Source organism: Leucopleurus acutus (assembly GCF_964270905.1).
Source record: "Leucopleurus acutus genome assembly, chromosome: 6".
NCBI classification, from domain to species: domain Eukaryota; kingdom Metazoa; phylum Chordata; class Mammalia; order Artiodactyla; family Delphinidae; genus Leucopleurus; species Leucopleurus acutus.
Genome location: NC_139149.1, coordinates 85650065 through 85880322, shown reverse-complemented (window position 1 = coordinate 85880322; position 230258 = coordinate 85650065). Strand labels below are relative to the sequence as shown.

At 37.8% G+C, this 230258-nt stretch overlaps 1 protein-coding gene across 1 annotated transcript; it reads right to left on the bottom strand.

Moving 5' to 3' along the window:
- Nucleotides 1-19798: 19798 nt before the first annotated feature.
- On the bottom strand, nucleotides 19799-220514 carry BMPR2 (bone morphogenetic protein receptor type 2). Its single transcript, XM_082840798.1, has 13 exons — nucleotides 219714-220514; nucleotides 122648-122818; nucleotides 121433-121603; nucleotides 64873-64983; nucleotides 64016-64107; nucleotides 61283-61513; nucleotides 60378-60492; nucleotides 55161-55321; nucleotides 54009-54156; nucleotides 49507-49643; nucleotides 33311-33483; nucleotides 28586-29865; nucleotides 19799-27284 (listed from the first exon to the last, which is right to left on the bottom strand). The coding sequence occupies exons 1-13, from the start codon at nucleotides 219787-219789 to the stop codon at nucleotides 27034-27036; spliced, it is 3117 nt and encodes a 1038-aa protein (XP_082696924.1). The 5' UTR covers nucleotides 219790-220514; the 3' UTR covers nucleotides 19799-27033.
- Between the last annotated feature and the right edge of the window lie 9744 nt (nucleotides 220515-230258).

The following is a 230258-nucleotide window of genomic DNA, read 5'->3' as shown; positions in this document are numbered from 1 at the left end:
TTTTCCATTAGGAATACATATTGCTTTTGTAATAATAAAATACATTTGTTTTGAAAAAGAGAAAAGAGAGCCTTACACAGTATAAAAGATTTCAACATTTGACTGAATTAAAATAAAACTTACAATGAAAATGTGGTTTGAACAGACAAAACTGAAAGCTAGCCAAGATAATGAGAAGATAAACCACAGACTGGGAAGAAATATTTGCAAAACACATATCAGATAACCATTATCAAAAATATACAAAGAGGGACTTCCATGGCGGCGCAGCAGTTAAGAATCTGCCTGCCAATGCAGGGGACACGGGTTCGACCCCTGGTCCCTGGAAAGATCCCACATGCCGCAGAGCAACTAAGCCCATGCACCACAACTACTGAAGCCCATGCACCTAGAGCCTGTGCTCCGCAACAAGAGAAGCCACCGCAATGAGAAGCCCACGAACCGCAACGAAGAGTAGCCCCCACTCACTCCAACTAGAGAAAGCCCACGTGCAGCAACTAAGACCCAACGCAGCCAAAAATAAATAAATAAATTGATTTAAAAAACATATACAAAGAACTCATAAAACTCAACAATAGAAAATGAACAACCTGATTAAAAAATGAGCAAAAGACCTGAACAGACACATCACTAGAGAAGATATACAGATGATAAATAAGCATATGAATGATACTCAACATCATATGTCATTAGGGAATTGCAAATTAAAACGGCAATGACATACCACATGACACCTATTAGAATGGTGAAAATCCAAAACACTGACAACACCAAATGCTGACAAGGATGGGAATGCAAAATGGTGTGGCCATTTTGGAAGACAATTTGTCAGTTCTTACAAAACTAAACATACTCTTAGAATACGACCCAGAGATTGTGCTCCTTTGTATTTACCCAAAGGAATTGGAAACTTACGTCTACCTAAAAACCAGCATTTGGATGTTTATAGCAGCTTTGTTCATAATTGACAAGGCTTGGAAGCAACCAAGAAGTCAACTGAGGATAAATAAACTGTGATACATTCATACAATGGAATATTATTCAGTGTTAAAAAGAAATGAGCTTTAAAGTCATGAAAAGACATAGAGGAAGCTTAAATGCATATTACTAAGTAAATGAAGCCAATCTGAAAAGGCTATATACTATATAGTTCTATCTATAAGACATTCTAGAAAAAGCAAAACCATGGGAGAGAGTAAAAAAAAAAAAAAAAAAAAGATGATTACCAAGGAGAAGGAAAAGGGAGAGATGACTAAGCAGAGCCCAGAGGATTTTTAGGGCAGTGAAACTCTTCTGTTTAATACTCTAATGCTGGATACATGTCACTATATATTAGTCAAAACCCAAGGAACGGGGACTTCCCTGGTGGTACAGTGGTAAAGAATCCACCTTCCAATGCAAGGGACGCGGGTTCCATCCCTGGTCGGGGAACTAAGGTCCCACATGCCAGGGGGCAAATAAGCCTGCTGGCCAAAACTACTGAGCTCGCACGCCTCAACGAGAGAGCTGGCATGCTGCAAACTACAGAGCCTGTGGGCTCTGGAGCCCACATGCCACAGCTACAGAGAGAAAACCCACATGGCACAACAAGAGAGAAGCCCGTGCACGGCAATGAAATATCCTGCGTGCTGCAACTAAGACCCAATGCAGCCAAAAAAATAAAGAAAATTTTTTAAAAATTAAAAAAAACCCACAAAAAACAAGGGATGTACAAGAAGAGTGAACCTTATGTTGGTGGGAATGTAAACTGATGCAGCCACTATGGAGAACAGTATGGAGGTTCCTTAGAAAACTAAAAATAGAGTCACCATATGATCCAGCAATCCCACTACTGGGCATATACCCAGAAAAGATGAAAACTCTAATTCAAAAAGATACACGAAAAAAAAAAAAAAAGATACATGAACCCCAATAGCCAAGACATGGAAGCAACATAAGTGTCCATCAACAGATGAATGGATAAAGAAGATATGTAGTATATATGTACAATGGAATATTACTCAGCCATAAAAAGAATAAATATTGCCATTTGCAGCAACATGGATGGACCTAGAGATTATCATACTAAGTAAAGTATGCCAGACAAAGACAAATATCATATGATATCACTTATATGTGGAATCTGAAAAAATGATACAAATGAACTTATTTACAAAACAGAAACAGACTCACAGACATAGAAAACAAACTTATGGTTACCAAAGAGGAGAGGTAGGGGAGGGATAAATTAGGAGTTTGGGATTAACAGATATACACTAATATATATATATAAAACAGAAAACCAAAAAGGACCTAGCACAGGTCCCTGTATATAGCACATGGAACTATATTCAATATGTTGTAATAAACTATAATGGAAAAGAATCTGAAAAAGAATATGTATATGTATTACTGAATTGCTTTGCTGATTCACCTGAAACTAACACAACATTGTAAATTATCTATACTTCAATTTAAAAAAAAGAGTGAACCCTAATGTAAACTATGGATTTGAGATGATCATGTGTGAATGTACATTCATTGATTTTAACAAATGTACCACTCTGGTGCAGGATGTTGATAGTGGGAGAGGCTGTGTGTGGCAGCAAGGAGAATTCTCTGTATTTTCCACTCAATTTTGCTGAGAACCTAAAACTGTTATAAAAAATAAAGTCTATTAAAAAAACAAATAACTAAAAGCTCATTGAGAGATGCATGCTGTGTTACGCCATTATTAGGAAACCTGTTCGCCACCAAACTTCCCATTTAAGTAAAAGTCACCACCGTTCTCCTAGTTACACAAACCAGAAACCTGGGCGTCATTCTTGACGGCTTCCCTTGTCTCACTCTCCACTTTCATTCCCTCCTGCTGAAAACATACCTTAATATTCTTCCCAACACTGTTGCCACCTTTCCAGGCCAAGCCACCATTATCTTTTTCCAGACTAGAGATACTTTAACTGTTCCTCTAGCTTCTATACTGCAGCCAGAGTAATCATTTGGAAAAATAAACTTATGTCATTTCACTGTTTAATGTTTGAATGGATTTCTTTTCTGCACTCTGAATAAAAGCCATGCTCTTCAAAGCTGGTCAGGTGTCTGCTTATCTTCCAACCTCAAGTCACCTCCCTCCTGCTCTTGATCATCAAGCACCAAGAACATAAGACTTCTTTTACCATGTTACCTAACAGACTTCTTGTTACTCTCTGTCTCTGGATATGGTTTATTTCCTTCACAGCTCTAGGAATTCTGTAAATTCTTGCTTATTTACTTATTCTCTCTTGACCTCCCTCACTAACCTGGAAGTTCCATGAGAACCAGAGTTCATTGGTTCTGCCTAATGTGGCATGCCTGACACCATGCCTTAAGCCTAGTAGGCAGCTGTGTACCAGGGATGGGTAGGGGGAATAGTACCCCCCTGGTTCAAACAATATGGGGATGAGTTTAAAAACAATAACAGAAACCAACTAGGACTTGCTTTGCTTTTTATTATCAATATGAGTCTTTAATTCTAAACGTCTTTAATTCTAAACAATGTCAGTGATAGACTACTCCCCCACTCAAATTCATTTTTTAATTAATTTTTATTGGTGTAGAGTTGATTTACACCCCCCAAATTCTTCTGTTGATATAAATTCTGTAACAATTGTTGCTGTTGTTGAGTTTCACTAATGAAAGCTTCAAATTAGCATATTTGTATCACTTATGCTTCAATAAACATTTTATTTTACATAAAAGTTAATTTGGGCACTAAAGGAACTGCATTTTCAGAGAGACACATCAAGAGAGTTTGAAAATGGGCACTCCAAGGGAATTCATGACAGTACACATGTGGGAATCCACCAAATATTTGCTCAAAAAAAGATGCTTTTGAGAGGTGATTGGTTCAAGATGGTGGAGCAGAAGGACATACTCTCACTGTCTCTTGCGAGAACACCAGAATCACAACTAACTGCTGAACAATCATCGACAGGAAGACACTGGAACTCACAAAAAAGATACCCCACATCCAAAGACAAAGGAGAAGCCACAGTGAGATGGTAGGAGGGGTGCAATCACAATAAAATCAAATCCCATAACTGCTGGGTGGATGACTCACAAACTGGAGAACACTTATACCACAGAAGTCCACCCACTGGACTGAAGGTTCTGAGCCCCACGTCAGGCTTCCCAATCTGGGGGTCCAGCAACAGGAGGAGGAATTCCTAGAGAATCAGACTTTGAAGGTTAACAGGATTTGATGGCAGGACTTTGACAAGACTGGGGGAAACAGAGACTCCACTTCTGGAGGGCACACACAAACTGGTGTGCACATCAGGACCCAGGGGAAGCAACAGTGACCACATAGGAGACTGAACCAGACCTACCTGCTAGTTTGGGAGGGTCTCCTGCAGAGGCAGGGTGTGGCTGTGTCTCACCCTGAGGACAAGGACACTGGCAGCAGAAGTTCTGGGAAGTACTCCTTGGCATGAGCCCTCCCAGAGTCTGCCATTAGCCCCACCAAGGAGCCCGGGTAGGCTCCAGTGTTGGGTTGCCTCAGGCCAAACAACCAACAGGGAAGGAACCCAGCCCCACCCATCAGCAGACAAGCAGATTAAAGTTATACTGAGCTCTGCCCACCAAAGAAACAGCCAGCTCTACCCACCACCAGTCCCTCCCATCATGAAACTTGCACAAGCCTCTTAGATAGCCTCATCCACCAGAGAGGAGACAGCAGAAGCAAGAAGAACTACAATCCTGCAGCCTGTGGAACAAAAACCACATTCACAGAAAGATGAAAACGCAGAGGGCTATGTACCAGATGAAGGAGCAAGATAAAACCTCAGAAAAACAACAAATTGAAGTAGAGATAGGCAATCTTCCAGAAAAAGAATTCAGAATAATGATAGTGAAGATGATCCAGGACCTTGGAAAAAGAATGGAGGCAAAGATCAAGAAGATGCAAGAAATGTTTAACAAAGATCTAGCAGAATTAAAGAACAAACAAACACAGATGAACAATATAATAACTGAAATAAAAAATACAGTAGAAGGCTGCCCTGGTGGCACAGTGGTTGGGAGTCTGCCTGCCGATGCAGGGGACACGGGTTCATGTCCCGGTCCAGGAAGATCCCACATGCCGTGGAGCGGCTGGGCCCGTGAGCCATGGCCGCTGAGCCTGTGCGTCCAGAGCCTGTGCTCCACAGTGGGAGAGGCCACAACAGTGAGATGACCACATACCGCAAAAAAAAAAAAAAAAAAAAAAAAATACAGTAGAAGGAATCAAGAGAAGAATAACTGAGGCAGAAGAATGGATAAGTGACCTGAAAGACAGAGTGGTGGAATAAACTGCTGAGGAACAGAATAAAGAAAAAGAATGAAAAGAAATGAAGACAACCTAAGAGACCTCTGGGACAACATTAAACACGAAAACAGTCGCATTACAGGGGTCCCAGAAGGAGAAGAGAGAGAGAAATCACCCAAGAAAGTATCTGAAGAGATTATAGTCAAAAACTTCCCTAACATGGGAAAGGAAATAGTCACCCAAGTCCAGGAAGTGCAGAGAGTTCCATACAGGATAAACCCAAGGAGAAACATGCTGAGGCACATAGTAATCAAATTGGCAAAAATTAAAGACAAAGAAAAATTATTGAAAGCAGCAATGGAAAAATGACAAATAATATACAAGGGAGCTCCCATAAGGTTAACAGCTGATTTCTCAGCAGAAACTCTACAAGCCAGAAGGAAGTGGCATGATATACTTAAAGTGATGAAAGGGAAGACCCTACAACCAAGATTACTCTACCCGCAAGGATCTCACTCAGATTCTATGTAGAAATCAAAAGCTTTACGGACAAGCAAAAGCTAAGAGAATTCAGCACCACCACACCAGCTCTACGACAAGTGCTAAAGGAACTTCTCTAAGTGGGGAACACAAGAGAAGAAAAGGACCTACAAAAACAAACCCAAAACAATTAAGAAAGTGGTCACAGGAACAAATATATTGATAATTACCTTAAACGTGAATGGATTAAATGTTCCAACCAAAAGACACAGGCTTGCTGAATGGATACAAAAACAAGACCCATATATATGCTGTCTACAAGAGACCCACTTCAGACCTAGGGACACATACAGACTGAAAGCAAGGGGATGGAAAAAGATATTCCATTCAAATGGAAATCAAAAGAAAGCTGGAGTAGCAATTCTCACATCAGCTAAAGTAGACTGTAAAAGAAAGAATGTAACAAGAAACAAGGAAGGACACTACATAATGATCAAGGGATTAATCCAAGAAAAAGATATAACAAATATAAATATATATGCACCCAACATAGGAGCACCTCAATACATAAGGCAACTGCTACCAGTTATAAAAGAGGAAATTGACAGTAACACAATAATAGTGGGGGACTTTAACACCTCACTTAAACCAATGGACAGATCATCCAGACAGAAAATTAATGAGGAAACACAAGATTTAAATGACACAATAGGCCAGATAGATTTAATTGATATTTATAGGACATTCCATCCCAAAACAGCAGATTACACTTTCTTCTCAAGTGCGCACAGAATATTCTCCAGGATAGACCACATCATGGGTCACAAATCAAGCCTCAGTAAACTTAATAAAATTGAAATCATATCGAGCATTTTTTCTGACCACAATGCTATGAGATTAGAAATGAATTACAGGGGAAAAAACGTAAAAACCACAAACACATGGAGGCTAAACAATACGTTACTAAATAACCAAGAGATCACTGAAGAAATCAAAGGAGAAATAAAAAAATACCTAGAGACAAATGACAATGAAGACACGATCATCCAAAACCTATGGGATGCAGCAAAAATAGTTCAAAGAGGGAAGTTTATAGCTATACAAGCCTACCTCAAGAAACAAGAAAAATCACAAATAAACAATCTAACATTACAGGTAAAGGAACTAGAGGAAGAAGAACAAACAAAACCCAAAATTAACAGAAGGAAAGAAATCGTAAAGATCAGAGCAGAAATAAATGATATAGAAACAAAGAAAACGATAGCAAAGATCAATAAATCTAAAAGCTAGTTCTTTGAGAAGGTAAACAAAATTGATGTATCATTAGCCTCATCAAGAAAAAGAGGGAGAGGACTCAAATCAATAAAATTAGAAATGAAAAAGAAGTTACAACAGACACCACAGAAATACAAAGCATCCTAAGAGACTACTACAAGCAACTCTATGCCAATAAAATGGACAACCTGGAAGAATTGGACAAATTCTTAGAAAGGTATAACCTTCCAAGACTGAACCAGGAAGAAATAGAAAATATGAACAGATGAATCACAAGTAATGAAATTGAAACTGTCATTAAAAATCTTCCAACAGACAAAAGTCCAGGACCAGATGGCTTCACAGGTGAATTCTATCAAACATTTAGAGAAGAGCTAACACCCATCCTTCTCAAACTCTTCCAAAAAATTGCAGAGGAAGGAACACACCCAAACTCATTCTATGAGGCCACTATCACCCTGATACCAAAACCAGACAAAGATACTACAAGAAAAAAGAAAATTACAGACCAATATCACGGATGAACATAGATGCAGAAATCCTCAACAAAATACTAGCAAACAGAAACCAACAATGCATTAAAAGGATCATACAACATGATCAAGTGGGATTTATCCCAGGGATGCAAGGATTCTTCAATATACGCAAATCAATCAATGTGATACACCATATTAACAAATTGAAGAGTAAAAACCATATGATCATCTCAACAGATGCAGAAAAAGCTTCTGACAACATACAACACCCGTTTATGAAAAAAACTCTCTAGAAAGTAGGCATAGAGGGAACCTACCTCAACATAATAAAGGCCATCTACGACAAATCCACAGCAAACATCATTCTCAATGGTGAAAAACTGAAAACATTTCCTCTAAGATCAGGAACAAAACAAGGATGTCCACTCTCACCACTGTTATTCAGCATACTTTTGGAAGTCCTAGCCATGGCAATTAGAGAAGAAAAAGAAATAAAAGGAATACAAACTGGAAAAGAAGAAATAAAACTGTCACTGTTTGTAGATGACATACTATACATAGAGAATCCTAAGATGCCACTAGAAAACTACTAGAGCTAATCAATGAATTTGGTAAAGTTGCAGAATACAAAATTAATGCACAGAAGTCTCTTGCATTCCTATACACTAATGATGAAAAATCTGAAAGAGAAATTAAGGAAACACTCCCATTTACCATTGCAACAAAAAGAATAAAATACCTAGGAATAAAACTACCTAGGGAAACAAGAGACCTGTATGCAGAAAACTGTAAGACCCTGTTGAAAGAAACTAAAGATGATACCAACAGACGGAGAGATATACCATGTTCTTGGATTGGAAGAATCAATATTGTGCAAATGACTCTACTACACAAAGCAATCTACAGATTCAATGCAATCCCTATCAAATTACCAATGGCATTTTTTACGGAACTAGAAAAAAAATCTTAAAATTTGTATGGAGACGCAAAAGACTGCGAATACCCAAAGCAGTCTTGAGGGAAAAAAACGGAGCTGGAGGAATCAGACTCCCTAACTTCAGACTACACTACGAAGCTACAATAATCAAGACAATATGGTACTGGCACAAAAACAGAAATATAGATCAATGAAACAGGATAGAAAGCCCAGAGATAAACCCATGCACCTATGGTCAACTAATGTATGACAAAGGAGGCCAGGATACACAAAGGAGAAAAGAAAGTCTCTTCAATAAGTGGTGCTGGGAAAACTGGACAGCTACATATAAAGGAATGAAATTAGAACACTCCCTGACACCATACACAAAAATAAACTCAAAATGGATTAGAGACCTAAATTAAGACTGGAAACTATGAAACTCTTAGAGGAAAACATAGGAAGAACACTCTTTGACATAAACCACAGTAAGATCTTTTTTGATCCACCTCTTAGAGTAATGGAAATAGAAACAAAAATAAACAAATGGGACCTAATGAAACTTAAAAGCTTTTGAGGGGCTTCCCTGGTGGCGCAATGGTTGCGAATCCGCCTGCCAATGCAGGGGACACAGGTTCGTGCCCTGGTCCAGGAGGATCCCGCATGCCGTGGAGTGGCTTGGCCTGTGAGCCATGGCTGCTGGGCTTGCGCGTCTGGAGCCTGTGCCCCGCAATGGGAGAGGCCGCAACAGTGAGAGGCCCACGTACCACAAAAAAAAAAAATGAAAAATAAAAAATAAATAAATAAATAAAAAAGCTTTTGAAAGCAAAGGAAACTACAAACAAGACAAAAAGACAACCCTCAGAATGGGAGAAAATATTTGCAAACGAATCAGCAGAGAAAGGATTAATCTCCCAAATATATAAACAGCTCATGCAGCTCAATATTAAAACAACAAACAACCCAATCAAAAAATAAGCAGAAGACCTAAGTAGACATTTCTCCAAAGAGGACATACAGATGGCCAAAAAGCACATGAAAAGCTACTCAACATCACTAATTATTAGAGAAATGCAAATCAAAACTACGAGGTATCACCTCACACTGGTTAGAATGGGCATCATCAGGAAATCTACAAACAACAAATGCTGGAGAGGTCGTGGTGAAAAGGGAACCCTCTTGCACTGTTGGTGGGAAAGTAAATTGATATAGTCAGTATGGAGAACAGTATGGAGGTTCCTTAAAAAACTAAAGATAGAACTACCATACGACCCAGCAATCCCACTCCTGGGCATATACCCAGAGAAAACCATAATTCAAAAAGACACATGTACCCCAATGTTCATTGCAGCGCTATTTACAATAGTCAGGACATGGAACAACCTAAATGCCCATCGACAGACGAATGAATAAAGAAGATGTGGTACATATATACAATGGAATATTACTCAGCCATAAAAAGGAACAAAAGTGTGTCATTTGTAGAGATGTGGATGGATCTAGAGACTGTCATACAGAGTGAAGTAAGTCAGAAAAACAAATATCATATATTAATGCATATATGTGGAACCTAGAAAAATGGTACAGATGAACCGGTTTGCAGGGTAGAAATTGAGACACAGATGTAGAGAACAAACGTATGGACCCCAAGCGGGGAAAGCAGTGGCGGGTGGGGGTGGTGGTAGGATGTATTGGGAGATTGGGATTGACATATATACACTGATGTGTATAAAACTGATGACTAATAAGAACCTGCTGCATAAGAAAATAAATAAAATTAAATTTAAAAAAAGTTAATTTGAAGAAATCCCAGTTAGACATGCTGACTCAGCTACACACAGGAATTTCAAGAGTAAGTTTACAATGGTTTAGAATTATTCTACTCATTTTGGGAGCAGTTCATATCTCAGACCCCTGTAGTACTACATATTCTTGAATTTAAACAGTAGATTCAAAATAAATGATAGCACGTGATTGTAGAGGTTAAGATACAGAATGATTTCTATTCTCTCACTCTATGTGATCATTTAAAGTTTTGTTTCTGTTTATAATTTAAAATGGTGAAACAGAGTGCACACTGCGAGATGTTAACACTTTTATCTGGTTACTGCATAGTTTAGTTCATACATGAAATAACCTACTGAATTTGAATAATACCTTTGAAATTGAAATTCTTTAAAATTGTTATTTTTGTTATTTAATAAGCTAAAATATCATGATTCATCAATCGACTAATATATAGGCATAAGCTTTTTTCAACTTTTCAACAAACACATTAATGTAAATAAAAAGTATCAATTACTTCTTTCCTTTTTTGTACTGTATTTCATCACTTATTTATTCCTGTCATGAGTGTATAGATAGATAGATAGGTAGATAGAAAGTTCAATGAAACAAAATTTTTGCCCTCAGATTTCTTTTCTGGCCACTGTTGTTGTTCATTTCATTTCATGATTCTTATTTAAAATAAATTAGTTGTATAGAGGAGGGGAGCTAAAAAATGATCTGCTCCACATTTCAAATATATTGGATATGATGATGGTAGGTATCAAAAAATATTTGTAGAATGTGTGAATTAGTCAATTTGAAAAGTCACTAATATGTAAAAAGATTTAATCTCTTTCCAAAATAACCAGCCTAACTTTACTAAAGACACTGACAATTTTATTTCCACCTGGTAAAAACTATTTACTTACAGAAGATACAAGATCAGACAAGTCAAAACATACCTACCCAGATATGACAATGAAGTCGAGGTTTGACCTAGACCATAGTCACAAAGCAACAATTTTTAAATGACCCATAAATTCTGTGAAGTAAGACACCCATTTTGGAAATGCAGACTCCTGAGTTCACCTGACAAAGGTGTATAATTGGTGAGTATAGAGAGGAGCACTGAATCTCCTGCAGTTAAGTTCCCTGGGAAAAGGTGGGAAGAGGGTCCCCTCCACTTCCCCCAGGAGAAAAGAGTTGGCAGCCTACTCAAACCACCACTTCCTTTACCTTTTGTACCCTGCTGTGTTTCTAGGACAGTAAGTTCCCTATGTTTTGCCACTTCTAACTTCTGGGTAACAACGTAAGGGAAATGGATTTTCAATTGCTCTAGGGATCAAAGGGGTTCTGGGCTTTGAGCTTCATGAATTCCAGTCACTGATCCTGTTTTCTCAGTTTTAATTTGTCTGTCTCTCTGTGTCTCTGAAACACACACAGACACACACACACACAGACACACACGCGTGTGCGTTATTAGGAAATAACGTTCTCTAATCCCAGCTACAAAGGAGCTTTGGGTGTTGGCTCTCACCTTTGAGATGTCAGTGCTGCCAAGGGTAGAGCTTATCTGAAAACTTCAAGGAACTGTTTGAATTAAAGGGAAGTTCTTGCTTTGTTTTAGTTAAAATATAATCTTAAAAAAATAAAGAGTAAGAGTTGAAACTAATTTAATTATTTTGAAACTTATAAAGGTAGAGAGATTAAAAAGTATATTTACTTCTTCCATTTTTTAATTGAGGAATTAATTTCCTTTCTATTTGCCCACTATTTGGGGAGGAGCTTATTTACTTAGGCTAGAGGATAGCAGAAATGAAGCCCTTTAAATTTCGCTTTTGGGGGACTTTCCTGATGGTCCAGTGGGTAAGACTCCGTGCTCCCAATGCAGGAGGCCCGGATTTGATCGCTGATTGGGGAACTAGATCATGCATTCTGCAACTAAGAGTCCGCGTGTGACAACCAAGATCCCACGTGCTGCAACTAAGACCCAGCACAGCCTAAATAAATATTAAAAAAAAAAAAGTTTTGCTTTGGGTAGAGACTTATTAAGAAAGATGTAGGAAAGAGCAGCATAGAATAACATGACACAAAGACATACTGTTACTTTCTATAAAATTAACAGCTCTTATATTGCTTCAGTTTGCAGATAGTTTTCTTCTCACCCTCTCAAATTATACAAGTGCATGTTAATTCACACGATAAATGTGTTACTGAAAAGACTATTTGTACCAGAGGAGAGCCTATTAAAAAAAAATGTATTGGTGAATCCTTGAATCTTTTTAATTGAAGAATCACTTTCTATTCTACAAAGGCAGGTTTTCAGGTAGCAGATTTGCTTTTTAAAGAGAGGCACACCTGTATGCTGTATAATAAAACATACTCCTTTTGAATTCTAGCCTAAACTTCACTCAACTTTTGGTCTAGAAAAGCCAGTTCAGCAGGATTAGTAGCATCAATAACCTTCCCCAAGATGAAATTTTAAGTTATCCATTGAATGTTAAAGTTGAAGGTACTAAAGGTCTGATTTGGGCCACACAATTTAGGTGAAAACAAATCAGAGAAAGGTTATCAATAAATGAGGAGAGCCCTTCAAAATAAGACACATGAGAGAGAGACTTACAGGAAAGTGGAAGGGGATTTTAGAAGAAAAAACTATGGGGGAGATTTTATGTTAACTTTGAAATCTGTTTAAAAGCACATCACCAATTGTTTTCTTTGACATGAGCAACTGAAAGAATAAATATCCCAGAGTTAAAACCAGAAGAACTTTAGGTGAGAATCAGTACCAATAGGTCTTGACTTATGAAGGTGAAGGATACGGAGGCAAGTTTCTGAGGTCAGTAACACCACTCTGTACTTCTCTGGTTCAGTTTGCCGTGCAGCAGGGGATGACTTGGAGAAAATGATTTCTAAACACCTCTTCCCTCTGGTCCTCTCATTCTAAAAGGATGAAATGAAACTTGTCTTACCTTTTCTTTCTCAAGAGTGGCATTTCTTGTCTACTTTTCCTGACCATCTCTCCTACCAAGTCAAAAAAATAAAGAAAAGCATTAAGAAAGAGAAGCCATTATAAAAACAACCAAGCAGGGTTCAAGTGATTTCTGATTATCCCATTTTGCTCAGAGATGAATGTTTGTTTTGGATTTAAAGGAAAATAATTTGGGTTAGGATAACACAGCTTTAAAAAATTTTTTTTTAAAAGTAGTCCTCTATGCCATGAGTGAGGATTGGACACTTGTTCAGGTTTCAATGGGAGATGAAGGAAGAATGGAGAAATAAGATTAACAGTGGACCTCCTATGGAAGAAGAGTGCTCACCAGTGGAGACAGCACACAAGCTGCCTTGCTTCACAGTTTTAGCTGGGGCTGCCTCTCCTCTCAAGTTTATCCCAGTATGCCAAGCATTTCCTCTAGGTCCTTATTTCCATGTTATGCCTGGGATGGAAATTCCTGGAACAGGGAGCAGGAATCAAGGTTACAAAGATTAGGAAGGGGACATAAATGGGTAATATTAGGTAGAAGACAATTAGGAATTACTGGTTTGGGGAAGAGTCCAGGTCCCACCTAAAAGGCATTTAAATGAAAACACGTTTTGAATATTATGCAGGCCAAAGAAACAGAGCTGGCTGGCTGGCTGAGTTCAGCTCTTCACTCATCCTGCTTTTACTCCTTTCTTAGAGAATAAGGGTTAAGGTAATTTCCTCTTGTATGTCAGATATGGAAATGATACAGAAAATCAAAACTAATTAAGAGGAAGGTCTAGATAGAGTGTAATTTATTGAACTTCTGCATACCCTAGGAGAGGTTATTTCTAGAATTTTAGTCACACTGAATTTAAAGCAATCCTAGTTCTGGTTTCTTACTTTAATTCTTCAAATCAGCTTTGGGCTGGGCAATATAAAATATTTTTGTGCAAATCTCTTTGTGTCACAACAGAAACAGCCCTCAAATCTCTTTGAAAGGATGGAACTTCCCCTCCTCTACCCAAATTGCTCAAAAGTCAATTACTGCCCTTTTTGGTTCTTGCCTACACAGTCTACGTGAGGATATCATTCTTTTACTTTTTAAAATTTATTTATTTATTATTATTTTTTTGCGGTACGCGGGCCTCTCACTGTTGTGGCCTCTCCCGTTGTGGAGCACAGGCTCCGGACGCGCAGGCTCAGCGGCCATGGCTCATGGGCCCAGCTGCTCCGCAGCATGTGGGATCCTCCTGGACTGGGGCACGAACCTGTGTCCCCTGCATCGGCAGGTGGACTCTCAACCACTGCGCCACCAGGGAAGCCCTTAAATTTATTTTTTAATTGAAGTATAGTTGATTTACAATGTTGTTAGTTTCTGGTGTATAGCAAAGTGATTCAGTTATACATATGTATACATCCTATTTTATATTCTTGTCCATTATGGTTTATTGCAGGATATGGAACATAGTTCCCTGTGCTATACAGTTGGACCTTGTTGTTTATCCATTCTATATACAGTAGTTTGCATCTGCTAACCCCAAACTCCCAATCTATCCCTACGCAACCCCTTCTCTCCTTTGGTAACCACAAGTCTGTTCTCTATGTTTGTGAGTCTCTGTTTTGTAGATAGGTTCATTTGTATCAAATTTAGAATCCACCTATAAGTGATATCATATGGTATTTGTCTTTCTATTTCTGACTTACTTCACTTAGTATGATAATCTCTAAGTCCATCCATGTTGCTGCAAATGGCATTATTTCATTCTTTTTTTACTGCTGCGTAGTACTGCATTGTATATATATACCAAATCTTCTTTGTCTATTCATTTGTCAATGGACATTTAGGTTGTTTCCATGTCTTGGCTATTGTGAATAGTGCTGCTAGGAACATAGGGTTGCATGTATCTTTTTGAATTATAGTCTCATCCAGATATATGCTCAGGATTGGCATTGCTATTTTTAGTTTTCTGAGGAACCTCTATACTGTTTTCCATAGTGGCTGCACCAACTTACATTGTGAGTCTATCAGTCTTGATGTTGCTAAAAATGTTCGTGTTGAAAGATGTCTTGTTTGAAAACACATGAAGTATTGAAATGTGTCACAACAGAAACAGCCCTCAAATCCAAAAAGATTTGGAAGACTGGGAAAATAATTTCTCTTTTGAGAACATGAGAACATAGTAGCTCAGATTTAGATAAAAGACAAAATAATATTAAAATTTATCCAACATTTCTGAAATAGGTAACCTGAACTCACATTTGAGTCAGGTATGATCTATTCTAGCTCAACACCCCCTGATCATTTGGGGTATTTCCATTTATCAGGATAGAGGTAGTAATGTCTCATTCTTCCCTATTTCATTTTCACATTTAGTAAAGGAGATACCAGTAGCTTCATTTACCACCTAAAATTTCAAAATAAGTTAGTTTTAAAAAAATTTGTTTATTTTATTTATATTTATTTTTGGCTGCATTGGGTCTTCGTTGCTGCACGCGGGCTTTCTCTAGTTGCGGCGAGTGGGGGCTACTCTTCGTTGCGGCAGACAGGCTTCTCATTGCAGTGGCTTCTCTTGGTGCAGAGCACGGGTTCTAGGTGCATGGGCTTCAGTAGTTGTGGTTCGTGGGCTCTAGAGCGCAAGCTCAGTAGTTGTGGTGCATGGGCTTTGTTGCTCCACAGCATGTGGGATCTTCCCAGACCAGGGCTCAAACCCGCGTCCCCTGCATGGGCAGGTGGATTCTTAACCACTGCACCACCAGGGAAGCCCCCAAATAAGTTCTTATAATTGGGGAACTTCCTGTCAGTTTACACATCTGAAGGCATCTTAAGTAAAAAAAAAAAAACTGGACCTGTTTTCCCTTCTTATGATACCATACAGAGTAATACCGAAGGCTGCTCAACAATTCTGAATATTGATATGACTGAAATTTTAAGGTAGATAATAATCAGAGAAGAGAAAATATAAGGAGGAAAAATAATCAGAAATTGTGTCCTTGAAAAAAATATCAAGAAAGCCAAAGTAAAAATGGTTTTAAAAAAACTAAAACCTAACTTTGCTTATAAAATGCCTTTATAGAACTCTGCTAAACTTTGATCGAATTCTGGCAAATGCCATTGCTCCATGAAAACGTTCGAACAACTAAGGATTAGTCACCTCTTCCAATGTTTCAGGAACTGTACACTATGTTTCACTGCAGGACTACAGTGAAGTCATAAGAAGGTCATGTTTGTCAAGTCCTGGCTCTGGTATTTGTTTCTTCTGGAGAGAAGGGAACCTGTAGACTTTCTGCCTAATAGCCCAAACATTCTTAGTCAACGAAATGCACTGGACTCTTCTAATGTAAATAGTGTTCACAGAGCCTGTCCTGCTTATTATTCATAATCAATAAGAAAACATTATGAACCAAATTTGAGACATCTAGTCTTTGAAAAGAATGGAGAGGCCTCCAGTTCTTAGAACATGAAATAAGAGAGCCTCCTGGTGGTCAAAGTGGTGCACAGACTTGCTGCTGGGTACCTGAGGAACAGTGATTTTACTGTTTTTTTTAACATGACCAAAAAAGTAGAGAAAAAGACACTATAGTAAAAAACAAAAAAGATAAAAGCATTTAACTGAAGGACCTATTTCCCAAACCCACTTACTCTAGCTCACTTTTTCTAAAACCATGCCTCCTGAATGTAGTTTATAGGTAATAATGGTATTCATTTATTTAAAGCTCTCTGCATTTATATATATAAAGCACACCCACACATTCCTTCAGTGCTTATCATTTTGGTCAATTTTAACCCTAAAGATGTGCCACGAATATCACAAAATAACTTACTGAATGACCTTAAGATAAATTACTTTCAAGCACCCAGAGAACTCAGATGGACTAAGAAGCCTGATTAAGAGAAGTCAGGTGAGAATCTAAAATATTTTAAAAACTATTTTGGTATCAGCATATCAATCAAGTTTGGTATTTCAGAGACAGAAAACACTGATAAGACTCCCTCCCTGAAGCAAAAAGCTGACAATCCAGTAAGGAGATAAACAGCAAGTAGCTGTAAACTAGAGTCGAGTGGCAGAAGGTAATGCTAGAAAGGAAGTGGCTGATGCACAGTAGACAACTTAGAATTTCAGGTCGAGGAGCATGAACCATTGGCAACTTGATAAGGGTATTGACAAGATGATTGGCAGCAGAGTATAAAATTGCCTGGAGTAGGGAGAAAACAACAAAAAAAGGAAGACTAAAAGCCTATCGAAACAGTTATCTAATTTGAACCTTCCCTGCTTGAATTCTTCCAGTGGCTTCCAGACAGGTCCAAACTCCTAGTATAGTATGCTAGCCCTTCTGTGTTACAGTCTTGTCTGTGTCATCTGGGTTCCTCTGGATCATCTCTCTCCAAACCATCACTTAGAACCCCAAACTCTACTCCCATCTAACATCCTCCCACCCCCCAGTAAAAGCTCCACCCTCTCCGGCCTCTAGGGCTTTGTGGGTGCTGCAGCTTCTGCTTAGAGGGCCATTGCTCATTTCTAAACTAATTCCTACTTATATTTTAAGACAGTCAGGAAAGTTATCTCAAAAGGAGAAATTGCCTCTGACTCAGTAAGACTGGATTAGGTATCCTTGCCATGTACATCCATAATACCCCTAGTTTTCACTCGATCACAATACTTAATAATCTGTACTGTAATTTTCTCCAATTAAAATTTTCTCCAAATCTACTGTGAGCACCTTGAGGGTGGGCTGTGTCTTTTATCTCCCACTACAGTGCTTGCTACACAATAGGTGTTCAAAAAAGTTTTTTGATGCTCCTTCAAAAAAGGAACTTACTGGTCACAACTGAAATTGCATTTTGTTTGCAGTTCCTCTCCTGCCCCCAGTAGAGTCACTTTCCTTTTTAATCTATCCTGCCCATCTGTCAGTCCAAACTTCTTCAAATTACTTCTATCAAGGTCTTTCCTTCCTAAGAAACTTTGGCCTCCCTATTGTCTATGACAGCAAGTCCAAAACCTGGTTTTCAAAAGTCTTAATGTCTGTTTGGTTCTACATGTTCTGCTTTATTTCCAGTCTCTATTCTCCTTTATTTCTGGTCACTTCAGATATTCTGCCTTCACTTTTCCTACTGAAATCCCAGCTGTCCTTTCAAGACCCAGCTCAATAATCATTTCCTCATTGAAGTCTTCCCTGGCTCTTCAAACACATATTGAACATATAGTTTACCACTTATTTGGGCACTTACACGTCATCTTGATTGGATGTAACCTCTTCCTGGGTGGGCCTTCTCTCCTCCACAAGATGGCTTAAAAGTTCCTGGGGGGCAGGAATCGTATCATAATCAGTACAGCAGTAATGATTCAATTTCAAGAAAGTGAATAATAACACATTATACCAACAAAATGAAAGCTGCCCAAATATGGAATTTGGACTTTAATTTGAAAAACACCAAGAATAAAGAGGTAGATTAGTTACTATCTAAGTTTGTCCTTTGCTGAGAGGTATATAAACTGGGAAGACGGATCACATAGGTGTAGGTGTAAATGAGAATTTTACTTGTGGTAAGTCATTATTAAAAGGTTCAGCAGGTCATTACTATACATTTCCTCCAGGTCATCATATTTTCTCTAAGGACATTTAGTTATCATCTTGAACATTACACAGTGGGTTCTGTAGAGGACTGCAATGTTACTCTGTAACATCATACATATAGTAAGGTTGGGAATGTGAGTCAAAAGGAAAAAGGTAATCCAAACCTATTATCCCTACAATATTATGTAAGGTGACAACAGAGCCTATGGGAGTAGACCATGCTTTTCCTCAAGCAAAAGTTCCCTTGGCATACATGGTTGTCCTGTGGATCCTGCTCCAGGGCACTTAATACACTGAATTAATCTAGAGTCAAAAACAATATGTTGCCTTCACAAGCTTATATTTCATTTTAACAAGGCCTTCTAAAAATACAAAAGTCTTGATGAATTGGGCAATTGGGATTGACATGTATACATTGATGTGTACAAAACTGATGACTAATAAGAACCTGCTGTATAAAAAAATAAAATAAAATTCAAAAATTTTAAAAAAATACAAAGGTCTAACTGAAAAGATTATTTGATGATGTGAAGCACAAATGCAGTGTCAGGCCAACAGAGATAGTTGTTTTGGTACCTGGTAACTTTTCAGTAATCTCAAATTGTTTCATGTATGTTCCTGGCTACTCTATTTAGCCACTGGGTCATTTCCATTTTTATTTTTGAGTTTCTCTTCCTACAATTAGGAACTGAAAATTGTAGTTCAAAGCAAAATGGAAAACACATTAGAATCTCATCTTTACCAGTTCTGTGGTTTTGGGCAAGGTGTCTGACTTCTCTGAGCCCAGTTTTTTAATTTATAAAATGGGAATAACAATATGCATTTTGTAGAACTGCTGTCAGAATTATCAACATATGTAAAATAACTAACACCATACCTGGCATATAGTGAGTGTTCAACTATTATTCTAATGTTAGTTGATTTTTTTTTTTGATGTATCATACTGAGTAATGAAAGTCATATTAGACGGAACATTTACTATTCTGGTGCAAAATACCTAAAATAACACACTAAAAATCAATTTCTGATGACCTCATAAAATCAAAAGATACAATCACTGTTGTCATTAATATGATCTTTAATAAATGGAATAATGCACCATTTTACAGCAAGCCATTTTTAAACCTAAAGAACTTTCTTAAAATCTTCTTCTCCAATGTCTCTGTATCAATACAATCTTTTTATTTAGGTTTATATATATCAAAGCATTTACTTACAGTTATTCATAGAAAACTCTTTAGTGGCTTAATGTCAGCTTTCATAGTGGCATCAATAGATAATACAAAAGAAAAGTGATTTGCTTTATTTCATACTCACACCGATCCATCAAACACAACTTATACAGCATAGCAAGGTCTCAGACGGCTTGTACAAAAGCAAAATAACTGAAAGCAATTATTCATAAAATTCATATGATATTCTATTGGTAATGTAAGAGCAAAACACACCAACAAAAGATACCCGTTAACAAGAAAGAGGGTTCTGAGGAATTGCCAATATTTTTCAGCCTTTCTTATACCAGAAAAGCATCCTCAGAAATGAATACTCTGTAGCTTATGTTTCTCCTGTCCATTCAGAAAAAGCATGGCAGCTACACATTTCCATATTTCAGCTACTACAACACCCTAAGAGTTAGTGTATTTTACAATTATCCACTTATCTTCATTTGAAAAATTATCAACAGAAAATTAAGGATGATTCCAGCTTATACAAACACTTATACAATATAATCTCCATGGAAACATGACAAGGCATACAAAAACTGTTTAAATAAATAAATGTGACCAGAAAAAGAAAAGCCACAGAAGCCAAGCAATTCAATATTAAACCAGGACCTATCTTTGAAGCTCATCTTTTATTAATTCAGTGTTCTTACTGTTAAGCTTCTTTAAAAATATGTTTTCCCTATCACATTTAAGAGGATTGGTAATAAGGTGGAGAGCCTGAGACAAGAGACCGGTTACAAATAACTTCACTGCAAGAATTTTAAGTATACATATACAGCTTACCAATTTGGAGCTTAAACTTGTCTGAAAGAAACATTCTATTTGGATCTGACAATGTGATAAATAGGTTACCATAGCTTACCTTCTCGAAACCATCCAAGCTACTACGAAAGCTATAAACTCACTAGTTCACTTTTAGAAGACAGTTTAATAATGTTAAATTACCTCTGAAAAATTTTATCTCAGAGGAACTTTATCAAGTTCTCCAATTAAAAACACAAAAACAAAATGAAACAGTTTGTCCCATCATGTATAACCATTTAACCAAAGAACAGAAATCGTTTGAAGACTGTGCTTCAACTCTAAGGCCTAAATATGCTGCAACATCTAGCCAGTTAGTTGAGTCATTTCCCTCTATCCAGTAATTATAAAACTGGGCAAGTTTTTATGATTAATGAAAGCTGATATTATATTTATGTAAATGAAGTCAAATCATAAGATGAAACATTAAATGAACTGTGTGTGCAACAAATTCAACTGTATCTAACTGCTTGTTCGCTATCAATTGAAGTTTTTCAGTGTGCAAAGGGATGAAAAGGGCCCTGAGTTTTTAAGTAATATTATGTCTACAGAGCGAGTCTAAAACAGGAAGATGGTTCTGAAATCTAAAGGTACAAATAAAATGTAAAAAACCCACATGTTGTCTTTTAAAACATTAAAAACAAAAACAAGTTGCAGTTTAAAATACAGTAATTTGCTTAAAAATTCAATCATAAACTGGACGCCCTAATGATGTGATAAGATTCCTTGTCTCTTACCCAGATTTTAAAATCTGGGTCTCAAATCAAGTTTAAAAAATGAATGTTACAACATTTAATAGTAACACTATGAATATCACAGTAATAAAGGAATTAGAATTTTCAAGATATAATATTTATTTTAGGCATGATTTTAGTAAACAGCATAAATTCTTCTGAAGTATTTACTTTTCAAATGTTATCAGCCATGAGATAAAATCCTAAATTTTTCCTTATATGCACAAATACTCAATTTTAACCAGCCACTTAAAAGTTAAATGAAAGTTGTTAGAGTCCAGTCTATGTTGCAAAACTATGATGAGTATTTCAAAAGTGGTCTGCAAAAATGTTCGTAGATAATACCTGATTATTGTAGGGTTTGCTTTTGAAAGTTAATATTGTATTTTGTGTTTAATATTTGATACAAAGAAATATGTAAAATGTTGTGGCTCAATCATAATGAATGCTAAGCGTGCTGCAATAAAGGTTAAAAAAGAATAGCAAAATGATATACAATTTTGTATGCACGGCTTTTTACTTATAAACTAATGAGAGTATAAAATCATAAAACTCCACAATAGAAAATGTTAGATAATATAAACTTAAGTGCTGATTTGCTGACAATCTGATGGTTGGATCCACTGTCAAATGGTAACATCTTAATTCTCAATTCTATCCTATTTAACTATTACTTAACTGGAGTAATGAATTTGAATATAACAAAATATAATTTTAGGTGTTCTTAAATATAAGTAGGTATTAAAATAAAACTGAGGAGAAAATACTAAAGGAACCAAAGCAATTCTGTCTGAAGAACTGAGACTTAGGTGTTGAGAAGCCTGAAGTACACTGAAGAGTAACGGATATAAAATGAATCAGGAGGGAAGCAGAATAGATATGAAGAAAACTTTCCTGACACAGAAGATTGCAAGTCAGATAACCAAGGGACAGAGTAAGTGAAGACAGAAACTAAGAGGTGAATGAAGGAAAGTAACAGGGAGGTGCATCAGAGTGCCCTGGGATTTTTTCTTTTCTTGTATGTTAGTTTAATCTGGGAACCTGTAGAAAATCCTTCTTTTGATAATATTTGTGTAAACTAGTTTAAACAGTGATTTGCCAGATTTACTTAATCAAGGATTATATTTAGGAATGGATCACTCAAGGTAGTTTTGGCTAAAGTTTACATAGTTCAGAATCTAAAAGTTAAAATGCACTCTTATTTGCTGAAGAGCAAACTGACAGTAAAAGGTATGAATATTTAGAAACTTCCTAGTCTGAAAAAGACTCCTGGGGTGTCTGTGGAACTGTTATACAATTTCTAGGATAACTGGTCTAGATAATCAACTAACATGTGTGTCCAGATTTTAAGTTTAAGAAGTTAGCTTGGAAGATAGAGTAATATATAAAGCAATCTGTGAATAGTTATGTAATAACCTGCATATAACTGGTAGTAAGTTTAACATAAATATATAAAATGTTGTATAGAAATAGAATGTAATCTCACATTCTAGGAACTAATTACCTCCAATGAAATATTCATTTTTATAAGTAAGAAAAAAAAAACCAAAAAGTTTGTTGAAAGTTTTTTCCATTTTAAATGACTTTGAAGAGAGAGGTTTATAGAATGAAAAATTCAGTAAATAGCTGCAGCCTATCAGGTGTTTTATTTGGCTTTAGAAGCAAAATTAGAAAATATTTTAAATAAAAATACTTGCCGAATTTTACGATAACTCCCACTGAAACACATACTTACTTGAGTGTTCCTACCTTTCTTTAATTATTTTCACATTCAGAACCAACACACATTTTCCGGAACAAGTGGATACCTGAAAGGAAGCTATACAAGTTGCTATATAAAAAGGACATTATCCTTCTATCCTTCCTACATCCTCTTCAATTAGTTCTCTGGATTAGTAAAATTTTCTAAAGTCACTTTTAAAAGCAGAAATTTTCAAAATGAAGTGAAAGGATTGATGAGACAAAGTGAACATTAAATTAATTCCGTGAAATCAAATATGCAATCAATTTAGGAAAAGGTCTTTGTTCCCATAAGCCTTCGCTTTTCCCTTAAAATTTACTTTACCTTTAGTTCTGCAATATAAGAATGTCAGGAGTGAAGAGAAATGAAATGATTTTAAGATTCATGATAGCAGATGTGGGATTGAATTTTGTCTTGAATTAGTAATTTTTTCTCAAGCAACAATCACTACAGACACGTCTGTACATCTCCTTTTGTTTGCCTAATTTCTAAAGTCATTAAGGTATCTGGTTTGGTTTATATACAAGCCACAATTGTGTTGGGGTATAATGACTAAATTTCTTACAAAATGTCAGTCCATTATGCATACTGTCATACAGTGTATAGGCAGTGTGGTGTCAATGAAAGAGATATGAAGAGAGCAAGCCTAGGTTAAAAATCACAGATTTGTCAAATACTGGATGTGGACCTCGGGCAAATTACTTAGCTTCTCTTAGCTTCAGTTTCCCCATCTGTAAAATGGGAATATTAACTATAATCCTCATACGGTTGCTATGAGGAGTAAAAGAGATTATGTGTGTGTGTATATATATATATATATATATATCCCAGCATTCAGCATATAATAAATGGCCAATTAGTATTAGTATCTACTCCTTTGCCTTCCAATAACTTTTTACACCAATATTTTTTTCCAATTATGCATTTAAAAAGAGGGAACGGAAAAAAAAAAAAAGAGGGAACGTTTTAGGAATTATAATTAAATCATTTTGTCTAAACTGAATTCAAATCAAGTTCTTTCAATGACTTAGTTCTGGTATACAATTAGGATAGTTAAGGGAATTAATATTAGACTTTGATTACCTATTATGATGCTTTTAGGGTTATAATACTTTTAAGGTTGAATTTTAGTATTTTTTCATTAAATGAATAGCCTTTAATTCAAAGGGACCCAAATGCTTTTCTACATGCAAAATTCTGTGATGGAAGTTAAATATTAGATTTAATATACATTATTATTACATGAATAAAGGTTGCAAATGAGTATTTTAAATAATCTTGCTTGCTTGTAACAGCAAACAGATTCTAAAAAAAAATGAGTCTGATGTACAATTTAATTTAAAATTTATTAAAATGATCTACACTATTTCTCCTACTTTTCCAAGAGCCTACTAATAAAAACATGGGGAAAGGAAATTATTTGTTTTAAACATGTTTGCATAAAAATGGGAAACTATAAGGAGTTCTTTAATTTGGTATACCAATTTTTGAAAGCATTTTACTATTAAACATCAAAAAATGCTGAAAACCTTACAATTAACTGGCCAAAACACAGTGTAGTAGAATGTAAGACAACTCTTCTGTCAGGAAAAATCAGTTAGACCTCAAATGGTCATTTACCTTCGATGCTTCCAATTGGAGAAGGAATATAATTTATTTGGACTCAGAGATGTTCTAGAAATACTTAAAAGTAATATCCTGGAATGCAGTTGAAAGCCGTTGAAAATCAAGAGAACCAAGTGAAAATTCATTGGAAAAAATATAAATAATTCATTACATAGATAAAAAAATAAGAAAATGAAAAATTTTTATGCTAGATGACTGAAAAATATGTTAAGGATCTGAATCAAGAGAAAGGCCAATAAAATACAAAGGGTGGAAATCCTGGGTACTAGCAAAATAATGTTAATTCTAAATTCAAAACCACATTCAGCAATCTAGCTAAACATCTCACTTCATAAGATCACAGTAGATGGCAAACAAAAGAAGGCTTATATGCACAAGTCATAAATATTCTGGATAGCAAATTGGGAAATTTAGGCTGTCTTTAGCTAAATGATGTGGATAGAGGAATATGAGTGAGAAAATTTTGTTCAAGAGATAAAAACCTCAATCAGGAATTTGGGATTTGTGTTTTCCTCTCAGCTTTTTTATCTCCCAGAGAAATCTTAGAACTTAATTAATGTCTATTAAGTACTTGAGAATCTGGAAAAAAAAAAAGTGAGATCTTCACTGTTTGCAAATTGATAGAAAACGATTTGTGCTCATAAAAAAAGTCCCTTATTTGACATAAAGTGCTTTATTTAAAAAAACATGCAGAGATTGTTTTAGAGATGATTATCAGTAATGAAAGAAGCAAAGGAAGCTTTAAAAAAACAACATGATTTGAATATACATAATGTTATCACTAAAAGGTACATTCTAATATAATGTAAATAATAAATGCTCACATATCAAAGATGATATGAAAAACTGGCAAATGGAAAAATTATGAAAATAGGATTAGTGAAGAAACAGTTTTGAAAAGAGAGAGGTTAAGTCTCAGGCTGCTCAAAAATGATAGGTTTGGCAGCAATCCTTCCTTCCACAGGGATTTGGCATGCCAGTTGAATGATTTTTCCACACAGTGTTTTAGGTCATGGGAAGAGGAATCATTTTCAGATAAAGTTACCAGGCTTTGCTTGGGAAAAGAAAAAAAAAAGATACTACAGGTTCAAAACTATGAATTACTTTTGAAGTTATTTTAAACAGGATGTAATTTTATTTGAGTCAAACATGGCCTATTCAGAGAATGAAGGCTATAATACTATATTGTGTTAACCATCTATCTACTTAAAAATTCCATATAGGTATAGCTCTATAAGTTTTCTGATAAAAATGTGCTACTTAAATGAATATGGAACATGAACATACATATAAAAAATAAAATAAAATGGAAAACAGCTAATATTTGACTTGCTCATTGTTCTACGCTCTTACGAACTTCCAAAACCAGAACCAAATATGCTTATTAAAATGCCTGGAAGGAAATGTTTAGGATTTGGAAGGATAAAAGAAATGGCATTTCAAATTAGGTTTTGGTAGTTCCTTCTTTAGAGCCCTTTGAGACAATGTTTTTGCATTCTCCATAAGGAGAGAGAAAGCAAGAAATCAGGTAGCTGCTTTCTCTTGTGCAAAAATTCACTGTCAAAGAACTGACCTGCTGAAAGTATGGAGGATGGGGGAGGAAAATGTTCATATCTTGGAAGAATGCGTATTCTGTTAGGAAGAGAACTTATGAGAAAGCTACTTGTGGCCTATAGACTATTGCACATTCAAACAAAACACAAGAGAAAAGAAAGTCCAACAGATAATGTGTTCAGGAACATATCAACATATAAACTAGCTTGTGCCCAGAAATAAAACATGGATACTAGACACCACTGCAGTCAAACCTGTATTAATTTGTTTCTGATTTAATGACCTTTAGAAACTGGTCCAAACTGATTATCAGCAATACATTGTTTTTGCTTTTTTTTCTTAAAAAAATATTTTGAGACCACTTTTGATACACACACATATAATTCTGTGGTCATAACAGACAAATATAACTTTAGCGAGACTAAACAAAAGTGCAAAACTTAAAAAAAACAAAATTAAAAAATATGGAAGCATAAGCTAAATTTTTCTGCATAGCTGAAATCTATTTAAAGCAAGTCCTTGTTGCAGGGGTGGGAGGGGGTACTGACAGGAGAATAAAGCAGTTTTTTTTTAAATGTCTTCTGCATGTTTAAATGATGCAAAAAATAATTTCACTCCATAGGCTTGGAAACATTTCACAGACAGTTCATTCCTATATCTTTTGACACCATGGTTGTGGCAGTGCCTCCTTCTGCAAGGTAAACAGCGGTGCTGGATTTGGAATGAACTGCCCTGTCTTTGCCATTGTTGTTGACCTCACAGTCCAGTGGTTCAGTGGAGATGACCCAGGTGGATGGGCGCCACCGTTTAAGAGAATAGGGAGTTTTCACACGTTTCTTGATTTTTTCACCAGATCCTGATTTGCCATCTTGTGTTGACTCACCTACTGAAAATAAAAGTGCAGAAAAATGAACTATATATAAAGAAACTATTAAAAAGTAATAAGTTAGGGTTGTAACTGGGAAAGAGATCAAACTAATGTCTACAGGAGGAGCTAATGGACATTTCTTGAAATTTATGATGCTAAACAATATTTTTCTAGGCAAACCTTAACCAACTTATTTTTGATACTCTGTAAGCCCAACGTTTTTATAACTGGTTGAATTATTCCACAGGGCAAGGAAGAAAATATAGAAAAACCACAAAAAGCAAAAACAGGAGAAAATTCCAAGTTCTCAATTGTATTCTCAAATCCTTTGGTTATTGGTAGCAAGCCTAACTTGGCAAAATGCATTTAATCATTCTACTTCATGATCAAAGTAGGCACCTGGAATATAATACTTTTCAGAAGAGTGACATAAACACTACAGTACAAATTTTCTAGTAATTTCCCATCTCAAACCTGACAAGACATTTTACTGATATGGAACCTTGCCATAAGGTATGTCAACTTTTCTATAATACAAGCCACTCAAGCAAGGGGCTAGATTCTACTGATTTTGGACAGCTGAATCCCTTTAGCCCATTTCTTAGTCCTTGACAACAACCATAAAACATGACTTAGTTGTTTTTTTTTTATAAGTGCTATCGGTCTAAAAGAGAAATCATTTTGTACAATGATGACTGTTAAAGATTTTGGTGAGCTCTCCTGTCTTGTGTTACAGTCCCTCTAGGACCATAAACCAAGTATCAAGTTATTTGTTTAAGTTGCTAGAGGTCCCATAGTACAATGCTACAGGCATGTGGGAGACTCAACACACAATTCCTGAAAAAACTGACATTAAAAACCAATAACAATTTTATAGTTTCTTTATAGTGACTTTTCTGAATTTTCTCTGGACTTTTAAGATTTATTAAGATTAGTCAGATAAAATCTAAATGTGTATATAATAGGTATAATATGCTCAACAAACTGTTTCAAAAGTTATACTGGTATCATTTTACTTGGATCTTTTAAACTGGTGAATACTTTATCTCAACTATTCACAGAAAGTATGTGAGTTGCATTATAAACCAGCAGCTACATAAGGCACATACTAAATTGGTAATTATTCTGATTATTGTGACACTGACTTTTTAATTATCAACAAAAAATTACTTTTTTCTTTACAATAGTCTAATTACTTTTGAAGTCCAATCAAATGCAGAAAAGTAAATACTGCTGTTGAAACACAATCTGTTTCTATCTAAGTAGTTACTTAAATGGTCCCAAAAGACAAGGAGAGATTATACAATCCCTCCACTTACACTGCAAACTGCTGTCATCAAGGACATTTGTGGCTGAAAGATCCAGAGAATTAGGCCTCTGTGCTCTTCTAGGCTTTGATGGTCCAGGGTCTGCTATTGTGCTTGGAACACCCTGTGTAAGAACATCTTGCTCTGAACATGGATTGCTGTTGTTGTTATTGGAATTAGTTCGGCCGCCTTCCAGTGGCCGTTCCCTCCTGTCCACAAGACGATCCAGAACACCTTCATCGTGGCCAGCCTGTTGCTCTCGTCTCAGTAAAGGTTCATGCTCATCAGGACTGGAATTAATATTCAGCCGGGTGTCCTCACCAATGAACTGATTCTGCAGCATTTCTTGGGCTCTATGTGCCACTGTGTTGGCTGTCTGGCCAGATGGTACTACCCCATTGGCATACTGGGTAGTGGCAGCATGGGAGTTAACGTTGTGGTTTCTACCTGCCACACCATTCATGGTGACTGTCACCACATGAGGTTCTGCAGCATTGATTGTATTCATCTTGGCAACTCCAGTTTCTACTTGTTTCAAGTTTGATTTGTGCTTGCTGCCAAATTTCAGCCGGGGCTCCTTTGTTGAATTTTTGGTGTTTAAAGGCAAACTAGTAGGTCTCTTAGGAAGGTTCTGTTGCTTGGGGAGAGGATAGATCTGAGCAGGTGGGACATCAGGAATTAAACATGCTTGGCCATTTGCAGCCTGTGTGAAGTCCTGCTGCCCAGTCACTTCCACCGCAAGCTTTATGAGGGGGTAAAGCAAGCTAGAACTGGTACTGCTCAGGGGGTCTGGCGCACTGAACTGTTTAAGAGAATGCTCCATGAGATTCTCATCAGAACTTTCCTTGAGGTTTTTATCAACTTCTTTTGGGTCCAGCTTGTTGGTCTCCAAGTCTTCTTCTGTCAGTTGTAAGCAGACAGGGGTTGGCCCGATTGTCTGTGAAACATTTGTAGCATGCAGATTTGTTTCATCTGGGTATGGCATCTCAGATATAGTGGTCATGCCGGTGCTTGGAGTGAGGCCAGTGGTGTTTGTGGTTGTAGTGTTGGTAGACAGGCTGGTGACGCTTGTTTCAGGGCTGGGGATTCGAGCTTGTGCTTGCTGCCGTTCATAGTTAATCGAGTTTCGGTTCTTTTCCCCTATAGTCAAAGGAGTGCTGGACATCGAATGCTCAGAGGAAATATTCTTCACAATGCTGTCAGTGTGATGGATAGAGTCTTCAATGTATGAGGAAGAAGAATAATCTGGATAAGGGCCAATCTTTGGCACACGCCTATTGTGTGACAGGTTGCTTAAAGAAAGAAAAAAAGTGCCATGTTGAGAATACATTTATGACAAACTGACTCTCCAAGTTTAACACCTCTGATTTTAAAGTATGAACTGCTTTTTATTTTATTTCTAACCCACAGTATTCTAGAGATTATTTAAGAAAAAAAATTATAATCAAATATTAATCAAGTATCAACTAATAACTTGCTAAAGGCTAGTTTTATACTACTTAACCCTACCAAAAAACCTATGTCAATCTAGATATGATTTTTATAGATGTTCATTATTTTGGTTTATAAGAGTTATTATTTTTAAAGATCTCCCCTATAGTTTTGTAATATTAGCAAATATATCTTTATAAATTGTATATTTGCACGAGACATGAAGTTCTGTGAGAGGAGGAACCAAGGCATGTGTCTTTTGCGTTTCTACCATTCTAGATACACAGTGGCTACTCAACAAATATATTACCAAATAAGTTCCAAATAGTAAAAAGAACACAAGCTTTTAGGTTATTCCAAAGTGTTCCATTAAATGGCATAGTCTAGCAAAGAAACATATCTTCCTAGGTAGACTGAGCCATATCAATGAAGGTCTTAGATATGGGTCTTAGAGCCTAGAGTACAAGACAGAATGTGACACTCATATTAAAAAAAAAAAAAAAAATCAAAGATTCAGGACTTCCCTGGTGGCGCAGTGGTTAAGAATCTGCCTGCCAATGCAGGGGACACGGGTTTGAGCCCTGGTCCAGGAAGATCCCACATGCCGTGGAGCAACTAAGCCCGCGCGTCGCAACTACTGAGCCTGCGCTCTAGAGCCCACGAGCCACAACTGAGCCCGTATGCCACAACGACTGAAGCCTGCGCACCTAGAGCCCATGCTCCGCAACAAGAGAAGCCACTGCAATGAGAAGCCCACGTACCACAAAGAGTAGCCCCTGCTGGCCGCAACTAGAGAAAGCCAGCACACAGCAATGAAGACCCAAATATAAATAAATAAATAAATAAATAATCAAAGATTCAGAACTGCTCTCCAGTTACCAAGGGTTTTTCACTGTCACTATCACACCTTGGGAGTGATGGTTCTTGAGCATCACACTATAATATATTTATGTTTTAAAAATAAAAGCCAGGCCAAGATATGGAAGCAACCCAAGTGCCTATTGATAGGTGAACGGATATACTATATGATTTCACTTTTACACTGAATCTAAAAAACAAAACAAATGAACAAACAAAACTAAACAGAAACAGAGGTACCAATACAGAGAAGAAACAGGTAGTTGCCAGAGAAGAGGGGGTTGGAGGGAGGAAAGAAATAGGTGAGGGAGATGAAGAGGTATAAAATTCTAGTTGCATTATAAATGAGTCATGGGTATGAAATGCACACTGTGGGGGAATATAGTAAATAACTATGTAATAACTTTGTATGGTGATATACTGTAACTGGACGTATCTTGGTGATCATTTTGAAATATACAGAAATACCAAATCACTATGTTGTGTAACAGGAACTAACATAGTGTTGTAGGCTGATTATATTTCAAAAACAAACTCATAGAAAAAGAGATCAGACTTGTGGCTACTAGAGGCAAAGGGTGGGGGTAGGCGGAACTGGATGAAGGCAGTCAAAAGGTCCAAACTTCCAGTTATAAGATAAATAAGTACTAGGGATGTAATGTACATGATAAATATAATTAGCACTGCTGTATGTTATGTATGAAAGTTGTTAAGAGAGTAAATCCGAAGAGATCTCATTACAAAGGGAAAAAATTGTTTTTTTCCCTATTTCCTTAATTTTGTATTTATATGAGATGATGAATATTCACTAAATTTATTGTGATAATCATTTAATGATGTATGTGAGTCAAATCATTATGCTATTTATGTTAAACTTATATGGTGCTATATATCAATTATACCTCAATAAAACTGGAAGGAAAAATGAAATGAAACGAAATGAAATGAAATAAAATAAAATAAAAGTGAGGGAGAGTTTTAACTAAAACAATCAAGTATAAACATTGGGAACATTAATAGATACAAGTGTTATAGCAGAAAAGCAGCAACTAAAGGAGAAGTGCTATGAAGAAAGACTGATGAAGTTATTATGAGGGGAATGACAGGAAGGGGAGGAAGAAAAAAGCTTTTGTACTGCACAAGACAAGGAAGTTACGGAGGGATGTAGGGTAAGATTCAATACAATGAAACCTAGAGTGGAATGAGTGTGGGATGAACCATGATTTGGAGGAAGCTATTTAGAAGACATGAAAAGAAGCATGTAAAGGGTAGAGCTGAATAACATAGGAGGCAAAAATGGCCAAAGAAAGGAGGAGCATCAAAGTTTCTTCTTACCAGTCAAGAAAAGTTAAAAAACACTTAAAGTAATACTAGCTGACTCTTAAGAGAGATGCAAATAGCATACTAAAGCACGTAGAAAATACAGAGATAAAGGGAGATGGAAGAGTAAGACTATCTTCAGGTGTGTGTAAAATGAGGAAATTTATATTTAGAATTGCTAGTCTCTACCTTCCTTGACTTCCTGATATAATGGGAATAAAGGTTTATATGCTGAAGGTAATTCAGTCTAAATGTAAGTAGTGTAAACCCAATTTTGGGCCTATAGTTCATAACACAAACCATTCTCAGAAATTAGAACAACAGAAAATAGCAAAGAAAATGATTCAAGAATTGAGTTGTTTTTATCTCAATTTTCTCTGGTTACTCTTTCCTGGATGCCCTTCTGAAAACTTTTAACATAACATTTTAGATAAAATGACAAATTTTGGGGAAGACTTTATCCCCTAAACATGGAACAAAGAAACACAGATTACACAGTCTGAAAGTTCCAAGTTTTAGGAATTTTTTTAAGCCCTTTTATTTAGAACCAAAAATCATAGTTCTAATAGTTCTAAGAAATATCTCATGAAATAATGCTCATAATGGGATGAAAAGACCTTACAAATTGCTTTCTTGTAAATGTAGTAGCATTCTATAAAGAAAGAACATTGGATAGGAAGGCTGGAAACTTTAGTTTCCAGTGAAGCAGTGGTTAGATACATAGGCAAATTCATAGAGGTAAACAAACAAACAAACAAAATGCAGGGGAAAGAGAAATAATACCAACAAAGTATAATCAAGACAATATAGTATGTAGAAGTGCTTATAAACTTTTGGAACTATGAAAATGTTTTTCCTTCATTACTGTAGGGAACTTGCAGCATTAACAGAGAAAGACTGATCTTTTACTATATCGTCAGATATACAAAAACACAGATTTCACCTTGAACTTATACCAAACAAAAACTTCAGTAAAAGAACAGGAATACTGAAAGAAAAATTATGACATTAGATTGTACAAGTTAATCACTGCACTTTTAGTCTGGTTTAATAGTATTTATTTCCTGTTCTCTGTTTGGTATCAGTTTTAAATACTGACAGAGGGATTCCAAACCTTCAGGGTCTTACCGCTCATTCTGCATAGCAGTAGACATTGGATTGACTGTTGGGCTCACAGATTTGTTTCTTTCCCATATCATCATAAGTTCAGCCATCCTCTCCTCAGCACACTGTGCGGTAAGCCGAGCCTCTGCATCCTGGTCCCAACAGTCTTCGATTGTCTCCTTGAGTGACCTCACTGCCTGTAATAAAGTACGTGGTCAAACAGTGTACCTTATCAAAAAATACTGAGTTTTTTTAGTGACATGAAGTGAAAGAAAAATCAGTTTTATTTAACCAATATTTTATATAACTATAATAAAATATCTTAGACTTCAGAGATTTGTAAAGGGGCATATTTCTCAAAAGGTGAGGAGCAAGTATGTAAGCAAACTTTAACTGGACTCACTGAAGAATTATCCACAATAGTAAGCAGTTGTAGTAAGTTACATGTTTCTTCAAGGCCACACATTTATGTCATTGTTGATCCACAGCACTGTTATTTCAATCGATAGCCACTAATTCCACTTCAAAAATGAGTTCTGAGTTTTATGAAATTTTGGCACTAGTCTGTCTTCAATCTCTAGGTGAACTTTTTCTCCTTTTCTCCTAGTAAGAGTGCTTCATTCAAACCGTAAATATTAAAGGCCTGGCATTTTCTTTGTATTTAAAAACTAGTTTCATTAGTAGTATCAAAAGCAGTCCCATTCTGTAGCATTCATATATATAAGCAATGAACAATAGTGTCCCATTTGGGGAAAGTTGGTATAAACTCCCTTTTAAAAAACAGATTTTAGGGACTTCCCTGGTGCTCCAGTGGTAAAGAATCCACCTTCCAATGCAGGGCACTCGGGTTCGATCCCTGGTCAGGGAACTAAGATCCCATATGGCGCGGGGCAACTAAGCCCACCTGCCACAGCTACTGAGCTCGCACCCCTCAATGAGAAAGCCCAAGTGCCACAAACTACAGAACCCACGTGGCGTGGAGCCTGTGTGGCACAACTAAAGAGAAAAAACCCACACGCCACAACTAGAGAGAAGCCTGCACACCACAACTAAGACCCCGTATACTGCAACTAAGACCCGATGCAGCCAAAAAAACCAGATTTTATGTACTTAAAGATACCTTTTAAAATATATATTATCACTTTATTAACATCGCACTCATGGTCAACAGCACTATACCTCATGCCCTAATGAAGCTCATCTACCACATGTTTTTCCTTCTTCATAAGGAATATCACAGCCTTCTTGTGCATAGGAACACTAGACAGTAGTTCAGCATTACACTTAAGGGCCATTTTAAACTGTGAAATCACCAACAAAATGCACAAAAATGTGAAAAATAAGGCACTAAATACATAGCAAAAAGGACACATGTTTACAGTACAAGAGATGAAGCAAGAAGGCCTTGTTAGACCTTCAGCTGGGAACATTACATCTGAACTCAAGTTTTTCACTGCTCTACACATATCTACAAATGACTGGGACAGTGTTCTGAGTGTTGATGTCAGGACTACAAATACACTTTAGCAAGTAGTTGAATTCCAAATATGAAATTCATGAATAATGAGGAAAGACTGTATATAATGGATTTAAAATGGACTTGGATTTGAAGATAATAAAAGAAACTCAAGAATCAATTATAACTAACTTTTTGTGACAAATATACCTCTAAAAACTAGTTATACATTTACCTTAGTGGATTTTAATATTGGTTTGAAAAAACGAACTGGTCCCAAGTTATGAAAAGAGGAATTTTTCTTTTTATTTTGAAATAATTTCAAACTTACTTTTCTTGTCCTTCATGATCTTGGCATTTTTGAAGATTATAGGCCAGTTACTTTTTAAAATGTTCCTCAACTTATCTGATGTTTCCTCATGATCAAAGTTTGCATCTTTGGCAGAAAATCACAGAAGAGATGCTGTGTTCTTCTCATTGAATCCTATCACGTGGTACATATTTTTGATTTGTCCCATTACTAGAGAAGTTAAGCTTGATCACATGACTGAGTTGGTGTCTGCCAGGTTTCTTCACTGTAAAGTTCCATTTTCCCTTTAATAATCAATCACCGTTTGGGGGGGAAGTACTCAAAGCCCTGTAAATATCCTGCCCTGCATTAAACTTTTCACCCACTAGTTTTATCATCTTTTGATGTTTCCTGGCTGAATCAATTATTTCTATGATGCTTGCCAGTAAGAAGACACTTAAAAAAATGATAGTAAATCCATAATAGGAATACAGACAAAGTGCACATAAACAAGAAGTGCAAATACCTTAAAAATATGCTAGGGCTTCCCTGGTGGTGCAGTGGTTGGGAGTCCACCTGCCAATGCAGGGGACGCAGGTTCGAGCCCTGGTCCGAGAGGATCCTGCGTGCCGCGGAGCAGCTGGGCCCGTGCGCCGCAGCTACTGGGCCTGCACTCTGGAGCCCGGGAGCCACAACTCCTGAAGCCCTCGTACCTGGAGCCCGTGCTCTACGACGGGAGAGGCCGCCGCAGTGGGGGGCCCGCACATCGCAACGAAGAGTGGCCCCCGCTCGCCGCAACTAAAGGGGGCCCGCGTGCAGCAGCGAAGACCCAACATGGCCAAAAATAAAATTAATTAATTAATTTTAAAAATATATATGCTAGGGCTTCCCTGGTGGTGCAGTGGTTGAGAGTCTGCCTGCCGATGCAGGGGACACGGGTTCGCGCCCCGGTCCGGGAAGATCCCACAGGTCGCGGAGCGGCTGGGCCCGTGAGCCATGGCCGCTGAGCCTGCGCGTCCGGAGCCTGTGCTCCGCAACGGGAGAGGCCACAACAGTGAGAGGCCCACGTACCTCAAAAAAAAAAAAAAAAAAAATATATATATATATACTAAAATGCTCAACATGCTCAATTATTCACCACGTTGAGGTAGTACATACAATGTAGTGGTTAAGAATATTAGTTCCAGCTTTGTAGTATCAGTACCAGCTCAATTAAGATGCTGGCTTCAAATTGTGGCTCTACTATTTACTAGTTACAAATCAAAACAAGATCCATTTTTACCTACCACATTAACAACGATAAATAAAATTTTGTAACACAAAGTGTTAGTGATGGGAAAACAGGCTCCCAATATATATTATTATTGGGAGTGCCATCAGTTTGGAGGGTAATCTGGCAATAACAAACTTCAAATGTATTTATCCTTTGATCCAGCAATACTACTTCCAGGAATTTATTCCTCAACTACACTTTTACATTTGCAGAAAAATCCATGTATAAGATGTTCACTGCAGTTGTCATTTATAACTGCAAAAGCTGGAAACTACCTACATGTCCTCTAACAGCAATCTGCTAAAAATTTATGGTATAATGGATACTATGCAGCATTAAAAGAATTAGGAAGATGTATATGTTCCCAATTGCTAAGGAAAATAGGTTAAGTGGGTATAGTAATTCCCATTAGTATGTTAGAAAAGGATATAAAAACATATAGTCTTGTAATAAACAGACATTTCTGGAAGTCTACAGAAGGAATTTAACAGTGGTTGCTTCTCCAGAGGGGTTTTTGGATATCTGAGGTGAGTGTAAGAGTTTTCACTGCATATTTTTTGTATTGTTAAAAATAACTTTTTAAAAAATATATATTTATTTATTTGACCGTGGCTGGTCTTAGTTGCAGCACACGGGATGGCATCTTTGTTGCCTCGTTCGGGATCTTCGTTGTGGCATGCGGGATCTTTAGTTGCAGCATGTGGGATCTTTTTCAGTTGTGGCATGAGGCATCTTTAGTTCTGGCATGTGGGCTCTTAGTTGCAGCATGTGGGATCTAGTTTCCTGACCAGGGATTGAACCTGGGCCCCCTGCACTGGGAGCGTGGAGTCTTAACTGCTGGGCCACAAGGGAAGTCCCTACGTGGGCCTCTCACTGTTGTGGCCTCTCCTGTTGCGGAGCACAGGCTCCGGATGTGCAGGCCCAGTGGTCATGGCTCACGGGCCTAGCCGCTCCGCGGCATGTGGGATCTTCCCAGGCCGGGGCACGAACCCGTGTCCCCTGCATCGGAAGGCAGACTCTCAACCACTGCGCCACCAGGGAAGCCCCTAAATGACTTTTTTTAAATGGGTAATGTATGTATTGATAATACGTCACTAAATTCAAAAGGTCAAAAAGGGAATACAATCTCCCTCCCATCCCTATCCACAAACCACACATTTTCCCTCTCTACAGGCAACAAATATCACCCATTTCTTGAGTATTCTTCCAGAGAAACTCTTGTTTTTTTTCAAGCACATATACACCACATACCCCCACATACAAATTTATAGCTTCATCCATGTTCTTAATTACTAAACATAAAGTGCAACACTGAAGCATACACAATGAAATCTTTCTAAAGCAAAGATCTGGACACCTTTACACACAAAACTAAAAGTGACCCTTTCCTTTTCAAAAATAAAGCACTATCTATTTCACAGAGCCCCATTCACCAACTGCTTGCTGGCCCAGAAAAGCTCAGAAACACCGATATCCAAGTAGTTAGAAATTATACACTGAGTTTTCTATACCTTGAGGAAACAGAGACATTGAAGATGGATAAAATTTGTTATTTTTCATTATACAGTTGGGAAATAATTTGATAAAATTCTTTTTAAAAAAATGAGACCAAAAAAGGACAGTCATCAAGGCATTGTGTTGGATGATGAATAAGATCAGGTAAACAGAAGCACTGCTCCCTACCTCTAAGAAGTTTCCTTTTTTTTTTTTTTTTTTTTTTTTTTTGCGGTACGCGGGCCTCTCACTGTTGTGGCCTCTCCCGTTGCGGAGCACAGGCTCCGGACGCACAGGCTCAGTGGCCATGGCTCACGGGCCCAGCCGCTCCGCGGCATGTGGGATCCTCCCAGACCGGGGCACGAACCCGTGTCCCCTGCATCAGCAGGTGGACTCTCAACCACTGCGCCACCAGGAAGCCCAGAAGTTTCCATTTTTAACACAGAGTCATTGTTGATAAATAATAGTAGTAAATAATTGATGAGTTCTAACTTTGTACTAGATTGTTTTAACTCATATAATTTTTATATGAAGTAAATACTATTATCACCTCCATTTTTCAGGTGCAAGAAAAGAGGCCCAGAGGAGAAATTAGGACACATGGCAAAGTTAAGATCAAAGGCCAGGCAGCATAGCTCCACAATTTATACATTATCCTATGCTGACTGACTCTAACCTATGCTGGTACAGGAAAGTTCCCAGTGGATAAATGGGTTCGGCTACAAAATTTGCAAGTTGATTTTTTTGAAGAAAATCTATTACAAGTTCCAAACAACGTTAAAATCATAGTTGGTAAGTCATTAACACAAGTAAAGACTTAGAAGTTACTAATAAGAAATTGGGAAAAGGAAAAATTATAAAAATAACTGAGAATTCAAAGAGGGTGACTATAAGGAGGACTTTGAGGGTCTAAAAAACAATAATTTGGTTGGATAAAACTTCCAGAAATAGAGTAAAGCAATATTGAATATGCCAGAATAAGGGGAAAAGTCATTGAGAGAAGACTAATGAAATAAACAGTATTAAGTCACCAATGGGAAGTTAGGTCTTCAAACAAATACTGAGAACAGACTTGACAATTTAGATGAAATTTAGATGAAACAGAGAAATTCCTTCCAAGACACAAACTGCCATCAACTATACTCCAATAAAAAATTAAAAGAAGAAAAAATAAGACTGCCAAAGCTCACTCAAGAAGGGACAGATTACCTGAATATTTCCTGTATCTATTAAGGAAGGTAAATTTGTATTTTAAAACTTTCCCACCAAGAAACACCAGGCCTGGATGGCTTTCTGAATGAATTCTACTAAACATGTAAGAAAAAATTAATGCCAAGTCTACACAAGTCTTCCAGAAAATCAAATAGGGGAGGATATTACCTAGTTCATTCTATGAGGACCTCAGTCAAAATGGCAGACGAAGGAACTTTGGGGGGCTTTCCTCCCAAGAAGCACCAATAACTTGGCAAATATTATCAGACTCAACTTTACTGAAACTCTGGAAGTTAGTCAAATATTACAGCAACCAACTAAAAATATAACTGGAAAAAGAAAGGCCACTGAAACGGTAGGAGAACTCTGTGGTGAGGAGAACTCTCCCCTGCCCTGGAGTGCTGGCAGATATGAACACGGCTGTGCATGTTCCCAAGGTGGGTACCTGGTCCCAGAGGGAGAAGAGTGATCTTGTTTCAAAGGAATTATTTTGACATGTCTATGAGTTCCCTGAAGGACTGATTCAAGAGGTCTATCTTTGTTCTGCCTAACTCAGAATTCTCTCAGGACAGGGAAGTAGCTATGACTAAGTGGAGAACATTCCCTGAAAACACTGAAAGCCAAATGAACAAGTACTATAGCCTGGGGCAAAATATAATAGTTGAGGCACACAACAAAAATGCTGAAAGTCAGGGAGTAAAAGCTGGGTGGAGAAACTTTGGGGAATAAGGGCATTGAAAAGCTTCCAAATATACTGGGGAATCTAGAAAACCACACACAGGTCCAGGGCAGGATGCATGCTCAGAGAAGACTATAAGGTTTCATAACTGGCTGGCTCAGCCAGTAGGAAGTATTTAGGCTCAGCACTAGCAGGAAGTGAAGGCTAAGGCAGAATTGTAAAAGGCCTGGATAAGTGTTAACAGAGGGCCCTAACACAGAGCTAATCTCCAAAGACTTGGAGAATATTTTTCTTTTGTTTCCTTTTTGACCATAATGATATCCAAAACATACAATTTTAAACAAAAAATTACAAAGCATGGGAAGAAACAAGAAAGTATGCCCCATTCACAGGACAGAAGAAATGAACAGAAACTGTCCTCAGGAAATACAGACATTGGAGTTACTAGCAAAGACTTTAAATATGCTCAAAGAACTAAGGAAACCGTGGACAAAGAATTATAGGAAACCAGGAAAACAATGTCTCAACAAATGGAGAAGAGCAATAAAGAGATAGAAATTATAAAAAGGAATTAAAAAGACACTTGTGAGCTCAAAAGTACAAAAACGGAAATGAAAAATTCACCAGAGTGGTTTACAGCAGATCTGAGCAGAGAGAAAAAAGAATTACTAAACTTCAAGATAGGATACAAAAATTATGCAATCTGAGAAGCAGAAACAGAAAAAGAATGAAGAAAATGAACACAGCCTATAAAACTTGTGAGGCACCGTTAATCGCACCAAAATACACATTATGAGAGCCCCAGAAGAAGAGAAATTGGAGAAAGAATATTTGAAGAAATAATCGTCAATAACTTCCCAAATTTAATAAAAGAAATGAGTCTACACATCCAAGAAACTCAAGGAACTCAAAGCGGAGTTCCATACTGAGACACATTATAATCAAATTATAAAAAGCCAAAGATAAAGACAGACTCATGAAGCAGCAAGAGAAGCAACTTGAAATGTATAAGGGATCCTCAAAAAAGGTAACAGTTAATCTCTCGTTAGAAACCATGGAAGTCAGAAGGCAATGGTATGACATTGTTTAAAGTGCTGAAAGAAAACAAGTGTTTTCTGTAGAATTCCCAAGAATTCTATATCAGGGAAAACTATCCTTCAATAGTGAAAGAGAAATTAGAATCCGCCTGCCAATGCAGGGGACAAGGGTTTGAGCCCTGGTCTGGGAAGATCCCACATGCCATGTAGCAACTAAGCCTGAGTGCCACAACTACTGAGCCTGCATGCTACAACTACTGAAGCCAACTCACCTACAGCCTGTGCTCCGCAACAAGAGAAGCCACTGTGATGAGAAGCCTGTGCAAGGAAGAGTAGCCCCTGCTCGCTGAAACTAGAGAAAGCCTGCACACAGCAATGAACACACAATGCAGCCAAAAATAAATAAATTTTTAAAAAAAGAAAGAAAGAAATGCTAAAGGGAGTCATTCAGGCTCAAGTGAAAGGACACTAGACAATAACTTGAAGCCATATAAAGAACTAAAGAACACTGGTAAAGTAACTATATAGGGGACTTCCCTGGTGGCGCAGTGGTTAAGAATCCACCTGCCAATGGAGGGGACACGGGCTCAATCCCTGGTCAGGGAAGATCCCACATGCCATGGAGCAATGAAGTCCAGGCACCACAACTACTGAGCCTGTGCTCTAGAGCCCATGAGCCAAAACTACTTAAGCCCACGTGCCAGAACTACTGAAGCCCACGCATCTAGAGCCCACACTCAACAACAAGAGAAGTCACCACAATGAGAAGCACGAGCACCACAATGAAGAGTAGCCCCTGCTCGCCGCAACTAGAGAAAAGCCCATGCACAGCAATGAAGACGCAGCGCAGCCAAAATAAATAAATAAATAAAACAAATCAATTAATAAAAAAAAATTTTTTTTAAGTAACTACAGGGCTTCCCTGGTGGCGCAGTGGTTGAGAGTCTGCCTGCTGATGCAGGGGACACAGGTTTGTGCCCCAGCCTGTGAAGATCCCACATACCGCACAGTGGCTAGGCCCGTGAGCCAAGGCCGCTGAGCCTGCACGACTGGAGCCTGTGCTCCGCAACGGGAGAGGCCAAAACAGTGAGAGGCCCGTGTACTGCAAAAAAAAAAAAAAAAAGGGGGGGGGTATATTTCTCATTTTATAAAACTATGTATTTGCTATCTAACTCTAGTACTGGATTCTCATTGCATAGAAGCAACAGTTCTACTGACCGTAGCACATTAGATTTTAAATGGATTAATTGGAAGTGAACCAAATACTACTTATTTCTTACTCAGCAACCTCATCTAAATTGAAACTAAAAAGTTTTCAGAAAAATATGCATATCCCGCAACGGTAGGATTGCTAAGAGATACTTCAGAAAAAGGAGTCCAATTTCACTGATGAAATAAAACAATTTAAGGCAGATGAAGTTGTATTTTACTAGATAAAATTTCACAATGAGACTTTTCTTTGAAGTGTACTGTACTATGAGGCTGGCACATCTAATGAATCCTGATAAAGGATTCAGCCTCTCACCTAACGTCAGGGACCTCTTAAAAATCTGTCCCAGTTCCCACAGCAGGGACTACAGATTGGTGGCAATCTTGAGCATATGAGCTTGGGAATAGGTCTTCAACTGTCTCATACCTGAAGATTTCAATCTCATTTGAAGCAGAAGCCTACCTTGTAGGTAATCTACTAACAAAGATGACCAATGGAAAAAATACTCAATCTAAATCTACCTGGAAACATATAAAATCTCTCTAGCTTTTGTCCAACATGCCACGACCCCTGGATCCAGAATGAAAATATACTAATCCTATCAAGACAACCTACAATTAAAATGTGAAAATATGTAGTAAAATGATGTATATTGCTTAATGAAAACTTTCTCATTTTTGTTCTTTAACTATAATCAAGAAATTACTTGTAGAGATTGGAATCAAGATGGTGGAGTAGAAGGACGTGCTCTCACTCCCTCTTGCGAGAACACCAGAATCACAACTAGCTGCTGGACAATCATTGACAGGAAGACACTGGAACTCACCACAAAAGATACCCCACAGCCAAAGACAAAGGAGAAGCCACAATGAGACAGCATGAGGGGTGCAATCACAGTAAAATCAAATCCCATAGCTGATGGGTGGCTGACTCACAGACGGGAGAACACTTATACCACAGAAGTCCACCCACTGGAGTGAAAGTCCTGAGCCCCCTGTCAGGCTTTCCAACCTGGGGTTCCGGCAACAGAAGGAGGAATTCCTAGAGAATCAGACTTTGAAGGCTACAGGGATTTGATTGCAGGACTTCGACAGAACTACGGGAAACAGAGACTCCACTCTTGGAGGGCACACACAAAGTAGTGTGTGCATCGGGACTCAGGGGCAGGAGCAGTGACCCCAGGGGAGACTGAACCACACCTACCTGCTAGTGTTGGAGGGTCTCCTGCAGAGGTGGGGGGTGGCTGTGGTTCACTGTGCAGACAAGGAAACTGGCAGCAGAAGTTGTGTGAAGTACTGCTTGGTGTAAGCCCTCCCAGAGTCCGCCATTAGCCCCACCAAAGAGCCCGGGTAGGCTCCAGTGTTGTGTTGCCTCAGGCCAAACAACCAACAGAGAGGGAACCCAGCCCCACCCATCAGCAGTCAAGCAGATTAAAGTTATACTGAGCTCTGCCCACCAGAGCAACAGCCATCTCTACCCACCACCAGTCCCTCCCATCAGGAAACTTGCATAAGCCTCTTAAGTAGCCTCATCCACCAGAGGGCAGACAGCACAAGCCAGAAGAACTACAATCCTGCAGCCTGTGGAACAAAAACCACATTCACAGAAAGACAGACAAGATGAAAAGGCAGAGGGCTATGTACCAGATGAAGGAACAACATAAAACCCCAGAAAAAAACCTAAATGAAGTGCAGATAGGCAACGTTCCAGAAAAAGAATTCAGAATAATGATAGTAAAGTTGATCCAGGACCTCGGAAAAACAATGGAGGCAAAAACAGAGAAGATGCAAGAAAGGTTTAATAAAGCCACAGAAAAATTAAAGAACGAACAAACAGAGATGAACAATACAATAACTAAAATGAAAAATACACTAGAAGGAATCAAGAGCAGAATAACTGAGGCAGAAGAACGGATAAGTGACCTGAAAGATAGAATGGTGGAATAAACTGCTGCGGAACAGAATAAAGAAAAAGAATGAAAAGAAATGAAGACAGCCTAAGAGACCTCTGGGACAACATTAAATGCACCAACATTCGCATTATATGGGTCCCAGAAGGAGAAGAGAGAGAGAAAGCACCCGAGAGAGTATCTGAAGAGATTAGAGTTGAAAACTTCCCCAAATGGGAAAGGAAATAGCCACCCAAGTCCAGGAGAGTCCCATACAGGATAAACCCAAGGAAAAACATGCTGAGACACATAGTAATAAAATTGGCAAAAATTAAATACAAAGAAAAATTATTGAAAGCAGCAAGGGAAAAATGACAAATAATATACAAGGGAGCTCCCATAAGGTTAACAGCTAATTTCTCAGCAGAAACTCTACAAGCCAGAAGGGAGTGGCATGATATACTTAAAGTGATGAAAGGGAAGACCCTACAACCAAGATTACTCTACCCGGCAAGGATCTCATTCAGATACGATGGAGAAATCAAAAGCTTTACACACAAGCAAAAGCTAAGAGAAAGCAGCACCACCAAACCGGCTCCAGAACAAATGCTAAAAGACCTTCTCTAAGTGGGACGCACAAGAGAAGAAAAGGACCTCCAAAAACAAACCCAAAACAATTAAGAAAATGGTAATAGGAACATACATATCGATAATTACCTTAAACGTGAATGGATTAAATGCTCCAACCAAAAGACACAGGCTTGCTGAATGGATACAAAAACAAGACCCATATATATGCTGTCTACAAGAGACCCACTTCACACTTAGGGACACATTCAGACTGAAAGTGAGGGGATCAAAAAAGATAATCCATGCAAATGGAAATTAAAAGAAAGCTGGAGTAGCAATACTAATATCAGATAAAATAGACTTTAGAATAAAGAATGTTACAAGAGACAAGGAAAGACACTACATAATGATCAAGGGATCAATCCAGGAAGAAGATATAACAAATATAAATATATATGCACCCAACATATGAGCACCTTAACACATAAGGCAAATGTCAACAGCTATAAAAGAGGAAATCGACGGTAACACAATAATAGTGGGGGACTTTAATACCTCACTTATACCAATGGACAGATCATCCAAAACGAAAATAAATAAGGGAACAGAAGCTTTAAATGACACAATAGACCAGGTCGATTTAATTGATAATTATAGGACATTCCATCCAAAAACAGCAGATTACACTCTCTTCTCAAGTGCGCATGGAACATTCTCCAGGATAGATCACATCTTGGGTCACAAATCAAGCCTCAGTAAGTTTAAGAAAATTGAAATCATATCAAGCATCTTTTCTGACCACAATGCTATGAGATTAGAAATGAATTCAACAGAAAAAAAACGTAAAAACACAAACACATGGAGGCTAAACAATATGATACTAAATAACCACAAGATCACTGAAGAAATCAAAGAGGAATTAAAAAATACCTGGAGACAAATGACAATGAAAACATGATGATCCAAAACCTATGGGATGCAGCGAAAGCAGTTCTAAGAGGGAAGTTTATAGCTATACAAGCCTACCTCAAGAAACAAGAAAAATCTCAAATAAACAATCTAACCTTACATCTAAAGGAACTAGAGAAAGAACAAACAAAACCCAAAGTTAGCAGAAGGAAAGAAATCATAACGATCTGAGCAGAAATAAATGAAATAGAAACAAAGAAAACAATAGCAAAGATCAATAAAACTAAAGGCTAGTTCTTTGAGAAGATAAACAAAATTGATAAACCATTAGCCAGACTCATCAAGAAAAAGAGGGAGAGGACTTAAAACTAGAAATGAAAAAGGAGAAGTTACAACAGACCGCAGAAATACAAAGCATCCGAGGAGACTACTATAAGCAACTCTATGCCAATAAAATGGACAACCTGGAAGAAATGGACAAATCCTTAGAAAGGTATAACCTTCCAACACTGAATGAGGAAGAAATAGAAAATATAAACAGACCAATCACAAGTAATGAAATTGAAACTGTGATTTAAAATCTTCCAACAAACAAAAGCCCAGGACAAGATGGCTTCACAGGTGAATTCTATCAAACATTTAGAGAAGAGCTAACACCCATCCTTCATAAACTCTTCCAAAAAACTGCACAGGAAGGAACACTCCCAAACTCAATCTATGAGGCCACCATCACCCTGATACCAAAACCAGACAAAAATACTACAAAAAAGAAAATTATAGAGCAATATCACTGATGAATATAAATGCAAAAATCCTCAACAAAATACTAGCAAACAGAATCCAACACCACATTAAAAGGATCATACACCATGATCAAGTGGGATTTATCCCAGGGATGCGAGGATTGTTCAATATATGCAAATCAGTCAATGTGATACATTGTGATACACCATATTAACAAATTGATACATCAGTCAATGTGATACACCATATTAACAAATTGAAGAATAAAAACCGTATAATCATCTCAATAGATGCAGAAAAATCTTTTGACAAAATTCAACATCATTTATGATAAAAACTCTCCAGAAAGTGGGCATAGAGGGAACCTACCTCAACATAATAAAAGCCATATATGACAAACCCACAGCAAACATCATTCTCAATGGTGAAAAACTGAAAGTATTTCCTCTAACATCAGGAAGAAGACAAGGATGTCCCCTCTCACCACTATTATTCAACATAGTTATGGAAGTCCTAGCCACGGGAATCAGAGAAGAAAAAGAAATGAAAGGAAAACAAATTGGAAAAGAAGTAAAACTGTCACTGTTTGCAGATGACATGATACTGTACATAGAGAATCCTAAAGATGCCACCAGAAAACTACTAGAGCTAATCAATGAATTTGGTAAAGTTGTAGGATACAAAATTAATGAACAGAAATCTCTTGCATTCTTATACACTAATGATGAAAAATGTGAAAGAGAAATTAAGGAAACACTCCCATTTACCACTGCAACAAAAAGAATAAAATACCTAGGAATAAACCTACCCAGGGAGACAAAAGACCTGTATGCAGAAAACTATAACACATTGTTGAGGGCTTCCCTGGTGGCGCAGTGGTTGAGAGTCTGCCTGCCGATGCAGGGGACACGGGTTCGTGCCCTGGTCTGGGATGATCCCACATGCCGCGGAGCGGCTGGGCCCGTGAGCCATGGCCGCTGAGGCGGCGAGTCCGGAGCCTGTGCTCCACAACAGGAGAGGCCACAACAGTGAGAGGCCCACGTACAGCAAAAAAAAAAAAAAAAAAAAAAAAAGACACTGTTGAAAGAAATTAAAGATGATACCAACAAATGGCGAGATATACCATCCTCTTGGATTGGAAGAATCTCTATTGTGAAAATGACTATACTACCCAAAGCAATCTACAGATTCAATGAAATAGCCATCAAATTACCAATGGCATTTTTAACAGAACTAGAACAAAAAATCTTAAAATTTGTATGGAGACACAAAAGACCCCAAATAGCCAAAACAGTCTTGAGGAGAAAAAAATGGAGCTGGAGGAATTAGACTCCCTAACTTCAGAATATACTACAAAGCTACAGTAATCAAGACAATATGGTACTGGCAGAAAAACAGAAATATAGAGCAATGAAACAGGATAGAAAGCCCAGAGATAAACCCACACACCTATGGTCAATTAATCTATGACAAAGGAGGCAAGGATATACAATGGAGAAAGGACAGTCTCTTCATTAAGTGGTGCTGGAAAAACTGGACAGCCACATGTAAAAGAATGAAATTAGAACACTCCCTAACACCATACACAAAAAAACCCTCAAAATGGATTAGAGACCTAAAAGTAAGACTGGACACTATAAAACTCTTAGAGGAAAACATAGGAAGAACACTCTTTGACATAAATCACAGGAAGATCTTTTTTGATCCACCTCCTAGAATAATGGAAATAAAAACAAAACTAAACAAATGGGACCTGATGAAACTTAAAAGCTTTTGCACAGCAAGGGAAACCATAAACAAGACGAAAAGGCAACCCTTAGAATGGGAGAAAATATTTGCAAACGAATCAACAGACAAAGGATTAATCTCCCAAATATATAAACAGCTCATGCAGCTCAATATTAAAACAACAAACAACCCAATCCAAAAATGGGCAGAAGACCTATATAGACATTTCTCCAAAGAAGATATACAGATGGCCAAGAAGCACATGAAAAGCTGCTAAACATCACTAATTATTAGAGAAGTGCAAATCAAAACTACAGTGATGTATCACCTCATACCAGTTAGAATGGGCATCATCAGAAAATCTACAAACAAATGTTGGAGAGGGTGTGGAGAAAAGGGAACCCTCTTGCACTGTTGGTGGGAATGTAAATTGATAACAGCCAATATGGAGAACAGTATGGAGGTTCCTTAAAAAACTAAAAATAGAATTACCATATGACCCAGCAATCCCACTACTGGGCATATACCTAGAGAAAACCATAACTAAAAAAGACGCATGCACCCCAATGTTTATTGCTGCACTATTTACAATAGCCAGGTCGTGTAAGCAACCTAAATGCCCATTGACAGACGAATGGATAAAGAAGATGTGGTATATATATACAATGAAATATTACTTAGCCATAAATAGGAACGCAACTGGGTCATTTGTAGAGACATGGATAGATCTAGACACTGTCATACAGAGTGAAGTAAGTCAGAAAGAGAAAAACAAATATCATATATTAACGCATGTATATGGAAACTAGAAAAATGGTACGGATGAACCGGTTTGCACGGCAGAAATTGAGTGACGGATGTAGAGAACAAACGTATGGACATCAAGGGGGGAAAGTGGTGGTGGTGGTGGTAGTGGGGTGGTGTGATGAATTGGGAGATTGGGATTGACATGTATACACTAATATGTATAAAATGGATGACTAATAAGAACCTGTTGTATACAAAAATAAATAAAATTAAATTTAAAAAATAGTTGTTTAAAATAAGAAATACAGGGTACTGTCATTAATAAGAGGGCAATTCAATAATTATGACATATAATGGAATGCTGATCAAATGGACAGAAAGCGATACATCTATATATGTACTGGCATGAAAAACTAAGTGAAAAAATAAGCTTCAGAAATGACAGTGGATGATCCTACTCATGTTAAAAAAAATGAGAAAGTGTGAGAGTGTGTGGATGTATGTCTTGTATGCAAATGTCTGTAAGATGTTTTTAGTGTTGTAGCAACAATTTACTGAAATGGCAGGAGCCTCTGAAAATATTTCAGCGTTGTGAACTGCATTTTTAATAAGCAGAATTTATATGTGGTACCTTGCTTTCTTTTTGGTGCAGTTTAAATTTCTATTAGTCCTTGAATATGTAAGTCTGCACTAATTAACATTTTTGGTACCACTCTCAAGAGGATAAATGGAATGGAATTTCAATAATATTTAAAATATTATCATGTTAATTATTCTAGCTGTTACCCAATGTAGCAAACTTCAGACACAACAGTTAGTGCCTCTTTGAAAATATATAATAGCATACAAATCAAGTAAGTTGTATTTCTGGCAGTAGACAACTCTAAAAACCATTACCATTATTAGCAATCTATTTTTTCTTCAAGCAACATTTGAACATCTTCATCATAAGTCCTCTTTTTCAATAATTTAGTTTTTCCTTACCAGGCTATTTTCTTTCCAAGCTTCTGGGAACTTGGGTCTCTGTTTTTCCCTAGACACCAGAACCTGCATATCTTCAAAAGTGGGATGGTTTCCAACCTCTGTCTGAAAAGCCATCTGGTATTCTGGTACAGATTCACCTGTGTATTTTTTTTTAAAAAAAGATAAGAGTAAAATTTATAATTATAAAGAGACCCTGTTGTGGGTTTTATGCACTATTAGTAAAAGCTCTATTTAGAATAGTCTTTGTTTGATAAATTAAATGTTTGTTATAAATTAGATGGTAGTTACAATAATGGGCAGCTATTTTTAAATGGTTTCTAGTATTAGTGAATTTGGGGGTGGGGGTAGACATTATTATATACATGAGGTTTAACACTTAAAACTGAATTCTTATCCCATACTGGGATTGAGGGTGGTGAATATGAGGAGAAAGTCCAAGATCTAGTACAACAAACATGTCTGCAGAACTAAATATAAATGAGTGGGTGGTACAGTCATGTCTCATTACATCATTGACTCTATTATAGTCTAGCCAGATTTTTCATATGTCAAAAAAATTTTTATGATAATGACCATTTGACAAAAAGTCAATAAACTGATTTTTCCCCTTAATAAGTAGTACCTAGATCAAGGATTTTAAAATATCATTAACTATTCTACCACTGTTTAATAACCCTATTCATCACCAATATGCACAATCAGCAGCTTGTGATAAAAGACATGATTTTTACAAAATGTTGTCAAATTAAACTTAATTAACATATTGAGCCACAAAGAAGACCTCTGGGACCAACATTTAGAAAACCAATCGTTTAGTCAAAATCTTGGCAAAGAACACAAGAGAAATAGACTCTTCCTGTCTCCTTGTCCCTCCCCCAATACCATTAAAATGACAAGATAAATTAGAAGAAAGAATACCAGGAAGGAGGTAAGGCATTTAGGTTCTAATCTTGGCTTCATCTCTACCTAGGAAAAGCCGTTTATCTATTCTGTGTTTCAGTTTTCCTGTCAGCAAAATGGAAATGTCTGCCTTCCTTATCTCACTCACGTGAAGACAATACAAAATTTGTAACGACCCAGATAGAAAGTACATTACAAAGCATGTAATTGAAGTTTTATGCTTCAATTTGAATATTTTAAAAAAAATCTATACACTTGCCCTCCACCAATATTAAAAAAGATTTACAAAGAGTAATTCTATAATTTATGTAGCATAGCCCAAAGTTTTTGGAATATTGAACTATCTATAAATACAAATGGTATTTTCACATATTCTACAAAGATTTAAGCAGATACTTATTTCTGATCAATAACTATCAACACTGAACTTGAAAGACAAAACTAAAGTATTTCATCCTGCCAGTTAGTGTATCACTTTCTTTCATGAAATCTCATATGATAAACCCTCAACCCATACCATCTGTGAACTGTAAGATACTTACTAATATATCTCTTTTGTCTTTCTGAGACATATACACAACACACATACACACCTTCCAAGTGTTATTTTTTCCTCAAATGCTCTTCAATAGAATAAATAAATATTTAATACAATTTTACTTATCTGTTTTAATCGGGTGTAAATTATAATTAGAAAACTTGCTAAATAAAACTGATGCACAATCTTGTTTTGGAAATGGAATGACATTAAGAATTATAAATTTCTACTAAATCTTCACGGTTCTCATCTGTTTCTTGTTAATTATGTCTCTAAGCAGTTAGGAACATTTTAATCCCCTTCTTAAATTATGCTTGTTCTCTTCCTCCTTTTTCTTTCTCTTGCCTTCTGTTTTTCTTCCTTCTTTCCTGCTCTTCCTTTGTAATATAGATCCTAATTCATTTATATTGTTAATATTTTGCAGAGAGAGGCAGCCTTTATAACAAACTGCTTCCATTCAATAAAATGTAATAATAATAAAAGCATGTCTTGTATTTGGAGTTCTATCATAGAAGTTTAAAAAATATTTTATAAGAATTTTTCCACTAATATATGCTATTCTTTAGGCTTATTCTTATGTTTGTGGAAAACTTTTTTTCAACTTACACCCCATTTCACTGTTAAAAATTTTAGAAGTACCCTGTATCCTCTGCCTGTGCTTTTTTAGCACTCTTTTCCTCCTACACCCTGTAATATTTCTGTCTTCCCTATTCCACAGAAACTCCTCTAAGAATACCAATGACCTCCTCCTATTCAAATTCCAAGATCATTCCTCAGTTCCACTTCCTTTTGACCTTTCAATTCCATGTTTCTACTAATATTGGTTCTTAATACTTTCTAACACTGACTCCCAAGATAGTAAGATTTCTCAGTTTCCTCACTATTTTTCTGTCCATTTGTCTTCTATGTCCATTTGTTTTCCTATGATGGGAGAGGGGGAGGTCACCTAATATTCAGTATTTACTCACCAATGTTTCTCTCTCTTCATTTATTCTTTTAGGGGACTGCATCCACTTATAAATTCTCAATTACCATCTCTATGTAGCTAATTCCCAAATATCATTTTAATCTTAAATTCTTCATTCTTTTAAGCTCTTCAATTAAATTTTTTTTAGTTGTCTATCAATACCCCAACCCAAAGTCCCCACAATTAACTCATCTTTCCAATGTAAACCAGTACTCTTTCCTAAGCTCCTGGCTGCCACCCTATTTCTCAGACCTCTCAGTATTTCTCAACTCCCTAGACTGTCTTCCAATGGCTAACCAGAACCACAGCTTCCTTTTCTACATTTTCTCTCACATATGCCTCTTCCTCCCCATTTCCATACCGAAGATTACAGGGTATCTTATTGCAACTCTCTTCTTTTTCCTTTATTTTTATTTTAAATTTTGGTTAAATGTACATAACATAAAATTTACCATTTTAACCATTTCTGAGTGTACAGTTCTGTGGCACTAGGTGCATTCACAATGTTGTGCATCCATCTCCAGAACTTTTTCCATCTTCCTAAACTGAAATTCTGTATACATTTAAAAGTAACCCCCAATTTCTTTTTCCTTTTTAAATTCTTTCTAGTACTATTTCAATTCATCCTATATTTCTATTATAATAATATTCTTCAAACAAGATTTAATTGTCTTATTTTTCAAACATCTGATATTGCATTTTATTATTTATCAGTCCAAAAGCAACAGATATTCTTTGAATCAGTAACTGTTCAAAAAATGTTGCTGATAGCAACGTACTAACTAAAGCTGATACAAAAATCATTTTAGTCAGACATGCTTCGAAAACCCAGAAATTCTGGATTAGGATTTTTTAAAAATGTGGCCGAAGTTCCAATAATAGAAATTAAAAGTTCCATGGTTCCAATAATATGTGATACTACTGCAATCACTGCTATTTCCAGAAAAACACTTTGAGTACTCCGTACTTCCAATTAACTGGAAAATATACTTCTAAGTAATAACTAATTGATGTGTAGGTAATCTAAATAATTATTAATATATTTCATTATATTTTAAAATTAAACTATTTTTAAATGCTTACTGTTTTTAAAGCAAAAAAATTCAACCCCACTACTAATCTGTTTTTATTAAATAGTTCCATTTCATAAATTTGTCCAATGCTGGTTTAACTGACTTTATATCCTTTTCTTATGCTTTTAATGTGGTTATTCCTATAAGATAAAGACCATTTATGTCAAATCATTTTGCAGTGCCCATATTGGTAATTACTTTAAATTTTTATATCACAATGACAGTGATGTAATCTTAACAAAAGGAGAAAAAATATACAATTATTTGGCTATTTCAAGTAAGCCTCAAATAAGCATTCACATTAAATGAGTGTTCTTTCGTGAAAGGAAGGAAGGTAGGCAGGAAGGCATGATGACAAGGGAGAAGTTTTTTAAAAAGGAAGAAAAGGAGGGGCTTCCCTGGTGGCGCAGTGGTTGAGAGTCCGCCTGCGGATGCAGGGGACAGGGGTTTGTACCCCTGTCTGGGAAGATCCCACGTGCCACGGAGCGGCTGGGCCTGTGAGCCATGGCCGCTGAGCCTGCGCTCCACAACGGGAGAGGCCACAACAGTGAGAGGCCCATGTACTGCAAAAAAAAAAAAAAAAAAAGAAAAAAAAACGAAAAGAAAGAAAAGGAGAATGAAAAAAAGACAGGAAGAAAAAAGTGTTCCAATGGATAATTCATTACTTCTAATTCCTTACTGGGTCAATTCAGGAAACATTGTTAAGTGCAGATTCTCAAATGCTCAGAGGTTGTGTAAGGAAAACAATGACTGCTAAAGTAATGAGAAACCAACCTGAACACAGATAAGCTATTATGAGCAATTAATTAAATTATACTCAGATGCAAACCTGGAGTCCTTTCTAAAAAGTTTTCCCTGATTCACATCCTTCTGCTAGTAATGTTTCTGAACACTAGATGGCAATGAGATAAAGGTTTAAATGAAAGTACAAACACATCAAAGTTGACTTATTTAATATAGGTAGAAAAAAATATAACTGCTTCACTTCAAAACATACACCAATTTTTGACAGCATTTCTCTTACCTGGGAAGAGGTCTGTACATCTCATAAATATCTCCCAATAAATTAGTCCAAGTGCATACATATCTACTTGTTTCAAAGCTGATTCACAGTCCCTCAGGTTCACGGCTCCTTCTAGAACTTCTGGTGCCATATATCTGATTGTGCCAACCTGATAAATTAGAGTGATGTATTTCAGAAAAAGAATGTAGCATATTCTGAAGGGCATACATTAGACCAGAAGTAATACATAAATTTCAGGTCAATAATATGTCAATGTTATTTGAACCTAAGCATGTCACTGAGCCTTTCTATACCAAATTTTTAATAAATAAAATACCCATTTTAGGACATCTTGGTTGCTCTCAGTTTTTGGCTATTATGGATAAAGCTGCTAAAACGTTTACGTACAGGTTTCTGTGTGACTATAAGTTGTCAGCTCAATTGGGTAAATTGCTGGAAGACTATGTCTTCCAAAGTGGCTATACCCTTTTGCATTCCCACCATGAATGAGTTGCTGTTGCTCCACATCTTCACCAGCATTTGATATTATTGTTTTGTTTTTTTTTAACCATTTGAATGTAATGGAATCTTGTGTGGATTTGCAGTTCTCTAATGAGGAATGATGTTGAGTAACTTTTATATGCTTATTTGCCATCTGTATATCTTCTCCAGTAAGGTGTCTGTTCAGATCTTCTATTTTTTAATTGGCTTGTTTGTCTTCTTTACTGTTGAGTTTTAAGAGATCTTTCATATTCTGGATACAAGTCCTTTGTCAGATATGTGTTTTTCAAATATTTTCTCCCAGTCTATGGCTTGTTTTTTTCATTCTCTTAACACTGTCTTTCGCAGAGCAGAAGTTTTTAATTTTAATAAAATTCAACTTAGCAATTTTTTCTTTCAAAAAAAAATAACCTTTTTAAATAATTAAACTGTGATATATTCATCCTATTCAATAGCATTCCTACTAATATTGACAAAAATGAGTTGGAATGGCAGTGATTTCCACAATGAATTGATGAACTTCATGCAATGTCTTCTGTATATCTTAATTTTGTAATTCCTAATATGCTACACTTGGATAAGGATAACTGTCCTGAGTAGTTAGTGGATTTTTAAATGCAATTTATTATGTTTTGAAAATATGTCAGTGTGATACCTTTTGTATACACTCACCTCACTTATGGCTGCATTATCTTCCTCCCCTGGGCGCACCAGTCTATTTCCAGTCAGCTTCATGGACAACCCAAAGTCACTAATAACACAGGTTCCATCATTTTTCACCAGAACATTTCTGCTATTTAAATCTCGATGGGAAATTGCAGGTTTATAGTGATCTGTTTGAATAATTTTCAAACATTTATTAATGCTTAAATAGCACTACTGGACATGAAATGAGCATGAAGGTAATAGGGGCTATATAAATATAGAAGATAGTGTTATTTTTCTGCCCATTAATTTTCCAATAGCAAAAAAGGACATAAGAAATCAAAATTTCAACTCACAATCCCCACCATTTTCGATATATTTCACAAGATAACTCCTGTTGGAACTATGAGTAATTAAGCTCTAAACATTCAGCTGCATAAAAATTCAGCTGCAATTAATAGCCAAGAGGCTGTTGCTTCTAATTTTAACATGTACCTTTTTCTTTCCTTTTCATTTCTAGAGTAGCAAAAGGAGGCAAAAGAGAAAGGAATATCTTGCATAAAAAACGATAAAAAGTCAACTGATCTAAAACAATTATCACTGAAAAACTGACATGGCTCCAAAATTGGTATGTGTATTTTATAGTATTATCTTACAGATTAACAAATCAAACCTATGACAGAAAATTCCAGTTTTGTCCTGAGGCTTAGCCATGTATCTAAGCCCACCACAGTTCTTCAAATTAAACTAGAAACAGTTTTGCAATGGACTGGTAGCTGTTTTCTGATTTTACAAAGAAACAAAACACTATTACTCATTCTATTACTTGTTAATCAGAAGACTATATATTCCATGTAGGCAGAGAGAGAACATGTTTTGCCTGAATTCAAAAGGCATGGCACATAGTAAATGCTTGCTGAGTGAAAGAATATATCCAACCTAAGCCCCTAAGTAAAATCATAATTCTTTTCCTCTTTATAAGAAAACCTTGGGGGAAGGGGGGGAGGGGGAGGAACGGATTGAGAGTTTGGGATTAGCAGATGTAAACTATTATATATAGGATGGAAAAACAACACAGTCCTGCTGTACAGCACAAGGATCTATATTCAATATCTGTGATAAACCATAATGGAAAAGAATATGAAAAAGAATATATATATGTATAGCTGAGTCACTTTGTTGTACAGGAAAAGTTAACACAACATTGTAAATCAACTATACTCCAATAAAATTTTTAAAAAAGAAAACCTTATATAAATCTTATATTGAAATAAAACCGTAGCTCTTGAAAAGAAAAAAATTCTAAAGTACCATTCCCAAAATTTAAAATAACTCCTCAGGTATAGAAAGAAATACAGCAATCAGAACAAAGTCAACCAGTGTTATATTTAGGCACAAAAAGACTCAGTATTTACATTTATTACTCTCATTAACATGTATTAGACTTCAATTTCACCAAAAATGAAACTAAAGACAGAAGATAATGATTCCTTTGATATTGGGGGAAGGGGGTGGGGGGAGGCAATAGCACAACTAGAAGAAAAATAGCAGTTACCAGGTTTCTTATTCTAAAAATTGACTTCTTTCTCATTTGCTCCTCTTCCCAGTCCAGCCTTCCAAAGTATGTACTAACATGGCTCATTCAACCCCTAACAGAGCTACATTTCTTACTCTGGATAAAACCACAACATAAGTATATGTGGTATAATCTTGAGCTGATATTTATATAATAAAATTTATAGAGACACTGGAAAATGTTTGTACACTAACACCAAAGCAATACTTAAACTAAAATATCTCACACATAAGGGAAACCAGGTTAATAATGTGAATGTGCAATGAGTCAGTCAGTCAGCCAGCCAGAGGGGAAAACAAGGTAATACTTTCTGCTACTATTAAAAAAGGAAACAAAAGAAATGAAAAGAAAAGAGGAGAGGGAGGAAGCAAAGGAGGAAGGAAGTGAGGGAGGAAATAAGGAAAAAGAAAAAAAGAAAAAGGAAGAAACAAGAGAGGATTCATGACCAATGCTGAGGGTGGAACTATAGACCACCTTTTTGAGACTTCTTTTCCCCTTAAAGTTCCCCTCAATATTCATTTTAACCTTTTTTTATTGGGGAAGGGGCTGTGGTTTGTAGAAAGGGGGAGCCGAGCATGTAATGGTTTTGCCCTGGGCAGTAGCACACTTGGCAAATTTCTTAAAGCAAAGTGGGACACAATATTATTTTAATTATGTTAAAAAATAAAACCTGAACACAAAATAGTCTCTCTGTGGATATTTACATAAACATAAACACACACACACAGAGCAAAGGATCTGGAAAGATGTACATAAACTAGTTAATAGTAATTTTCTGGTTATAGATTTAAGTGATCTATATATGTTCCTTCTTTGCTAGACTTTTTTCCATGATAATGTTACACTGACATTACCATTAGGAAAAAAATTCATAGGGAGAACCAATTACAAATAAACAGGTTCAACTACTACTTCTCCTGAAGCAAAAAATAGCTGAATAAATAATAATAGTATTATTCCTTACTACAAAATTGTATGCCAAATAGCAAAGTTATATCTGAAGATACCGGGAAGAATAAAGTTCTCTGAAAAAAACTGAAATGTCACTTTAAATGTTTTGAAATAGTACAGTATAGTTGGAATATTTATTTATTATTGAAATATAGTCATTTACAATGTCATGTTAGTTTCACGTGTACAGCAGTGATTTAGTTATACATATACATGCATACACATACACATACACACACACACACACACATATTCTTTTTCAGATAATTTTCCCTTATAGGTTATTATGAAATATTGAGTATAGCTCCCTGTGCTATACAGTACGTCCTTGTTGGTTATCTATTTTACATATAGTAGTGTGTATATGTTAATTGCATCCTCCAGATTTATCCCTCTCCCCCTTCCCCTTTGGTAACTATATGTTTGTTTTCTATGTCTGTGGGTCTATTTCTGTTTTGTAAATAAGTTCATTTGTATCTTTTTTTTTTTTTTGCAAATTCTATATATAAGTGATATATGATATTTGTCTTTCTCTGGCTTACTTCACTTAGTATGATAATCTCTAACTCCATCCATGTTGCTGTAAATGGCATTATATTATGGTTGAGTAATATTCCCTTTATATATATATACCACATCTTTATCCATTGATCTGTCAATGGACATATGTTGCTTGGCTATTGTAAATAGTGCTGCAATGAACATTGGGGTGCATGTATCTTTTCAAATTATATTTTCTCCGGGTATGTGCCCAGGAGTGAGATTGCTGGATCATATGGTACCTCTATTTTTAGTCTTTTAAGGAACCTACATACTGTTCTCCATACTGGCTATACCAATTTATATTCCTACCAGCAGTGTAGGAGGGTTCCTTTTTCTTCACACCCTCTCCAGCATTTATTACTTGCAGACTTTTTGATGAGGGCCATTCTGACTGCTGTGAGGTATGGAATATTTTTTAAATAATTAGGTAAAACCAAGAATTCAAATAGCTATTATACTTATGTTTTTTCACAAACAGATACACATTTTTTAAAATGGTAACTATTTAGTGATAATATTAGGTAATGTTTTAGAATAAAATCTGTGTTTAAATAAAACTCATATTTGATGGCAATCACTCTTTTCAGCCAATGTTTGACTAGAAACCTTATTGAATCATGCAAGCCTTGAAAATGGGGATTAGGATGGTATTTTAAGTTCTGTGCTAAGTCAGCTCTTTAAAGGAGTTATGATATTTAAGAATAAGGAAACACAGTACAAATGGTTAATGAGCTAAAGCACTAAAGTAAGTGCATCAAGTTGCTGACACAGGCAATAACATTGGTCAATTCTGTATTCAGGAAAAGCAAGATGTCAAGATAAATGAACTGATAAATTATTCAGGAGAAATTATTTATATATGAAGCAGCAGATAGAAAAGATGATCCATGCTATCATACAATGGAACAAAGATCTAAGAAATTGTTACATTAAATATTCTCTTCATTATAGCAGTCAGAGAAACTGAAAAAACAATGCATGACAAGAAAATTGCTGTAAAGAATGAAAATGCAAAGACGGATTTTCACAGCAAAGCTAATTTAGAGGTGCCTGTGATGTGAGATGTATATTGAAACAAAGTGAAGAAGCAAATATATTAAAAAGATGCTTTGAAAAACTAGCAAAAATGTACATAAAGGCTGAATATAAACTGTAGTTATGGCAAGGAACATAACCACACGGTACTGACACACTGGTGAAGCCTTACTCCTCACCATGAGTTCTCCTCTTCCTATTTAGGAACAGAACCGAGTGTTATTTGAGGCAGCAATGCACCCAGCTAAACAAAAACAAAAACAAGCTATATTCAAAAGCATCCCTTGCAGCTAAGTGTGGTAGGAAAGCATGGACTAAGTTCTGGGAAACAAAACATAAGCACAAGAGTGGGACTTCTCGAGGCAAAAGGAGGCAATTCCTTCTACTTTCCTTTTCTCTGCTGATTAGCATATAGCATGATGGACAATGAGGTGACCTTGAAAACAAGCCACATATAAAGACTAATGGAGAAGAAATAGAGGAGCCTGAGGCCCTGATAATATTACGGTGCTGCCAAAAAACTTTAGACTGTCTCTCTTCAGATTCTTACATGAGAAAGAAAAAAAAATGTCATCTTCATTGAAACCTGTTACTTTTTTCTCCCTGATAAATGTGAACAAGCCTAATTCTAGCTAAGAGAAGCACTGATTTATCAAAAGATACATTTGGGTTTTACACTAAAGACCAACCAACCTATGGAATTCATGTGTAAAGAAGTGATAACGCATTTGTAGTTCATTTAAATAAGCAAAATAAATACAAGGAAAATACAACACCGTCTAGCTAAGAGGTTCTTAACCTAGGTCCATAGATGAACTTCAAAGGATCTGAGAACCCCTACAATCAAAACAGTACTTTTTAAAGTATGCCTATACGTCTATCCTTACAGGGGGAGTGTTCAGAGCTTTAATCAAAATCGCAATGGAATCCATGACCCCTCTAGAGAATTGAAATTCTTTTTCTTATTCTTCTTGTTAAATTTCAAATATATTTCCTCACGTTAGATCTTGTAAACAGCTGGCTCATAATACATCTGCTATAATATAAAATATACTTTTACTTTAAAGATATGAATAAAATTTCCCTTTGTGAATTCTGGCCCCACATGGTTGTGATGCATCTTCTATTCATTGTCTTACCTCCTCGTGGTAATTCTGTATGAAGATAAGCCAGTCCTCTAGTCACAGAATGAGCCAGACGGCAAGAGCTTACCCAGTCACTTGTATGGAGACTTAAATACTTGCATAGAGATCCCTGTATGGAGGGAAAAAGTAAAAAGGGGAAAAAAGTAGAATTACTTTACTTGAACATGAGGAGGTTAAGTTAGCAGCTGTAAAAAGGATTTGCATGTTAGGATTCAAAGGAGATCTAATGAATTATAACACTTCAGAATCTCGAAGTAAGAAAAGACATTTCTATAGGTAGAGAGAGGAGGAGAGGATGGAAAAGAGAATTTAGACATTATCAATTTTTATTTCTCAAATATTAAACATTATGAATGGTTATTTCATTTTAAATGCTTTTTTTTGTGTGTGTGTGGTACGTGGGCCTCTCACTGTTGTGGCCTCTCCCGTTGCAGAGCACAGGCTCCGGACGCACAGGCTCAGCGGCCATGGCTTATGGGCCCAGCTGCCATGGCTTATGGGCCCAGCTGCTCCGCGGCATGTGGGATCTTCCCGGACCGGGGCACGAACCCATGTCCCCTGCATCAGCAGGCGGACTCTCAACCACTGCGCCATCAGGGAAGCCCCAAATGCATCTTTTATTTATCAACTTAAGGCAGAAAAAAAAGTATTTTCAACTCTTTCACTGCTTCCTTCATCAAGAAAGTCTTGCTGAGAGAGAGAGAGACAGACAGAGACAGAGACAGTGTGATGTAAGTGCGTAGGGACTAAACAGTTTCATTCACATTCTGGAGTAAAATTATTATGTCATTGTAGACCATTAATAACCAGTTTGCAAACCAGCAACACTCTACATAACAGGGGTCCTCCTACAAATCTGACTGACATAAATGTCAGTATATTTTTTATGAAGAACTTACATTGGGATAATACTCCATCACAAGCAAATACTCCATGCGTCCATCTGCAGTGACTCTCTCATCTCCAACTATAAAGCGAGCAATGTTGTCATGTTCCATCAAAGGCACTCTGTAAATGTTCTTCTCATTGATAAAATTCTGACGGTTTGCAAAGGAAAACACTTTTACAGCAACTGGACGTTCATCTAAGGAACCTTTATATACGGCTCCATATCGACCCCGGCCAATCAGCTGTAAATTTGTTTTGAAGAAAGCAAGATATTATTTCATCACAACTTAACAATCAAATTTACTAAATAATAAAGTATAAATCCATATGTATGCAACCAGATCTCTATTGCTTAGTTTGAGTAACTCCATTGTCAAGAAAATAATAAATTTGGCATCTTATATGGCTCAGAAACTCCTACCAGACCCAGCCCTCCCTCAAATGACAACTATAAACTCTGAACAATATTTTTTTTTTTTTTTTTCTTTGCGGTACGCGGGCCTCTCACTGCTGTGGCCCCTCCCGTTGCGGAGCACAGGCTCCGGACGCGCAGGCTCAGCGGCCATGGCTCACGGGCCCAGCCGCTCCATGGGATGTGGGATATTCCCAGACCCGGGCACGATCCCGTGTCCCCTGCATCGGCAGGCGGACTCTCAACCACTGCGCCACCAGGGAAGCCCCTGAACAATATTTTTAAAAAGAAATCTAAAAATGCTGGAGAATGAACAAAAGTAGATAGGTTCTGAGGGGAGTCAACACTTGGAAGAAAGGAATGGCATAGGGTGAGCTACTTATTTTTATAGCTTTAAGCCTGTGAGCAGGCTGAAATCTGCACTGCATAGTGGAGCAGAAACTGTGATAGAAAATCTTTCTGGCCTCAGGAAGCAGGGGACAGAATTTGGGGCAACCACAGCATGGAAAATTAAGGGAGAATCCCAAAAAGGAGAGTCAGAGAGTTGGAAACCCAATTAATGCATGGGACAGACTCCAGCTAAAGATAAAAAGTAACTAAACTTCAGCTCAGGAGATGAGTTTGCAATATGTCCAACCAAGTTAATCACCTACTAAAATAAACAACGAAATGAACACACTTTAGAAGAACCTAACAGAATACAGAGTCTCCACAATATGACATTCACAATATCTAGTACAATACAGTACAATAAAAAATAACTCAAAAACCCCCCAGCAAGATGCAACTGTTCTCTTCATTTTTGGCTTCTGGGATTTCTCTGACTTTTTACTGAAAAAAAGGTTAGGGATTTACCATTTAAGGATATTTGTTATATTTCATTCACTATTTCTAATTTAAATTTTAACAAACAGACTGCCCTTTAGAAAGGCTGTATCAATATAAAGTTAAATCAGCAATGTTTGGGAGTGTTTCTTTTACTCAGTCCAGGATAAAATCCTAATGGTTTTAATTAGTATTTTTTCCAGTTTAGTAAATTGGACATCTTATTATACATTTACTAGGCATACTTACTTCTCCTGTGAATTGATAATTCATCTCTTTTGTCTATTTTTGATGGACTGTTTATTTAATGTTGATTTCTACCATCTCTTTATCAATTTTTTATGTGTTGAAATACCTTTTTCAAATTTAGCTTTTAACTTTTATTATATTTTTCTCCCAAATGGAAGGTTCTTAAAATGTTTTATATAACCAAATCTATCAGATCTATTATTTAGCAGTCTCTGGTTTAGTTAATTTATCCTAATAAAGATCATAAAAACATTCATCATGGTAAGACTTTTAACACAGGTTCTGAGATATTACCAAATGAAAATTTAATTCTATACAAAACATAATATTCATATATACCTATACAATATACAATATATACACAGACAAGGAATATTTATTCATCATCTACTGTGAATTGCTTGTCTAGCACATTTTTCTCAGAATCTGATGTCGTTATTCCCATACTCTTGTTCAAGTCTGTATTCAATGATCATCTCCTTTCTAAATATATTTTCTTTAATAACTCCTTTTCCATAACTTTCTTATCTCATTTGCTTTTTTTTTCTCCATAGCACTTACTACTACTTGAAATATACAGTTGACCTCTGAACAATGTGAGGGTTAGGGACACCAACCCCTCCACATAGTCCAAAATCCACATATAGCTTATAGTTGACCCTTCATATATACATGGTTCCTCTGTGTCCATGGTTCTACATCCATAGATTCAACCAACTGTGGATGGTGTAGTACTATAGTATCTACTATTGAAAAAAATCTGTGTATGAGTGGACCCATTCGGTTCAAAACCATGTTGTTCAAGGGTCAACTGTACTTTCATTTATTTAACCTCTTGTAGCCTCTCTCTCACTAGAATATAAGCCTCATGTATCTGTATTGTTCACCAACATTCTCAGTGCCTAGAATAGGCCTTGGCACAAAATTGATAATGCTTGTTGAATAAATGAATGAGTTAATGAAATCACTGTCTCAGATATACTATTATTTTTTATTTTTTATTTTTTTTGCAGTATGCGGGCCTCTCACTGTTGTGGCCTCTCCCGTTGTGGAGCACAGGCTCTGGATGCGCAGGCTCAGCGGCATGGCTCACGGGCCCAGCCGCTCCGCGGCATGTGGGATCTTCCCGGACCGGGGCACGAGCCCGTGTCCCCTGCAACAGCAGGCGGACTCTCAACCACTGCGCCACCAGGGAAGCCCCGTCTCAGATATACTATGAGAGCAGAAAAAACAGTTCGTAATCTGAAAGCAATCTTACCTCCAACAGTTTCAGATTATCTAGGTCAAGAGAGGGCTCTGATGCTGCTGCCTCCATCATGTTCATACTGTGAAGACCTTGTTTACGGTCTCCTAGAGGAATAGGAAAAAGAACCTGCTAATGTGTGGTTCTCTTAAAAAGAAAATCTTTATTACACTTTTTAATATATGACAGTTAAAAAAAGACCTACAGAAGGACAGACAGCAAGACTTATGCCTAACGTCAATGGGAATAAAACTATTTACTAAACTAGGAATCATCCATAAATGAAGATGAAAAATGAATAACACAAAAGCTGAATTCTGGGAGATTGTTCTAGTAACACACCCAGTATAAAACCCTAAGAAATATGCAGAAACATTAAAGAAGGTTTTATTAAAGTTATTTAAATGAATGAATGGGTGCTGATTTCCTAAAAAGCTTGTCAAATCTAAAGTTTATGAGAACCAACTAGACAGTTGATGATATTTAGGAATTACTGTTATTTTTAGATATAAAAATGGTATTGTGGTTATATATATTTTAAGTCTTTATATTTCAGAGATAATACTAAAATATTTACAGATAAGTTATACCTTCAATTTATTTCAAAATAATCCAGTGGAATGGAAGCATGTGGTGAGTGGGGCTATAGATGATATACAGATGTGATACTCATTGAAGCTGGGTAATAGGTATTTTGTATATGTTTGAAACTTTTCATAAAAACTAGGACAAAAAGTTTAAGAGAGAAGGATGACTCTGGGGTTACCACAGCACAGAGATGTTTTTTACCATGATGAATTTTTATAAAATAAAATCAATTCTGATTAAATGACATGTTTAATAAATAACAAAACAAAAAATTATATTTTTACCTGTTAGCATCCTGTATCCAAAGCATAAGGCAACTATCAAAACAGCTAATACAGAGACTGATGCCAAAGCAATGATTATTGTCTCATCTCGGTTAAATGAGTGAGGTGGACCTAAAAGAAAACAAAGTTTTAAATATAGTCACCCTTTCTTTTTGGTATTTTGCTAAATACTGACAGAAAGGCTATATCAATATATAGTCAAATCAGCAGTGTTTTTGCATCAAATGAAATGAAAGAAAAATTAATAAATTTGTAATAACTGTAAATTGTATATTTTTAATCATATGTATTATTTTATATAGACCTAGAACACTGAAACACCTGGTAGTTGTGCTCTTAATTACTGAAATATCAACTATATCATGGAACAGCATAGACAGAACAGTATAATATTTAAAAGAACAATCTTTGGAATCACATTTGGTTTTCAATCTTGACTACACTAGTCTCTCAGTGGCCTTTAGAAAATTATTAGAATTTTCTGATCTTCAATTCTCTCATTTGTAAAAATAGTAATCTCTATCTCACAAGTCTTCTGTGAGGCTTAAGTGGGAGTCTAAGTACTTAGTACAGTGTTGAGTATATTCTACCTGTGCAATAAATGTTATTATGTTTATCAATATTGGTATTATGATTATTAAGGAAAAGAGTATAGCTTTGCAGACAGTTAAACCTGAACTGGACTTCTTCCACATATTCTATGACCTTGGGAATATATCTTTACCTGTCTGCGCCTAAGCTTATTCACTTGCAGAAAGGGAACACACATATCTAAATCACAGGCCTATCATGAGCATGCAAACCATCTTATGTGTTAGTTCCATTCTTTGGATCAGATAATATCTAGAGAAATACCCTTTAGAATGGATGACTACAAACTAGAGCACATCCAGAAGAGAGCAAGTAGAACAGTGAAGGTATAAGAACTCTGAAATGTGATGGGTAGAAAGAATTAGAAGTGTCAGATATAGAAAAGGAGAAAACTTGAGGGGATATGGTAGCTGTCTTCATGTGAAAAAATGGACCTGTAGCTAGAGAGAATAACAAGATCCAATTAGTATCTGTTCAAGGACAGCAGTTATTAACCTAGCATACAGAAGAACTTAAGTTTATAAACAGAGCTGTCTGAAATGGAATGAATGGGACTTCCCTGGTGGCGCAGTGGTTAAGAATCCATCTGCCAATGCAGGGGACACAGGTTCGAACCCTGGTCCAGGAAGATCCCACATGCCACGGAGCAACTAAGCCCGTGCGCCACAACTACTGAGCCTGCGCTATACAGCCCGCAAGCCACAACTACTGAGCCCGCGTACCACAACTACTGAAGCTGGCACGCCTACAGCCCGTGCTCCACAACAAACATAAACCACTGTCACGAGAAGCCCGCGGACCAAAACAAAGAGTAGCCCCCATATCCGCAACCAAAGAAAGCCTGCGCAGCAACGAAGACCCAACGCAGCCAAAAATAAAATTAAAAAAGAAAAAGAAAGGAATGAATTATCTTATGAGATAGCTGTTCATATTCATTTAACTGGAGGTATTCACGCAGTATTTGATAATAATGACCAGATACTTGGCTTAACGACTGCTAATATCTTTATTTAATCATTCTTTGCACTCTGTCAAAATCAAGCATATTGTGTTTTAAATCTTTTTCACTTTGGACATTATGTATTCTATCAAACTAGAAGGCTCTATGGCAAACTCAAAAGCCAGCATGGCAAAGAGTTCCTCTGATGGGCATTCCTGTTCTAAATGAATGTATCTGTCTCAAATTAAGCACAATTAAATATTAAAATGTCAAAACAATATTTCTATAGAAGGATCTGTTGAAGCACTATAGTACTCTCTTAATCTGCAGGACATTTATTGTATTTTAATAGACTAACATATTAATAATTGCACATAAATTTAACATATAGAGTAAGTTATAGGAGGAAACCTCATTTTACCGTGAGACATCACTTCATACATACACTAGGATGGCTATAATTTAAAAAAAGACAAAAGTGTTGGCAAGAATGGGGAGAGAAATTAGAACTCTTGTACATTATTGTTGGAATGTAAATGGTGCAGCTACAGTAGAAAATATTTTGGAAGTCCCTCAAAAAGTTAAACCTAGCATTACCATAAAATCCAGCAATCCGACTCCTAGTCATATACCAAAAAGAATTAAAATTAACTGTTCAGGGCTTCCCTGGTGGCGCAGTGGTTGAGAGTCTGCCTGCCGATTCAGGGGACACGGGTTCGTGCCCCGGTCCGGGGGGATCCCACGTGCCGCGGAGCGGCTGGGTCCGTGAGCCGTGGCCGCTCGGCCTGCGCGTCCGGAGCCTGTGCTCCGCAGCGGGAAAGGCCACAACAGTGAGAGGCCCGCGTACCGCAAAAAAAAAAAAAAAAAATTAACTGTTCAAAAACTTCTACAGAAATGTTCATGACATCACTAATCACAATAGCCAAAAGTAGAAACAACACAAATGTTCATAAACTAATGATTGAATAAACAAAATGTGGTCTATCCATATAATGGATACATACAAAAGGTCACATATTCTATGATTCCATTTATTTATTATTTATTTATTTTGCGGTACACGGGCCTCTCACTGTTGTGGCCTCTCCCGTTGCGGAGCACAGGCTCCGGACGCGCAGGCTCAGCGGCCATGGCTCACGGGTCCAGCTGCTCCGCGGTATGTGGGATCTTCCCGGACCGGGGCACGAACCTGTATCCCCTGCATCGTCAGGCGGACTCTCAACCACTGCGCCACCAGGGAAGCCCTAAGATTCCATTTAAATGAAATACCCAGAATAGACAAATCCACAGAAACAGAAAGCAGATTAGTAGTTTCCAGTGACTCAGGTGAGGGGGAAATCTGCAGTGACTCATCAGGTACAGAATTCCGTTTTGGATTGATGAAAATGTTTTGGAACTAGATAAGAGGTTGCACAACACTGTAAATACACTAAATGGCACACTTTAACATGGTTATTTCTACGTTATATGAATTTTACCTTTAAAAAAAACCTGACTTTAGAATATGCCCAACCCAAAAGAAATACTATTTTCAACACACAAAAAACAGATACAGGCACACACAAACTAAATAATAATCTATAGATTTTTTACAATAAGATATACACAAATTATTTTATGTGCTTATTGATCTTCCCTTTATTGACTGTCAGATCATTACTGACTTTCAGATACTTTGTATTTTTTTAAGGTAACTGAAGCTTTAAACTATAGTATAAGACAATCAGATTACAGATTCATTATTATGGAAGCTCACATTTTATTTTTATGGTCCACTGAAGTCAAAGAGAGAGAAAAGGTAGGAGGTGAAAAGTGGAGGACCAAACAAGAAACAAGGATATGGTGGAAAATAGTGACATTTAAAGTAAGGTAGAGAGTTTCAAGGAAGGCAGAAAAAGGAAAAGAAAGACCAAAAGGTGGAACATGGTGAATGCTGACTTGACATGGCTTGTTCTTGTCATATTTAGCATTCTATTGGGCAGTGAATATCAAAGGAAATGTCATCTATTTTTAAATCTCTCTGAAATTGAAATTCATAATCTTTAGCCTTGTTATTATTTTTAATAGACTTTATTATTTAGAGATGTTTAGGTTTACAGAAAAACTATGCAGAAAGTTCTGACACTTCTCATATACCACCCCCCAACACAGGATTTCTCTTATTAATAGCTTCCATTAGTGTATGCTATGCACTGAACTGTGTTCCCTTAAAAGTCATATGATGAAGCATTAACTACCAATGTGATGACTTTCGGACATGGGTTCTTTTGAAGACAGGTTTAGATGAGGCCATGAGAATGGGCTCACAGTGGGTGGGATTAGTGTGCTTATAAGAAGAAACAAGAGAGTGTTTGCTTTCTCTTTCTCTGCCCTGTGAAGAACCAGTGAGGAGGCCATCTGCAATCCCAGAAGAGTCCTCAGTAGAACCCAATCACGCTGGAACCCTAACCTCCAACTTCTAGCCTTCAGGACGGTAAGAAAATAAATTTGTGTTGTTCAAGCCACTTGTTATGTTATTTTATTATGGCTGGGAAGGGGAACAGAATATGGCACCCCAAAATATGCCCCTTTGGCATAAGGATTTTCTTGAGCTGGTTATTTTTAAGAAACAGCAGACACTGGAGAAGCTCTGAAAACCTAATAGAAGTTATCCTTTTATAAGGGATATTTACATTTCTAAGGGAAAGATCCATTTGTAAAGGTATCTCTCTCTCTCTGTACCAGGAAGAGGAAGAATAAAACTTACTATAGAAAGCTTATACTTAAATCTGCATAACAACTATACCCTTGTTTATTTTGCTTTGCCTCGTAAATTCCCATAAGTGGTCTCCATCTCACCTCTACCCCAATCTTCTTTGCTCTTTAGCTGGGGATGGCATATAAAAGATGATAGCTTGGGCAATTTTGGAGAGTCACTCATTTTTCTCCTGGGTATCTCCCATGTATGTAGGAGGTATATACATGTTTGTTTTTCTCCTGTCATTCTGTCTTGGTCTCAGCCAAGAACCTAGAAGGGTGGAGGGAAAATGATTTTTTCTCCCCTACAGCTGCTGGAGCAGACGAAGACAGTATGGAAACATTTATTACAAATTATGAACCAATATTGATACATTATTATTAAAGGCCATAGTTTCATTAAGTTTCAAGATTTGTGTTGTATAGTTCTACAGGTTTTAACAGATACATAATGTCATGTATCCATCATGACAGTATCATACAGAATAGCTTTGCTATCCTAAAAGTCCCCTGTGCTCCACCTACTCATATTTCACTCCAACTCCCACTCTGGCACTCATTGATTTTTACCTTTTCCATAATGTCATATAGTTGGAATACAGTATGTAGCCTTTTCAGACTGGCTTCTTTCACTTAGCAATATGCATACAAGATTCCTCCATGTCTTTTTGTGGCTACACAGTTTATTTTTAACAGTGAATAATATTCCATGGTACCCCAGTTTATCCATTCACCTATTGAAAGACATCTTGGATCCTTCTGGTTTTTGACAGCTTTGAATAAAGTTGCTATAAACATTTATGTACAGGTTTCTGTGTGGACAGAAGCTTTCAGCTCACCTGGATATTGAGTAGCATGACTGTTACATGGTATGGTAAGCCTTTGTTTAGCTTTGTAAAAAAACTGTCAAACTCTCTTCAAAGTGGCTGTCCTCTTTTGCATTCCTACCAGCAATGAATAGTTCCTGTTGTTCTACATCCTTGTCAGCATTAGGTGTAGTCAGTGTTTTGGATTTTAGCCATTCTAATAGATTTTTTCAAACTGGTATCTCATTGTTGTCTTGACTTGCAATTCCCTCATGACATAGGATGTTGAGCATATGCTTATTTGCCATCTGTCTATCTTCTATGGTGAGCTGTCCATTTAGATCTTCTCTCTACTTTTTAATTGGGCTGTTTGTTTTCTTACTGTTAGGTTTTAACAGTTCTTTGCATATTTCAGATACAAATCCTCTATCAGATATGTGTTTTGCAAATATTTTATCTTAGTGTGGATTGTCTTTTCACTGTCAAGGTATCACGGTAATGCTGGCCTCACAGAATGAAATAGGAAGTGTTCTCTAAGCTCCTATTTTCTGGAAGAAATTATAGAGAACTGGTATCCTTTCTTCTTTAAATGTTCTCTAGAATTCAACAATAAAACCATCTCAGCTTGATGCTTTTGGTATTAGAAAGTATTAATTATTGATTCAATTTCTTTAATAGATAAACACCTGTTCAGATTATATATTTCTCCCTGTGTGAGTTTTGGTAGATTGTGTCTTTCAAGGAATTGGTCCAATACATCTAAGTTATCAAATCTGTTAACATAGAGTTGTTCATAATATTCCTTTACTATCCATGGGATCTGTAGTCATGACATTTCTTTCATTTATGATTATTAGAAATTTATTTCTTTTTTCATTTTGTTCTTGGAAGCCTGGCTAGAGGTGTATCAATTTTATTGATCTTTTTAAAGAACCAGCTTTTGGTTTTGTTGCCTTTTCTCTATTAATTTCCTGTTTTCAATTCAACTGATCTCTGATCTAACTTTTACTCCTTCTTTCTTTCTGCTTATTTTGGATTTAATTTGCTCCTCTTTTTCTAGTTTCCTAAGGTAAAAACTTAGGAAATCACTAGAATTTATTATTGAAGGAAAAAAAAAGGGCATACAAAATTAAATCCAATTCATCTAGTTAACATTAAAATAAAATATCTGCCCCAATTTTAGCACCCATGTGAAACCAACCAGGCCCTGTGGGACTCCTGGGCACAAAACCCTTTCTGTGTCCCTCGTTTCTTGTTTGTAGGAAATAAGCTTCATTCAGCCTCCATGACCTTCCCTGAGTTCCAAAGGGCAGGTTCAAACAGTTCCTAATCGAGGAAGGGAGGGGATGCAGAGACAGGGAGGAGTAGTACAAAAACAACAGTGCAGCTTTGGAGCAGGGTACTGGTTCCTCCTCAAGGGATATACATATCAGTATTTTTGAGCTCCTCTGAAGTACGAAAACCCCCACCAAATGGAAGATGTTAACTGCTTGATGAAGCATTCTTCATTCCAGAGAGGTCACAGTTCGATAACCTCGAGAACCACAGAATCCTATCATGAGACCACCTGACACCAGATGATCTCTAGACTGAAGGAATGCAGGTCCTGCAGGCACCCAGATCCTTATAAGCAACCCCTCCCCTTGAGTATAAGACTCCTCACAAAACGCCCCCCCCACACTGAGACACAGTTTTTGTTTTTTTTTTAATAGTTTACTGTATGTTTGTATGTCTGTCTGTCTGTATGTATGTATGTATGTATGTATGTATTTATGGGTGCTTTGGGTCTTCGTTGCTGTGTGCGGGCTTTTCTCTAGTTGCGGCGAGCAGGGGCTACTCTTCGTTGTGGTGTGCAGGCTTCTTGCCGTGGTGGCTTCTCTTGTTGCAGAGCACAGGATCCAGGCACCCGGGCTTCAGTAGCTGCAGCACGCAGGCTCAGTTGTTGTGGCTTGTGGGCTCTAGAGCGCAGGCTCAGTAGTTGTGGCGCACGGGCTTAGTTGCTCCATGGCATGTGGGATCTTACCGGACCAGGGTTTGAACCCTTGTCCCCCGCACTGACAGGCAGATTCTTAACCACTGCGCCACTAGGGAAGTCCCTGGGACACAGTTTTGAGGGCATTAGCCTGCTCTGGCCCCCTTTGCCTGGCAAAGCAATAAAGCTATTCTTTTCTACTTCATCCAAACTCTTTCTCTGAAATTCAAACTGGGGCTGGTGTACAGAGGATGATTTTCAGTATCAAATGTGACAGACAAAATTTATTTTTCATAGAATGAAGTTGTTCTTTAACTGCATTAATACAAATTCACAAATCTAGTGTGAAACAAAGGTTTGCTATTTCCAAATTAGAAAGGCTAATTATTTAAATGGATATTTATTTCCTTATGTAATTCAAACACATATGAATTAATAAAGTAATGTCTTGAAAACATTACAAATGCCAACTATATGGTACTTACATTTTTTTTTATTTCAGAGGAAAAAATGAGATAAAAATTACACTGCTTAAAGCATAACTCAAGCTATGACTTGTCACCTAGATTTTTATTTTTTGAATTGGACATCTATGTTCTGTTTTTTCATACATCTCTTTTTAAAAAAATCTAGATATAACTGATGTACAACAATATTATTTTCAGGTGTAAAACATAATGATTCAACATACATTTCTCTCCTATGTGCCATTAAATCATCACTGAGAAAGTAACATAGCATTTCTTAAAAGAGTGCTATTCACTATCATCTTGAAAAGGGAACCCTCATACACTGTTGGTAGGAAAGTAAACTGGTACAGCCATTATGAAAACAGTACAGAGATTCCTTAAAAACTTCAAAATACAGTTACCATATGATCCAGCAATTCCATTCCAGGCCATATATACGGAAAAAACAAAAACTCTAATTTAAAAAGATACATGCTCCCCTATATTCATAGCAGCACTATGTTAAAACAACAAGACATGGAAGAAACCTAAATGCCCAGTGACAGATGAATGGATAAGGCAGATGTGGTATACAGATATAGATATATAGATAAAATATGATATTACTCAGCCATAAAAAAAAAAGAATGAAATAATGTCATTTGAAGAAACATGGATGGACCTAGAGATTATCATACTAAATAAAGTAAGTCAGACAGACAAAGACAAATATATCACTTATATGTGGAATCTAAAGAAAAAATTGGTACAAATGAACTTATTTACCGAAGAGAAACTGACTCACAAACATAGAAAACAAACTTACGGTTACCAAAGAGGAAAGGAGGAGCAGGAGAAATAAATTAGGAATTTGGGATTAACAGGTACAAACTACCATAAAAAAATAAACAACAAGGACCTACTGTATAGCACAGGACACTGTAACTATATTCCATATCTTGTAATGACCTATAATGAAAAAGAATCTGAAAAACAATATACACACACACACACACACACACACACACACACACACACACACACACATATATATTTTGCTATACACCTAAAACACTGTAAATCAACTATACTTCAATTTAAACAAAAAACAAAAAAGCAACTTTCTCACCCCGAAGATAAACTCTGTAACCATTAACCATTAACTCCTTATTCTCCCCTTCTCCAACAATCTGGTAAACTCCAGTCTACTTTCTTTCTCTATGAATATGCCTACGATTGATATTTCATGTAAATGGAATCATACAATATTTGCTCTTTTCTGTCTGGCTTATTTCACTTAGCATAATGTTTTCAAGGTTCCTCCATGTTGCAGTAGATAGGTTATCTTTTCCCCTTCTTAATATGTCCACTGAAGTACAAAAATTTTAAATTTTGATGAAGTCTAATTTATCTACTTTTTCCTTTGTTGCCTATGGTTTGGTGTCATATGTAAGAATTCACTGCTAAAGCCTAGGTCATGAAGATGTACTCCTATATTTTCCTCTAAAAGTTCTATGGTTTTAGCTTTTATATTGAGGTTGTTGAACCATTTTGAGTTAATTTTTGTATATGGTGTGAAGTAGGGGGTCAACTTCATTCTTTTGCATATGGATGCTAGAGTGTTTTTAACTCAATCCAAACAATCTTTGTCTCTTAACTGGAATATTTAATCTATTTACATTTAAGATACTTAGTGACACATTTGTGTTTATATCTACTATTTTATTTTAGACTATTGGACCATGCCAACTAGTTTTCCAGGCAGTAGAAAGACCTTAGAATATGGTAACAGTTATTACACTCTCCATGATTAATTATTGATGTCATATTTTCGTCCCTTTTTTAAAACTCCATGAACAATTATTATGAGCAAAAGTGCTACAATGAGAACTTTCATATGCTTCTTGCTTGTAGTGCAAATAGGTACAGCTTTTTTAATTTTTGAATTTTATTTATTTTTTATACAGCAGGTTCTTATTAGTCATCAATTTTATACACATCAGTGTATACATGTCAATCCCATTCACCCAATTCAGCACACGACCATCCCCACCCCACCACGGTTTTCCCCCCTTGGTGTCCATACTTTTGTTCTCTACATCTGTGTCTCAGTTTCTGCCCTGCAAACCAGTTCATCTGTACCATTTTTCTAGGTTCCACTTACATGTGTTAATATACGATATTTGTTTTTCTCTTTCCGACTTCCTTAACTCTGTATGACAGTCTCTAGATCCAGCCACGTCTCAACAAATGACTCAATTTAGTTCATTTTTATGGCTGAGTAATATTCCATTATATATATGTACCACATCTTCTTTACCCATTCACCTGTCGATGGGCATTTAGGTTGCTTCCATGACCTGGCTATTGTAAATAGTGCTGCAATGAACATTGGGGTGCATGTGTCTTTTTGAATTATGGTTTTCTGTGGGTATATACCCAGTAGTGGGATTGCTGGATCATATGGTAATTCTATTTTTAATTTTTAAAGGAACCTCCATACTGTTCTCCATAGTGGCTATATCAGTTTACAATCCCACCAACAGTGCAAGAGGGTTCCCTTTTCTCCACACCCTCTCCGATATTTGTTGTTTGTAGATTTTCTCATGATGCCCATTCTAACCGGTGTGAGGTGATACCTCGTAGTTTCCATTTGCATTTCTCTAATAATTAGCGATGTTGACCAGCTTTTCATGTGCTTCTTGGCCATCTGTATGTATTCTTTGGAGATATGTCTATTTAGGTCTTTTGCCCATTTTTGGATTTGGTTGTTGGTTTTTTGAATATTGAGATGCATGAGCTATTTATATATTTTGGAGATTAATCCTTTGTCCGCTGATTTGTTTGCAAATATTTTCTCCCCTTCTGAGGGTTGCCTTTTGGTTTTGGTTATGGTTTCCTTTGCTGTGAAAAAGCTTTTAAGTTTCATTAGGTCCCATTTGTTTATTTTTGTTTTTATTTCCATTACTCTAGGAGGTGGATCAAAAAAGATCTTGCTGTGATTTATGTCAAAGAGTGTTCTTCCTATGTTTTCCTCTAAGAGTTTTATAGTGTCCAGTCTTACATTTAGATCTTGAATCCGTTTTGAGTTTATTTTTGTGTATGGTGTTAGGGAGTGTTCTAATTTCATTCTTTTTACAAGTAGCTGTCCAGTTTACCCACCACCACTTATTGAAGAGACTGTCTTTTCTCCATTGTATATCCTTACCTCCTTTGTCATAGATTAGTTGACCATAGGTGCATGGGTTTTTCTCTGGGCTTTCTATCTTGTTCCATGGTCTATGTTTCTGTTTTTGTGCCAGTACCATATTGTCTTGATTACTGTAGCTTTCTACTATAGTCTGAAGTCAGGGAGCCTGATTCCTCCAGCTCTGTTTTTTTCCCTCAAGACTCCTTTGGCTATTCGGGGTCTTTTGTGTATCCATACAAATTTTAAGATTTTTTTGTTCTAGTTCCGTAAAAAATGCCATTGGTAATTTGATAGGGAGTACATTGCATCTGTACATTGCTTTAGGTAGTATAGTCATTTGCATAATATTGATTCTTCCAGTCCAAGAACATGGTATATCTCTCCATCTATTGGTATCATCTTTAATTTCTTTCATCAGTGTCTTGTATTTTTCTGCATACAGGTCTTTTGTCTCTCTAGGTAAGTTTAGTCCTAGGTATTTTATTCTTTTTGTTAAAATTGAAATGGGAGTATTTCCTTAATTTCTCTTTCAGATTTTTCATCATTAGTGGATAGGAATGCAAGAGATTTCTGTGCATTAATTTTGTATCCTGGAACGTTACCAAATTCATTGATTAGCTCTAGTAGTTCTCTGGTGGCATTCTTAGGATTCTCTATGTATAGTATCATGTCATCTGCAAACAGTGACAGTTTTACTTCTTCTTTTCCAATTTGGATTCTTTTTATTTCTTTTTCTTCTCTGATTGCCATGGCTAGGACTTCCAAAACTGTGTTGAATAACAGTGGTGAGAGCGCACATCCTTGTCTTCTTCCTGATCTTAGAGGAAATGCTTTCAGTTTTTCACCATTGAGAATGATGTTTGCTGTGGGTTTGTCGAAGATGGCCTTTATTATGTTGAGGTAGGTTCCCTCTATGCCCACTTTCTGGAGAGTTTTTATCATAAATGGATGTTGAATTTTGTCAAAAGCTTTTTCTGCATCTATTGAGATGATCATATGCTTTTTATTCTTCAATTTGTTAATATGGTGTATCACATTGACTGACTTGCATATATTGAAGAATCCTTGTATCCCTTGGATAAATCCCACTTGATCATGGTGTATGATCCTTTTAATGTACTGTTGGATTCTGTTTGCTAGTATTTTGTTGAGGATTTCTGCATTTATATTAATCAATGATACTGGTGTGTAATTTTCTTTTTCTGTAGTATCTTTGTCTGGTTTTGGTATCGGGGTGATGGTGGCCTCATAGAATGAGATGGGAGTGTTCCTTCCTTGTAATTTTTTGAAAGAGTTTGAGAAGGATGGGTGTTAGTTCTTCTCTAAATGTTTGATAGAATTCACCTGTGAAGCCATCTGGTCCTGGACTTTTGTTTTTGGAAGATTTTTAATGACAGTTTCAATTTCAGTGCTTGTGATTGGTCTGTTCATATTTTCTATTTCTTCCAGGTTCAGTCTTGGAAGGTTATACCTTTCTAAGAATTTGTCCAATTCTTCCAGGTTGTCCATTTTATTGGCATAGAGTTGCTTGTAGTAGTCTCTTGGGATGCTTTGTATTTCTGCGGTATCTGTTGTAACATCTCTGTTTTCATTTCTAATTTTATTGATTTGAGTCCTCTCCCTCTTTTTCTTGAGGAGTCTGGCTAATGACTTATCAATTTTGTTTATCTTATCAAAGAACCAGCTTTTAGTTTTATTGATCTTTCCTGTTGTTTTCTTTATTTCTATTTCATTTATTTCTGCTCTGATTTTTATGATTTCGTTCCTTCTGCTAACTTTGAGTTTTGTTTGTTCTTCTTTCTCTAGTTCCTTTAGGTGTAAGGTTACATTGTTTATTTGAGATTTTTCTTATTTCTTGAGGTAGGCTTGTATAGCTATAAACTTCCCTCTTAGAAGTGCTTTTGCTGCATCCCATAGGTTTTGGATCGTCATGTTTTCATTGTCATTTCTCTCCAGGTATTGTTGGATTTCCTCTTTGATTTCTTCAGTGATCTCATGGTTATTTAGTAATGTATTGTTTAGCCTCCGTGTGTTAGTGCTTTTTATGTTTTTTCCCCTGTAATTCATTTCTAACCTCATAGCGTTATGGTCAGAAGATGCTTGATATGATTTCAATTTTCTTAAATTTACTGAGGCTTGATTTGTGACCCAAGATGTGATCTATCCAGGAGAATGTTCCAAGCGCACTTGAGAAGAAAGTGTAATCTGCTGTTTTTGGATGGATGTCCTATAAACATCAATAAATCTATCTGGTATATTGTGTCATTTAAAGCTTCTGTTCCCTTACTTATTTTCATTTTGGATGATCTGTCCATTGGTGTAAGTGAGGTGTTCAAGTCCTCCACTATTATGGTGTTACTGTCGTTTTCCTCTTTTATAGCTGTTAGCAGTTCCCTTATGTATTGAGGTGCTCTATGTTGGGTGCATATATATTTATAATTTTTATATCTTCTTCTTGGATTGATCCCGTGATCATTATATAGTGTCCTTCCTTGTCTCTTGTAACGTTCTTTAACGTCTATTTTATCTGATATGAGTATTGCTACTCCAGCTTTCTTTTGATTTCCATTTGCATGGAATATCTTTTTTGATCCCCTCACTTTCAGTCTGAATGCGTCCCTAGGTCTGAAGTTGGTCTTCTGGAGACAGCATATATAGATGGGTCTTGTTTTTGTATCCATTCAGCAAGGCTGTGTCTTTTGGATGGAGCATTTAATGCATTCACGTTTAAGGTAATTATTGATATGTATGTTCCTATGACCATTTTCTTGATTGTTTTGGGTTTGTTTTAGTAGGTCCTTTTCTTCTCTTGTGTTTCCAACTTAGAGAAATTCCTTTAGCATTTGTTGTAGAGCTGGTTTGGTGGTGCTGAATTCTCTTAGCTTCTGCTTGTCTGTAATGCTTTTGATTTCTCCATCGAATCTGAATGAGATCCTTGCCGCGTAGAGTAATCTTGGTTGTAGGGTCTTCCCTTTCATCACTTTAAGCATATCATGCCACTCCCTTCTGGCTTGTAGAGTTTCTGCTGAGAAATCAGCTGTTAACCTTATGGGAGTTCCCCTGTATGTTATTTGTCCTTTTTCCCTTTCTGCTTTCAGTGATTTTTCTTTGTCTTTAATTTTTGCCAATTTGATTACTATGTTTCTTGGTGTGTTTCTCCTTGGGTTTATCCTGTATGGGACTCTGTGCACTTCCTGGACTTGGGTGGTTATTTCCTTTCCCATGTTAGGGAAGTTTTTGACTATAATCTCTTCAGATATTTTCTCTGGTCCTTTCTCTCTCTTTTCTCCTTCTGGCACCCCTATAATGCAAATGTTCGTGTGTTTAATGTTGTCCCAGAGGTTTCTTAGGCTGTCTTCATTTCTTTTCATTGTTTTTTCTTCATTCTGTTCCACAGCAGTGAATTCCACCATTCTGTCTTCCAGGTCCCTTATCCGTTCTTCTGCCTCAGTTTTTCTGCTGTTGATTCCTTCTAGTGTAGTTTTCATTTCAGTTATTGTATTGTTCATCTCTGTTTGTTTGTTCTTTAATTCGTCTAGGTGTTTTTTATACATTTCTTGCATCTTTTCGTTCTTTGCCTCCATTCTTTTTCCGAGGTCCTGGATCATCTTCACTGTCATTATTCTGAATTCTTTTTCTGGAAGGTTGCCTATCTCCACTTCATTTAGTTGTTTTTCTGGGGTTTTATCTTGTTCCTTCATCTGGCACATAGCCCTCTGCCTTTTCATCTTGTCTATCTTTCTGTGAATTTTTTTTTTCCCCCACAGGGTGCAGGATTGTAGTTCTTCTTGCTTTTGCTGTCTGCCCTCTGGTACAACTTCTTTGGCAACAGTTTAGATCTATCTCCTATGATTAAGCAATTCTACTCTTAGGTATAGACTTTGGAGAAACACATGCACATGTGTACCGGGACATACATTCATGAATGTTCACAGTTGAATTATTCTCAATATACAAAAATTAGAAACAACCCAAATGTCTATCATCAAGAGAATGGACAAGTAATTGTTGTATATCTATACAATGGAATACTATGCAGCAGTGTGGAAATGACTTGCATTCATTATATTAAAAACAAACAAACAAATATGCCAGAAGAATTACAGCTTTGTCAGTAACACAAACAAATCTGAAAACATCTTGTTGGGTGAAGGAAGCAAGACACAAAAGAAAAGGCTCTGAGTTAATTAATATAAAGTTTAAAAACTGGAAAAATTTAACTATATTAAACTCTTGGGCATATATCAAAAGATAGACAAACTAAAGAAAGATTACAGAAAAAATTATGGAAATCAAGGAGATGATTATCATAAGAGTCATAATAACAGCTATCCTGAAAAGGGGGAAAAATGAGTTGTGATTAGGAAGAGACAAAACACAGGGGTCATCTGGGATGTTTTTCTGGATTTGGGTTTGATGATGCTTTATGTTGAATTGTATATATTTTATATCATATGTTCTACTATAAAATACTTAAGCCCAGAAAAAAAGACTAGAAGGAAATGCACTGAAATGTTAGCAAAGATTTTGAGCAATTTTTATATATGTATTTTCTAAATATTCTACAATAAATATGGATTATTTTCTATTTTAAGCAGCAGAAAACCCAACAACCATCATTTTAAAAGAACTCACTGCTTGTTCTCTAGGAGTTCACAATGTAGTACCAGTTTTCATGTATGAGCTTCCTTCTTTATTGGCTGTGTACAAAATGTTCCTGCTTTACTATCATAAGGAATTATCCTCTAACATCTGACTTTTGGTATCCCAGTTTCTCTGAATGTCTGAGTTTAGAAATGCTAGTATCTGATACTTAAGATTTACTGCACAAACAAAAATTCTCCTTAACCCCTACTATTAACCACCATTATTAACTGCCACGATTGTATAGTGCCAAACTATATAATAAAATGATAGTTTTCAACTTATTTTCCTTTGTCTACAAAATATAAACATACCACAGGCATCTTACCAATTTCACACTGTCACCGTTAAATCCTACTTTATATGAAATGGCCAGTAGGTTTACAAAAAAAAAAACCAAAAACAGCTATTATCCTCTGCTCTCCTTATTCCCAAATATTAAAAGATAAGATTAATAAAACAGGCACATAATAAATCAAATACACGGGGCTATCTACATCTTAGAAGAATCATCAACATAGGATAGTCAAATGATGTCTTTACAATGAACTATAGAATAAAGGGAGGGGAACAAAACCATTTAAAAGATGTTCTTAAGTACAGTTAAACTGTTCTGCGTAACTGTGAGCTGTTGAAGAATCATTGAGGCAGACAGATCAGCCTGATATGAAACCAAAAGTTCTGGGATGATGTTCACGAGGAGAAGCTTGGCATTCATTATGAAGCCAAGAATACTGCAAAAAACAGATTCGATAAGGAATAAATGCAGTTGTAAATCAAAGAATGTTCCTCACAACTGTATGTCTGTTCAAACAGCACCCTGTGCAGCATTATCTATAAGTAAATGACATTTCCAGATTACAAAGCAATAGCTAGTATCAAAAACATACAATCAGGTAGGTTTTCTTCTGCAAAAGATCCACATTTTATTTAGCAAAATTAATAAACATGGCAGTATCTTTATAATAAATAATGGAATCAAATGCTTTATGGATGGCACTGATAAAAACAGAGGAACCAACAAGCTAAATAAAAAGCCGTCTTATTCTGCAGTGGAATTAAACAGATTTTGTAGTCATTATATGTTCTTTTACTACCAAAAGAAAACCTGAAATAGCTGAGAAGATGAGAAGAGCTTTACCCAGTCTTAAAAATGGTAGTTGATGGGCTTCCTGGCAGCGCACTAGTTAAGTATCTGCCTGCCATGCAGGGGACACAAGTTCGAGCCCTGGACTGGGAGGATCCCACATGCCGTGGAGCAACTAAGCCCGTGTGCCACACTACTGAGCCTACGCTCTACAGCCCATAGGCCAAAACTACTGAGCCTACATGCCGCAACTGCTGAAGCCCGCGCACCTAGAGACTGTGCTCTGCAACAAGAGAAGCCACTGCAATGAGAAGCCCACGTACCGCAATGAAGAGTAGTCCCTGCTCCCCGCAACTAGAGAAAGCCTGCAGGCAGCAATGAAGACCCAACACAACCAAAAATAAATTAAAAAAAAAAAAAAAAAAAAAAAGGTAGTTGAGCCATTGACAGAAGTTGTAGGGGGTGTAATTTAAACATGCTTCAAAAGAACATAAGTGCTGGTTTTACCTGTAATAAAGGGCAACTGATATCTTCTGTGCATGCCAGATATAGAAATACCATGAGAAAAACTACAAGGATAGTAATATGAGGTACTACATTTCATATTTGGCCTAAATGAAGACATTCTTAAATAGGAAACTCGTGCCAGGCAGGGTCAAATTTGGATTCTCTAAACGTATGTTGAGGAGCTAGAACTTACAAGCTTTGAATAATCTTTAAGATGTAACATAAGGAAAGAGGTCTCTGCCCTTGACCTGTCGCAACTATTTAGCTGTGTAGGAATAATCATGTGTATGTGCCAGGAAAATCTCCTTGATTAGGAAATACAGCAGCTGGTTTCTGGAATATGTGGAATAACTGCATCAATCAACTAATGTGGGGGGGGCCTTCAAGATGGCAGAGGAGTAAGACGTGGAGATCACCTTCCTCCCAACAAATACATCAAAACTATATCTACATGTGGAACAACAACTACAGAACACCTACTAAATGCTGGCAGAAGATCTCAGACTTCCTGAGAGGCAAGAAACTCCCCACGTACCTGGGTAGGGCAAAAGAAAAAACGAAAAACAGACACAAAAGAGTAGGGAGAGGACCTCCACCTCGGGAGGGAGGTGTGAAGGAAGAAAGGTTTCCACACACTAGGAAGCTCCTTCACTGGTTGAGCCAGGGGCTGTGTGGGGGTTGGTGGTGGGAAGCTTCAGGACCACAGAGGAGCGCCCCACGACAGGGGTGCAGAGGGCAAAGCGGGGAGATTTCCGCACAGAGAATCGCTGCCAATCACCTGCTGGGGCGGATGTGAGCTGGGAGCTGAGGCTTGGGCTTCGGAGGTCGGATCCCAGGGAGAGGACTGGGGTTGGCCGCGTGAACACTGCTTGAAGGGGGCTAGTGCGGCACAGCTAGCCGGGAGGGAGTCCGGGAAAAACTCTGGAACTGCCTAACAGGCAAGAGACCATTGTTTCTGGGTGCGCGAGGAGAGGGGATTCAGAGCACTGCCTAAACGAACTCCAGAGATGGGCATGAGGCACGGCTATCAGCACGGACCCCAGAGACGGGCATGAAACGCTAAGGCTGCTACTGCAGCCACCAAGAAGCTTGTATGCAAGCACAGGTCACCATCCATACCTCCCCTCCCGGGAGTCTGTGCAGCCAACCACTGCCAGAGTGCCGTGATCCAGGGACAACTCCCCTGGGAGAACACATGGCGCGCCTCAGGCTGTTGCAATGTCATGTTGGTCTCTGCCGCCGCAGGCTCGCCCCACATTCCGTACCCCTCCCTCCCTCCCCACCCCGGACCTGAGTGAGCCAGAGCCCCCTAATCAGCTGCTACTTTAAGCCTGTCTTGTCTGAGTGAAGAAGAGATGCCCACAGGCAACCTACATGCAGAGGCAAGGCCAAACCCAAAGCTGAAACCCAGGAGCTGTGTGAACAAGGAAAATCTCTCCCAGAGCCTCAGGAGCAGTGGATTAAATCTCAACAATCAACTTGATGTAGAATGCATCTTCGGAATACCTGAATAGACAATGAATCATCCCAAAATTGAGGGGGTGGACTTTGGGAGCAACTGTAGACTTGGGGTTTGCTTTCTGCATCTAATTTGTTTCTGGTTTTATGTTTAACTTAGTTTAGTGTTCAGAGATTATTATCATTGGTAGATTTGTTTATTGATTTGGTTTCTCTCTTCCTTTTGTTTTAAATTATAGTTGTATATATTATTTTCCTTTTTCTCATTTTGTGAGTGTGTAAGTGTATGCTGCTTTGTGTGATTTTACCTGTATAGCTTTGCTTTTGCCATTTCTCCTAGGGTTCTGACTGTCCTTTTTTTTTTTAGTATAGTTTTTAGCACTTGTTATCATTGGTGGATTTAGTTTTTGGTTTGGTTGCTCCCTTCTTTCTTTCTCATTTTTTTTTATTACTTTTTTTTTTTTCTTTTCAGTACACGGGCCTCTCACTGTTGTGGTCCCTCCCGTTGCAGAGTAGAGGGTCCGGACGTGCTGGCTCAGCGGCCATGGCTCACAGGCCCAGCCTCTCTGTGGCACGTGGGATCTTCCCAGACAGGGGTACGAACCCGTGTCCCCTGCATCGGCAGGTGGAACCCTCAACCACTGTGCGAACAGGGAAGCCCTTAATACTTTTTAAGTTTTTCATTCTTTTTTTTTTTTTTTTTTTTTTTTTGCGGTACACGGGCCTCTCACTGTTGTGGCCTCTCCCGTTGCAAAGCACAGGCTCCGGAAGCACAGGCTCAGCGGCCATGGCTCACGGGCCCAGCAGCCGCTCTGTGGCATGTGGGCTCTTCCCAGACCGGGGCACGAACCCGTGTCCCCTGCATTGGCAGGCAGACTCTCAACCACTGCGCCACCAGGGAAGCCCACATTTTTTTATTCTTAACAATTGTTTTCTATTTCAACAACTTTATTTTATTTATTTATTTTTCTTTCTTTCCTTCCTCCTTTTTCTGCCTTTTCTTCTGAGCTGTGTGGCTGACAGGGTCTTGGTGCTCTATCCGGGTGTCAGGCCTGAGCCTCTGAGGTGGGTGAGCCAAGTTCAGGACATTGGTCCACCAGAGACCTCCCGGGCCCACATTATATCAAATGGCAAAACCTCTTCCAGAGATCTCCATCTCAACACTAAAACCCAGCTCCACTCAACGACCAGCAAGCTACAGTGCTGGACACCCTATGCCAAACAACTAACAAGACAGGAACAGAAACCCCACCATTAGCAGAGAGGCTGCCTAAAATCATAATAAGTCCACAGACACCCCAAAACACACCAACGGACGAGGTCCTGCCCACAAGAAAGACAAGATCCAGCCTGATCCACCAAAACACAGGCACCAGTCCTCTCCACCAGGAAGCATACACAACCCACTGAAACAACCTTACCCACTGGAAGCAGACACCAAAAGCAACAGGAACTACGAACGTGCAGCCTGTGAAATGGAGACCTGAAACACAGTAACTTAAGCAAAATGAGAAAACAGAGAAATACACAGCAGATGAAGGAGGAAGGTAAAAATCCACCAGACCAAACAAATGAAGAGGAAATAGGCAGTCTACCTGAAAGAGAATTCAGAGTAATGATAGTACAGATGATCCAAAATCTTGGAACTAAAATGGACAAAATACAAGAAATGTTTAACAAGGACACAGAAGACTAAAGAGCAAACAAACAATGATGAACAACACAATAAATGAAATTAAAAATTCTCTAGAAGGAATCAATAGCAGAATAACTGAGGCAGAAGAACGGATAAGTGACCTGGAAGATAGAATAGTGGAAATAACTACCGCAGAGCAGAATAAAGAAAAAAGAATGAAAAGAATTGAGTACAATCTCAGAGACTTCTGGGACAACGTTAAACACACCAACATTCAAATTATAGGGGTCCCAGAAGAAGAAGAGGAAAAGAAACGGAGAGAGAAAATATTTGACGAGATTACAGTTGAAAACTTCCCTAATATGTATAAAGAAATAGTCAATCAAGTCCAGGAAGCACAAAGTCCCAGGTAGGATAAACCTAAGGAGAAACAAGCCAAGACACATATTAATCAAACTGTCAAAAATTAAATACAAGGAAAAAATATCAAAAGCAGCAAGGGAAAAATAACAAACAACATAGAAGGGAATCCCCATAAGGTTAACAGCTGATGTTTCAGCAGACTCTGCAAGCCAAAAGGGAGTGGCAGGACATATTTAAAGTGATGAAAGGGAAAAACATAAAACCAAGATTACTACACCAGGAAGGATCTCATTCCAATTTGACAGAGAAATTAAAACCTTTACAGACAAGCAAAACCTAACAGAATTCAGCACCACCAATCCAGCTCTACAACAAATGCTAAAGGAACTTTTCTAGGCAGAAAACACAGGAGAAGGAAAAGACCTACAGTAACAAACCCAAAACAAGTTAAGAAAATGGTAACAGGAACATACATATCGATAACTGTCTTAAATGTAAATGGATTAAATGTTCCAAACAAAAGACACAGACTGGCTGAATGGATACAAGAACAAGACCCATATATATGCTGTCTACAAGAGACCAACTTCAGACCTACAGACACACACAGACTGAAAGTGAGGGGATGGAAAAAGTTATTCCATGCAAATGGAAATCAAAATAAAGCTGGAGTAGCAATTCTCATATCAAACAAACAGACGTTAAATAAAGACTACTGCAAGAGACAAAGAAGGACACTACATAATGATCAAGGGATCAATCCAGGAAGAAGATATAACAATTGAAAATATTTATGCACCCAACACAGGAGCAGCTCAATACATAACGTGAATGCTAACAGCTATAAAAAGAGAAATTGACAATCATAGTAGGGGACTTTAACACCTCAGTTTTACCAATGGACAGATCATCCAAAAGGAAAATAAATAAGGAAACAGAAGCTGTAAATGATGCATTAAACAACATGGACTTAATTGATTTTTATAGGACATTCCATACGAGAACAGCAGATTACACTTTCTTCTGAAGTGCTCATGAAACATTCTCCAGGATCGATCATATCTTGGGTCACAAATTAAGCCTTGGTAAATTTAAGAAAATTGAGATCGTATCAAGTATCTTTTCCGACCACAACGCTATTACTAGATATCAATTACGGGAAAATATCTATAAAAACTACAACACATGGAGGCTAAACAATACACTACTCAATAACCAAGAGATCACTGAAGAAATCAAAGAGGAAATCAAAAAATATCTAGAAACAAATGACAATGAAACACGATGACCCAAAACCTATGGGATGCAGCAAAAGCAGTTCTAAGAGGGAAGTTTATAGTAATACAACACTACCTCAAAAAACAAGAAATATCTCAAATAAAGAACCTAACATCACACCTACAGCAATTAGAGAAAGAAGAACAAAAAATCTCCCAAAGGAAGCAGAAGGAAAGAAATCATAAAGACCAGATCAGAAATAAATGAAAAATAAATGAAGGAAATGACAGCAAAAATCAATAAAACTAAAAGCTGGATCTTTGAGAAGATAAACAAAACTGATAAACCATTAGCCAGACTCATCAAGAAAAAAAAGAAAAGACTCAAATCAATAGAATTAGAAATGAAAAAGGAGAAGTAACAACTGACACTGCAGAAATACAAAGGATCATGAGAGATTACTACAAACAACTATATGCCAATAAAATGGACAACCTGGAAGAAATGGACAAACTCTTAGAAAAGCACAACCTTCTGAGAGTGAACCAGGAAGAAATAGAAAATATAAGCAGACCAAGCACAAGCACTGAAATTGAGACTGTGATTAAAAATCTTACAACAAACAAAAGCCCAGGACCAGATAGCTTCATAGGCGAATTCTATCAAACATTTAGAGAAGAGCTAACACCTATCCTTCTCAAACTCTTCCAAAATATAGCAGAGGGAGGAATACTCCCCAACTCATTCTATGAGTACACCATCATGCTGACATCAAAACCAGACAAAAATGTCACAAAAAAAGAAAACTACAGGCCAATATCACTGATGAACATAGATGCAAAAATCCTCAACAAAATACTAGCAAGTAGAATCCAAAAGCACACTAAAAGGATCATACCGCATGATAAAGTTGGGTTTATCCAAGTAATGCAAGGATTCTTCAAGACACACAAATCAATCAATGTGATAAACCATATTAACAAATTGAAGGAGAAAAAACATATGATCATTTCAATAGATGCAGAAAAAGCTTTCAACAAAATTCAACACCCATTTTTGATAAAAACCCTCCAGAAAGTAGGCATAGGGGGAACTTACCTCAACATAATAAAGGGCATATATGACAAACCCACAGCCAATATCGCTCTCAATGGCGAAAAACTGAGACCATTTTCTCTAAGATCAGGAACAAGAAAGGTTGTCCACTCTCACTACTATTATTCAACAAAGTTTTGGAAGTTTCAGCCACAGCAATCAGAGAGGAAAAAGAAATAAAAGGAATCCAAAACAGAGAAGAAAAAGTAAAACTGTCACTGTTTGCAGATGACATGATACTATACATAGAGAATCCTAAAGATGCTACCAGAAAACTACTAGAGCTAATCACTGAATTTGATAGAGTAGCAGGATACAAAATTAATGCAAAGAAATCTCTTGCATTCCTATACACTAATGCTGAAAAATCTGAAAGACAAATTAAGGAAACACTCCCATATACCGCTGCAATAACAACAAAAAAACACCTAGGAATAAACCAACCTAAGGGGACAAAAGACCTGTATGCAGACAACTATAAGACACTGAGGAGAGAAATTTAAAGATGATACAAACAGATGGAGAGATATACCATGTTCTTGGATTGGAAGAATCAACATTGTGAAAATGACTATACTATCCAAAGCAATCTACAAATTCAGTGCAATCCCTATCAAACTACCACTGGCATTTTTCACAGAACTAGAACAAAAAATTTCACAATTTGTATGGAAGCACAAAAGACCGTGAACAGCCAAAGCAACCTTGAGAAAGAAAAATGGAGCTGAAGGAATCAGGCTTCCTGACTTCAGACTATATTACAAAGCTACAGTAATCAAGACAGCATGGTACTGGCACAAAAACAGAAATATAGATCAATGGAACAGGACAGAAAGCTCAGAGATAAACCCATGCACATATGGTCACCTTATGTTTGATAAGCAGGCAAGAATACACAATGGAGAAAAGACAGCCTCTTCAATAAGTGGTGCTGGGAAAACTGGACAGCTACATGTATAAGAATGAAATTAGAACAATCCCTAACACCATACACAAAAATAAACTCAAAATGGATTAAGGACCTAAATGTAAGGGGAGATACTATAAAACTCTTAGAGGAAAACATAGGCAGAACACTCCATGACATAAATCACAGCAAGATCCTTTTTGACCCACCTCCTAGAGAAATAGAAATAAAAACAAAAATAAACAAATGGGACCTAATGAAACTTAAAAGCTTTTGCACAGCAAAGGGAAACATAAAACCAAGACGAAAAGATAACCCTCAGGGGCTTTCCTGATGGCGCAGTGGTTGAGAGTCCACCTGCCGATGCAGGGGACATGGGTTCGTGCCCCGGTCCGGGAAGATCCCACATGCCGCAGAGTGGCTGGGCCCGTGAGCCATGGCCACTGAGCCTGTGCGTCTGGAGCCTGTGCTCCATAACGGGAGAGGCCACAACAGTGAGAGGCCCGTATACCGCAAAAAAAAAAAAAAAAAAAAAGACAACCCTCAGAAGGGGAGAAAATATTTGCAAATGGAGCAACTAACAAAGGATTAATCTGCAAAATATACAAGCAGCTCATGCAGCTCAATATCAGAAAAACAAGCAACCCAATCCAAAAATGGGCAGAAGACCTAAACAGACATTTCTCCAAAGAAGACATACAGACTGCCAAGAAACACATGAAAGGATGCTCAACATCAGTAATCATTAGAGAAATGCAAATCAAAACTACAACAAGGTAGCATCTCACACTGGTCATAATGGCCAACATCAAAAAATCTACAAACAATAACTGTTGGAGAGGGTGTGAAGAAAAGGGAACCCTCTTGCACTGTTGGTGAGAACAATATGGAGGTTCCTCAAGAAACTAAAAATATGACTATCATACGACCCAGCAATTCCACTACTGGGCATATACTCTGAGAAAACCAGAATTCAAAAAGAGTCATGTACCAATATGTTCACTGCAGCTCTATTTACAATAGCCAGGACATGGAGGCAACCTAAGTGTCCATCGACAGATGAATGGATAAAGAAATGTGGCACATATATACAATGGAATATTACTCAGCCATAAAAAGAAACGAAATTCAGTTATTTGTAGTGAGGTGGATGGACCTAGAGTCTGTCATACCGAGTGAAGTAAGTCAGAAAGAGAAAAACCAATACCGTATGCTAACACACATATATGGAATGTGAAAAAGAAAAAAAAAAGGTTCTGAAGAACCTAGGGGCAGGACAGGAATAAAGACGTAGACATAGAGAATGGACTTGAGGACACGGGGAGGGGGAAGGGTAAGCTGGGACAAAGTGAGAGAATGGCATGGACATATACACACTACCAAATGTAAAATAGATAGCTAGTGGGAAGCAGCTGCATAGCACAGGGAGATCAGCTTGGTGCTTTGTGTCCACCTAGAGGGGTGGGATAGGGAGGGTGGGAGGGAGACACAAGAGGGAGGAGATATGGGGATGTATGTATATGTATAGCTGATTCACTTTGTTATACAGCAGAAACTAACACACCATTGTAAAGCAATTATAGTCCAACAAAGGTATTTAAAATAAATATCATTGCAAAAACATTTATGTACCTATAGTTTCTTAAATATACTTTATATTCCTAATTGAATATTTTAGAGATATCTAAACAACATATTCAAAACTAAGCTCCTTATTACCACCTATTGCAAAAAAGGGGCTATTTCCCTTGCCTATTAGTGCAACTGAGAAATGATAGTAAAGAAGAGCAAAAGATGCTGGATAAAAGCTAATGAGTATCACAATTAAATACTTTTTTAACTTAAAGCATTTTATATAAAATGCTGTTTAAAGTACAATGTGTATTTTTTCTGCCTTCTTAACCTAAATATACTGGAGCAAATATCTACATGATTGGGGTCATAATTTTGGATATCAATTAGCCTATGGTGATATTCTCCGGGGCTATTAAGGTTTCTCAGACCATTGAGTTTTTCTACATTATTGCAACTGATTTCCAATCTTTCCATCTCATCCTTTGCAATCTCTTCTTTATGTTTTCAATGTGCTTGCCTTAACGTTTTTATAATCTAGTTTGGGTTTTAAAAACAGACAGCCTAACTTGTTATAAATCAATGTAAATTTTAAGAAAACAAACTTTTAAAAGAAGACTAAGGGACTTCTATAAAAATAGAAAAATTTTAATAGGAAAATTTTGTAGCATCTATCTCAGCTGCTTATAGTGAAGACACTTCATCATTACAGACCTGGTACTGCAGCAGTCCATAAAATTAGACGTTATTACGAGTTGACTAAAATTCTAATTCCCAAACTTCCCTGTCAGTATTTGGTGTGAGAAATTGCTCAGGAAGTCAAAACAAATCTGCACTTCCATAGTGCAGGAGGGGAATGAATCCTGTCTGGCTGGCCTTTTTCTTTTGATTTTAATTTTTTGTTTATTTATTTTTGGCTGAGTTCCGTCCTCGTTTCTGCACACGGGCTTTCTCTAGTTGCGGCGAGCGGGGGCTTCTCTTCATTGTGGTGCACAGGCTTCTCATTGCAGTGGCTTCTCTTGTTGCAGACCACGGACTCTAGGCACACGGGCTTCAGTGGTTGTGGCTCGTGGGCTCTAGAGCGCAGGCTCAGTAGTTGTGGCACACGGGCTTAGCTGCTCCACGGCATATGGGTTCTTCCCAGACGCGGGATCAAACCCGCGTCCCCTGTAATGACTGGTGGGTTATTAACCACTGTGCCACCAGGGGAGTCCTGGTTGGCCTTTATTGAAGACAGCAACCTGTGTGCTATCCATGCCAAATGTGTAACTGTTATGCCAAGAGACAGTCAACTAGCATGCTACATGTGTGGAGAATGTACTTAAGAATCCAGTATGACAGGAAACATTTCATTCTCAAAAAATATTTTTTTTCTTTCCTTCCTGTTAATAGTTCTGAATGTTAGACCTCCTCCCCCCAACCCACCACGGGGTCAAAAGGTATGATTTGGAGTGGAAAAATAGGGGACAGAAATTAGGTATTGGCAATTTTTCTATTTTCATTTGTATGTCAATTTTTAATATAAACAAGGACACAGAAAGTATAAATGCAAGTCTAAGTGTTTCAGTGAACAAGTTTCAGCAGTTCAACTTCATAACAACTATAAATAAACCTGTTAAATGTTTCTGAACAATGCCAGCATTTGGACTTTTTCAAAAACAAGTAAATTTCTTACTGACAGCAACTAAATGGTGTTTGTAACATTTTTATTATACAGTAGATTCCACCCATTCACTATACTTTTCCGAGTTGTCACACATACAGTAACATGTTTTTAATGTTGTCTGTCTGCTGTGCTGTTCCTATATGTTTGCTATTAAAATTAAACTATTAGAAAAAAAGTGGTTATACTAGGTAACTTCTAAAGTCCTTCTAATTCCAAAATTCTATTGAACTCTTCTAGTGTTTCCTGAAGGCTCAGCATTCTCTTTGCTTTTATTCTCAAATTCACAAAAGAAAATTCAACATAAAGTTTACATAAAAGTATACATTAACCCAAAATCTGAAATAGAAATTATTAATTCATATAATAGGGAAGAAAAAAAGTGTTAAAATATTTTTAATCATTAAAAATCATGCTAATGGTTAAATATTTTAAGTGAAAAAGTTTTCAGTATATGTCACATGGTCTAAAAATATGAAATCTCTGAAAAACTGCCAAGAAAAATATTTCAGTATGTATATTCACATATGTGTGCAATAAAAGAGGCCTTTAACCAAAAAACTCCAAACTTTTGTTTTTTGTATCTTTTTTTAAAAAACATATATGCTATATATAGGCTATCCCTGAAATTGTTGTATTCTGCTAGTTCTAATAAACCCTCCTCTTCCTCCCTATCAGCTTTCTCAGTTAAATACTCAGCCAAATGTAAACACCACTATGTATGCCTGTGTGCAATGTCTGGGCTTGTACAAGCAAGCACTTCCTGAATGCAGAACTGACAGGGAAGCGCTGTCTGCCTCATTGGAGCCTGGGATGTTTCTGTTTACAAATCCTGGAGCCAGGCAGGGGCCACTACTGGAGGCGAGCTGTCTGCTTCCTTGCTACACTCGGCCTTTGTCTGGGTCTGTGTCAGAGAAAGAACAACATTGTTGCATGTGCTGCAAACAACAAAGGAAATCTTAAACATAACACACACTGGTTATATTGGCTCCTTAATCTTTTAAAACTGTGTGAAAAGGCAAATTAGGGATTAAGTTAAAAAAAATTTTTTTAAGAGTTTGCTTTTCATAAAAGCAGAGAATAACACTTAAATCAAACAATTAATGTAGTCGGAGTTAAATGAATTCCATAGCAAAATAATTCAGATTGTTAAATACGATTTCAGTAATGATGATATATTATGCAGCATAGTGTTTTGAAAAAATATTTTTACAAAGAGTAAACAATGTTGACTTATTTTAATTATTATGTTTGGAATGGTAACTATACAGTAATCATAATCAGATTAATGTTTATGTTTAATGTCCCAAAAACAAATTGAGAGGAGGTAGTAGGAGGCAGTTTGTTTTTTTTCCTCCAAGATGGTATTTAATACTGAACATTTAAGACTATTTTAAATTTAACTTTCCTTGTTAATCACTGTAAACAGACCTAGCCTGTAAGAAACAAACACAACAAATAACAACAATAAACAAAAATATTTCATATTCTGCTGAGTCCAGCCCTTTTATGACTGAATTATAAAAGGAATAGCAGAAAACTAAAGGGAAAGAAAGAGAGAAAGAGAAACAAACTGCGTTAAACCCCCTTCCCCAAAATAAGTTTGAGAAGAAAACACAGGAAAGATACTCAGTGCCTATCAATCTTAACTTCTATGTATTTAAAATTTTAATGTCTTTAAAACAGCTGCTTTGTGATTAAGAAGACTGAAGTTCAGCATTTTGTTTCTCTTATCAAAGAATGAATTAAAAATAGTTATATTTCACTGGAATAAAGTCATTAAATAAGAAGCTTAAAAATAGAATGTAAGTAAATAGGTTAAGAATTTTTAGTAAATAGAAGAAAATACAAGATAAAGATTAATCTGCAGACTATGCTACCTTTAAAAAATAACATAAAAGTATAAAGAAAACATCATTAGATATGTTCTCAAAATATTTTTGGTATAATTCTACCAGGCCTTAATTGTCGCTATTTTGCTGAGATTTTATTTTTTACCTTTATATATAGATATGATAAAACAAAAGTGTTGTTACTGCATGCAACAGCTTTTGAAAATAATTATTTCATACTCCTTACAAATCAACAATAACCTAACTAAGAAAAGTCAATTTGAGCCTATGTTAACATTAGGAAAACAGAAATCTAATCACTGCAATATTCATTACGTAAAACAAAACAAATTAAAACTCTCACAATACAGAATCATACAAAAGAGTCAGATTGACTAAAATATACTTAGTCAATTCTTCTAACTGGTATATAAATGATACTTCTAAATCCAGAATTCATACTAAAGACCCCTCAGAAAATGACCGTGAAATAATTTAACTATAAAAGTGGAAGTTACATCTTCCAGTCTTTGCCGACTAGACAGCAAAATATAAATTGCATTGTACGGATAAATCCCGCCCCCTCTGATGTTCTCTTCATTATGATAGTAACTTGTGCCCACTTGAATAAGGAAAGCAAGATAAACAGGTAGAGAAAAATTATCTTTTTTCTATTAAATTTGTTTGCCTGTTTTCTAGTTTTTCCCATAATTGTCTTATTTTAAACCACTTTTTATTACAAAACATAACCCAATACACAAAAGTGTTTATAATACAAATGCAGTGTTCCGTAAATTATTATGAAGTAAACACTCATGTAGCTACCACCTAGGCCAAGAAACAGAACATCTAGGTTCCCCAAACCCCTACCTGCTCCTTCTGGGTAATAACCGCCTTTCTTTTCATCAAAAAAAGACAGTATCCTAACTTTTGTGGTAATCATTTCCTTGTTTTTCTTAATAGTATTACATTCTCTACCTGATTGGTTTTGCCCATTTCTGAATTTTATATAAATAGAATTTTTGTGCCTTGGATCTGTTATTCAATAATGTTTTCAAGATTTAACCGAGCCATTATGAGCAGATAAAATTCATTCAGGGCTGCTGTTCTATATAACAAGTTATTTTTCTTTGTAATGAGTGTGGAACTTATTATAATAATAATTAAAAGACCACTGTAGGTAATCCCTATTAAGCATCATAGAAACATTACACATCCTGGGACTTCCCTGGTGGTCCAGCGGTTAAGAATCTGCCTCCCAATGCAGGGTGGCTGGGTTCGACCCCTTGTTGGGGAACTAAGATCTCACATGCTGAGGGAAAACTAAGGCTGCGTGCCACAACTACTGAGCACACACACTCTCTGGAGCCCGCATGCCACAACTACAGAGCCCATGCACCGCAATGAAGATCCGATGCAGCCAAAAAAACAAAGAAGAAAAACAAAGAAAAGAAACATTTCACATCTATATACATTTAGTCTTCCAGTTTTATTTAGTACTTTTTTTTTAAAGAGCTGGGCTGTTTTTTGGAATTTCATTTATTTATTTATTTCATTTACTTATTTTTGGCTGCGTTGGGTCTTCGTTGCTGCGCGCAGGCTTTCTCTAGTTGCAACGAGCAGGGGCTACTCTTTGTTGAGGTGTGCAGGCTTCTCATTGTGGTGGCTTCTCTTGTTGCAGAGCACAGGCTCTAGGCACGTGGGCTTCAGTAGTTGTGGCACGTGGGTTCAGTAGTTGTGGCTCGCGGGCTCTAGAGCGCAGGCTCAGTAGTTGTGGTGCATGGGCTTAGTTGCTCCGCAGCATGTGGGATCCTCCTGGGCCAGGGCTCGAACCCATGTCCCCTGCATTGGCAGGTGGACTCAACCACTGCGCCACCAGGGAAGCCCTAGTACTTTTAAAGTATCCAATTTTGTTGGCAAGAGAAAAATATTAAACAAAGCAGACAAATGAAAGGGCTGCATATTCTCTCACCGTTTCTAATGTTTTGGCAGCAGAGGCAGCAGTAGCAACCACAAAGGCCAGAATTAATAAAAGATACACTAGGGAAGAACAGAGCAGAAAAAAAAGCTTGGAGATTAAGAGATAGGATAGAGGAAAACATGTCTTACTGGACAGGGCTTTATATAATTAGCACCATTCAGAAAACCATCCTTAATAAACCACTGAAATCCTTAACTTACCTATTCCATAGTTCTCAGACTATTTCCTCATCCCCTACCCTCAAAGCACCTACCTTATCGTACTTGACAATTCTTTTTTTTTTTTTTTTGGTAGGTGTTAGGGACTTCAGTAAGCTACCCCTGCCTCTGAAAATGATCATCTGACCTACCTGCCCCCAGCTCTCAACAATACCCGGAAGTTGGCTAGCCTCACTGGTGTGGAGGGCGGCCACTCACTGGAGAGTAGCCTCTCCATCTTGCATACCTTCTATGCGCTGGGTGTGCGCTACGTGACACTCACCCACACCTGCAACACGCCCTGGTTAGCACAGTGCAGATGGTAAGGACCCAGTGAGGCAGGGATCTGCCCAAGATCACGCTGGGGCCCAAAGCAAGTTTACCCCTGTGATCCGACCCTGAACCTGGGGTGGGGAGGGGAATGGAGGTTTGCAGAACGAGACTGAATCCCCAGAAGGGCCCTTCTACTGCCAGGCACAGCCCAGTTTGGGTCCTCCTCTTGCACCGGGGAGTTGCAGGTGTAGACGGTTCGACAGAACCTCTTTCTAGGCTCTTGTAGCCAAGCCATGGCCACCAGTCAGACTGCCTCCTGGCCATCCTGCAGGGCACAGAGCTCAGCAAAGGGTATCCACCCATTCTACAGCAATGTCAGTCGGCTGACGGGCTTTGGCGAGGTAAGCACCCAGGTTCCATACCCTGCCCCACATAAATGTACAGCCCCGCCTGTTCCCTACAGATAAATGCACACAAGATAAATGCAGCCCTGATGCCCTCTCCCCATCCTGTCCCTGCAGAAGGTGGTGGCAGAAATGAACTGCCTGGGCATGATGGTGGACTTGTCCCATGTCTCGGATGCTGTGGCACGGCGAGCCCTAGAAGTGTCACAGGCACCTGTCATCTTCTCCCACTCAGCTGCCCGGGGGGTGTGCAAGAACACTCAAAATGTTCCTGATGATATCCTGCAGCTTCTGGTGAGAGACTGCCCTGGCCCTCATACCTAAAGCAAAAGGTTAAAACCAGGAACCCTTGAACCTGAGCCTCTTCTTCCTCAATTTCCTCAAACCCCAGGTTAAATATCTTCTGCCTCCAAAACCCACAGTCCACAGCCCCTGAACTCTTGAGCCCTAGGTGGGGGTCTAGGTGGTAAGATACTCCTCCAAACCTGGAAACCCAGGGCCAAGACACCACCCAGATCAGGGCTGCGGCTCCTCCGTTCACACAAACCCAGAGAGGAGACGACTCTGACCTCAAAGCCAGGGCTGAACCCCTTCCTCACAGGGGCCAAGAGAGTGAACAGGCAGGTGGCTGTCCTGGGGGCCAAGCTGACTGTCCACCGGTCCATCCCTCTGGCCAAGGGAATGGACAGCTCCTTAGGTCTCTGGGGTCTTCATCAGTTGTACTCTTGTTCCTCTCTCATCCTCCACACCCGGGGAAAGGAGCCCCCACAGGTTCTCAAGGAGACTGGGAGGCAGGGTGAATCTTGGGTGGGAAATGACCCAAACGGGGTGCTCTGGGGTCCACTCCAAATCTGAAGTCCAGTCTAGAGCCAGCTGGGATCACTTCAGATCAACCTCAGGGCTCTCTAGTTGGTACTCTCGGTGCCAGGCCATGAAGGAACTGGCCTGTTTGGCCTACAGGTTGCAAAAAGGGGAATCAACAGAGGCCAGTCATCACCCCCACCCCTACCCTGGAAGCCCCACACTGCTGACTTTCCATCCTTCAGATCACTTCGACCACATCAGGGCAGTCATTGGATGCAAATTCATCGGGATTGGCAGAGATTATGACGGGGCTGGCCCGTGGGTGCTTCCCCGTGGCTTGTCTCGGGCTGGCTGGGCAGCAGTGGGGCTTTCAGAGCCACCGTGCCCACCACACTGTGGTCCTCATGGCCTTGACCATAGCCTCAGGTGTGCTGGCCCAAATGGTATCTCCCCTCTCCCAGGGTCTGCTTCCTGGGGTCTCCTGTCTGTTTGGCCCTACTCTAGGTCATCATATTTGTCTAAAACACCACACAGAGCTCATCTGCCCAGCATCTGCGCCCATCCAGCGCCAGCAGACCCAGGGCCTCTGAGCAGACTCTTAGCAAGGTCTGCGCTGGGCTGACCATCTTCTCTGCCTGCAGTTGGGTCTGTGCATGCAGGGGGGTCAACCCAGTTCTTAAAACGCTTTTCTTCTCTTTATAAATGCAGGCAAAAATTGCATTCAGTGAAAGGCATAGATCTTAACAATAGAATTCAATGACTTTTGATGAATAGTCGGGGCACTTTTGGGGACTTCCTCTGAAGGATGAAGAGCAGGAGTGAATCATTCACTCTCTCCAAATCTCCATTTTCCATATCTGACCAGGGCTGCGGTTCAGTGGACGCTGGATACATAGGGCTTTGGTTCTGACTCAGGACCAGGGAACAGGTCTGAGGCCCAATAGCTGGCTGGCTGGTGGCCACACAGGTTCCTACAGGGGCTGGAGGACGTGTCCATACACCTGGTACTGACAGAGGAGTTGCTGGGGCGTGGCTGGAGTGAGGAAGAGCTCTGGGGTGTGCTTTGAGGAAACGTGCGCGGGTCTTCAGACAGGTGGAACAGGTATGCTGGGCTGGGCAGAAAAGTAGCTCTGAGCAGGTGGTCTGAGCAGGTGTACGCAGGGGTGCTGTGAGAGGTGCTGCCCGCTGACTGCCGCCTCCAGGTACGGGAGGAGAACGAGGGACAAAGTCCCTTGGAGGATGAGTTCCCAGATGAGCAGCTGGGCAGCTCTTGCCGCTCCGTCCTCCCACGTCTGCATCAGAGAGAGGATCTGGCTCCAGACCAGAAACTAACCAGAGCTGCGGTTCATGGGAATCCCATTTTGTCACCTAAGTGCTCATTCTCAAAATCTTGCCCCCACATGGGCCCAGGCCTCACAGTTATTGCTGCCTTCCCAGTCCTCATTGTTGGGTCTGGTGATCCAGTTAATCCTGCCAGATGTCACTTTGGCAGCCACAGATACCCCACAAAGTTTCCTTGCACACGAGCACAAACATTTCCTATGTATTATTCTTTTCTGATCATTCTTTCAGTGTATGCCTTCTGGCTTTGTGCAAAGCGGTTCTTTGTTTTGTACACACAGTTTGCCAATTGCCTTGACAATTCTTTAAAACAGACCTTCAAACATGGACATCTGGTCTTCCATGAAAAGATCATCAGATCATCCATCATTGATTATTCTCACTCAAAACTGTTCATAAATATTTCCTCAGTTCCTACAAATCCCACTCCTCAGACAGTGAGAGAACAGTGGTAAAGTGACACAATATCTAGGGCACTGATGAAGCCAAGGGGAGTTTAGAATAACTGTTGCTGCTACTGAATCATTCTCCAACACAGACACTTCTCTTTCTCACCTCCTCACCTCTTCTTTTTTCCAATTCTTCTTTTTACCTTTCCTTCTCTTTTATGTTCCTTTCTTTCTCCTTGTACATTTTTTTTTTTTTTTTTTTTTTTTGCGGTACGCGGGCCTCTCACTGTTGTGGCCTCTCCCGTTGCAGAGCACAGGCTCCGGACGCGCAGGCTCAGTGGCCATGGCTCACGGGCCCAGCCGCTCCACGGCATGTGGGATCTTCCTGGACTGGGGCACGAACCCACGTCCCCTGCATCGGCAGGCGGACTCTCAACCACTGCGGCACCAGGGAAGCCCCTCCTTGTACATATTTTTGTCTACAAATTTGTCTTAGAGGCACCTACATGTACTGCTTAGAAGCACTAATGAAATGCTAGGCAGTGTAAGAAGTTACAGTTTTAGTACAACTCCATCTTGTTTTTCAAACAAAAACAAACAAACAAACAAATAGTTATCATATGATCTATGAGATAAAAGCAATTTATGTTTTTAAAAAATAGCATAGTATTACATCAAATTGCAAAACAAAACACATTAATCTTTTTAAATGAGTGATTGTTCAGTAGCTCCAATGATTTGATAGATCCAACACTTCAAAAATCATCAACTAAAAATACCAACTGGACTTCCCTGGTGGCACAGTCATTAAGAATCTGCCTGCCAATGCAAGGGACACAGGTTCAAGCTCTGGTCTGGAAAGATCCCACATGCCGCAGAGCAACTAAGCCCATGTACCACAACTACTGAACCTGCACTCTAGAGCCCACGAGCCACAACAACTGAGCCTGTGTGCCACAACTACTGAAGCCCGCACGTCTAGAGCCTGTGTTCTGCAACGAGAAGCCACTGCAATGAGAAGCCCATGCACCATAACGAAGAGTGGCCCCCACTTGCCGCAACTAGAGAAAGCCCATGCGCAGCAATGAAGACCCAACGCAGCCAAAAATAAATAAGTAAATTTATTTTAAAAATTAAAAATTAAGGGCTTCCCTGGTGGCGCAGTGGCTGAGAGTCCGCCTGCCGATGCAGGGGACACGGGTTCGTACCCCGGTCCGGGAGGATCCCACATGCCGCGGAGGGGCTGGGCCCGTGACCCATGGTCGCTGAGCCTGCACATCCGGAGCCTGTGCTCTGCAACGGGGGAGGCCGCGGCAGTGAGAGACCCACATACCACAAAAATAAATAAATAAATAAATAAAATAAAAATAAAAAATAAGACATCAATGTTTAAAGTGATTATTGATATAGCTGGATTAATATCTACCATATAAAAAAATACCAACCTAATAAAAAAGAAAAAGTATTGATCTTTACAGTAACTGACAGGCTATTTAAAAGAACGGAGAAAATTACCTAACTAAAACATCTGTATTAAAAGCTAGCAGAGTAAAAATAATTTTGATTTATACCATTTGTGTGTACATTTTAGATGTCCAATCTTATATACAACAAATTTTATTTTACAAGGAGTGAGGAATTTATAACATACAGAAAAGAGTTGGTACTAAATATATAGGTGCTAAAAGAAATCTGCCTTTTAAGTTTAGAAATCAATTCTGTTTACTTCCTAAAATTCTCACTTTTCTGTAACAGAAATAGATCCACATTCTTGCTATGGCCTCCTATGGAGGTAGATGGACTGTAGCTCCCCACCCCTTGCCAATAAATTTAGCCATGTGACTTACTCAGCCAACAGGAAGTTGGCAAATATAAAACTAACAGAGATCTAAAATATGCTTGGGTGGTTTTGTTCGAACTCTCTGTGATCAACTAATCCACTATGAGAAGAACTATTCTGAGTAGAATGCTGCCCCTTTATCCTGAGCCCCAGAGAAGACCTGAAATGACCCTGCAGCCTGGAGCTCAGTCCAGCCTGTATCAGGAAAACTCCAGCAGATCTGCAAGACCACTGATTATGAGAATAAATGGTTGTTGTTAAAGCCACTGAACTTAGAGGTGGCTTACTGATGAGTATTATTGGCAATAGCTAACAAATAAATGAGTATACCTCCTACTGCTCACGTAACATCTTACAGAGATGTGTGCAAATATATACAACTTTCAAGTTATCTAAAAATCAGACATTTAGGAATAGTTTAGAATAAAAATTTTTTCTAGTTTTACCCATGTTTTTCTCACAATTATAGACATATTAACGTCCAAACAAAAAAGTCTATATAAGAAATGCCTATAACCCCGCTACTAACTACAGAATGAACTTTTAACATTGGAAAAATAAATGATATTTGTTTATTTAAAACAAAGCGCTTTGGTTGTATTGTGGGGTAAGAAATGTAATACTCCCCAAAGATGAACATTGTATTTAACTTTTGTGAGCTTCAGATTTGCAAGATGAGACTGGAGACTAGAGACTGGTTGCATAACAATGTGAATGTACTTAACACTACTGAACTGTACACTTAAAAATGGTTAAGATGGTAAATTTTATGTTATGCGTATTTTACCACAATTAAAAAAACTCTAAGAATGATTCTCACCTTTTTCAAAGAGAACTTTTTATTTTTAAGATATCAAGGATATATACATGCACATAAAGACCAGAACTCAGTAACAATTTCCAGTATTTATAAAATGATTTACAGATACTATTAGCACTTATTTCAGTGTATTTTTAGTCTTTGATAAAGGAAATAACCTTTTCCTTCACTTCAAAACACCGACCTCTGGTCAGCAGCTTTGGCAACTAGAAATACCATGTTGACTTGCTAGGTGGCTTGGCACTGAGATGTGTCTGACTGAATTTTTTAAAGGGAAAAGAAGTGATCTTTTACTAAATAAAATAGTAGACAAAATCATCCCCAAAATGGCACGGAGAGACTCAGGACAGGTAGAAAAAAAGCAGTCTCTGTAGTGAAATAATTGTAAACTGTTTTAAATATAAGCATAAATTTCTATTGGGAAAAGAATTCTGTAAAAACCTCTTTTAAAATCGCATATAAGGGACTTCCCTGGTGGCACAGTAGTTAAGAATCTGCCTGCCAATGCAGGGGACATGGGTTCGAGCCCTGGTCTGGGAAGATCCCACAGGCCATGGAGCAAATAAGCCCGTGCGCCACAACTACTGAGCCTGTGCTCTAGAGCCTGCGAGTCACAACTACTGAGCTCGCGGGCCACAACTACGGAAGCCCATGCAACTAGAGCCCGTGCTCCGCAACAAGAGAAGCCGCTGCAATGAGAAGCCCGTGTATCGCAACAAAGAGTAGCCCCCACTTGCCGCCACTAGAGAAAGCCCATGCGCAGCAATGAAGACCCAACGCAGCCAAAAGTAAAATAAAAAAATTTATAAAATATAAAAATAAAATCGCATATAAAAATGAGTAGGGAAAATTCTATTTCATGGCAACAACAACAAAAACCCAAAAAACAATAACAAAAAAACAAAGGCAGAAAAACATACTCCATAAATTCTAAAATAGAAAGCCTGAATTAAACATGAGGCTTTTAATCTCTGTGCCAATATTAATAGAAACTGAAATTAAAGAATGCTATTTCTAAAAAAAAAAAAAAAAGAATGCCATTTGCAGCAACATGGAAGGAGCTAGAGATGATCATACTAAGTGAACTAAGTCACAAAGACAAATATTATATCACTTATATGTGGAATCTAAAAAATAATACAAATGAACTTATTTACAAAACAGAAACAGACTCAGACGTAGAAAACAAATTTATGGTTACCAAAGGGAAAGGGGGGTAATAAATTAGGAGTATGTGATTAACAGATACACACTGCTATATATAAAACAGATAAACAACAAGGATTTACTGTACGGCACAGGGAACTATATTCAATATCTTGTAATAACCTATAATGGAAAAGAATCTGATAGAGTATATAAATATGACCGAATATAAATATATAATTGAATAACTTTGCTATACACCTGAAACTAACACAGAATTGTAAATCAACTCTAGTTCAATTAAAAGAAAAAAAAGAATGCCATTTCTTTTTTTCATTTTAAAACACTTCAGAATTGAAGTCAATAGGAGTTTCTCTTCTTAATACATAACCCTTCAAACATTGCTTTCTCATAACATTAAACCAATAGATCTTGTTGGGTAAGCCATTTTCACGAAGCTATGTCAGTCATTCTATCAATTAATCTTTAATTAATTTAACAAATTACTGAACATCTTGGAAATGCAGAGGAAATGAGTAGAAAATATAGGGATATGTAATGGAATAGGCTGAGGTCTTGTGGATGTATCCTAGGATTGAAAGGTAATCAAAGTAACTGGCAAGACTATTAAAAAAAATTTTTAGTTTTAAAAAAGTAGTTAAGACATTATATTACTTGGTAAATGATTGCGGAAATAAAGGGAAAGTGAAATCGACAGCCAAAAAATGGTCCAATGACAGACATACTAGGGTGGCTACATCTCCCTGCTACTTTAATAAATGCCATAGTAGACTTGAGGATAGGGAAATGAATTGGGAGTAGAACTGTAAAGCTAACAAGAATATCTGGAAAATGTTCTCTCCTCCCCCTTTTGCCCCCACTTCCTACATTCATCTATTAACACCAAAGCCTCCGATTTTCTCCTTCCACCAACATTTAACATTACTGAACTGTACACTTATAAACAGTTAAGATGGCAAATTCTGTTATATGTATTTTACCAAAACTAAATTTTTAAAAATGTATTTCTTATAAATGGTGTATACTCAATGTGTAGCTATCTTGGTTAAAGACAATAAGCTACAGTAAAGACAAAAATAATTAGGAACAAATTTAGCAAAAGGAAGTATTAAGACTTGTACACTAAAACTACAAAACATCGTTGAAAGAAATTAAAGAATTCCTAAATGGGAGGAGTTCCCTTGTGGTCTAGTGGTTAGGATTCAGTGCTTTCACTGCCATGGCCTGGGTTCAATCCCTGGTCGGGGAACTGAGATCCTGCAAGCCACGTGGTGTGGCCAAAACAAAAAAGTCCTACATGAACGGAAAGACATCTCATGCTTATGGGTTAAAGAACTTAATATTATTAAGATGGTAATATTCCTCAAATTTACCTACAGATTCAATACAGTACCTATCAAAATCCCTGTTGCCTTTTTCTGTAGACATGGACAACATTGTTGTTGGTGATGTAAAATGGTTCATCCACTTTGGAGAACAGTTTGGCAGTTCATCAAAAGTTAAGTGTATAGATTTACCAATAAAACCCAATAATTCCACTCTTAGGTATACACAGAACTGAAAACATACGTCCACAAAAAAAATTGTACATTAATGTTCATAGCAGTATTACTGATAGCCAACACTGGAAACAACCCAACTGTCCATCAACTGATGAATGAATAAACAAAATGCGATATATTCATACAGTGGAATATAGTCGTCCCTCGGTATCTGAGGGGAATCGGTTCCAGGAACCCCATGGATAACCAAGTCCACAGATGCTTAAGACAATTATAAAAATGGCAGAGTACAGTTGGCCCTCCATATCCATGGAATGGGGGACCAACTATGTTATTTATTGCTAAAAAGGAATGAATTACTGATACATGCTACAACATGGATGAACCTTGAAAATATTATCCTAAGTGAAAAAAGTCAGACACAAAAGACCACATATTCTATGATTCCATTTATATGAAATGTCCAAAATAGGCAAATCTACTGAGACAGTAAGTAGATTAGAGTTGCCAGGACCTGGAGGGAGAGGGGTAATGGAGAGTGACTGCTAATGGGTTTAGGGTTTCTATGTTGAGGTAATGAAAATGATCTGCAATTAGTGGTGATGGTTGTACAGTACTGTGAATATACTAAAAAACACCAACTTCTACACATTAAATATATACATTAAAAGGATGAATTTGGGGCTTCCCTGGCAGCAGTGGTTGAGAGTCCGCCTGCCGATGCAGGGGACACAGGTTCGTGCTCTGGTCCGGGAAGATCCCACATGCCGCAGAGCGGCTCGGCCCGAGAGCCATGGCCGCTGAGCCTGCGCGTCCAGAGCCTGTGCTCCACAACGGGAGAAGCCACAACAGTGAGAGGCCCGCGTACCGCCAAAAAAAAAAAAAAAAAGGGGGTGAATATTATGATGTTAACTGTATCTCAATAAAGGTGTTACTTTTTTAAAAAGGACAGAGAACCAGCTTAAAAGCACTCTTCTAGCCAAATTCATGGTTATTTTAGCATTAAAAAAAAAACCCACAAGTTCATAGTAATACTCAAAAACAAAAACGAACTTTTTGTTCATTTCTTTTTTTTTTCTTTTTTTAACACAAGAATGCCAGCTATTATTAATAGAATAAATAATATAATAAGAAAATCACCATTTTATAACCCTAAAATAATAACAAGTTTGGGAAAGGATTACCAATGCATGAAGTGAAAAGGTTGTTGAATAACAAAATTGTTTGCACGGTGCCACAGTAACTACCCGCAGATTACTTACTAACTGCAAAGGAAAAAATGTACGTTTCTAATGGAGAGTCATCATTTTAAATGATACTGTGCTTGATATGATACAATAAGAAGTATACAATATCACCCATGAAGTATTCTTGCCAAAATGTTTAACTCCAATGAAATCAACCTTCTAGACTTAACTTCCAATTTAGAAATTTCAAGGGATTAAAAATACAATAACAATTTAACAAACCCAGAATGTAGGGACAACTAGCCTAAACTCTCTAGAAGTCTATTTCATGTATAGTAAAACTATAGGGGTAGGGGAAGACTGTGTTAGATTAACAGAAACTAAAGAGACAAAACAATCAAATGCAATGTATCATCAACCTTAACTGGATTCTGTTTTGAGAAAAAGTTATAAAAGTCATTATGGGGAAGTCTGTGGTTGGACTAAGATACTGCATGATATTATGGAATTTATTGTTAATTTTCTTGGATTTGAGAATGATGTCTTGTATTTCTAAGAGATGTATGTGATATTTGTAGCTTACTTTCAAATAGTTCAACAACAGCAACAGTAAGAAAACAGGTATCTATCTGTCCATCCATCTATAAAGAAAGGAGGTGGGCAAGAAAGCAAATTTTGAATATGTTAATAATTACTGAATCTACACAGAAATATAGGATATTAATTGTAATACTCAAACTTTTTCCTCTATATAGAGCAATCTTCATATGAAAAAGGAATAAAAAAGAAGGACTCGTGGTCACTATTATCAAAAAATTAGAACTGAAAATAATAATTGAACATTGGGTAGAAAGAATAAAAGCCACCGAAAGTCAAAACACAGCACAGCTTTTTATTGCCTGCTCCATCTCAACTATTGTGTTTAGAGGTCTTAATATGTAACTATATGGATTTAACTATACACACATTGATTACTTATTGTTGCATAACAAATTACCCTAAAATTTAATGACTTAAAACAATACACCTTTATTTTTTCATTTTCTGTTTGTCAGAATCCAGGTACTGCTTAACTGAGTGCTCTGCTTCAGGACCTTTCACAAGGCTGCAATTAAGGTTTAGGGCACTGCCATAGTTATCTCAAGGTTTAAGTGGTGAAGTAACTGCTTCCGAACTTACTAAGTGGTTGTTGGTAGGATTCAGTTCCTTATGGGCTGTTGGCAGTTCCTTGCTGGCTGTTGGCAGGAGGCTAACCTCAGTTCTTTGCCAGGCAGCCCTCTTCATCAGAACTGGCACAGAAGAAGAGCCAGAGAGAGTATACCAGCAAGACAGAAGTCACAGTCTTTGTAAAACCTAACTACAAAAGTCATATCCTATCACTTTTGCCATATTCTATTTGTTAGAATCAAGTCACCAGGTCCCACCCACATTCAGAGAGCCAGGATTACCCAGAGGTGAGAATACCAGGAGACAGGGATCACTGAGAGCCATGTCAGAGGTTGCCTACCACAGTATATATACAGATGGCCCCTGCTTTATGATGATTTGATTTAGGATTTTTAAAATTTATGATAGTATGAAAATGATATGTGTTCTGTAGAAACCGTATTTCAAATTTTGAGTTTTGAGCTTTTCCTGGGCTAGCCATGTGAGGTACCATACTCTCTTGTGATGCTGGGCAGCAGCAGTGAGCTCCAGCTCCCAGTAAGCCACAAGAAAACGAGAGTAAACAACCAATACACTTATAACCATTCTGTACCCACACCAGTTGTGTTTAACTTTCAGTATTAGACAGATTATCTGAGCTAGTCAGCATTTTATTATAAAGTAGGCTTTGTGTTAGATGATTCTGCCCAACTATAGGCTAAGTGTTTTGAGAATGTGTAAGTAGATTAGGCTAAGTTATGATGTTTGTTAGATTGGGAGTATTAAATGAATTTTCTGCTTACAATATTTTCAACCTACGATGGATTTATCAGGCTGTAACCCCATCGTAAGTTGAGGAGCATCTGTACATTTGATTCTCGTTAACTGTGGTAGTCATGTTCTATAAAATTATTGCAAACACTTTATTAGCAAATACTGAATCATTGCTCCTATGGGAAATACAGGGTCAGGTGAGCCTCTAGTCAAAATATTTTTGTCAATCCACCAATATATAACCTTCTTTTGTATGTGTTTCTGTTCAAAGTCATTTACTGTATAGCACAGGGAACTCTACTCAATGCTCTGTGGTGACCTAAATAAATGGGAAGGAAATACAAAAAAGAGGGGATATATGTATATGCATAGCTGATTCGCTTTGCTGTACAGCAGAAACTTTAATGCAACACTGTAAAATATACTCAAATAAAAATTAATTTTAAAAAAGAAAAAAGTCATTTAATATACTGTACATTATTGTGTCATTAGAATTGAACTCATGACCAACAGAACTATAACATGCCTGAAAGAAGTTTACCTAACACATGTATTTTCTCTGTAAGGCACATCAAGACTTCTTGCACTTAGGAACACTAAACAGCACTTCAGCACTACAACTGAGGGTCATTTTAAACCAAAAAAATCACACACAAAAATGCAAAACGCATGGCACAAAATAGACTACGAAGAGGACACCTGTTTACAGTATGAGAGCTCAAGGAAGAAGGCAGCGCACTGCCTTGATTGACCTTAGCTGCTAACACGCACATTAGACGACTCAAATTTTTTATTATTCTGCTCATGTCTGTAAATGACTGAGAAAGCACTGTGAGTATTGATTCTGGGGTTAAAAATACATTTTAGCAAGTAAGGAGTCACAAATATGGAATCCTGAAGATCAACTGTGTTTTATTCATTTTTCAAAACCTTGAGAAGTTTACATTTGGGAAAAATTAAGCAGAATATCCATTTTTTCAAAAATAATTTTTTAAATTTTATTGAAGTCAGTTGATTTACAATGTTGTGTTAATGTCTTCTGTACAGTAAAGTGACTCAGTTATATATATATATTCTTTTTCATATTCTTTTCCATTATGATTTGTCACAGAATACTGAATATAGTTCCCTATGCTATATAGTAGGACCCTGTTGTTTATCCATCCTGTATATGACAGTTTGCCTCTGCTAATCCCAAACTCGCACAGGAATAACTTCTTATAGTTTTTGTTGTGGGGGGATGAAAGATGCAGGAAATACTATCTTCTATTTCTCACCTAGAAGGACATAGGAACCTGAATACATTTAATGAGAAACCCAGTAACAATCTTTCCTGCAAATAAAAAAAGATCACAGAAAACCAACTATACACCAATAAAAATTAATTTTAAAAGAGATCACAGAATATAGGCCTCATATAATAAAGGAAAACTAGCAGAAAAGTATCCTTCATAGTAAAAAAAAAAAAAAAAGAATAAAATAAGGGAGGATGTTTGTAATAGGTGGCTTAGACAGTTCCCTCCTAATCATAGCCATTATTTATTGAATGCTTACTACATGCTAGGCACTTTACATGCATTATCTTGTTTAATCTATACAACAACCATATAAATTAGATACTATTATTTTGCATATGAGGTAACTGATACATAGAGAAGCTAAGTAACCTGCTCAAGGTTAGGTTTAGCAAGTAAAACAGCAAGGTTTAACCCAGGCACTGAGATTGAGAGCCAATGCTCTTCATCATTATGCTATACAACCACCCAAAGAATCAAGTGATTATTTTGGAAATCTAGTATTTTCCTTCCCTCAGATGATCCTTTTTATTTTTTTAGCAGATGATTAGGCTAACTTCATATTTGGCTAGAATAAAATGTACTTTTTTAAACAGACACTTTGAGAAGTACTTAAAACAGTGTTTTGAAGCCATCAGTGCATTCCCAGCCAACGATGTGTCTGCTCACCTACTATTAAACATTATTTATCAAAAAGACAAGAAATAACAAGTGCTGGTGAAGTGTGGAGAAAAGAAACCCCTTGCGCACTGTTTGTGGGAATGAAAATTGGTGCAGCCACTGTGGAAAACAGTATGGAGTTTCCTCAAAAAATTAAAATAGAACTAACATATGATACAACAATTCCACTTCTGGGTACTTATCTGAAGAAAATGAAAACACCAACTCAAAAAGATATATTCACTCCGTGTTAACTGCAGCATTATTTATAATAGCCATGATATGGAAACAACCTAAGTGTCTATTGATAAATGAATGGATAAAGAAAATATGGTATATGTATATAAGTACATATATATACATATACACATGCATTCACACAATGGAATATCATTCAGCCATAAAAGGAAGGAAATCTTTCTATTTGCAACAACATGGATGAACCCTGAAGGAACTGTGCTAAGTAAAATAAATCAGACAGAGAAAGACAAATACCATATGTGGAATATTTATACAAATACTTTCATGTGGAATATTAAAAAAAAAACTTAGGTTATAGATACAGAGTATGAGGAGATTATTATACAGATTATGTTGAACATCTGAAACTAAATATATTCATATGTCAATTACACCTCAATTTAAAAAACCAACATATTATTTTAAAGACAGCTGCTATTCAAACCACAGCTAGTTTTGAGACAGGCTAGAACCTGGGACCTGGGACCTTTTACTGCAATGCTTGCACCTGGACCAGTGTCTCCTGGAGCAACAAAATACAAAGAAATGATAAGGGACTAAAAATAACTGCGTGCATTCACAGTTGGGGCAAATTATGAACAAGACACAAAAAGACAAAAAACCCAACTGCCACTTCTCGAGGAGTCAGGAGGGAAAGCAGGGTACTACACATGCCCCCTGCACATAGCTCCACCAAGGGGGTGGGCAAACCACCCAAGTCACCCCTCTGGCTCAAAGCCAGGACCGGCCCCTACCCTACCCCATATAAGGGACCAGCTCTCACCCCCGCCAACCCCAGGGAGCAGGCAAGGGAATCTGTTACTTGTTTTCACTCCCTTCTGCTGCAGCAGGAGTCCCAACAAAGCCTTGCCTGAATTTCTTGCCTGGTCTCTTATCAATTTCTATTGATTAAGGAGTCCAAGAACCCTGGTTAGTAACAGTTTCATCTTGGTTTTGAATGTATTTGAAGTGTTTTCATGTATCTATGACTTTACTTCTTATGATATGTTGGCATCTGAAACCACTAAATATTTATGGATTTAAGAATAACCAGTTTTTCCATATGAAAAGATGCAGAAAATTCTCAGTAATCAGAGAGATACTACATGGAAATGAAGCACAGTTAAGGCAGGCAGACAGACAGAGAGGAACACAAATGGAACCGGAAATCATAAAAGACAAGAAAAATTATATATACTGAAATAAAGACATGGAAATTATTTCTTGATCAATATACACATTTGTATCTCAGGAGACATTTATTTTTAAATGCCAGTCAATTCTACCATATACACTTGGGACTTGGATTTTACAGACCCAAAACTTCCACTGAGTTTATCAGTAAAGCCAGATTAGCCAACAGGTTTTGCTTTGTTCTTCAAGACAATCAAGTAATATAAAGTTTAAAAACACCAAAAGGAAGAGTGATTTTTTTTTGAGAGAATAGGAGCAAAGTAGGTAGGTATCGAATGGGATAGACTTTCAATAGGACAGAGCTAACAAAACTTCAGAATGAAAACTGTCTGACCAACAACACATAACATGTGTAAATAGAATCTTATTACTACCACATTAAAGAATTAATATTTTCTAAAGGATACACTCCTCTATTTCTCTTGTGCCACTCTTTCTCCACTAATATTTTTAATAAGTATAAAAAGGAATGACATATTTTGTTTTGCTTCTTGCTAAAATGCTTCATGAAGTATTAAGCAAAGACTTTTAAAACATTCTTATTTCCCATTTTCTGTCTACTCAATCACTTTAATGCTGCCACAGAAGCAGTAAAAACTGAAAAAAATTAGTATAAATTCACAATAGCTAAAAACCTACCTGTGGCCCTATGCCAATGTCAGCTTCTCTGAATGTAGGCTTTCTTTTCTAGCTTAGTGTGAGATAAAGACATTTGCTGCCAGACTCTGAAATTAGAATTTCTAATCTTAACAGCACAGCATAAATTAGAATTTCTTATACCTAGCTTTAGATGCAGTTTGATCTTTATTTCTCATCAACTCGATCCAACCATCAACTTAATGAATAATGTACATAAAAGAAAAGAAAAGGATTCTACATTTTTATACTGACTTTCATCTAAGAACTTCCCACTAAATGAGTTAGGTTTATTTAATTTTTTTTAAATGACAAATTTTTGCTGGCTTTTCTACCAACTTGATTATCTTGTTTATAGTTAGGGAGGTTAATTATACCAATTCCAGAAGTCTTATCAAGAAAATTTTCTAAAATAACTGTGAACCTTGCAATAATTATATACCTCTTTCAAACTCTTGGAATTTACAAGCACATTAAGGATGAATTAAGGGTATAAGAAAGTAAAAGAATATACTGTAGGTATAAATTCACTTATTTAAAGAATGGCTTTCTTTTATTTTTTTAATTTAATTTTTTTATTATTTGGCTGCGTTGAGTCTTAGTTGTGGCATGTGGGATCTTCATTGAGGCATGTGGGATCTTTCCTTGCAGTGCACGGGCTGTTCGTTGCGGTGCGCGGGCTTCTCTAATTGCGGTGTGCGGGCTTCTCTCTAGTTGTGGTGCACAGGCTCCAGAGAGCGAAGGCTTAGTTGCCCTGCAGCACATGGGATCTTAGTTCCCTGACCAGGGATCAAACCCGCATGCCCTGCATTGGAAGGTGGATTCTTAACCACTGGACCCCCAGGGAAGTCCCAAGAATGGCTTTCTTTTTAAACAGATTAAGTGCCACAAAGTCTCTCGTGGTTGGAAGAGACTCAGAATAATACAGTTCACTTTCCTAAAGTGTCAGACTTCTGGTTTTAGGAGTACATTGACATGTTATTACTGAAAGTTAGTTTTCTTTCTTTTGTCTAATTACTAAAGAAGAAAATCTCAACTTGGTGACAATGTAATTCTATTTCCTAACAAACATTTGCTAATCTCCTCTTTTAACACAGAGAAAGCAAGCTTCAAGTTTCAGACAATTTGATAAGCAACAATATCTAGCTAATTAATAATATGATTTTACTTTCACCTTATTTACAATTAAATAAATAATTTTTAAAGTTACCTTCTACTTACAATACTGGCTTTCCATTTATAATAGTGATGGGAAATTTCCCTTTAAAATACATATAAGTTGTGTTTTTTTAAAATGAGGTTATATGAAGAAAAATAGAAGTGGTCCTTGAATTTTAGGAAATGTGATAAACATTTTCAAAAAAATCTTTTCAATCTCTCTCCCAAATGAATGAACAAACAAATATTAACAGGTCCCCTGTTTGAGTGTAGAGTAATGGTTAATGACAATTGAATATATAGAGTAACGGTTAAAACTAATAGAAAGTAATGTTTGGTAACACATACTCTGGAGCCAAAACACCTAGGTTTGAATTTTGGCTCTACCATTCATTGGTTGTGTGACCTGGTACACTGCATATCTGTGTCTCAGTGTTCTCCATGGAAAATAAGAATATAACAGTAACCATTTCATATGTTTCTGTAAGGGTTAAATGTAAAGGTTTAGTGCGTATAGAGGCCTTAGTGAGTACTCAAAAATGTTATTTAGCTAGTTTCAATTTCTCTATATACTAAATGCCTGAATGCCCTTTATATATTTACTGAAAAGAGACTGCTCTAACAACTCTATAATCCTGATAAAGTGAATTGAAATTTCTCTACAAGATTTATCCCATCTGGAAAAACATTCTCTAAGAATCTTAAGTTTACTGCCAAGTATTTTAAGAAGCAACACTCATTAAATAAATATCTAACACTAATGTCTTAAGGCCAGAGGAAAACAAGATTAAGAACAGCATATGCTGAAGGGGGATGGAAGGAAAGTGCCTAAAAATGTTAACATATCATACTGAGCACAACAGAGGGAGGGTTTCCTAACAGAAAGGAAAGGGCCTCAGAAAATAAGATCTCAAGGGAAGAAAAGTATCTAATCTTCCTTAATTCCATAACTGTGTCTAGAGCCAGGTCTACGTATAATTAAGTACTAAACAGGTACAGAACTACTGGCTAGTATTTATTAAGGTTCTCATATTTTCTCATTTTTAAAGTTCAAACAGTCAAATATGGTACCTATCCCCTTAAAAAGAGATAAAGAACTGAAACAGACTCACTAGTAGAACAGAAAACTCTTTGAAAAAGTAATGATTGTAGTACAAAGACCTAGAATATGAGTTATTAATCCATAAATCTCCTCACCACTAGCCAGTTTTGTTTTGGAGAATTATCTCATAATGTGTTTCTGTTTGAACACATGCTATAAGCCTCTGTTGCCAACAACCTCCGATCAGGGATTACAGCAAAATAATTGACACACATTTCTAAATATCAGAACCTCTTTTTCCTTTCTTTTTCTTTCTTTTTTAATGGTAATAATTCTTCTTAATGGAGAAACACAACATGTAAACTATACTTCAGATGCTATGACTGGAGGAAAAAGGTTTTGAGAACAGAGAGTTAGTGTCCTAACTAGCCAGAAATCATTGGTGATCTACAGTCCAAATAGAACCTAATTTTTATGGCACATAACAATGTTCACATAACTTTTTCCAACATTAATAATTAACTGCTGGTGTTTAATTATTTTAAAGCAGACATTTCACTTATGTCTCAATAAAAGCATCAGTGGACTTCCCATTCTGCTACAATTTTCAGGAACCAGTCACACTTGAATTATAGCTTATCTTCCTTTAACTTTTTGCCTATAATTATACTGGTAGACAATAAATGCCTTATGTTAATATTTTGGGCCCCCAACAAAAAATTTTTTAACTTTTAAATTTGAGATTATTTCAAACTTATAAAAACTCCCATATGTATGTTACCCAGATTCACCTGAGTGAACAGGTTGCAGAGGTTTCATTTATTTGTGCCCTATCTTGTTGCCTCTAAAAAACTATGTAGGGCAGTTTTATAAGACTACACAAAATCTGTAATTAAAACAAATTTAAGAACTACAGGTAAGCAGAGTACCTTCCTCCAATCCTATAACTATCAAAGTAATCCTTGAATTATTATAATGTGACACTCTGTGGCTCGGCAGAATTACAGATAGTTGCTTATGGTCCTGTGGTTAGTCCATCACCTTTTCCCCTAACAACTCCCCACACATTATTCTTAAAGATCCACTACTATCATATGCTTTAGCTTCTATCACTCAGTACCTCATTGTCTTGAGCTTCAACGAAGATTGGGGAAAAAAACCAAGCTTCTTTTGAAAGAGAGCTACACCTTGTTATTCTCAATCATCCATACATTCCTTTACTGCTGCTGGATCTAACCCTACTCAATGTACAAGGGATAGCAAGTAAGAAGGCAAGTAAATGTGGTTGTGGATGTTGTACAGAAGCATACTTGATGAGAAAGATATAATTACAGTAACAGCAACGAATGGTTTGATGTCAAGAAGCAAACTGTTCAGTTGAAAACAATCTAGAAAGAAATGAGTAGGATTCAGAGAACATTAAGTACCCTCTGTTGTTCCCTGGAGCTTAACCTCACCATGTGGTCTTTTAAACAGCCATAATCTATTGATACTTGTGCATTGTTTTCTTTCCCAGTATTAAAATACACTACAATTGTACTTTGAGAGTAATCTCTGAAAATGAGATCGTATAACAGAATCTTAGGAAAAGTTTTTTATATTCTTCTATTACCTTAAAAATTAAAGGCTGATGTTTCATTTTTTGGAAAGGGAAAGGAGAGGGGAATGATCGTAGCTTTTTTGTACTTATACCATGGTGAATCTCAAACAGGAGAGTTAATTTGTTTTGTCTGCGTTTGCTATCCCACTTAACTATTTCACTACATTTGTCCTTTTAACTGAAAGTAGCAACCAGCTTTCAATAAACACCAGTCCAGGGACTTCCCTGGTGGCGCAGTGGTTAAGAATCTGCCTGCCAATGCAGGGGACATGGGTTCGAGTCCTGGTCCGGAAAGATCCCACATGCCACAGACCAACTAAGCCCATGTGCCACAACTACTAAGCCTGCGCTCTAGAGCCTGCGAGCCACAACAACTGAGCCCACATGCCATAATGACTGAAGCCCGCATGCACCTAGAGCCCATGCTCCGGCAACAAGAGAAGCCACTGCAATGAGAAGGCCACTCACTGTAACGAAGAGTAGCCCCTGCTCACTGCAGCTAGAGAAAGAAGGCCCGCGCGCAGCAACAAAGACCTAATGCAGCCATAAATAAATACATTTAAAAATAAATTTTAAAAATAAACACCTGTCCATTAGTTAGTGAATCCATTAAATTCATTTTTTTGCCAGATTAAAAAAAGGCAAATCCTATTCCTTCCAAGGATTTAACAATATTTCAAAATTTACACATTAGCACATATTTGTTTATTAAATTATTCATTCAACAAACATTTACTGTACTCCCACTATGTACCTGATACTGCACCAGTCACTGTGGAGACAAAGGGGCATTAAAACAAAGTCCCTATCACCAAAGACTTTAGAATCTAGAAGAGACAGAGCGACAACTGCAAAATACATAAAAATTTAGGTATGATGCCTGCAACTTATTTGCAAAAGGTTAAAAACAATAGTGATCTACATATATAGAGAGAGGGAGAATGATAAGGCAAATACAGCAAAATGTTGACAATTAGTGAATCTGAGTAAGGGTACATGGCAGTTTTTATAAGTTTGAAATAATTTCAAAAGTTGAAAAGAATTTTTTTGGTTGGGGGCCCAAAATATTAACACTTGACTTTTATTGTGTACCAATACAATAGACAAAAAGTTAAAGGAAGATAAGCTATAAGTCAAATCTGCTAGAGAAAGACTACCACTTCAATCCACTCCTCCTGAGTAGCATGGTTACTCATTAAAATACAGGGTTTATTTTTGACTGAACTACCTACACATTAAGGAGACATCTTTAAGGAGTTTATAGATGTGAGAGCACTTCGAAAGTATAAAATACTATGCAAATAGAAGGCTTTAATGCCATCACGAAAACATCATGTGAGGGATGGAGATACTGTTCCTGTGAACACTGTTCTCAGAAGAATGAGTAATAAGCATTTTAATACCTTTATTAAGGTATAATTTACACACTATAAAATGAGCACTGAACTTTTATTGAAAGATATTAAGGGTATTTCCTTAGGAAGAGCCAAGGTTCAAAGATTTTTAAAAATCATTTTTCTCAAAACTAGTCAGCTTCATTATTGAGAAATAATATTAAAAATGGACAATGAATATAAAAATATTCAAAAAACAAGTGAACCTCCTTAGTAAAAACAATGTAAATCCATTTTCAAAATGACCTCAGCAAAGTTTTATTTTAATACTAGTGCTCATTAACATATGATGAGATATGCACTTTAGTATATCACTGATGGGAATGTGAACTGTTTCAACCATTGGAAAAGCAATTTGACAATGTATGAGGAACTTTAATACTGTTACCAGTGGATACAGGAATTACAATTCTGGGAATTATAATTTAATATAATGCTATATATACAAACATGTGCATTGTAGCAAAAAACTAGAAACAGCCTAAATGTCCAAAACCAGAGGAATGGATAAGAAAAATATCTAGTTGGTAAAATATTATACAACCATTAAAACTGATGATTATGAAACATGTAATACCTGGAAAATATTATATTATGTTTAAAAAGCAGGATCTAAAATTTATATCACTAATACAACTATACAAAAATTAAAGAGAAAAGACTAGAAAGAAATATTCAAAATATTAACAATGGTTGTATATGGGTGTAGGGATTTTTAAAGATTATTATTCTCCTCTCCATTTATCTCATTTTTCTATTTTTCTGAATAAATAGGCATGTATTCCTTTAATACTTCCTTAAATAAGTAATATATTCTTATGTTAAAGATTCAAACAATACAAAAGTGTAATAATAATAGGCAACCTCCCATAAAGAGCCACCCTGAACTATCCCTCCTTCTCTACCTTTGATGAGTTTGCACCATATTTCTAGTAATTTTTAAATACATGTCTTTATTTGGCCAATATCTATGTTAAATAGTCAATAAATGGCATTTTTATAATGAAAAATTACAGAAAAAAAATCACTACCACCAAACTTTCTACTGATTCAATATACGTCAAGGAACAAAAAGTTCTGCTTCTTAATTTTATATTTTAATTAATTCCTTTAAACTTCAACACTTAAAACTATTTTTATTTTGGTCAAGCACCTAAGCATTTACAGACTAAATGTCTGACATTCTATATAGTAGTGGTTATTTTTCTTTTTTTTTTTTTTTTTTTTTTTTTGGTACGCGGGCCTCTCACTGCTGTGGCCTCTCCCGTTGTGGAGCACAGGCTCCGGACACGCAGGCTCAGCGGCCGTGGCTCACAGGCCCAGCCGCTCCGCGGCATGTGGGATCTTCCCGGACCGGGGCACGAACCCATGTCCCCTGCATCGGCAGTAGGACTCTCTACCACTGCGCCACCAGGCAAGCACTAGTTTTCTTGAAATTAATATAAAAGTAAATATTCATTTTGTTTAACAATGAATTTACTTGATTGTTTTGTTTGAAGAACAAAATACATTAATTGGGTTAACACTCTCAAATTAGAACACTTAAAACACTTTCCCTTTTTATCAGGATAACATTACTGATTTATAGTGGCAATCATTCCCTGCTTTTGATTCAAGAGATTACAGTAGACCAAGATCTAGGTAACAATCTGAAATGTAGTTGTAAAGATCTTTGAGGTGAATTTATGGACAAATTCACTTCTCTTTCATCTAGCTAGATGTGAAAATTAGAGACCTTGCTTTGTTTGTTTTTTTGTGGAAAATAAATATAGCCAATTCAGTATAATTTCACAATAAAAGCTAATTGCCTTGAGTAGATAGAAACTACATGAAAAAACTCCTTATTGCTTTCAGTTTAGTGTTTCATCAATAAATCAAAGGAAATAGGGACCTCCCTGGTGGTCCAGTGGTTAAGAATCCACCTTCCAATGCAGGGGACGTGGGTTCCATCTCTGGTTGGGGAACTATGATCCCACATGCCGCAGGACAACTAAGCCCGCACACCCCAACTACTGCGCCCGCATACTCTGGAGCCTATGCGCCACAACTAGAGAGAAGCCCACATGCTGCAACTAGAGAAGCCTGCACGCCACAGCGAAAGATCCCACATGCTGCAACAAAGATTCCGTGGGCCACAACTAAGACCTGATACAGGCAAATAAATTAATTAAAATAAAATAAAATAATAAATTTTAAAAACACTTTAAAAAATAAAATAAATAAATAAATAGTCAAAGGAAATAATCCAAAACTGAAGATCTTAGAGTATGGGCTGATAAAATTTCTTGACAGAGAAAAGAATTCTTGAAAAGTGCTACATTTCAATTTTTAAAAATTATTTTAAAAAATTAAAACTTTTTATTTGGAAATAATTATAACAGTTGCAAGAATAACAATAGTACAAAGAATACCCATATGCCTTTATCCAAATTCACTTTTCTTACCATTGTACCCCATTTGCTTCATCATTCAAGGAAGGTTAGATACACACATCATGGCCCTTTACTTCTAAACACTTCTCAGTATTTCCTAAGAATATGGATATTCTCTTATATAACCACACTATTCTTATCAGCTTCAGTAAATTTAACATTGAAAAAAATCTTTAATTATCTATTTTGTCAATTGGATTAACAACATCCTTTATCACATTTTGCACATCCAGTATAGGAGAGTTAGGTATCGCTTAGTTGTCAACTTCCTTAGCCTCCTTTAATATAGAATCTTTCTCACAGTCTCTTTTTCTTATATGATATTGACATTTTTGAGGAAAACAAACTCCCTTTTGTAACAGAACATTCTTAATTTATGATTTGCCTGATGTTCCTTTGTGATTAGATTCATTCTTGATTGAAATACAGTACTAAATTAGTTACACTGTGTCCTCAGAGTATCACGGACGTCCATCTGCCCTTCATTAATGATATTACCTGGTTAAGCTATTGTCTGATTTCCTCACTTTATAATTACTAATTTTTCCCTCTCAATATGTTGGACAAACTCTAAAAGAATGCAAATATCCTCAGTCCTTATTGAACCTGCCCCCTAGATTTAGGATCTTAGGATGATTCTTGCCTGATCCAATCCTTGCCATGATGGCTGCATAATGATAATTTTCCAACACCTACAGTTACAACTTGGCACTTGGCATTCTACTATACACAAGTGCCCTCTCTTCTCCCTTCTCTGCTATCAGCATAGACTCAATTCATTTTCCCTCCAATGATTTATAACTTATTACTAAATGATCTTAAGATCACTAAAATGATCTTAAATGTAGCTCGTGGGAGGTTCCTTCAAACTGGCTACTGTGACAAGTCTCCATCCTTTTGGGGGGTACTTCTTTCCTTATCTTCTAGTGTTATACGATGTTGCAGGTTTATCTTGCACCTATCCTGCTCCAGTTCTAGAATAAGTCATTTTTCCAAGGACCCCAAGTTCCACTGACTGTGGAGTCGTAGTAGAAACTAAACCTGGGCATTATGTACACTCATAGCTACAGGGGTGCTTTTGCTTCTTATTTTTTTCAACAGAGGTAAGAAATATATGTAGGCATGTATGTATACACACACACATATAAATACATACTCATACAAATACATATATACATGGCTGCATATACATGCATGTAACACATACATATGGATATTTTTTAAGTCATAAGTCCATAATAATACCTTGAACTACAATCTATTCACATAGGATTCTCTTTTCTTCCCCCATCTATAACTGTTTCCCTATTCCTTCAGTGAGAACACTGGTTCCCAAGAATATCAACACTAATATTCATTTTCTTAATCCTATAATACAAATATATCTACAATTGTTTCAGAATTGCTTTGTACACACTACTAAAAATCAAACCTTCTAAAAAGAGTTCAGTTATTTGTTTGCAGTTCTCCCCCCATCTCTTATATATTGCCTAAAAGAGTATATACAGTCAAATACTGTTTTTGTAAAATGCTTAGATTAGTTCTTTTTCCCTTAAGTGTGATTATGATGTTTATGTAAAATACAACTAGGCTCATTTGCTTTCAGTTTGGGATTTTGCCCCCTTCCCATCCTTAATGATTTAATTATACTTTTTGCACACACAGATTAGTAACATAATTCCAAAAGTCAAAACTACATGCATAAAGCTATATTCAGAGGACTTTTCCTCCTTCTTGTATCCTTTCTGTTCCATTCCCTCCAACCCTTGTAAGTAACCAACTTCATTATTTTCTGGTTTATCCTTTCTTTGCTTCTTTTTGTAAAGATAAGCTTTCTATTTTACACAAAAGACAGCATACTATATAAGCTTTTTATTCACCTAACGTTACCTCTAGAAATCACTCCATATCAGTTCACAGAGATCTTACCCATTTTTTTCTTATAGCTGTATATTTGGTACTCCATTACACATGTATGTACCATAGTGGATTTGAATCAATCTCCTATTCTTAGGCATTTAGGTAGTTTCCACTACTATACAGTTACAGACAATACTACAATAGGTAACTTTATGCATATGTATTTTCATACTGTTGGAGGTATGTCTTCAAAGATAAACTCCTACAAATGGGAGTGCTGGGTGAAAGAGTAAGGACATATGTTGTGTTCTTAATATTACCAAACTCCTCTTCATGTGAGTTGGAAAGTACTATATTTTGATTCAAACTTATTTGATAATATACCAATACCTTGGAAATCCTGGTGTATCTCTTCTCGATTTTAGGTGTTAGCTAGATGTAGTCTCATGATGCTCCCTCTCACTCTGGCCCAACCTGAATATTTTCATATATTTTTAAATTCTGAAAATCTTTGGAGAAAGGAATTACAAGGAAACGTACGTTACTTTAACTACTTACTGAGTGGTGTTGTGTCTGGAAGTGGAAAATTCTCAGTAAAGTTGACATTACACAAGTCTGTGCTACAACAGCAGAAACGGTATGTTCCATTCTGAATTGAGGGTGGAGTGGTAGTTACTACACATTCTTCGTAGTGACACTCCTGGGGATCTCCAATGTGAGACCAACATCCTACAAATTGATGTTAATATAAACAAGTTAGGTTTATATATGTCATAATGTAAATAAGTTATAACTCTTGCAAACCAATAGGAAACCACATTTTTTTAATAACAGATAATGGCAAAGTATAAACAAGCATTTCATAGAAGGAAAAAGCCACTAATTAAATGTTTCACTTCACAGTTAATCTAAGAATTATTATTAAAACATCAATAAGATTACATTTTTGTCTATATCTATTGAATTCTTCTGGGTTTTAAAATAATTATATATAACAATAATAAGGATTCAGTAACACACAGTGCTGGAGGGAATGTAAATGTATATAACATTTCTAGAAAGTCACATGGCAATTTTTATGAAGAGCCTTTTCATGTTTTATAATCTAAAAATTTTACTTCCAGAAGTCTATTCCAGGAAAATTATGAGATACAATCAAAGAATTATGTTCAAAGATGTTCACTGAAGCATTAGGTATTACAATGAAAACCAGAAAACAATATAATGTCCAACAGCAGAGTAATGTGTAAGTAAACTGAGATACATGTATACAATGAAAAATTGTATAGATTTTGAAAGTGTTTTCAAAGTATATTTAAAGACATAGGAAAATATCCATGATATAATTTAAATGGGAAAAACTGTATATGAAATTATTTATATAGTATTACCATAATTTTGAAAAAAAATAGTACACACACATATAAACATAGAAGTACAAAGAAAACACACCTGAAGGGAATAAACCAATATAGTTTTTAAAAAAAACTTTTTAAAGTATGGAATTGTAGACATTTGTTTCTCTTATAGTTTTATTTTCTAAACTTCATTAAATGGCATTATATTATTAAAATTGTAATAAGATATTATTAAAATAAGCTAAAAACAATTACCCTTTGCAAATGTGGAGCTTGTGTGTGAATACAGACATGAATACACACTTTTAAACTTACTGTTCTCCTGCAGAGGGTTTTACAATCTACTTCCATGCCCCTCTTAGATAAACTTCAATTGTATGAAACAGTTATTTCAGGTAAAAAAAGTATTACTTGCCTTGTTTTACCAGATTTATGTCCCCTTTTGATTTCTCCCAAAGGCCGTAGCAGGTGCTACCTTTTGAGCATAATATTGTTCCGTTTTCATGAGAGATTCGACTCTCACCTATCCCAAGGTCTTGTTGATATGGATCTTTAAATGCACAAAGACGTTCTTGATTCTGAGAAGCTAAAATAAAGGAAAAAAAGACAAATTCACTTTATGATAATCTTTGCAAAACATTATTATATAAAATCTTAGAGCCTTTTTGAAAGGCACTGTAAATTTCCCTACTAAATCCCTAACAAGGCTTGAATAAATGTGCAATTTTGTATTTATTCAATAACTTCTTTATTTTCATTAATTAATTTGTAACTTCCAAACAAGAAGCAAACTTAAAAACTCATTTCCCAAAAGGAATACCCTCTTACATAAATTATTCTCACCACTCTTTCTCCTATTAAATAATATTGGTGTCTGAATAAAGAAATATCATCACAAAAATGTCCATGCTCTAAGTTATTAAAAATTCAAAACAAATTAACAAACCTAGAGGGCTGAATAATTTTTGGAAATTCTACAGTACTCACTTCTACCATATTTTATACTCAGTTGTAAAATGTTAAACATAACATTAGGCATGTTAAACTAAGGATGAGGAGAGACTACAAGTGGATAGTACATGGTTTCTATCTGGGGAGACAGAAATGTTCCAAAATTAGATTGTGGCAATGTTTGCACAGCTTTGTAAATGTACAAAAAAATAACTGTTCACTAAAAACGCGTGAATTTCATGCTATGTAAATTATACCTTAATAAACCTGTTTTTAAAAATTAAGGCTATTAGTGCTAAAAAAGAAAATGATTTTCCATCATTAAAAATATCAATATAATAGAAGAAATGCTCAACAATCCCTCATACCGAAGGTCAACCCAATGTATTTTCAATGCCAGTCAGTCTTTCTCCATATACATAATCTGATTTAACTAATCTCAGTAGAACATTTGCCACATAATTTATCAGCTAACAAACATTTACCAACACTGCTGAGAATACCAAAGAAGTAAATGGTTATCAAAAGCAACAGCTGATCTTTGGTTTCTTAAAGCAGACTTTCCTACTGTGTTTGACTTGCCAGAATAACAATCTAATACACTTTGCCACTATATTCCTCATGGGCTTCTGATTTATTTCTTGATTTTGCTGTGTATCTTATTTAGTATGGCTTAATTCATTAGCACCTTAGCACTGGAAATGATTTATTAAAATAATGTTTCTGAAACTACAAAACTAAGGACAAAACCCTGGAGAAGAAATGAAAGCACCAACAACTGCGTGCCCAAGTCTATTTAGAAACACAGACCTGCCATATTTATTACAACAGAAAGCACCTTCAAAGTATTGAGCTAAATAAATAGGGGATTCACAAACAGATAATATAGAGTTCTACCCGTCAAGCATCTTATAGTCTGCTTGGAGAGAGACAGTAATTACTCAAAAAAATAAACGTGACTTCCACATTTCCACAATTTAGAACTTCAGGCAGTCTTCTAGAAGGTATTTACTAATATCATATAAATGGCCAGAAAATGTAGTATAGCCTTTTTTAAAAAAACATTTTTTATTTACTTATTTATTTTGGCTGCGTTAGGTCTTAGTTGTGGCACGCAGGATCTTTCATTGCGGTGTGCAGGCTTCTCTCTAGTTGCAGTGCACGGGATCCAGAGCACACAGGCTCCGTAGTTGCAGCCCGCAGGCTTAGTTGCCCCCCAGCATGTGGGATCTTAGTTCCCTGACCAGGGATCAAACCCAAGTCCTCTGCATTGAAAGGCAGATTCTTAACCACTGGACCACCAGGGAAGTCCCTAGCTTTTTATAAAAACTACTTCCAGGGCATTAGCCAGATTATAAGTATATCACATTTTTACCACATGTAGCCACATATTCAAAATCCTTTAATGACAAATATTTATATTATCTTGCACATTTAACAGTATTTCCTTAGATATACCCTAATTTGCAAACTTTACAAAATTATTATAAAGATTAAAATCAAATATATCTCTACATATAAAGTACACACAGCACAAAGATTGATACTTAAAAGACTCAAACTAAAAACAAAACTCTGTAATGTAGATCTAAAAAAGCATGCCTATTTATGAGACATAATTCCTTATCCCCATTTCTTGACTCAGGTTAAGTGCTCCTTACCTACTACCACTTGCTGAAATTATGTAACCCACTCTGTTTCCCTTTTTGTCTTGATTGTTAGAAAGATCAGAATGAATTTATGAACTCATTATCTCTACTTTTCCACAACTAAGATATTCTATTTTTTCCCCTCCTCTTTTGTTGTTATCCATTTTGACCAGAATTTTGTATTGAGTACTGAGTTAATGAATAGGGATCTAACCGTACCTGGAGGTAGATGGATCATAAATAAATAAGTACCTCATTTAATTTAAAAATAAAAATATATCCTTGTGAAAGAATAAATACAAAGTGAACATTTTTCCTCTGCCTGGATTTCTTTTACAACTGAAAAGTAGTTAAAGGGGGCTTCCTTGGTGGCGCAGTGGTTGAGAGTCCGCCTGCTGATGCAGGGGACACGGGTTCGTGCCCCGGTCTGGGAAGATCCCACATGCCGCGGAGCAGCTGAGCCCGTGAGCCATGGCCGCTAAGCCTGCGCGTCCGAAGCCTATGCTCCGCAACGGGAGAGGCCACAAACAGAGGACCGCGTACCAGGGAAAAAAAAAAAAAAAGTAGCTAAAGGAATGAACATGCATAAAATTTTTAGTTCCATTATTAAATAATTTGCTGACTGAAACCTAAAATTCTCCTTGTATAAAAAGACAACAAACAAACAAATCCAATCTCCTCTATGTCTCCCTCTTGCCTCATCCCAAGATCAAGGCAATAAAGGTACAACTGTAGGACACTGAATCATACCTTTAATATCCCTCAGTTTTCACTAAATAACTTTTTCTTAAAATTACTTCAGCCTACTTCATAGGAATTATTTTATGACAGTGTCATTAGTATAGGAAAATTATACTTGGCTATTTTGAGAGTAACTCTTTCAAATTATGATTCAGCAAATTCCTATATAAAATAAAGGTGTTTAAGCAACAATTCTAACTAAACCATCCTTTGGTCAAAAGAAAGAAAAACTCCATTTCATAAAACAGTGCTTGCATGTTTTTAAATGCTATTTGTTATAATGTCTCAGCAATATCTCTGTATAAAGTTTTGGATTATTCATAAATAATGCAGGAAAAGTAGGCATGAAATAAAGACTACTATGAGAAACAGTATAGCCTAGTATTATATTCTCACAAAAAGAGACCTGATCATTTACATGTGGTTTTCTGAATTTGTCAACAGCTAATAAACAAATCTTGATCAATCAAGTATGGTCAATTAGTTCTTTCAAGGGACATCCATAATCAAATACAGTGATTAGATAGGAGTCTTTCAAAAACTGCTCTCCTCATTTTATTTATTTTTTTAAAATTTTTTTCCAGCTTTATTGGGATATAATTGGCATATATTACTGTGTAAGTTTAAGGTGTACAACATGATTTGATACATGTATATATTGCAAACTGATTACCACAATAGGGTTAGTTAACAGCTCCAGCACCTCACATAATTACCATTTGTGTATGTATGTGTATGGTGAAACTATTTAAATCTATTCTCTTAGGGACTTTCAAACATATAATGCAGTATTTGTTTTTTCTTGCCTCTTTCTAACAGAACACAATTTTTTTTTTTTTTTTTTTTTTTTTTGCGGTACGCGGGCCTCTCACTGTTGTGGCCTCTCCCGTTGCAGAGCACAGGCTCTGGACTCAGGCACAGGCCATGGCTCACGCGCCCAGCCACTCTGCAGCACGTGGGATATTCCCGGACCAGGGCACGAACCCGTGTCCCCTGCATCGGCAGGCGGACTCTCAACCACTGAGCCACCAGGGACGCCCCACATTTTTTTTATACAGCAGGTTCTTATTAGTCATCAATTTTATACACATCAGTGTACACATGTCAATCCCAATCTCCCAATTCATCACACCACCACCACCACCCCTCGCGGATTTCCCTCCTTCGTATCCATACGTTTGTTCTCTACATCTGTTGTCTCAATTTCTGCCCTGAAAACCAGTTCATCTGTACCATTTTTCTAGGTTCGACATATAGGCGTTAATATAAAATATTTGTTTTTCTCTTTCTGACTTCACTCTGTATGACAGTTTTTAGATCCAGCCACGTCTCTACCAATGACCCAATTCTGTTCCATTTTATGGCAGAGTAACATTCCATTGTATATATGTACCACATCTTCTTTATCCATTCGTCTGTCGATGGGCATTTAGGTTGCTTCCACAACCTGGCTATCGTAAATAGTGCTGCAATGAACATTGGGGTGCATGTGTCTTTTTGAATTGTGGTTTTCTCTGGGTATACACCCAGTAGTGGGATTGCTGGATCATATGGTAATTCTATTTTTAGTTTTTTAAGGAACCTCCATACTGTTCCCCATAGTGCCTGTATCAGTTTACATTCCCACAAACAGTGCAAAAGGGTTCCCTTTACTCCACACCCCCTCCAGCATTTGTTGTTTGTAGATTTTCTGATGAAGCTCATTCTAACTGGTGTGAGGTGATACCTCATTGTACTTTTGATTTGCATTTCTCTAATAATTAGTGCTGTTGAGCAGCTTTACATGTGCTTCATGGCCATCTGTATGCCTTTGTTAGAGAAATGTCTATTTAGGTCTTCTGCCCATGTTTGGATTGGGTTGTTTTTTTTTTAATATCGAGCTGCATGAGCTGTTTATATATTTTGAAGATTAATCCTTTGTCCTCTGATTCATTTGCAAATATTTTCTCCCATTCTGAGGGTTGTCTTTTCGTCTTCTTTATGGTTTCCTTTGCTGTGCAAAAGCTTTTAAGTTTCATTAGGTCCCATTTGTTTATATTTGTTTTTATTTCCATTACTCTAGGAGGTGGATCAAAAAAGATCTTGCTGTGATTTATGTCAAAGAGTGTTCTTCCTTTGTTTTCCTCTAAGAGTTTTATACTGTCCAGTCTTACATTTAGGTCTCCAATCCATTTTGAGTTTGTTTTTGGGTATGGTGTTAGGGAGTGTTCTAATTTCATTCTTTTACATGTAGCTGTTCAGTTTTCCCAGCACCACTTATTGAAGAGACTGCCTTTTTTCCATTGTATATCCCTGCCTCCTTTGTCATAGATTAGTTGACCATAGGTGCGTGGGTTTACCTCTGGGCTTTGTACCTTGTTCCACTGATCTCTGTTTCTGTTTTTGTGCCAGTACCGTATTGTCTTGATTACTGTAGCTTTGTAGTATAGTCTGAAGTCAGGGAGTCTGATTCCTCCAGCTCTGTTTTTTTCCCTCAAGACTGCTTTGGCTATTCGGGGTCTTTTGTGTCTCCATACAAATTTTAAGATTTTTTGTTCTAGTTCTGTAAAAAATGCTATTTGTAATTTGATGGGGATTGCATTGAATCTGTAGATTGCTTTGGGTAGTAGTCATTTGCACAATATTGATTCTTCCAATCCAAGAACATGGTATATCTCTCCATCTGTTGATATCATCTTTAATTTCTTTCATCAGTGTCTTATAGTTTTCTGCATACAGGTCTTTTGTCTCCGTAGGTAGGTTTATTTCTAGGTATTTTATTCTTTTGTTGCAATGGTAAATGGGAGTGCTGCCTTAATTTCTCTTGCAGATATTTCATCGTTAGTGTATAGGAATGCAAGAGACTTCTGTGCATTAATTTTGTATTCTGCAACTTTATCAAATTCATTGATTAGCTCTAGTAGTTTTCTGGTGGCATCTTTAGGATTCTCTATGTGTAGTATCATGTCATCTGCAAACAGTGAGTTGTAATTCTTCATTTCCAATTTGGATTCCTTTTATTTCTTTTTCTTCTCTGATTGCCATGGCTAGGATTTCCAAAACTGTGTTGAATAATAGCAGTGAGAGTGTACATTCTTGTCTTGTTCCTGATCTTAGAGGAAATGCTTTCAGTTTTTCACCATTGAGTATGATGTTTGCTGTGGGTTTGTCCTATATGGCCTTTATTATGTTGAGGTAGGTTCACTCTATGCCCACTTTCTGGAGAGGTTTTATCATAAATGGGTGTTGAATTTTGTTGAAAGCTTTCTCTGCATCTGTTGAGACGATCATATGGTTTTTCTCCTTCTATTTGTTAATATGGTGTGTCACATTGATTGATTTGGGTACACTGAAGCATCCTTGCATTTCTGGAATAAACCCCACTTGATCATGGTGTATGATACTTTTAATGTGCTGTTGGATTTTGTTTGCTAGTGTTTTGTTGAGGACTTTTGCATCTATATCATCAGTGATATTGGTTTGTAATTTTCTTTTTTTGTAGTATTTTTGTCTGGTTTTGGTATCAGGGTGATGGTGGCCTCACAGAATGAGTTTGGGAGTGTTCTTTCCTCTGCAATTTTTTGGAAGAGTTTGAGAACGATAGGTGTTAGCTCTTCTCTAAATGTTTGATAGAATTCACCTGTGAAGCCATCTGGTCCTGGACCTTTGTTTGTTGGAAGATTTTTAATGACAGTTTCAATTTCAGTGCTTGTGATTGGTCTGTTCATATTTTCTATTTCTTCCAGGTTCAGTCTTGGAAGGTTATACCTTTCTAAGAATTTGTCCATTTCTTCCAGGTTTCCATTTTATTGGCATAGAGTTGTTTGTAGTAGTCTCTTAGGATGCTTTGTATTTTTGCGGTGTCTGTAGTAACGTCTCCTTTTTCATTTCTAATTTTATTGATTTGAGTCCTCTAACTCTTTTTCTTGATGAGTCTGGCTAATTATATACCAATTTTGTTTTTCTTCTCAAAGAACCAGCTTTTAGTTTTATTGATCTCTGCTACTGTTTTCTTTGTTTCTATTTCATTTATTTCTGCTCTGATCTTTATGATTTCTTTCCTTCTGCTAACTTTGGGTTTTATTTGTTCTTCTTTCTCTAGTTCCTTCAGGTGTACGGTTAGATTGTTTATTTGAGATTTTTCTTATTTCTTGAGGTAGGCTTGTATAGCTATAAACTTCCCTCTTAGAACTGCTTTTGCTGCATCCCATAGGTTTTGGATGGTCGTGTTTTCATTGTCATTTGTCTCTAGGTATTTTTTGATTTCCTCTGTGATTTCTTCAGTGATCTCCTGGTTATTTAGTATCATATTGTTTAGCCTCCATGTGTTTGTGTTTTTTATGTTTTTTTCCCTGTAATTCAGTTTTGATCTCATAGCGTTGTGGTCAGAAAAGATGCTTCATATGATTTCAGTTTTCTTAAATTTACTGAGGCTTGATTTGTGACCCAAGATGTGATCTATCCTGGAGAAGGTTCTGTGTGCACTTGAGAAGAAAGTGTAATCTGCTGTTTTTGGATGGAATGTCCTATAATTATCAATTAAATCGATCTGGTCTCTTGTGTTATTTAAAGCTTCTGTTTCCTTATTTATTTTCATTTTAGATGATCTGTCCATTGGCGTAAGTGAGGTGTTAAAGTCCCCCACTATTATTGTGTTACTGTTGATTTCCTCTTTTATAGCTGTTAGCAGTTGCCTTATGTATTGAGGTGCTCCTATGCTGGGTGCATATATATTTATAATTGTTATATCTTCTTCTTGGATTAATCCCTTAATTATTATGTAGTATCCTTCCTTGTCTCTTGTAACATTCTTTACTTTAAAGTCTATTTTATCTGATATGAGTATTGCTACTCCAGCTTTCTTTTGATTTCCATTTGCACGGAATATCTTTTTTCATCCCCTCACTTTCAGTCTGAATATGTCCCTAGGTCTGAGGTGGGTCTCTTGGAGACAGCATATATATGGGTCTTGTTTTTGTATCCATTCAGCAACCCTGTGTCTTTTGCTTGGAGCATTTAATCCATTCACGTTTAAGGCAATTATCCATAGGTACATTCCTATGACCATTTTTTTAATTGTTTTGCGTTTGTTTATGTAGGTCCTTTTCTTCTCTTGTGTTTCCCACTTAGAGAAGTTCCTTTAGCATTTGTTGTAGAGCTGGTTTGGTGGTGCTGAATTCTCTTAGCTTTTGCTTGTCTGTAAAGCTTTTGATTTCTCCATCAAATCTGAATGAGATCCTTGCCGTGTAGAGTAATCTTGGTTGTAGGTTCTTCCCTTTCATCACTTTAAGCATATCATGCCACTCCCTTCTGGCCTGTAGAGTTTCTGCTGAGAAATCAGCTGCTAACCTTATGGGAGTTGCCTTGTATGTTATTTGTCATTCTCCCCTTGCTGCTTTCAATAATTTTTCTTTGCCTTTAATTTTTACCAATTTGATTACTATGTGTCTTGGCATGTTTCTCCTTGGGTTTATCCTGTATGGGACTTGCTGTGCTTCCTGGACTTGGGTGGCTATTTCCTCTCCCATGTTAGGGAAGTTTTTGACTATAATCTCTTCAAATATTTTCTCTGGTCCTTTCTCTCTCTCTTCTCCTTCTGGGGCCCCTATGATGCGAATGTTGTTGCGGTTAATGTTGTCCCAGAGGTCTCTTAGGCTGTCTTCCTTTCTTTTCATTCTTTTTTCTTTATCCTTTTCTGCAGCAATAAATTCCACCATTCTGTCTTCCAGGTCACTTATCCGTTCTTCTGCCTCAGTTATTCTGCTATTGATTCTTTCTAGTGTAGTTTTCATTTCAGTTATTGTGTTGTTCAACTCTGTTTGTTCTTAATTCTTCTAGGTGTTCGTTAAACATTTCTTGCATCTTCTCGATCTTTGCCTCCATTGTTTTTCTGAGGTCCTGGATCATCTTCACTATCATTATTCTGAATTCTTTTTCTGGAAGGTTGCCTATCTCCACTTCATTTAGTTGTTTTTCTGGGGTTTTATCTTGTTCCTTCATGTGGTACATAGCCCTCTGCCTTTTCATCTTGTCTATCTTTCTGTGAATGTGGTTTTTGTTCCACTGGCTGCAGGATTGTAGTTCTCCTTGCTTCTGCTGTGTGTCCTCTCTCTCCTCTTTTTAAACAGGTGATATTTGGTTGTAATAAGCACTAAAGCAATTTTGATTAACATAACTACATTAAACTGCAAATAGTCTCATCCAAACTGCTGACAGAGGTATCTTCATAAAAGAGTTGATCATGCTTAAAATCTGTTAGCTCCCTGAAGTTCCTAGAATTAAATTCAAGCTCTTCAGTTGGCATTTAATGTCCTTCATAAGCCGACCCAAAAGGACCATGATCACTTTGGTGGGCCCTAGGAACTTTTGATTTCATGGGCCCTTTCCTCCAATAAAAAAAAATTAAAAATTATACTTTGGAATTCCCTGGTGGCGCAGTGGTTAAGAATCCACCTACCAATGCAGGGGACATGGGTTCGAGCCCTGGTCCGGGAAGATCCCACATGCCGTGGAGCAACTCAGCCCATGTTCCACAACTACTGAGCCTGCGCTCTAGAGCCTGCGTGCCACAACTACTGAACCCCGTGCGCCTAGAGCCCGTGCTCCATAACAAGAGAAGCCACTGTAGTGAGAAGCCCATGCACTGCAACAAAGAGTAGCCCCCACTCACCACAACTAGAGAAAGCCCAGGTGCAGCAACAAAGACCCAACATGGCCAAAAATAAAATAAAGAAAGAAATTAATTTTTTTAAAAAATTATACTTTACTATTGCTTTGGGATAAAAACAATATGTTAACCCTAGGTATTAGAACATTTTCTTCAACATGAAAATTCCTTTTTTCCTTCTGCTTTTAAAAGAAATTAAAACATTTTCTTGGACCTCCAGAAATACTGTGGGCCCTGTACCTAATAGGTAAGTCAGCCCCAGGACTCAAGTTACCTCTTGCCATGCATCCCACTCCTCCATTCCTCAGTTTCCACCACACTAATATGCCAAGATCTTTCCTGACCTTATACATAATGTACCCAGTATCTAGAATGCCATTTTTCGTGCTCTTCAGTTTGCTCTGCAGTTAAATGATATGTTCTACACTCTCAAATCTCTTAACTCTGTTTTAGCATTGCATGGCATTATAGTTTATCTGTTTACATGCATATCTCCGGCACCAAGTAGGAGACTGACTTCACTTGTTCCTAGAGAAAAACTAGGTGTATATAACTCATTTTGTATACCACGAATACCCAACAGTGTTACAGGCAGACAGCTTTCATATCTACATATATTGTACTCAATATCATATTCCCATTCAAAGGTTATAAAATCTAGGCAATAATCATCTAGTCCTTTGACCACTCTACTATACACAAAGCTGTGAAAATAGTATCTGTATACATGCAATATTATATTATTTTCATATATATATATATATATATATACACACACACACACACATATCTCCAAGTTACTGAGAATAAACTAATCATTTTCTGTTTACATATGCTTTCTGGATCAGCATTTCCTAATCATGTGCAGCATTTAATTCCCAGGAACATATGTGGCATGTCTGGAATACTCAGCTGTCTTACATTTCCGACTCTGCAATATAACACTATCAAGAATGTAGAGTATAAAGGTATGGCATAGTTTTATCATGTCTGCATCAGTTAACTGTCATTACAGACATAAATCAGCATCATTATGCATACACTGAAAAATACTATCTATTGGTTTTTATGGGGGAGGAAAGAAAGGAAAAAATGGCTATACTAAAAGTATTAACTATTTGCCCTTTTCCCTTTTTTACCAAATACTTTTATACTATTTGAATTTTCATGAAAATATATTCACGTATTACATATTTCAAAAATAAAAGGTTTTTGTACTTGAATTATTTTTACATTATTTTTTTTAATTTTGTAATGATTATATATTCACAGGTAGCTGGAAAGAAATATAAGGAGAAGGTGATTTGTGAACTAGGTTCCTGCTTCTCCATTCTTTGGCCACTGAATAAAGCTTGTGCTGTCCCAGTCTCAAAGACGGAGGGAGGGAGGGAGGGAGGAAGGAAGGAAGGGATATAGGGACAAGTGCAGTACCTCTCTCTCCAATGCAAACATCCCACACAATCACTGTGCAGTATCAAAGACAAGAAATCTACATTAGCACAATCCATAGAGCTTAATCAGATATTACCAGTTATCCATGCACTCAACTGTGTGAGTACGAATTTATGCAATTCAGTCACATACCATCACAATCAAAATATTTAACTGTACTATCACAAGATACCCTCATGTTAACCTTTTATAATTACGATCCCTTTGTCCCCATTCCTAACCAACAGCAACCACTAATCTGTTCTCCAACTCAATGATTATATTTCACAATTACTATATAAATGGAATCATGTAGTACATATCCTTTAGAGATTGACTTTTTTCACTTAGCAAAAATTCCTTGAGGTTCACCCAATTTGTTGCATGTATCAATAGTTCATTACTTTTTATGGAGTAGTATTCCATGGTATGGATGAAATACACAATCTGTTTAACTTTTCACCTTTTGAAGCTCATTGGGGTAGTTTTCAGTTTTTGGCTGTTAGAAATAAAACTGCTATGAACATTTGTGTATATGTTCAATTTTATTAGGAATTTTATTTATTTAAAGTAAAATAAGAATAATATCCTAGAAAAATAAAGTACGATGTCAGTAAAAAGAAACCTGACACTAAGACCATGTGCTCTACCAACAAAATACATTGTGCCCCATCATATACATTTGTCCATTAAAAGTTTATTGAGGGCTTCCCTGGTGGCGCAGTGGTTGAGAGTCCGCCTGCCGATGCAGGGGACACGGGTTCGTGCCCCGGTCCGGGAAGATCCCACATGCCGCGGAGCGGCTGGGCCCGTGAGCCATGGCCGCTGAGCCTGCGCGTCCGGAGCCTGTGCTCCACAACGGGAGAGGCCACAACAGTGAGAGGCCCGTGTACCACAAAAAAAAAAAAAAAAAGTTTATTGAAAAGTATTTGAACTCTCTTAATTCCTCTAACCAAGTAGTTCTAGTATGGGGAGAAACTGGATTGTGCTATGGGATCATGGTTTAAAGAACCATTCATGTAGTATCCTTTACATATAAAAAAAGTAAAGTGTTACAAAATACAAGCTAATTATGGCACTAAATATCTGAGATAAGAGATTCCAGTTTGGGGATGTCTGTTGTTTAAACAAAGACTAGTCCTTTGTAACAAGGTCCAACAGGCAAAGCGGCACTCTTTCCCTTCTGATGCCTGGATACCCAGAGCACTTTAACGTGGAAACCTCTGCTGGCTGGCTTTTCCTAGAAGCATAACAAGAACAAGATTGATCCATCCATCTTTCTTTTCCCTACATTGAAAACAGACACATGGCAAATAAAATTTCACATTATAAATGTGAATTTCAGGGACTTCCCTGATGGCGCAGTGGTTGGGAGTCTGCCTGCCAATGCAGGGGACACGGGTTCGAGCCATGGTCTGGGAGGATCCCACATGCCGCGGAGCAACTAGGCCCGTGTGCCACAGCTGCTGAGCCTGCGCTCTAGAGCCCACAAGCCACAACTAGAGAAGCCCCATGTGCAGCAACGAAGACCCAACACAGACAAAAATAAATAATTTTTAAAATGTGAATTTCACATGAAAATACAAATTAAAAATACAATGAATGTGACAAAATTCAACAACCATTTATGATACAAATTCTCAACAAAGTTGATATAGAGGGAACATACCTCAACATAATAAAGTCCATGTATGACAAACCACATCTAACATCATACTCACTGGTGAAAAGCTGAAAACTTTTCCTCTAAGATCAGGAACTAAGACAAGGATGCCTACTTGACACTTTTATTCAACACAGTATTCACAGTCCTAATCACACCAATTAGGCAAGAAAATGAAATAGAAGGTATCGAAAATGTAAAGAAAGAAGTAAAATTGTCACTATTTGAGGATGACATATTATATATAGAAATCCCTAAAGATTCTACCCCCTCCAAAAAAAACTATTATAATAAATGAATTCAGTAAAGTTGCAGAATATGAAATTAATATGTAGACATCTGCAGCACTTTTATACACTGAGAACAAACAATCAAAAAGAAAAATGAAGAAAACAATCCCATTTACAATTGCATCAAAAAGAATAAAATACCTAGGAATAAATTTAACCAAGGAAGTGAAAGACCTGTACTCAGAAAACTGTAGGACACTGAAGAAAGAAATTGAAGATGATGCAAATAAATGGAAAAATATCCATTTATCAGTGCTCATGGATTAGAAGAATTAATATTATCAAAATGACCGTACTACCAAGCAACCTACAGATTCAATGCAATTCCTATCAAAACACCAATGGCATTTTTCACAGAACTAGAACAAATAATTCTAAAATCTCTATAAAAACACAAAATGCCCCAATAGCCAAAGCAATCTTGAGAAAGAACAAAGCTGGAGGTGACACATGCCCTGATTTCACACGATACTACAAAGCTATAATAATCTAAACAGTATGATACTGGCACAAAAACAGACACACTGATCAATGGAACAGAATATTCTGTGAGCCCAGAAATAAACCTACGCTTATATGATCAATTAATCTACAACATAGGAGGCAAGAATATTCAATGGATGAAAAGAGTCACTTCAATAAATGGTGCTGGGAAAACTGGACAATTAGATGCAAAAGAATGAAACTGGACCACTTTCTTACATCATATACAAAAATAAACTCAAAATGGATTACAGACTTAAATATAAGACTGAAACTATAAAACTTCCAGAAGAAATTGTAGGTAGTAACCTCTTTAACATCAATCTTAACAATATTTTTTGGCTATGTCTCCGCAGGCAGGGGAAACAAAAGCAGAAATAATCAAATGAGGTGATATCAAACTAAAAAGTTTTTGCATAGTGAAGGAAACCATCAACAAAATAAAAAGTCAACCTACTTAACGGGACAAGATATTTGCAATCCCTATAAGGAGTTGATGTCCAAAATATATAATGAACTCATACAACTCAATATCAAAAAATAACCCCAAACAACCCAAATAAAAAATGGGCATTAGACCTGAATAGATATTTTTTCAAAGACATACAGATGGCAAACAGGCACATGAAAAGATGCTCAACATCAGTAATCATCAGAAAAATGCAAATCAAAACCACAATGAGATACCACCTCATACCTGTAGAATGGCTATCCTCAAAAAAGCAACAAATAACAAGTGTTGGTGAAGATGTGGAGAAAAGGGAGGGAACCCTTGTATACTGATGGTGGGAATGTAAATTCGTGCAGCCATTACAGAAAACAGTATGGAGGTTTCTCAAAATTAAAAACAGAACTACCATACAACCCAGCAATTCCTTTCCATTTCTATTTACCTGAAGAAAATGAAAACACTAATTTGAAAAGATATATGTACCTTTATGTTCATTGTGGCATTATTTACAATAGCTAATATATGGAAGCAATCTAAGTACCCATCACTAGATGAACGGATAAATAAGATGTGGTGTGTGTGTGCGCACACACACACACACACACACACACACACACACAATGGAATATTACTCAGACATAAAAAAGAATGAAATCTTGCCATTTGCTATAACATGCATGGATTTAGAGGGTATCACACTAAGTGGAGTAAGTCAGACAGAGAAAGACAAATACCATGTGACTCCACTTTTCACATGTGGAATCTAAAAAGCAAAAGAGATGAACAAACAGAACAAAGCAGAAACGGACTCGTGGATAAAGAGAACAAACTGGTGGTTTCCAGAAAGAAGGAGGGTGAGGGGATGGGAAAAATAGGTAAAGGAGATTAAGAGGTGCAAACTTCCAGTTTTAAAATAAATAAGTCATGGAGCTGTAACATACAGTATAGGGATTATACCTAATAATATTGTAATAACTTTATATGGTGACAGATGGTAACTAGATTTATCATGGTGATCATTTTACAATGTATAAAAATACTTGAATCACTATGTTGTACACCTGAAACTAATATTATATTGTATGTCAATTATAATTCAATATTTTTTAAAAAATGAAATGAATGAAAAAAATTTTTAACTACAATGAGATATTACTACACACCTATTAGAATGATTAAAATTTAAAAACAAAACAAAAAATTCTTGACATCAAGTACTGATCAGGATGCTGACACAGGGGAATATAACTGCTGATGAAAATGCAAACTGGTACAACTACTGTGAGAAATAGTTTGGTAGTCTCTTATAAGTTAAATATATACACACCATTTAACTTAGTAATCCCATTCCCTAATACTTACGGGTATTGACCTAAATTTAATGAAAATTTATGTTCACAAAAAAAATCTTATAGTCACTATATGCTTATAGTGGCTTTATTTACAGTCGCACAAAAACTGTTTATAACCCAAATGTCCCTCAACTGAACAATGGATAAACAAGTATTATTCAGCAATAAAAAGGAATGGACTGGACTTCCCTGGCTGCACAGTGGGTAAGAATGTGCTGCCAATGCAGGGGACACGGGTTCGAGCCCTGGTCTGTGAAGATCCCACATGCCGCGGAGCAACTAAGCCTGTGCGCCACAACCACTGAGCCTGTGCTCTAGAGCCCATGAGCCACAACAACTGAGCCCATGTGCTGCAACTACTGAAGCCCGCATGCCTAGAGCCAGTGCTCCACAACAAGAGAAGCCTGCACACTGCAACAAAGAGTAGCCCCCGCTTGACACACCAAGAGAAAACCCACGTGTAGCAACGAAGACCTAATGCAGCCATAAATAAATAAATAAATTTTTTTAAAAGAAAAGGAATGGACTATTGACATAAGAAACATGAATGAATTTCAAATATATTATGCCAAATGAAAGAACCCAGACTCAAAAAGCTATATACTATGTGATTCATTATATGACATTCTAAAAGGTAAAACTACAGGAATGGAGAATAGATCACTGGTTGCCAGAGACCTGATTTGGGGCAGTGGGGGTGGGGGTGGGGGGTGTGGTAGGATGGAGTAGTTGATTATAAAGTGGTACCAAAAGAGAATTTCTGAGGGGTAGAAATGTTCTGTACCTTAATTGGGATGGCAGTTACATGACTATGTATTTCTCAAAACTCAAAGAACTGTATACCAAAAAGAGAAAATTTCACTTGTGTAAATTTAAAACTAACCTTAAAAATAATTTGGTAGAGATAATTTTTGAATATGTATTAGTAGATTAGTATATCAATTCCTTCTATATGTATTTGAATTTTAAAAAGGGACATCACCACCTTAGGAAACTACAAAAAGAAAGGTAAATTAAACCCAAACTCTTTTCAATTCTATGAAGGCCAAGAGAGGTGAGGAACCTGCAGAAGAAGAGTCTGAAGTGAGCAGAAGTTGGTTCACTGAGATTTAAGGAAATAAACCATTGTCATAACACATAAGTGCAAAGTGAAGCCACAAGTACTGATGTAGGAGCTGCAGCAAGTTATCCAGGAGATCTAGCTAAGATAAATGACGAAGGTGACTACACTAAATAACAGATAGTTTCAACGTAGAAGAAACAGCCTTGTGTTGAAGGAAGATGCCATCTAGAACTTTCAGGGCTAGAGAGAAGTCAATGCCTGGCTTCAAAGCTTCGAAGGACAGGCTGACTCTCTTGTTAGGGGCTAATGCAGCTGGTGACTTGAACTTGCGGCTGATGCTCTCTTACCATTCCAAAAATCCTGGGGCTCTTAAGAATTATGCCAAATCTACTCTGCCTGTGCTCTATAAATGGAACAACAAAGCCTGAATGACAGTACATCTGTTTACAGCATGGCTTACTGAATATCTTAAGCCCACTGTTTGGACCTACTGCTCAGAAAAAAGATTCCTTTCAAAATATTACTGCTCAATGACAGTGCACCTGGTCACCCAAGAGCTCTTATGGGGATGTACAAAAAGATTAATGCTATTTTCATGCCTGCCATTCTGCAGCCCAAAGATCAAAGCGTCATTTCGACTTTCAAGTCTTATTTAAGAAATACAGTTTGTAATGCTATAGCTGGCATAGACAGTGATTCCTCTGATGGATATGGGCAAAGTCAGTTGAAAACCTTCTGGAAACCATTCTGGATGCCATTAAGAACATTTGTGATTCATGGAAAGAGGTCAAAATATCAACATTAACAGGAGTTTGGAAAAAAGGGTTCAGAATATTACATAAACTTAGTGGATAAACCAGCAGCAGGGTTTCAAGGGATTGGCTCCACTTTTGAAAGAAGTTCTATTGTGGGTAAAACGCTTCCCTGGTGGCGCAGTGGTTGAGGGTCCGCCTGCCGATGCAGGGGACGCGGGTTCGTACCCCGGTCTGGGAGGATCCCGCGTGCCGCGGAGCGGCTGGGTCCGTGAGGCATGGCCGCTGGGCCTAAGCGTCCGGAGCCTCTGCTCCGCAGCAGGAGAAGCCGCCGCAGTGAGAGGCCCACGTACCGCAAAAAAAAACCCCAAAAAAACAAACAGCACAACATGCACCTGAGAAGTTGTTTATGAAAGGAAGAGTCACTTGATGCAGCAAACTTCATTACTGCGTTTTTTTCTTTTTTAATTTATTTTTGGCTGCACTGGCAGGCCTTTGTTGCTGCGCGCGGGCTTTCTCTAGTTGCGGCGAGCAGGGCCTACTCTTCATTATGGTGCGCAGGCTTCTCGTTGTGGTGGCTTCTCTTGTTGCGGAGCACGAGCTTTAGGCGCGTGGGCTTCAGTAGTTGTGGCTCGCAGGCTCTAGAGCACAGGCTCAGTAGTTGTGGCGCGTGGGCTTAGTTGTTCCGTGGCATGTGGGATCTTCCCGGACCAGGGCTCGAAACCCTGTCCCCTGCATTGGCAGGCGAATTCTTAACCACTGAGCCACCAGGGAAATCCCCATTACTGTCTTACTTTAAAAATTACCACAGCCACCTACTTCAGTAATCACTACCCTGATCAGTCAGCAGTCACCAACAGGGAGGAAAGACCCTACAACAGCAAAAAGACTGACTCGCTAGAAGCTCAGATGATGGGTACCATTTTGAGCTATAAAGTATTTTTAAATTAAGGTATGTACATTGTTTTTTTAGACATAACTTTTATATGCACTGGGAAACCAAAAAATTCACATAAGTCACTTTTTTGGTGGTATTTGCTTTATTGTGGTGGTCTAGAACCAAACTCACAATGTCTCCAAAGTTCGCCTGTATATAACGTTAAATAACTGAAGGTAATACTCTAGGTTGTTTATGGATGCATACATTACGTATAAAAACTATAGGTACATGGATTCATTGCAACCCAGGAAAGCATTAGTTTTGGAAAGTTGGAAAGGGAATGAAATTAGAGAGTGGAGTTTCAACTAATCTGATCCATGCACACATACATTTTTAAAACAAATATAGTGGAATAATGACAAAATGTAACACTTATTAAATCTTGGTCTTTGGTATTTGTCTCTGAGTGTTAGTGTGTTTGAAATATTTCACAACAAAATTTTGTTTTTAATTTTAAATGCTGGGCTTTTGGGCAATGACAGCTTAAACACTCTAGACATGATTCACAGAACTAGAGCACTAAGAAGAACTTCACTGTTAACAGTTCAATCTCTTCATTTTATAAATGAAGAAATTGTGGTAAGCTACAACAATGCATAAAATTAGAATACCTTGGGCTTCCCTCATGGCACAGTGGTTGAGGGTCCGCCTGCCAATGCAGGGGACACGGGTTCGTGCCCTGGTCTGGGAGGATCCCACATGCCGCGGAGCGAATGGGCCCGTGAGCCATGGCCGCTGAACCTGCGCGTCTGGAGCCTGTGCTCCTCAACGGGAGAGGCCACAGCAGTGAGAGGCCCGCGTACCGCAAAAAAAAAAAAAAAAAAAATAGAACACCTTGACAGAGTTTTGAACATAGAATGGCTAAGACTAAAAAATCACAAGGCCTATCTATAGTTGAACATCTGGGGAAAAAATTTTTATTGAGGGGATATATCCCAGGTATGCAAGGCTGGTTTAAAATTCAAAAACTGACTGGTATACTCTATCACATCAACAGACGAAAGAAGAAAACTCACATGACCATATCAACAGATGAAGGAAAAGTGTTTAACAAAATCAACACCCAGGGGCTTCCCTGGTGGCACAGTGGTTAAGGATCCACCTACTAATTCAGGGGACACGAGTTCAAGCCCTGGTCCGGGAAGATCCCACATGCCGCAGAGCAACTAAACCTGTGCACCACAACAACGAAGCCTGTGCACAGCAATGAAGACCCAACACAGCCAAAAATAAATAAATTTTTAAAAAAAATCAACACCCATTCATAATAAAAATACAGGGGAACTTCTTCATCTTGATTTTGACAGTGGAGGAGTCTGAGTAGGTGGGTATATGGGAACTCTATACTTACCAGGCAATTTTGCTGCAAACCTGAAAGCACTCTAAAAACTAGTCTCATTTCTTTTTCATTTATTCCTGATCTGATCTTTATGATTTCTTTCCTTCTGCTAACTTGGGGGTTTTTTTGTTCTTCCTTCTCTAATTGCTTTAGGTGCAAGATTAGGTTGTTTATTTGAGACGTTTCCTTTTCTTAAGGTAAGACTGTATTGCTATAAACTTCCCTCTTAGAACTGCTTTTGCTGCATCCCACAGCTTTTGGGTCGTCGTGTCTCCATTGTCATTTGTTTCTAGGTATTTTTTGATTTCCTCTTTGATTTCTTCAGTGATCACTTCGTTATTAAGTAGTGTATTGTTTAGCCTCCATGTGTTTGTATTTTTTACAGATCTTTTCCTGTACTTGATATCTAGTCTCATAGCGTTGTGGCTGGAAAAGATACTTGATATGATTTCAATTTTACCAAGGCTTCATTTGTAACCCAAGATATGATCTATCCTGGAGAATGTTCCATAAGCACTTGAGAAAAATGTGTATTCTGTTGTTTTTGGATGGAATGTCCTATAAATATCCATTAAGTCAACAGCAAAGATCAATAAAACTAAAAGCTGGTTCTTTGAGAAGACAAATAAAACTGATAAACCATAAGCCAGACTCATAAAGAAAAAAAGGGAGAAGACTCAAATCGATAGAATTAGAAATGAAAAAGGAGAAGTAACAACTGACACTGCAGAAATACAAAGAATCATGAGAGATTACTACAAGTAACTATATGCCAATAAAATGGACAACCTGGAAGAAATGGACAAATTCTTAGAAACGCACAATGTGCCGAGCTGAACCGGGAGGAAAAAAAATATGAACAGACCAATCACAAGCACTGAAATTGAAACTGTGATTAAAAATCTTCCAACAAACAAAAGCCCAGGACCAGATGGCTTCACAGGCGAATTCTATCAAACATTTAGAGAAGAGCTAACACCTATCCTTCTCAACCTCTTCCAAAATATAGCAGAGGGAGGAACACTCCCAAACTCATTCTATGAAGCCACCATCACCCTGATACCAAAACCAGACAAAGATGTTACAAAGAAAGAAAACTACAGGCCAATACGACTGGTAAACATAGATGCAAAAATCCTCAACAAAATACTAGCAAACAGAATCCAACAGCACATTAAAAGGATCATACACCATGATCAAGTGGGGTTTATTCCAGGAATGCAAGGATTCTTCAATATATGCAAATCAATCAACGTGATACACCATATTAACAAACTGAAGGAGAAAAACCATATGATCATCTCAATAGATGCAGAGAAAGCTTTCGACAAAATTCAACACCCATTTATCATAAAAACCCTGCAGAAAGTAGGCATACAGGGAACTTTCCTCAACATAATTAAGGCCATGTATGACAAACCCACAGCCAACATCGTTCTCAATGGTGAAAAACTGAAAACATTCCCACTAAGATCAGGAACAAGACAAGGTTGCCCACTCACACCACTCTTATTCAACATAGTTTTGGAAGTTTTAGCCACAGTAATCAGAGAAGAAAAGGAAATAAAAGGAATCCAAATTGGAAAAGAAGAAGTAAAGCTGTCACTGTTTGCAGATGACATGATACTATACATAGAGAATCCTAAAGATGCTACCAGAAAACTACTAGAGCTAATCAATGAATTTGGTAAAGTAGCAGGATGCAAAATTAATACACAGAAATCTCTGGCATTCCTACATATTAATGATGAAAAATCTGAAAGTGAAAACAAGAAAACACTCCCATTTACCATTGCAACAAAAAGAACACAATATCTAGGAATAAACCTACCTAAGGAGACAAAAGACCTGCATGCAGAAAATTATAAGACACTGATGAAAGAAATTAAAGATGATACAAATAGATGGAGAGATATACCATGTTCTTGGATTGGAAGAAACAACATTGTGAAAATGACTATACTACCCAAAGCAATCTACAGATTCAATGCAATCCCTATCAAACTACCACTGGCATTTTTCACAGAACTAGAACAAAAAATTTCACAATTTGTATGGAAACACAAAAGACCCCGAATAACCAAAGCAATCTTGAGAAAGAAAAATGGAGCTGGAGGAATCAGGCTCCCTGACTTCAGACTATACTACAAAGCTACAGTAATCAAGACAGTATGGTACTGGCACAAAAACAGAAAGATAGATCAATGGAACAGGATAGAAAGCCCAGAGATAAACCCATGCACATATGGTCACCTTATCTTTGATAAAGGAGGCAAGAATATACAGTGGAGAAAAGACAGCCTCTTCAATAAGTGGTGCTGGGAAAACTGGACAGGTACATGTTAAAGTATGAGGTTAGATCACTCCATAACACCATACACAAAAATAAGCCCAAATTGGATTAAAGACCTAAATGTAAGGCCAGAAACTATCAAACTCTTAGAGGAAAACATAGGCAGAACACTCTATGACATAAATCACAGCAAGATCCTTTTTGACCCATCTCCTAGAGAAGTGGAAATAAAATCAAAAATAAACAAATGGGACCTAATGAAACTTCAAAGCTTTTGCACAACAAAGGAAACCATAAACAAGACCAAAAGACAACCCTTAGAATGGGAAAAAAGATTTGCAAATGAAGCAACTGACAAAGGATTAATCTCCAAAATTTACAAGCAGCTCATGAAGCTCAATAACAGAAAAACAAACAACCCAATCCAAAAATGGGCAGAAGATCTAAATAGACACTTCTCCAAAGAAGATATACAGACTGCCAACAAACACGTGAAAGAATGTTCAACTTGATTAATCATTAGAGAAATGCAAATCAAAACTACAATGAGATATCATTTCACACCAGTCAGAATGGCCATCAGCAAAAAATCTAGAAACAATAAATGCTGGAGAGGGTGTGGAGAAAAGGGAACCCTCTTGCACTGTTGGTGTGAATGTAAATTGATATAGCCACTATGGAGAACAGTATGGAGGTTCCTTAAAAAACTACAAATATAACTACCATACGACCCAGCAATTCCACTACTGGGCATATACCCTGAGCAAACCATAATTCAAAAAGAGTCATGTACCAATATGTTTATTGCAGCTCTATTTACAATAGCCAGGACATGGAAGCAACCTAAGTGTTCATCAGCAGATAAATGGATAAAGAAGATGTGGCACATATATACAATGGAATATTACTCAGCCATAAAAAGAAACGAAATTGAGTTATTTGTAGTGAGGTGGATGGACCTAGAGTCTGTCATACAGAGTGAAGTAAGTCAGAAAGAGAAAAACAAATACCGTATGCTAACACATATATATGGAATCTAAGAAAAGGAAAAAAAAAATAAGAAGGTCATGAAGAACCTAGGGGTTAAGATGGGAATAAAGACACAGACCTACTAGAGAATGGACTTGAGGATATGGGGAGGGGAAGGGCAAGCTGTGACAAAGTGAGAGAGTGGCATGGACATATATACACTACCAAACATAAAATAGATAGCTAGTGTGAAGCAGCCTCATAGCACAGGGAGATCAGCTCGGTGCTTTGTGACCACCTAGAGGGGTGGGATAGGGAGGATGGGAGGGAGGGAGATGCAAGAGGGAAGAGATAGGGGAACATATGTATATGTATAACTGATTCACTTTGTTATAAAGCAGAAAATTGTCAAGCAATTATACTCCAATAAAGATGTTAAAAATAAATAAAATAAAATAAGAAAGTCTCTTCCCTGGTCTGGGAAGATCCCACATGCTGCGGAGCAACTAAGCCAGTGCGCCACAACTACTGAACCTGTGCTCTAGAGCCTGTGTGGCGCAACTACTGAGCCCGCATGCTGCAACTACTGAAGCTTGCGTGCCTAGAGCCTGTGCGCAGCAACAAGAGAAGCCACCGCAATGAGAAGCCCGCGCACCGCAACGAAGAGTAGCCCCCGCTCAGCAAAACTAGAGTAAGTCTGCGTGCAGCAACGAAGACCCAACGCAGCCAAATAAATAAATATTAATTAATTAATTAATTTTTAAGAAGTATGGGATGGGGGAATGGAGGGGCATGATGAAAAATTGGGTAAAAGATAGAATTACTGTAATAGCTACATTTTTTAAAAGATTTAGATAGCCACTAAATGTATTTTGATTGGTAGGTGTTGGTTAACACTCCAAGTACAAATCAATACATGAACAGCAGTTCCTAAATTGGGCAGGATGGCCTGTGGTGGGAGGGTAGTGACTTGGAGACGTGTGAAAGAGGTATTTTTTTGTTTGTTTGTTTTCGGGTGTCAAAATGGCAGAGGGGTTTTCACTGGCTTTAATGCCAGTGGCCAGGGGTACTAAATATTCTGCAATATGCAAAGCAGCTCTGCAGGTAAAAAAGTCATCCCTTCCAAAATGCAACCCCACCGTCATAATAGGGAGGTTCAAAGGAAATTTATGGTATGATTCCTCACATTTAGGAAGATAAGAAAATATAATACACATAATTAATCCAAATTATGTGAATATGTTTGCCAAATAACACAGAGTATGTAAAAGGAATCTGACTTCTTCTTTTCTTTACCATTAAGTAGTCAACTGCAGTCAATTCTTATTCTCAGTCAAATGAATGGTTGCTTCTGATTTAAAACTCTCATATTTTCTTGCTTCCCCTGAATCCTGGAATCATCATTTTTATGTCAAAACTGTAACACAGCTCATAGTGAACATTAGATTTTCAGAGGTGAAGCTTGATTTTAGTTCCTTTTCACCACACTAGGAAGTTGGTGGACTAATTATAAATGCTTCTTCTTTCTTTTTAATTCAAAGTATTTTTCTCTTTTTAATTATACATTTATTGATACTCAGATAAGCCTTTCAATATAAAAAATTGTCTTTTTGGGGCTTCCCTGGTGGCGCAGTGGTTGGGGGTCCGCCTGCCGATGCAGGGGACACGGGTTCGTGCCTTGGTCCGGGAAGATCCCACATGCTGCGGAGCGGCTGGGCCCGTGAGCCATGGCCGCTGAGCCTGCACTTCCGGAGCCTGTGCTCCGCAACGGGAGAGGCCACAACAGTGAGAGGCCTGCGTACCACAAAAAAAAAAAAAAAAAAATTGTCTTTTTTCAGGTCAGAAAAATAATACTAATTATGTTTTGATAATTGTTTTAATTTCTTTTCCTTGTTTTGAAAATGACAGCTATATTATGAATCCATGGTGTCCAAAATCAGTACATTCTATTTCAGCATTTCCATCTTTTGCTCTGCTTCTATGAGAGCTTCTCATGGTATCCTTCCAGGCCTCTTACTCAGTTTTGTGGTACCACATCTATTCTTTACTTCCTTTAATACTGATTTAATTTTTCCTATTAAATTGTTTTATTATAAAAATTTCAAATCACAGAAAAGTATAACATAAACCATAGTACTCACCATCCAGATTTAACAAATGTTAATACTTTCCCATATTAGCTTTGATCTATTCTAAACGATATATCTACTCTTGGAAACTTATTTGACTCTTCCCTGATCCTGGTTCCTGAGGAGTAACAACATTCATGAAATTTGTGTTTAACACTTAAATGTATCTTTTTATATTTTTACTACATATATATGAATATATGGATCCACAACGGATCCACAATGTTTGGCAATCTTTAAGGGTGTTTATAAATTTGCATAAAAGGTAGTGCCTAGGATCATGAAACTTGCTTTTTTTAATTTAAAACATTATGCTTTTGAGATTCATCAAAATTTACTGAATTTTCAGTTACATCCCTTAAAATATAAGTACAAGGATGTTCTTCCTCCCTACTTTCAAATATTCTTATGGTTTTCTTTTTCTTAATAACAGTTACTCTAATGCCAAATGCCAAACAATTTAAACATTTGGGGGTTTTAATTCCATCTAATTTTCAGAAGTAGAATCAACCTCTAAGAATTCTAAATAATCTTCTATTTTTCATAGTACGAGTTTTTATCATTTTATTCAACAAAACTGAGTAGAGCTCTACTGATAAATCATGTTTACCAAATAACTAAAAGTGGGTAAAAGAAGGAGTATGAGGATTCTGAAGTGAGTAGCCAGGTGGTAGCCAACAAAAGTTTCATAAACAAGTATCAAAAAAACCAGACCTTTAGGAAAGCAAAGGAAAAGAGTTCGCTTAAAGGGGAAGGCTTAAAGAAAAAAAGAATTCTAGCAGAGACATGAAAACAACAGTATATTTGGCAGCAGGACATCTTACTTTCTCAGTCCAACATTTTGAGAACAGCCTACACTTTTTCTATCTTTACGATACAGCATGCAAGCTAGGTCTATAAATGTAAAACTCTAGAAATTGTACACCAATATAGAGAAAAGTTTTTTTCAAATTAACTCCACAATAGCTTTTTTGAACCTACTGATAACCAATTTATACCCTGAGGAGATTTGACAGACATGAAAATTATAGTTATAATAGCTTACATACAGGCAGATATATATTGGAGAACAAAATAAATAAGAAAATTAGTTTAAAGAATGTAAAAAATTCACATCTCAAATCAAAAGGAAGGCAACTTTTAAAACTAAAATGAAGAAAAATGTGACATGAAAGAAATCTTTACCATTTGGTTGGCATCTACTTTGTATATCTGTTAAACTCAGAGATACAGAAAGAATAAAAAGAAGAGTTTGAAAGAACAGAGCAGAGGCCAAATTCTAACAGAGGGTATTAACAAAGACAGAAAACAAGAGTATTAAGCATTCAGATTTTTTTAAAAATCAATTTTATAGATGTGGCAAATTAACGCTTTCAGCAGAAAGTATCATTACACAGAATTGGCCATGTGTTATCATACCATTTAAGTAGAAGGTGTCCAATTATTTACTTTAAAAAAGTGAAATTTTGTAACTTATGTTTTGTCCTTGGAGTAGAAATGTCCCCATTTTATTGTTTGACACTAGAAAGAAAAAGATAAAAAAAGAAACTTTGACAAAGAAGAATGAGCATATGCTTCCAAATACCTCAATGGCTTACCTAAACTTAAAAAATATATAAAACCAAAGCTTGCTAAAAATAAAATGATGTATCTTTTTATTTGTATTATTTTCTTGTCTTCTAAAACAATTATTAAAGATATACATTGCTGTTAAAAAAAAAGATATACATTGCTGAAGAAATCACCAAAAACATGATTGTCATGAGAAACAGTTATCTCATAGGCATGTAAATGAGTTATACTAATAGAAATTCACTATAATAGAGCTAAGATCAAGTTCTATTAAGAGGGACTTTATTATAAAATTTTATTATGTTGATGGTTTTACATAAGAAATGGTTAAAAATTTTCACATATTATCTGTTACTATAAAGTCAGATCTCCACTTATGATATATATTGAAGTGCATGTCTCAGTATAGTACATATAGGGAATACACATTAATAAACAAGTACTGATTTGGAGGCAATATGTATTAATACACAGTAGGCTAGATGTCATATGAGATTTTAAACTATTTATAAGACAATTGTCATGGTCTGAAAGTTTGTTCAACAAATAATTATAGAGCACCTTCTTTGTGAATAAAAATTGTGTCAGATACTGGGGATGAAGCAATGAAAAAAAAAAAACATCATCTGAAGCAATAAATAACTGAAACAGGATGTGCCCATCATGATATACAAAACCCAAACGTATTAAGGCTATTATTCTAGCTCAGAATCTCACAACATGAAGCTTAATCTCATTCATTATTTTGGATCAGATGCTAATAATACTAGTGTCCATAGATAGATAGACGATAAATCTGATAATAGGAGCAATTTGGCAGACACTAGTGTACGGTGTACTGGAAAGGTATATTCTCCCTCTAAAAATTAAAATTGATATTTGACACTTTAAAAAAAGGAAGGAAGTGAGGGAGGGACAGAAGAATATAGGTCAATTTATATATTTATTGTTATTAGAAAGGAGCATTTACACTACTCTGAGCCTTTTAAGAGATACCCACATGTGAAACTATGTATATTGTATAGTTCATGCAATCTCCAAACTGAGGTTCACCATGGTTTGCAGAGATATATGAAAGGGCTTTGAAAAGTATTATACATATAGAAATGACCTTTCTGATGAGATCTGAAACAAGTAATTAGCAATACTACTTTAAAGTAAAAATTATACAAAATAACACACCATGATAATAATATAGCAAATAGCAGCTTAAAAAAATCAACTTTAAAATGAAACTAACCATTGCTTCCAAACAAAACTCTCTACTTTTTTTTTTTTTTTTTTGCGGTATGCGGGCCTCTCACTGTTGTGGCCTCTCCCGTTGTGGAGCACAGGCTCCGAAAGTGCAGGCCCAGGGGCCATGGCTCACGGGCCCAGCCGCTCCACGCCATGTGGGATCTTCCCGGACCGGGGCACGAACCCATGTCCCCTGCATCGGCAGGCGGACTCCCAACCACTGCGCCACCAGGGAAGCCCAAAACTCTCTACTTTTTAAAAGGGTTCATTATAATGGATATTTATTGAAGAAAGCAAACCAAATTGGAAGCAATCACAGCCTTGCCTCTTACTCAAAATAGGACTAACCTCGTTTATATGATACATAGGCTATTGAAAGGCTTCCAAACGCTGCCTGTATCTGTACTATCCAATATAATTTTCTGCAATGATGGAAATATTCTATAATCTATACTGTCCAATACAGTAGCCACTATTAAGCGCCTGAAATATGGCTAATGTGACAAAAAAATGAACTGATTTTTATTTTGTTTTAACTTTAACTAAACGTAAATTTAAATAGCCACTGCTATGGACTGAATTGTGTCCCCTCAAAATTCATATGCTAAAGCCCTAACCTCCAAAGTAGTTGTATTTAGAGAGGGGGCCTTTGAGAAGTAATTAGGTTTGGTTGAGGTCATGAGGGAGGGACCGTCATGATGGGATTAGTGCCTTTATTAAGAAGAGAAACCAGACAGCCTACTTCCTGTCTCCGCCACTCACCCCTGCCATGTGAGGAAGGTGGCTGTGTGCAAACCAAACAGCACCTTGAATTTGGACTTCCTAGCCTCCAGAATTCTGAGAAATAAATTCTTTTGATTTAAGTCACTCAATCTATGGTATTTTATATGGCAGTTCGAGTTGACTAATAAAGCTAACTATGTGGATAGTGACATAATTAGATAGTGCAGCTCTAGTAGTTTATATAAATATACCAGGCACTAGATATAAACAAAACTAGTTTGAGATTATGCTCACTTTTTGCTTTTATTCTTTAAAGCACAATTGTAAATTGTTATGACAACCCTGCTCCTCCAAAAAAAGACTTCCTCTTCCTAGCCTCAGAGCAAGTACTATAAAAGAGTGTTCAGTATCGTAACAAGGTACTAGGTTACAAAAGGTCATCAGACTGTCGCCAAGCATTATATATCAGGACTCTTGCCAAACTGTTTTCCTGCAAATAAACTTTTCTTATATATATATATGAAAGTTTTCAACATTAGTATTCCAGTCATCTCTTGATAAATTCTACTTAATCAGAAATAAATAAGAAAATTAAATGAGTAGTCGTCTCAATCTTACTCCAATATTCTGCACAACTTCCTAATAGCATTCCTTACCAAAACATTTGATTAACAGTATTCCTTACTAAAACTTATGGTTAAAAGTAATCAACAGGGGGGCTTCCCTGGGGGCCCAGTGGTTGAGAGTCCACCTGCTGATGCAGGGGACACGGGTTTGTGCCCCGGTCCGGGAAGATCCCACATGCCGCAGAGCGGCTAAGTCCGTGAGCCACGGTCGCTGAGCCTGCACGTCCGGAGCCTGTGCTCCACAACGGGAGAGGCCACAACAGTGAGAGGCCCACGTACCGCAAAAAAAAAAAAAAAAAAAAAAAAGTAATCAACAGGGCTTCCCTGGTGGTGCAGTGGTTAAAAATCAGCCTGCCAATGCAGGGGACACAGGTTTGAGTCCTGGTCCGGGAAGATCCCACATGTGCTGGAGCAACTAAGCCTGTGTGCCTCAACTACTGAGCCTGCGCTCTAGAGCCCGGGAGCCACAACTAATGAGCCTGCATGCTGCAACTACTGAAGCCCGTGCACCTAGAGCCCATGCTCCACAACAAGAGAAGCCACTGCAATAAGAAGCCTGCGCACCGCAACAGGGTAGCCCCCGCTGACCGCAACTAGAGAAAGCCTGTGCGCAGCAACGAAGACCCACTGCAGCCAAAAATAAATAAATTTTTTTAAAAAGTAATTTAAAAAATAATAATAAATAAATAAATAAGAAAAAAAGGAATCAACAGAATTAAAGATGGCAGGCAGAATTTCTGGAAATAAGGAGATCATAAAGTACTTAACTCAAAAAACTTGACCATAGTATATACTGAGCTGATATACAAAATTTGACCTTATCACTTCCTTGTTTGATTTTCATTTCCAAAATCCTTAAGATGATGTATAAGGACCCGTATGATCTACTAATTGCAAATCTTTCCAGCTTCATCCAGACAGCAACCATAGAGTACCATTCTCCTTCTCACCTTAGAATATTCATGCATTCTATTCCCTTTACCTAGACAGAATACCGCATTTACTCAACCTCTATTCATCTTAACATTTCTTCTTCAAAGAATCTCTCCCTATTCACCCCAGACTGGTAAGGCGGGGAACTCCTATCATATGCTCCACAGCATGCTATACTTTACACAATCTCCACAACTTCCTATTACTTGTATGTGCCCGACTTATTCATCAAATTAGAAGCTCTAAATAAGAGCAGGGGCTGAGTTCTTGTTCACCACTGTGTCTTCAGCACATGGCATTATATCGAGCATTCGATATATATGTTTATTGAATATGTGAATGATTAATGTGTTTCCTTCCCCTATTTTTTGCCAAGGACAAGAAGTATTACTACAACAAATTTTTAAAAACTGAATAAAAGTAGGGCACACCAGCAAAATGAAACCCTATGTCCATGCAAAAGCAAGTATAATAACAGCTTTATTTATAATAGCCCCCAAATGGAAACTATCCAAGTGTCCATAAATTGGTGGATGGGTCAACAAAATTTAGTATGTCCACATAAATATTAATGAGCAGTAAAAGGAATAAGCTACTGACACATGCAATAATGTGGATAAATCTCAATATCTTGTGTTGAGTGATAGACACTACACATGAGAACATACCATATGATTCCAGTTATATGAAATCCTAGAAAATAAAAGAAATCTAAAGTAGATTAGTGGTTGCCTGGTGCTAGGGGCAGAAGAAAAAAAAAAGACTACAAAAGAGAACAAGGAATCTTTGGGAGATGAAAATGTTCTGTGTGCTGCTGATTGTGGTGGAGGGCTTTCATAAGTATATACAATTATAAAAATTCATCAAATTATACAGTTTAAACACATACAGTTTATACCTCAACTAGGTCCATTTTCAAAAAGACAGGTACATAGTATAAAACTGAGCAGGAACAGGACAACATAGTTCAGAACAATTTTTTATGCATGTTGTGAAATGGTATATACAAATGATTTCCTGAGTCACAGGATCTTATGCCTAATCTCGGCATCGCAAGTCCAGCACCGTGGAGGTGAAAGATGTCCCTCTGCATCTAGAACGCCAGTGGAACATGTGGATCCCAGGGTTTGGCTCTGAAGAAATATGACCCTACAAAAAAGCTTGCACCGAGCTTCCCTGGTGGCGCAGTGGTTGAGAGTCTGCCTGCTGATGCAGGGGACACGGGTTCATGCCCCGGTCCGGGAGGATCCCACATGCCGCGGAGCGGCTGGGCCCGTGAGCCATGGCCGCTGAGCCTGCGCGTCCGGAGCCTGTGCGCCGCTATGGAAGAGGCCACAACAGTGAGAGGCCCGCGTACCACAAAAAAAAAAAAAAAAAAAAAAAAAGCTTGCACCACAGAAGCTCTTAAAAGCTGGTTCTATGAATGAATATAATTTGCCCTTAGTTTTGTTGGCAAGAATTTTTTTAAGACCTTCACTGCCTATATCTAAACAATCCAAGAGTCACATAACATCCATTTTTCAGTAGCTGTAATATATTTATCTGTACTGGAAAAGTCTAAACGCCTTATCTTTACCCTGGAACAAAGTTCAGGGACTAGTTCTGGGTATGCTTGTGTGTTTGGCTTCTGTTTATCTAAGTGTCAAAATGAACTATCTAAAATAAACAACACAGGAACCTTGCAGTAATGGGGCAAATAACTGAATAACTGCAACAACAGTATCCTGTTCTTAGAACACAAATTTCTCGGGACAAACATAACTGGGATTTCAGAGTATCGCTACAAAGAGAGAATGTCTTAACCTAACAGAAATGTCCCTAAAAAATTTGGTGTAAACTCAGATTTCTAAATTCAATTATAAAAAATCAAGTAAGAAAGTTTCTTATTTTTCCAATTCTTTCAAAAATTAAATAATTATCTCTTAATTTATATATTTCTTTATCCAGATTACAACAGATTAAACTGTCATTCTGGGGAGCATTCCCATATGTCAAAGAGAGAGCAAAGTGGGAAGAAGATTACAGTCTTCATAAAGTGCCTCTTTAGGATGTTCCTGAATTTGATGCTATGTTGGGAGTCCCTGTAACTACCCTAGGACTCACAGGAGTCAGCACATCATCGTACTCATGGCTATAATTTACTACAGCAAAATAGTACAGAACCAAAATCAGCAAAGGGAAAAGCGATATGAGGTGATGTCCAGAGGAAACCAGGTACAAGCTTCCAAGGGTTTTCTCCCCATGTCAGAGGATGCTCTTAATTCCTCCAGCACTGAATTGTGAGAACACGTGTGAAATGCCTAACCAAGGAAGCTTGTTAGAGATTCAGTATCCAAAGTTTTCGTTGGGGTCACGTAGGCAGCCTCTTTCTAGCACACACAAAAATTCCAGACTCCTAGAAGAAAAGGAGGTGGTCGACATAAACCAAATTGTTTGTATAGTTTAAGCATAGTAAACCACTCTTATCAGTTATGAAATCGTGGGAACACTCCCAGAATCCAATTTTTCTCAGATGCCAGCCAAAGGCCAATCTTATAAGCAGATTTTTCTAAGGATAGCAACATTGTTTTGTTAACTCCTTTTCTGCATAGATGCCAAAGGAGAATGACAACCAAAGGCTGATTAAAATACACACAAACACTTTGAGCACTGGGTTGCAAGGCTGACCAGCTGTCTGAACAGACCAGGGCCTTGGACACCGTGTTGCCAGGTCGACCAGCTGTCCGACTGGACTTGGGCCTGGGTTGCCAGGTCACTAGCTCAAATGATGTCTTGCTTAAACATGGCTGAGGTGAACTATTATATAACTTTAAAGGAAAATCATAGAATATCTCAGATTCTCTCTCTCTCTCTCTCTCTGCCAATCAAAAAACATGCAAGAAATAATAGCTTTATCATTACTGCAATTATTACCACTTTAATTAGCATCATTTATTAATGTTTCAATGTTGTAGCAGTGGTGGTGGCCAAAGGAAAAAAAAAAACACCCAAGTAAAGTTTCTCCATCCACAAAGGGTGTCCAATTGACTGAGGGGAAGAAAAAAAAAACCAAAAAACACCACATACAAATACACACATACTCAACAACAACAACTGTGGGCTGAACAAAATGTCTCAGGTAGTCCAAGTTCTCCCAAACAGCAGTGAGATACATTGTTCTCCCCGAATTCATAGCAACAGTAAACCACTGACTGACTAGCAATCAGTCATTAAAGAGTCAGTCAAATACTTATTAACCACCTGTTATATGCCAGGCACTGGAGATATGGTAGGAATAAGATACAGTATACTACAAAAGGAACAGACAGTGACTTTACCCTCAAGGTGTGTATATTCTACTGATGGAAATATAAAAGTCATAAAACTGCAAAACAAATAAATATATAAGAATTTTATAGGATGGCTTTGAATCACTCAGTTTTTCCTCCTATGGTGCATATAGTGGTCATTCTCAGTAGCTACTCTTTTAAGAGTAAATTTTAGAGTATCCTAAAAATATTCTTCAACTACATACTTTGCCACAGCTTTCCACAAGAGCAGCTTGATGTTTTACATAAATATTTTTAATGTGGATGCTCTTAAGCCCCCAAAATCCCTTTCAATTTTTATGCTAAGGAAATAAAGAACCAATATGTAAATATGTATAAGTGAACTTCCTGGAGCATTGTTTATAATAGTAAAAATTGGAAACAATCAGCTCTCTACTGATAAACATTTAGGTTATCAAAATCAGAGTATATACAAAAATAACAAAATAAATTTAAAAATAAATAACTAAAAAATAAAATACTACGCAGCCATAAAAAATCGTTTAGACTTCATCTGCTTACGTGGTGGGGGATGATAATATATTTTTTAATGGAAAAGACCATATTAAACATGGTGACTATAAAAAATAAAATAAAAATTCAAAATAAATAAACAAGGATTATGATTTTACCAATAAACTGTGTCCTTTAAAAAAAAACAGCGGGCTTCCCTGGTGGCGCAGTGGTTGAGAGTCCGCCTGCCGATGCAGGGGACACAGGTTCGTGCCCCGGCCCGGGTAAGATCCCACATGCCGCGGAGCAGCTGGGCCCCTGAACCATGGCCACTGAGCCTGCGCTTCCAGAGCCTGTGCTCCGCAACGGGAGAGGCCACAACAGTGAGAGGCCCGCGTACCGCAAAAAAAAACAAAAAAAACAAAAAAACAGTAAACATAATTCCATTTTTGTAAATTTGTGTGTGTGTGAGAGGAAGAGAGAGAGACTCTGTTTGTGTGTGTGTGTGTGCGCGCGCACGTGTGCGTGTGCATGTATGTAAAAAACTTCTGGAAGGATATATTCCAAAATATGGTGGGATTATGACTTAGTATTGGTAACATACTCTTTATTACATTAAACTAACAGGATATCAAAACTGAAGACCTAAAAGGCCCATTATTACGGTTTATAGGGAGACTATCAATTAGCTAAAATAGAAACAAATGTAAAAGTTTAAAAAAAAATTTAATGTAAAAATTATTGTGCATATTTAATTATGAATTTTCTCACCAGTATATTAATTTTCAAATTTAAAATTCTTTATAAAAATTATGTTTGTATATTTTAAAGAATACCTATAAAAAAAGGACAGAGAGGGGCTTCCCTGGTGGCTCAGTGGTTAAGAATCTGCCTGCCAACACAGGGGACATGGTTTCCATCCCTGGTCCGGGAAGATCCCACATGCCATGGAGCAATTAAGCCTGTGCACCACAACTACTGAGCCTGCACTTTAGAGCCCGTGAGCCACAACTACTGAGCCCACATGCCATAACTGCTGAAGCCCGCGCACCTAGAAACTGTGCTCCGCAACAAGAGAAGCCACTGCAATGAGAGGCCCACACACCGCAGTGAAGAGTAGCCCCACTCGCCCCAAGTAGAGAAAGACCTCGCGCAGCAAAGAGGACCCAATGCAGTCAAAAAATAAATTAAAGGAAAAAAAAAAAAACAGAGATAGTACCTTAAAGTATATGGTGATGGAATGCACCAAGGATGTCACTTATCTACTACTCTTTTAAAAATGTCTAATTCACTAAAAACGTTATTTATTTTTGGTTTTTAAAAATTAAAAAGCCTAAGATATACTTCTAAATGGAGAGTTAATTATAGGGGTAAATATGGGTAAATAAAAGAGAACTGTTTGTTCCAAAGTTATATTGATCAAATTTCTACTGCTCTTTAAAACACACACACACACACACACACACACACACACACACACACACACACACATACACACAAAACAAAACACTGGCAACCTCCATAAAACCATTTCTACGCAAAAGAGTTTCACATATGAACAAACCAAGGTCTTCAAAATCATGACATATATAAACATAAACACACAAAAAAACAACACAGGAAAGAATGTAGAGCAAGTGGAACTCTAATACATTACTGGTGAAATGCAAAACAGTACAGCCACTTTGGAAAAGTTGAGCAGTTTACAGTGCTACACAGCAATTTCCCTCCTAGGTACTCCATGAAAAGAAAATGTACCAGTATTCAAGATGTTCATTCATATCAGCATTATTCACAACAGCTTAAAGAATACCACTCAACAATAAAAAGGAATGAACTACATACACATGTAACAACATCAGTAAATATAAAAAACATATATATATGAAATACTACAGACAAATACAAAAATGTCTAATCACTATTAAAGTCATTCATTTTTAAAGATGAAAAAGTGTAAGACATACTTCTAAATGAACAGTTAATTCTACATTAATTTAGTACACTAATTAATAAATTCATTTCACATATATTAAATACTAAAGATAAAATCAAAGAGACAGAAAACACATCAACAGTAACCTGTAGCAAGAGCTGAGAGCAGGAAGCAATGGTAAACAGTTAAGAGGGAAAATTTTGAGGATGTTGACATGTTACTGATTGTGGTGATGGTCACACAACCATATTCACTTTCCAAAACTTATCAAGCTGGGTACTTAAAAGAGGGAATTTTATTTTATGTAAATTAAACTTCAACAATACTACACACACACACACACACACAAACTGACAACTCAGACATAACTTATTATCCACTACTTGCCAAAACAAACCCCACTAAAAACATCTCCAAAACCTTAAGTAAAATATACATGCTACTGGGGTCAAATGTCATTATAATAAGTATATCTACAATAGCCACATGGATATGTAAGTATACGTATATCCATGCTCCCAGGTATCTAAGGATATAAACTCTTAAAAGCAAGCCCTAAGCTTTTACTGTAACCAGCTCTTCGTTCATATATATTCAATAAATATGAAATATATTCAATATATTTTTCATAATATGATCTATTCCAGAAAGAATAGAACAAACTAAATAGGGCAGAGAGAGTTTATTAGTTCTATAAAACATGGTGTTATGAAGAAAGCACTGAACCGGGAACCAAAAGAACAGGTTTTCCTAATGATATAATGGAACACAGAAGTTTTATTTTGTCAAAAAGCAAAGAGAGGGACTTCCCTGGTGGCGCAGTGGACAAGACTCTGCGCTCCCAATGCAGGGGGCACGGGTTCGATCCCTGATCAGGGAACTAGATCCCACATGCATGCCACAACTAACGAGCCCACCTGCTGCAACTAAGACCCGGTACAACTAACTAAATAAATAACTAAACAAACAAATAAATATTTTTTTAAAAAGGCAAACAGGGCTTCCCTGGTGGCACAGTGGTTGAGAGTCTGCCTGTCGATGCAGGGGACGCGGGTTCGTGCCCCGGTCTGGGAGGATCCCACATGCCGCGGAGCGGCTGGGCCCATGAGCCATGGCCGCTGGGCCTGCACATTCGGAGCCTGTGCTCCGCAGCGGGAGAGGCCACAACAGTGAGAGCCCCGCGTACCGCAAAAAAAAAAAAAAAAAAAAAAAGGCAAAGAGGCACAACTTTTACATTGTCAATCTATCAAGATTTTCTTTTCACTTTAATTTTCCATCAACTAAATACAGAAAAAGCCTTTTCCTTCCAGAGATAAGTGTTCAACTTCTTTTTTTTTTAATTTGCTTAAGTTCGTTTTTTTTTTTTTTTAAAGACTTTATTTTTAGGGCAGCTTTAGAGGTTGACAGCAAATTTGAGAGGAAGGTATAGAGATTTCCCATATGTCCTCTGCCCCCACACATGCATAGCCCCCCCTATTATCAACATCCTCAAGCAGACTGGTGCATTTGTTACAACTGATGAACCTACAATGACACATCATAATCACCCGTTACCTTAAGGTTCACTCTTGGTGCTATATATTCTATGAGTTTGGACAGATGCATAATGACATGAATCCATCATTATAGTATCATATAGAGTGTTTCTACTGCCCTAAAATGTTGACTTCTATTTTATTCTATTTTCTCATTGCCTCACTTTTCTTACAAAATTATTTTTGTACTGTTTATCACTACAATCCATCTGTCATTTATTTGTATGTATGATATGAAGTAAGACTATGAATTAACTTTTACCCAAAGGCAAACTAATCCTTCCAACCCCATATATTAAATACATTTATCTTCACCAATAAAAAACAAAACAAAACACAAACAGGCAAACCTTCACCCTCTAACCCCAAAACAACATCGCAGGTCTTTCTATCTTATTTCTGTCACCAGTCAGGTTACAATGTTACTTGAAACAAATTACATAATTTCTCTAGGCTGCATTCTAAAAATCAAAAAATGTTAAATTAAGCCTTTCTTAAGGTCCCATCTAAGTCAACATCTAGGGTTATATAATTCTAAAAATTTCTTCACAAGCATATGTGCCTAAAATCTTTATTTCAAAAATAAACTTTCTGGGCTTCCCTGGTGACACAGTGGTTGGCAGTCCACCTGCCGATGCAGGGGACACAGGTTCGTGCCCCGGTCCGGGAAGATCCCGCATGCCGCGGAGTGGCTGGGCCCGTGAGCCATGGCCACTGAGCCTGCGTGTCCAGAGCCTGTGCTCCGCAACGGAAGAGACCACAACAGTGAGAGGCCCACATACCGCAAAAAATTAAATAAATAAATAAATAAACTTTCTAAGAAAAAAAAAAGACGACACTTTATCCCTATCCTTCAAATTCAAATTCACTGAGGAAAAACTCCCCTGAGAATTAATTAGCAAGATTTTAGGCAATAATCCATTTTTCTTATTTGAAAGATTAAAATTTTGCTGAGCAAAGTTAAATATTCTGAATGACAAAAACAGCAAAATCTAGACTGACAAAGGATATGAACAAAGAAGAATATTTTATTTCTTTTTTAAGGCAGTACAGTTCTCAATCAAGGGCAATTTTACTCCCCAGGGGACTTTTGGCAATGTTGGGAGGCAATTTTAGTTGTCACAACTGCAGGTGATGGTGCCACTGACATCTGCAGTAGAGGACAGGGGTCCTGCTAAAAATTTTACAATGCACATGTACTTCCCCACGCAAAAGAAATCATCCAGCACAAGATGTCAATAGTGCCAAGGCAGAAAAGCCCTGCTCTAAGGATATTACAATGCAATATATCTTCTGAGATAGTGGGCAGAGATATATCAATAGTAGAATTATCCCCTATTTGGAAATACAAGTAAACACAAAGGCATATTCTTTCTTGCACCAATCTTAAAAAATCTTTTTATGTGACACATTCAGGGAATTACAATAGCATCCACTAGGATGGCTATAATGAAAACAACGAACAATAAGAAGTGTTGGCAAGGATGCATATAAATTGGAACCCTCATATATTGCTGATGGGACTATAAAATGCTGCAGCTGCTTTGAGAAACAATCTGGCAGAGCCTCAAAAGGTTAATCATAGAGTTGCCGTATGACAAGGAATTAGTCTCCTAGATATGTACCCAAGAGAACTGAAAATATATATCCAGGGGCTTCCCTGGTGGCACAGGGGTTAAGAATCCACCTGCCAATGCAGGGGACACAGGTTCGAGCCCTGGTCCAAGAAGATCGCACATGCTGCAGAGCAACTAAGCTCATGTGCCACAACTACTGAGCCTGCGAGCCACAATTACTGAGCCCGCATGCCACAACTACTGAAGTCCGTGCGCCTAGAGCCCGTGCTCTGCAACAAGAGAAGCCAGTGCAGTGAGAAGCCCGCACACCGCAATGCAGAGTAGCCCCCGCTCACCTCAACTAGAGAAAGCCTGTGCGCAGCAACGAAGACCCAACACAGCCCCCCCCAAAAAAACATAAAATAAATTAATTTTAAAAAGATATTTTTAAAAAGAAAACATATATCCACATAAAAACTTGTACACAGGGCTTCCCTGGTGGCGCAGTGGTTGGGAGTCCGCCTGCCGATGCTGGGGACGCGGGTTCGTGCCCCGGTCTGGGAGGATCCCACATGCCGCGGAGCGGCTGGGCCCGTGAGCCATGGCCGCTGGGCCTGCGCGTCCGGAGCCTGTGCTCCGCAGCAGGAGAGGCCACAACAGTGAGAGGCCCATGTACCGCAAAAAAAAAAAACAAAAAAACTTGTACACAAATGTTCATAGCAGCATTAGCCATAAGAAGAAAACTTGGAAACAACCCATATCTTTATCAATTGATGAATGAATAAATAAAATGTGATATAGCCATACAATGGAGTTTTGGATACTTTTTAAAAAATGAAGCAATCATATGCAATCTCAAAGTATCCTGAATACCCAAAACAATCCTGAGAAAGAAAAACAACGCTTGGAAGCCTAATGCCTCCTGATTACAAAAAACTACAAAGCTACAGTAATCAAAACAGTAGGATACTGGCATAAAGACAGACATATAGACCAATAGTACAGAAGACGGCACCCAGAAATAAACCCTTCCAAGACTACACAAAGGGGAGAAGAACAGCCTCTTTAACAAATGGTGCTGGGAAAACTGAATTGCCAAATGCAAAAGAAAGAAGTTGGACCCTTCCTTATCTTACATCACATACAAAAAGTAACTCAAAATGGATTAAAGACCTAATCCTAAGACCTGAAACTATCCAAGTCCTAGAAGAAAACATAGGAGGAAAAACTCCATGACATTGAATTTGTCAGTGATTTTATGGATATGACACAAAAAGAATAGGCAACAAAAGCAAATATAGACAAATGGGATTCTGTCAAACTTTAAAACTTCTGCCCAGTAAAGGAAACCATGAAGAGTGAAAAGGCAACCTATGGAATGGGAGAAAATATTTGCAAATCATATATCTGATAAGGGATTATTATCCAGAATATGTGAAGAACTCCAACAACTCAATAACAACAAATCAAATAACTCAATTTAAAAATGGGAAAAGTCTGAATAGAAATTTCTCCAAAGAAGATATATAAATGGCTAAGAAGAACTTTAAAAGATGCTCAACATCACTAATCATCAGGGAAATGCAAATTAAACCAACAAGATATCACCTCATACCCATTAGAATGCCCACTTATGAAAAAAGAAAGAAAATAGTAAGTGTTGGTATTTCCCTGGTGGTCCAGAGGCTAAGACTCTGCACTCCCAATGCAGGGGGCCCAGGTTCCACCCCTGGTCAGGGAACTAGATCCCACATGCCTCAACTAAGAGTTTGCATGCCACAACTAAAGGTCCCAAGTGCTGCAACTAAATGTCCCACATGCCGCAACGAAGATCCCACACCGGCAATGAAGGTCCCGCATGCCGTAGCTAGGACCCAGCACAGCCAAATAAATAAATATTTTTTAAAAGCAAAGAAAATAACAAGTGTTACCAAGTATTTGGAGAAATTAGAACTCTTGGGTACGGTTAATGGTAATGTAAAATGGTGCAGCCACTATAGAAAACGGTATGGAGATGCCTCAACAAATTAAAAATAGAACTACCACATATGATCCACCAACCCCACATCTGGATATATATCCAAAAGAATTGAAAACAGAATCTCAGAGATATCTGCACACCAATTATATTAATCAGCTACAGCTGCAGTAACAAAATATTACAGACTGGGTAGCTTAAACAACAGAAACCTCTTTCTCATAGTTTTGAAGGCTGGAAGTACAAGCTGAAAGTGCCAGGTGATTTGGTTCTCTAGTGAAGTGTCTCTTCCTGGCTTGAGACAGCAATCTTCTCAGTACTATGTCTGCACATGGCAGAGAGAGTTGGGTGGGTATAAGAAGGAGGAGGAGTGGGGGCGGGGGCAGCGATAGGGAGGGCAAGCTCTGGTGTCTCCTCCTCTTCATATAAGGGCACCACTCTGTTGGACTATAAGATTAGGATCTAACTTTTATCACCTCCTCACCAGCCCTATCTCCAAATACAGTCATACTGGGAGTTAGGGCTTCAACATATGAATGGGGGGAGGGGGAAGACGGACAATTCAGCCTATACCACGCATGTTCATAACAGCCTAATTCATAATTGTCACGAGGTAGAAGCAACCTAAATGTTAATTGATAGATGAATGGATAAAGAAAATGTGGTATATACATACAATGGAATATTATTCATCCTTAAAAAAAAGAAGCAAATACTGTCATATACTATCACATGGATGAGCCTTGAGGACATTATGCTAAGAGAAATAGAGCAGACACAAAAAGACAAATGTATAATTACACTCAAATGAGTTATCTAAAGCAGTCAAACTCACAGAAATAGAAAGTAGAATAGTGGTTGTCAGGGGTTAGGAGGAGAGAAGGGGAGGTGTATTGTGGGTTTAGAGTTTCAATTATGCAGGACAGAGGGGTTCTCGAGACCTGTTGCAAAACAATGTGCATTTGGTTGCACACTTGCAAAACTGGTGTAAGGGTGACTTTTATGTTATGATTTTTGCCACAATAAAAAGGAAAGGAAGGAAGGAGGGGAAAGGAAGGAGGGAGGGAGAAAGAAAAGGAAGAAAGAAAGGGAAAGGAAAGGAAGAAAGAAGTATTGATACATGCTATAAAATGAATGAACCATGAGGTCAGCCACAAAAAAACACAAATTATATAGTTCCATTTATATAAAATGTCCAGAACAGGTGAAGACAGACACAGAAAATAAATTGGTAGTTGCCTACAGCTGGGATAGGGAGGTGTGTGTAGAAGGTAAAAAGGGATTTAACTGCTAACAGGTACAGGGTTTCAGGTTGAGGGGAACCTATAATACATTTGAGCTGTAAAACCATGAATCGTTGAATTTTTTTTTTAATTTTTATTTATTTGTGGCTGCACTGGGTATTCGTTGCCCAGCGCAGGCTTTCTCTAGTTGTGGCGAGCAGGGGCTACTCTTCGTTGTGGTGCACGGGCTTCTCATTGCGGTGGCTTCTCTTGTTGCGGAGCACGGGCTTTAGGCATGCAGGCTAAGTAGTTGTGGCTCACGGGCTTTAGGGCGCAGGCTCTGTAGTTGTGGCACATGTGCTTAGCTGCTCCACAGCATGCGGGATCTTCCCGGACCAGGGCTCGAACCCGTGTCCCCTGAATTGGCAGGTGGATTCTTAACCACTGAGCCACCAAGGAAGTCCCAGAATCATTGAAATTTGAAGAGGATAATAATGTTAAGGTTCACTTAGGGTAATTCCCTTTATTTATGAGAAGTTAACCCAGATAAATTATTTGACTTCCTCAAGAAAACATTTCCATTATCCTACTTTCAATATATTTTGTAATTTTTAAATGAACTAAATTAATGACTATTCTATAATCATCAAATAGCGTTTTTAAATTCAAAAAGATACTTATTGTAAATAACTCTCCTGCTGTCATCTCTGCTTTCCCTTCAACACAAAACAGAAAAAATGAAGAGAGAAAAGTTTTGAAAGACTAGTATTATGATTATTTTATCATGTGGAAAAATATATAAATATTACCCAATGCTTATTTAGCATCCTAAGAAATATACGACACCCTTTCATGATTAAAACACTCAACAAACCAGAAATAGAGGGGAACTTTCTTAACCTGATAAAGGGCATCTATGAAAAACCCACAGCTAATGTCATACTTCATGGTGAAAAACTGAAAATTAAGTTTTCCTCTAAGATCAGGAATAAGACAAAGAAGTTGGCTCCCCAACTTCAACACTGTACGGGAGATTCTAGGCAAAAAAGAAAAAAAAGACAAATAAAAAAATAATAAAAGGCATTCAGATTAGAAAGGAAAAAGTAAAGCTATCTCTATTTGCAGATGCCACAGTCATATATATGGAAAATCCTAAGTGATCACAAAATACTATTAGAACTAATAAGTAAGTGCAGCAAGGTTGCAGAACACAAGACCAATATACAAAAATCAATTGTATTTCTATATACTAGCAGTGAACAATCCAAAAGTGAAATTAAGAATACGATTCCATTTATGATAGCATCAAAGTCAATTAAAATATTAAGAATAAATTTAACAAAAGAATACATGATCTGTACACTGAAAACTATTACAAAAAGTCATCGAAAGTCACTGATATCCCACGTGTGGACTGTAAGGCTTAATACTGTTAAATGACAATACTCCCCAAATTGATCTACATATTCAATGTAATCCCTATCAAATAACAGTTTCCTTTCTGCAGAATTGACAAGCTGCTTCTAAAATTCATACGGAAATGCAAAGGACTCAGAATAGCAAAAACAATCTTGAAAAAGAGCAAAGTTGGAGGACTCACATTTCCTGGTTTCAAAACTCACTACCAAAGTGACATTAATCAAGACAGTGTGTTACTGGCATAAAGAGAGACATATATATCGAGGAAATAGAATTGAGAGTTCAGAAATAAATCCTTACATGTATTGTCAATTGATTTTTAACAGGGGTGCCAAGACAACTCAGTGGGGGTAAAGTTAGCTTTTCCAACAATGAACCGTATGTCCATGCACAACTGCATATCTACATTCAAAACAACGAAGTGGGATCCCCCCACACACCATATACAAAAATTAACTCAAACCACAGACTCCAAATGTAAAAGCTGAAACTATAAAACTCTCGGAAGAAAACATAAGCATATTTCTTTGTGACCTTGGATTAAGCAATAGTTTCTTAGCTATGACACCAAAAAAGCACACTAGCAAAAGGAAAAACAGGTAATTTGAACATCAAAATTTAAACCTTTATCTACCAGCAGACTGGAACTGCGTGAGTGAACCTAGCAAGAGCAGCAAAAGAATGCACAGTTGAGCCCAGATCATATTTCCCACCCACTGGATCATGATCTAATAAATGTTTATTGTTTTCAAAAAAAAAAAATTTAAACCTTTAATGCTTCAAAGTACATCATGCAGAAAGTGGAAAAACAATAACAGAATGAGAAAAAAAATTGCAAATTATATATTTCATAAAAGTCTGGTATCCAGAACATAAAAGAAATGCTTACAACTCAACCAATATGACCCAGCAATTCCACTCCTAACCAAAAGATATAAAAACATGTTCACACAGACTTGTACAAAAATATTCATAACCACATTATTCACAACAGTCAAAAAATGTAAACACCCTAAGTGTCAATTGATAAATGGATAAACAAAATATGGTATATCCATAATAGAATGTTAGGCAACAAAAACAAATGAATTACTAATACATGCTACAACATGGATGTACCTTGCAAACAGAATGCTAACTGAAAGAAACCAGACAGAAAAGGTCACATATTTTATCATACCATTTATATGAAATGTCCAGAATAGGCAAATTCTTAAGAGACGGAAAATAGATTAGAGGTTGCCAAGGGCTGGGGGAAGGAGTGAATGAAGAATTACTGTTAACGGGTACAGGACTTTTTTTTGGGGGGGGTGGTAAAAATGCTCTAAAATTGATTAAGGTGACAGTTGAACAACTGTCAATATGCTAAAAATCACTGAATTTTGTCCTTTAAATGAGTGAATTATAGATATGTAAATTACTTATCATAAAGCTGTTATAGAAAATATTACATGTGAATAAAAACCACATCTGTAAAACATTATACAACAAGTGAAAATTTATTTGTAACAACTGAAAACAGAAGAAGCAAAGATATAAACAATCAGTTGCAATTCCTGAGAGAGGTAAATTTAAGTATTTTGAGGGAAGCCCCCAGAGAGATGTTAATTTACTAAAAAGAATAATTTTCCATTTGGGTAATATGGGAAGGCATGAAAATAAGAAAAAGCAAGCTGAGTAAAGCACAATTCCTACAGCACGACAAAATATTTTGCAAAGACTTAGTAAAGAACTGTGTAGTCATGTTTCTTGCAAAACTGCCAAATTTGGCAAAACCAATTTGGGCTGAGGTTATTTTCAGTACAACTGGAAAAACTGCACAAAAAGAATATATCATTTTCTAGGAGTAGGATCATAAATAAGTTAGAATCACAAAACATTACTTGGAAAGAATCAAAGAAGTCAAATTTTCCATAAAAAGGCAGAATTTCATCCTATATGTAAGATCTCTGATAGATGATCTACTTGCATGTTTTCAGAGTTTGCTAATTCAAAAGATAGGCCATGCACTGTTGCAAATTACAAAGCCAAGAACCAAATGAAATTTCTATATCAAGATAAAGTTTTCATGAAAATGGCCAATTTATTAACACTATTAAAAATGATGTGCCATTTTATAGTTAATTTACAAAAGTGCAAGCAATGTTTTTTTTTGAGTCATATGGCCTAGTACACACATACATACACATATAAGTTAAACAAAAAATTCATGAAACAATACTTTTCTTACTATGGGCAATATATTAATATCTTTTAATGCTAGTCACAGCCCACAGATCAACTCAAAAGCTCAGAAGACAAAACTCTCCAAACCACAATAGAGGTACAGCTCAGAATAAACTATATCCTTTTGAATGAAAACATGTTAATAAAACATGGATTCTTATTGCTACCAACCCACTGGCTGAGTTAAGTGCAACTGATTTTGCACTTATCCTCTTTTGCCAGGTGGCTGTTATTTTTTATCAAATTAAAGTTGACTTCCATCCCTATGCTCATTTTTAAATTAAAGAACTTGGTAGGGCAGGTGAGGGTGTGGTGAGTGATCTTCCATTCCCTATACACATACAATAATGACACATATGCCCATTCATAGAGGATAGATGAATGGATTTTTCCTAGAATTGATACTTCTTTCAATTAATTTGTATGTATCTGCTGTATATGATCATAGTTATAAACTCTCTGTAACCACATTTACAAATGTTCCTGAGAAAAATGAAACCAGTTATCAATTTGGGAAACATAAGTTCACTTGTAAATAATTTCCCTTAAGTTATATTTTTTTCTCTCTATTCGTAACATGTTATCTCTAGTAACATGCTACTCCTCCTCAGAAAATAACAAATTTCAGCCTTTGTTAAAAATTCTAACAGGAAAATATATATATATATATCTTAATTAAACATCAACAACTGAAAATGTCAAGACATTAATTTAAGGTAGGCCCGGGCCCTAGAATAGAAAACCTTATGACCTAAGCCATGGTCCCAATCAGGAGAATGTTATCACAAAGAGCATCTCTGTTCTTCCCTTCAGGAGTTGCTTACCATCCTCTGCTCTACCACAGCCACTATAATTAGACACTGCCTCTTATGAACTGAGCTTTAGTCTCAACCTCTGTTCCAGGGGTCCTAAATCTAAAGGCTTGGGAATTTTGTAGAGGTGAAAGAATTTCCCATGTTTTTAATGGGAAATGCCCATAGCTTTCATCTTAAAGGAGAAAATCTGGAGGCATGGCAGTCACTATAAACAAAGAAACCTGAATATCTCTTGATCATCTAGCAGAGCTGTCTACTGTCCAGCAACTACATCATTTCTTCAAGGAAAAGAACTAGGGCTTTAATCCAGTTAAAACCACTGCAACTTCCCCAAAGAATATTTATTAGGTAGCGCATATAATACCAACAAAATTCACTATGAAACAAAGAAAACAGCATCAATTCAGGCTACAGAAAGTTAATCTAAATATGAAAATATTGTTTATGATCCAAACCACTACTTGATATATCAGCTGACAGGCAATTTGTCAATTTGTGACTTATGATGCCACAGTTATGAAGAGACCGGATTCTCCCTTGTTGGGAATTCAGGACAGCCAAGAGACACTACTGGATTTCGGCAAGACCTTCAGGCAACTCTGTTTAAAAGACTAAATTTTTGAATAATTCAGAGTTAACTTCAATCCTACTGAATTTCTTCAACATCATTAAAGATAATAATGTGGATACTCTATTAGTTTTCTAGGGCTAGTGTAACAAAGTACTACAAACTGAGTGACATAAAACAACAAATATTTATTGTCTCACAGTTCTGGAGGCTAGAAGTCAGCAGGACTGTGCTCCTTCTGAAACCTGTATGGGAGGAGCCTGCCTTGGCTCTTATAACTTCTAACCAGCAATCTTTGGGTGTTCCTTGGCTTGTAGATGGCATTACTCTAATCACTGTCTCCATCATCACACTGCATTCCTCCGAGTGCCTCTGCCTTCACCTCTTCTTAAAAGGACACCAGTTATTACATCGGTTCACATTACCTACTTCTCATAACTTCACATCCACCAGGAATCACCTTCACCATCTAACTGCCAAATTCCAGAGAAAAATTACATTATTAATAGCCCTAAATACCTTGGAGGTCCCATGAAGATGAAATTTAGATGTAGGCCTTACCTGCCTCCAATAAGGCAAACCAACACTCTTGAACATCCTAGACTGCTACTATTTTACCAGCTGGCAGATGGCTATATAATTTTAGCCTCAGTGGGTTATGAAGTAGGGTCAGATCAAACTCAAAAGCAGCAAAGTACTGAACAGTTAAGAATCACTTTATCATTTTAGTTTAAGAAACACGTATCTTCTGCTGCCTTTGGTATGTTTTTAATTAAGGTGAAAACTTTCAAAAACAAATGTCAACACCATATGATAAAATGACTTTAAGATCAGAATCTGAGAAATAGGACAGATGTACACATCTGCTGCAGATCAGATAACACCTAATCTAGGATCGCTTTAGATTTAAAATTATAAAATCATGAAATGAAGAGACAACATAGACTATAATTATAGAAAGAACGAGAGGCCATGGCTTATACTCAATTCATTATGTTTTATGCTAATACAGGGTTTTTAAATCTCAGAACTACTAGCATTTTGGGCCAGATGATTCTTTGTTATGTGGGATGTCCTTTACACTTTAGACTGTTTGGCAGCATCCCTGGCTTCTATCTAGTAAATGCTAGTAGCATTCCCTAGTTTTTACAACCCAAAATGTCTCCAGACATTGCCAAATATCCCAGATGCAAAATCACCTCTGGTTTAGTACCACTGTGCTAATGGAATGAAACATCATGATATTGAATAATCTAAAATAACTGGTAAGATATAATTCATTATCTGATATTAGATATCACTTTTCTACTTTCTACTTACACATGAATATGGGGAACCTTCGTGATCTGATAATTAACAAAGAGTATTTTAAACTATAAAATGAAAACAAATCCTAAAGGAATTTTCTGACTGCATGAGCAGTAATAAATCTACTAGATTTATTACATCATACTCGTTATTTCATATAATTTATTATCTCTAATGACAAAAACCCTGCAGTGATAAATATATATAATACTTATATATAAATACTTCTGAAACTAGTAACAATGGTTGCCTTGAAATATGATGACAAAGAATAAGAGATCTAGAAGAAAGTCAGTCAAAATTAGTAGTTCAGAAGCCCTACTTAGGCATCTGTCTGACTTAAATAACACATCAATCTCATTCTATAATGCAATTAAATTAGTTCATTCAACAACTCTTGAAAATCCATATATTCACAGTCCAAGAAATACAAAAAATAGGAAACCACCCCAAGTCTCAAGAAATGTATAATCTAATAGCAAAGACAATCATGTAAACAGTGAATCATAAAATAAAAATAATTCTTTCAACAAATACTGAATCCTGCTATAGACTTAAGTGTATCCCCCACAAAATTCATTGTATCCTCCAAATTCAGTGTAACCCCCAATGTGACTATATTTGGAGATAGGGCTTTTAGGCGGTAATTAATGTTAAATGAGGTCGGGCTTCCCTGGTGGTGCCGTGGTTAAGAATCCACCTGCCAATGCAGGGGACACAGGTTCAAGCCCTGGTCCAGGAAGATCCCACATGCCGAGGAGCAACTAAGCCCATAAGCCACAGCTACTGAGCCCACGTGCCACAGTTACTGAAGCCCATGTGCCTAGAGCCCGTGCTCCTCAACAAGAGAAGCTATCACAATGAGAAGCCCGCGCACCGCAACGGAGAATAGCTCCCGCTTGCCACAACTAGAGAAAGCCCACACAGCAACAAAGACCCAACACAGCCAAAAAAAAAAAAAAAATGTTAAATCAGGTCATAAGTGTGGGGTCCTAATCCAATAGCCTTGGTGTCCTTATAAGAAGAGGAAGAAAAAGAGATTTCTCTCTCTCCCCCAACATACACATACAAGGAAAGGCCATGGGGGCACAGAGCAAGAAGGTGGCTGTCTGTAAGTCAGAGAGAGAGCCCTCACCAGAATCCAACCATGCCAGCACACTCTCTTGGACTTATATCCTCCATAACTGCAAGGAAATAAATTTCTGTTGTTTAAGCCACCCAGTCTACGGTATTTTGTTATGGCAGCCCAAGCAGATTAATACAAATATCTACTGTGCCAGACTCATATATACTAGGGACTAGAGTTAGAAAGATAATCTCAAGTTCAAGAAAACAATTCTATCCTCAAGGATGCCACTGTCTAATAGGTGAGAGAAGCAGAGTACGATGAGGTAAAATGCTCTACTGGAAGCAAAAAAAGAGGATGCAGACAATCCGAACACTGCCTCATCCCTCTGGGGAAAGTCAAGGAATATTTTTAAATGTCCACATCACAGAACTATAGCTTGAACTGAACTGTGATAGAAAAGTAAGGATTCACAAGGCAGACCAGGAAAGAAGGAAATTCCATGCAAGGGGAAAATTCCAAAAGCAAAATCTTGAAGAGAACATGTTAAGTTCCAGTAACCATAAACAGTTCAGTGTTGCTGGAATGCAGACTGGGGAAGGGAGAGTAGTAGGAAATGATGCTGAAAATGTAAGCAGGAACCAGATGATGGATGTGCCATGATAAGGAGTTTGAACTTCATTCTGTGGGCCACAGGGAACAACTGAAGAATTTTAAGCAGGGGAATAAAATGAACAGATTTGTATTTTAAAGAAGCACTCTGGCAGAGTATGAAAAAGAGATTGGGGGAGGGAGAGCAGAGAGGCATTGTACCAGTTAGAAAGCTATTGCATATATTCAATATCCTATAATAAACCATAATGGAAAAGAATATTTTTAAAAAAAGCTATTGCAATAATCCAGAGAGAAACATGATAAAGGCAGGAACTGAGAGAAATCAAGAGAATGGATTATAGAAATATTTATAGGACCAAACAAACCTAGCATAGGCCTTGAAATCACATAAAAATGTTAACATTTAATACTAGCCTCTTTGAACCTAGTTCCCTCACCTGTATAATGGAAATAAGAAAAAATCCCTCAAGGGTTATATTAAGAGGTAAGAAAATAATTTCTGTATGCTGTATATGCTATAGCCGTTTCTAGATGATTTTAGTTAATTTCCTTAGAAATGACAGGATTACTTTAGTGTCTAGTAGGATGCTCTGGTGGAAATAGGCATGGAAATTGAGAGAATAATCAAGAACCAAAGATAAAACCTGTATTTGTGGCCTAGGCAATAGGGTAAATAGTGGTGTCAATAACTTAGCCAGGAAATAAAGGAAGAACAGTTTTGGAAGGAAAAATGTTGTGATAGAAGTAAACAGAAAGCTATGGGCACATGTGAAAACTTCTAGCTAGAGGCATGAGGAAAGATGAAGGATTCGTGATGGACCCAAAAAAAGTCAAGTAAGATATCAAGAGGTACAATGGCATTCAAGAACAATATGAGGGGTTTCCCTGGTGGCACAGTAGTTAAGAATCTGCATGCCAATGCAGGAGACACAGGTTCAAACCCTGCTCCGGGAAGATCCCACATACCGCAGAGCAACTAAGACCGTCCGTGAGCCACAACTACTGAGTCTGCACTCGAGAGCCCATGAGCCGCAACTACTGAGCCTGTGTTCCGCAACTACTGAGCCTGCGTGCCACAACTACTGAGCCCGTGTGCCTAGAGCCCATGCTCTGCAACAAGAGAAGCCACCATAATGAGAAGCCCGCCCGTGCACTGCAACGAAGAGTAGCCCCCACTCACCACAACTAGAGAAAAGCCCACGCACAGCAACGAAGACCCAACACAACCATAAATAAATAAATAAAAGAACAATATGAACAGAACCAAAGAAACAGGAACTATAAATCGTTAAGTTCTGATGAACTGTGAACTACAGAGAGTGAGTGTATGCAAGAAAGAGAAAGGGGAGAGAGAGGGAGAGGGAGGGAGGGGGGAGAGAGGGAGGGAGGTGGGTGGCTGTTAGTGAAGAAATCAAACTACCTCAGAGAAATGATAATATAGAAATGAAAAAGTTTTAAGGCTCAGAAGATAATGAAATCTTTTTATAGGCCTACTTCTTTTTTACATAACAACTGCCAACTAAAGAATGTCACTTGTCGTCTGGTTCTACAGGAATTAAGTCACTAGCCACTGCAGTCACTGACCTTCAGTGAACACACCCTAAAAGGAGCTATGAAGGAGATCAGGAATGAGGCACTCTGTGCTCTGGGAAAACTAGCAGAACAGGCCTCCAGATTATTTTCAGGAGAAAATTTTATGAACCCAGTTGTTGCATCTTCCCATACTTAGAAAAGCACTAAAATCATTAACTCAGATATGTGTTCCTCGTGACTAGTAGCAACCTTCTACCAAGATGTATGCCTGACTGCATGTATCCTTTTCTCCAAAATCACATATATGCTGACCTCCCCCCTTCCTCTTTGGAACAGTCCCTCAGAGCTATCTGAGAGGCTGTCTTCCAGGCTATAGCCCTCAGTAAGTCCCCAAATAAAACTGAAACTCTCAGCTCTCATGTTGTGTGTTTTTATTTCAGTCAACATAACTTTATTTTGATAATGAAACCTTGTTAAAGGCCTACTTCTTTATTTTTTATTTAATCACTTTATTTTAGACCCACAAATGTATTAATCCTCACTATAAAAATTTCCACTGCAGAAATATATAACATCCAATTAATCACAAAGTGCAATGAACTTTACCTCAAAATATCTCTAGACTCCTTCCATCTGTATTAATCTGTATCCAATGCACCATTCTAGTTTTGACTGTCATCATCTCTTGCCTAACCAACTTTGATAGCCTCCTTACTGGTTCCTCCACATCCTCTCATAATCTGGTCTCTATATGGTAACCAAAGTAATTTTACTTTTTAATATAATACCTGCACATAGTAATTTAAAGGTATACCAGGACATATACTTAAAAGTCTCCCCTTTATCTTAGTCCTGAAGCCATTTACTTCCTCTTTTATCAGTCAAAATAAACTAGATTATGTGCAGTAATAATCCCAAAATCCCCGTTGCCTTAAACAACAAAGGTTCATTTCTTGGTCTTGCTCCATGTCCTAACTCAGGGCCTAAGTGATATATTACTTCCAACCACAGCACTGAATTGCTAATGTCAGGCTCTCCAGAATTTTTTTTATCTTCTTTCTGGCATTTCCTTGATTAATCATGCATCTTTTCAGAAGCTTATTAACCATCCAGGTTCCCTATTCTGTGAATTCAAATCCTTTCTCATTTTCCCTTTGAATTGTTTGTTTAAGGTGTTTTTCCTATTTAAGATAATAATCCTTATTTGATTACATATGTTACAAATATCTTTCTCAACCTGGAGCTACTTTTTTCACTTTGTGATATCTCCTGTTGTACAGAATTTTTTAATTTAATGTAATTACATTTATTAATTTCCTTTTATTACTTGTTTTTTGTACCTTTTTAAAGAAATCCTTTTCTAGACCAAGGTCAAAAAGATATATATTTTCTTCAAGTTTTTCACATATAGATTTTTTTCCCACATATTAAGTGTCACCTTTGGATCATTTCTAATGACCTTCCTCAGTATTAGATTTTTTTCTGCATATGTTTTGAAACTTGAGTTTGCAGTCTCAGACTTTTTGTTTGTTCTCTGTCTCTCTCTCTCTCCCAACTCCCACTCACCATTTCCTCCCCAGGATACTTTCAGGTATTTTGCCCGGATATCTCTCCTGCTTGTAGTCCAAAACTTGGTTCCTATAATATCATCTTGAAACTCCAACCCTGCAAAGATACTGGGGATGCTGCAGATGCCACCACAGATCGGAGGGACCTTGGCTAAGTTCTGGTCATAAGGGTAAGCGTCTTCATTCTCATACTCATTAGGTCCATAGTTAATGAACAAATTTTTAATTTTTTAATTTTTTTACCACCAAGAAGGAAGAAGCTGTTGTTGTTGTTTTTTGGGGGGATTTTTGGCCTCATTTCAAGGAGAAAGAACACCTGGGTTCAAGGCAGGAAGCCTGGTTCCGATCTTGTCACATGGTCACTTTTGGACCCTATAGAAACCTAGTTCGTACTCATCATTGCCAACTTCCAGTCCCAGAACTTGGCTAGGCACAAGACTTTGCTCTTCTACTCCAAGGAGATGTTAAAATTGTTTTTGAGCTTATTTAATATTATACCTGTCAATGCTGTTATTGGAATAGAAGTCACGTGTCAAACCATGAAGTTAGATACATCTTCACTAACAGTCCTTGAATCGTCATCTGGTCTTCATATCTTTGTTGCTACTTTCCTGCTAATATCTAGCTCCTTATATTTATTACTTTATAACAATATATAAACTTCATTGATGATCAGATACTAGAAATGGCAACTTGAAGAACTCTGTATAGGATACTTCAAATTAGCTACAGGATAAGATAAAAAGCAGCTGTCATTCACAAGTTTCTTTGAAAGCATTTTCTGCTTTTTTAAGTGAGCTTAAAAGAAACATTTAATGAACTTTAAAATGACAGTACATGTTATTTACTGTACACTCACTTTTCAATTCTTGAGTTCCCTTCCTCATCCCACTCCACATGCAAAAAATCAACAGTTTCTCCCATTGCTGCTTTCCCAACATCTATGAATCTTAGTGGAATCGTCTTTTTTCTTGGGGAGAGTGGCAAAAAAGGGAAGTTTCTTATCTGTGGCTGAACTCTAGTACTACTCACCTCCTTGTCTCTAAATTTCTAAAATTCCCCTCCTCTAAGCAACTCTCAGTATTAAAAACATTTAAAAACTTGTTTAAAGGGGATAGCTTTACTACCAAATACGATCGAAAGCGCTAAGAGTAATAATTATACAGACTTAAGATTCTGGGAGAAAAATCCTTCAGTGATAGGTAACTACACCTGCAAATATATCACTGCCTGGTTTTAAAAGAAAAACACAGCTTTTCTTTCTTTCTTTTTTTTTTTTTAAATGAAACTTGGTAATATTTTTTTTCTTCTAAACTGGATCTCACATACAAAAAGACAATTGCTAAACATTGCCTTTAAAACTCTTCACCCTTCTACAAATGTTTTCATATTCCAGGCAGGATGTAGGGTTACAAATGCATATTCAGTAATGCCAGCAGGCCCCATCCTCCAACTTAAACCCAGAAGACTTAATTGGAAGCAGTATTTGAAAGGAGCCTGGATATGTAAGCCTAATCAATAAACTTCACTAAGTTTCTGTGTATAAATTAATTTCATTAATTGTGCTATACTATTTAGTAAAAACAAACCCTGTAAGCTTAATTTTGCAATTGCTCAATATTTCTTTGGATATGTGTACTTTATTTTATTTTTTTTTATTTGTTTTTTTTTTGCGGTACACGGGCCTCTCACTGTTGTGGCCTCTCCCGTTGTGGAGCATAGGCTCCGGACGCGCAGGCTCAGCGGCCATGGCTCACGGGCCCAGACGCTCCGCACCATGTGGGATCTTCCCGGGCCGGGTCACAAACCCGTGTCCCCTGCATCGGCAGGCGGACTCTCAACCACAACGCCACCAGGGAAGCCCTGGGTATGTGTATTTTAAATGGATGTTAGACCTTTCAATTATTGTCAAGGGTTAGTCTTTTATTTTTTCTTAGTGTCTTATTTTTATTTTTTGTTACATACATTCTAATTCCTCTGTTTATGGTAAGCAATAAGCGGCAGTAGGCAATTAATTAACCAATTCTACCTCTAGGAGAAAAACGGAAGGGATAAGTAAGCACTGTTAATAGAAATCTTCTGATTCCTTTTGGAGGAAATGTGCATCATTCCCTTCTTTTATTTATATAGTAAATTTTTTTTCTAATTTCTCACTGTGCTTTTTGGAAGACAAATAGTAGTGAAAAGCTTAAGAATCAACAAGATACTGTCTTCTTCTGGAGACATTAGATATACTAAACATATGAGACCTTACTTAGGGAAACTGAAACTCTGCAGTTTCACATTTCCCAGTCACAGCTGTACTTTAAACATAAAACAAAAAAAAATCAATAAAAACTACCTAGAAAAAGTTATCCTACTTAGCACATGTCATTTTAAATAAACCAGTCACTGAAGAAAAAGGTATTTAAATTTTTAAAGCAAAAAAGTACATGATGCCGAATTTTACCCTAAAATCAAGGCAATTGAATTTTCAAATAGAAAGATGGATGTGAGGGGAAAACTTACTATTCCTGCAATCTAACTGAATGCCAAGATATACTTACATGTTTTATATGATATTTCTTAGGCAAAGCAGATAGTGTAATCTAAAAAGAATAGACTTTGGAGCCTGACCATGAATTTTGGCTACTATATTAATTGTGTCTACCTTATTTTCGTCATTCATAAGAGTATGGATGCTTTTGTAGGATTAGATGAGAATGGGATATATATAACACATACATAATTAATAATATACAATATATGTAGTATCATTAATAATATGTTTAATATATAATACGGAACATAGATAGGTATCATATACATATTTACATACATACATACACACACAGCTGATTCTTGTATGTTCTATAAAGTTGCTGCAAACACTGAATTAACAAATAATGAACATCTAGGAGAAGTACAGGGTTAGATTCCTACAGCCTCTGGTCACAACATTTTCATCAACCAAACACTATATAACATTGTTTTATGTGTGTGTCTCTGCTTAAAGAAACCTAATTTAATATATATTGTTGATACGTTAACACTGAACTCATGGCCAACAGCACTACAACTGATGCCTGAATGAAGCTTATCTAATATAAGTATTTTCTCCACAAAAGCCTTCTTGTATTCAGGAACACCAGTCAAGTCAACACCTCAGTTCTACATTTGTGGGCTATTTTAAATAGTGAAATCACCAAGAAAAGCATAAAAAATGTGGGTTTCTCTGGTGGCACAGTGGTTGAGAGTTCGCCTGCTGATGCAGGGAACACGGGTTTGTGCCCTGGTCCGGGAAGATCCCACATGCTGCAGAGCGGCTGGGCCCGTGAGCCATGGCCGCTGAGCCTGCGTGTCCAGAACCTGTGCTCTGCAATGGGAGAGGCCACAACAGTGAGAGGCCCGCGTACCGCAAAAAAAAAAAAAAGAGAAAATGCGGCACTAAATAGACCATGGAAAGGACACTTGTTTATAGTATAAGAACTGAAACAGGAAGGCAGTGCATTGCCTTGTTTGACCTCACTGGGAACATTCATATCAGATGACTCAAATTTTTCACAGCTCTGCATATGTCCACAAGTGATCACAAAAGTGCCACAAGTATTGATTTTGGGGTTACAAATTTTAGTGAGTAGGTGAATTTGCAAATAAAGCATCTACAAATAATGAGGATCAACTGTATGTATACTTACACATGTAGGCAAATGGTATACAATACACATGTAAAAAATAGTTTTCCCAGCTTCTGTGGTGGCCCAGTGGTTAAGAACCCGCCTGCCAATGCAGGGGACATGGGTTCAAGCCTTGGTCTGGGAAGATCCCACATGCCACAGAGCAACCACTCCCATGTGCCACAACTACTGAGCCTGCACTCTACAGCCTACGTGCCACAACTACTGAGCCCACGAGCCACAATTACTAAAGCCCACGTGCCTAGAGCCCATATTCCGCAACAAGAGAAGCCACTGCAATGAGAAGCCCATGCAACGAAGAGTAGCCCCTGCTCACAGCAACTAGAGAAAGCCCACACACAGCAACAAAGACCCAACGCAGCCAAAAATAAATAAATAATTTAAAATAAAAATAATAAAATGAAACTGAAAAAAAAATAGTTTTCCTCTTCCTGCTTCAATTACATAATCTTAGAACCACCAATGAAATAGTAATTACTGAAGACACTGGACCCAGCACAGGTATAAACATAGAAAAATAAGTTTGAGGAAAAAAAATTTTTTTTAAATAGTGTGGTTAGTGATTATATAAACTCTAGTTTTTCTACAAGATTTATTATCTCCTGATTATAAAATTTACAAAACTAACACTTCTTGCCTGTATTTTTTATTGAGAATTACTGATGCCAAATATAAGTTATATCTTAAAATTATGACAAAACATACCTTAATAAGTGATGACAGATTGGACTACTATTCCCACCATAGAAAAAGTACTGATATTACCTCTAGCAAATGAGGAAATATACATGAGAACACTTTGAATACTATAAACTACTACTAAAATTCAAAGTGATAATCTTTGATCTTAGCAAAGTTCCCCAGGACGTAGTGGATATTTTCTTTATATGACTTCAAATAAAATAGTAAAAACTCAAGACATACTTTCCAGGCTAAAAGGCAGAAAACTCATTCCATCTGTCACAAAGCCAATAGGATAGTAGCATTGTTACAAATTAGCCATTTCAAAATGAGGTTAGTAAGTAATAGGTGAGCCTGAAGTATGCTGTAGTTCATTTCCACAGACATTTAAATAACATTTTAGCAAGTAAAATATGTTGGCCCACTATGGAGAATATTCAGAAAACTATCACTTGTATATCTGGGCAGGCTCCAACAAAATTCATCTCTTTAAAGCTGAAGCCAAAGATATTAGACAGAAAGGTACCAACATAGGACAATTTCAGTACATATAACATTAAATTAGTAATACATAAATTACAGAATAATAGCTATACTCTAATGACCTATCTTTGGACATGTACTCTAATGTGAAGAGTAGAGTTCTAAGTTCTTGACCATAAATAGTATTTGTAATATTGGTGGGGTTCAAAACACACCACTCTTAAAAAAAAGAAAGAATTACAAAAAAAAACCCCATTCTAAAATATAGCACCTTTGCATATTGACTATATTAAGCTGAAGGAATCTGAGACACAGCAGGTGCAGGAAGGACTTTCTGACCTCCTCCATCACCCATGAAGCAGATCATAAAACCTCTATGTGAGAGATGCCATCCCTATACCTGGAGAAAAAAAGCATCCTTATCTTCAAAGACAGAGGGACACCAAGAGGAATCCAAAGGAACAGGTCTTGCTATGTTTCCCCCAGTTTACTACCTTTAGCTCATATACTTTTGTTCTATCACATTTTCTCACAATTTTCCACTCTTCATCAAACCTAGTATAAAAATGTTCAGGCTTATCTGCTTCTTTGGGTCTTCATTTCCTTATGAAGGTTCCTATATCATTTAAAACTTATATCAAATAAATTTGTATGCTTTTGTTTGTAATCTGTTTTTTTGTTACAGAGCCCGTCGAGAACACAGAAGGGTAGAGGAAAAGACTTTTTCTTCCCTACATTATTCTGTTTGCAACATGTGACAGTCTGAGCCTCAATCTAAGACTTCAAGTCAAACTGAAAACAAGCCTATGTAAACAAGGATAAAAATGGAAAATGAAGTAAACTGAGAATTCAATATCTATAATGATTCTTACACCAAACAGTGTTAGAAACTGTTAAATCAATAACATATTGGAGGGACACCAAGATTTATGAGAATCAGCACCAAAAGGCATCTTTTAATATCTTTTTTTAACATCTTTATTGGGGTATAATTGCTTTACAATGGTGTGTTAGTTTCTGCTTTATAACAAAGTGAATCAGTTATACATATACATATGTTCCCATATCTCTTCCCTCTTGCATCTCCCTCCCTCCCACCCTCCCTATCCCACCCCTCCAGGCGGTCACAAAGCACCAAGCCGATATCCCTGTGCCATGCGGCTGCTTCCCACTAGCTATCTACCTTACGTTTGTTAGTGTGTATATGTCCATGACTCTCTCTCGCCCTGTCACAGCTCACCCTTACCCCTTCCCATATCCTCAAGTCCGTTCTCCAGTAGGTCTGTGTCTTTATTCCTGTCTTACCCCTAGGTTCTTCATGACATTTCTTTTTTCTTAAATTCCATATATATGTGTTACCATACGGTATTTGTCTTTTTCTTTCTGACTTTATATTGAGAAGATTACTCTCCTGCTGTGCAGATACCATACCAAAGTACAAAGTTTTTCTAAAGTTTTAATTTTAGCCATCCTAAAATGATACAGAAGTAGCACAGAACCACCTATAATCAGGATTCCTTGGTGGTACAGTGGTTAAGAATCCTCCTGCGAATGCAGGGGACAAGGGTTTGAGCCCTGATCCAGGATGATCCCACATGCCACGGAACAACTAAGCCTGTGCGCCACAACTACTGAGCCTGCGCTCTAGAGCTTGCAAGCCACAACAACTGAGCTCACCTGCCACAACTGCTGAAGCCTGCATGCCTAGAACCTGTGCTCCACAACAAGAGAAGCCACCACAATGAGAAGCCTGCACATCGCAACGAAGAGTAGCCCCCGCTCGCCACAAGTAGAGAAAGCCCTTGCACGAAGACCCGACGCAGCCAAAAATAAATAAAATTTTAAAAAGAAAAACACCTATAATCGTCTTCAAGTACAGATACAACAGAAGCCATCTATAAAGTATGACATGTTTACCCAGGTAGAGTTTTATTATGTCTAATTTACTGATTTAATTCTTTTTATGTTTTCCGATTAAACTTGAGGGCTGAAAAAGGATTTCAGGATTCACTAGGACAGAGTCTATTCAAGCTTAAAAGTCAAAACTTCCATTTCAAAAACTCTGACACCGACAATTCCCCTAGAAATTTCTTGACTAACCTCTGTGATATTCAGAAAATACAGAAATGTATATTCATCTTCTCTAAGCTGAACCTTTCTATCTTGATCAACACATCCCCCAGAAGTTCCCTCTAGCTTGCTCTCTCCTCTTTCTCTTATTTTAAAACTTTCCTAACAGCTTAAACTGACTGTCTAACCATCTTGCAATCTACACCAATAAGTTAGACTCCCAATTTTTCCCCACAAAGTCATTCTATAGGATTAGCCAAAAAGTTCATTTGGGTTTTTCTGCACAATGTTACAGAAAACCTGAACGAACTTTTTGGCCAACCCAATACCTATAGAGCCCGCTCAGTAATCTCATCCCTTTCGCTTACAGGGCTCAAACATCCAGACATTCTTCTCAACCACGTGTGATCTGTACTCAAATACAGCACCACTCCTCTCCAACCTGAAAATACCCTCATCCTCAATGATTTTGGACAGAGGCTTTGGTTTTGGTTTTTGACTCGTGTAAGTGCTCAATCTAACGCTGGATTTAGCTTTGTTTTCTTATGTCTGAGACTTTTCTCAGGTCAGGGAGTTTCTTGTTTTACATTCAAAGATTTTATTTCCTAATTCTTATGGGGCAGACATTTTTAAGATCATGATTATATGAACAAAATACTTAGGCAGAGGAAAGGACACCTTTTGTGACTTTTTAAAACTATTTAGTTAGTTAGTTAGTTATTTGGCTGTGTCGGGTCTTAGTTCTGGCACACAGGATCTTTGCTGCAGCATGTGGGGTCTTTAGCTGCAGCATGCGAACTCTTAGTTGCAGCATGTGGGATCTAGTTCCCTGACCAGATATTGAACCCGGGCCCCCTGCATTGGGAGTGCAGAGTCTTAGCCACTGGACTACCAGGGAAGTCCTTCATGACAATTTTAAAGTAAAAATCATCAAGGATGAATGAATCTGCCTAAAGAATTAACTGAAATTTAGTCACAAGTTTTGGTGACTTCATCATTTTATTACCTCAAGAACTCCTTTTATCACCTTAAATATTTTTAGAATTATAAGACACACACCTACCTTTTCAACAGTTAGAAAATATTTTAAATTTACAGAAAATCTGCAAAAAATAGTACAGCCTTTATATAACCTTACCCTAGCTTTCCTTAATATTACCATCTTACACAACCACAGTACAATTATGGAAACCAGGATATTAACACTGATAAAACACAATTAACTAAGCTACTGACCTTTTTCAGGTTTCATCAATTTTCCCACTAATATTCTTTTTCTGGTCCAGGATTTATCCAGAATCCCACAAACTGTCATGTTTCCTTAGTCTCCTCTAATATGTGATAGTTCCTCAGTTTTTTGTTTATCATGACCCTGAGACTTTTTTTAAGAAATGATAAGTCATTTTATAGAATGTTCCTCAATTTGGGTTTGTTGTTTTCTCATGATTACATTGAGATTAAGCTTCTCTGGCAAGAATACCACAGAGGTGATGCTGTGTCCTCAGTGCATCTTATCAAGGAAGCCTGAAATGTTAATGTGTCACTTGGTTAGGTGGTGTCTCCAGGATTCTTCCACTGTAAATAAGGTTCCCTTTGTAATTAAAAAATATCTTGTTGGAAAGATACTTTGAGACTATACAAACATCCTGTTTCTCACTATGCTTTCACTCATTAATGTTAGTATCCACTGACTGATTCTTGCCTGAAACAAGAACCTATGCAGTATCTGCCTAATGATGATTTTTTTATTTCCATCATTCATTCTCCATTTATCAACTGGAATTCTGTAAAAAAGAGCTGTCCCTCAATGTTGCTGTGAACTAAAACTTCTCTAAAATATAAAGTTCATTAATTAAAAAAATAAAATATAAAAAAGAGCTGTCCCTTCTCCTTTGTTAATGTTAGTATAGACTCACAGATACTTATTTTACTCTAGGGATTGTGATCCAATACTATCATTGCTTATTTCGTCCCAGGTTTGGCCAGTGGAAGTACCTTCAAACTAGCTGTATCCTTCCAACATACCCTCATCATTTTTTGAGCATTTCCTTACTTTCTGGTACCATTAAATGTTCCAGTTCATCTTGATTTCCCTGTCCCAGCCCTGGAATCAATCATTTTTCTCCAGGGTTCCTTTTACTGGAGAATGTTATTTAGAAACCAAGATCTGGGCAGCAGTGTATTTCACTGCTACAGTGGTGTCATAACTTCTAGGTCTTCTCAGTGGAGAGAGTTAAGAACCTAACTCTCAATATCCATAATATTTTTACTTATTTGTTCAATACAAGTATACATTTAAAGTAGAATTGCTAATAGCAATTTAGAAATGCTAATCCATACCTCTATGAGAAAAACATCTAGAGTATAATATTTGGGTATAACATATTTTTTTGTCTTTAGCTTTATCATTTTTCAAAGTAACTTAGGCTAGTTCTTTTCCTCTCCACCTCCCTCAGTGTGATTATATATTACTCATTTATAATACAATTAGGTTATTATTTACATATCTTTTTGAGTTCCTTCCACATCCTGTTTGATCTGAATAATTTGGTTTTTGAGTCACATACCAGTTTTAATGAACATATAAGAAGAATACTTTGTTTCTTTGACTAATGAATGGGAAATGAAAGAAAACTTATCTCCTTGACAAAGAAACACAATGTTCCTGATATTAATGAATCAATTAAAGACATTCCAGGCATGTCCAGACACAGGACACTCCATCCCTAGTATCCTAAAATAAAAATATAATACAAAGTAGATAAAGAGATAGTTAAAAAGAAAAAACAAAAACCCATATATAACCATTGTTTGATGCTTTACCCTGTGTTTCCAAGATAGTTCAAGTGGAATGTGAAATAAAAACACGGGTAGACTTCCTGTTTCCTTGTAGGTCCTACGCCCTATTTCCTGCTTCATTCAAATCTCAAAGATAGAAGACTGATTAGAGTTCCTAATATAATTAATACTAATGCTTACAAGAATCTAAATTTTTATTTATTTTAAAAACACTTGTTGCTCACATCCTCTGTGCCAGGCACAGTGCTAAGTGCTTTACATACATTTATCTAACTAAATGAGAGCTCTGGGGAAGACCCATTAACTCTCCTATGATTCACACAGATTAGTTTCTTCCCTAGATTTCATATACTATTGTGCCAGTACAATTAACATCTAGTGCTAATGAAAAGCTAACAACAAGGCTTCCCTCGTGGCACAGTGGTTGAGAGTCTGCCTGCTAATGCAGGGGACACGGGTTCGAGCCCTGGTCTGGGAGAATCCCACATGTCGCGGAGCGACTAAGCCCGTGCGCCACAACTACTGAGCCTGCGTGTCTGGAGCCTGTGCTCCACAACGAGAGAGGCCGCGATAGTGAGAGGCCCGCGCACCGTGATGAAGAGTGGCCCCTGCTCGCCACAACTAGAGAAAGCCCTCGCACAGAAACGAAGATGCAACACAGCAAAAATAAATAAATTAATAAACTCCTACCCCCAACATCTTCTTTAAAAAAAAAAAAAAATAGCTAACAACAAAAATTTGTTAAGACCAATCTTTTATGAGAAGCAATTTAACCTACCAGTGCAGATGGGTGGATATTGATATTTAGACCTAAGAAGCAACCACAGATATATATGGTTTCTATGAGAAAATGAACATATGGAATTATTTTGCCACCTAAATTTACAAAGCTTTTAAAAAACACTTTATAGGGCTTCCCTGGTGGCACAGCGGTTGAGAGTCCGCCTGCCGAGGCAGGGGACACGGGTTTGTGTCCCGGTCTGGGAGGATCCCACATGCCGCGGAGTGGCTGGGCCCGTGAGCCATGGCCGCTAAGCCGGCACGTCCAGAACCTGTGCTCCGCAATGGGAGAGGCCACAACAGTGAGAGGCCCGCATACCACAAAAAAACAAAAACGAAAACAAAAACACTTTATAGAAAGTATTTTATATAAGACAATATACAAACTTTTGGATACCAAGACCTGGCCATGACATCTTTTAGCACTTTACTCATCATTCCAGAAAATTATAGTCAAGAGTTACACTTTTTTTTTTTTTGGCCACACAGCACAGCTTGCAGGATCTCAGTTCCCTTACCAGGGACTGAACCCGGGGCATGGCAGTGAAAGCCTGAATCCTAACCAGTAGGCCACCAGGGAACTCCCTTGAAGAGATTTTTTTAAACATGGTATTTCGTAAAGAAAACAGAGGATTCACTGAGAAAAACTAAATCTATTTTATAAAAATAATGTATAACTCTTGGATTTACCTGGTGGTCCAGTGGTTAAGACTCCACGCTCCCAATGCAGGGGGCCCGGGTAAGATCCCACACGCCATGCAGCGTGTCCAAAAACAAAAACAAAAACAAAAACAAACTCTCCAAAAAAAAACAACCATTAGTGGTGTAACTCCCGGGTATAATATTTATTCAGAATATAATGTGAATACAGTATTATTAAGAAGTACCTGAACTAGATGGATCACACCAGTATTTACAATAACAAGGTGCCACAGATGGACAGAACAAATATAAGCATGGAGAATGATGCCTGAACAGGACTGCTCAGCTATACTACCCCAGACCTAAGCCACTACTAATATCAGTTACAGCATCACCACAGCTTTAAGTTTATTAGAACATTCTTGCTGTCCCTGTGTAGCAGTCAGGGTACACTGGTGATAAAGTAAAACAGTTGAATTACCAAGTCACAACCTCTAACATGTGCCTAACTCCAAGCTTATATGACACCATGACCCAAAATGTCTCCCAATCTCTGGCACAGAGATTTATTTACTCATTAATGCTCAACTTCGTATGGTTTCCCTTAAAACCGGGGTCAGGGCTTCCCTGGTGGCGCAGCAGTTGAGAGTCTGCCTGACAATGCAGCGGACACTGGTTTGAGCCCTGGTCCGGGAAGATCCCACATGCCGCGGAGCAACTGGGCCCGTGAGCCACAACTACTGAGCCTGCGCGTCTGGAGCCTGTGCTCCGCAGCAAGAGAGGCCGTGACAGTGAGAGGCACGCGCACCGCGATGAAGAGTGGCCCCCACTTGCCACAACTAGAGAAAGCCCTTGCACAGAAACGAAGACCCAACACAATCAAAAATAAATAAATGAATGAATTTATTTTAAAAAAAAATCATTAAAAAAAAACCCAAAAAACCGAAAACTGGGGTCAAACCATAATGTACCTTAGAGAGCAATTAACTGTACCTTAGAGAGCAATTTTAATTTGCTAAAAATATTCCTCATTCATGAAACTATGTTCATGTCCCAGAAAACAGAACAGTAAGACTCCTGTTGTGGTTCTTGGATTCCTATTAAACAATTTAATTCTATGCAAATGGTTAATATCAATTTCCTTATCTCATTGGTTACATCCTAGGGTCCTTCTGACAATGATCTGCAAAAGGACTAGCAAGGATCCTCAGAAAAATAACAGTTTCTTCCGCAGCCACAGAGTACAAATAATATTATATCAACTCTAATCTGGAGAAGAGAGTGCTCACAGCTCCAAGAGGCCACAATTTGCTTAGAACACAAAAGGCAATGGTGTTCTATGAAACATGAACAACCAAGGAACCCTATCATATCCTTTCTTACTCCTATTAGTTGCCAGTTTTAGGCAACCACTTATGCAGCATATGATGACATAGAAGGAAAGGTAAAGACAGGGCAAGCCATAATTCCTTTTTTCTCTCAGGCCTTCCTTATTCATCAGTAAGCCAAACGTACAATGTTGGTAGAATACTCATGTATTGAGGAGTAAAATAAAAACAGCTGAGTTAGTTTCGTAAGTGTTTCTACTGTTCTGATAAAAACTACACACGCAAGTACAAGTTATAAAATATAACTTTAATTTCAGTGATCCCACAAATCAGTTAAATATTCTTATATTTGCATTTTAAATGAGAATCACAATATAAAAATGAATGCTAAAATACATGATAATGATTTAAGTTTTTAATTCTTATTTACTTAAAATGACATTAAATGACAAATTTTAAAACCCTGTAAGTCAGTGAGACATGAAAGAAAAGAAAAAGGTATATATTTTACTATCTTTTCATGCTTTTTGAACAAAGGGGTCCACATTTTCATTTTGCCCTAGGTCCCACAAATTGTGTAGTACCCTGCAAACACTCAACCTTTCCATGTCTGGACTTCTAATGAATGAATAAAAACGTGATAGCAGAGGAAACGACAGAACAGTTAAACAGTACTAACTACTCTATCTGATTTTCTCTTCAGGCTTCAGGAACACAAGACTTCAGTAGTGTCCAATTTATGGTACAACAAGAAAAAGCTGGGAACCAATGCTCTAAATGGATAGATATAGTCTGACATGATAAAAGGTAGAGAGGGAGGGCAGGTAACAGCCCTTGAATCATAATAGTCTCCTTCTATTCTATTAGTACTATTTAAAGTAAAAATTTTAACCAGAAGTCAAGTTCTACAAAATATATTCCTACAAGCAACTCTATGAAATATATGCCTAACTATACAATAACAGAAACACTAAAACACATCAGGTCAATTTAAAGTTAAAATACTATCCAGGACTTCCCTGGTGGCGCAGTGGTTAAGAATCCGCTTGCCAACGCAGGGGACATGGGTTGAAGCCCTTGTCCGAGAAGATCCCACATGCTGCAGAGCAACTAAGCCCGTGCACCACAACTACTGAGCCTGCGCTCTAGAGCCCGCAAGCCACAACAACTGAGCCCATGTGCCACAACTACTGAAGCCCACACGCCTAGAGCCCTTGCTCTGAAACAAGAAGCCACCACAATGAGAAGCCCACGCACCACACTGAAGAGTAGCCCCCGCTCACCGCAACTAGAGAAAGCCCACGTGCAGCAACAAAGACCCAACGCAGCCAAAAAAATAATAATAAATTTATTAAAAACAAAAATACTATCCAAATTCATCAAGTCAGATAGGAGTCAGTATCGTTTAGAGTTAGAAAGGGCTCAAGTTCAAGTTCAACTTCTCATTTTAAAAGAATAAAATTGAGGTCTAGAAAAGTTAAATGACTTACAAAGTTCATGTAGTAAGAATTCAAATCTAGACCTTTTGGCTCCAGTGTCCTTCTCTGCCCAATACACCATAGTGAATTAACTGAAAACAGTTTGCTAAACTAAACTGAATCACTATTTTATATTCCACCTTTAATCTTCCATAAGCAGAAAGAAGTTTTAAATTTTCTGATATTGAAAATGTATCGATAAAGTACAATGTAAGATATCCTAAAGCTAGAGCATGGTTCCCTATGGAAACTACTCTGGCCAGTATTCAAAAGGTGCTATGAAACTACAACCCAGGCCAGGAAGTCTGTATTAATTTGCTAGGGCTACTGAAACAAAAGTACCACAAACTGGGTGGCTTAAACAACAGAAATGTATTATCTCTCAGTTCTGGAAGTTAGAATTCTGAAATCAAGATGTCAGCAGAGTTGGTTCCTTCTGAGGACTATTTGGGAAAATCTGCTCCACACCTCTCTTAGCTTCTGGTAATTTCCTGGCAATCTTTAGTATTCCTTGACTTACAGATCTCTACCTTCATCTTCACGTGGTGCTCCCCCATGTGCATGTCTGTGTCCAAATTTCCCCTTTTTATAAGGACAGTAGTGATATCGGATTACAGCTTGGCCTTACCCTAATATGACCTCATCTTAACTAATTACACCTGCATTAACCGTATTTCCAAAAAAGGTCACATTCTTAGATAAAGGGGGTTAGGACTTCAACGTATAAATTTGTGTGGGACAAAATTTAACCCATAACAGAGTTTTAACTAGAAATCCATGAATATGCTCCAGGAGACCAATCAAGAACTCTTAAATTGTTTACAACTTTGAGTGAGCGTGTGCTTATGTGACCCTGTGAGTGTGTGAGTACATATATGTGGGTCATGGTGTGTTCAGACAGAGTACACAGATTTCATCAGATTCTTACAGGAATACATGACTTTCAATGCAAAGGAAAGAATCATTGGCCTAAGCGAAAGATCATTGGATTGAGGGTTTATAATGTTCTAGGACTCCCATCATCTTTAACTGGTGAGATAAGAGCATTCATTACCTTTTAGAAGAACTGGATCCAAGTACATATCATCACACTTTGGTAAGCAGCAGAAATACTTGTGCTTCCCATTTTGCCACACAAAATATTAAAAAGACAATTAGAAAAACAATTTAAAATTCCTTTATTCAAAGGACTAGATTTAATAAAATTAATTTTTATTGCTTCAACTAAGAGATATTACGTGAAACTGAGTAGGTTTTTTTGGTTTGTTTTGGGATTTTTTAACTGCAAGTTCTCAGTGAAGATTACAATGATAACTAGTACAGTTTGGTGCCACCACCTTGAGTTGTGCTAAGGAGCCAGCACTTTTACCCAGAATTGCTTTTACACAATCAGTGCAAATATCAACATAGTGAAAAAAGCAAATAATCCTAGAATTACGAAGAAAATATGTTTGACCTTGCAGATCCTCTGAAAGGGTCTTAAGGACTCTCCAGGGGTCCTTATTTGAGGTTTTAAAGACTTAAATTAATTCTAAAAGTCTGCTAAACCCATCTGACACAATAAATACATAAATTACTGTGTAAAAGTCTCTTCTACCTCCCATTCCCACCTCATTCCCTTTCCCACTCGCTCCTCTTGAGTCTCAGAGAAGGCTGGGGTCTCAACCAACTAAATGTCTGGCTGTAATCCAACATTAGCTTAATGAAGTCCTGGCAACTTTTAGGCATTACAGACTTGCCCTAAAAGAGAGGAACCACAGGCAAAATTGTGCTAACAACAGAGCTCTTTATAAAAAAGCACTGTTGAATCCTTTCTGCTGTATGTTCATTTTAAGCAACCACTCTAATTTCTAACATTTTACTGCATCATAATTACTAACAATCCTAAAAGAAAAATGTACTCTTGAAATCATTCAGCAACAAAAACTAAATTATATTTATTCGTTAAGAAGCTGGGTTAATTAATTAATATGTTGAGACTCGCTGGTTGCTGCTACATGATTCCTTAATCTGGCACTTGAACAAATTTTTGTACCACTATATGTGTTAAAGATTAACATTTGGCTTACCTTTTTGCTTTAAAAATAAAACTCTTAAAATACTGCTCATCAACTTAAAATGTTACATAATGAAGATTTATCATCTTATTGACTTACACCAATGAAAACACTGACTAAATACATATATATTTTAAGGATTAGCAACCTATATAGAAGATGAAGCCATTTTCGCTGGCATGCAACACTTGAAGTAAAAACTTGAAGTGGTCTTACTGAAAGATATCTCTAAAATTCATTAACAAAACAAAATCACTTCTATCTACTCTCATTTCAGAATAACTTTCCCTTGAAATGCTTCTACAAAATTCTTAGTACACTGTAACTGAATCAGCTACCAGGAAAATTTGTACCCACTATAGTAAAAAAAAAAAACATCTACAACTGATAAAAACAAAACTCTCTAATTCACTTTTAGAACCATGTTCCAATCATAAAGTTGAATGCCACCACATGCCATCCAACTTTATGATTACCTAACGGGGGAGATGAGATGTGAGGTACTGTTGGCAGTCTTCACTAGTTCCCCTTCACTCACTACTTCGAGTGGGTGGCAAGCGAACAAAAGACATCTGCATACTCGACAGGCTGAGTGACATGTAACTGAAAGAAAGCTACCAACCTTTGCCTGGCTTAGATAATAAGAATGTTATAAAATGTTCATTTCATTGTATGCCCTTTCATATAACTTCCAATTTTTTGGTTATGGCATGTATTATTTTGAACTAGTTTTACTTTTTTAAGTTACTAGTTTAAAACTATTTTATCTAAATCAAGCATAATTTAGGAGAGTTGAAAATTCAGTATTAGAATTAGAGATTATAGAAGTCGAATTAATTTAAATTAAAAAGTTTGAATTGATTTACATGAATAATAGAACACAAAAAACTAATCAAAAATAAGTTTCACGAATAGTAGCTAAATTAATAATTAAGAGAATTTCTAGTGATAAAGCTAAAGACTTTTAAAACTATGCACTATTCAGCTAATTTGAGACCTGAACATAAGCACCGTTTGTTATAAAAACAAACTTTAAAATTCTCGTTACATACAGTATAACCATTATGTTCATAAACCATGGAAAGACAGCAAAGTATGTTATTATTATTATATTCTACTAAAATGTAAGACCACTTCCTGTTAGTACTCTAAAAAGAACTCACTTTTCAGTCAAGGAACAGTTAAAATCTGTCTTTATATCATTTAATAGGAATCTAATTCTGCAGTCATAGAACACTACATTAAACATTAGCTAAAGTCACTGGGCAGTTGAGGAACGGCAGGATATTCTATATTCTATAGCTGCATGAAGTATCGTTTCAACCTGCCTAAGTAGGGAGAGAGTAGAAAGAACATTAGGAATACCTTAGGAAAAGCAGCCAGCTCAGCAGTTAAGAATGAAAAAAACTCACAAGGGAATCTGATCTCCCTAACTGTATATAAAATAGCACGAGAAAATACCTGATAGCAAAGAAAGTGCTGGGTTTTCTCCTTATTCTTTGCTCTTTATGCAAATGCTGATAGGACTATTCTAACTGTGTGATAGTCATGGTTACTAAACACTATTGTAACTATCAGCATCAATTTTTCCAACTAAATTAGTTGGTAATTTCAAAGTATACTCACAAATAAATAGAACCTCTATAGTATTATATATAGGTCCTCAAGCCTTTGTATGAAATATTTAAAGCCAAATGTGCTTTAAATTCTGAATTTTTCCAGGTTTTACAAAGTACCATGTGCATATGCCATGTTTTGGGGGGGGCGGTTGTTGGGGGTTTTTTTGCGGTATGAGGGCCTCTCACTGTTGGAGCCTCTCCAGTTGCGGAGCACAGGCTCTGGACGCGCAGGTCCAACAGCCATGGCTCACAGGCCCAGCCGCTCCGCGGCACGTGGGATCTTCCCAGACTGGGGCACAAACCCGTGTCCCCTGCATTGGCAGGCGGACTCTCAACCACTGCGCCACCAGGGAAGCCCTGGGGTTTTTTTAAATAAATATATTTATTTAATTTTGCCTGCGTTGGGTCTTCGTTGCTGCGCCTGGGCTCTCTCTAGTTGCGGCGAGCGCGAGCTACTCTTTGTTGTGGTGTGCGGGCTTCTCATTGCGGTGGCTTCTCTTCTTGTTAAGCATGGGCTCTAGGTGCGCGGGCTTCCGTAGTTGTGGCTCGTGGGCTCTAGAGTGCAGGCTCAGTAGTTGTGACTCGCAGGCTCTAGAGTGCAGGCTGCGTAGCTGTGGCGCACAGGCTTAGTTGCTCCATGGAATGTGGGCTCTTCCCAGACCAGGGTTCGAACCCATGTCCCCTGCACTGGCAGGCGGATTCTCAACCACTGCACCACCAGGGAAGCCCTATGCCATGTTTTACACAACATTCCCTGCAGAGTCTGTGGAAGCTCCCAGTAATTAAATCTATCAGTATTTCTTCAGCAAAAAGTATGAAAATTTACACTTAGATAAAATTGTAAATATTTTTATAGCTAGTCAAATTTGTTTTGCCACCAAATGAGTATGCTGCAAGCTAACGAAAGTTTTGATACTCAGTTTTTATTTTCAAAATTTCATACGAGATTGTAAACCTATAATAACTAACATTCAACTAGCATTTTCACATCTTTAACTGAATTAAATTATAACACCTTAGGAACTGAGGCTTAACACAGTTAAGAGAACATCACACATTTAATAAGAACCTAAAAAGCAGGTCTCCTTCATCACTCCAGAAATGCATAACTAAATCCACTGACTAAAATGAAAACTCACCAGTCCACATTGACATAAACAAATGAATAAAATAAATAAGGAGAAAGGAAAGTTCTTCCTTATGGTAGAATGACAATAAATGTAGAAGAAATACTAGGTTTAGAAAAAAATCACTTTCTCAAGAATCATCAATAAATGCTGAAACTAGTCTGTTGAGGAATAAGGCTATTCACATAGTCTCAAATGTCTCTTCACAAGTTGCTTTTTAATTACGAAGGGGATTACAAAAGGGAAAACAGTAACTTTCTCTGGCAGATATCACCTTAACCAAGTGATAAAATTTAACATAACAGTAATGAGGCAGGGACTTCCCTGGTGGCGAAGTGGTTAAGAATTCGCCTGACAATGCAGGGGACACGGGTTCGAGCTCTGGTCTGGGAAGATCCCACATGCCGAAGAGCAACTAAGCTGTGCGCCTAGAGCCCGTGCTCCACAAAGAAGCGACTGCAATGAGAAGCCCACGCACCACAAGAAAGAGTAGCCCCCGCTCGTTGCAACTAGAGAAAGCCCGTGCCCAGCAACTAAGACCCAATGCAGCCATAAATAAATAAATAAATAAAATTTATTAAAAAAGGAAAAAAAACAGTAATGAGGCAAATTGACATCATGTGTCCCCAATAGGATGGGCTAGGATAGCACAACCCAAATTACTTCTGTAGCATTTCTGCTAAAAAATGATTACCCAACTCTAGTCATGAAGAAAACACCAGCTAAATTCAAAATGAGGGATATTCTACAAAATAACTTGACCTGTACTCTTCAAAAATCTCAAGGTCATAAAAGACAAAGACTGAGGAACTGTCAGAGATTAAAGGAGTATAAAATACACAAAACAACTAAATGTAATGCATGATCCTGGATTTGTCTCCTGGACCAGAAAAATTTTCTCTTTGGCAATAATGGACATTATTAAAACAATTAATGATATTTTAAGGCCTCTGGATTAGGAAGAGGTATTGTACCAATGTTAATTTCCTGATTTTGATAACTGTGTTGTGGTTATACAAGAAAATATCTTCATTTTTTAGGAAATACACTGACATATTTTGGGGTAAACGATCATCATGTCTACAATTTACTCTCAAGTGTTTCAGAACAAGACAATACGAACATATAGAGAAAACAATAAAGCAAATGTAGTAAAATATTAACATTTGGGGAAGCTAGGAATTCTTCCCCATACATACAGGAATTCTTTGTATCATTCCTACAACTTTTTATAAGTCTTAAATAATTTCAAACTAAAAAGCTTAAAAAAATTGTTATTGGGCTTCCCTGGTGGCGCAGTGGTTGGGAGTTCGCCTGCCAATGCAGGGGGCGCGGGTTCGTACCCCGGTCCGGGAGGATCCCGCATGCCGCGGAGCAGCTGGGCCCATGAGCCGTGGCCACTGGGCCTGTGCGTCCGGAGCCTGTGCTCCATGGCGGGAGAGGCCACAGCCGTGAGAGGCTCGCGTACCGCAAAAAAAAAAAAAAAAGTTATTGCCAACGTCACTAATAGCTAGACCTAAAAGAGCAGTCCCCTCCACTAGTGCAGTGAGGCTCATTAGTCCCGAAACGCTTCATGTCAGCAGAATATCCAAGGAATCAGTGCACGGTAGGCTAAAGAAAAAATGCATATCAGAGAGTATTACTATTACGAGACCAGGATACCTATGGATACTTTCAAGCAACACTTCAAACTGCAGTAGTTAACTGATTCTGGGAACTATGAGCAAAATAAAAAGGACTGACTTGATGGCAACTGAAAATGCAATAGCTTTCACTGAACACAGAAGTTTAGCTGGACAAACAGCAAGTTGCAAAAGACAGTTCAAAATAGCAATGATATGGCAAATGATTATAGCTGAAATCCTTTTTGTTTAGAACTTCGAAGGAGTCTGCTATCTTCTATTGAACTCTGCAACTCTCTTCATCTAGGTACTGAGCATACAGTGAGCATGGTGTATGATATTGTCTTCAAACTTGAAGTCAAGTCAAAAGTCAAACTTATCAGGCTTCCCTGACGGCGCAGTGGTTGAGAGTCCGCCTGCCGATGCAGGGGACACGGGTTCATGCCCCGTTCCGGGAAGATCCCACATGCTGCGGAGCGGCTGGGCCCGTGAGCCATGGCCACTGAGCTTGTGCAGCAACCTGTGCTCCTTAACGGGAGAGGCCACAACAGTGAGAGGCCCGCGTACCACAAAAAAAAAAAAAGTCAAACTTATCAAACCGTGGGAACATCTCACCACTAGTAATTACTGAACCAAATAGGCATCAGGCCAAGTCCCTAAATGGAGCGTCTGTGCCCCCCTGAAGGAAGACACAAATAAACTACTACTCTTCTGGAATATGTGGAAGGCAGATGGCAAATAAGGCTAAGAATTCTGAGGTTTATATATTACTTTCAGTATCAAAAAAATTACTGAACACCTTAAAAAGGAAGAAAATTCTAATATATGCTACAACATGGATGATCCTTGAGAATATTAGGCTAAGTGAAATAAACCAGTCACAAAAAGACACATACTGTATGATTCCAGTTGTATACGGGACTTAGAGTAGTCAAAATCATAGAGAGAGAGTGAAATGGTGGTTGCCAGAGACTAGGGAGAGGGGAGTTACTGTTTAATGGGCATAGAGTACAGCTGGTTTCAGTTTTACTGGATGAAAGGAGTTATGGAGATGAATGGTGGTGATAGCTGCACAACATTCTGAATATATTTAATACACCTGAACTGTACACTTTAAAATGGTTAAGATGGTAAATTTTATGTTATGTGTATTTTACCACAATAAAAAGAATTGGTGGGCTTCCCTGGTGGTGCAGTGGTTAAGAATCCGCCTGCCAATGCAAGGAACATGGGTTCGATCCCTGATTGGGGAATTGGGATTCCCACAAGCTGCGCAGCATGGCCAAAAATATAAATAAATAAACAATTCATTTTGGTCCTCTTAAATTTGATTTTGACTTTAAAATGTGTATTTAAAATAATAATAATAAAATGTGTGTGTTTGTGTGGCTTTTTTTTTTTTTTTTTTTGAGAGACCATTTCAAATCTAAAGGATAGAAATTATCTCAGAGGGACTTCTCTGGTGATCCAGCGATAAAGAATCCATCTTCCAATGCAGGAGACGCGAGTCTGTTACCTGGTCGGGGAACTAAGATCCCACATGTCGTGGGGCAACTAAGCCGGCGCACCCCAACTACTGACCTCGGGCGCCTCAACTAGAGAGCCCGCACGTGCAAACTACAGAGCCTACGCGCTCTGGAACCCGCGCCACAACTACAGAAGAGAAAACCGGCACACCACAACTACAGAGAAGCCCACGTGCCGCAACGAAAAGCCCACATGCCGCAACAAAGACCCGACACAGCCAAATAAATAAATATTTTTTAAATATGCAAAACAATATTTAAAAAAAAGAAATTATCTCAGAGACCAATTAGCTTATGTCTAATCAAACTGTCCTAACAATACCTCATGTTAATTGTAGAAGCTGTCTATTCGGGTATCCATACCTGTCAGAAATAAACTAAGAAAGAGATTTTTCTTTTTCAAAGTACTTTTTTCTGAACATTTTCTTTTTAAATACTGTAATGCTAATAGCCTAACTCCAGAAAAGATTACTGTTTCATTTAGAAAGTATCAAAAGAAAAGAAGAAAGTTAATGCTAACTAAAGATCTGACATAGGGACTTCCCTGGTGGCGCACTGGTTAAGAATCCGCCTGCCAATGCAGGGGACACAGGTTCGAGCCCTGGTCTGGGAAGATCCCACATGCCGCGGAGCAGCTAAGCCCATGCGCCACAACTACTGAGCCTGTGCTCTAGAGCCTGTGAGCCACAACTACTGAGCCTGCGTGCCTAGAGCCCGTGCTCCACAACAAGAGAAGCCATTGCAGCGAGAAGCCCACGCACCGCAGGGAAGAGGAGCCCCCGCTTGCCGCAACTAGAGAAAGCCCACGCACAACAACGAAGAACCAATGCAGCCATAAATAAATAAATTAATAATAATTTTAAAAAGAAAAAGATCTGACATAGTACTAATTTTGTAGGAAATTACATAAAAACTAAAGAGAATAAACAAATCATTCTTTCTATTTATTAATTATCTCTGAAACAGTTAACTAACTCTTACATAAGACTCACTTTGTATCAAACAAATAAAATAATACTTGAACTAAAATACCTTTTAAGTTTCAGATGCACTACTGCGGAAGCAAACAAATTAGATACCCAACTTATCTGACATGCCAAAGAAAATCATGAAATCTGCGAAACACATCTTTTGTATTATAATTGTGTGTGTAATTTTCCTTCAAATATCAACGTTTCTTAATATATCAATGCTTAATATCAACTAATCCTAAAAATGAGTATATCAAATCTAGTAATGACTTTTAATTTTTGCTATTATAGAAGACAATAATTAAGATAAACTCCTCAAATCTGAGTCTTACTACATATTCAGCAGCTAAAATATTGTGTACTAACAAAAATATGGCCTGTGGCCTAGAAAATCTAAAAATTTTACAAGCTGAGATAAATGTTTTTTACTCAACTATTCCATTTTTTCTATGATAAGCAATATCATTATAGACTTTCAGAGTTATTGTAGGAAAACCTAGGCATTCTAAATCACTTATTTCCTTTTTAACCAAAGAACTGGAACAATCAACCAACAGAGAGAAAAACACTATGAGAAAAAAATATGTAAATTAAGCATATCCCATAAATCATCCTCAGTAATTTTTAAATTGCTGAATTTTTTTTTTTTTTTTTTTGTAGTACACGGGCCTCTCACTGTTGTGGCCTCTCCCGCTGCAGAGCACAGGCTCCGGACGCGCAGGCTCAGCGGCCATGGCTCACGGGCCCAGCCGCTCCGCGGCATGTGGGATATTCCCGGACCGGGGCATGAACCCGTGTCCCCTGCATCAGCAGGCGGACTCTCAACCACTGCGCCACCAGGGAAGCCCCCTAAATTTTTAACTATATAATTTTGAAAACATACAGAAGTAGAGTCACTTTAGAGAAAGCGCCTTGAAGTATTTCTTATAAGTCCATATTTAGGCAATTTTAATATCTGAAAATGAAACAATCTTTACTCCCTTTTCAAAAAAGAAACTTTAAAAATTAAAACCACTACAATCCAAGCCTGAGTCTCATTTATGAAGTGAATGTTTCAGTAAAAAAATTAGTTACAGGCTTCCCTGGTGGCACAGTGGTTAAGAATCCGCCTGCAAATGCAGCGGACCAGGGTATGAACCCTGGTCCGGGAAGATCCCACATGCCACGGAGCAACTAAGCCTGTGTGCCACAACTACTGAGCCTGTGCTCTAGAGCCTGCGAGCCACAACTACTGCAGCCCACACACCTAGAGCCTGTGCTCCACAAAAAGAGAAGCCATCACAGTAAGAAGCCCGCACACCGCAACAACTAGAGAAAGCCCACCCGCAGCAATGAAGACCCAATGCAGCCAAAAATAAAATAAATTTAAAAAAAAATTAGTTACATTTCCTTTCAAAGAAGCAAGGATGTGTTTCTCTGAGTTATTTCATATACTTTATTAATTCTTGGCAGTTTGGATACCAACTTTTCATTTTTAAATTATCCTGGGCATTATAAATGCATTTTTAAAAAAATCTGTATGTGACCCTGCTATTCTCCAGAAAACAGACCCAATTCATTTATTTCCTTTCTTTGACAGGTATTTTCCTGCAAGAAAGGCAAAATTATTATTGCCAGGTCTTGAGCATAAGACAGTACTGTTGAGCCATCAGAAGCAAGTACTGGTTCCTTCAACTTAAGATTCTTAGACCTTTGATAAGAGCAACCAAAGAAACAAGAAGAGTTACATGCTGTCAATGACAGGATGAGCTCAGGAATTACAGACTACCTGAATTCAAATCCTAGTACTACCACTAGCTAAATTACCATGGAGATTTACTTAACTTTTCTAAGCCTGTGGTATGTATGTATGTATGTATAAATAAATAAATAAACAAACAGGGTCAACAAACTCTGTACTTCATAGGGGTTGAAAAGATTTAAAAACATAAAATTGGCACAATGCCTCACACACATTAAGTACTCAAAAAATGATAGCTAATATGTTATTTTCTAGAATCTAATATTTAATTCTAATTTATAACATATGTAGCAGAAAAAAAGCTTTTTCCCTTTTGGATGGTTAATTTTAATTAAAGCGAGTAGAAAAATCTAGAGAAGAAAAGGAGAAAGTGAAAACTGATGGCATGGCACAATACTGCAAACTTCTTACACTAATCCGGCAAAGATGGTTTATCAAATTCAGTTGGTTACTGAATTTAAAATCCACATCTATTACAAAAATAACTTCACTGCTGGTGGGAATGTGAACTGGTACAGCCACTATGGAGGACAGTATGGAAGTTCCTTAAAAAACTACTAATAGAACTACCATATGACCCAGCAATCCCACTACTGGGCATATACCCTGAAAAAACCATAATTCAAAGAGTCATGTACCAAAATGTTCATTGCAGCTCTATTTACAATAGCCTGGAGATGGAAACAACCTAAGTGCCCATCATCGGATGAATGGATAAAGAAGATGTGGCACATATATACAATGGAATATTACTCAGCCATAAAAAGAAACAAAATTGAGCTATTTGTAATGAGATGGATAGACCTAGAGTCTGTCATACAGAGTGAAGTAAGTCAGAAAGAGAAAGACAAATACCGTATGCTAACACATATATATGGAATTTAAGGGAAAAAAAATGTCATGAAGAACCTAGGGGTAAGACAGGAATAAAGACACAGGCCTACTAGAGAACGGACTTGCGGATATGGGGAGGGGGAAGGGTGAGCTGTGACAAAACGAGAGAGAGGCATGGACATATATACACTACCAAACATAAGGTAGATAGCTAGTGAGAAGCAGCCGCATAGCACAGGGAGATCAGCTCGGTGCTTTGTGACTGCCTGGAGGGGTGGGATAGGGAAGGTGGGAGGGAGGGAGACGCAAGAGGGAAGAGATATGGGAACATATGTATATGTATAACTGATTCACTTTGTTATAAAGCAGAAACTAACATACCATTGTAAAGCAATTATACCCCAATAAAGATGTTAAAAATAAATAAATAAATAACTTAAAATTCAAAGATACATAGGACTTCCCTACTGGTCCAGTGGTTAAGACTCCGTGCTTCCAAAGCAGGGGGTGCAGGTTCGATCCCTGGTCAGGGAACTAAGATCCCACATGCCGCATGGTGGAGCCAAAAAAAAAAAAAATTCCAAAATACATAGGTTCGTGTTATTTTAAATGATACACACCTACTACTCATCAAAAATCTTCTTTTAATTTTAAGTGTTTTAAGTGATGGCTATTTCCTCTAATATTACTCTGGTAAAAATAAATTTTAAATATTCAAGATCAACCCTGATAAAGATTAACTTTATATCACTTTAACTGTCTTCCCCATCTTAGTTGTAAATATTATATATTAAGGTTATGTATAAGAATATACTTTTGCAGATAATTGAAATTAAATCCTATCTTTTAGGACTTCCCTGGTGGCTCAATGGTTAAGAATCTGCCTGCCCAGGGCTTCCCCAGTGGCGCAGTGGTTAAGAATCCACCTGCCGATGCAGGGGACATGGGTTCGATCCCCAGTCTGGGAAAATCCCACATGACACAGAGCAGCTAAGCCCGTGCACCACAACTACTGAGCCTGCGCTCCAGAGCCCGTGAGCCACAACTACTGAGCCTGCACGCCACAACTACTGAAGCCTGTGCGCCTAGAGCCTCTGCTCCACAATAAGAAGCCACCGCAATGAGACGCCTGCACATCACAACGAAGAGTAGCCCCTACTCACCACAACTAGAGAAATCCCGCACACACCAATAAAGATCTAACACAGCCAAAAAAAAAAAAACTGCCGTGGAGCAACTGAGCCTGTGCACCACAACTACTGAGCCTGCACTCTAGAGCCAGCGAGCCACAAGTACTGAGCCTGCGTGCCACAACTACTGAAGCCTGCGTGCCTAGAGCCTGTGTTCCTCAACAAGAGAAGCCACCACAGTGAGAAACCCGCACACTGCAATGAAGAGTAGCCCCCACTCAACGCAACTAGAGAAAGCCCACATGCAGCAACAAAGACACAACACAGCCAAAAAAATAAATAAAAAATAAAAATCCCATCTTTAACATAAATACTATTATTTTAATACAAATAGGTTCAAAAGAGAAAAGTTCATAGAGACTGGACAAGCCAAAACAATCTTGAGAAAGAAGAACAGAGCTGAGGGAATCATGATCCCTGATTTCAGACTATACTACAAAGCTACAATAATCAAAACAGTATGATACTGACACAAACAGACACAGAGATCAATGGAACAGGATAGAGAGCCCAGAAATAAACCCATGCACTTATGGCCAATTAATCTACAACAAAGGAGGTAAAAATATACAATGGGGGACTTCCCTGGTGGCGCAGTGGTTGAGAGTCCGCCTGCCGATGCAGGGCACACAGGTTCGTGCCCTGGTCCGGGAAGATCCCACATGCTGCGGAGCGGCTGGGCCTGTGAGCCATGGCCGCTGAGCCTGCACGTCCGGAGCATGTGCTCCACAACGGGAGAGGCCACAACGGTGAGAGGCCCGCGTACCACTAAAAAATATATATATATACACACAATGGGAAAAAGACAGTCTCTTCAATAAATGGTGCTGGGAAAAATGGACAGCTACATGTAAAAGAATGAAATTAGAACAGTCTTTAACACCATTTACAAAAATAAACTCAAAATGGATTAAAGACCTAAATGTAAGACAGGAAACCATAAAACTCTGAGGAAAAAAATTGGCAAAACACTGTTTGATGTAAATCATAACAATACTGTTTTAGATCTGTCTCCTAAAGCAAAGAAAATAAAAGCAAAATTCAACAAATGGTACCTAATTAAACTTAAAAGCTTTTTCACAGCAAAGGAAACCACTGACAAAACAAAAAGAACCTACTGAATGGGAGAAAATATTTGCAAATAATATGACCAATATGAGGTTAATATCCAAAATACATAAACAGCTCATACAACTCAGTACCAAAAAAAAAAAAGACCCTCTGTCATTAAAAAATGGGCAGAGGACTTCCCTGGTGGTGCAGTGGTTGAGAATCCTCCTGCCAATGCAGGGGACACGGGTTTGAGCCCTGGCCCAGGAAGATCCCACATGCCGCGGAGCAACTAAGCCCGTGCGCCACAACTACTGAGCTTGTGCTCTAGAGACTGCAAGCCACAACTACTGAAGCCCGCATGCCTAGAGCCCGTGCTCCACAAGAGAAGCCACCACAATGAAAAGCCCACGCACCGCAACAAAGAGTAGCCCCCGCTCGCCGCAACTAGAGAAAGCCCACGCACAACAACAAAGACCCAACACAGCCAGAAAAAAAAAGAAAAAGGGCAGAAAATGTGAACAGACATGTTTCCCAGAAGGAAATAGAGACGGCCAAAAGGTACATGAAAAGATGCTCAAAATCGCTAATCATCGGGGAAATGCAAATCAAGACTACAATGAGGTATCACCTCACACCTGTCAGAATGAACACAAACAACAAATGTTAGGGAGGATGTGGAGAAAAGGGAACCCTCGTACACTGCTGTTGGGAATGTAAATTGGTACAGCCGCTGTGGAAAACAGTATGGAGGTTTCTCAAAATACTAAAAATAGAACTGTCACATGATCCAGCAATTCCATTCCTCAGTATATATCTGAAAAAAACAAAAACACTAATTCAAAAAGACACATGAACCCCAATATCATAGCATTATTTACAATTGCCAAGACGCAGAAGCAACCTAAGTGTCCATCAACAGATAAATGGATAAAGAAGATACAGTACATATATACAATGAAATACTTCCCAGATATTGTATTTTAATATCTACAAATTAAAATAGTTAACTGTAAAACTTCTGCTGCTGAAGTATCAGATTAGGAAAATAGACTCTGCCAGTTATATCAGGTCTTCTGGCAGTTAGCTGTAAAATCTTTACCCCATTTAAATTCTACCCTAATTCTGCCCCCCATTATTATGTTGCCTTATGGAGTTTTCACTCTACTACCAAAAAAAAAAAAATCATTGGTCAAACTCTGTTATTGCTCATAATTTAAGGTCAGTTTAGGAAAAAACTGATGAGACATTAGAGACTGCAGTCATGCCAACTTTATTCTGGAGTCCAAGTATGAAAACTAGCAGCCTCTAATATTATTTGAAAGTAACCAAGAATGAAAAACAGTTACCCTGGCCAAAAACTATTCGGGATATATGAATAAGCACTTCCTTGTGATAATGGGGGGGAAAGAAGAATATCAACAAAAAACAACAAAAATCTCAAAGTGAAATACTGAATATGTGCCTATGTGGGAAAAGAAAGATTACATGTACTTTAAATGAGAATACAAATGAGATATGACCCAAGTCTTCAAACATTGCAATAATCTTTTTAAGAACAGGACAAACAGGAAAGTCCTGATCTACAAGGGCCGTATGACCAGGAATTATTCTTATAGTCTGTATTCTCTGCATCATGAAGGGAGTCCAGGGAGATGGACTCTAGCCCTATTCTTTGAATTATTTTGAGGCAAAATACTTCCCATGTTTACATTTTTTTCCAATAAATGAAAAATACAGATAATACTAATACATATTTGTAGCGCTTACTGAAAATATTAAATAACAGATCTCTAAAATAAACATTTGAAGGAAACAGATTTTTAAAACTAATTCAACTGTACATTCTAAACCCAAGAAATAGGCCTTGCTATTTAAAAAACAGTATATCACAGAAGGAGGTGTGTAATGATACCAAAATGTTATTTGACAGTACCAGGGAGAAAAATCCAACCTGCCACCTCCCTTGTCCATCTTGACTACCACAACTGCCTAACCAGGCTTCCTATTTCTCCTTGGCTCCTCTCTAATCCTTCTCCACATACAAGCCAAAGTCACCACTGAAAAATGAAAATTAGATAATGAATTTACTCTGTTTAAAATCTTTCAACAGCATTCCCCATTTTCCTAAACTAAAATTTAAACTCTTCATCTTTCTACCATGGCCTAAAAGGCCCCACAAGATTTGGCTCCTGCTTGCCTATCTAACCCCGTCATGCATCTCTCTCCCTAAGTTACTATAGGCCACACCAGTCTCCTTTTTGATCCTGTAAAATACCAAGCTCTTTCCCACCTTCCAGCCTTTGTGCTTTCTGTTCCTCTTCCCGCAATTATTCACAAATCTGCCTCATTTTAATTCTTCAGATGTCACCTTGTAAGGAAGGCTCCACTGACCACCTTAACCCTCTAACACCTTAACCCCGTGACATTTATCATAATCTCTATCTTGTGCATTTATGTATTTACTTCTTATTTATGATCTGTCTTCTCAACAAGTAAGTGCCATTAGAGGCAGAAATCCAGATGCCTTGTTCATGGTTACAAGATACTATATTCTCTTAACCTAACCTAATCTTCATAAATACAACATGTATAAGCTAGATAACAGAATGCAAGGTCTCCTGCATATTTTGCTCAACATCTCCTTTCAACACTACTAAACAGTGTTCAAATGCCAGAAGACATGAGAAAACCATAAGAATATTCAAAAATCAGCAGGTGAATATTTTATCTTGGCTCATTTCAGGAGTGTTACAAACTTGCCTTCTCCTTAAACTTATGATGTCTTTAAACTTATTTTAACAGTTGCCCTATAGAAAAGCACTAGGCTGAGTTGCCTCCCTGGATGGCTAAATGGCCTCCCTGCCTCATTCATTAAGTGTACTTGGCAACATAAGAGGCATTACAGCATATAATTTGCTTCACATATAGCCCTTTTATTTTAGTAGCCAGGTTTTTTTCACACGTAATTAGAAAAGAGCTGAATGAATCATTTCCCCAAAAACAATGTAAAGAAAATCTCTAAAGATGCAATATGAATTTTGAATTTAAATTATCGATACTTTTCTCTCTAGAAATGTCATCATAAAACATTAAAACCAGAGAATCATTTTCTCTTTACTACTGTAATCTGCTTAAACAAAATTATAGATCAAATGTTCTTAGGTTTAGTGAAACATGGTATTTTTTAGGGGACATGTTACTCATTAACACTCCCACCCTTAGTATACTAAAGATTTAAAGTATCAATAAAACTTTCTTGCTCAAGTAAACTATAAGGCACTCCTATCAAGGAAATATATTGAATCTATTAAAAAGCAAAACAAAATCAAGCATACAATACCTCTGATGAATCATTGAATATATATCATATAATACATTACCTAAGGGTTAAAATGGGGCTTCTTTTCCTATATCTCTTTTTTTTTTAATAAATTTATTTATTTTATTTATTTTTGGCTGCATTGGGTCTTAGTTGCTGCGCACGGGCTTTCTCTAGTTGCAGTGAGCGTAGGCTACTCTTCGTTGCAGTGCGCGGGCTTCTCATTGCGGTGGCTTCTCTTGTTGCGGAGCACAGGCTCTAGGCGCACGGGCTTCGGTAGTTCTGGCTCGTGGGCTCTAGAGCGCAGGCTCAGTAATTGTGGCACACGAGTTTAGTTACTCCGTGGCATGTGGGATCTTCCCAGACCAGGGCTCAAACCCGTGTCCCCTGCACTGGGAGGTGGACCCTCAAGCACTGTGCCACCAGGGAAGCCCCCTATATCTCTTTATGACAGCCTCTGCTTTCTTTTATTACTTGCCTTTCATTTTAAATGTTTCCTCTTACCTGATTTAAATTTCGTCGTCAAACAAAGCAAACGTAGCTAGACACCCCAAAAACTCCAACTGTCAAGAATGAAAGTAGGGCTTCCCTGGTGACACAGCGGTTAAGAATCTGCCTGCCAATGCAGTGGACATGGGTTCGAGCCCTGGCCCGGGAAGATCCCACATGCCACGGAGCAACTAAGCCTGTGCGCTGCAACTACTGAAGCCCGCACACCTAGAGCCTGTGCTCCGCAACAAGAGGAGCCACTGCAATGAGAAGCCCACGCACCACAATGAAGGGTAGCCCCCACTCGCCGCAACTAGAGGAAGCCCGCATGCAGCAACAAAGACCCAACACAGCCAAAAATTAATTAATTAATTAATTTTTTAAAAGAATGAAAGTAGTAGGAGTAATGTGGCTGGGAAATGCAACCCTAAACAGTATCAGTGAGCTCTTACATGTGTCTCTCTCTTCTGGATTGCCACTTTGATCGCTACCTCCTTAATCATCTATACTCCCCTCACAACACTTTCCCCACAAAGGATTATAAACCATTATTAGCCAGATCTCAAGTCTTCAGAGCTCAGTACAGCACTTAAGCCAATCTTAAATAAGACAGAATATATATGCCCCAAATAACCTCAGCCTTCATCTCCACCCCACCACCATGGGCTCAGTAGGATGACCGTCAACCAAATATAAAATTCAGTGGCCACAGGAATGAGAGAGGACTACTCAGGCTGCTGAATCTTCCCCTCCTCTTTTTTGTACAGTGTAGCCCACTTGACTGGGCCTCTCAGCCTCTGTCCCTGCTCCTTACAGTTGGCTCACACCTATGTTTACCACACATTTGGTCACTGTGCCTTGGTCACCTGGCTGCTCTTCTAAAGAGTACCACCATTATAAGACGAATTCCCTTAGCCCAACCACAAAGGAATTGTGAGCTCTATGCCATGCCTTTCCAGCCACAATGACTTATCCACTGCCCAAATTATTACTATCCTTCTTGTTACTGCCTACATGCATTCTGTATACCTTACTTCAAATATGGATTTTTTTAACCCAGCCAGTAGTTGAGCATACACCATTGTATTTATGCTCTTCTCCTATAATAGGGTAAGTCTGTCAATACTGGGACAGTGATCCATACTTCTTCCATACCCTAACACAGTTGGCGTATTCATATTCAATGAATACCTTTTATTACACAACTAGTGTGAAGATAATCTATCCTAATTTTATTATTTTACGGAGAACAATCCACAGAATTTCAAAGTTGAAAGGCAGCTCAGTGTGATCACTTCTCTCTTAAAAATGAAAAAGTCTTGAGAGGAAATATGGTTAAGAGCAGAGACTTTCAGAAATCATGAAAACCTTGGCTTGAATTCCAGTTCTGCCATTTTCTAAGTGGAAGGCTTTGGGTGATATATTTAACCTCTGTGCAACTGTTTCCTTATCTATGAAAAAAATATCTATTTCAGCAAAGCTGATACAAGGATTCTATGAAATAAAGGATAAGGATTCTGTGAAATAAAGTTAAAAACTTAGCACGCCTGTCATATAGAGGTATTCAGTAAATAACTCAATAAGTAATAAGTGGGCTTCCCTGGTGGCGCAGCAGTTGGGAATCCGCCTGCCAATGCAGGGGACACGGGTTCGGGCTCTGGTCCAGGAAGATCCCATATGCCGCGGAGCAACTACTGAGACTTTGCTCTAGACCCCGCGAGCCACAACTACTGAAGCCTGCGCACCTAGAGCCCGTGCTCTGCAACAAGAGAAGCCACTGCAATGAGAAGCACGCGCACTGCAATGAAGAGTAGCCCCCGCTCGCCACAACTAGAGAAAGACCGCGCACAGCAACAAAGACCCAACACAGCCATAAATAAATAAATAAATGAATTTATTTTTAAAAAAGTAATAAGTTATTATTAGGAGTATATACCATCAAACAAAGCACTTAATCTCTGTTTATCTGCTTCCTTAATCCTAAAGTAGGAAAAATATCTACCTATTTTGATAGAGAAAAACATGTTAAAAACACTCTGCATTGTACTTGACACACAATTGGCACTCATAAAGAGGGACAATATGGTTATTAAACAATAGCTATTTTACATTGTTACTCTCAGTAGCATCTACTATAATTCTTTGTATCTAAGTATTACTTTTTTTTTCCTTTTTGGCCGTGCCTCGTGGCATGTTAGTTCCCCAAACAGGGTTTGAACCAGCGCCCCCTGCAGTGGGAGCACAGAGTCCCAACCACTGGACCACCAGGGAGGTCCCAAGTATTACTTTATTAATGTCACATTTTTGGGGGTAAATCTTTTATACAACAGGTTCTTTTAAACAATAATGAAATATTCATTAGCTACAGAAGTTCACTTCTTCTCCAACACAATTCTCAAGATAATTACTGAGGACGTGACTCAGTTGAATCTCACAGGAATCTCTCTCCAAACACCTTAACTAGATGTTATCTTTTAAACAACAAATTCTATAAGTGACCTAAATAAGTAAAATGGGCTGAAAAGATTTCAGGACTCAGTTCACTTAAGTGACAGGATGATAAATGCAACCCACAGTAATTTTAGTACTTCTGACTGTATTAACTTCCTTCTCATATTGTCATTTAATTGTTCAGTTTTCTTTTCACATATAATTCTTTGCTTTAAGTAATAGCTCCCAAACTTTCCAGTATCAAAGCTACTGTTTAAAAATGTCTGAATTCACAAACCTAGAAGAGCTTACACAAAGAATGGTATGCTGCTTTCTAGCATACACCAATACAGAGATAAAAGGCAAGGGTAATAAGGCCAGACCAAGCTGCAGCGGTTTGGGTGGAGAACACAGACAATAAAAGAGGAAATTAAGTAAATTACTTTTTCTCCCTTCTCCCTCAGACTACCCCCAACTCTGTCCCTTTACCTTTTGCTACCACTATTCTTTCCTGCATCTGTACTACTCCTATGAAATATGACCACTAGAATGGAAAACTAGGATGACAAAAGTATTTCACTTAGCGCTATGTATTTCCACACACCAGCTGCAAAGAAAAGAACAGGTTCTAACTCAAACTTGTTCTGAATACATTAAATGAATATAAATGCTCAGGCATTTTAAGCCATTGATATTAGTCATATTATTTACTTATTTGATGCTCCCTCAACTTTTATAAGTTAGAAACCCAAACAACCAGGGTTCTTAGAAACTTTTAAATTAAAATAATAGGTAAGACTCTAAATGAGAGCTAAAATGTCTGGGTCCCAATGCTCAGGCATTTTAAGCAATTGATATTAGTCACCTATTTACCATAACAAGCAAAAAATCTATTATGACAAGTTAGCAGAAGTACATTTTATATATTCCAAATTAACTGCCCCTAAATGATGCTTTTCACTACCCAAACAGGACACTTTCTCTACTTGGAATTTAGTGATTAAAAGACAATTTGCCTATATAAGAAGCAGTAGAGTGCAGCAGTTTAGAGCATGAGCTGCCTGTGTCTATATTCCCCCTCTATCACTTATTAGCTATGTTGCCATGGGCAAGTTCCTTAATTTTTCTGTGCCTAAAACTCCTCATCTGTAAATGGGGATAATACATAAGAGAATCTACCTTCTTATTATTATTGAGTTAATATATGTACAACACAAAGAATAGTTCCAGGTGGTTTAAATTATCTATACGTTAAAAAAAAAAACCTATAGACTCATCTACTGTAAGACAGAATAAAGGCTTTTCTAAGGTAACACAAAACCCAGACGTCAAAAAGGAAAAGATAAACAATTCTAATTGCATAAAATCATTTTTTTATATTAATATCACCTTCAAACCAATAAGAAAAAGAAACAAATCACAGAGCTTCCCTGGTGGTTCAGTGGTTGAGAGTCTGCGTGCCGATGCAGGGGACACAGGTTCGTGCACCGGTCCGGGAAGAGCCCACATACCGCGGAGCGGCTAGGCCCGTGAGCCATGGCCGCTGAGCCTGCGCGTCCGGAGCCTGTGCTCCGCAACGGGAGAGACCACAACAGTGAGAGGCCCGCGTACCGCAAAAAAAAAAAAAAAGAAGAAACAAATCATTAGGAAAATTAATCTGATACCTGAACAGGTAATTGAGAGAAATGCAAGTGGCCAGTAAGCATACAAAAAGAAGCTTGGCTTCACTAATAATTAAAGCACTGCAAACTGAAACAAAATACAATGCTTTTGCTTTGGCAAAAATTGAAAACATTGATATTATAGAATATTTGGAAAAGGTATAAGAAAATGGAAATTCTGATATACTACTGGTGGAAATGAAAACTAGTACCATCTTTTGTGGGGAAATTTGAAAATTCATATCAAAATTTTAAAATGTGCAAACTTTCAACAAATGATTTTACTTCCAGAACTATCCTGCATGAATAATCACAAAAATCTGTGTATTACATAGTACATAATGATTCTACCTTGTCTAAAAAAACAAACTCTAGTTATACCCAGATGTTTATTTATAGTACATACAAAAAGAAAGTATGAAAGATTAAACACCAAACTACTAACAATGGTTACATCTAGGGAATGGGATTATAGAAAAAGTAAAGAGGGAATGGGTCTTTTTATTTTCTATACTTCATTATCACCTAAAATTTTTTTTAATGATTCTGTGTTACAACTTTAGGATTCTAAAAAACAAAGATTCTTGTAAAGAAATAAAGTCTAAAAGCAAAAACAAGTCTTAAAATACAAAGCAAAGTCAATACAAGTTTATCTTACTACTTCCTACAGTCACTATTGGTGCTGTTTCCCAAATTCCTTTTGCAGATACTTGGAAAGATCACATTTCCTAGAGGTTGGGAGAGACCATGAGACTAAATAGTGAGTCTTCTACTTATACTACTTATTAGTAGTATAAGTAGAAGTAGAAGCAGCCTATTAGCCGCTTAGTGTACAAATCTGACTTAGTACAAATCCAAGAGTACTGTCTTGCTCTTAAAAGGACTTAGCAACAATCAGTAAAACTGAATTTCTCGGGCTTCCCTGGTGGTGCAGTGGTTGAGAGTCTGCCTGCCGATGCAGGGGACATGGGTTCGTGCCCCGGTCCGGGAAGATCCCACATGCCGCGGAGCGGCTAGGCCCGTGAGCCATGGCCGCTGAGCCTGCGGGTCTGGAGCCTGTGCTCCACAACGGGAGAGGCCACACACAGCAGTGAGAGCCCTGTGAACCGCAAAAACAAAACAAAACAAAACAATTTCTCATAAACCTAAGTAAATGGACAAAATAATGATTCCTAGAGAAGTGCTGGATAAATGGGAAAAGTTGGTGATAAAGGCTAAAGTGAATTTAGTTTAACATTCTTGATAACATTTCATCAAGCTAACACACTGGTTTAGCAAAAGGAAAAAATAATTAAATATCCCAGAAAAGTTATCTCCCACAAAAAAAACTCTGTTTCCATAAGTAACATGAATAAATTCATTTTCTGACATTATTTGACTGTTCTTAATCTTGCCTTTCTTGTCACCATGATACGGCCCTTTGGGTAGTAACTAAATATAAAAAGTTACTCTTCACACTAGACTGGCCCCTAGGGGTTCTAATCACTAACAACAGATGGAAACACAAAATTTATCCTCCACTAAGTATGTCATCATCTCTCTTCTGATCTAACTGGTGTTCCTTTCCAAAACTTAAGCTTTGAATCTTCTATGAAAATTTTTACTATCCACCAACATTTGAATGCTATACTCCAAACCAAAACTGAAAATAATCTGCTGTCATTTATAGCAAAATAAGAAATCAGAACTAAGAAGTAGTTCAGTCTAGGCAATTATTCCTGAATGATTAAAATGCCAGATTTTCAGATGCTTGAAGTATTCCAAGTATTTTATACGTGCAGGCTAACACTATATATATTACATTAATGCTTTGCTTTGAAGGTATAATAGACTTCATTTACTCATCTGTAAAATAAGGAAAAAATAATAGTAGTGATCAGTCTATTTAGAGGATAATGAGATAACACAGTAAATACGTAAGGCATTTAGTGGATATAGTAAAGGCTTAAGAAATATTCATGTCTCCTCCCTTACTCCCCCAATACAGATTTACTCACTAACTGTAGCCACTATCAAATTATATAAAGTATCTTAAATCTAACCTCTTTTAAAATATTTGATTTTCTGAAGTTTTACTTCTTTGTAAAGTTAAAAGCAAATAAAAGTTGAACAAGACAGAGGTCAGCAGATACAGCCATAAGTAGTAGGGGCCAGATTGTGCAGGATATTTTAAATGATTTGTGACTGAGTGAGTTTCTGAGATTCTGATTGTGATTCTGAGTGACATGGAGAGGCATCAGAGAGTTTTAAACAGAAAAAAGTGATGATCTGACTTAAGTTTGAGAAGGGTGACTAAGGATACTATACTGAAAAGTTAATGTAATAAAGCAAAAGTGTTAGAGAAAACAAGTTACTGAAAAGCTACAAGTGAGAGAAGATGGCTTTTAGATTAACATGGTAGCAGTGGAGGTGGTAAGCAGTCAGACTAGATATATTTTGAAGGTAGAGTCAAGAATTTTTTCTATCAGACTGGATGTGAGTGTGGAAAATAAAAAATGAAGAGACAGGATATATTCAGTTTTGGGCCTCAACAACTAGAATGACAGAACTGCCATTTGCTGAGTTTGGTAAGACTACAGGAGGAACAGGCCTACAGAAGAAGCTCAGGAGTTCAGTTTTGGATACGCGAAGTTTGAGATAACTATAAGACATCTAAGTAGAGATGCAGAATACTCACTCAGCTGGCTATACGCAACTTTATTTCAAGGAAAGAAGTTTAGGATGGAAATAAATTTGAAACTTTTCAGCCTCTAGATGTTATTTTTAAAGCCATGAAACTGGATGAGATCACCAAAGGAGTAAGTGTAGACAGAGAAAAGGACCAAGGACTGAGTCCTGGGACAACAAACCATTCAGAGGTGAGGGACATAAGGAAGAACTATCAAAGGAGATAGGCAGAAGGAAAACCAAGAGTGCGGTATCTTAGAACACAAATGAAGCAAGTGTTTCAAGGAGGAAAAAAAAATGATCAAACTGAGTCATGCTGCTGATAGATCAAGATGAGAATACAGAAATAAACCAAAACACAAGAAGGACATATGCACAAAATATTCAATATGGTACTCTTTATCAAGAGAAGAAAACCAAGACAAGCTAAACATCTCCTAACAGGAATCAAGTAAATACTAACAAATACACTCAATGGAATATTACACAGTTACTGTTTGTGACATATTATTCCATGTTTAAAAGTTTGAAATGTAGAGACTTCCCTGGTGGTCCAATGGTTAAGACTCCATACTCCCAATGCAGGGGGCACGGATTCGATCCCTGGTTGGGGAACTAAGACCCCACATGCCACATGGCATGGCCCAAAAAACTGTCTGAAATATAATTAATAAATTATACAATCACACCAACACAAAAATATACACAACTTTATTTAAAAGTTAGAAGTAAATACACCAAAATAAAATACAGTGTTGGAGTTATGGGATTAACAGTATTTTCTCTTTACTTTTCAAAGAAAAACAAAAATACAAAAACAAAGCTTTCCCTAAAAGGTTGGCCTAGAGTGTCTATTACAATTATATAGCTTGGTTCATAGACTATTCTTGTCTACAAAGGCAAAGACTGAAGAAAGATCAATAATGTTGGGAAAAGTCAACTATTTCCTCATTTAAATGAAAGAACTAGGGGTTTGGATTATTGGATACATACACATATATACATATATGCAAATGACACACTATGTCCTTTGTTCAGTCATGTTTTGCTCTAAATCACGCTATTTTGCACTTAAATTGCTGGGACAGAATGAAGGTATATTATTAAGTATATTTTTGACACTGAAATTTTAAAGGGAAAACTGTCTTGAAAGATAAATGAGAAGACCTTCTGGCGTTAACAAATTGAAATTTCTCATTGCCATCTGCATCTAGCCTTCCAGATACAGATGAGGAATTGCCAGAAAGAGATATGTGTGCATACGATCCTTCTATTCCCCCAAACATCCAGCTCCATCTAAAACTATTATGGCCAATACCTCTGGCACAATACTTTATCATGTTCCATAATTCTTCCATCAAGTCCACAGTCAACACTTTTTTTTTTCACAGTCAACACTTTTAAGGTGAGAATGATTACACTAATTTTGTATTATAGCTTGATAATATGTGTAATGAAGTTTAAGTGTTACTTAATATGCTCAAGGAAAGGTTGATGGACAGTGTTGGACACTGGGACTCTAGGTATGTATTTAAACTTTTACATTAGCTCTTCTGGTAATAATTCCCCTAACATCTTATTGCTATGTAACTTGACATATCATACAGACTCTTAAAGGCACGCCATAGTAGAAAACTTGTACCTTACATCTACCAGTTCCTTACAAAGAATTTCTTTAAAGAGAATTTATTTGAGGGGACTTCCCTGGTGGCGCAGTGGTTAAGATCCGCCTGCCAATGCAGAGGACACGGGTTTGAACCCTGGTCCAGGAAGATCCCACATGCCGAGGAGCAACTAAGCCCGTGCACCACAACTACTGAGCCTGTGCTCTAGAACCTGCGAGCCACAACTACTGAGCCCACGTGCCACAACTACTGAAGCCCATGCATCTAGAGCCTGTGCTTCGCAACAAAGAGAAGCCACCGCAATGAGAAGCCCGCACGCTGCAACGAAGAGTAGCCCCCCCCCAGCTCGCCGCAGCTAGAGAGGAAACCCACACGCAGCAACAAAGACCCAACGCAGCCAAAAATAAATAAATAAATGTATTTTTTAAAAAAAGAATGAAATAACACCACTTGCAGCAACTTGGATAGACCTAGAGGTTATCATACTAACTGAAGTAAGTCAGAAAGAGAAAGACAAATATATGATAACACTTACACGTGGAATATGAAATAGGATGCAAATGAACTTTGTTACAAAACAGAAACAGACTCATAGAAAACTTATGGTTACCAAAGAGGAAAGGCAGTGGGGGAGGGATAAATTAGGAGTTTGGGATTAGCAGACACAAATTACTATATATAAAATAGATAAACAACAAGGTCCTACTGTATAGCACAGGAACTATATTCAATATTCTGTAATAAACCATAATGGAAAAGAATATGAAAAAGAATGCATATATGTATAACTGAATCACTTTGCTGTACAACAAAAACTAACACAACATTGTAAATTAACTATACTTCAGTTAAAAAAAAAAGTGATATGGCCAGTTATAAAATTAACTGATTTATATTGACTTCACTCTGTACCTTTTATAGTTAGAATTTACCCACCAGAGACCAATATTCAACTTCTTCTCCTTCACTGTTAAAGAAAGTTGACCTTTAATGAAGGAAAGCTAGAATAAACATCTCTCCCCACATTTCACACACACACTAATACCAATACCACCACTACAGCAACCCACATGTCACGATAGCTTTTGTAGACAATGTGTGTGTTCCTGAAGAGATGTATGTAAAACTGAAATCCAGTCAAGTGAATTATTTCAAATGCAGGAAGAATCAACTGACATTGACTAGGTAGAATCAGCTGACATGGGTGACAACTGAGCCATGGACACATGTGAGCCGGCCAAGGAGAAAAACGTTTATGACATGATGCAGGACGCTGAATTCCTTCAGTGTCCTGGAGAAGCTTCCAGGTAGGGATCCCAATGAGACCATTCGAAATACCATGGGCTCCCTGGCCTCCCAGGCCAAGAAGGATGCCAAGAAGGACAACAAGAAGGATGAACACAAGAACTAAGACTGGAGGGAAAAGAGTAGCTAAGTCTGCTCATTGGGCAGCACATGGTGGGGCAGGATATAGGATTAGATATGTTATCTGTAACCACTACAACCTAAATAAAAAGCTTGGCAACCTTTTTTTTTCAAAAAAAAATTTTTTTAAACAGAAGCTGACCTTTAAATTAAGTATTACATTATATTGTATCCTTTTATTAAAATTAAGAATTCATGGGACTTCCCTGGTGGTCCAGTGGGTAAGACTCCCTGCTCCCAATGCAGGGGGCCCAGGTTCGATGCCTGGTCTGGGAACTAGATCCCGCATGCCACAATGAAGATCTCACGTGCTGCAACTAAGACCCAGCGCAGCCTAAATAAATAAATAAATATTTTTTTTAAAAAAAGAACAAGTTCAGCTTCATGCCCCTGTTCCAGACCATAAAAAAAAAGGAAAAAAAAAGAAATCATTTATAAACCAAACAAGCACATATTTTTTATAAATTCTAATTTTTGCACACTAACTGTTCTTAGAATTAAGGAATCCAAGAACTAAATAGAGTAAGTGGGAAAGAGGGACTCAAAAGATATAGAGGATTATCCACGACCCCATAGAGAGATGTAATATCAGTCTTCCAGTATTATTTTCCCGTTCAGCTGTACCATTTGCACATGTCTAGTTATATCACTGCATCTATATAACCCAAATTCACACAAGCCCTCTCTAGCCACCTTGCACTTAATGAAACTGCTCTAGCCACTCCAATATTAGGCAAAGTCTTACACATTTAGAACCATGACATTTGCGCGACCAGTGCTGTACCAAGATCCTGTCAAGGGTCCTTGCTTCTTTTCAAAGGCTAATCTGGTGAAGACACTAACTCTCTCATGTTCCCAATTAGAGTGAGAAGTTGTTGTCATCATTAATGTGATAGGTAAGGGAACAGACTGTAATTCTAGCTCCACAATTTACTGACTGTGTGGTGAGTTATCTAAACTCTCTATACTTCACTCACTCTATAAAAGGAGCATAACTGAACCTGGAGTAAAGAACTGTCATGAGAATCAAATGAGAAAATACATGTAAAGCTATTAGGACAGTTGCTGGCGCAGAGCAAGCACTCAATAAATACTATTATTATTATTGTTACAGCTCTGAAATCCAATTTCACAAATTTTGGCATCTGTTGCTATGTAACAGTAAAGAAAAAGATGGCTAAAATCACTTTTAAACAGTGATTACTTTAATCCATCCCTTTTAAGGGCCATTATTCTAATATTTTATTTACCAAATAGATATCAAGTTTATTTTTAAGTCAATTCTTCTTTCTCTTATTTTATCAGTTCTGATCACAAAATGATAAGCCTGTCAACAATAAATGAGAATCTATGTTCTAAAAAGGTCAAGAATAACAAAGAACACTAACAAGTCTAACTCTGAGATTTCTCCTCTTAGAATGACTGCTTGAACTTAACGCCTTTTACTCTCTTCATATACAGGGACCACATGGCTTACTACTAGAGAACTTAGATAGCTAACAGAATATAAAGAACTCCAGAGAAAAATCATTCACTTTTACCCCAAAATGAATTGTGATGATTAAGAATATTAAAATATCAGTGTCAAAATACATTCAATTCAGAAGTTCAAATTATGTTAACACAACTATCACAAACATAATAGACATTAATCAACAATATCTAAAGCACAAAAGAAAGTTCAAAAACTGTTTCAGTATCTTCCCAATGCAGACTTTTTAAATGGAAATAAACACTGTCCGTGTCTAACATTGCAATGAAAAATTTACTGAAAGTGAATATTACACTTATGAAGAAAAAATAACTGGAAAGGTGTTATGTTGCCCTTTATTCATTTTTCGATGTATAATCTATTTGGCCATCCTAAACCAAATTTAAGAATTATATGTATGATTCACTCCCCAAAATTTCTAAAAGCAAATCACCAAAAGACTGCTTGAAAAGCAACTGCAAATGAAACGAGGTTTTTCCTAAGGTGTCTGAGAACTAAAATCAAAATATTCTAAGGAAAGGATGACTACCATTTCCCTTTAAGCTTCAGTAAAATGTCAAAAGAACTTTCAGGACTCAAATCTCCTAGAAGTCTGATGTGAGGTCAAAGTTGTCTCAATGACAGGAAAGTCAATAGATGCCAGATGACTAAGTGAAAAGCTACCAAAAATACTTCTAAGCCCAGCAGTAATTCCAAAAGCATATAAAACACGACTGTACAGATTGAAAAGATGAAAATATTATTACTAACATACTTCGGAACAAAATAATACTAACGATAATAACAATTAACAATATTATACAGCATACTAAGCATCTCACAGTTCTGCCTTCCTCAACATTTATTTATTCAATTCACTCGGGAACATTTTGGAATAATGAAAGTAATATGGATTCTCAAAGAGTGATCTACATCTAAAAATAAGGTTCAAGTATACGTTCTACAGTTGATGTTCTTTTTACTGTAAGCCAAATCCGCTTCTTTATATTAGAAAAAAAATCTACAGGTCTGTTTCCAAAGATCTCATAATAGACAGTGTTCACTGGTGATTAAAACGTTATTTTTAATCCTTGCATTACCTCACAGCTAAAAATGTTAAGATACCACACCCAATGTGTCTTTCCCCCCCGCCCCGGCGCGGGTGGGATGAAGTGGTGGGGAATACGAGGTGCGGGGATTCGAAACTACACGTCAACGTGAAAGGTTAGTGTCCTGGAAGGACTGGGAAAGGCGCGCAGGTACCGGGCGATCGGCGGCCGCGTTGCGACAGGCGAGCGCAGGCCTCGGCCTCTGCAGGCTCCCTCCCCCGCCAACCACAGGAGAAGTGGCCCGGACGCGCCACCCGGGGCTACTCACCGGCCGCAGCGCTGACCAGCAGGACGGTCCACAGCAGCGAGGGCACCCGCCGGGGCCGCCGCAGCGACGAAGTCATCCCTGGGCCAGCCAAGAAGCAGGAGAGCAGAGAAAAGAAATACGGAAAGTGAACGAGGGCGGAGAAACGCGGCCGGGAGGCTAGTCCTCGCTCTCGTCGGTCTTATCCGGCCCGTATTACAATGCAGTTTGAAAGGACAAATGGCAGATGAGAGGACCGAGCTGCAGAGCTTTCATTCCGCTGCCGAAATTTCCTTCATTTCTCTCCCTTGCGGCTGCGGGTGTTCATTCGCCCAGGACAGGGTGCCTCGGCCCCCCAAAGTGAAGGCATGTCTGTGGGGAGAAGCTGGGAGACAAGAAGAAAGCCCCGCAGTTATTTCCCTCGTAGTTTCACGATATCAAAAAAATATCCAGGTCTGGGAGAAAACATATCCAGGGTGCCGAGGGGTAGGGAGCGGGGATTCGAGGGGCGCCGAGGATCAGCACAAGTTCCCGACTGCCGGGAAGGGCGAAACCGGGCGGGCGGCGGCGGCGCCCGGCGGCCCGAGGCGCATCGCCTGTGCTCCGGCAGGGCAAGATTCCTTTTAAGTTTCGCTTCGGTGCTTCCCTTACTCCGATTTCGAGCAAAGCAAATCCTCTTCCTCAACTGGATCGAAAAAGGTGCTGGCCTCCATGGACAAACCCACGGCCTTCACGCCTTCGCGGAACAATCCTACGAGGGTCCGGCAGGTCCCGGCGGGAGGGCTGAGGGGCGGTGGGAAGCGGGGGAGGGGAGGGGTCCTCAGGCTGGGCGGAGGGGAGGTGCCGGGAGGCTGCCCTTTCTAGCCCTCCCGGGTGCGCTCCTCTCTCTCTTTTTTATTGCTGCCGCTCCATCTTGCCTGAGGTAAATTCCACTGTGAAAGCCTTGTCTTCTCCCGTCAATGGCTCCTCTGAGCGAATCACAACCCCCCCCTCCCGAGGAAGCCGCCGCCGCCGCCGCCGCCTCCTAGCTTTCCCGCAGCTCTAGGCTCCGGGCGGAGCTCGGGCGTCGCGGGCCGAGGGTGGGGGGCGGCGGGAGGGCGGATGTAGGTGGCTGGGGAGGGGGTGGGCAGCAAGGCGGCGAGACACCCCGCGCCCCTCCGGGAAGCACTTCCAGCGGCTCCGGGCAGATCAGACACAAAGGGGGGAGTCGCCGCAGCTGCCAGTCTGCGGCGCTCCCGGTCACCGGAGTCGCCCCGCCTCCGCCGCCGCCTCCGCCTCCTCCTCAGTCTCCGGCTCTTCCCGGCCCAGTCTGTCTCGGGCCCGTGGTGCAGCGCGGGCGTCGGCCGCAGCGGCGGCGGCGGCGGCGGCGGCGGCGGCGGCGGCGGCAGCTGCAGCGGCGCGACGAAGCCGCACTGCGCCTGCGCGCTCGCGGCCCCGCCCGGCCCCGCCCCTCACTCCAGGGCTAACTGAGGCGGACTCCGCGGCCCCAGCGCAGCCGCTGAGGGCAGAGCACGGCGGGGCCGGCAGCCCGCAATGGACAGCACTGGCCTTTCTTCTTCACACACACACACCTACCAGACGTCCACGCTTGGGATTTGCGTGCTTAAGAGAGGGCGGCCGCATGTATTGTCCAGCCTTTGGCAAACTCTTCCGAGCTCGGTGATTTAGCCTCTGACTCCTCTGGGACTCGAGTAAAGCCTCGAAGGACAGAACAACCCCCTTTGTTTCTTGGGGCCCGCGCCTGCCTGTCCGTAGCCCAAAGAATTGGGAAGGACCCACCTTTCGCAGAACCGGAGACCTTGGCCTCCTTGGGCTACCCTCACTGACTCAAACAAAAGCCGGAATTTGGAAAGACCACCCCCCCATATTGATATTTTTGCTCTAATCGGTGTCCTGCTTCCCTCAAGCACCCATTACCGTAACCCTCCTTAGCTAAGGAGTACTGAACATTTGAAAGGATGCAAAGCCAGAAAGAACTCATTCTTTTACAATTGTATTCGCTGTCCCGCTGTCTGTGCATATCTGTCTATGCAGCGCTGTTCCCACTTCGAGGGTGGGCCTTTATCCACAAAGGCTGGGGGCCTTAGGGGCTTTTTAGGGCATTTGAAAGGAAATTTGCGGTGAGGAGTCACCGCGTCAAGGTAAAGAGTGGGGTTGGGTCTACGCATCCGAGGAAAAGAGCAGGTCTTGCTGGTACAGAAGCTTCCTTTGAATCTGGAGAGGATCTGTTTAGTAGGGGTTTTTTTGAATTGCAAAACCCCAAGCAACCACGATTGGGGAAGGGAATCCTTCCCACCTCCCCCACCCCAGCCCTGAAGCTCTTACACACTCCTGAGGGATCTGGTCGACTTGGGTGGGATTTTGCTGGGGGAAGAGGGAGAAGGTGACGTGCTTGGCGCCATGATCATCGGAAGTCTGGGTTTAATTCTTAGCTGCGAGGTGGAAAATCTGCGTGGGAGGGCGATCTTAGAGGTGAAGTCTAGCCTTCCCTTTTCCTTCTAAGCAGAAGGGTTATTCTGAAGACTGGTTTTGCTGGTCTTTCATTGTGGCTAAGGGCAGTTCAAAGATACCTTCAAATATACAGTCCTGAAGTCATACTCTTTGCTTGCTTATTCAAGTCCCCTTTTATCTCTTTATCTGAACTTGATGTAAATAAATCTTCACATTCCTTACACTAGTTGCTGTTATCATACTAAATATCTTATAGGGGTTGTGGTAATACCAGCTCAGAATTCTCAGACTCTTTTTAGTGGAAATATTTTTATACTGTTTACCCTTCAGGCAGAGAGAAGTTTTTCTTTGTAGTAAAATCCCTTAAAAAGAAAAAAAAAAAAAGCATATACTTTGATTCACTAGCTTTATTACTATATATGTATATTTTTTTTTAATTTTTTTTTTTTCCCAAAAGGCCCAAAATAAGGAACTGGTATTGTTTTACCACTTGACTTTCAAGAAATAAGAGCTAGCACTCAGAGCAATAGGATTTAAGTACGTTAGAGGTGTAGAAAGTTTATTAATTGGTAGTACACTGTTTTTCTTTCTCAAGTTGGGATTAAGTACTTGATTACTCATTTCTTATTTGCATAAAAATTTTCCTAAGAAACAAGAAGTACCCTTAGACATATAAATGTATAAGTTATATAGAAAAGAAGAAAGGGTCCTAGGAAATTCATATGAAAAAAATTATGCCACCAACTTAGTATGAATAATTAGTAGACAACTAGATATACAACACTCTTCCCTCTTCTGTTGTTCCTTGTGTCAACTTAAAAAAATGCACAACGTGAGAGTTGCCAGTTAAGTTTTATTTGGGGCAAAATGAGAACTGCAGCCCGGGAGATAGCATCCCAGATAGCTCTGAGAAACTGCTCCAAAGAGGCAGGGAGAAAGGTCAGTATATATGTGATTTTGGTGAAGGAGGCATACATGTAATCAAGCCCATATTTTTTTTTTTAAGCCCATATTTTTTTACAGAAGGTTTCTGCTATTCACAAGGAGCAGTCGTCACCATGAAGGATGTTAGTGTTTTTCTAGATATGACTAGATATAAGAATTGGGCTCATAAAATCATCTCCTGAAAATAACAATCTGAAGACCCATTCTGCCAGTTTTTCCCAGAGCACAGAGAACCTCATTTCTGCTCTCCACCCTGAACTCCTTTCAGGGGGTGTTGAAAAGCAGCAGCTGCAGAAGCACCTGATTTAATCCTTGTAGAGGTAGATGGCAAGTGCCAATGGCGAGTGCCAGTTTGTAGTTGACACTTGTAATAGCTCATCTGGGACATGGCTGTTCACTCACTATGAGAAAGAACATCAGAGAAAAACTAGAACTTGGCAATCAATCTGTCCAATAAGACAAGACAGACAATAAAAGTCAAACTCTGGTGAGAACAAAGGATTGGCAGGGCAGGCAAGTTTATTATCTGTACTAGTTAGGATAAACTGGGTTGTAACAAACTTCTCAGCAGCTTATTGCAACAAAGGTTTAGTTCTCACGTTGTATGTTTGATACAAGTCATTAGGAAGCCCATCACAAATGGGGTTCACTGGAAAACAGACCCTGAAACAGATTTGCGTCTAGGAGGTTTTGGGGTAGTGCTCTCAAGAACAATCTCTGGAGACTGTGGGTCACAAGATTGAGCAGAGGGAGAAGTTGAACTGCAGCACAGTTACAAAATTGAGGCTTCAGCCAGTTCTGCAGGGAGCTGTGGCACTAGGATGGCCCTTCAACATTGTCTTAAATTGAGTCAGGGGCTAGGTCTTTATACCCTTGCGTCAACCCATCATTGGACGAGGGCTGCATCCAGGGAAGGGAGGTGCTCCTTGGGTGAGAGGGCTGTCTTTAGCCAAGAGCACCCCCTCCAGAAAGGGACCCAGTTGAGAGCTGTCAGCCACCAATATTTCCAGCAGTTGGGAGACGTGGTGTTTCAGTCCTAAAGGGTGGATCTTGGAACTCAGTACAACATCCACTACATGGACTCTGCTCATTGTAGTCACTGAAGTCCCCAGACTGTTGGAGGCTTCACTGAGATACATGCTTTCAAGATTGCCACAATAGGGATCATAAATTTTAATTGCTAGTCTACAGTGTCTTGCTCTAGCCATTAAAATGCTTCCACCCACACTTTATTGGCCACAGAAGTGACATGGCTAAACCTGACCTCAAGAGAAAAGGGAAATGTAATTCTATCCCACGTGACTAGAAGTAGGAGGACATGAAAATTTGTGAACAACTTTAATAACTACCGTGGTGCCCAAAGGAAAGTCAATCCCCAGTACTCTAATGACCAAAAGCCCAACAAGTAGTATAGGAGGGTTTTCTAACATACGAGAAAAACTTTGGTGTAAGAAACTGGGAAATGGGGGGAGCAACACAGAAATCCAGGTGAACAGACCAAGAGCATCTCGAAGATTGATGGATCTTCACTAGGTGGTATGGCTCCTCATGGATTATATCTTTCCTCTGAGGTGGAAGACTTGCAAAAGCAAAGTAAGGCCCTGATTTTAGGAGGGAACTGGCAGTAGATTATTAGAACAAGGATTGGAATAAGGACCAAGTCAGAAACCCTATTATGTCCTCTGAGGACTAATAGGAGTTGCCTGGGCTCAGAGATAATGAATACATTTAAGAACAAAGCCTATCATCATAAAGCGGTGGTGTCGAAGAAAAATTCTTAACTCTAGAATAAAAACAATACAGATGCCCAGAAGTTAGCACTGGAACACCCTTCAGGGTCCAGTAACAGAAGGCAACTTAAAGCTGCTTAGGGGCTTCCCTGGTGGCACCGTGGTTGAGAGTCCGCCTGCCGATGCAGGGGACACAGGTTCGTGCCCCGGTCCGGGAAGATCTCACATGCCGCGGAGCAGCTGGGCCCGTGAGCCATGGCCTCTGAGCCTGCGCATCTGGAGCCTGTGCTCTGCAACGGGAGAGGCCACAACAGTGAGAGGCCCACGTACCGCAAAAAAAAAAAAAAAAAAAAATCTGCTTAGAAACTTTAGGATTTAACCTTTAGGATTTAACTGAGTTATGGGACATGGCATTACCTCCTTTTGTAAGATTAAGTTGTAGTTGTAGGGAGAGGGGAAAACCCTGATGTGAAGTATAAGGAAAGTTAAATTGGAGACTGACACCACCCCCCTCATCCTCTGGAACTAAAAGCAAACTTAAGTCTCTCTTTCTGAAATAAGCAAAGTTTTTAAAACAAAACAAAATAAACAAACAAAAACCTTTGCTTTTGGAACCTAGATCTTTGTCCCATCTCCTTCCTTCTCTTTTTATATAACTTTTGACATTTTAGTTAGCCTAGCTTCTGGGGTAACCCTTCCCTTTAAGAACAAAATAGAATCATCTGAACCTCCCATCCTGAATGACTCACAGCAGGAGAACACAGCCTTTCCCTAAGCATGTGAAAGATCCCAATCCTAGAGGAGGAGGACTTACATTTTCCACAGATTTACCTGATTTGGTCTGGACTTCTCTACTGACACCTTGTAAGAGCTTTTCCTTGCAAATGCAAGACGCTGAGCTCTGCTTTCCTCCAAAGAGTAGCAACAGGACCCCTCCTTTATTCTCTAAGCTACACTAAAATATGGTTAAAATTTTTGCTAAGCCTTAGAATTTCTTTAAAAAATAAGTTTCACATAATAAAAGAAATCTTAAAACAGGATATCAGATCTCCTGGCTCCCTGTAGTCCTTGAACCACATCAATACCTGCCCAGTGGATTCACTTCTCCCTTTGAAAGGAGTATGCCTTAGCCTATAGCCACTAGCCATGTTTCTAGGATCCAGTCCTGTCCTCTCCCTGCATCCAGCTGAAGTTCATCCACTCATCCCCCCATCCATCCTTTCATTCTTTCATTTATATAATCAATAAATGTTTATTGTTTATTGAACTATGTGCCATTCACTAGTCTAGATATAATGATATAGAAAGGAACAAGGGAGCCAAGTTCCTTCCTCTCATGCTCTCATGGCACTTACCTGTGTTTGTTTTCTATTGCTGTTTAAAAAGTTAACACAAACCTAGCAATTCAAAATCACACATATTTGTTATCTCACAGTTTCCATGGATCAAGAGTCCAGGCACGACTTAGCTGGGTCCTCTGCTCAGAATCTCTCGAGGTTGCAATCAAGGTGTCAGCCAAGCTGTGTTCTCATCCAAAGGCTTCTCTGAGGAAGAATCTCCTTTTAAGCTCATTCAGATGTTGACTGTCTGCCAGGGGCTGCTCTCAGCTCCTAGAGGCCTCTACAGTTTCTCGCCATGTGGCCTTCTCCATAACTGTTCTCACAACATAGTAGCGTATTCATTTGAGCCAACAGGGAGAGTCTCTCTTGCTCCAATCGGCTAAGACTGAGTTGTATATAACATGACATAATCATGGGGGGTGGCATCCCATCACCTTTGCCTTATTCTATTGATTAGAAGCAAGTCATAGTTTCCATCATTCTCCAAGGGAAGGGATTTTACAAGGATGTGAATGATTGGGGGGTCACCTTAGATTACGTTTACCACATTACCTTTTAGCAAGGAGAGACAATATGAGAGGGAGAGCTATTCTACCTTAAAAGAACTTACCAGGGAAGGCTTGTTTGAGGAAGTATCACTTGACCTGGGATTTGGATGATGAAAAGGATTCTATCAGAATGATCTCTGCAAAGCAGATATCTGGTAGAAGAGCCTTTTTGGCTTAGGAAACAAGCAAAAGCCCTGAACTAGTTAAGACAATCTTGGTATGTCTGATGAATGAAAAGGGGGACTGTTTATTGGAGCATAGGAGACATAGTTAGAGAGGTAGGCATGCTCCACATCATACAAGGTTAATAGGCCATAGTAAAGGTGTAGATAATTTGCCTATTTGTTCTCAGTTCCACTCCCTTCCCTTCTCTTCTTTGTTCAGAGACTGACTCCTACAAACGAAATTTCCAAGACTCCCTTGCCTACTGGCTTCCAGTTAGGTTCAGCCAATGGGAAGTACAAAACTAAGTCCAAGCTCCTCTCATTCATTCCTTTGTTCAGCAAGTATTTATTGTCTACTGTGCTCCAGGCTCTGTACTGTGCTACTTTGGATACATTAAGCAAAGCGGTCAAAGCCTCTGCTCTCAGGAGCTCTATGCTACCAAAGAATTTACAGTTCCTCAAACACACCTTTATGCCTTTACACTTGAACTTATATCTGCCAAGAATGCCCTTTCCCCCCGATTGTCTTATTAATTTTCGCCCACCATACAACATCCAGGTCAGACAGTACTACCTCTAAGAGGATTCCCCTGACCCCAAATCCCAAACAGAAATAATTATTCCCTCTTTGTGTTACCTCTATACCTTTTGTAAGCTTCTAATGTTGCACTTGTCAGGCTGCGTTCTGATTACTTGCTTTCATTTTCTCCCCTACTAGATTGTAAGCAGCATAAAAAGAGGGATGATCTCTTATTTATCACTCTATCCCCAGCAACAAGTACAGTAACTAGCACAGAATTGGTTCTCAATAAAGATTGTTGAAAAAAACAAACAAAAAAGAAAAAAGAAGATCATTGGAAAAAAAAGAACAGCTATGAAATTCTAGGACTCTTCCCTAAGGATATAGTCAGAAAGGCAGACAAAGACATCTATCACATTTTTTTTTTTTTTTTTTTTTTTGGCTATACTGCATGGCTTGTGGGATTTTAGTTCCCTGACCAGGGATGGAACACTGGTCCTCAGCAGTGAGAGAGAGCACGGAGTCCTAACCACTGGACGGCCAGGGAACTCCCTGTCATGTTATTTATAGTAGTAACAAGTTGAAAATAATTCAAATATCCAACAATAAAGGAACAGTTGGGTAAATTATGACATAAAAAGAATGGAATACTATAGAGCTATTAAAATGGTACTTACAAAAAATAATTAATGGCATGAGGACAGGACCATGATACAGTGTTAAATTGGGAAATCAGAATGTTAAATGTAAATAATATATTATCTCAACCGTATGTATATAAGATTCTCTGTATAATTCTCTGTATAAATACATACTATTGGGACTTCCCTGGTGGCGCAGTGGTTAAGAATCTGCCTGTCAATTCAGGGGACACGGGTTCGAGCCCTGGTCCGGGAAGATCCCACATGACACAGAGCAACTAAGCCCATGTACCACAACTACTGAGCCTGTGCTCTAAAGCCCGCGAGCCACAACTACTGAGCCTGCGTGCCACAACTACTAAAGCCCGCGCCCCTAGAGCCCGTGCTCCGCGGTAAGAGAAGCCACCGCAATGAGAAGCCTGCACACCGCAAGGAAGAGTAGCCCCTGTTCCCCGCAACTAGAGAAAGCCCCGCGCGCAGCAACGAAGACCCAGCACAGCCAAAACTTAATTAATTTAAAAAATAATACACACACACAGAAGAGCTATTAAAAAAAATACATACTATCTATTGAAGAATAGACATCAAAACAAAATTGTTGTCTCTGTATGAATAATTTTTTCCTTTTTTATACTTTTAAATATTTTCAATAATAAACATGCAAGGGACTTCCCTTGTGGTCCAGTGTTTAAGACTCTGCGCTCCCAACGCAGGGGTCCCAGGTTTGATCCCTGGTCAGGGAACTAGATCCCACATGCATGCCACAACAAATATCCCGAGTGCTGCAACTAAGACCGGGCACAGCCAAATAAATAAATAAAAATAAATATTAAAAAAATAATAATAATAAACATGCAAGGCCTTTAAAATCAGAAAAATGGTTTGCTATATTTAAAACAACTGTTTTGGGGACTTTGCTGGTGGTCCAGTGGTTAAGACTCCATGCTCCCAATGCAGCGGGCCCAAGTTCAATCCCTGGTCAGGGAACTAGATTCCACATGCATGCTGCAACTAAGAGTCCACATACCACAGTGAAGATCCTGCACTCTGCAATGAAGATCCCACGTACAGAAACTAAGAAACTAAGACCTGGTGCAGCCAAATAAATAAATATTAAAAAATACAGTTATGAATGATGTCTATATGGTGCCTGAATTCCAAAATTTTTGTTTTTTCAATAGAGGCATTTTCCTTTATTAAATTTTAGGTGCCTCCACCTACCCCATATTAACCTCATAATCATGTATACCTTTGGTATGAGTTAGTTGATAACATAATTTCCTTCTAACAGTTAATCTAGAAAACATCTTTCGGAGGAAAAAGAATATGAGGATATTGATCGTTTGGGTTTGCGAGTTGTCCAAAAGGAAACCAGATATTGAAAAGAAAGAGGAAGGAAGCTTAGAGACACGATTACTACGTAAATTTGTCTGGGTTGGCCATGTCTATGGAAGGTATTATACATGATCCTTATTTTATTTTCACACACACTTCCAAAAAAGCAATTACTCAAATGTATATACAAAAGAGGAGCAAACACTGAACTCATATCTCCCAACTCAGTCCAGGGTTCATACCCTTAATCTTGGTTTTTTTTCTTTAGTTTTAAAAAATTATTTATTTATTTGGCTGAGCTGGGTCTTAGTGGTGGCACGTGGGATCTTTGTTGCGGTATGAGGGATCTTTAGTTGCAGCAGGCATGCAGGATCCAGTTCCCTGACCAGGGATGGACCCCGGGTGCCTTGCCTTGGGAGCGAGGAGTCCCAACCACAGGACCACCATGGAAGTCCCCATACCCTCAATCTTGTTATCTCCTTTTATTCAACTTTATTATTAATCAACTTTTTTTTTTTTTTTCTGGCTGCAGTGCCAGGCATGTGGGATCTTTGTTCCCGGACCAGGGATCTAACCCACGCCCCCTGCATTGGAAGCACAGAGTCTTAACCACTGGACCACCAGGGAAGTCCCATATTAATCAACTCCTGATTGTCAAAATTACAGGTCTGTTACTTGCAAATCTGTACTAAAAGTGTTATCTACTCATTTATTCAACTAATATGTATTAAGCACCTATTATGTGCCCATCAGTGAATAAAACACAAAGATCTCTGTCTTCTTGACACTTCATTCTAGCAGAGGGAGGCAGGCAGTAAATAAAAGACATGAAAAATAAGTAAAGTATCTAGTATGTAGAAGGTGCCAAGTACTGTGGAAAAAGAAAATGAAGACA

Coding starts and splice junctions, on each gene's coding strand:
- BMPR2 (XM_082840798.1), bottom strand. CDS start 219,789: ATGACTTCGTCGCTGCGGCGGCCCCGGCGGGTGCCCTCGCTGCTGTGG. Junction 64,108..64,872: donor TGGATACAGGATGCTAACAG/GTAAAAATATAA, acceptor CTATTCCTCTAG/GAGACCGTAAACAAGGTCTT. Junction 29,866..33,310: donor ACTGCTATGCAGAATGAGCG/GTAAGACCCTGA, acceptor TCTTTCTTTAAG/CAACCTGTCACACAATAGGC.